Source organism: Parambassis ranga, chromosome 2 (assembly GCF_900634625.1).
Source record: "Parambassis ranga chromosome 2, fParRan2.1, whole genome shotgun sequence".
Taxonomy (NCBI): Eukaryota; Metazoa; Chordata; class Actinopteri; family Ambassidae; genus Parambassis; species Parambassis ranga.
Window position 1 is genome coordinate 10098318 of NC_041023.1, and position 251879 is coordinate 10350196.

General features: G+C 42.3%; 25 protein-coding genes, 1 non-coding gene and 2 pseudogenes across 37 annotated transcripts; 5 read left to right on the top strand and 23 right to left on the bottom strand.

The window, feature by feature from the left end:
• Positions 1-20800: 20800 nt before the first annotated feature.
• On the bottom strand, positions 20801-22591 carry lratd2a (LRAT domain containing 2a). The gene has a single exon (XM_028398790.1). The coding sequence runs from the start codon at positions 22125-22127 to the stop codon at positions 21303-21305; it is 825 nt and encodes a 274-aa protein (XP_028254591.1). The 5' UTR covers positions 22128-22591; the 3' UTR covers positions 20801-21302.
• Positions 22592-24901: 2310 nt separating this feature from the next.
• fam91a1 (family with sequence similarity 91 member A1) lies at positions 24902-41553 on the bottom strand. Its single transcript, XM_028399557.1, has 24 exons — positions 41482-41553; positions 40598-40682; positions 39768-39919; positions 38413-38470; positions 36571-36638; positions 36376-36489; positions 35433-35523; positions 34928-34990; positions 34624-34730; positions 34439-34477; positions 33137-33249; positions 32767-32876; positions 32207-32319; positions 32025-32111; positions 31785-31914; positions 30690-30838; positions 30007-30141; positions 29364-29477; positions 29088-29160; positions 28410-28556; positions 27923-28024; positions 27647-27770; positions 27478-27547; positions 24902-27001 (listed from the first exon to the last, which is right to left on the bottom strand). The coding sequence occupies exons 1-24, from the start codon at positions 41551-41553 to the stop codon at positions 26816-26818; spliced, it is 2502 nt and encodes an 833-aa protein (XP_028255358.1). The 3' UTR covers positions 24902-26815.
• Positions 41554-43707: 2154 nt separating this feature from the next.
• Positions 43708-48295, top strand: klhl38a (kelch-like family member 38a). 2 transcript variants are annotated; one of them, XM_028398669.1, is made up of 5 exons: positions 43708-44021; positions 44112-44147; positions 45417-46773; positions 46869-46974; positions 47111-48295. In XM_028398669.1, exons 2-5 carry the CDS (start codon positions 44143-44145, stop codon positions 47398-47400), a joined length of 1758 nt encoding a protein of 585 aa, XP_028254470.1. In that variant the 5' UTR covers positions 43708-44021; positions 44112-44142; the 3' UTR covers positions 47401-48295. The 2 variants fall into 2 exon arrangements, with proteins under 2 accessions (XP_028254470.1, XP_028254468.1); XM_028398667.1 differs by having other exon boundaries at positions 43708-44147.
• Positions 48296-50391: 2096 nt separating this feature from the next.
• spire1a (spire-type actin nucleation factor 1a) lies at positions 50392-72776 on the bottom strand. Of its 3 annotated transcripts, none has more exons than XM_028399478.1 (18): positions 72260-72776; positions 68580-68611; positions 61625-61888; positions 59939-60064; positions 58251-58325; positions 57975-58139; positions 57800-57886; positions 57254-57383; positions 55679-55726; positions 55437-55591; positions 55187-55268; positions 54938-55080; positions 53700-53729; positions 53017-53154; positions 52861-52931; positions 52487-52514; positions 52214-52377; positions 50392-52140 (listed from the first exon to the last, which is right to left on the bottom strand). In XM_028399478.1, the coding sequence occupies exons 1-18, from the start codon at positions 72606-72608 to the stop codon at positions 51870-51872; spliced, it is 2358 nt and encodes a 785-aa protein (XP_028255279.1). In that variant the 5' UTR covers positions 72609-72776; the 3' UTR covers positions 50392-51869. The 3 variants fall into 3 exon arrangements, with proteins under 3 accessions (XP_028255279.1, XP_028255280.1, XP_028255281.1); XM_028399479.1 differs by lacking the exon at positions 53700-53729 and adding an exon at positions 54137-54160; XM_028399480.1 differs by lacking the exon at positions 53700-53729.
• An 856-nt stretch (positions 72777-73632) lies between these two features.
• LOC114432164 (brain and acute leukemia cytoplasmic protein) lies at positions 73633-75729 on the bottom strand. Of its 2 annotated transcripts, none has more exons than XM_028400002.1 (3): positions 75425-75729; positions 75112-75256; positions 73633-74463 (listed from the first exon to the last, which is right to left on the bottom strand). In XM_028400002.1, the coding sequence occupies exons 1-3, from the start codon at positions 75561-75563 to the stop codon at positions 74232-74234; spliced, it is 516 nt and encodes a 171-aa protein (XP_028255803.1). In that variant the 5' UTR covers positions 75564-75729; the 3' UTR covers positions 73633-74231. The 2 variants fall into 2 exon arrangements, with proteins under 2 accessions (XP_028255803.1, XP_028255804.1); XM_028400003.1 differs by having other exon boundaries at positions 74218-74463; positions 75132-75256.
• Positions 75730-76440: 711 nt separating this feature from the next.
• Positions 76441-82158, bottom strand: atp6v1c1b (ATPase H+ transporting V1 subunit C1b). Its single transcript, XM_028400801.1, has 13 exons — positions 81974-82158; positions 81021-81200; positions 80873-80940; positions 80702-80787; positions 80496-80590; positions 80305-80396; positions 80049-80147; positions 79905-79973; positions 78906-78998; positions 78421-78514; positions 78052-78149; positions 77837-77960; positions 76441-77323 (listed from the first exon to the last, which is right to left on the bottom strand). Exons 2-13 carry the CDS (start codon positions 81150-81152, stop codon positions 77225-77227), a joined length of 1149 nt encoding a protein of 382 aa, XP_028256602.1. The 5' UTR covers positions 81153-81200; positions 81974-82158; the 3' UTR covers positions 76441-77224.
• Positions 82159-87235: 5077 nt separating this feature from the next.
• azin1b (antizyme inhibitor 1b) lies at positions 87236-93050 on the top strand. The gene is made up of 11 exons (XM_028399184.1): positions 87236-87428; positions 88231-88374; positions 88489-88687; positions 88877-89050; positions 89266-89438; positions 89533-89746; positions 89834-89908; positions 90040-90205; positions 90406-90515; positions 91380-91597; positions 91698-93050. Exons 3-11 carry the CDS (start codon positions 88586-88588, stop codon positions 91771-91773), a joined length of 1308 nt encoding a protein of 435 aa, XP_028254985.1. The 5' UTR covers positions 87236-87428; positions 88231-88374; positions 88489-88585; the 3' UTR covers positions 91774-93050.
• A 2824-nt stretch (positions 93051-95874) lies between these two features.
• adnp2b (ADNP homeobox 2b) lies at positions 95875-101737 on the top strand. Its single transcript, XM_028399119.1, has 4 exons — positions 95875-96179; positions 96772-96894; positions 97708-97812; positions 97926-101737. The coding sequence occupies exons 2-4, from the start codon at positions 96787-96789 to the stop codon at positions 100683-100685; spliced, it is 2973 nt and encodes a 990-aa protein (XP_028254920.1). The 5' UTR covers positions 95875-96179; positions 96772-96786; the 3' UTR covers positions 100686-101737.
• A 14-nt stretch (positions 101738-101751) lies between these two features.
• Positions 101752-104181, bottom strand: ggcta (gamma-glutamylcyclotransferase a). Its single transcript, XM_028399120.1, has 4 exons — positions 103862-104181; positions 102905-103050; positions 102680-102812; positions 101752-102459 (listed from the first exon to the last, which is right to left on the bottom strand). Exons 1-4 carry the CDS (start codon positions 103973-103975, stop codon positions 102328-102330), a joined length of 525 nt encoding a protein of 174 aa, XP_028254921.1. The 5' UTR covers positions 103976-104181; the 3' UTR covers positions 101752-102327.
• Positions 104182-104894: 713 nt separating this feature from the next.
• snrpd1 (small nuclear ribonucleoprotein D1 polypeptide) lies at positions 104895-106929 on the bottom strand. The gene is made up of 4 exons (XM_028399559.1): positions 106793-106929; positions 106149-106225; positions 105254-105445; positions 104895-105030 (listed from the first exon to the last, which is right to left on the bottom strand). The coding sequence occupies exons 1-4, from the start codon at positions 106804-106806 to the stop codon at positions 104954-104956; spliced, it is 360 nt and encodes a 119-aa protein (XP_028255360.1). The 5' UTR covers positions 106807-106929; the 3' UTR covers positions 104895-104953.
• Positions 106930-107750: 821 nt separating this feature from the next.
• On the bottom strand, positions 107751-123664 carry LOC114452258 (ankyrin repeat and IBR domain-containing protein 1-like). 2 transcript variants are annotated; one of them, XM_028431474.1, is made up of 21 exons: positions 123476-123664; positions 120329-120669; positions 117581-117752; positions 117350-117481; positions 116701-116892; positions 115978-116095; positions 115610-115830; positions 115093-115181; positions 114542-114686; positions 114300-114460; positions 113927-114015; positions 113546-113676; positions 113311-113445; positions 112841-112927; positions 112648-112714; positions 112296-112441; positions 111943-112121; positions 111766-111817; positions 111518-111574; positions 111235-111358; positions 107751-110918 (listed from the first exon to the last, which is right to left on the bottom strand). In XM_028431474.1, the coding sequence occupies exons 2-21, from the start codon at positions 120514-120516 to the stop codon at positions 109456-109458; spliced, it is 3948 nt and encodes a 1315-aa protein (XP_028287275.1). In that variant the 5' UTR covers positions 120517-120669; positions 123476-123664; the 3' UTR covers positions 107751-109455. The 2 variants fall into 2 exon arrangements, with proteins under 2 accessions (XP_028287275.1, XP_028287284.1); XM_028431483.1 differs by lacking the exon at positions 111518-111574.
• A 229-nt stretch (positions 123665-123893) lies between these two features.
• Positions 123894-126380, bottom strand: LOC114432711 (receptor-transporting protein 3-like). The gene is made up of 3 exons (XM_028400898.1): positions 126220-126380; positions 125753-125924; positions 123894-125345 (listed from the first exon to the last, which is right to left on the bottom strand). The coding sequence occupies exons 1-3, from the start codon at positions 126233-126235 to the stop codon at positions 125000-125002; spliced, it is 534 nt and encodes a 177-aa protein (XP_028256699.1). The 5' UTR covers positions 126236-126380; the 3' UTR covers positions 123894-124999.
• Positions 126381-130238: 3858 nt separating this feature from the next.
• Positions 130239-141903, top strand: fam83hb (family with sequence similarity 83 member Hb). Its single transcript, XM_028431619.1, has 8 exons — positions 130239-130558; positions 135100-135282; positions 135395-135727; positions 136424-136588; positions 136706-136830; positions 136910-137467; positions 137569-139951; positions 140490-141903. The coding sequence occupies exons 2-8, from the start codon at positions 135160-135162 to the stop codon at positions 140508-140510; spliced, it is 3708 nt and encodes a 1235-aa protein (XP_028287420.1). The 5' UTR covers positions 130239-130558; positions 135100-135159; the 3' UTR covers positions 140511-141903.
• Positions 141904-142023: 120 nt separating this feature from the next.
• On the bottom strand, positions 142024-145675 carry LOC114452353 (synaptonemal complex central element protein 1). Of its 5 annotated transcripts, XM_028431629.1 has the most exons (9): positions 145650-145675; positions 145506-145568; positions 144190-144264; positions 143590-143637; positions 143357-143411; positions 142766-142855; positions 142622-142685; positions 142466-142532; positions 142024-142371 (listed from the first exon to the last, which is right to left on the bottom strand). In XM_028431629.1, the coding sequence occupies exons 2-9, from the start codon at positions 145558-145560 to the stop codon at positions 142241-142243; spliced, it is 585 nt and encodes a 194-aa protein (XP_028287430.1). In that variant the 5' UTR covers positions 145561-145568; positions 145650-145675; the 3' UTR covers positions 142024-142240. The 5 variants fall into 5 exon arrangements, with proteins under 5 accessions (XP_028287430.1, XP_028287463.1, XP_028287439.1 ...); XM_028431662.1 differs by lacking the exons at positions 145506-145568; positions 145650-145675 and adding an exon at positions 145304-145384; XM_028431638.1 differs by lacking the exons at positions 145506-145568; positions 145650-145675 and adding an exon at positions 144914-145036.
• LOC114432740 (U8 small nucleolar RNA) lies at positions 144461-144593 on the bottom strand. Its single transcript, XR_003670305.1, has one exon. It is a non-coding gene; the product is annotated as a U8 small nucleolar RNA (small nucleolar RNA).
• A 1403-nt stretch (positions 145676-147078) lies between the features above and the next one.
• On the bottom strand, positions 147079-157739 carry grinaa (glutamate receptor, ionotropic, N-methyl D-aspartate-associated protein 1a (glutamate binding)). The gene is made up of 7 exons (XM_028400091.1): positions 157588-157739; positions 151148-151517; positions 149563-149681; positions 149268-149468; positions 148855-148983; positions 148444-148587; positions 147079-148235 (listed from the first exon to the last, which is right to left on the bottom strand). The coding sequence occupies exons 2-7, from the start codon at positions 151470-151472 to the stop codon at positions 148086-148088; spliced, it is 1068 nt and encodes a 355-aa protein (XP_028255892.1). The 5' UTR covers positions 151473-151517; positions 157588-157739; the 3' UTR covers positions 147079-148085.
• Positions 157740-158751: 1012 nt separating this feature from the next.
• On the bottom strand, positions 158752-165074 carry mapk15 (mitogen-activated protein kinase 15). Of its 3 annotated transcripts, none has more exons than XM_028399095.1 (15): positions 164814-165074; positions 164527-164686; positions 163145-163243; positions 162980-163009; positions 162404-162494; positions 161962-162092; positions 161532-161695; positions 161293-161432; positions 161125-161182; positions 160571-160708; positions 160262-160367; positions 159875-160181; positions 159592-159719; positions 159351-159503; positions 158752-159235 (listed from the first exon to the last, which is right to left on the bottom strand). In XM_028399095.1, exons 2-15 carry the CDS (start codon positions 164611-164613, stop codon positions 159041-159043), a joined length of 1827 nt encoding a protein of 608 aa, XP_028254896.1. In that variant the 5' UTR covers positions 164614-164686; positions 164814-165074; the 3' UTR covers positions 158752-159040. The 3 variants fall into 3 exon arrangements, with proteins under 3 accessions (XP_028254896.1, XP_028254897.1, XP_028254895.1); XM_028399096.1 differs by having other exon boundaries at positions 159875-159985; positions 160091-160181; positions 164527-165074; XM_028399094.1 differs by having other exon boundaries at positions 164527-165074.
• A 700-nt stretch (positions 165075-165774) lies between these two features.
• On the bottom strand, positions 165775-169245 carry vps28 (VPS28 subunit of ESCRT-I). Its single transcript, XM_028425322.1, has 10 exons — positions 169172-169245; positions 168348-168405; positions 168227-168255; positions 168104-168141; positions 167927-168016; positions 167728-167833; positions 167538-167639; positions 167203-167256; positions 167024-167115; positions 165775-166719 (listed from the first exon to the last, which is right to left on the bottom strand). The coding sequence occupies exons 2-10, from the start codon at positions 168385-168387 to the stop codon at positions 166599-166601; spliced, it is 672 nt and encodes a 223-aa protein (XP_028281123.1). The 5' UTR covers positions 168388-168405; positions 169172-169245; the 3' UTR covers positions 165775-166598.
• A 192-nt stretch (positions 169246-169437) lies between these two features.
• Positions 169438-171655, top strand: aunip (aurora kinase A and ninein interacting protein). Its single transcript, XM_028425312.1, has 4 exons — positions 169438-169580; positions 169783-169896; positions 170016-170172; positions 170284-171655. Exons 2-4 carry the CDS (start codon positions 169804-169806, stop codon positions 171285-171287), a joined length of 1254 nt encoding a protein of 417 aa, XP_028281113.1. The 5' UTR covers positions 169438-169580; positions 169783-169803; the 3' UTR covers positions 171288-171655.
• Positions 171656-172142: 487 nt separating this feature from the next.
• Positions 172143-182732, bottom strand: cap2 (cyclase associated actin cytoskeleton regulatory protein 2). Its single transcript, XM_028425300.1, has 13 exons — positions 182448-182732; positions 180044-180171; positions 179842-179942; positions 178806-178883; positions 176053-176196; positions 175811-175896; positions 175585-175690; positions 173330-173531; positions 173091-173251; positions 172875-172998; positions 172713-172795; positions 172493-172633; positions 172143-172396 (listed from the first exon to the last, which is right to left on the bottom strand). Exons 2-13 carry the CDS (start codon positions 180159-180161, stop codon positions 172313-172315), a joined length of 1428 nt encoding a protein of 475 aa, XP_028281101.1. The 5' UTR covers positions 180162-180171; positions 182448-182732; the 3' UTR covers positions 172143-172312.
• A 1830-nt stretch (positions 182733-184562) lies between these two features.
• Positions 184563-192093, bottom strand: rbm24a (RNA binding motif protein 24a). Its single transcript, XM_028398250.1, has 4 exons — positions 191635-192093; positions 190804-190927; positions 190659-190713; positions 184563-186707 (listed from the first exon to the last, which is right to left on the bottom strand). The coding sequence occupies exons 1-4, from the start codon at positions 191800-191802 to the stop codon at positions 186356-186358; spliced, it is 699 nt and encodes a 232-aa protein (XP_028254051.1). The 5' UTR covers positions 191803-192093; the 3' UTR covers positions 184563-186355.
• Positions 192094-194703: 2610 nt separating this feature from the next.
• LOC114432300 (uncharacterized) lies at positions 194704-196885 on the bottom strand. Its single transcript, XM_028400226.1, has 5 exons — positions 196699-196885; positions 195893-196049; positions 195651-195787; positions 195446-195571; positions 194704-195362 (listed from the first exon to the last, which is right to left on the bottom strand). The coding sequence occupies exons 1-5, from the start codon at positions 196759-196761 to the stop codon at positions 194967-194969; spliced, it is 879 nt and encodes a 292-aa protein (XP_028256027.1). The 5' UTR covers positions 196762-196885; the 3' UTR covers positions 194704-194966.
• A 2402-nt stretch (positions 196886-199287) lies between these two features.
• Positions 199288-200017, bottom strand: LOC114432221 (thymidine phosphorylase-like). The gene is given in 4 exon segments (XM_028400095.1): positions 199288-199300; positions 199482-199572; positions 199653-199782; positions 199925-200017. Coding segments are annotated over 4 exon segments (327 nt in total).
• A 1371-nt stretch (positions 200018-201388) lies between these two features.
• LOC114432307 (uncharacterized) lies at positions 201389-203754 on the bottom strand. Its single transcript, XM_028400234.1, has 5 exons — positions 203577-203754; positions 202611-202767; positions 202369-202505; positions 202162-202287; positions 201389-202070 (listed from the first exon to the last, which is right to left on the bottom strand). The coding sequence occupies exons 1-5, from the start codon at positions 203637-203639 to the stop codon at positions 201675-201677; spliced, it is 879 nt and encodes a 292-aa protein (XP_028256035.1). The 5' UTR covers positions 203640-203754; the 3' UTR covers positions 201389-201674.
• An 8812-nt stretch (positions 203755-212566) lies between these two features.
• LOC114432231 (thymidine phosphorylase-like) lies at positions 212567-214472 on the bottom strand (annotated as a pseudogene).
• Positions 214473-214883: 411 nt separating this feature from the next.
• LOC114432305 (uncharacterized) lies at positions 214884-217209 on the bottom strand. The gene is made up of 5 exons (XM_028400231.1): positions 217066-217209; positions 216100-216256; positions 215858-215994; positions 215653-215778; positions 214884-215565 (listed from the first exon to the last, which is right to left on the bottom strand). Exons 1-5 carry the CDS (start codon positions 217126-217128, stop codon positions 215170-215172), a joined length of 879 nt encoding a protein of 292 aa, XP_028256032.1. The 5' UTR covers positions 217129-217209; the 3' UTR covers positions 214884-215169.
• Positions 217210-219317: 2108 nt separating this feature from the next.
• On the bottom strand, positions 219318-224035 carry LOC114432234 (thymidine phosphorylase-like; annotated as a pseudogene).
• A 2690-nt stretch (positions 224036-226725) lies between these two features.
• On the bottom strand, positions 226726-228165 carry LOC114432235 (thymidine phosphorylase-like). Its single transcript, XM_028400115.1, is given in 6 exon segments — positions 226726-226829; positions 226910-227039; positions 227182-227280; positions 227409-227527; positions 227530-227610; positions 228048-228165. Coding segments are annotated over 6 exon segments (651 nt in total).
• Between the last annotated feature and the right edge of the window lie 23714 nt (positions 228166-251879).

The following is a 251879-nucleotide window of genomic DNA, read 5'->3' on the forward strand; positions in this document are numbered from 1 at the left end:
ACATATGTAAATTCTCCCTCTATGCTATAATCAAGCCTTTTATATGTAGAGAAGACAAAAATAGTGTATTGATCAGTGTTTAATTAGAAGTAAGACATTAAAATGGTTTCTTCAGTTCACATTATGTTTAGAATACTAGAAACATACTTATAATGTATATAATAATAGAATTGTGAGCCTGACTGACTAACTGAAAAGACTTTGCTATTAGATGGTGACCCTTTCTAAATGTTTTTCTTCATCACAACAAATATAAATGAGGCTTTAACCAAATCAGCACAAGCCATGTCCAAGAAATGCACAAAGCTTCAGTTCACCTCACCCCCTGGTGACCAGATCAGGTACTGCCAATCTCACAGTGAGCGCAAAATAACACTGTGACAATGGAGAAGATCAACAACCTTACCGTATAGTTTATGTTCACATTCAGTGAAGCAGAATACTACTTATAAAACATATAAAAAGATGAAGATCACTCACCACCTGTACTGGGACACTGCTGCAATCTCTCTATAATAAGTAACATAACATGGCAGGAATGTGTCTGAAAGTCACCGTGCAACACTCACAACCCCCTCAGTGGTTCAAAACTCCACAGGGTGGTATTACTCACAGTAATAATTACAAATTTATCAGCAATGACAACAATCATTATCCTTCCATCTCTGCTTAAATGTACTTTCCCGCAGAACATTGGAACCACAATCTCCATCTTTCTCCGACAGAATGAGCCTCCACTGGAGGGAAATGGGAGTTAGTCTGGGTCAACAGCCTCTTATGCACAGAGAGGAGCGCGATGAAGAGCATCTCTCTGATGAGGTTATTTTGAGGAAAGTGCCCCCTGTGGACTGTGATATCATCGTGATTGTTTTCTATTCAGAAAAATAATGCTCAACAGAAAAACATTATTAAAATGTGCTGATGACATGGCTCAGGTGGCCTGGTTTTATAGGGTTAATATATCACTGACTGTCTGTCAGTCAAACTGTATCCACCACCAACGGCTAGCTTCTCATAACAAATAAGACAGACAGTCAGACAAGGCAACAACAAAGCTCTGTAACACCTGCATCAACGTCACATCACAGGGTTAACGTGACCGCACAGGAGACACCTACCTGTTGCGTTTGAGGTGTGTATATGGAGGTCCTTCTGCTTAACCCTCATGCATTGTTCGCAAACACTACCCTAATGTGTTGTTCGGGGACAAAAACGTCCCCTAACTTTAACGGTTTTAAAAATATATTAGATAAATATTTTTTTGAAATTTTTTTGCATAGACCTTTTAATTAACTTCAGTTCTAATCAACAGTAGTGAAAAAATCATTTTCCCCCAGGATTTTAACCCTTTAATCACCAATTTTATGAGGGGTGGTGCTGAAAATTGAAAAAAAAAAACACAAAATGGCTCATTTTTAATAGAAAAGGTGAATGTGGACTGGATTCTTTGAACCTTTATTACAGTCTTGGTCATGTCAAACATCAGTAAAAAAATTGACTTGATTGCATTATTAGTTTTTGCACAGCACTGGATTTTCTTTTTTTCTCCCTAATGTGTTGTTCGGGGACAAAAACGTCCCCTAACTTTAACGGTTTTAAAAATATATTAGATAAATATATTTTTGAATTTTTTTTGCATAGACCTTTTCATTAACTTCAGTTCTAATCAACAGTAGTGAAAAAATCATTTTCCCCCAGGATTTTAACCCTTTAATCACCAATTTTATAAGGGGTGGTGCTGAAAATTGAAAAAAAAACACACAAAATGGCTCATTTTTAATAGAAAAGGTGAATGTGGACTGGATTCTTTTGAACCTTTATTACAGTCTTGGTCATGTCAAACATCAGTAAAAAAATTGACTTTATTGCATTATTAGTTTTTGCACAGCACTGGATTTTCTTTTTTTCTCCCTAATGTGTTGTTCAGGGACAAAAACGTCCCCCAACTTTAACGGTTTTAAAAATATATTAGATAAATATATTTTTGAATTTTTTTGCATAGACCTTTTCATTAACTTCAGTTCTAATCAACAGTAGTGAAAAAATCATTTTCCCCCAGGATTTTAACCCTTTAATCACCAATTTTATGAGGGGTGGTGCTGAAAATTGAAAAAAAAAAACACAAAATGGCTCATTTTTAATAGAAAAGGTGAATGTGGACTGGATTCTTTTGAACCTTTATTACAGTCTTGGTCATGTCAAACATCAGTAAAAAAATTGACTTTATTGCATTATTAGTTTTTGCACAGCACTGGATTTTCTTTTTTTCTCCCATTTTGTCCCATAGACTTACATTATAAACACACTTTTTTGACTGCACAGCCATGGCACTACATAATCATGCATTCTTGATTGTTGGTGGTTTACCCTGTTGGTAGGAGGTAACATTTGTGATTTTTACAGTTAACAACTTAATTACCATATTAACCCTTTACCTGCAGGCCTGTGCTCATGTAGTGTAGTTTCTGGCTTGTATATGGAGTTATAGGGAGTATTTTAGCACATAATTGTGTGTCTACACACTGTGTGTGTATGTTAGAGAGGAAGAGAGCCATTTGCACACTGATCTTGTTGTCTGTGAGTACACACAACCACAGAGTCTTCATAGTAAACAAAAACAAAGAAAGTGTTGCTATGCACGTGTGGCCCTTTGATGTCTACAGGTGCAGACTAAACAAAACAAAAAGGCAAGTGGTCTTACATGTGACCTTGTGGTCATTTGATGGTGAGAAGAGCAGAAAGCAACATGAAGAGAGGATTCACTTGTGCACAATCTCTGGAAATGATTGTGCAGCCTGGCTCTATGAAGGGCCAGGCTGTGAAGCTGTGAAGGCTGCACAAGTAGATCCGTCACTTGTTCACAAGCGAATCCTTCATTCGTTCACAAGTGAATCCTTCACTCATGCACAGGTGAATCCTCTCTTCATGCTGCTTGCTGCTCTTGTCACCATTAAATGACCAGGAGGATGCATGCAAGTCCACTAGTGTTTTTGTTTTGTTTAGTCTGAACCTCTCAGCATCAAAGGGCCCGGCACTTACTTTTAGGGCTGCAACAAATTTACTTTACTTTACTTTACTAAACTACTTTTAATACTAATTTTAGTAGGGGACTAAACTGTAGATTAGATTTGGTTAGTCAATGATTATTTATTATGTTATCAAGTTATCTATCTATGGTGTCTATTTAGTAACATGCACATGTACGTATGGTCGTGTGGAGCGCAACACACCATGGAAAAGGGGCACTTAGACCTCACTTAGACTAATTCAGTGATCTCAACTGAGACACTAACCTAAAAGTAAAGTCACTCTACTGGAGGACGTGTTTTCCGAAAGCTAAAAAAAAAAAAAAAAACAGCTATTTTACCCATCCACAACTTCAGACGCCAGAACTCCTGGATGTTTTCATTTTACATGCTTATGCATTGCCGTTGTACGTCTGAATTAGGTACACTTCACTTACTTAGTAACTTTATTTTCCTGACTTTCCTTCCCTGACAGTGTGCAAATGGCTCTCTTCCTCTCTAACATACACACACAGTGTGTAGACACACAATTATGTGCTAAAATACTCCCTATAACTCCATATACTTAAGCCAGAAACTACAGTACATGAGCACAGGCCTGCAGGTAAAGGGTTAATATGGTAATTAAGTTGTTAACTGTAAAAATCACAAATGTTACCTCCTACCAACAGGGTAAACCACCAACAATCAAGAATGCATGATTATTTCGTGCCATGGCTGTGCAGTCAAAAAAAGTGTGTTTATAATGTAAGTCTATGGGACAAAATGGGAGAAAAAAAGAAAATCCAGTGCTGTGCAAAAACTAATAATGCAATAAAGTCAATTTTTTTACTGATGTTTGACATGACCAAGACTATAATAAAGGTTAAAAAGAATCCAGTCCACATTCACCTTTTCTATTAAAAATGAGCCATTTTGTGTGTTTTTTTTTCAATTTTCAGCACCACCCCTTATAAAATTGGTGATTAAAGGGTTAAAATCCTGGGGGAAAATGATTTTTTCACTACTGTTGATTAGAACTGAAGTTAATTAAAAGGTCTATGCAAAAAATTTCAAAAAAATATTTATCTAATATATTTTTAAAACCGTTAAAGTTAGGGGACGTTTTTGTCCCCGAACAACACATTAGGGGGTAAAATTTGCCCACAGTGTACCGTTGACCTATGAAAAATTTTAAAATCATATTAACAAAATTTATGTAAAATTAAGCTTATTGAGGAAAAATGATTCAATTTGTCCACATATTGACAAAGTTATGGCCAAAATAAACAGAAAAATTTCTCTCAGAGGACAAAAATGTCCCGAACAACGCATGAGGGTTAATCTGCTGATTTGGATGATGGAGGAGCACCCCCCAGCGTCGGCGTCTGTATTTCCCAATGACAGGTCCAAACTGACAGCAGTTGTTTGTTACTTTTTTGTCGATGTACGAACTCATCAGAAGTTTCCAGAAGGCTTTGGTTTTGCGTCTTTACCTTTTAAATGAACTTTTCAGACATAGCGCTACCTAGCTAGCCTGCCGTGATTTGTCACCATTCCCAAACGTATCCACACAGCGCATGCGCCTTGAGCTCATATGAACTTTGACCTTTCATCACAAAGTATTTATTTATTTATTTATTTATTTAAATGTATGCTTGTATCATCACAACTGTTTTTCTAAAACAGATCATTAAAATCTTTTTGTGGACAGGCACTTTATGTAGAAGGTCTCTGTTTATTTTATGTTTAGTGAAAACACTTCTTATCAAACTTAGGATCTTGATATGATGTCAGACTTCACTGTTCACACATAAATACCAACTACAGTCCAGGAGAGGGCAATATTTTCACGCACCTTGAGCAGTTTCTCACTTTTCTTTCCTAAAATCAAACGGTAGCAGTGGGATTAGGATTATTAAAAGTCAATGTAAATGTGTACTTTTTTTACAAACAATAACAGCACCATTCACGCCCAGATTTTATTATGAACTTTATCATGAAACAACCTCACATCTGAGGTTTATAGAATAGCCCTCTGACCATGAAGCACAGCCAGTCAGCATAAAATCTCCTTGAAATTATTCTCACCTGAAAGCAAGATCTCCACAACTGTTACCTACAACTCTTTAAAGCACCATATCTGCTCTGTTTTTATGTACTGTAATGTAGCTGGTCATGTTTTGAGTATAAATGCAAAATGTAGATGTGAGCATGTCCCTCTGTCCTCCCCTGTGTGTTATTATATTTATCTTTGTACCGACTAATATAAACATCTCTCTGCCGGTGAAAAAGAAAGTGCACAGTGCACATATGCTCACCATTACATCCATTTATGTCTGAAAATAGCACATAGCATTCATTGTCATTTCAGCCCTGAGTTCTGCTGCTCTGTGTTTCACTGCAGTTTCCTGGAAATGTATTATTCCTGCAGCAGCAGTAGCTGTGTGCTCTCAGGCTGCAGTGTTGACATCACTGTATCGCAGCTGCCACTAATGGAGACAATGGGGCGTAACAGTGCCTGAAAGCTTTGTGTAATTCACAAAAGTATGTTGACAGACATGGATCTGAATAATCAGTAGGTTTAATTTGGACACCTATTGTGTCAAAGGGTCCAGAAGAGTTTACTACAGATAACAGATTACAGTTAAGTGTTGTCGCTAGCGCTAGTCACTAGCTCAAGGGCACACTACACTACAACTGCTTTTATTTCCTCTTTTAATAATTTACCAAAAATAAGAGAAACTTGGGGGAAAGGTGTTGACTGTAAGAGTGCGGTTTGCTTCTTAAAGATTGTATTTTATAAAGGAAATCAGCAGAAACTCCTTTGCTATGTAAAAACAGTAACATTAAGACAGAAAACAACATGAAAAACAAAATGTTCTGGCTCCCTTCTCTCCTCGAGCACAGTATTTCTGTCCCCTGGAAGATATTGAAATGAAGCGGGGCTCTGCTGTCATCCTGCTGAGTGTTTTCTCTCACAGATACTCTCTCATGCATGTCACTCATGCTTCAAGAGGCACATGCTATCTTGTGCTTTCAGGTCTGCCTTGTTCAAAAAAGGCACAATGTCAGCCTACCTAATACCTGACTTTTTAGTTTCCTCCTACAAACCTGAGAGCTTGAATTCAATCACTGCCAATCTCTCTGCAGTAGACAAGTGTCTGTGAGGAGGAAAGAAACTCAGCAGCTGTGTGTGTGTCACCATCCCTGATATGGATCGAATCTTGGTTCAGTCAAAAGTTGACTTTTTTTTGTCTGTGAAGGTAAATAATAATATATTCCCAATTATGAAAACAAAGAAAAATACTGAAACTGATATTCAAAAATTAATCCAGTTACTATGAGAACTGGCATTTCTATGAATATGTTGGCTACATAAGGAGGTATAAATAAGCTGATTATTTCCTGCCCCCTTCTAAAAATGATAAATCAGCACTTTCCCTAAGTGACAGAGAATAAAAAAATGCAATAGCCAAAGACATCAGTTCAAAATGAAACAAAGAGCACAGTGTGAGGGGATTTGCTCCGTCACACAGTGCTGTGGCGACCAAATGAGTATACAGTAGTGTGGCTTCACCCTTTCAAGCCTCTGAGCTTTGTAATGACTCTTATTCTCTAAAAAGGCCCATTAGCCAACTTGCGGCTCATTTCCAGCCTGTGGATTAGTAGTTGAGCACATAGGTCCCATTGTACTTGAGAGAAAATACACAGATCAGTTGTACTCAGCTGCTGCATTAACCCTTGTACTGCTTGTGTGCTAGCGTCCAAAACTGTACGCTTGACAAGATGCTGGGCATACAGTACAGTAGCTAATCCAAGGATGGGAGGTACACAGGGCACAGTTTGGAGATACTTAGCACTGATGCAGCTCTACAGGATTACATTGTTTTGTAATGTAAAACCTTTAGCACAGACACTGCTCTAACATAAAATGTTCATTTGGAGTCACTTGAAGAGTGTCAAATACTGAATATCTCAACTTTGTCTCTTAAGCAGCTTAATGCTCCACCAGCTTCTTTCTACTCATGTGTATCTGCTGGTACTAAACAGGTAAAGTACACTGATCTGCTGAACATATATGTTGCTGCTGCTGCTGCTGCTGCTGAAAGCCATGAGTGAACCTAATAAGTAAAACTAAAGCCTGAGCAGCTGGATAATAAGCTGAATCTTGCATGCATTGATTTTTGTGTGCCTCGTTATCTGGTGTGGCATGTGCTATGTGCTCTTGTAATTATGGCAATATAACATGTCTGCTAATACTGAACTGCACCAGCTCCCGGGGGAGGGATTAAACACACATGCTCCCCTAACTTTTTGTCTACACGCTCAGCTAATCCATTGCTTGTATTGGATTAACCCCATTCTATGTCCACATTCACTACCTAGCTAGCTTGCCCTTAAGTGGATAAAATAGTGAGCACTTAATAGAGTAAGTATTCCATTCTGTGATTAGTTACAGAGCCAGGGTAGACACTAGGCTGCATACTGTGCCAAATATTAAAACTTGAAGAATGGATTAAGTCACTATTCTACATACCTGCACAATGGGCTTCCTCCCCCTTCTTTTCATTTACTTTGAGCTCTCCGTGTGTGAGCTGAGGTTATGAGCAGGGGAGCAATGAAAGCAGTAATCTTTCACTCCTTTGCATAGCACAAAGGCTTAACTGGAGATTAGCTCACACACTGCAGCATGTACAGCCAATAATATAAGATAGGGACTGATTGCTTCGAAAGCAAAGTTGGTTACACACTTGAAAGATGTGCATGAGTCAATAAATCACACACAAGGAGAGGTGCAGGGCTACATTTAAACAAAGAAACAACATCATGACTCACAAAATGTTTAATCAGCATCTTCAGGTTTGGAATGTGAGGGATCCTGTCAGTGCTTCAGCTCATAACATGCTGGAGGAATGATTGACAGATGAAGAGAGAGAGAGAAACTGGATTTCAGGGAAGCAAAGAGAAGAGATGCAGCGGTGGAATGTGAGAGAAAATGAAACAGAGGATGGAAAAGTAAAGAGAGGATAATAGAACAGTGAGAAGTCTAGAGCAGGAAGTGGTTTGCATGGCTCCACTCTACGGGTGACTTTAATTACTTTTCAGCGTTGCTGCTTTTCCTGGTCATGAGCTGCATGCCCCGATCACCAGCCTCTGATTACCAAGCCTTTGTGAGGCCCTCTGCCCGCTGTCAGGCCGTAATTAGGTTTGTGCTGGAGAGCATCGCAGCACGACAGAAAGCTTACAGAGCCATTATCCAAGTGACTCTAAAGGAACTCAACAGCTAAAGCCAGGCCGGCAAACATTGAATAAATAATGTTAATAAGGGCGGTGTGGAGGACCAACTGTAACACAAGCAGTGATCAGTCTTGTTTTTATTAGTCAAGACTAACTTGGTAACAGAAAGTTTAAAAAGAAGAAGGAACTGAGTGCAAAAAAACTGCGATGACTCACAATGAGACTGCACAAAACCAGCAGCAGATCATCCAGTCACTGTGAAACACCACTTCCTTAATCTGCAGGTAAAAAGAAAGCCACCTGTTTCCTGTTAAACACAGCGGTCCCCATGGTCACCATGAGTGGACCACATCTAAGCAAGGTGTTGACACTGCGCTGTGACTCCCTCTCCTGCCCAATCATAGTGTAGCATGAAATTTAAAAGCCTCTGTCTCTTCTCCAGCTGCCTCCTGATCGAATACAACAACCCTCCTCCACCCCAAGCACCTCCCAATCCATGCAGTTCAAGGCCTCCTCTCTTCTGCTTTTACACCACCACCAGGTCTAGACCCGGGGGGGTCTTCTGGTCAGTGGCCTCTCCGCTCGAGCTTCCCCCCCTTTCGGACGTGGTCCTCACGACAGAGACTAGGACGCAATGCACATTTACACTTATTGTATTAATAAATTCTTTCTCATTCAGCTCGCTGAGTCTTTCATGATTGAAATGCACCCAGAGAGTTAAGACTTCCTCATTGTCAGTGTTGCACTTTTTTTATCTCTTCACAACATAACTTCAGCTCTCTGAACTTGTTTATGTTTTAACATTCCAAAAGCCCCAAAACTGACTGTTCTAATCCCACATAGTAAATTAGTCAGCTTTGAACTTTTACTGAAACATTTGTCATTAGTAACCTTTTTGCCTGTCTGGATGGCCAAGGCTGCAAATACCCTGAACAGCAAGTCCTGTGTTCGGCTCCCAGCTGGCTGAAACTTTCCCGGCATTTCTCTCTTCACATTTCTGCTCCATCTCCTCTGTCACTATCAAATAAAGGGCTATGTGACCAAAAATGTCATTTTCTCCTGTCTAACTAACCTTCCTCTGTATCTTTTATCCCTCTTCTCACATCAGCAGTCTCTGATCTCTGTTTCCCCCCAAACCCCCACCACCCGCCTTTTTTCTTAGTCTCCCCTGGAATCACTCTCCACTGAACCAAATAAGAGGGAACGAGAGGCACAGAAGTCTATTGAAGTGTTGCCTGCACATGTCTGAAGGTCACACCTCTCATGGATCTGCTCGGGGGCCTTCTGAGCTTCCATCCTCACCTTGCAGTCCAAGTGACTGCCCGCTGAGCAAAATCAAAAGAGCTGGGACCGATCTTCAATCACACCAAAGTCAAAAGATTTTCAGCTTGTTGAATCTGTCAAGAGCAGAGCTCGGGAACATCTCTGCACGGTTCACACCAATCTGATATCTGTCTGCGTCGTTTTTTTTTTTTTTCGTCCTTTCTGATCAGATATATGTCTGAACCATCAGAGGAATAAAGAAAAGAGCAAAGACAAGTGAATGACGTGGCCTGCCGAGATTACAGGAGTAAACATTCACGTGCCAGACGTGCCTTTGTCTGAGAGAGCACAGAAACGCCTGCACTGTGTCAGACACTAAACAGCCACAGCTCCCAGATGCCACCGCTGACAACTCCTCACATTTAAAATGAACACTCACTTTAAAACCACTTCAGGCCCTGGATAATGTGATCATATGACATTTTGCTGACTCAGCACTGCTACTATATGCCAAGCTGCAGATACTTTGTTCATTTTGGGAGTCAGCAGGGATGTGATAATGGACATTGACACAACCTTGATTCTATTCTGCAGGCCTGAAGCCCCTGCTATGAGACAAAGATGAGACCTGCCTTTAATTAAACAAGTGACATTGACCAAGTTTTGTACCATTCAGGAGTCTTTGGAGGTCAGTCGCTTGCACATTATACAAGACAAATGCCAGCGTTTCAGCTTTAAAGGGGTGAGGTGAACTTTAGTCTCCTAATACCATGAAGCTGCTTCAGGCCAATTTACATCTCGGCCACTGGTAACGCCACACTTTTCAACACGGAGAACTCTGGTTTGGTACCAGTTCATGATTCATCCAGCATCCTTATGTCACTGTTCACTGTCATATCATCACCTTTGGAAGCTATTATCTTCAGTGTTCCAGCAACCATTTGGTATTTTACACAAGTAGCAGAGAGGGAGCAACAGTATCATTCATTTAAATAATAAATGTGTACATTAGTTTTGCTTTAGCTGAAATAACATGAGCATAATGAAAACACACTTTCAAGTGGACGTGTGTAGTGCACACCACAAAAGGCTGATAAACACAGAGTTGTGAGGTAATTGGCGAGTCTTTTGTTGTGTTTTTAAAAAGGTAACCGGCTTTATTAATACTTCTCATTTCTACCCCGGCCAGTGGTCCACCAAATGTCACTGTTTAACCTTCTGTTAATGTTCTGCTAATTGACAAGGAGGAAGACAGTATGTAGGAGACATGACCTCCTGAGCAGAGATAAATGTGAGAAATAAAGGGAGGGTAGTTAACTAGCTGCCTGACTTCCACTACGTGGCTCAGCCGTCTGTTCATAGCCCTGACTGGATCTTCTCCATATGAGAAGGTCTGTATCCTGGCAACCATAGAATTGGCCTTGAAACGTGATTGGAAGTTATCCCTGGCCTGGAGCTAGAAAATCTCCAGGAGTGATTTCTAAGACACAAATATGTCACAATTTAGACCACCTCTTCAGTCAAACAGTAAAATCTTCATGTATGTTGGTTTTTGTTTTTTCATCTAAAGTGTCAACTGCTTTCCTTTGATAGGCTCCGTGCTGTAAATGTAGCTGCGCGTCCACTTCGTGTGCTGCTGCATTCAGCTTCTGCATGCAGAGGAGGGAGTCGGCTCTCCTCAAATGTACATCCCTGACACATGGCAAGATTTTTGTCAAGCTTTTCCTAGAAGGCAGCAATGCTTCCAATTACCTTTGTGGAACCAGCCAGCCGTCTCCACAGTTTGACAGATGACTTTGACCTCAGCAAACATAGGGACCCTCTAGTGGTTGACACATATTCCTGCTGTTGAAGGGAGAGGTTGATGGGTTGAGGTGCAGGTATGGATGTGAAGCTTATTCTCAAACTGCATCCGGTACAGTACAAGCCTCAGGCAAGGCAAGGACAGGTAAGTTACCTTGATAGCATAGTTCTGTAGGACCACTAAGAACACACGAATTTGCACTGTAGTCCTTTCACAAACATACACAGTGACATTTTACCCTAATGATGGGTTCGTAGCCTGCTTCCTGCTCAGAGCTCGGCCATATTTGACAACTGAGTCAAGGTAGCTGTCAGTGTGAAGACAAACAGTGTTAAGGAGTTGTTACCTTTTAAAATACAAGTCACAAAAGTCACAGCATTTTACAGTAGCAATTCATATATATATATATATATATATATATATATATATATATATATATATATATATTATATATATATATATATATATATATATTATATATATATATATATATAATATATATATATATATATTATATATATATATATATATATATTATATATATATATATATATTATATATATATATATATATTATATATATATGTATATATTATATATATATGTATATATATATATATATATAAACATATCTAAAAAACATCTATTCATTAATTACAGGCATTATGTTTTGTATCTGAAACTTTTTAGTTAAAGGCAGCACTATTTTCTAGCACTATAGTCTATAATTTCAAAAAATGAGTAGTAATGGTGGTTCAGCCTAGCTGTCCACACACAAGGAGAGAGGTGGGGCTGGCACACAGTCAGGACAGTCAGGACAGGAATGTATTTAACACTCATAGAGGGCAAAGGAGACCCAGCATCATTCCACAGTGCAACCCAGGAAACATAAGCATGCTGCCTACATAGAAGAAGTGCCTGCTGACTGCAGATAAGCCTGTTAGATTACAAAAGCAGGTCAGATGTAAATCGTAACAGTAACTGTTAGATCTGTGACATTCATCCCACTATTTAATCTAAATAAAATTAACCCTCCCAGCAGAATAAGTGTTTATTTGTACAGCAGCACTTAACAAAACAAACGTGGTGAACTGCATGAAACTGAAGAAAAAACAAAATTACAGGAATAAAAAGCAGCAAGAATCAACATCCACACAGCAAACAAAAGCAGGATATTGTTTTTCTTCCACACAATGACTGACCGTAACTCTAACTCTGCTCTGACTTTGTAACCCTGCAGACACCCTGGTGGTTTTTGATGAAATAGAGTTGTATAAAGATTGAAAGCCTGCACTGCATTTTACTGCCAAAGTCAAACTGTAACATCTAAACACATGTACTTATGCCCAAGTTCAGCTGGACTACGTTGTGTTTCTGTGGCTCTGCGTGACTCGTCACACTGCTATTTACATTCCCTCTGATATTACATGCTGCTAAAACACCCTTGTGTTAATCAGAATAAGCCTTCACACTCCGCAAGTAAATGACTTCATCCTTTGTTTTCTGTGCTTTGCTGCTTATTATCGTAATCAAGCCTCTTGTGGTACTGGAATTTCCTCCTGTTTCACTGACCTACCAAGCAGAGAGCGATGAAAATGCACCTCATGCGTGTGAACTCATTATTCTCAGCTTTGCCCACACTGTGAATACAAATACAGAGCACACTCACCTGGGTAGCCCACATCACACCCAATAAGTAGCAAAGTGAATTGATTTTCTGGGTTACAGAGGTTCTTTGGTTTTGTTCCAGTTCTTTCACTTGATGACTATAAAGATTAAATTCCTTTAAGCCTGCACAGATTTATTGGCAGTAAACATCTCCAGTAAACACAGAAACGTTACCAACACTTGAGGCTTTAACACTTCCATTTACATTCCAAGCTAACAGCTGCTGGTTGCCTGGCACACAGCAGACACCAGGTGATGCTACACAGGGGAAAATGTCATGTTTTAGACAAAGCATGTCACTTGACTTTCTTTGAATGCCTCCAAATGTGGGTTTTATCTTGTGATTTCCTTTCTTCATAAATGTTGTTATTGATTTTTTTTTTTACTCTGAATAAAGCCTGATTGTCAGACTAATTTTCTCCATCATGCCGACCTTGGGTTAGAGTTGTGTGTTTCAGGGTGAGGATTTTGAAAAGGTTTTTGAACTTTGCTTAGCAACAACTGTAGTTCAGGAGCTGGACCACATGGTGAGCACCAGAGGCACAAATCCAAAACTATCCTTTTATAGCTTCTACTCTTCAGATGCTTTGTATTAGATGTTAAGGTTTGAAAAATAAAAAACTACCCGGATAGATTCAGGAAAAGTTCATAAAATACACTCTTTACCAACAATAATCCCATCTGCAAATGACCTCCTCCTCTATTTTTTATTTATTTATTTTGGTTGCCACAGCAACGGGTCCAAAGTGTGACTGCCCTTTGTTTAATCACCTTCAAGACAAACATGGTTAACATGTTAACAGACACATATGTCCTAAGGAAACACCTAAGGAAATTATCGGCCTCTTAAGCTGACTAGATAACTAGAGTCAATAACAAATTACACAAACATCATACAGCACATCCTGCATGTGTACAGTGTGTGGTGTGGGTGAAGGGTGGTGCCTCTGCAGAGAATTCAGAGAACTCATTAATAATCTTGACTCTATTTGCACTGTTGTCACTACAGCTCAGATGTAAAGTGTGTAAACATCATCATCATGTCCAACTTCACACTTGGCACAAGCTTCATACTTTGGAGATTGATTTGGATATTTGCGTTCTCACTGGCAGCTCCTCAGGTGATGTCTGGAACATTTCAGGCCTGCACTGTGTGTTTGTGAAAGAGCCTTTTGTCTGTCTGCTGTTTGATGCTGAGCAGCGAGTACAGAAAAAGGTTTTTAAGAGGTTTTTTTTTTTACAGAAAACAGCTGCATACAGAAGCCAAAAACATCGACCAAAACCAAAGGCTGTAAAATCAGAACAATCGTCTAAAGGAGGCTATAAAGCGCCACAGAGCTGAGGGGACTTGGAGCAAACTTTCATTACATCTGTTTTTTTTATTAAAACTACTGATTATGTCCTTAATGTATTTTCATAAATGTCGTTTGTCATATAAAGACACAGAATTGGGGCCATAGCAAAGGTCAGAGGTCGCTCACACATTAGTGTGGAGGTGACCCAGCCAGCTGCTGTTCATCTATTCGTCCTACTCCTGGCATCTGGAAGCCACACATTTATGCAAATGAGCTGTAATTAGCGCGTGGATGCTCATTTGGCCTAATGTGCTCCCCAGACAAGACTGGAGATCAAAGAAGAGGGAGCCGAGAGGTTTTACAGTAGAGGGTAAAATTTCATGAATACTGATATGTCATGTAACATGCTGGCTGACCTCCCTGCAGTCAAAATTATGCAGGATACCACAGGAGTCAATTCTGTCTTTTGGCAAAGCTGTTAGTGACAGCCCCTCAACCGTCTGTGGAATCATTAGCAGAGGAAGCTCAGCATACTGACACTTTCTGAACAAATGGCCTCTCTGAAGAGACAGGTAAGGCAATGCCCTTAACTCTGCAGAAAGACATGAGACCAACTGGCTCCTGGAGCTGATTAAGTCACAGGGGTCGTCCAAATCCCGGCTGATTATCGGCTCTAAAATTCAAATCTCATACTTTCCAGTCTTGTTTGCAGTTTCCCTGAACCCTGACCTCAGCTACTGAAGTGAAAAATGAACAACAAAACCAAGCTCAGCTTCTGAGTGTGATCGATTGCTATCCCACTCCCATTTCACGATGAAGATGACAGTGACACGCATTTGGAGCAACACCTTAGTCCCCAGATCTCCAGACAGATGGCATGTGCCAGTTAGAGCATGCCCTCAGCTGTGTGCAGCAGCCCGGCACAGAGAGCGGCTGTCACTAAACAATCTAACAGTCTCCAATATGGTAAAAAAAAAACGGCTATCAAAATTATATGACCAATATGTTCTGTTTCAGTGGGAGGCTCAGGAGGATAGGCCATTATGGCCCATTTGCATCAATCCAATAAAACAGAAAGTGTGGAGCTGTATAATATTTAGGCTACAACCCAGAAAAAACACATCTTTTTTTTCTTCTTTTTTTTATGCGCTTACAAGCATGTACTCTTCTTTATGATATAATCAGTTCAGACAAATATCCATCATCACCTCTGCAACTGGTCAAATGTCAGCTGATGAAACAAAATTACCTTTTGTTTGAAAATAACTGCAAGCAGATGATAGTCATTACAAAGACGCACATGCATTTATAATTAGCCTGAAAATTGTCATCGTGGCACAGCACACTTTTCTGTGCTTTCAAGAGCATCGCACTTTGAACAAGTAATTATTCAGGCAGCCTCATGAAAGTTGCTGTTAATTTGTTTGTTAAAGGGGAAAATTGTGGGACAGACAAAGCAAATCGATTTTGAAGTACCGACTTCACTGCTCCTTACCTTTTCTTGTAAGCCTTTCTATTCTTTAAACAGCCCCTGAAGACTCTGAAATTGACCGATAAATTCAGTTGGTGGAACTCCTGTGGCCAGGAGGGATCCTGCAAAGAGGCTCTAACACAATGAGGATGTAAACGCAGGGTTGCAGCCAGCTGTCCCAAGATCCCTTACACAGAGGAACACATTGCAAATTTCAGTTTCATTTACACATTGATAAATAGGTTTAGGCCATTCTGTTCAGATGAGGTTCAAAAAAAGTCTGTAAATACACTTTTAGAAAATCTATGGTGGTGTTCAGATGTTTAACACAATGTTGATGTAGCTATACAACCCTCTGAAGACGTGTGCAGGCATCATGGTAGCCAAGAAAATGGCAGAGAAGCTTGTTGAAAAAGGGAGAGAAGAGCTAGAAGTGCAGAAAAAACCTGCAGTTCCTCAAATGGCCACATGTGGCAGACTTCTGAAATAACTCAACCTTAAAGCAGAATAAAAAACATTCTCTACAGACATTTTTCCATTCATGAGGATGTGTTCTCTGAATATAAATGACCTGTTAACATTATGTTATCATATGCTTATGCATTATTAGGCATGTGACAGATGCCCTCACAGATCGCCGTCACCCACATACCTCAGCTCCACCCTGCTCATCCTGTTTGCCAGATTTGGCCTGACCAGCAGTTTGGAGGATTCGGAACTGCCAAGAACTCCACTGCACATTAAGCTGGACAGTTGCTTGTTAGAAAGGCTTTTGTTGCTGGGATGGAGGGTTTGTCCATCTTCCTATTCCGTCTGTTTAAAAAGAAAACACTAAAAAGACGAAGACTGGTTTTAACAGGCCAAACTATTCTGCTGTTAATGTTTGAAGTTTTGTCGTCTGCACACAATGTAGAAGCAAGGACACTAAATGAATGGGGATTCTATCAGGGAATCAGAAATCAGAGAGTAACTGAAGCTTAAAGATAAAGTTATAGCCAAGGTAAATAGGATAAGCATCCTGTTTAGTGTAAAGGGTTTCTGTGTGAAATACGTGCAAAGAAGAAGTTGCAAGATTCATTTGTACTAAAGAGTCTGGCTAATTTGTTGTGGCATGGTCGTTGTTCCATTTCAGGGCTGATCTGTGTCTCCATATACAGCTGTGTAAACAGAGGAGGGAGCGATAAAAGAAGGAAAATGTTCAGCCACCACGTCCTTTGACTCACACACTGCACTTGTGTCCACCAATCTAGCAGCCTAATGGTGCGTTAACACAGGAAGCACTTTTCTGTTAGGTCACGGTGTGCATATTTGCTTTTGATTTCCCAACCTCACAGCACACAGCAAAGTGGTTCGTTTTACACCCACAACGTGAATGAATGAGTGCAGCAACACTGCAGCACAACTTCCACAAACCTAGTTTGTTAAACGCTTAATAGTGAGTGTGATTTAAAAAATGAACGTGCCCTATGGTAAACACAAAGCCCTGTCATCTCCAAATGAGTAGTTCAAAGAAGCCAGTGCCAGCAGCTATGGGGAAAGAGCGGAAAACAAACAAAGCCCACACAGACAATGACTGCACCTGTCTCTCCTGCGTCTCAAGCCACTCAGCTGTACCACTCCACTGTGAACCTCAAATGAACGACCGAAGCCTCTGGTAACATTTTGAGCTGAAACAAAAAAAATAAATCTGGCAGCCATCCCAGTGATGTGATGTGGTACAGCAGAGACGAGTTTTCTGCTCAGTGTTGATATTTACTTTACAGCTGTGAAGTCACTATGAGGTGAAAGGAACAGCCAGAGTTTGTGACTCTTCTACATGTGTGCGACTGTCACCAACAAAGCCGTGTCTCTGTGTGATCTCAGTCTCATTACTCACAATGCCTGTATTTAATCACTTTGTTTTGCTGTGTTGCCTCACACTGAATTTTTGGCTAATGCATGCTGTGTTTTTTTTTCTTTGTTTCGTTTTTTTTTCTCCCAGCAGTCTTTCAAGTAGGACATTACACTAATACTAAATGTCCTCGAGGTGCTGTGGACGTTTCCTGACGTGACACCAGCATAAAAGAGCGCCTGTGCTGCTATTGTTGCTGGTTATTACTCAGGTGTAGTCAAGCAACTTTTTCCCAGCATCCTCTCTGTTTGTCCAGTCATTCGGCACCACAAAGGAACATTTACAAAGATTTATTGTGTTCACATAACGAGCTTATTCTCTTTTCATTACTTACTGAGAAACAAAGAAAAAAACCAGCGTGACCTCCGTATTGTGACCTTAATTAGGGTATTTGTTGTTTAAATATTTGTGTCTCTCCTGTAGTGAGAAAAAAATGTTTGATTATGTTGTAATCGGAGGTAATAACAGACAACAAATTGATCCAAGCTAAAGTTAGGCAGTCATTCATTGACACTTATAAGTTTGACTTTTGAGTTTTTTCCCCTCAAAATATAGATGCTGCTGCAAATTAGCAGTGGTGGCACTATAACCCACTTTAACTGAATGAACACTGAGCTGAAAAACCCTCCGCTCACACAGACAGGTCCTTGTGTTGAGAGCTCTTTGGTGTATTATGTGCACCACCTTCTCTAACTGTTAAGATAACACATTGGAAATGAGTCGCTTCCCTTCTTTTCATCTCAAGATGAACTTCACAAATGAGGACTCAAACTTCTGTTAACATGTTAATGACAACCAGCCTGTAAGATAGATGGAACACAGCTTGTTAAAATCACGCTCATCCACTGTACACCAACAACAGATGTGATTTCATTTTAGCTGCAGCAGGCCATGAACTCATGTGTGGCTCTTGTAATTCAACTAATCTCATCAATCCATCAGCCTGTCTGGAAACTAAACCTACAGACCAGCAGCAGCAGCAGCAGCGGCGGCGGCAGCAGGCTGAGGTATCTGTAGGCGAGCACTGACAGTTGATTATAATTGGGTTGTCTCTGCTATGTCTGAGCTTTCACATCCCATCAAGAGAAAGAAGCCGAGGAGACAGTTAATGCTGGATGACTGCTGCTTCACTTCAAGAGCATCCAGACTGTAGCACAACAAGGAATTGAATGTTCTGTCTGTACCTGCAGCATATGGCAGGATCACAGGGACACAGCGGAGGCTATAAAAACACACAGACGAACAAATGCCCTGTAAAGCCCTTTGACTCTGAGAATAAAAATACATGTGTGTAAATAAACCAGAGCCTTTTAAATGATTATTTCTGCCACATTTCTCCATCAACACTTTTCTCCAACAATAATAATAAATTGTGGCTACTATTGCAACGCAAAGTCAGAGAGTGAGACACTACCCACACCAGGAAATGGCTCAACGGTGTGTGAGTGTTTTGGATTCATTGTGTTGGTAGAAGACACCACAGTCTGCCGGAAATGCCTGCCAGCAGTGTAGCACCACCGACCTGTTAACCCACTTTCATGTCTATCTCTGTCTCATGGTGAGACAAGAAGTGTTGGACAGCATTTTCAGTCCTCCAGTTATTTATCAGGTAGTGCCTTATTATAAACAGACTGTCACATCTCCTGTGAAGTCCAAATAAACCAGAACCAGGCTCTGTTGATTCTGAGTTAAAGTGTGTGCATGGAGGCTGCTACAGCAGCAACATCTGCACAGCTGCACTCCTGACTTCCTAAATAACTCTAGGTTCAATATGAAAGTGTCTAATATACTCAGGGATAGCTGAGCCTGACAGGACCCTAAGGAGGGTTTACCATGTCTTAATTTGATTACAGTGCTGCAGGGGACATGAAAGCAACAGCACATGGTGGCCACAGAGTCTACACAGCAGCACGGTGCAGCATGCCATTTTTAGTCATTTTGCTCCCTGCAGGGTAGATTGTGAAACTGCATTAATAGATCCGACAGACTGTTATCGTCCTTCTGAAGTCATCACATCAGTTTGGACACAATGAAGTGAAGTGATGACTTGTGATGAAGTGGAAACCTTTACATGATGCTTAGGGCCTTCACCTCATGTCAGCGTGTCCCTTGGAGCAACACTTGGAGTAATTAGTATGAATTAAAATGTGAAAAAAATAGAATAATTAAGAATAATTGCCTCCGAAACTAAGACTTTAAGAGAAGAGTACAGGTTATTACTAAATAAGCTTATCACTGCCATCAGTGTGGTACAATGAGCTGGTTTTCCGTTGTGTTGTATCATCACTTCTGCAGTAGAAACAGATCAAAAATTACAAAATGTATCAAGTTTTTTGTGGCCAGCTTGCCACCTGCTATATAAGTTGAAAGAGTTTTACACACAAACTGTTTATCAGGCCTGCTTTCCTTATACTTGTTGCTCGTGTTTGGATTCTTTGTGCAAAGCCACAAGTGCAGAGGGGAACTATTGCTTTTGGCACCTTGTGTTAATTATTAATCCTAATGCTCCTTTTCGTTCTCCCTCTCCAGCTGTTGGCTGCTGGAATTATCACAAACTGTGGCACCATTTCTTTTTTTTCTCCTCCTGAGATGATTAATGAGGAAGCAGGCATTAAACATTTTGATAGTCTGAACTGGTGCAGAGCAGATTATCCCTGCAGCTTAGGTTACCATGGAGACACCTCTATTAAAAGTGAGTCCCAAACACCTCCATGAAATGCAAAACTAACGTATAAACTGTGCATGTTTACAATAAAAGTTGCACTTTTTATATGTGTGTAATTGTATAACTGTGCAACAAGTGTAGGATCGTACTAATATCTGGGACACTCTGGAGCAACAGGATGATGAGTGCAGTTCACTTACTGACCACAGGTGTCACTATAAACACGCTGACTCTTATGTTTACATTAATTCAGACTAATTTAGATTCTGTACATCAACTGGATTTAACCTAAATGTCAGTTCAAATATGGAGTTATTGTTTCTTTGCTGATTGTTTTCTGTGTGAAGTCATTTTGACTTGAGAATTTTGTGATGTTGAGTAACATGAACTCATGATAATCCATCAGGCTCTAACTCATCATGAGTCATGTTGTGGTTCAGCATCTGTGGCCCAGCAGGAGCTCCTCTTGTTTTAATCATTAAATACAACACAGACTCATTTCAAAAAGAGACTCATGGTTTACTCAAACTTACAGGACAGCTAACACAGACTGATCACAGATGAGCTCTAAACAGTCTCTTCAGATGTGCTGGTGAGAGAATTAAAAAGGCAGAAAGGATCCTGCTTGTGCTCAGCCAGCAGCTCTGACGCTCTGCTGTCTGGCTGAGCTGAGGGATGAAGTTAAACCACACATGGATCAAACAGTGAAGCATTCACTCTGACAGAATCATGGCGGCTTAAGACAGATGTGTAAAGCTTTTAGAAAACTATACATTCAGTGAGGGGTGGGGGGGCTTTTTACAGCTACAGTCCAGTTGATTGAATCCATCATTGCTAAGGCCATATAGCAACAGAGGAGGTGGAGGAGGATTTAAGGCAATAAGATTGTTTGGAACTCATGGACCAGAATTAAATGGACAATATTAAATAAAGTAAAAGCTTTGCTAAGACAGTTCAGTGAAGGCTACTCTAGCTGCGAAGCAGTTACTGTGAGGAGGCGTCACTCAGCTGCTGGCTCACTTTTAATCTCCTCCACGCTGCTCAAGTGAGTGGCCAGCTCCTGCAGCACGGCTGTCCTGCCCAGGTGATCGTTCCTCCTCTTCTCCATGATCATGTCCTCCAAACTCTGAAACTCCAGCACGTGTGAGTGCTTGTCCGAGATGAAGACTTTCAACCTGTACGGCTGTTTGCCTATCCGGATCTCCCCTCCCATTTTGAACTCCCTCTTGCCGAACCGGCACCAGGCTGCAAAGCACTCGGAGTTCCTCCAGCTCAGCTCTCGGTCCTTTAAGCCCACCTGCTCCATCGCGTTCTGCACCACCATGTCCGCACTGAGAGCTTTGAATTTATACAGGTCGTTGACAATCCGACACCTCCTCCCCTGACTTGCATCTGTCAGAAAGCTGTTTTTGACCTCGGCTCTGTGCAGGTGCACCACCTGGAAGTCCCCCACATACACAGCCCAGTGCGGGTACTGCCCCGTGGACACAAACTCCACCAAGTCCCCCGCCTTGCATTTGTTCAGCAGGTTCTCCGGAGAGTAGACCCCCAGGCTGGCAGACTTTGCGCTCTTCTCGTAGATGCACTCATCTCTGTTGTAGACGGCGCACTCCAGCTCGTCGCGCTGATCGTATTGTTTCTCTTCCTGATTCGGGTCTTTCTCTGTGCCGTCGACCGCGCAGCCGTCCTCCAACTCGTCGTCGTCGTTGGAAAATATGTAAGAGACCCCGATGCGTGGACCGTCCTCTGTGTCCACTCCGTTCGGGTCCACAGTGGGAACTTCTGCGTAACTTAAATGTGACAGCCTGTCCATCTGGTTCCCCATGCCGCTGCTCACCTGGTAGCAGCCCGTGTAACACGATCTGATGCCGAGTTACCGGTCGCCAAACATCACCACCATCTGCTACACAAAACTTCCCTTTTTCTCAGCCGACAGACGAGCTTTTATCCAAATTACGCATAAGAATATATCCGTTTTGTCAAAGCTCCACTTTGTGCCCCATCAACAAGTGGAGTCAGGGAGGAGGATACAAAGTGGTGTCAGACTCAGCGAACAGAAACACCCCTCAGGTGCAGCCTCGTAGACTCACCTGCTGCCTCCCTGTGTAAAGTTCCGTCCTCCGACTGTCACAAACGGAATCCACGCAGACACACGCAGCTTCTGGATGTGTTTTCCCAACACGCAAACAAAGTAGTCCTCCTCCTGATACTGCGCACCGTGTGGCAGACATCCGGTCGCCCGGCGTCGGATCTGTAGCTCCGCATCGACACACCGCGGCGCACACAGCCCCGCTTTTAAAGCGGAAGTGTGCGTAATTTTCATCACTGCACCTTTAATACCCGCTCCTCCTTTCCTGAGAAAGAAAACACACTTTAAGGACGCATTATTTAAACAGTCTGATTAGTCTTAAAGTGCAATACAAACAAAAACATTTTTTCATTATCTCTATTTTAATTGTTATTATTTGAGTAATTGTATTAGTGTTGTTGGTTTGCATATAACTGAAGCTATTTAGTGTTTTATTTATTTATTTATTTTATTTCTGCGATCTAAAAATATGTCCAAGAATATGTTGCAGACACTTCAGCATCTGCCGATATTTTTACTGGTTCCACCACCTGTCCGTCCCTGAATGAACCGACGCTGCACAGTCATTTGCTCGCGCTCCATCACCTGGTGGGACCATAATGTCTCCATTACGTTTGTAGTGGCTCGTGGCCTGCCTGGGCTCGCTCGCTGTTATGGGCTATTTTCTCACCACTGTATCCCACAGGCAAGGGGAATGTGCTCAGTATGGCCCCAAAATGACACACACACACACACACACACACATACACTGCTGCTGCTGCAGCCTCTCAGTGTGAAAACACCTGTCCTGGAGATGGTGTGGCTGTGAGGGAGACAGACTGAGAGGCTGAGGGTGTGAGGCTGTTTGACAGACTGCAAAAGGAAATATATGTTACACACAGACAACGTTGAGTGGTGGATGGATTTAACCTGGCCTTGAGCCTGAGACAATATATATGTATATATATATGTATGTATATATGTGTATATATATATATGACAGACAGGCCTCAGTCAACACAGCAAACTCAACAGATTAGCAGGGAGGCCTTTTGGGCTGCGCTCCTTAAGACTACCAGGTTAATTAGGAGACGCTCTCAGAGCAGCAGGATCATGTTATTCTAATCCAGATTGAACACGTTCCCTGGTTAGTGAGATTGAGCCAGGGGTTGCAAAGTTCAGGTCAGAGCTCTTTATGCAGGTTTTCAGGTCAATTACTGTACTATCAAGAGATTGTTACACAGTTACATATTTAGAATATAAAGAGGAGGAAGTGTATTCAGTTTAAAGACACATAATACATCAGTAACACCATTACATTTTAACTTGTTTTTTGGACTATAATATACATCCTTTGTGTGATCGTTGAAGGCCCCTGATCCATGGCCTCCTGATATCCTAATGAGGTTTTTCAGTTTTTCACAAGGTTCACTGAAAGCTGCATATGAGGCTGGTACAGGTCTACATTCACATCCTCCTCAGAATGTTGCTCCTGGTTCCTTTGTCTGTTTGTCGTCTTTGTCTGTACAGACAGACCACTTGTTCTCTTACACTGAACAGCCAGCAGAGATAATCTGTAGCATCGTGAACTGACTTGATAATGATGCAACATGATTCAAGGGAAAGATTACCTACTCCTAGTTTCATTTGAGATGATGTAAAGACGATAAAGCAGCAGAATGCAGAGTGCAAGAGGCCAGTGCAATTACACTATTCACCATCCTTTCATCAGCCTTGGCTCAAGTTTATGCATGTAGTGTGGATGTGCGTGCACCCTGTGTTTTTTCTTTCTTTCCAGCTTTTTTTCCTATTTCAGCACGGAGCCCTGCAGCAGTCCCAGTCTGACAACGCATAGGACGGGAGTCAAAAATACCAAATGTGCAGAGGGAATTGAGCAGATGTATAACAGCTTTTTCTGAGGTTTCATATCAGAGCAGAGCTGAAGGTGTAAAGAACAAAATAAAGTGTTAGAGTGGTGACATGCAGCCCATTTGACCGCTTCTTGGTGCTTCATATCCTCCGGCGGCATGACCCAATTTACGCCCCTTGGTGCCTCCCCCGGTAACACACTGTAATTTGTGGTGCTGGGAAATTACTGGAGCAGGGAGACATAGTCAATTAGGCAGGGCTCCACCTGTCCGGTGGGGGCACAGCAGCTGGAGACTGACACCTAAATCTTTATCCAAAAAAAAAAGCTGGGATTTCATAGGTTTACAAAGGTTTCACAAGCACATCTCTGACATCATGTTTTTCAACTCCATTTAAATCTACAAGGATAGTTGAACAAGTGTATACTTGAGGCAGATGGACAGTCAGAGCATCCGGACCGCTGCGTCTTGTGCACCATCTGTTCCACCTGGCTTACTAAACATCTAGCAGCCCACTATCATGTAATGTGATTGGCTACAAGTCAGAGCCTGCAGGGGGTGGAATCAGTGAGTCAAAACCTTTAAAAGTAAAGATTACAAAAAAAACAACACTACAAGACACTTTCAGAGAGGAAAAAATGTTCTTCTTACATATTTATTCATATTTTCATATACTTTATACATATTTATTTGTAATAATATGTATTTAGAGAGGAGATGGGGCAAAGGTGGAGGAAGTTCAGAGTGAAGGAATGTCACTTTCTTCTTTTTATTTAACCCATTTAATTACAAGATAATTATTTAGTCAGTCAATGATATTCACAGTCCCATTAAACAAGCTACAACAAAGATCTCCTAAAATATCAGCGGACATATAAAACTAGCATTTTAAACACTGTGGCGTGGATGTATATACCTGGGGAAGGATGGAGGGGGCAAGATGACTAAGTAACTGTGAGACAGGCAGGATCAGTAGGGAGCTCCTATTGTGGAAAGGTAAGTGTGCATTAAAACACACCAGTGAGGTGTACAATACACACGCATACACAACATACACACAACAGTTTCTACACAGTCATCATGCTTCAACAGGACCTTTTTTTTTCTCTATTTCAGCGTCACATTATAAGAAACAACTACCACAAGTGGGTCAAAAACTCCAGAAGGTAGACTTAAAAAAAGGGTTTCCATTTTAAACTCAATAAAATGTATTCTTGGTGAAAATTCATAACAGACTTCAGACACTTTTTGTAGGCCATCACTTTTCTGAGAAGCCGGGCAAAGCATTAGCATTTCAATCCCCAGGGTCCACGACAGCCTTCACAGCAGAAGTTGCCTTCTCTCCAGACTACAAACCCCATTTTCTTTTTTCAAAACATGGTGTAAACAGAATCCCTTGGAGACTGTGTGTGTTGGGCTGGCCAAGAGTGCACCACACTGCACAGAAGCTGGAGTTAATCCAAAGAGAGAGAGAGAGAGAGAGAGAGAGATACTGGCAGGCAACAGTGTGGCTGCAGACCCAGGTCAAACATGCAGATCCAACTGTTCCCATTCTATTTGATTTAGTACACTTGGTTGGTACAGTCTAATTCTTGGGCATGGAGGATGGTTCGTAGTTTGTGACCCATATGTACTAAACTGAACAAAATCAAAAATCAAATAAGTACATATGATAGCAGAAGGTTCTGATTGGCTGATAATAATAAAATAAAGTAAAAAAATAGAAAAAAAGATGGTCTTTGGTGTTCTTTAATAAGAAAAAAGATAACAAATGATAAAAATAAGTGAAGAAACACCTTCTTCTGGTAACGTAAGATCTAAAATCATGTGCGCATTATAAACGATCCAACGTTTTTTAAAAAAAACCCTCCATCAACCAGTTTGGACAAATCCTGCACAGTGCAAAAAAATAAATGCCCCCAATATTGATTACAGGTCATATTTTTATGGTAAGAGTTGTGCAACAGTATCATGCATTAGAGCACTGAACATGAGACGACACAGGGAGGCAGCGCATCTACCTGGGTGAGTCCAAAGACTTGGTCCTAGAATCTGCATATCGTCAAAATGATTCCTGAAGAAAACATCAGCTTCAACACTTCTTCATGTTGTGGGTCATTTTTAGAACATCTATACGATATCAACCACTTGACACTCTGATCCCAAAGATCAACAAAACATCCACTGATTGGAGGGAAGGAAAGAGGAAGGGGTGGGATGGAAAACTGGCGTTTCCAGTTAAAATGCTCTTCCAGGATAACCTGCATCACTGTTATATACTGTTATAATAGCACCACTCCAACAGATACCACTGCCTTTGCCACGAATACAAGGAATCACAGAGGGAAACAGCAAAAAAAAAAAAAAAAGGGGGAACGGTGCAAGGACAACTCCTCACACAGCAGGTAAATGACAAAGTGCGGGGCTAATTTTCCTGACAGAAGAGAAAGTGGTCTCATGAATGAAGGCGTTTCCTTTGTGATCAGATGTGAAGATGCGCCAGGCCACCAATAAGACTTCCTCAGTGAGATGCTGGAAATAGAGGGCGGTCCTGTCCGTGTCCTCTTTGATGATGGTTTATGTTGGTTGGTCTTTCTGCAAGGCTGAGATGTCCAGAGGAGGAGGGGCCCGCCCACTCCATTCCCTCAGCTGTCCGTCCTTGAAGAGGAGGTTGAGGGCAGGCAGGGGGACACCGGACTCTGCCGGGGGCTGGCTGAGAGGGTTCGACACGCCACTGTCCAGGTCAGAGGGCTGGTTGCCGACCTGCCAACAGGGCAGCATTCACAGATCAGAACAACAGGGGAGGGGACAGAGGGGATGTTATGTGAGCGGAGGGGAGGATTTCTCTGGGAGGGAAAAGTCATCATATACACTGACTGCTGTGGAGAGGGGCTGATATCTATGTCCATACTCAGCCCCTTTCTCTCAATTTAGCTCAAGCTAACCAGCTTTGTTCATTGTTTAAAGTCTCAAATTACACAAAACCCTGCCCCCACCCTGCAATGTGTACTGGTGCATAAGCAATGTGGACTGATGATGCATTTCTGTGACGGTTACATTCAACCTGAGAGGGGTTTAGCTCGTATCCCACAATACTCTGTAAACTGTCAGAACAACAGTTACCCCCAACCCTGCTTCATTCTAACAAAAGACTCTCTAAAATGAAACTTTGACAGCTGGACAATATTTTTTTTTTCAGAAAGAATTCTCAAGTGACAACCTGAAGAAACTGTTTTTACCTGGAATGTCTGAACGAAGCTCAGCACCTTGAGCGATAGCTTTCGGCTCGAGTGGAGCAGCTCTTGAAGGCTGAAACAACAACAAAGTGTAAGTCTGGCACCCGAACAGCACACATTTCAATGTTTTGAACAAAAGTTAGATTGTGGAAGGTTTTTTTTTAGCCTTTACCTATCGTTGCTGAACAGTTTGTGCGAGGCGATCTTTCGACACACTTTGCGGTTGAGCTCGGAGCTGAAGAGGGGCATACCGAAACAGAGTTCAAGGGGAACCCATTCATCTTCACTTGAAAGGGCTGAGAGAAGGAGAGGAGGGATGACTTAAATTAAAACATGAGACACATCTAGTGTCACACTGATATCAGTATATTCTAACTTACAATAATCTGATTGGCTCAAAGATATTTTAAAAACAAATAAATTAATTAACAGACAAAACAACACCTACTGTCTGTCTTTGCTTTGCCTTCACCGTTGTTTTCTTCTGTTACAAGCTCAAAGGACTCAGTGCTGCCGTTAGTGTCCAGGCCTCCACCTAAATGGGTGTCTCCTTAAAAAAGAATCAACAAATCTGCATCACCATCAAGCCATTGAAGTCTTGTTAGTGCTAGACTGATGAAGCTTCATTAAATGCGTGATTTTCTCCAGAGTACCGTGCCTCTTAGCTAAGTAAATATTTGAGTGTTATATACAAAAACATGTACATTGCTGTGATCAAGATTAAATCTGTAATTCAAAAAGTAAAGGCTAAGATTGTTCGATCCATGTCCATTAGCAAAGCCTATCACAAAAAAGGAACCCCAATTAAACTGGACTGTGAGCAATATTTATCTAATTTAGACCATTGGTGTCAATGGCCATCACAGACAGGGCCATTGTTACTAATGCAACTATAAGTCTTGTGTGTAAGAGGTGTGTGTGTTAGATCCACTTACCTCTACACTCAGTGGTGTCGCTGGCCCTGCGGCGGTGCCGGTTGTTGGAGTTGAGCATTGTGATGTAGCCGCACTGGTGCTCTAGATCCACATGTTCCTTCAGCTTCTGCAGCGCCTTGTGCACGCACATGTTGGAGTACGAGAACTCTGCACAGGAAGGAGACAACGCATAATGAGATAATGGTATTAATGTCAGCCAAAGGTTGTTTTATTCTGAAAGGACACACTTGAGGAGGATGAGATACGTTATTGTTGAGTTTGACATAAATTCTCAAAGAGAAGGATTACTCCAAATCCTACTCATAATGATTGATGAGTTAAAACCCTCAAAGCCAAAGACGGTGAATGTTTGAGTCAGCAGAGAAAAGACGAAACCTTGAGGGACGAAACGGCACCTACACATACATGCTTATATATTATTTAAATCGTTAAAGGAAGGAGGGGAGGAGTTCTATTCTGCAACATGAACAGTCCTTGGAAGCGAGTGACAAAAACTGCAATGCTGCCTAATCTTCTTCAATCTGCTATTTTCCTTATTGGAGACAGTAAAAATACTACCAAACATCCATTTTAAGGTGTTAAATTTAGCATTTTGTTGTATGACTTAGTAAATAAGAACTGTAAAAGAACTGTATATCTGTATCTGTATCTTTTTACAGCTTCATGCAGTTTTCTTACCTCCCTTCAGATCCTCTTCATCAAAAGGGAACGGGATGTGAACCGTCTCTCCATGACCATGCATGCCATGACCCTGAGGATTACACACACATATAGTGTCTGCCATTAATTACCTTGACTGCAGCAGCACACCACAGACTAATTTGCCCCATCATAGTTTCATATCGAACCAGAAACATTTTTAGGCATGATAACATAACCAACCCTCACAGCCCTTCTTGTCTTTCTCTCTCCTGAATAAGTACAAAAATCAAGCTCCTTCATTTGAGTTCTTACCTGGATGAGAACAGCAGAGTGTGTGAGGGCATCATTTAGCATTGTCAGTACATTGGATGTAGGGACAACTCCAGGGTCATGACCCCAGGAAGTGATCAGCAACCTGTCATAGGCCTAAAAAGAGAGAAAAAAATGGTTTAACACTCGAGTCATTTGCTAACTGATTAGAGTATGTTACACACAGGGTTTGAGCTTTAAGCTAAAAATTAAGGCGTGTTCTGTTTGGTTAATCATGTTCCACTCAGAAAGTCGTGAAGGAAGAGAAGGTGCTGATAAAGCTGTCAAAATGAACAGAGGTGTAAAAATATCTGCTTCGATGTTCTCATAAAGTGATCCATTTCCATGATATTACCGGTGTTCCCCTGAGAGTTCCCTTTATCAAGTTCGCTTTTGTCTCACATTCCCTGCTTGGTGAAAAAATTCTAACATTACTGCAGGTGCACAGACAAGTATGAGAAAATTAGGGTTGACCGAGAAGGAGAAGGCAGCAGGTGCTCTAATAAGTGACAGCAAGGTCAAATGTTTGAGTGTGAGAAAACCTATCATGTGTGTAGCTTTTCTTTCTTATCTGACTTCAACAAGATTTTGTTTCCTTGTATCTGCATCACATACCTACACTGTTTAATCATTAGTTCAAACTAACCTGGAAAATGTCTGGGAGTTTTCGGAGCCTGGAGCCTTTGGAGAGCAGCAAAGATGGTGGGCCTTGGCCAGTCACATGGTACAGGTACAGCTTGAACCAGATGGAGCTCACCTCAGGGATGGCTGGGCCAATGTGCTGCAGGGATAAACAAATACACACATGTACACATACAGAACAAACGCATGCAAATGGTACACACATATTTAGGCGCCTGTCCATCATCTTCAAATACACAAAATGTAACAGACAATGAGTTGCTGTTCTTCTGTCAGGGGAGAAACTGAAGCTGCTATTAGAGATGTGAGCAGAGAGAAGAGAAGAGAAGAATTCAGCAAATTCCACTCCACTGAATCGCAGCAGTGTGAGAATAAACAGCAGCATGAATGGCACAACAAGAGTTTAACTTCATTCCCTCTGTGTCTCCGAGCTCAGCTAGAAAGCTGGAGTGTGGCCAGACAGAGGAATTACTCATGAGCCTTTCCACCCTTCCTCCCCCTCTCTTTGTGTAGCCTTGTTGTTGGGGCACAGGCTGAGCACTCATAAAGAATACTCACACTGTCGCACACAAATGTGTACACTAGGTGAGAAGGCAAACGCACACATACTAACTGTCAGCTTAAACACAAACTCCCCAGCACGCCACATAATTTCTCCTCTGCTCATCTTCCCTCCAGCCATCGTACCTGAGGCGTGCAGCTGCTGATGGGTCTGATCTCGTTGCTGAGCGGTGCCATCGAGACCAGCAGCTTGTAGTTCTTGTTGAGGACACGGCTGCAGGTGGCCTGGTCCAGACCCAGCAGGCTCTCGCAGCGCAGCATGTCCAAAGGGAAACCTGGTAAAGGGGAAAAGAACACCTTCACCAAACAGACAAGAAAGCAAAAAGCACGTTGTGTACTGTTCTCTTCTTTGATGTGACTAGACTGACATCAATAAGTAGGATTTCTATTTATTGTTCTTTTTTGGCTGTATGATACACACCTACATTTATTCCTCAATGCAGAGACTAAGTAAGTTACTGTGCAAAAACGTTTCAACAGTTTTTTGACTAAATAAAGTTATGTGCCAATTCAGTTATTAGTGCTGTATTTTGTTTTCCTTATTGAAGGCTGTAATTAACTCACAAAAACAGCTGCAGCAGTAAAAACTGGATGCTACAATGTATTTTTGTTGACGAGACCCATACTTCTCCAGCTCCCGAAAGAACAGTCATCATTAGACTCTTGTATCATTAGGGGCTTTGTTTAGCTTTAGCCAGCAGGCTCTCACTTCTCAGCAGAGCAGCAGCTTGAGGAGGACTGAGAGATAAGACAATCAGAAGTGAGGCACGCAGCCAAAACCAAACAAACAGCATCTGCTGGCACATTGGTGGCTACATGGAAACTTAGAGATCTGCTTTGTCAGTGTTGAAGGACATGTTCTCTGCGGCTCCCCCTAGAGACATGCGCTGAACAATACAGGATTACCCTGCATTCATAGTGCGCTGCTGTTCAGGATTTATATTTAAGAGAAGGTATGTGGTCACAAGACGCTGTCAGAGTCAGAGAAGAACCTAGAAGAGTACCTTTTATAGAGTATATTTTATATGTTTAATATTATACAGTATAGGTGTGTATAACCACTGTAGCAACATGTTCATGGACAGAAGCAGCACAGTTCTGTATGTATGATGAATTTAATGAGACACAGACAGACAAAAGCGCTAATAAATAGCATATTACTACAGCTTTCTGGTGTCTATTTCTTGAATGCAGCTACCCAAAATGTGCATATATAATTACCTATATTTGGGATATCGGGTCCCTGGTCCTGAGTGAGTTCTTTGTTGTAGCGCAGGAAGAGAATGGTGTTTTTCAGGGTCAGAGCATGGTCGAAGTACCGCTGGGCCTCACCCTCTGCGGTGCTCTCCACCTGAGACAAAGACAGGTTTCACATCATTTGCAAGCATCATTTGTACATACAAATGACGACATCAGACAAGATTATAATGGAGGCAAACAAATTTAGTTTGCTGGCCTCACCTTCTCCAGCTCAGCCAGGAAGCTGTCCAGAGTCTCATCTGACAGTTTGCCCACCTCAAACATGGTCACTGCATGACTCTTCAGGTTCTATTAGCACCGCATCACAGAAGAATTAGATTAATTCTGTCTATACAGCCTTTAGCGTCTTGTGTGTTTCAATGCATCCATGTGCAATCACTAACCGGAGACAGGTTTCCCATCATGAGGAAGGCTGTGAGGGTGGAGTCAAAGAGGAAGGCAATCCTCTTGGTGGGGGCTGCCGGGATGCTCAGGCTGCTAACACTGGCTGTGTCTGCTGCAGAGACATATAAAACACTATGAGAAATACTAATTCCTTTATTAATGGACATTAAAGCCAAAGTAATCACCCAACTAATTGTCAGTTATTCTTCTTCAAATGTGTTTACAACACAAACCATGTCTCTCTTGAAAACACATTCATTTGAACTGATTAAATGAACTGATTAAATGTAATGTGGTTCATCAACAGAGTGCCAGTCTAATATGGATAACATGAACAAAATCAAAATCACACCAAAAATTAGACCACTTCAGTCAAACAAACTTTAATGTGAGAATGACTTTGAGAAGCATGAGTGAGCTTTCTCAGGGATTAATTAGCGCTGCTGCTTCCAACTTCTGAAGTAGCATTCATAAAGTGCTCTCTGTGCATACAGCATGTGAGTTTATATGCATACGCTGCAGAACGTGTGGGTGTGTGCAAGTGGACAGGCAGACAGACCTTGGTCCTCAAGGCTGGTGGTGTCGGTGTCAGTGGCCGAGGAGCCTGCTTCCATGACAGGACTGCCTTGCTCCCAGGACAACAGCATCTTCTGGGGGTCCATAGTGCTCCTGCAGCAGAGCACAGATCCACAGTGACACATTCATATTTGTTTTGAAAGCTTGAATCTTCAATCAGAAATTTGATGATAAGTCTTCTTTGAGGGTTTAGTTATGTAAATATATACAGAATCTTACACGTTTCTCTCAGCCCTCTAAGGCTGGGATTATACTCACAGACATCATGGCACATTTACCCTAATAATAATAATAATAGCTTCAAACTATATTGCCAGTTCATGTGGCGAGATCATTGAAGTGGCAGTACATACTTGAGCCTGTTAACAGATGGGGCGTTCTTCCAGGTGGGGTGGAGCTGGTCTGAACTGAACACCTGACCCTTCTTTACAGCAAAGCCAAGGCGACAGTACATAGACACTGCATTCTGATAAAATGCAGGAGAAACACATTTTTTAATTAGCACATGAAACAAGCATAACAAGCTTTGTGAATTCTCCTTTGTTAACTAAAACAGGAAAAAAAAGTCAGTCAACAGCTGTCTGGTCTTTGTTTTACTTCCTTAATTTATACAGTGGTTCAACTTGCCACACTGTATTTAGACTGAATAGGATTTCTCAGTTGACTACAGTGGGCCTGATTACTTTCTGCACCTCGTGCCAAAGAGGGACTGCTGAGGTCAACTAGCCGTCCTCCTGCCATATCAACAGCAGTTTCTTTTGGGCCGCTAGGTACTCATTACACAAAGGAAAGTTCAATTCTTGAAAAAGTTCTGCACAAAGGAGACATCTCAATCATGAAGTTACAGCTTTTCTGCTGGAGAATCGCTGCCACTTCTCTTTAAGTGCTGCTTTTCAGAGACAGGAATGAGATGGGAGTGAGGCACAGGGGGAGTCGAGCTCTTCACACTGGAGGTCATAGCGCTGTGAGAGAGTTTGGCTCTTTGTTTGATGGAGAATGAATAGGAAACTGGGTCAAACTCAAGCACCAATTCAACTAAAATGGTGCTGCTCAGCCGTCTAGTATAGTCATGGGGTATGATGAATCTAATATGACACAAAGTGTGAGAGTGTGTCAGTCTCGAGTAAATGCCTGTATGAGAATTTATCTAAAATGGTACAGCTAAATTGTGCTCATATAGATCCTTCTATAGACAAAATGTCTCAGCTTTTTCCACAAAGGTGCACATTTCTAGGCCTTCTTTAAAGGGTGCAGCTTTGACTTAAGACATATTTTTGACCTTTGACCTCCAAAATCAAATCAGTTTCTCTCTGACACCGCATAGAGAAGAATGGGGGGATTTACAGACAACCTAAAAATATATAGCTATAAAGCCCAGCCACGGCAGTCAAAGGCATGAAAGCATAAAAATGAAGAAGACTGCTCCCTTTCCCGTTCTTTCATTTCATCCACACAAATCCACAGTGTGTGCCTTCAAGCACAGACAGGCATGAAGAATGTCTAAAATCTCTTCAAAAGCCAAAAGTGGAAGCAGAAAATTACCTTCCATTTTGTCAGTGACACATTGACACATTTTGCCTGACTTTTCCCTCCTCTTGTGAAAAACAGTCTATACATTTACAATGGGACAATCACGCTGTGCAGTGGACACTCACCTTCACTAAGTCCAAGTCAATCTCCAACACATTCGCAAGCTGAGAGACAGAGAGGGAGGAAGGATCAGCAGAAAGAAACAAAAAAAAGCAAGACTTGGTTGAAAAGATGATCAATAAACACACAGTTACATCACGCTGAAGGAAAGGAGAAGCCAAGTATAATGAAACACATTTCCAGAGCCTACCTCTGCCACATTTGTCTGCTCATCAATGGATACAAAGATTTTGTAGAGAAGTGTTTCAAAGTAATCACCCTGGACACGGTTCATGACAAACCCTTCCAGTGGAGGCACTGAAAGAAACAAACAGCGCAAACACTTCTTTTCAAATTCTGTATGCAACTGTGATAACACTACGAGCCATCCGATCTGTGCAGGTCCATTACATATAATAATTGTTTATGTTCCCACAATTAATTTATTTAAGCGCTATGTTTAGTCATAACAGAGGTGTGTAAACTCCCCCACAGACACACACACACACACACACCTGAGATGCAGCTGTCGTCAGATATGGGAACATCCAAGTAGATGAAGCCCCGGTTGTACAAGCCTGCAATAAAACAACAATAACACTCCGTTAGCATAATTGACATAATTGTCACGGCTGTTGCCGAGCCCAGAAAAAACAAATCTTACATTACAAACTCAGGTTTATTGAGCTTCCCCTGAGTACAACAGAAGTGTCCTGGAAGAATTTCCATCCAATGAAATCTCATTTGAACTGCTACTTGTGTTCAGACCGTGTCTCCTGTATCTGATTGTATTGGTTCCCACTCAGTCACCGGCAGCACTCCGGTGCAGAGGTTCATCACTGTCAACCTGATCTCTAATTAACATTTAAACTGCATGGACACAACCTCAGGGGCTGTGAAACTCAGAGCTGCACGATGACTCTGCACTTCTTATTCGAAGGCTGCTAATTACTCAGCAGGATGTAAAAGTTTACTATTATCTCATTGTTACTTAAACATAAGATGACACATAATACTCACTTAATACCACATTGTACTCCATTGATCCAGCCAGCTGAGGACCAGAATCTATCATCTTATCAATAGCTTTCTTCTCTGCTGGAGAACAGATCTGCAATTCAGCACACACACATATATGAGAACAAGCCTACACCGACAGTGGTGCGTATCATGCCTGCATGAGTTTCCTGGCTGTTTCCCATTGTTATATTGCTATATTTTTTGTGAAGTGGGGAAGATTTCTTAGAAACGTGTTTATTTTTGAAAACTTCACATGCAGTGCAGGGGCTTACAGAAAGCAGTGTGAATTTCAATGAGAGCTCAGCTCCCACCGGTACATATCATCCTCAGTTAAGGTCAATGAAGTTAAGGAAATCAAAACAATCTACTCCTTTCCCTGGACCAATATGTCCTCTCTTGTGCTCTATATGTATATTAACCCTTAGGGATTTGTGTGCAAGCTGAGTTTTGCCTCTTTTTTGTGCCGTCTGTCTTCTAGGCCAGTGTACTCCTTCTTCTTCTATCTCTGTGATGTTGTGATAGATCATTGTTGACATTTTGTCATCTTTGTAGCATCTATTACATATCTGTTCATCCTCTGCAGTTCTTCTGAAGACTTCTTTCATTTTGTTGGAGGGAAGGAATGTTTTTCATGAGTTATTATTATTTGGAAGCGTTTTCTGAACAAGTCACTACACATTCCAAAGAAATGGGCATGATAATTCTAAGCAAAGTCTAAATGTTACACTGGTGACTAATTTAACTGAACACAATGAGCTGAAGCCTTATATCTTAATATCTGAGAGTAAAGGATGATCACAAGAAAGAATATAAAGAGTTCAGTTAGCCCATAATGTGTGAATTTGACCAGCCCTATGAACCAAGAATGTATGTATGCTCTGAGTTTTTAAACTTTCAACTTAGTTTTACACAGACACATATCAAAGGAGAGAGTCTGACGCACCCGTATGTCATCCTCAGTGATGTAGCCCGTCTGTGCCACCCACCAAGGCTCCACAGAGATCTCTACCGGCTTGGCTGGTAGAAGGTCACGTGCAGATTTCCTACGGAAAAATTTCTGAAGAAGAAGACATTTAAGGCAAGCAGCCGAGTTAAAATGTGCATTGACATGAACTCATATGGTAAATTCACATCTTACTTTGGAGGACCTGCACTGGTTCATCAGGTCAATATACTGATTTCTACCAATGCCGAGCAGTCTCAGACCTGTGGGATAATGGGAAAATGAGCAAGTCTGTGAAACTCAATCATTCTGCTCATGAACTTGTGCAAAATAATCAGGCTGCACTGCAGCCGCTGAGAATAACAACAAGAGGCGATGACTGAGAATGAGTTTCTTTTTTTGGATTTTTCCAGCTTCATAGTTTTAGTTATTTCAGTGAATATTATAGCTTCACAAGGTCTGCAGTGTAACAACGTATCCAAACTCACCACACACACACAAACACTGCACAACACTACTAATCCATCAACCAACATACAACAAAGAGAGTTTTAGCTGTAATTAAATTACAACATATTTTTGGGCCATATAACAAAAGTTTAATAGTAGCACTCTGGTATGTGTAAATTTGGCTCCAAATCCCACAGCATCACCTCCTTTGCTGCACAGGCCAGAAAGAGGCAGCGCAAACAGTGCTGGGATGGCGGCCAACACAAACAGGAACGAGCGAGGCACGTTCACATCTCGGCCTCCTAAAGCAACACAATCCTACACACATACCCTGCTGTTTCACCAAGACGCAGACACAACACACGAACATCCACCCACGCAAAAAAAGCTCTCTCACTTACACACACACACACACACACAGTGCCTCCTCATCCACCTACTGCTGCATGACACACTTCACAAAGCTCCTCCAGGGAGATTAGCAGAGAGAAGCCCCTCCGAGTACGGCTAGGACAGCCTGCTGGCGGCCTTCTGTCTCCACAGCATGAAGGTCCATACTGCCAGGACTTACCAGCCAATGCCAAAGCTGTTTTCACTTGACACCAGAAAGTCACAACAACTGCCTCTTTACTTGACTTTCACCTCATCTTTGTCAGGTTTTACATTAGTTTCTGGGAAACACAGCCCACTCAGTGATGCAAATAGAGGAATATTTCATTCACTATGAAGTGGGATTTATATTAGCCAGTCAAAAACCATTTGGGTCATTTGCTTGGTCATGGAAGTATTTATTAATGTAATGGATATGATTGTGTGATAAGATTGAGAGGATCAATAACAGAGATGTAAGGAAAATACTTGGATGAAAGAGCATCTGTCGCATCTGTCAGAACATATGCTCCTTGTGCCTAAAGGCTGGCATCCAGGTGCCAATCTCCATCCGTATCAACAGTTAAAAAGAGCCAGATTTCCAGGAAAGCATTTTGACATGTTCATTGAATTTGTCTTTTTAATGTAAAATGTTAAAAAAAGCAGTTTCTCCAAAATGGAGAAAAACCAACAGGGCATGAATTAAACAGCCAGTTATTGTCCTAATTAATTACCTGGTCTGAAAAATGTCAGAGATCCCAAATGTATTCAGTTTACAAAAAAACAGAAATGATCACGACCAAAACTAATTAATTTAGTTTGTTTTGTTTTCATATAATTTTGCTGCAAGAAATAATAATTCTCTCAGAACTGATTAATTTTCTGTCAATCAAATAATTAATAAAGGTGTAGTTTTTGTTTACGTTACAAGGGTGCATAATGAAGAACTGATGCAACAACCCTTAAGGACATTTAAAGACCTTTTAAATGTGCCTCCTAAGACCTCCATACCCACATCTTCCTAAAAACTTTCTTAGAGTCTGTACCTCCACCCAGAATATTCCATTCCAAGTCAGAGCTAGTGAATATGTGGGAAATAAACCAAACATTCACACACAGAGTGGGTGCGGGAGGCAAACAGAACCTCAGTAAAATCATTTCAACAGTGTGGGAGAGAAAAGGGAAGCTGAGACGAAAAAATAAAGGAAAAAAACTCACAGTCAGCAGCAGTGAAGTTTGGCAAGGAGTCGTAACTCTTCTCACTGTTCATAATATCCTGGAGGTGCAAAAAAAAGAGAAAGGAGAAAGAAGAATTAAACTCATTTTTTCTCCCCTTTCTATGTCCCCTGCCTCTGATTAATAACAGGATTAGCAGCCGTGCTAATTTCTACTCCCCATTTTCATTAACTGCTTAAAAGGGATTATCAGAATGTGACATAGCTGTAGGCAATTTAGTGGTCACAATTAAAGCTCAGCCTTAGTTTAGCGTAGGAAGGTGGATGAAGCCCTTTAAAGGCAACGGTTGGTCTTTATTTCTGTTTGAAAGTGATGACAAAAACACACATCTGTCTGAATTGAAGGGGAAGTATACTAAATGTGGAACAAACCAATGTGGCAGCTATCACCTGCACACACAGCATGAAACCCAGAGCAGTAAAGAAACAGATCCATGTACAGAAATTAACATTAGCAGTAATCAGCAACAAAAATAAATGTGCATTATATTCATAAATATAATCCAGCATCAAAAGGCAGCACATAAGCTCAGTCTTTGTAATCTAAAAGAACATGTCAGAAGTCAAGGAGAACCGGACTGGTCCAAGTCTCTGACAGACTGGTTCTCTGTGAGCCTGGCTGTGCCAGCCTCAGACAGACTGTGCTTTATCAGCGAGTGTGAGCCGTCATGCAGGCAAAGCCTGAACTGACTGCAGAGCAAACAGCAAAGATTTTCCCTGGGTGTGTTTGTCCTGGGATCAGTCCTCTGCGTCTCCCTGAGCTGCTATATGAAGCTTCACCAGACGCTGACTGACACCTAGTGCCTGACCGATGCCAAATCTGTCAGCATGGGGAAAAAAGCTGTCTCTGAAAAGACAAAATATTACACAGACTTTCTCCACCTTTCTTGTTGTCAAATCTTTTAACTGTAACACTGCACAGTGTACAATGCTACGACAATGACGACCAATAAATGGGATGTAATTTAAGGTGCACAATTCACTTTCTTATTCCTAGTGACAAAACACATAACAGCATAAAGGCTCTGATCCTTCTTGTCATAATGGTTTTGTGAAGGTCTTGTCTGAACGTGTCATTCCTGCAGTCGTCTCCAGGGATGCCAAAATTGAAGACATTGTTCAGTTTAAATTAAGGGAGACTGGATGTTTCCAAAGCAATTATAAAATCTTTTCTGCAGCACAATAAGAATTCCTGCTTTCTTGCTTTTTGAAAGAAATGTGAAATGAGAGAACAAGGGGCATTCCAGTAAATGGCAAGCTGCTTACAGAGATTATGATAACAGAAAAGTGTTTGATGTTCGGCCTGTTGCGCTCGGCAGCACTGCACCAGTTACTTACCTCCATGATTCCTATGTAATATGAGAATGGAGTGACTCGTAGCCCTTTGACCATGATGTCAGACAGGTGGTAGGGGTACAGCATCAGGTGGTCTCGGCTGTACTTCAGCAGCTCCTCATAATACTTGCGCTCATCCTTCCTCACGTGGCGCACTGCTCGTAATAAACAGACACATACACACAGCAGTTAGGTCACAGACAGAGGTGAGTGTCTTTTGGTCAATCTATACCACAATCAATAAAGGTTAAAAACAGAGACACTCCAGAAAGGTCAAAAGAGAAGAATTGATTTCAGAGTGCATTTTACCACACTGCTATTTAGAGCCATTTCTCACATATTATTACTCAACTGGTACAAGTTAAGGACTAGGGATGTCCCGATCCGATCACATGATGGGAAATCGGGCCCGATTACGTGATTTCAGACTTCCCGATAAGGACTCGGATATATATTTATTAGGGCTCTCAAAGTTAACGCCTTCTGTGCAGGGTGGCTCTGTGTCCTGTAGTGTAGGGGTAGGACAGTTGCTTTTGGTGCGAGGGGTCCTGGGTTCAAGGTGTCGATGAGCTGCTGCGTGTCTGAAATCTCCTAGCGTGGCACTCTGGACACACCCACACACACACACACGGTATCGGCAGATACTCAAAATCAAATGACTCGGACTCGAGGGCAAAAAAACCTGATCGGGACATCCCTATTAAGGACGAGTATTCATAAGGTCCTCAGCTCAGCTATCTCTCACACACACACACACACACACACACTGACACCTTGTATGAAGTCAAACAGAATTTTCTTTAACTTTACATTTCAATCACAAAGTTACTCACCTAGGTTATTGCGGAATCGCAGCTGGTTGCGGATGCTGTACAGCAGCACATGTTTCTCATATTCACGCTGAGAGTTCCCCAAACTCTGCACAGAAAAGCAAAGCACACAGGTGAAAAGGACAAATTACCACACTGGGAAGCAAAAAAATAAACAACAGGCCCACATGTAACTTCCTGTTTGCTCCAAGTGGCTGAGCAATGTGTGCATTTTTTCATTTTCCTGACAGGTCTGTGTGGGAGTAGCTTTAAAAGTATGTAACATCTTACAGATATTGATGTTGATGTTGTGGTGTACAAGCACATAATTCCAAACTAATTTTCCACAGGCACACACATTTTAGAAGTACAATGAACATCACAGGTTAAAAGCTAAAAATCACTAAAATGTTAAATTATATATCCATAAGTTACAATGAGTCCTGGGGGATGCAGGGATCTCTAACAGTAGCAAAGAGCTTCTGTACCCGCCTCCACTTCACCACGACATGTTGGCGTAATGGAACAACGTTTATGCAGGAAGTGGGGGTTATGCAGACTAATAACAGTAAAAACATACTTTTCCACATTGCATGAAGCGCTCTGTGTGTACACAGGTGCTTTGCAGGTGACATCCACGGGCTAAAAATCATGTGGCGCCACCTGTGAAACAACCTGTCATGTGATGCCAGTGGAGTTTTGCAGAGCTGTGGGGTAATGATGGTCAGTTATGGCTCCGGTTGGATGGAGAAACCTCTGCAGAGGAGGGGAGCGAGTCGTGCGGCACTGACAGCTCTGCCTGTATGACACAGAGCCCCGCGGTGACATTGACAGGTTCAGCCCCCCCAGGACACAGCGGCGCCTCCCCCCCTCTCACCTTGCCCCGGGGAAACGTTAAAAGACGTTACCTGTTTGACATTAGCTGGGAGCTTGTTCCACGGATAATTCTGCCTGATGTGAAATTCCACGTCCGTGTTCATCGCTAGCTAGCTAGCTGGCTACAAGCAGAATTCCTCGAGACGATCAAAAACGGGCTCTCCAGGGAAGTCCACGGCGACTTCACCCTCCCCGACACCCAACAACTGAGCGAGGCGACCCCGGTCTGAAGAGATGTGTTTATCCGCTGATTATTTTCCTTTACAATAAACGGTCACTTCCTTGTTGTATTTTCGAACGAGCCGTTCGTCACGCTCGTGGCTACACTCGTCACTTCCTGTTGAGGCGTGACCGCAGAGCTGAATGGAGCTGAGAGAGTGAGGGGACAAATGATGAGGGGTCATAATAGAAGCCCATTACTGTCATGTTACATAACATTTCATCTTTGAAAGGAGTTATTACTCGGACATACATACAGAGAGCCCACATTAGAGCAAGATGTCAGAAATCACAAGGAAATCATGGGGCCCGGACCAAAAAAATCAGCTGCAGGGGCCCGGTTAAAGGTCTGCATGCATCCTATTATCAATCAGTGGTGGAGGAAGTACTGAAGCTTGGTACTAAAGTAAAAGTACAAATACCCAGCAAAATATATACTCACGTAAAAGTAGAAGTGCTACATCAACAATCCTACTTAAGTCTTAAAGTATTAAAAGTAAAAGTACTTATTATTGACTTCCATTGCAAGGGATATCTGAAATAATCAAAGAAATGATCTTATAATTAAAGTTGACGGTGTGTAGTTAATTTACATTTTCAGTACCCAGAAGCTATAAACAGGTCTGTGTGTCATGAGGCAGGATGTGAGCATCAAGTTAACAGAGAGGCTGCTAATAAAAAGCAGGCATTCACCATTTTTACTGTGTAAGTATCCCTGCTGTAGATTCATGTTATGATTCATGTTAATCATTATCGGAGGAATTTGTGTTAGTAGACAGTAGCTAACTAGTTAGCTAACTGAGCCAGAGCACCGGCATCATGACCGAGGCTCATTATAGAAACACAGTGTGACACCACCTCCATGCAGAGTCTGACATCAGTCCAGCATTGTGTTTATCAAATGTAACAAGTAACTACAAACACTGTAGAAATGTAGTGTAGTTGAAAGTACAGATAATAGCTGCAAAATGTAATGAAGTAAAAGTATAAAGTATGCACTATTATTTTTACTTAAGTAAAGTATAAATACATAAACAAATTACTTAAGTACAGAAACAAAGTACAAATACTTAGTTACATTTCACCACTGTTATCAACTAATGTCATTTAAGTGTCTCATTACTTCCCTACCTCCATACCCTGCCTGTAAATCTATACCAGCTTTATTCATATCTGCTAAAGACCTTCAAAATATGCCTTCATAACAACAACAAATACCTCAATGTAGAATTGATCTATAATAAACGGAAATCATAAAAAAATGACCATCACACATTTGGGTCTGTCAGTGAGTATGAAGCAGAGACATCATCATGCAGCTCACTAAAGTGAGGTTTTAATCCCATAAGATGTGAAGTGAACATTGAAAAGTGTCATTTGTAATTTTCTTCTGTGCTGCCACATTTTTCAGCTTCACTCTTGCAGCAGTCTGCAGCACACAGACCATGACATACAAGCGTGAAGCTGTCACTTAGTAACTGGTATCGGTGTAGGATTTCACTGTGTGACAAAGTCCACCAAGGCTGCGTGTGCTCCTGTGTCACGAAGCCTGACTTGCTGACAGCCCACTTTCTTGCAGCTATGTCATTCAATCTGACTACATGTAACTTCAGTTCCTTCGTCATATGCAGCTAAACAAACATGACAATAATTCATGTCACTGCTCCTGTGAGCTAACTTGCCCATCAGGCACTTTAAAAGACACCTATGTGTGAATCCATTAAAATAGAGTATGTCTTTTTGTATAAACTGTTGCCTGTTTAGTTGCTGTTACAGTTTAGATTAAGTCAGCAAAGAAAAAAAATAAATGGTCTTTATCATATTTATTCTGATCACAGTTTACCTAATAATGTGTCACAATGATGAAATGAGTATTGTGACATAACAGGTTGACACTGTGACAGTACCTGGCTGTGTCATCACACAGGTAAGTAGTAGCTTCCATGCTTTGAGGAGAACTGTTCTTACAGCTGTTTATCTTGTTCATGCTGGCCCATCAGCGCTTGTTCTATATTTGTCTACATCCTGGGTTACACACATGAGGAAGGTGGAGGAGGAGGATTTAAACAGCACAGGGAGATGGACAAGGGTTAGCAGCTCAGGGACACTCTGGTTAAACACCGGCGTGGGTGGCCACGATGGCTGAGTCAGGACCCTGCGATGGTTCTCCCTCCCCGAGGCCGGGCCCTGGCAGAGCTGTTAAGCTGGCAACTGGGTACCAAACGGCTCTGTGTCACATGAGAGGCCTGGCTGGAGTCACAGTGGCCCAGGATACTATTCTTAGCAGCAGGAATGTACACAGTGGCCTCATGGCAATCTCCACAGCGCCTAACTGAAAAGCCTTGTTGTTTCTGTGTGTCATGCTTCTTCACTGACTACACAGCCCATTCTGTCTCCGGATAATGTTTGAACTCCTTTTTTCTTAATTGTTTCTTCTGAGCAGAAACTCTGGACGTTGTTGGTTCCCTGAGAGCATGAGGTAAGCACTCGCCTACAGTCACAGATGTTTAAGTAACAACAGGTTCATCTCACAAGAACTCATCAGTCATTATTTAACGCCTCAATGTGGAACTGTGTTTATCGTTTAATGTGTTCAAATGTGTGCTCTTTTCTTTGTTTTATCAGTTTTGCTTACATGATATACTTATTAATTGACTTTGCACCCAGATTTATAGCTATTGTGGCAAAAACTTAATAAATAAATCTCCAAAAAGTACATGATTTATTCAGAAATATACCCAAAGTGATTACATTCTGTTAATACATTACACAGTAAGAGACATTAAAGTTGTTATACTTGTTAAAGGTCTGAGGTAACTACCAGTTGTGAAATGTCACTCACAGCCATTGGCATTTAATAATAATAATGATTAGCAGTCTAAATATATCAGTAGTAAATCAGAGTAAATCGGTAGCTGACGCGGGGATGATTAGAAGACTTAATGTTGCTAATGGCCCGATGAAATTTGTGCTCTTTAAATGGCATGATCTTCACAAACCCTCCGACTGAAAGTTAGAACGTGGAGAACATAGCAACGGAGCTTGTTAGGAAGAAACTCTGCAAACACAGATGGTCTGTTGACATGGTACTCTTCGCTTGATGGCCTCATGGTGCACGGATGCACCAAAAGATAATTTAGAAGGGGTTTAAAATAGTAATGTGTGAGTCAGTCATTCACATTAAGGACAGCTGCTGAAAGAGGATATAATAAATGAGAGGCCTTGCTGTAAGGTAAATCATACAAAGGCAAACTGCTTCACACAAGATGAATCACATTGTAGATGCTTCAGAGATTACACTTTTTACTCTCTTAAAATAAGATAAGATAATCCTTTATTAGTCCCCCACAGGGGAAATTCACACAGAAGGTTCCTGCTGTAGAACAACAGTAATATAGTTCCTATTTCAGCAGCTTTTCCCTGGGAAAATAAATAGAGCCAGCCTGCGGTTTATTTCTTGTTTTGGTTTCCTCCATCCCTCCTTGTTTGTGTGTAAAGCAAAGGGTTAACCTTCTTGAATGTGGGCTTAGAGTCACCTTCAGCTTTGCAGCTTGTTTCCAAGTGAAGCTTTGTACCAACTTTGGAGGAATTCCATCACTGAAAACTAACAAGAACACGATGAAGTGCATCTGTATAAGTTACAAGTTTATATGGAAATTGTTAGTATGTCATCAGTGTTTTAGTCTCTCGTCTCCTTTTGTTAGGATCTGGTGGTCATTGCTCTTTTCTCCTCTCCTCTCTTCTGCAGAATGGCTGGTAGACCTAAAGATGTTTTCTCCTTCAAGGACTCTGAACTTCCTGCCCACCTGCTCGCTCAGCTCAACATCCTCCGACAGGAGCGCATCCTGACAGATGTCCTGCTCTGCACTGAGCACCAGGAGATCCCCTGCCACAGGAACGTCCTGGTGTCCAGCAGCCCTTATTTCCGAGCCATGTTCTGCAACAACTTTGTGGAGAGCAGCCAGGCCCGAGTGAATCTGAAAGGAATCTCTTCAAACGTGCTTGTGGGCATTGTGGACTATGTTTACACCGGCTGCATCACTGTCACCATGGACATTGTGCTGCCACTCATGCAGGCAGCGTCCATGCTTCATTATGGAGGTCTGTTTGAGGCCTGCTCCATGTTCCTGCAGGAGCAGCTGAGTCCAGAGAACTGCCTGAGCATGATCCGGCTGTCTGAGATCCTGCACTGTGAGACCTTGAGGGAGAGGGCGAGGGAGATGGCTGTGAGGTGTTTCTCTGATGTAGCTGCTACAGAGGACTTCTGTGAGCTGTCTCTTCCTGAGCTCATGTGTTACCTGGAAGATGACCGGCTGTGTGCAGAAGAGGAGCAGGTGTTTGAGACCCTTCTAGCTTGGATCCACCATGATCCTTTCTCAAGACGTGGCGCCATCCACGACCTCTTCAAGAAAGTCCGTCTGCGCTACATCCATCCAACGTACCTCTTCCAGTTTATTGCCAATGACCCACTGGTGCAGTCCTCCACCCTGTGTACTGAGATAATCGAGTCAGTCCGCCGCCTCATGCTCACAGTCAGCACCAAGTGCAGCCATGAGCTAAAACCACTTTGGACCACACCAAGGCGTTACACCTGCAGGGAAACCCTGGTGGTGGTCGGTGGACGCAAAAACAATGAGCAGACTTCAAGAGAAGCGCTGCTATACGATGAGAGGACTCATCGTTGGCAGTGGTTGGCCAAGCTCCCATTGCGGCTCTACAAAGCTGCTTATGTGTGCATTCACAGTATCCTATATGTGCTCGGAGGACTCAGTCTCTGTATGACATCAGGCGACAGTTCAGTCAGTGCCACCGTTTACACCCTCTCCCTCAAAACCAACCAGTGGAGGACTGCGGAGCCCATGTTGGAGCCTCGATACGCCCACCAGAGCGTGTCCTACCTGCATTTTATCTTTGTGTTAGGGGGCATTGGGATAGACAAGCGAATCTCTCAGTCAGTGGAGAGGTATAACAGCATGTTTAATCAATGGGAGGCCATGGCTCCAATGCCCACTGCTGTGCTTCATCCAGCCGTTGCAGCCAGTGATCAGAGGATCTATGTTTTTGGAGGAGAAGATGCAATGCAGAACCCAGTCAGGCTTATTCAGGTAGAGAAGACATCAAAGCCTGTCCTTTGAAGTCTTTGAATTGATGTTGTTGAGGACACCAGGCTGACGGCTCGTGTCTTTCTTTCACGAAACAGGTGTATCACATCTCTCGCAACTTGTGGTCCAGGCTAGAGACAAGGACGGTGAAAAATGTTTGCGCTCCTGCTGCTGTCATAGAAGACAGAATCTACATCGTAGGAGGTGAGCACACATCTTCAACCTTTATTAATAGCATCACTAATTATTTTCTTTTACCAAGGAGACCAATTACAAAAAACAAACACAACCAGACACAGAAAAGGAAATTATGCTGCCTTAATAAAAATCTGTTTCCCAGGATACACCAGGAGAATGATTGCCTACGACACAAAAGCCAACAAGTTTGTTAAATGTGAGAATCTAAAGGAGCGAAGAATGCATCACAGTGCTACAGTCATCAACAACAAGCTGTATGTCACTGGTGGACGGATCCTCAACGGCCATGATGTCATCGAGGACTCCGACTGCTTCGAGTGTTACGACCCAAAGACAGACGTTTGGACCTCTAAAGGTTCTCTGCCATACAAACTGTTCGACCACGGCTCTCTGCCACTGGTCTGTGTTACCAACAGACCCAACCCGCCATGACCCAATGTCCAGTCCTGCTTCTTTTGTTGAATGCATCTCTACATGTTGGTCACCTCCCCTTTGCCATGATTTATTGGCCTCTGACTACATGATGGGAAACCTTCTCAGACGGACTGCATTCTTTTACGCATCTCAGTCTGTGCCACAGCTTGGCAGCGTATTAGGACAGACTGACATTCATATGAATCACAGAAGGGCTCGGATGACCTACAGAGGTGGCGTTTTGAAAGCACCTGGGGTGGAACTTAGCAGAGAGCCCCAGAGATGATGCCAGGCCCCCATATATACTTACACAACAACATGTAATCCAAAAAGGCTGCTCTCATTTGAGGCACACTGACAGTGTTAATGCTTTAATTTCTTTGACATTTATAAACACAGGGCATGTCTGCAGCAGCGGTGAACTACGTGTCCAGCTACAGATTAACTCTATGAACTGTGCTAGGCTTGTAAAACTGAAAATGACAATGGCTAATGAATTGCACTTTATACATAATGAATAATACATTCCTCCTTGACCCACACATGTTTATCAAAGTGCACTTGTTGATGAGAACTGTTGTGACAGAATAAGAACAAGCTCCTACAGCAAAGTTACAATGGCTGCAGCTTCTGTCACATTCGGTGAAATGTTGCAAAGAAGAACAGATGTAATTATGGGCCAACATTATTCCAGTTTAGGGGTTTGATCCATGACTCTGACTTATTATTGTACAATTTATGGATGTTTTGCTTAAAATAAAAAAATGGGATGAAGTGGTGTAAACTAATTGCCTTTGAACACAGAGGACCTCCTGAGTCCACAGTCAGGGAAACGTTTGGACAGTCGTCATGAACCATACGTTCACTATTATCCTGACCCTGGTAAGGACTATAATAAACCCACTGGATAACATTTGGTACGCATCATTCTTTCTAATTTGCTCACATCTTTATTTATTTACATACTATCTTTACAAATTGTACTTTTATCTTGAAATCTTTAGTCACCTTCTTTATTATTTATTATTTACTATCCCTCCTTCATATGTCAGGGGACTCTCTGCAGAAATGTTCTCTTTGCTTTGCCGGTACAGCTTTTCCAATTACTTGTGAACCAGCTGAGTCATGTTCCTGTCATACACAAGGGAACATTGTTGACACAGAAATATAGATCAGGTGACACATTTGCTCTCCACACACATCATTAAGTACTAGTGCAACATCCCTCAAATGCTGCATTATATTTAACGCCAGTGTGACAGTATAGGACGTTAATGGTTACATTGCTTTATGTTACCTCCTGACCCTTCAGGTCACATTCTCTTCATACACAGAGGACCGTATGAGGAACTCCACATATAGACTAAAATAACACCCCCACCCCATGATGAGCTCACTGATTGTGTAGCATACAGTGGCTTTAGTATAAGAGATCTCAAATCCTTGTCCACAGCATGGAAATGTTGAAATTTGCAGCCACCAAGAAGGAATTTCATCACACTGCACATTAGCAAGCCAAGGCTGTCGCTGAGTTAAATGGCTCGTTGTTAGCCTGTTAGTCACACTAAATGGCTCACACTAACCCTCTGTCTGTGTGAGTACATTCAATCACTGATGTCTGGCTGTGACATGCAGAATGATGCACAACAGCCAGCAGAATATCTACACTGAACTGAAACAGTTTGAAACATTAAATGTGATTAATTTGTTGTTAAATTATGTTCTTAAACAGAGATTAGGGCAACTGTAAAATATAATATTAAATTTCCAACTTATTTGAAAGAATTTAGAGTTGTCTGATGTTAGAATTCTGAAAAATAAATCAGAAATTTAAGATTTTTTAAAGTAAGTAGTAAGTAAAAATTTTAAAAGAAGAATCACTCTGAAAACAGACTTTTTGCTCTGACTATTTAGGGACAGTTGACATACAGAGTGCTGCTAAAAACAACACATCCATCCTGCTCAGATTGTTTACTGACTGTGTGTTTGCTTGCTTCCATCCCATAGAAACCAGTGTGTGAGGGTCACCCTTCAGGGAGGCTGTGGTCTGGCAGGTTATTTTCAGTGTCTGTTACTAACCCATGGAGGATAGCATTTCATTGCCCATTCTGTGTGCGTGTGTGTGTGCACATACACGCACATTGTGGTGCTAAATCACATATGGGAGTTGCGTGTGCGCTGCAAACTGTAGAGCCTGTATATACACAACATTTGAAGATTTATGTAGCTAAATTTAAATACAGACATACTGCTCTGTGGCCTAATGGAGTGTGTGATCAGGGATTTTGATCAGAACTACAGAGGGCAGATGAAAAAATGAAATTGTAATACATAACAATAAGCAGGCACAGCTGTTTGGAGCAGTTTTAAATATTATCTGGGGGGGGGGGGGGGGGGTCCCCCTGCTGTGTCATTTAAGAAGGCCTCTTGAAAGTCTACAACTTTAGCCCCTGGGATTAACGAGGTTTACACCCACACTGCCAGGATAGGAGACAGAGATTCTGCCATCTGTGAGGATATTACATAAGAGCCCACACTGTGCTCAAAAACAGGTGGGTAGATTCCACAGTGATGCAAATAATTAGTATAATAACAGTATAAAGAAAACATAAAGAGCAATATTTGTCAAAGCAAATTTGAGAAAGGGTCATCATCTAGAATATATAATCACTATTATATCACTGTGCCAATTAAATCTTTAGATGAAGTGTATCAACTGTGTTTTAAGGAATGGTGTTAAACTAACTTACCTACTTAATAAGTTAAAAAATGTCTGAACTTATTCTCAGGACAATACTATGCTCAACAGTTATGGATGTATATTATTCTTGAATAATAAAATATCTGCAATACTGGTCTTCTACCACATGATGGCTCCAAGTGTTCAGTGTGAAGTGAAGCAGAGAGAAGTAGCTTATTTTTTTTACCCGTGCCTCTATCTCCCTCTGCTGGCCAACTCTGCTTTACACATCAAGCTTCTCAAATTCTGTAAAAAATATCAGTCAGACATAAGAATCATGATGATTTTATTATAATGTCTTTGATAAAAACAAACCGATCACAGTAGAGCATGCACACATTCCTTACAGAGGTCTAAATTAAAACTTGATCAGAGGGACTATTTTATTGGAACATGGCATTATTGTTTCTAAACAGGCTGGTTAGGCTTTCATTTGGTACCAACTGTCACAAAACACACTATGTGAACATCTGTGTGTGCGACTATGAGTAAGAGAACCGTTGAAAAGGGATCAAATGTCCATAAAGATTCAATGACAAACAATTGAAATACATACATTCAACTGAGTGGTGTGTTTTTAGTCATTACTCCTTTCTTGGAATCAACCAGCAGCCATTTACACACATTTTACTTTCATGAGGAACCCTGGGAAATGGCACTGAAAATAAACCTTTTTAATAATTATTAATAATTAAGACAAACAACATAAACAATAAACGTCTGATAAAAGTGCTATTTGCAATTGAGAGGGGGGGGTTAACACTGAGGGATTTATACAGCAGAAATAAAAATATTACATTTAGAGGAACATAATTACACTAAATAATATTAAATGAATATTTTCAAATAAAGAAACTCTAGAAGCAGATATTTTAAAACATGGTAAAACTATACTTTGACTTATTTATATTAAATTTCATTCTGGAACAATTAAAGATATACAGCATGTACACATTCACAAACCCTACATGTCTGTGCTTCTGCTGCCAGTATGAAGCAACAAACCAAACCATAGACGCCCTTTCTCTTTGAGTTTATCACACATATGTACAATAGGTCCGTGACTACAAAAAGGCATTCAGAGAAAGAAATTACATTTTGGCACCAGGCACAGAATTGAATAAACATTTGAACTAAAATCAAAAACCTACCCAGAAAAATACGAAGACTACTCCCTCCCCTCCACATGTGGTCTCAAGAAGGTGAGACAATATGCATTTAAACTGAGTAAATAAAAAAAGAGAAAGAGAGAGATGTAACATTTGGCATGTGTTCCTGGAAGAATAAGAGCGGAGCAGGGGGAGTGGCAGAGATCTACCCCAGCACACCTGACAGGAGGATCTACAGTGCATTTCTGTCAAAAGACAATCGCTTGTTCTTCCTGAGTGCTAGAAGTAAACAGGAACTGGAAAGCTTATTGATAGCTAAAGACTAAGATTGGGGCTTTGTTACTATTTACATGATAACTTTTGGCTTTCTGTATTTGCTTTTATGTCAAACATACATCCTTACCTGGTTCACCATGGTGACATCAGCAGCTCATATTATGCAACATGCCCTGAACTGTCACAGAAACATGGCTCCTGACCATCCATGACCAACAATAGCAACGTTTCCTGAGAGGGGAGAAGGTCTAAGAGCCTTTACTAACTTTAGGGTGGGATGGACCTGCTTCATGGTCACTTCTGATAGTAGGACTGTTTAACTGGCTGATTAAAGATTGGCATTCAAAGTGCACAAGTTGTTCCTACACCTCATTGATAGTGCGCTCTGAGGGAGTGAAGTTGACAGAGTTAGAGGATGAAAGATAGAATGACTGGGTTTTCCGATTGAGGCGTGCCCGCTTTGTGGCCACGCACAGACTGCGTTTGCTAGAGGAGATGATCTCCGTAATGAACTTTTTGCAGTCTACACAGACCTCCATGGTGATCCAGTCCTCTGTCAGCTCCTTGGGCAGCTCCAGCTCATCCTGTGATCGGCCATCTTTGCTGCTACTGCTGCTGCTGTGCTTAGACAACCTGAACGGTGGAAGAGAGACACTGTGAATACCTAAACCTCAAACCAGCATGGCATTCACATTAAATAACCTACTTGTAAACACTTCTGCGTAGGCTATGTCGACTGTGTCCTGACCCAAAAGGGTTCTTTTCAGGCTCAGCTGGGGCAGAAGCAGCGCCAGCTTCTTCTTTAGCCATAGCACTGGGGCCCAGAGAGTAAATGGGCAAGGTAGAGTAGGGCTTAGACGGCAGCCGCATCTGAAATGGAAAAATAAATTGAATAAAAAGTAGGAAAACTAACTGACCACCTGACATAATTGAAAGAGGCATTCAAAAAAATCAAATTAAAAAGAAGTCAGCTCCCTACCTTTTTAGAACACTGGGAACATACGGGCCTGGAAAAGACAAAAGATAACATGTTGTTTTGACATTATGTAATAAATGCTGCAAATCTAAGTATGTACCACAACCAGACGACAGTCTGACAGAGATGTCACTAAAGATAATTCACACGGCTCCCCCTGGAGGTTTCATGCAGCTTGTTTCACATATGTAGCAGCTGTAAACTTATTTGTTCCTTTTAGACATGCATTTAATCTGAACTACATGAGGTTCCCTTCACACAGCTGACTGATGTGATTAGCACCGTCACATCTCAACTCAAAAAGTAGCTTAAGACATGTGATACTGGTGGTGTGCCCCTTTACTTTGTTGAAGTCTGACAGGAATAATTTAATTTACCTTTTGCAGAACTGGCAGGTGTAGGACCACGTAAAGAGAGAGAACCTTTTGGTCCGACATGAAAAGCAAAGCTAGAGAGGAAAGGAAAATAAAGTGAGAAAGGCACAGGGTGTCTGATCAGTGATTAGAAGACAAAACATCACATATGGTTTCTACCTTTCCTTTCTTGAGAGCGTTGTAGATGTCCTTGTATTGCTGAAACTTCTCCAGCTCGGCCTTGACGAGTACCTGCCTGATGTGCATCACTTCCTCCACCGTCAGAGCCAGACACTCCACCGGGTAACAGAACTCCTCCTGGAGAAGACAGACATCACATCAGACGAATACACACATCCAGGCATATGCAACAACATGAAGCTAATTACACATACAACATGTGAGTGTATGTGTAAACACAAAATAAAAGAACCCTCTAAACACCATGTGACCAAAAGACCATGAAGAAGACATGCAGGAGAGATGGTGAGTGTAGACAACACATGTAATGCTTCCACTGACAATGAGAAGAAATACAGAACTTCCACATGATGTAACCACAGCCTTCTGCTATTAATTAGACTTTTTTAAACAAATAAAAGTCTAAAAAACAGTCATTAGTTTGCTTAACTTGAGCTACTCGTAGTATGAGTATTTTCAATTTAAATGTATTTATCCCGATCATGTTGCAAGCTGAGGTCACACCTGGAGAAGTCAAACACTGAAGTGAAAGTTACATAATGACCATTTTAACATTCACCAAGCTATTTTAGTGCACTACAAGGTCCCGTTCATCTAACAACAAGTCCATTGAATTATACTGTGTAATGCTGGAGTGCTTTTGATGATATACAGTGACATACCGAGCCCTGAGCACCACTGGAGGCTTCCACCTGACCAGCACACAGAGGGAACAGGACGTTCAGAAACATGGCCTCCAACAAGCTAATCATGTACAGTATGCTCAGTACAAATGCAATTCATTATTGGGTATTCTCAGTCAGTCAGTCGCATCATTCTGTGCGTCATGGCCAACTTCATTATAACAACAAATCCAATGAAATGAGCTTATATAAATGTATAGAGAGTATAATATTAATGAAGTGTAGATCCATTTTATTAAACATTCCATGATTGAAAATTCATCTAATAGCATCCACCTAAATAAAAAGAAAGTTCACAGAGGAGCACTGCTGCATTCTTTCTGCTCTATCATAGACATATTCATTCCTCCAAATCCCAAAACTTAAAAAAAAAACAAAATGGTGGGGATGGATAAACAGGTAAGTGACCAAGTTACCTTGGCGCTGGTATCCGCCATCTGCTGCAACATTTTATAAAACAGGAAACAACTTTAAGTAAGTCTTTGACTTAAGATGGCTAACCAGAGTAAACATGATAATGAGATATATTAGGAGCAGCAGAAAGGGAGAGGACCTAAAACAAAGCTCTGCATGTTTCAACTAAAAAAGGTCAAAAAGCTTAAGACATCAGTGTGCTCGCTTCAATGTGAGGGGGAGAAAAAGTGTAAACACCTAAATAAACGTATCATTTGTTTCCAACTTTCCATTCCGGTGTTTGTTGTCTACATTGGTTAAAAGTATATGCAAGTCTTTCTGGTATGGCGCCAGAGGTCTGCCTTTTAAAGAAGCCAGTGGTGAGAATAAACCAATTCCCCTTCATACAGCAGCTGTCCTGTGGTTTCAATTATGTCCATCAACCTCACTAGAATCATAGGACCAGTACATAGTCACTTGGAGAACCAGTGACCTCACTGCAAACAAATGACCAGTCACAGGACGTGAGTAAATTCAAGAGATATGGTGTGTATCCACTGTTGTTTGTAGATGTAGCCGCAGTAATGGGCTCCAATTTCTGTAATGATGTTATGTCACAGTATGCATTATGTTATTTAATAATGCAATTGATAAAATATAGTCATAAATGCTGTTAAATAAACAAACATTTTTTTTATATTCCTTGACAACTTTAATTTATGTATTGTTGTTCTAGATAGCACTGTCAAAACTAGCTGTCCTCAGCCTTATGTGCTCAGTTATGAAGCCAGTCCAAAAGAAAAAACTGTCAAAAGTTAACATACCAACGACTTGGAGTTCTGTCTAGATGGTGGAATGAAAGGGTGCACATTGGTCGGGGCCTCCTTCTCGATGGAGTGCCGCCTCTGTGGGGACAGATGCTTGTCTGGCTGAGGGGTGGCAGAAATAGGCAGGAACTTTGGAGGAACTGGAGACATGGAACATCACCCAGGGAGAAGATGTTGATAAATTAACTCAATGTGAGCAGAAAATATAGTGCAATGTATTACAATATTTTCGAGTTAAGGTTATACCTTTCTTTCCTATGACAGACTCAGGAGACGTGTCCTCCAGCAAAGACGTGGACATGCTGGAGCTGCTGCGTGTGGGCTCCTCCTATCAACCAGAAAATCACAGAGCATTACTTATTAATAATAATAATAATAAAAATAATAACCCATGAAAAAATAAAGAACCCAAATAAAATGCATTTAGATTTAACTGCATTCTCAATCCAATTAGGAGACGATCATCTTGATCACGAGCAGGATATTACCACCTTACCTCAGATTCAGAGCTGTCCAGCTCGGCCAGAGTGGGCGCTCTGAGCAGCCTTTTTCTCTGGCTAAGTGGCTGCACTCCGCCTTGATTGGGTCCTGTGGTACTGCTGGCCAGAGACTGCGTGCTGACAGCCAACTTCCTCTGTGCATCAGGAGTGTCTGTGGGCCAGAGAAGGTTTTTTTTGTAAGAGCTGTTGTATTGATCTCCTCATAACAGCTTCTATCAGGCCATCATTCATACTTTACCTGAGCTGCGGAACAAGTCCTGAGGAGTGCTGATGCTTTTTCCTGCACCTGTAAAGAGTGAAGAAAACACAACTCTCATTAGGAGCCCACATGTTTTCATATTTTCATTCCTTACAGCAGACTAGTACCACAGGGAGGACTTGAAAGCAACAAGCATCTGTTCAGGCCAGGTGTGAATGAACAGGATGCTCTGCAATAGTGGTCTACTTTCACACATAGATACAGTGTGTGTGGCTAAAAAGCACAGAGGGAGAGGTAGTGAGTGAAGGGAAGTGCCGGGGAAGCAGAGAAACACAATGAGTGCAGCCACAGCGCAGAGGGTTACTTAAGTACATCCATTTGGATAACACTACATTCATCATCTGCAATTCAGACATTTATCTGAGGCAGGCTGCTGACACCCCTGTTATGTAATTCTTTACATGGTAGCGGATTAGGGTGACCAGGCTGGCTGCAGAGGCAGAGTGATGATTTGTAATCTGACATTACTGGCTCTGAGTCAATGGCCAGCCCTCACCAGAAAGCTACAATACTATCGCCATTCATAACTATACTAAAATATGTGCTTTTGATTTTATAGCTTTATTTTAGCACTAGGCTTGCACTGTGCTGGCCCATTTTTTTCCTCCAGGTACACAAGGTCTCCATTTCATAACTGCCAGTAAGTGACAGTGGTGTGTCACACAGACAAGTGTACAACAAAAAAAACAAAAACACAATGTGTCGGCGTGTCTGTAAATCAGGGAGAAACAGGAGCTGAGCCTAAGAATAGCCTGGAATGAAGCACAACAAAAGCAACACAGCTGGTGACGTTAACTTTACCTGATGAGTCAAAACTGTAAGACATGCTAAGAGGTCGCATGACTGACAGATATGCCCATGTTTGAGAGGAAAAATGGAGGCAAATGGGAGAAAAAGAAAAAGTTATAATGGATGATGAATTCAACAATATTTGTTAAAATAGAAGTCACAGGCCGTGCTCTATAATCTCAGATTTTCAGAGAACTACAATCTCCCGTATGTATAATTATGTAACAAGAAAATTAGCTTCCTAAAGCTGCTAATTAGTGGGAGACTTTTGTGAAGTCCATAAACACTGTACGGTATAAAGACAAAATATGACGGTTTTTATCCGATTAAAGCTCTCAGTGGGTTGAAACTCAACATGCCTAAAAGGATTAGCTACACCTCTATACTGCTCACTTCAAATGGCAACATAGATTTGTATTGAAATTAAAATAAACAAGAATGTCCACTAAGTTTAAACCAAACAGGACATTAATCAGTAACTGGCAGCATCAGTGGGTGGAGGATCACAGCTGCAGTCAGAGTGATCCCCGTTTAAACATTATGGCACGTCTGATTAAGTGAGCAATTCACCGCAGGAAGACGGCTGTTAGAGTAACCAAGATGGATGCATGTTAATGGTTTTTGTCCTGAGTGGATGGGTTAGGCTCATAAAATGCAGCCATGCAGTAAGTTCACAGCTCAGGGAAAAGAAGTAAAGAGATTTCTGTAAAACACCAGCTATTTCTGTGTCTGTCCAGGAATGTTTTTGTGCGTTATGTGTCTCACCTAGTCGGTTTCTGCGGATCATGTCGGGTGAAACCGGCCTGAGCTTCCTTTCAGCTTTGATGTCCTCCAGCAGTCGCTCGTGGAGGCTCCGGGGACGTGGAGGGTGAGGTTTCAGTTTACGGGCTGAGACCTGTCATGAAAGCCACAAGAGTGAGTCCACGGTTGCCATGGAAACCAGGGTGAGATTTCACTTCACACCTCTGCACTCAGAATATTCTGTTAAGTAAAAGTTTAATCAGTCTGCTGGCAATATTGCTATGGAATGATGGACGTGCACATGACGTCGTGTTTCTCATTAATCACACCCAGTCATCAAACATTTACAGTTCTGTGCATGCCAGTGTAGCACTGCAGCGACTGACAACCAAATATTGATGTCACTGACTAAGTGTTTTGACAGCTGTGCTGAATATAGATGCTGTTGATTATATCACTGTATAAATGTGGCTAAACTGAACATTTACTTCAATGGATTCACTACATTAGATACCAGTCCATTACGTAAAAAACAAATTACTGCGATTATGTGCGTGTTTTACTACTCACAGGGTTCAGGGGAGGACGTGACCTGATGAATTCAAGTATGATCTCATGTGCGCTCTTCTTTAACCTTGGAGGAATATCTCCATTCACCTGAAACAAGAATTTTACAATGATTACCAGAAGACTAATGACAGCCACCAATGAAAACACATAAATAAACGCTGATGTTGATTCTCACCATGACTTTTCTCAGCTTGTAGCGTTTAGAGCGGATGTCATCCATCAGCATTTCATAGGGTGTGAGCTGGTACTCAATGGGTAAAGGGTTGTACTGACGTTCCTGTACCTTCTTCAACTTCACCCCATTGCGTAGATCACGCATCACCTGAACCCAGAACCGCGCCTGGACAGAAACAAAGATAACCGTTTTACTTTTGAGTTCTGAGCATATACAAACAGCAGTTATGTAATTATCTAGACACAAACTTGGCCTGTAAACAGATAATATTCTTACCCAGTCTGCATTTTGCAGCTCATTGAGGTCTTTAACAGGCTCCTCCCGAGTCTCACCTTCCATCTTCCGAAGGTTCTAGAAGAAGAATGCAGTGTCATAATATTGAAGATGCGCACCACTGCAATTATAGACTGGCTAAAACTGAGTTGAGGTCGTGGGCCAACTGTCCATACTGTAACAGCAGTCCGGCTAATTAAGCACAAGATGAGGAGGTCAATATTCGATCCATCCTGTCTGGACAATGGAGCATAAGGGTAAATAATAAAGGTCAATAGTAAACTAATGGCTGCAATTAGTGTGTGTCTGCTGCACTAGCCAGTGTCTGAATGTTGCACTGGTTAGGGACAGCCCCCCTCGTTGGCACATTCAATATGTGAATCATTTTCTAATGCAATCTATACAAGCTGCAGTATAGCATCACTCTTGAACATGTGCTTGGTGGATTCTAAATACTCAGTATTGTTTCAATTTGTTCTTGTTGCAAGTTCAGTTCAGCTTCATCAAAAATTTATTGAAACATGATCAATAATATTATTCAACGCCAGAGTTTTAGATCAAAGTGAGAAAGCCTTAAGGCTTTACTGCTGGTAGCTGCAGCTGTTTCTGATTTAACATCCAGACATCTGTTCATCCACACCCATGTTTACTGCTGGAACACATTCCTTTCTGATAAGCATCTTTTTAATCTGCTGATTCGTCTCTTCTTTTATCAAAATTTATTTTGCACCTTTTGTTACCCAGAAACTACGTGAACTGACTTTCTGAGTGACATCTGGGACAACAGATTTCAGCTCTTTACTGACTGAGAGAAAACCCCGGGGAATCTGAGAGAAGCTTTTACATAAAAACAAAGAGAACAGAAAGAGAAACTACAGGAAAACTTATTGACTAACCATCTAATTTGTAAGCATATGTGAGGTGTGGTACCATGTAAGCTTACTTACTTGCAATTAACCCTCCATAGCCGAGTGGTCCTAGTTATACCTTGCTGTAAGCTCCTTAAAGTCAGCTCAAATGGGGCTAAACTTGATTCCATAACATATATTACATAAGTGTGTTTGCATGAAGCATGTCCCGCTGCAGAAGCCATAGCTCATGTGCACATACTGTGCGTAAAGCTACACTATGTGACAAACAACTATGCTTACGGCCACAACTTTCTTAAACCTCAATGGATTTCATTGTGTGTCTGTCCTGAATGCTAAAGGGAGCAAAGGTAAACATTCTCCTTCAATTCCATGATGCTTTTTGCACATATTCTTTAAAGTGTCAAGTCATTATAATGTCAGATGCATCAAAAGGCACGAGCTCAGCAGGAAGCTTCTTGGTTGGCCAGTAAATGGGACGCTGATCATAACCAGGCACAATTAATTAAGGCCAAGTAGTTCTTAACAATGTCAGATAGAGACACCCGCACATCCTCAGTCAGATTCAGCCTGTTATTCTTTTGGTTATTTTTGGGCATTTGTCTGATATTTTCTATACACAGCAGCAAAGGCTGTTAACCTTTTACCTATTTTATCTGTCAGCTCTGTGTGGCACATTTTAGAGTACAGACTAAAAAACTCCACTCTGTTAATATAGAGATGAGTTGCAATTATTTTAAAAATAATAAATCTGGTAAAAGAAGAAAAAAGCATGCTTAGTGTTTAAACTTCACCTGGCTGATCAGATGCAACATTTCTTACCTCCTTGGCACTCTTGATCTTCTCCAGAAACGTGTGGAGCTCCCTGCTCTCAGCATAAAGGGCCCGACACACGGCCTGATAATGGCTAGGGGCGTCTGATGGGCTAGGCAGGTGGGAAGAACATATCTGTAGAGGCAGAAAAGAGAAGGAATGGATATACACCATGAGGTGCTTATGGAGGAATGAATAATTCAACCTGTCCAGGATAAAAGTGCATATATTAGTACCTTACATAACTGGTGTGTACATACATACTCTCACATAGTTTGAAGTGAAGTGAAATCTTTTTAAATACAATATGCTTCTGTAATTTGTGGAAATCCGACCAACAAAGGTGGAGATTTTTTATCTTGGCTAAAATGATACTCTGACGGGTGGACATGCTTGCTGTTAACATGGCTACAAACTATGTAAAACTAAACTATCAACACTGTGAACCTGATTGTCCAGTTGGAGGAGCATTGTCTGATGAGCATCACCTATGCACCATTTAAAGCTCTGACCTGTACGGTATTTGAGTGTGATTGTAATGATAATGAAAGCTGTTAATGTTAATGGATGTGCTGTTAAATTATCTCTTGTGAAACAAGGAAGGGAACAAGAAGAATGGCATATTTTCTGGTTCAGTAGATGGGTTTGGCTTGCCACAGGAATGTCTAACACAGCGAAAGGTGTCCTCGTCCCGAGAAGTGAGAGTGCAGGTATGCACGCCTAAAATAATGCTGCATCTGTGGTTTCCAGTGTTTTTAGGAGAAACAACAAGGACACGTAACTTCACGAATTGAAAGAGCATCAACATGTCCGTTTGGAGCTTTGCCAATAATCTCAAGTGTTGCCTTTATCTGAAATTAATATGAGATTGTGTGGGCTACAGTCCAAACACCAGACTGACAGCTTTAGTAGGAGGATGACAGTCAGTTCTCTGACAATGGGAAAACCCATTCAGCATTTTCAACATCCAGCTAGCTCCTGCCATCTGTTGTCATCATCACATCTCAATAAACTGTTTGCAACATGGTCAACCTGTAATGTAGGAAAGCACTTACACCGGAATGTAGAAGTACTTTATACAGCCATGTTAAACCTACATAACGCAGGTTACACTCAAGAGCATGATTGTTGGAGGAATTAGAGGCAGTGGCAACAAACAGCACTTGTGTTTCCCAGTTCATTATATACAGGGAACAGGCTGTGACAGTTTATAAGCCTATTCCCCAAACACCAGCGTGTTTACACAGCTATAATCACCTCTCATATTCAGAAGCTACATGGGGAATTTACATTGTGACAGCCCACCATCAGGGAAATGCGTTAAGCAGGCCATGATGTGTGTCTCTACTGCTTTGTTGAAATGTATGTGAGCAGTTTTTAAAGTGCAGAAATTAGAAGAAAATATTCAAAGCAAAGGAGGAAGCGGCTCAACTAAAACACTGATAACTTTGATAACACTAATTTGTTGCATCATTTCAATCCGTCATGGATGGAGTGATCAGCTCTATGAGGATCCACGATGGAGGCACTGCTGTCGAGCTCTTATGGGAGTATTCCAGGGGGACAAGCTAAAGCTCTCATCATTACAAGCTCCTAAAAACAATAACTCACAGCAAAAGCAATATACACCACATCTGCTCTGTGTCAGAACATTTGAAAACAAGCCCCTACCCACCCCCACCCCTCACAACCTACCGTGATAATATCTCGATAACTACGGATGCTGCTGATGGTGCCACTGGAGGTTGCGGAGACGAGCTCTTCTTCTTCCTCCTCACACTCATCCTCTTCCTCTGTTGCTTCATAGCCCTCGTCAGGGCAGGAGTCAGTCTCTGTTTCCTCAGTGTTGGTCATCATGTCAATCAGCTGCTCCAGTGGTGGGCTGAGCTCACGCTCCTCATTTTCTTTAAGGCCATAATCCAGGGCTTTGTAGATCATGACACCCAGTGAATCAATAACCTGCAGACGGATGTTGTAGATTATTATTGTGCACTGAAACAAATAAATGGGACTAGTGGGTTAGTTTTTGTAACAGTTCTTAGAGCTTAGATTATGAGTTTTTCTTGATGTTGCTGCCATTATTTCCCTTCCAGCAGACAGACTACAGTTCCATGTTTTCTCTGCCCCTGCTGCTCTATAATTAACTGCACACCAACACGTCCTCATGGAACAGACCCGATTTCATTGCACCCTTGTGTCAGCTAGATAAACAACCCTTACAACAAGAAACTCAATTCACCTGAACAGACAAGAAGACAGTTCATGTCCTCAAACCAGATGTGAAACGAGGTCGCAGTGTTCTTCCAAACAGCGTGATTATTACCATAATCTGGGGATGATTTCATTTCATCACTGCTCCCTCTCATTAATAAGCAGGACATGACCTAACTTGTCAACATGTGCTTAAACATCATCTTAATGTTTTCAACCACAACCACGCAAGGACTGGATAATGCTGTTCATTCAAAGGAATCTGTCCAGTTGGCTCTGCTGAGCCACTTATTCTCACTATTGCCATAAGTGTTAAAGGACGTGTAAAAGGAACTAAAAATTCCACACTGTCAAAGTGATATAATCTGGCAAAAACTACAGTGAGATACAGTGAGACTTTTTTCACCCTTTTGTAATAAGAGTAATTACATATACCTTAATATGACCGCCCATCTGATGGGTCAGAACCTAGTATGTCACTGGGATTGAAGCTAATCCACCTTGTAAATAACTTCATCTGTCAACTTTAAACAGAATTTAAGCAGCCATCCAAACTGCATGTTTAAAAATCAAGTAAAAATCAAACTAAACTCCTTTTGGTTTATCAGCCATTTTAAACATCTAAATTAAACCTATATAAATGGCTCTGATATTACTGTACTGTGTGTTCTGATCTAGAGTCACATTGTTGAAAAAGGGAGGTACCCAAACAAAACAAAAGTATTGATGTGGGTGAAACCAGTGTTAATGGGCATGGCTATGTTTATGTTTAGGTCAGGTGCCAGAGAATAGCACCTGACTGTTGAGTCTGGGCGTGTACTGCACGAAAACACGAAAAAGGGCGTTGACAGAACAGCATGTCTGGGTTCATTAACTTCACCATCTGAAGCAAAAGCAAAATCATTACATGTTTCACATGCCAAGAGCATAAGTGCCACCCTCATGTTTGAGTTATCTTCTCTTGGATATGGAAACAGCTGCTGTTTGTATAGACACAACTTCTTATGAAAAACATTGGGAATAACAGCATATGTTAATGTATTTCCAAATATAACTACTCAACACACCAGTATTATAATACAACATCTCTCAGTTTTCCAACACAAGCCCATTGATCCTGTTCTTCCTGCACGGGCAAAGATCAGCTCCACAGCGTTATACTGTTATCATTTATCAACTATCTCTGTGTGTGCCTGATAATCCTGTCCGGGGCTAAAATAAATATCCTATTCCTTAGTGTCTTATTATATAACCTTATAATCCATCTGTAGGACGTTGTGCCCTGTACTGGGCGGAGAGAGTGCAAAAGTGACACACAGGACAGACGACGGACGAGGACGGGGTCTCATTCATGGGCCGCAATAAAGCAACCATGTGTAGCCAACTGTGCTGACGTGCAGAAAATCCTCTTGTAGCCAATCTAAGCAGTCAGATTGGACTAGATTTTCCAATTGAGAATATTTGCTACACTGGCAGAACATGAGTGGATTTAGCCAGCAGCTATTGTTTATATTCAATTTCCCAGCCAGCACAGAAATGGGTTGTAATAATTAACTCCCTGGTGGTTCAACAGTAACGCAAGGAACATCTCACGGTTTAATTCATCATTAATTAAAGCACTGGTATTGGAGGGTTCTGCATTTAATTAGTTGGGTAACACCACAAAGATGGCATTATTGTTTAGTTCCTTTTATTGAAGAATGGCACAGGGAAATCACTTGTCAGAAGGTATGAGGAAAACACATCTTAAGTTGAATGAAGAGCTGAAGAGAGGAAAAACAGCCTGGTTTTTCAATTACATATCACAATCTCATTTAAAGACTTGTGACTCAGAGGAATGAGGCAGAGGAGCAGCCGGAGGAAGGAGGGAGGGGGTAAGAAGTATGCGGATAAACAGTTAGGAAAGACAGCCAGGAAATCCACTGCTGGGTTTGAAAGGCAGGGGCTGAGAACGCGTGGTAGCAAACCACAAACTGAAACTGGCCGAGGTGGAGGAAACACACATATGTTCCATCAGTGAGGTCATAACCAACCACAGGTAACGCAGGACCTCGCCTACGTTTTCAAATCCTTCTTAGGAAATGTGGCAGGATGAGTCATCTGGGTGTTAAAGCAAAAAATAAGTCTCACAGAAAGAGTACAGCGCACAATCTACACAATCTTTCCTCATGACTGCTGTTCATTCAGGAAGTAGTGCCGTTTCTCCCAGAAACAACTTTTCTCACAGATCACAAACAAACACAGATACTAGGCTCTTGCATGACATCACTGCTTTGGGAAAGAAGCGCCTCATGCTTGTTTTCCAACAATGGGTTGTTTTATATGAGAAGATCGTCTTCTCCCATGTCAGAGACATCATCTGGAGAATCAATATGACGAATGCGAAGAGAATTTTTTACTCATGAGTAACCCTTGTCTCCTGAAGGAACGGATGTTGGCCTTTACAGCCACACTCACAGGTCTCCTGTAAACTCTGCGAGATAAATATACTCTATATTTTATAAGCTGACCAGCAGTACAAGAGGAGTAACAAGTAAGCATTCAACTAGTATGCAGATGGGCAAAGAATGAGTTGGTTGTGTTAAAGAACCGCAATAACGCTCCCACAAGTGCATGAGATGTCAAGCTGAAGTACATGCAAATAATTATCGAACATAATTGACGAATCACAACCTTTTAGGTCTGCGTTTCCCGACATCAAATGTTGTAAACACAAGCTTCAAAAACAGCTTTTTTTCTAGTTATTATGTTTCAAATAGATCACAAACAAAATACTATACAAATTCTGTTCTTGCTGACTAAAGCACCTGGACTGACATCATTAAGAAACCCTTTATTTGACCCACAATGGGGACATTTCTGTATCAGAGCTTACATGATCATCCTCTTGCCTTTGCAGTTGGAGCCCAAGGCATCACTGCGGCCATTTGAGTTCACAAAGCAGTCAGATCAGCAGCCCTCAGCACTTAACTGCAGTAGTAGTGCAAAGCCATCACAACACAGACAGTTACATAACCAGTGCTAAATCTGGAGTTTCCTCTGCAGGAGTGGATGCTCAGCCTCCTCTGGTCTGCAGCATCACTAGCATAGTTCACAGCGGGACAGAGTGCAGGGCTGCTCATTCATGTGTTCTGATCAGGAACTGGTGAGTTTGCATTCTTCTATGAATTCAACTGGAAATTGCTGAAGCCTAAGAACATGTCTCTGCATCTGACAGAAGCCTAGGACATAATGTCATCTTTTCTACCCATCATTGGGATACTGGCATAAAAGCATGGAGATGCATAAAAGAAGGTATGAGAGAAAAACATTATTTGATAACAGTGTGGAAATACGATGTAGAGCTTTGTCAGTTTGGCCATTAGGCTCAGGTTAAAGTGGCCATCTTTGTATCAAGGCTACCATGTGCACAACACATCATGTGATTCCACGTGTTCTACCAAATCTGCAGCTAGAACTGGGATTCAGATAATGCATTGTGATTCTACCACAACGAGTCCTCATATGATATGTTTGCTCATCCCTTCTCCCACAGTCCGCCCCAAACACATGACATGTAGAATCAGTTTTCCAAGGCTGAACAGCCTCATGGCAGGAGGGGTTACTGTGTGTGTGTGTGCCAAAAACATCTTCTCTTCCCACCCAGTGTTTTTTTCACTACAACCATTAGTCTCCAGCTGAAAAATCCCTCCTACCGAGTTTGACCTAAATGTTGTCAGAATCCCCCAAGTGGCTCTAAACACCACACAAATCTAAGGTACTGTGACAGAGGAGAACAATCGGCTCTCCACAAAAATTTGTCTTGCAAGCTTATACTACAACATATCTCTGGTTGAACATCTGATAAGTTCCTAGACTTGACAGACTGATAAGGAAACTCAATTCATCTCGGCCCTGCCATATTTAAATGAAGTAAATAAGGAATACATTTCTTTTAGAGACGATATAAATAGAGTGCTCTGACTTCAGTAGTTTTAACAGCTTACTAAAATGCACCCTTGTGGCTTCAGGCTTTCTCCAAGTATCGCTGAAGTGACAGAAATGTGATACTGGGAATTGTAATACAAACTGCAAGGGTGCTTTCGAGTGAAGCTGTCATTGTCAAAAAATAAAAAATTAAAATCAATTGATCGATTGGGATAAAAGCAGGATGTAACATAATGAGGTCACTGGTACATGTAGGGCATACAGAGATCAAACTGCGTGTCAGTCAGTCAGTCACTCCAGGGGACGCTCTGGCCCCCTAAATTTAACAGCTACATCTAAAAACAAGTATGCAGACAAGTGACCCAAAAACATCAGTATTCTCAGTCATAAGTCGGCAAATTTGAGTTTCTTCTTGCACAGTAGCCTCCAGTGACTTGTACAAGGGTAAAAGGAAAGACATCACCACTTTCAGACACACTAACATACAAAGCCTCCCATGCAGACACATGCAGTCCCTATTCATCCAGTACTGTACTCTGTTGACATGGAATATATGTGGCCAAACACTGAGTACATGCAGAACAATGGGGCAGAACAACTGTCAATGTGGGCAACATGGGTTTGAGAGAGGATACCAGCCCCATTTCATTTCAAACAAGAGAAACTGGTTTTTGAATGAATAATGCTTTCATCTTAGGGCAAAATGCATCTGTGTAATTTTGAGCAAGAAAAATTAACCCTCAAGACAACATGAAAATACTGCACAACTCACTACAAAACTGAAACTCAGTCCATTAGAATCCACTTTAAAATGAAATGTTTAAAGTATGACACAGAATAGTAATTGTCTTGACCACAAACTGAGCTACAGGGGCCTGAGCAGTTCTGGCAAACTAGTGAATGTGTAATAGGATACTAAAACTAATCTGGACAAACTAGGTTAAGCTTTGCTTGTAGGCTACAACAGAAGGTGCTGAGTGCATCTCTCATATGTCCTGTAAGTGATATTTATCTGTATTGTTGAAGGTTACAAAGAGCACCACACATCTTATACAGGTCTGTTGATATTATCAATGGTAGGTCCTAGCACAGGTTCTAACTGTGTCTTAAGAGAGGGGGTCAACTTAATACAAACCAGAAGAACAAGGACTAGAGACTGGTGCTGGATGACTGGCTCACATACTTCACATGTGAGGCCTAAGATTAGACCCAAAAAGCACATTTTATCTTAAAGGATTTGCTATTTTTTCCCAGTAAAAGTAGCCAAGGTTGCCAGTTATAGCACTGAACTCTATAGAGAGTCTTGAGAAAGGCATTTAGTTAATTATACCTAAGCCTCAGTCCACAAACTGATAAGATTGACTCCTTAGGTATGTTATGAACTGACAGTGTCAGATATGAAGGTGTGCATCTCAAATTACATGAAGTACAATGATAATGACGTATATGTTGCTTAAGCCATCAATCAATGTGACTAAATACAAAAAACAGGCTGTGTCCGCAAGTACTAACCAGGCAGCTGACTCTGTGGGGTTGTAATGCTAATAAATGCAGTCAAAAAACAATTGTGCAAGATGTTATTTCCAGGGCCAACACACCCTGTTCAGAGCTTAGGCTGCCCACTGTAAGAAGCAACCCTGCACCAACTTCTTCATATCAAACACATTAAAAGAATGATGGTTACAGTGTGAGGATGAGTGGTCTCAGTTCAGCCATGAGATTTCATTCACCATCAGCTGAGGTAGAAGAATTCTTTTCCCAGCGTAAGCGTGCAAAAACACAGTGCATGCCTGCAATCACATGAACTACAAGACAAACAAGAAGGACGATCCGAGCGCTCAGAGACAAGACTCCTTGTGTAATTAGTCTATGTATGCATAAGGAAATGTAAAGAGAGGCATCTCCTCCCAACAGTATGCAGCCTTGGCCAAACAGAAAATTACCACATCCTTTTTATACATGGTATAATGGTAAACAGGGAGGGAGTTAAAGAGTTAAAGTTTTTAAAAAGTAATGCATTCATGAACAAAGAGGAGAAGAATAATCCTTCAGGTGCTCCTCTGAAACAGAGTGCAGCACGCACAAAAACAAAGCTCACTACCATTCCCTTGTGTTCAGGACATCGCAGGATGTGGCTCAGTATCTATATGTCATGCATTTTATTTAGATAAGCAAATGTGCCTGTGCCTGCTGAGCAGAGCCACACTGTCATGCTGATGGTTCTGACACTGAAAAACTGGCTCTCTTTTCACCAGCTCTGATGATCAGTTAATTGCAAAATATTTTCTTCTAAAAAGTCAACAATGTTGCCACACAGTTAGTGCTATAATTGCCCGCTAATGGCATCAGTGGCGAGCAAGCTAACATATTCCGAAATGGTTTTGTTCCATGATATCTGCTGAACCACGACTAACAGAAAACCTGCAGAATACTCCACCAACACTCGTACTAGAAAAACTCATTTTCTACAGCTGAAGTTGGAATTACTAAGGAGAATGTGACATGAACTCACCTCTAATGATGTGGGAGCCGATTGGAATTTATCTGTAATGACAGAGCAGAGAAGGAGAGTTATTCACTCATAAACAATGAGGATGGCTATTCACTGTGCAAGATGTTTGTAAAAACCAGCAAGGAGTACACACACACACACTCTGACTTATTTATGTGCTGTGCTGTCAAATAAACACACATACAGTTACAGAACATAAAATATTAAAATGAAACTGTTAGCCGTCAGAATGAGGGATGCATGCTGACACACAAGAGGAGCTGAAAAGCATGATTACTCCACAGCACTGCAACGACTGCAAATCACGCAAGTGCATAAAACATGTTTTTTCACTGCCTGAGGCAAACTTTGCAGTTTACTCACCACGAGGGGATGGTTGTAGTGATACAATTGTTCATTCACACTCTGAAGAAAACTGTTGTTCTGTAGCGTTGCTATGGTAACCACTCTCAAATGAAAGTAATACCTCAACATTGACTGCTGCCTTAGGGCCTTGGACCTTTATAATACACCAAAAGGCTGAAATATGTACTGCAGCTCCTTAAATCACCACTTGAGGCTGGCTCAAACAGGAAGCCCATCCATGCCCTGCATATTTAAGGACATAGGTGATTTGAGTAGAAGGTGGATTCCATCACAGGTTGCCAGCGTCAGCTCCACCTCTTTGCATCTTTTTGTTTTAGACAGATAGAACTGGGTACTGCCGCGCAGATGACATCAGAAAAGGTTCATCCATGTGGTACAATGAACTATTATTAAAAGATGTTAAAGTTCGCACACCTAAAAAGATGATAAAATTGTTCTCATTGGACAAAATATTAAAGCTAATCTTCAATCTTTAGATAATGACTCACAAAGCTGCACCTTTAGATTTCCGCATAGTAGAAGAAAGACACACAGAAGTAATCTTTTACCACACTGATTAAACATTACTTCATTCATCTCGAGTTACTTTTAGCCTACTTTTACAAATGTTTAGCCCTCTGGTTATTTTTTGATAAGGCTCCAGGTAACATCTTTAAATGTTTTACATCAAAAACTCAAAAGTAAAAAGAAGGTCGGAATTTGGCCATATATAATTTTTGACAAATTTAATTTCTGTCTGGCTAAGCCCTCCAGGTCTAATATCACACTAGTGTGTGTAGATAGTCATTTGAAAGAACAATAAATGTGCGTAGGAGCAATGTCACAGACTAAAGTACAAACAGTGATAGAGCAGTAGCCGTTAGTCCATAGTGTAGAATTAGCTCACTCTACATAAATGAGACACTTTGCCCTGATGTACAATCTTTCTGAATACTAACAGCTGTGTCATTTTCATTTACAGTTCATCACTAGACTAAATGCTTAGAGATATCCATGGAAAATCCTTGCTTTTCTAATGTGGCACATTTCTGTGCAGGTCACTATAAATTACAGCTCACACAGAGGAAAAAACATTCATCCACCAACCCTCATCTGGAAACACTGGCTCCTCTGTTTGTTCCAGCCAAAGAGCAGTCACTCGCAGGGCCTGCGTTTGTCAGGCAAGTCAATCTCGGCAGACATATTTGGAGTAGTAGTGTCAGCCTGGCTAACCAATGCAAAGCGGGTTAGAGTGAATTACAGATGGGAACACTGCAAGATGCTTTCTCTAATTTAAATTTGCCCTCTGGTCAAATACATAAATGTGAGATGCATCTTTAAAAAAAACTGTACTGTAGGTATGAGTCACTGAGAGTCTTGGGGTAAACAAGTGTCTCATCTTAATGCAGCAGTCAGGCACAGCCCTTCTGTTCTCAGTGGAAGTGAATCAGTTCCATATGAATTGATCCGACTGCAGCCGGAGCGTGTGCATCTCTCATCAATTCATCCCAAAATAGGATTTGATCTGACTTTGTGCTTCTTATTAGTCTGATTCTGTTTGCCAAGCTCCTCAAAAACCAACACTTCCTTGTTGTGTATTGTAGCTGACAGACAGCATATCTTCAAAAATAATGTAGACCTCAGTACGCATGGTTTGGGAGACAGCCAAATCATGCCACCTTGTCACAGACTCATGTGTAGGCCATATGCAAGTTGCATAAGAAGTGGTTTTCTGTTGGACTGCAGTAGCCTCCTTCATCAGCCGCTGAAATACTGAAAGCTTAATAAGTCTCACATCTCTCTCATCACCAGACCTAATAAGAATCAGGACAGAGCCAAGTTGTCCCAAAATACCTCAGCCACCCAGCCAGAGGAGCAGCAAAGGACTCTCCTTTTAATCTGCAAACTCATCTGCACTCAGACTTCTACAGTCTGTGCATCCAATCATCACATTTGTTCTATTTTTGGTAGTGTAAAGACACTGAGCAGCACTGACTCAATCTGTGTATTCTGCAAATGTCAGTTCTACGCACAGCAAACATAGCAGAGCAGCTAAATAAGCTGAGCTGAAGCAGAGCTGGTGGAATAAATAAGACGGTGAGGGGAAAATAAGAAGAAAGGCAGCTAATGGGTTCCCAGGAGAGACAGGACATAACCTCAGCGCCTGAGGCTCTGCTGACAGACACACCTCCTCCCACACCCTACTGTATCTCTCACATATTAATGGAATGCAGTTAAAAAGCCACAAGGCTCTCAGACATCATGCACACCTTTCTACACACCTGAGCTGCTTCACAGGAACAAGTCTGCATCTGAACATATGTGCTTTAACAGAAAGGTACAATTTGAAAGACTGCTTGATTAAAAAGAAAAAAATAATCAGGAAGTGGAGACACAAGGAAAGGTAGTTCTAACCTCAACCTTGTAAAACATGCTGACTGACAGGTAGTCAATAAATGAAAGGTTCAAAAATACCCGAGGCTCTCTTGGTTAGTGACTATTACTTACAGATGGCTGGCTCGGGTTTGTTTCTAACCTAATTGACCTCTCTTTAAAGCACTTCTGCTACTCCTTACAGACTTACAAGGTCCCAGCCGAGGTCTGCTCTGCCCAGCATGCTAAGACTGTGTCTCCCATCTAGCAGATCAGCAACATGCAGTTTAGGATCCATTCAGGTCTATGTTGAGCTATAGGCTATTCAACCATATAACCAAAATGCACCCAACCACAGGAACTGCTCCCACCCTCACAGTGTATGCCTTTATTTCAAACACAGATAATGGGGCCGTTAGCAGGTACATGAGTCATGATCTATCTGTGGCCTGATGCCAGGTGTTCACTGCTAAATTGCTTTAGTCTGGACCTGACCCAAGGTGTTCTGCAATTTGAATAAACCACATGGTTCATTGTTTACTGAAGCTAACTGACCGCTGCAGGGGCATGATTTCAAACAGCCTTGCTGAGCACCGGCCCTGCTGACAAGCGTTTTAATTAGGCAATATATTATTACGTACGTTTGTAATTTAAATATCAGAATGTGCTACGCAGACTATTAATAATGCAGCTTCCTTGCTCTCTCTCCCCGCAGCTATGCAGTGATCTATGATGTTTTATTAACAGCCGCATCGGGCTCCTGTAAACAAATTCACCACATGGCTGGAAGCAGGCAGCCACAACAATATGGCCTCTTTGTAAGGATGCTCCGTTCGTTTGGCCTCCGAGTGATGAGGAGGAAAAACGCTCCATTGTTGACAGCCTGTTGAGATGCAGTCTCTTCTCACAGCAGACAAAGTGAGTGCAGACACCTGCCCGGTGGTCTGCTTCTGTTTAGTTACCTGTGCTGTCTTCAAAGTGCAGTCTGACAGTCCCGTCTCTCCCGATTCTCACATTCCCAGGTCCCTCAATCCTCCTCGGACAGTCAGCTGCTGAGGCACGGGCGACATACTTGGAGCCTTTCCTCCTATATTTCTGCGCTAAAGTCCGACAGCACTGATAACACACTGCCCATGCCTGTTCCTCGTTTATCGGCTGGCTGTACAGACTCAGGATTTCTTCTAAGGAGACATCCTCGGCTCCCTCTCCGCAGTCCATGTCCACGTCTGCGGCGTTCAAATCGGCGGCAAAATCCCGGAGGATTGTCGGTGAAGTCAGCATCCCGTCGTCAGTCCCCGGTCGCTTGGCCATCCTCAAACCATTTTCACCCACATAACACGGAGAGAGGAGAAAAAAAAGGAAAAGCTGACTCTCAATAAATGTGTCAAAAGTGACAAAGCTACATCGTCAAAGTGAAGCTCTGCTTCAGCTGCTCCTCTGTTCTGTGAGGCAGCGGAGCTCCGACGGCTGACAGCACGATCCGCGTGGTCTCAGTGCCCGCCGGCTCACCGCTCTGCAATTTCACCTGGCAGAGCCGGAAGTCACCATGTTTTCAATCACAGAGCTTCCGGTGTGTTAAAAAAAACACATTTTTACTCTGTTATATTATTTTTGAAGAACTTGTTCTTTACTTTAATGTTTTATTTATTTTACATTTTCTGATACTTAAAAATAAAAGTCTATTTTTCTGAAATTTTCTGATCAACTGATGTAATGGAGATGACTGATGTTGAATGTGTTGTGGCCTTTGTCTGCAGCTAATAAGAAATGACTGTGGTACATATCACATTTATCTCTGTTTCACAACTTAAGAAGCCTGCAACAACTTTAATGAAGAAAGAAGAAAAAAATGTGGTAAATCCAGGTTGTTTTCCATTACAAATGTGGCGTGGCCAGAACAAATTTCACCATCAGAGAATCTTGAAAAAAAACTCTTGATAAGCAATCACAAGTACAATCTTAAGTCAGGGACATTGGTCAGGATATGATCAATAGATTGTCCTTCACTTGCACTACCGCCAGTTGAACAGTCTGTATTTGTTGAGTTTTTTTTAAAGTCATTTTCAGTTTGTCAGACGTCAGCTTGTAAACAGCTCCACCTGCTGGTCACAGCTCAGTTTTTTTTCCTGATGCCCCATTCTGAATTACCTCCTGAGTGTGTAGGCATGTACAGTACGCTGGAGAGCTTTATTTTTAAATGGCTTGTTTTTGAAGTGAAATACCAATACTGAATGACTGATTTACACATGCAGATCAGAGTAAAGCTGCAAAAATGGCTTGTTACAACACAACACAACAACTAAACATAATATAAATGAAAAGAGAATATACATAATAACTGAACAAAGATTAAAAAAACAAACTTTCAAAGTCAACACAGGAGCAGTTTGGATCTAGATGAGTTGTAGGCACATGCGGGTGTGTTTGTTTCTTTATCTTGCAAAGGCTGGAAAAGACAGTCTTTAGCCTTCACGCTTCCTCCCAAATCTCAATGTTTAAACAGCACTTCAGGTTGTCTTAAATGAAAATCACTTACAGCATTGACTGAGGTTAAACAGCATCAGTATTGGTTCCCATATTATTGTTTTCCATTCACAACAAAAGGAGTATATTTGCACAAAGAACTGAAGCAAACTCTTTAGGAAGGCCCCACACAGAACACATCTTATGTGCAGATTGTGATTATCATGTGCATATGGGACTTTTTTTTTAATATTGGCTGAACACAGTGAACCATTCCCTGACTGGCACCATAAGCATGAGGAAAAAAAGCATGGTGGAGAGTGTGAACACCGTTTGTCAGCCACTCTCTTTGTCACACATGCATTTGCGATGGCACAACAAAGATGCAGCATCCAGATGTCTTTGGATGGAGACGTATGCAGGCGCTTTATGTTGTAAATCACTGCGATCAGCGGCCAGGATTCTCCAAAGTCACGAGCAAACATCACCCACACACATCTGCAAATCACCGTCTCTTGTTCTGGTTACTGCTTGCTGCTCCGACTGTCTTCCTCTACACAAGAGCCTGGGCTTTCCTTCATCTTTCATCACACGCGTTTCCAGGTTCAGGATCTCCACTACTGTTGACGCTGACGGGCTGCCCATCCTTAGACAGAGCACCGGCATCCTTTGACGCTCTTCTTTTTGAGTCACGAGGGGTCGGCTGTTGGAAGAAGAATGTAAGATTTGTACAGAATGTAAGACATTTTCTGATGACTTCTATTTTCCAAAGAAATGGAGGCCTACAACAGACAGCTACAGGAGGAAACAAGAAGACTCAGCTTCAGAAGAGGAGTGCTCAGTGATGATGTCATACTACTTTTCTCACAGATAAAGGAGCTTTGTTCCCAGCATTCTGATGGACCTCTATTAAAAAGGGATTCATACGCTCCTCTATGTGCTGGACTAAGTGTGTGGAGGAGAAAGATGCAAACTTATCAATCACCTCATTTAGTGTCAATCAGGAAAACAAGGACTTTCAGGTTATCCTATAGGGACACATTTGCAGATGTCTTCTTCCATAACAATGCATTGAGCTCTGTCAGTCCCAATGGCTGTCAGCCAGGCTGCAAGTTACTGTCAAGCCGTCTCAGCTCCATACACATGTACAACAACCTTGACTATATGCATTGTTTTGTTTTAATGTTACATATTATGGCAAATTTACTTTCAAATTCCAGAATATGCAAAAGCATCCAGACAGAAGAGGAGCACTGTGAGTGGAATAAGGGCTGTGTCATGCTGCAGACTCAACTCCTGACACTCCACAGAGGCTGTTTCTTTGTTATTTAGGAGTCAGACATGCCAGTACCTGCTACCAGTGACACCTACATCACTCAAGGAGTGCCTGGCTCTCCTCTGGTGGTTGGAGCCACTGTTGGAGAGGGCCTGCTTCCCACACTGAGTGCCTGTGTTCACCATCCTTTTCTCCTTCATATTTGGCTCCAGAGATTTACCTTATAAGAAAACAGTTACTGATGCATCACAAAAACTAGTTTGTCAAACATGTAGTAGTCAGATATGGGGAGAGATAGTTGTGTTTTTTTTGCAGGACACCGCCAGGCTGTAATGTAATGTGACGTGTGCTCTTTAAAACAGACAAAAAGCATGATGGAGATTCTTACTGTTAGCCACTGGCAGAGGGGTCTCTACGTCCGTGTTCGTGAGCCACGTCGATTCTGTTTCTCTGGTCCAGCTTTCGTGGTACCTCGGCTCGATTATCGCGTCCGCCCGACTCCCTCCACAACCCATCGAGAAAATCATCCACGGCAGGTGTAGCTGAGGCTGACACGGACCACAAAAATAAAATAAAATAAAATAAAATAAAATAAAACGCCTCGGGTTATCTTAAACCACCCGCAGCATCTTTCCCGAGGTTTCTACTGCAGCTCCATCCGTGTTTCCGCGTCCATCACCACTCAGAGCTGCAGCTGGTGCAGCTCGCAGACAGCAGCTGACCAGCAGGAACACACACCGGAGCCAACTGCGTCATCCACAGAGGAGGGAGCTGTAGCTGCATGCAGACGGACCGCTGATTGGCTGAGAGGGAAAGCGACTCCTGCTACTGCCAGCATCATCATCACCATCATCATCATCATCATGTAAACATGCACCAATCTAAAGCACGTATGTTTTAAAAAACATACGTCCTGCTCTTTGATTTAATGTCACAAAAGTCTACAAAACTTTTTAATAAAGTATTTACAGCAACACACATTTATAAATAGTTACTGAATAATCAGTAAGAACCCATTAACCCATTACTCAGAGTTGGGTTGCCAGTTTGAGAGCAACATTTTTATGTGCAGAAATGTGCAATAATACAGTCATTGGTCTTCCCAAACCTAATAATACATGATATTATGCCAACATAATTGGCATAAATTCAGATAAATAAAATAAAATATGTATCCCTATGTATCATTTGTTTATTAATAACAATATTTGTTTTAAGTTTTCACAATTAGGCAAAGTATTTTATTTACAAAATGCAATTGGTGCCAAAAAATGACAGATAACTCTTAAATGTGCAGCTAATACACACTTACCAAGGATGCTGTAGACTGTAAGCAGTTGCTGTGTTGTTGTGGCTGCAGCTAAACTAAATAAAAAAATAAATAAAAATCCACAGCCATGTGTGTTTCACACAGATTTCACATGTTTATTTCCACATTTATTTTAAGTACGTGGTTCATTTGTCATGTATACTGACAATACAGTATTTGCACATATACCTATTATTATTATTTTTCTCAAACTCCGTATCATACAGAAATCACAGGAGCATACAATCAGCAAACATATTGCTTCTTTGTACAGAAAAAATGACCACTTTCAGTGTTTCACAGGATTATAACTTCAAGGAGAGAAATGATTGGTCAACATCTAACTTGTAAACAGGCATTCCAAACATGGAGCTAAAACCACATCACCTTCAAAAAATGAGCAAATAAAAACATATCCACTGATTTCAGAAGCTTAAAATAAATACCATATTTAACATACATTTATTTTTCTCCCCACTTCCACTCGCATATATACCTTTTATGTTACTTTAAATAAAGTAGGATTGGGGGGGGTATTTTACACATCATTTGATATGATAAAGGAATCATTTGGATGGGGGTGAACTGTACAGTAACAGGAAACGACAAAAAAAGAAGGCCCAAATTCAAAAGCTATGATCGGAGACCCGTGTACCTCCCAAATCTGATCTCACAGTCTGACAGTCACCTTCTGATTCCCAACAACCTCTTCAGTGTGGCTCAGGAATGTATCTGGATCATACAGTGGGGGGAAAAGACACACACACACAAACAAGGACAGAAAACAGGATGCCAGCGGAAATAAATTAAAGCTTGTGAATGTGAACTTGTCACACCAAAACACTACTACACATAATAATGAAGTTGATGGCAATGTATCTAGACTTTGAAGTCCAGAAGGTTGCAGTCAATCTTGTAGTAAACATATGGGTAGTACTCCTGCTGGCTCAGGTTCAGTCCTGGAATGTCCATGGATGCCTGCAGGCAGAAAACAGGGGTATATATATATATACAGCATTCTTATTTTGATGTTTTTTTTTTCTCCGCTTCATCCGATTTACTGTGGAATTTATTGGTAATTTAATTTACTTACTTCACTGAAGCTCCAACCAACAGTATGGGAGTTCAGCTTTACATGTGAGGTGATCACATGAGATCACATGAGGATTGCTCTCTCATGCACGATACTCTTCATAATGTAATGTGATGTGTGCCATTATTATTTTATTTGTATTTTCAAATATTATTATCATATAACATAAAACATCATCAGGACATTTTAATAGGATTAAAAAATTGACTTTTAACTGAAAGTGCACTTAAATAACATATTACACACTTTATTATGTAGACCTCTACCCTAATGTAATCCACTGCAACTGTTTTATGACACCCATAATGTTCAGTTACAGTGGCATGAATTGAATGATGATGTTTTAGTCGGCGATGGTGCCAACTCTTTGCCACTAAATGAGTGTCAATGAGACTCACATCGATGATTGCAGCACTGCTGTCCAGATGTTTGTACAGGTCATACAGCACCTCCCTCAGCTTCTTCATGTTCTTCTTGTTGGGCTGAAGCAGCATGGCCTGGAAGTTCACTGGCAGCCCATATCTATGAACCACAGGAGAGCCATAAACAAAGGTCAGGAGTAGAAGACAAAAACACATTAAAGAAATCATGTGAAGTTTGGTCTGAGTCTCACCTCAATACAGACTCCACAAACACACGCAGAGCTTTTATGTGAATCCATGCGATGAAGGCCTCACTGAAATTCACCTTCAGCCACCGTACCAAAGGCCCCTAGATTGACAGGTGCATCATCAATATGTGACAACATGGGTGCATGCATCTGCATCTTTAGTTTTTAACACAGCAACAGATTTACTGAAAGGATCACTAGACATCATTTAAGAAAATCCTCGGCGTGCTTTACACATGATATAAAACAAAAATTCCATCTCCACTGACCTCAAAACACACACCTTCTGTACAGTAAGTTCCCTCATCATCCTACTCCACTACTACTCTACATGCTCCGTAATAGTGTTTAGGGATCAAATATCAGACATACAAACTGTTTCTTCTTGTCAGTGGACAAACGTGTCATCTCTTCTTTGTCTGCCTTCATCTCCTCCTCATTGTACTGGAAATCACGCACTGTAAACCTGGGTCAGGACACACAGCAGAGAGCAGGCAATCAACTGTCAGATGTGCAAGAGCGTACTCAAGCACATGCTACACACCCAAACACATCCTGAAATGTGTTAAATATAACATACGCACACAGTGAGGTCTCACTGTCATGCTAATTTGAGAGACTGTCAAGAGGCAACACAATTGGGTCCCATTATACAACAGCAATGTACTTCAGTAAGCTCTCATTAGTACTATTTTTATACCTGTAGCAGATATACAAAAATATGATTCACAGGAAGCACAGAGAATAATAATAATTCAAAACATGTTAAATGGCTAAAAATGTAAAAGACGGTTAAAAGTGCGCTACAACAGCTGCACAGCTTGTGCTCACAAAGAAACAGAAGTGGAATAATTTACTTATTTTCTCTGGCCTTGTGCTTGAAGTCATCAACAGCCTTCCTGAAGAGGGTAACACTGAAGAGACCACTGTCGTTGTCTTCAAACAGCAGCCTGGAGAGGAGGACACAAAATGACAGATCAACAGCTGGATACACACAAAAGGTTACACACATTTTACATTCAGAAAAACATTAGATTCACATATCCTTGCAAAGCAAGTTTTTTACATCTACTTCTGTCTTGACTGTAAACAAATCTCTTTCATGGAGCAGCTTATAGTCAGCCAGTGAGGGAGCGAATTCTATTTTATAGTGTCTGATTCCCACCAATCCTCTTATAGTTCAGCATTGCCAAGACAGTGTGCAACTGGTCTTTGAATACTGTCAATGTCTACACTGAACTGAAGTCTTCGGAAACACTTGGAACCACCAGATGCTCCTTTATAGCAACATATTTACCCTTGAATTCGAACAGGCTGCTCAAATACATGGCATCCCTTGAATGCAAATAAATTCTCAGCCACACAGTCGCATGAGATTCAATGTGCAACTTTCAGAAAAATGTGCATTGAAAAAAACGCAGAAATCTAGAAGCAAACTATGGTTCTTGAGATTAAAAATACTCATTTTAAAAATATGTTTAAGTCTGTTTCCGTTGAGGATCACATGATGCTTCCTGATTCAAGGTCAGATCAGCAGCAAGTGCTCCACATCTGCTCCGGAAATAGGTTGCTAGGTTACCACATCACACTGAGCTTTGTCATTCCCAAAGCTAGAACATCACAACCTCACAAATCACCTGGCCACATCGACAAAAGGTCAATTGCTTTCTACAAGTCAACCACATGATGTTTTTTATTCTAATATGAGTCATTTGCCTTCGACAGGTCAACCATGAAATTTTTCCAATTTTAACGTCAAGCACCGAAGAGGACACATGAGCAGAAAAATAAGGAAAAATTGTTTTCCTTTCTTTCTCATAAAAATACCTGAATGTTGTCATTTAGTGGGGACTTACTTAGTGGACCGTGGCACAACCATTTCTGCCAGTGTTTCATATGTCTTTTGCCAGTCAGCGTAACTTGTCCTGATGGAGGAGAAAAGGAAATGAGATTCTGTATTTTAATTATCATGCTGGAAATAATAATGCAGAGGTACTTACTTTGGGACAACAACCAGCATTGTAATCAGATACTCTGAGTCCAGCACAAAGTCTTCTTTCTTCACTATGTCAGCCAGACTCCTGGTTAATAAGCTCCCCCTTAAGGAAGACAGTTTCACACAGATCAGACCCTCATCTTCAGAACAGAAAACAGACATTGCATACATATATAAAATAGCGTATACATTTTTTCATTTTGACAAAGAGGACAAGTTAAAACATACAGGAAGTGCAACACTTCTTCACGATTACTCACGCGTTCTTCCTCTCCAGATTCTGCAGGTTTCCCTTCAGATTGTTGTACGCTGAAGCTCTGGCCTTCAGGTCATTGTCTATCTGAGTGGCTTGCTAGAAACAGAGTAGTAATAATACTTCATTGGTAAAAAAAATCAATGACTTACAGTCTTTATAACAATATTTACAAATTAAAAAAAACACACAACAAACCTTGGAGATAATCTCAGAGATGTTTTTCAGTGACTGTTTGATTGGATATTTAGCCATATCCCACTGAAATCTGGTGATGTAGGTGACCAGGTCAACTGCAGCAAGCACAAATCAGATCAGTCATCAACTTTAATCATCTCCACTACTATTGGCTATGTATATTAAAATGTCTGATGAAAAGGTCTGATGCTATTAACATTGATTACCTCCATTGGCCAATAAGTTCTCCTGAACTTTGTCTCTGCTGTCTTCAAGAACGTCTGCCATGTACTGAGCAACCTTCTTCACAACACTGAACCCCAATGCACGAGAAACAAACACTGTAGTTAGCCAAACCAGTAAATGTGACATTCTTTCTTTATGATCACAATATTTACCTTTCCACAAAAGTGTCCAGTTTAGCCAATTCATCCGACAGTCCCACTAATACATCTAGTGTTCCAACCTAGAGACAGGAAATGTTAAAATTGAGTGTCCAACAATGCATTCCCTGTTATGGCTGTCAGACTGCTGTTTGTGTTTAACCTTGAGGTCAGGGATGTTAAACTTGTTGTTAGCGGAGAGATTGTTGGTGCGTGTAGTGGCCACCATCATCTTGTCCCAAGTCTGCTGGCATGTCTTATCCCCCGGAGCAGAGATCAACCAGAATTCTGTCATGGCTGCTGGCAGGAAGTTTGTCCACCGGCCTCAGGTGTCAGCAAGTCACTGACAGACGAGTACAGGGAAGTTAATGAATTGAGTTTTTTTCATGACAAGTTAAAGTAATACTTCTTCAAAGAACAACATAATGTGTCTGCCTCTGTTATTCCTTAACAATTCCTCATGGACTATTAAAGTATTTTTGATTTGTTAAGCATGATTTGATTATACAGAAACAGTGTCATCCTGCTATTTTTAAATCAACGATTCTACAAAAAACATTGCTATATTATAACTGAACATTGATATAGCTTACATGTTAATGCATGAGTAAAATGTTAATAAAAGCACTGTTTTGATACTTTGTTTTGTGTTATGTCTGAGATCTCTCTTAGTACTTTTTCAATGTAGTTGATGCACTGTAAGAGAGACACAAGCGTTACTTCTACATAAGTCAAAGCCATATCATGAAGCTCTTTCTTCCCTTTCTGGTTCTGATTCATGTACTTCCTCATATTTCCCAGTGGTTACACTATGGGCACTGAACTACACAGGAGTGACTGATTACATCACAGACTGCTGATTGACAGTCATATGATCAGTTTCTTGCTATGCTAAGAGACAGCTAAATAGAACACCAGGAACACTGCAGGGCTGTTCTTTTATTTGTGGATTACTGTATAGTGCAAAAAAACAAACACAACAAATTAATAAACAGTGACAGGCAGCATAATATTCCTGGTTCACATATGGTTAAATTCAGTGTTAGCTTGCAGCTTGTTTATCACAGCTGCCTCACGCCGTCACGACATCGATAATCGGTGCATTTCTATACTTACCGATGAATTTAACGGCTTCAGCGTTTGATCCACACGGCTTATTTCAATGAAATAGTCGCAGCTTCCCATACATAGCGCAGATAATAGCAGGTTTACGTTTCAGAGGTCCTTCAGCAGAGCATCTCACAGTCAGCTGATCAAGGTAGCAGTTCTGCGTCTGCGCAAAGGCTGCGACGCACTGCTGCTGTCACGTGATCTACAAATCCTCGTGAGGTTCAATGTCTGATTGATATAATTAACAAATACAACTTAATCAGTGCCTTTTGATATACCTGAAAATTTTTAACCATAACTGTAAAATAGCTATATGTATACGCTATTTTAAAAGCTCAAAATCTTTTAAAATAGCGTTTCTCTCTTCTGCTACCATACACGAAAGAATGGGTTCATCTCTTTAACTACATTTTGATACAACCACTGAACGCAACATGTGCATTATGGCGATTTAGCAGGTATATCTTTAACTTGGAAAAGTTAGCTAACAAAATACAACAGCTAACCATAATATATCATTTTAGCTAGACTAACACATCCATGTTTTGTGTTTATTTTTTTAATCGCACGTAAAGGCAGCATGCGTGTTTTTGTGGTAAAATCGCGTTTGCTTCTATTAGACCTCTTTTGGTACCATGTGATTACTACATTTAGCAGTTAGCTGTTACTGCCTGTAGGTGGCAGCGAAGTAAACTGTAAAGTATACTGTACATACGGGTCGTTCAACTATTTGTGGTGCTTTTTGTCGCCTTGTCAGTTACCCTGAACATGGATTGATATCATTCTAACACCTAAAAATGAGTTTCACATGGCTAAAGATTGCAATGCATTTTCCTCCCACATCATATTTAATGTAACTTGATACCTCTGGCACAAGAATTTCCTTCGGGATTAATAAAGTTTTATCTTATCTTATCTTATATTTAGAAGTGCTGGATGATATCTAATTTGGTAGAAGTGCAAATATACAAAATAAATCACTCACATTGATCTCATGGATCATTAGTAACACCTTTAGTTTAATTACTATAAAATCTTATGTGGCCTGTTGTAAACATAATACTGATCATACATTTTGCAGTGTATATTATTCTTTGTTCTGTACTAATTTTTTACACCCTCTGATGTAACATCCCCTCAAGTCAACTTGCTGAACTCTTCAATAAAAAGGTGGGTAGAGTAGCCAAATTTTTTACTCAAGTAAGAGTATAGTTACTTTAAAATAATTTTACTCAAGTAAAAGTAAAAAGTAGACCTCCAAATATTTACTCAAGTAAGAGTAAAAAAGTACTGAGTAAATGTGGGAGTAACATCATACTTATTCCTTGTATTGATTTATGGTAATCAGACAAAAGTAAAATAAACTAGAAAAGGGCATTTCCTGAAGAAAATGCAAGTTTGATTGCTGCAGCTGAAGCATTGCTTTGAATGCTAAAGTGAAGGATTGCTCTGAATTGATGGAGAATCTGCAACCTGAATTTAATTTGCTGAAACACGGTTAAGAATTTAGAAAGATGAAGCTCTTATTTTGAAAAGTAGAAAATGTTGTAATATTATGAAGATATGAAAAAGAAACAGCTGAAGACAAGAACAGTATAAAGTCACTGACATTAAAGAATAGCCTGTGAATATACCATATGAAAGGTCTGAGGCTAGAATAATACCATAATCAAAAAGAAGCACAGGCTGTGTGATTTGACTGTGGAAAAGTAGTATACAGCTGAAGGATGATATATAAGACAGATATAATGCTTATAATCTGATAAAGACTACAAATATGGCTGCTTTGTAAGCTTCTTGTGTGTCAGCCTGTCACCATGGAAACAGCCCTGCCTGCCTGCCTGTACCCATGACAACCTGAATGTTTATCAACTGTATCAGCTCTCACTGTTCACCTCCTAATGCATTTCCAATGTAAAAACACCCTCTAAAGAACTTCTGGTTTTGTCCAAACCGAAGCCTTCAGACAAAAAATATGGACACCATGATCAGAAGAAGTTGCTCTACAACACAGTATAATTTTTATGTCTATGATGTCAAAGATGTGGAGATGGTGGCGAGTTAGAAAATATGGCTTTCAAAAAATTATAGTTTTTCAAATATTAAGCAATTTCTGTGTCATTTTTAACATGGGAGTCTATGAGAGAGCCCTTCAACGAGGGTCATCTGCCAAATGTATCTCCTCCTACATATTTCCAGCTACAGACTCCATTACAGTCTTAAAACGGTCATTAGATGCTGCTCTATCAAACTTATATTTAGTATTTTCTAATTCCGAATGGTTTCTGCACGCCAGGCTCTTAAAGTTGGAGTGGTTTTTGAGGTCTCCTCTGCTGTTACCATGGTGATAGGCTGACACACAGAGGCATACAAAGATCTGAATTGCTGGAGTTGCAGATTCTCCTGCAATTTAGAGCAATCCTTCACATAAGCATTCAAAGCAATGCTTCAGCTGCAGCAATCAAACTTGCATTTTCTTCAGGAAATGCCCTTTTCTAGTTAAAAGAATGAACTGGAGAAGCTGCCTCTGATCTTTATTTAAGGATTCCACAGCAAGATAGGAAAACATTACAACAGCGAAGTCTCCTCCAGCAGACGTTGGAAAGAATTCTACTCAGTCGAGAATCTGTGATACGTTTAGTCATTGTGCTCCTTACGATCAAACTAAGGGCTGGACGAACGTAATGCAGGTTGATTTGCACACATTCTTTTAACTTGAAATAATCACTGATGTGACTTTTCTGAACTTATGTGTCCTGTTTCATTTTAATGTTGATATACACTGCTTTGTGACCTTAAGATAAGAACGTTTGAAGGACAAAGTTACTTTAAATGTTTGCTGCATTATTATTTTGAAGCAGTTTGTGCATTGTGCATCTGTTAACCCATATTTCAAACATGGCTGGTTGGTGCCTAATCACTACTTACCAGCTTAACCTGTTAGAATGAAGTAGTTAACTTGACTGATGATTTGTCGGTATCATTTTAGAACAATGTGGCGATTTAGAGTCAAAAACATGTAAGTGCAATTGTCATCAATTAATTGTCAAATTAATCGTTATCAGCTAAATGCCACAATTAATCGTGATTAATCGCCCAACCCTAGTTTATCACCACTGTTTCTGCATCTGTTCTTGTCGAAAGAAGGTCTTCTGTTGCGAACAGTTTGTGTGTGCATGCAAGTTGCAGCATGGGTACGTTTAATTGGTCATACGGAGCCTGTGGTCTAGTTTGATTGGTGGAACATTGTCAGGTGGTGACAGCTCCCCAGTGGGAAGTATTCTTCCGCTGCTTCACTTGGCTGAGGCAGAAAGATGCATGCAACAAGTAGCGAGTCCACGTTTGGCCAATGTAGTAGAGTAAGAGTAGTGTTATTTGCTCACAAATGTACTCAAGTAAAAGTAAAAAGTGTCAGACATTTAAATTACTCATATGAGTAACTTTTTGGAAAAAAATTACTCAAGTAAAAGTAACGGAGTAAATGTAGCGTGTTACTACCCACCTCTGCTCTTCATATTGGAAATGTTTTATTATTTCGGATTTGAGGGCTGCTGAGAGGATGTCAGATTGATCATGCATACTGTTGTTTGTTTATATCTGTTACTTCTGGCTACAAATTGAACTTCCTTCCAGAGGACAGTACAGGCATTTTACTGAACGTAGCGGAACTGAAGCGCAAAATCTAATTTACCCCTGTCCTCATGGAAACGGATGTGAACCTTGGAGCAAATACTTTTTAATTAACATGTCTAAATAGCACAAATAGATTTAGAAGCCAGTTAGAATTTTGTTGAAGTGAGAAATATATGGGTACATTTGATTAGCGACTGTTGTGTAATGTACCTCAGGGCTTTTAGCATGACTGCACAACATAAATCCAAACATTTGTCCTGCCACTTAACTCCCTTAACACAGCAGAGTAAGCAACTTTTAGCAATTACATTCTGGCATATGTAGGCCATGCTGTTTTGGTTTGTGCATTGTCCATTGAAGTGACTGTCGTAAAAAAACAAAGATAGGAGCTATGGGACCGTCAGAAAGCTACAGAAATACAAGTCATAAGACCAAGGTGGCTGCAGGCTCAGTGACTCAGTGCTGAACTGAACTCCACGCTTAATGAAATAAATTGCTAAATTAATTTCTTCCCATTGAGCTGGAGTGAACTCAACATTCGTTTATCACAGCTGAAATCAGGCTAAGAGTGAAAGTGGCTCAGGCACTAATCAACAAAATATTCAATAAGCTCTTGATTCTTAATCCTGCAAACACATTCCATGACACAAAAACAGAAACACTCAGAATGTCAACACATAAACTATTTGGTTTTTTTCTTTTCTGTGTTCTGTAACATTATTTTAAAACAAAGTCCCCTCAGTAAAAACTAAAGGAAAAGCTGTAATAACATCTAACAAAGGGTTTAGTGCCGGACATAAAATTAATTTTAAAACGCTCATTAGAATAACAAAGAGACTGAACATCATGGCTGTATATTATGACAGAGGCATCAGTGACAATAACAGGGCCATGATTTTGCAGTGTCAGACTGACTTGGATTAATGCCTATAGTTGTTCAAAGCAAGATTGAGCAAGAACTGCAAAAATAGGACACTCTGAGCTCATTACCCACTGTTAGCCAGTTACCCAGTTACTATATTTTCCCACACAATTTGTATTTTTTTGCGAAATGCACCTAAATATAGGTTCTCCAAACAACTTTTCCAAACAAAGTAAATAACCTGAAATGGCTTTCAAACAGGGCAAAGTTTCAGCCACACCTTCATATTTGCAGTAGGCTACAATATTGTTTGATGAACTTTGGAAAATCAATAAAATCCAACACATAAGTGGGTCATACAGTTGTGGACTTGTTTTTGAAAAGTATGATGAAATATCTTTTCTTAATGACTGATGTCATCTTGTCGAAAGTATAATTTTCCATGATTAGGCTATTTTTAACATGTGTCTGGACTTTGTTGCAGTGAGTTCATGTTCTATGCATAAATTACCGCAGCCGCAGTTGTGTAATAACAAATAGATGTGTACTGTCCCATGAAAACAGAGCAGTGGAGGTCTTAAGCTGATTGACTGAGTGGCCATGTACGGAAAGTTTATGGTTATGTAACCTGAATAAACATCCCCAGTCTACCGCGGCCTGTATAATGTTCGGAAATACATATTTGGTACGATCTCAAAAATGCCGAGCGCTCATTGGTGGAACTGAACATTAGGCCCCGCCTCCGGGCCGTTGATTACCTTTTCCTCTTCCCTCCTCTCGCTTCCAGTAGTTCTCCACCCACCAGCCGAAAGAGAAGACACACTACTGGACAGACGCGCGTTTCTCATCTAAACATATGGCAGAAACAGCCCCCTTTCTTTCTTATATCGTTGTGCCCACTACTCTTTAAAAATTCCGCCGAAAAAGAGAAGACGATTTTCCAAAACCTTCTGGCCGTTATCTCACGTAAGTAAAGCGAAATACTTCGGTTGAGTTCCTTGGATTCGGCAGGCGGACCTAACATGGCGGGCTAGTCTTTCTGCCTTCTTGCCACACATGACAGAACGATTCATTGAAATCCGTTTGTTTGATATGTCTCTATGACGAATTTAAAGGTAGTAATCAGATGTAAGTCTGTCTTAAACCCACAGTGTTGTGTTTTTTGTGAGTGTTGAGGTTTGTTTAGTGGCCTATTTATAAAATACGGTGCTAAGCTTCTTCCATCGATGGACAGTCGGCAGTAAGCGCTACGTTAGCGGCTCTCCGGCTGCCATGTATAATAACAGCAGGGCTATTTTCCAGTATGGCGTTTCTTAGTAACAACGCAGCTACAAATTAATGTCTTAACTGTACGAGTAGTGATATTTGTGTGGTAGAGATGGTATTTCTTTGCGTTTGTGACGTATTGCAATAATATCCCATTTGTCAACTTGTGACACTGTTTTCCCTTTTACGACGCATGCGCGATTGTTATTCCGGCAGTAATCGCACAATGTGCAGTAATGTGATAAGTACACTGCTGACAGGGGTAATAATGCTGTAAAACTATTTACTGCTTATGTGATTTATACAAACAAACCATGTAAACAAACTTAAGTTGCTTAATGTACTGATTGTGTATGTACTACCTACAGCTAATATGAATCAATAGACAAACTTCAGTAAAACAGCCTGACTGTATTTCTGTTTTGATAAGCACATATAAGATGCATTGCTTTTGTTGTGTCACCCTGCGTTGGATCTAATGTTATGTATGTTTGTACCTCAGGGCTCCCCTGTCTCTGCACAGGTGTATGAGCGCTACCCAGAGGGCCTAGGGGCGGCTCTTTACCGGGAGCACTTCGACTTCAACGCTGAGCCACCTTGGGATCCTAGCTGATAGCGGGACAGGTCCACCTCCTGACTTGTCCATGTTAGTAAAACTTCTTTTTTTACACACTAATATGTAATGCTCACACAAGACTGTTACAAAGTCCTGTGTAGATAGACTGTGTTAATAATATTTTTTCTCCTTTTCTTTACCCAGTTTGTTGCATACCGGCAGGACCCCATTGGCTCAGTCGTGACCCCTTGACTTGTTTATCTGTTCTTTATGATTGTCGGATTAGCGGAATACGGTTGAGATGAAAGGACTTGCTGACAAACCCTGCTACATCATTGAGCTCCTGGAGGGAGGAGTGACACTGGAAGATGTCATTGATGGACACATCTGTGAACAGGCACTGGTCAGTCCAGTTTTTTAGGCCTTTTAATTGCTATCTGATTTCCAAAATGTCTCACAACACTCATTTGTCAGTGCTTTTATCTTGCTTAGTGCATGCCATTCTCGTTCTCATCAATGAAGTCAGGGAATCTGAAGATTGTCAGAAGCCTTAATTTAGTTTGATTTTTCACTACATCCCTCACTTCACCAGGTGGAGAAGAGTGCATTTGTAGTGGGTGACCTTGGCGCTCTGATGCGGCAGCATCTGCTATGGCAGAGCGTAGTGCCTCAGCTGCAGCCCTACTACCCAGTCAAATGCAACAGCAGCCCTGCCGTCATCGAGGTGCTGGCTTCATTGGGGCTGGGCTTCATTTGCACAGACAAGGTAAAAATCAAATTCAGGATTATTTTTTTAACCACACAGTGCTTCGTCCTGTTATGAAATCACCGAATATATTTTTAGGGCAATTACATTACAAGCACTTAATTGATTGCTAGCCAGCCGGTGACTTATCTCAGTGACTTATGCAACACACAAAAAGTGTTTTTAATTAATTTTAAACTTGATTTCTCTTACCCTGTGTCTCCCCTTGCATCCAGGCTGAAGTGAGCCTGGTGCTAGAGCATGGTGTGCCACCAGAAAACATCATTCTCTCAAGTGTATTCAAGCAACTGGCGCTCATCAAGTATGCTGCTAAGAACAACATCCAGCATCTTGTTTGTGAAAATGAGGCAGAGTTGTCCAAGATTGCCCGCCTGCACCCAAATGCAAAGTAAGGGATCAGTTGGAAGTGCAGTATTGTTTTTTGGGCTTTGTGTCAAATACTTTCAAGTGACCTTAGTTGATGTTAATTTTTTGTATTGTAGATTGCTGCTGCAGTTGACCACTGAGGCCCATGCAGCCGAGACCAGCATGGCCTTTGGCTCCTCACTGAAGAGCTGTCGACACCTGCTGGAGACAGCCAAGGAGCTTAATGTCCAGGTGGTAGGGGTTACCTTCCACATCCCCAGCTCCTGCCAAGACCTGCAACAGGCCTACACCCATGCATTGTCAGATGCGAGCTGCGTGTTTGACATGGGGGTGGGTACTGCTAGAAAAACGTATTATCAATTAGAAATGATAGAATCTTTACAAAGATCATGCTAACTGTTTCCTGTTTATCTTCAGGTGGATTTGGGATTCAGCATGAACATCCTGGACATTGGTGGAGGATTTACTGGCTCAGAGTTTCAGCTCAAACAGGTAAGGTAAACGTTTTAAGTAAGGAATATTTCAATACAACACAAGTACAAGTACAGCCACCTTTTAAAATTTCACTCTCTTATGAAAATGGCATGTTGTAGCTAATCGGAATCCATATTTGATGTATGCAGGTTGAGTCTGCAATCAGGCCGCTGCTCGATGCTTACTTCCCCCAACTGTCCGGTGTGCAAGTGTTGGCCCAGCCTGGCAGCTTCTATGTGACCTCAGCTTTCAACCTAGCTGTTAACGTAATTGGCAAGAAAGTAGTGATACCGAACTGGGACAGTCTAGTTCAAGGTGAGTTGCTTCTCTCAGAAGTTCTTTTTGTCTGTTGGTCTACTTAAAACTGACGGTTTTGTTTAAGTATGAACAGAGCAATATGTAAAATTCTACAGGGGGCAGAAAGGATTGTTTGGGTTTTTTTGTAAACATACCTGTTAGGTCATATTGCACTGTGTTCTATATTTTTGTCATGGATACCAAATGTATTTACACAGGTGAAAACAATGAGGATACCGAGTTCCTGTACTACATGAATGAGGGTGTTTATGGTCCATTCAGCCGCAAGCTGCTGGGAAACTCCATTGCTGCCCCGTCAGTGCACAAGGTTAGTAGGCCTCCACCCAAGAGACTCAACCCCATTCAGCACGGAATAAAGCATGTGATGGTAGCTCTAGTTGAATAGGGTAAAAAGGGGCCGTGCATTATAAGCATTTATGTATTCTGGTTCAGAATTGGTTCAGATAGTTAACTGTGTTGACCCACATAAAGAGTGTGCATTGGTTTTGGATTCGTCATACAAAGCTAAGGAATTTAACCCTTTCTCACAGTATCTGGTTTTGGGCCATGCTGATCGAATTTTAGATACCTTTGTTTACATGCCTTTTTAATGCTTCTTAACTGTAGGGTAGTGTACATTGATGCCCGTTTGTTAGCCAGCCCAAATGATGAACAAACCAAATCTCTTCCATAAACTATATGAAGAGTGTAACTTTGTTTGAGTAACTTTAAAGCTAATAGTAAGTACTTACATGATTTGCATAACAGCTGAAATTCACCCCTCCAGGCCCTCTGCAAGTCATGTCACTCTCTAAAACACAAATTATCTGGGATTAATAACGGAAACATACCACACATGCACTTGAACATTGTCTAGTTTATCACTGGTTTGTAATTGCTGACCTGTTGATCACATCAATGCAAAACCAGACTGGTACGAAGACATGATGTCATAACATTGCTCACACTGCAGTGACCCATATAGCTTGTATAAACAACAGAGATTAGACTGTAGAAGCTTTTATCTTTCATCAGTGTAAATATACGGATAGATCTTGTTTGTGTTTGCTTTTCACATTCAGAATGTGCTTTTGCATGTGCATTAGATATGTTATTAACTGTGATAAATCAATTCTGGACGAACATAACAGATAACACTTACCCCGCTCTCTCTCTCTCTCTCTCTCTCCAGCGTGTATTGTGTGCTGAGGAGGCCATGTATCCCAGCAGCCTGTGGGGTCCATCATTGGACGAGTTGGACCAGGTGGTGGAGCGCTGCCTGCTGCCAGAGCTCAGTGTGGGAGACTGGCTTCTCTTCTCCAACATGGGGGTGTGTGGCCTGGAGGAGTTCAGCTGTCTGTCCAGTTCTGCCCAGCTGCCCGTCTACTACACTGTCTCCACCTCTGACTGGTTAGTGTGGACTGAGTTATCATGTATAGGTTAACTCCTAACACAAAAACATATGAGATATAAAATGGGACATGATTATAACTGTTTGTGTTTTCCACAGGTACGAAATGCAGGAGGCTGGTGTGGCACTGGATAGTGCCATGAAGAACTTCTCCATTCTCCAGTACAGTGCGTAACTATCTTCGGCTGCTGTCGCAGTTTGTATCCTACTTACCTCTGCTTTCACCATGTGAGAAGAGAGGTCCGCGTGAAATTTGGTCAAGGGGCTAAACATGGTCAACATTCCAACTATCTTGGAAAACGCAGTGTCCTATTATTTCTTCCAGATAGCAGTTGGTAACAGGTGGTTGTTTGATACCTCACTTGTCTAAAATTCACCTGGAAGATCATCTTCATTTTGCTCCTCTCTCTGAAGGACTCAAAGAATTGTCAGTTAAATGAACTCTAGGCCAAGCTCAAATGACATAATGCAACAAAATGGATGACTCAATGGAGATGGGACCCCCAACATGTTTGGGGTGGATTGTTTCCTAAATTAAATTCAGTTTACAAATTGTACAATTGATTTAAATCAGTTCGATTAAATGTTCTGTTGTGTAAACCCTGTGATTTTTTTGTTTTTTTTGTTTCAAAGAATCAGTGTCTCATGTGGATTCTGTACTTCAGACCCCTCACTTTGCAGCGTTTAAATGAAATTATGACAATTATGATGTAACCTATTTCTTTATTGCAGTTCACCTCAATGAATTTTTATTTATTGGAATCTGATAGTACTGGGGCATATTTAAAGCTCCATCTTTAAGTGTGTTTTGCCCAGGTATTATGCTGTGGCCCATCTAACAGTGTTTTCCTGATATATTGATGTGTGTTTTTTTAACACTACATGGATTATGTGTGCTGTGATTGCCATTCGTGACCTCATTGGTTCCCCTTTACTCAAAAGGCATGATGGAAAGGCTGTGGGAGATTCTCTAAATTGGGGTTATGGCTTGACCCCCCCCTCCTTGCCTCTAACACAGAAGGGTTAATCTGGTTTAATGCACAAAATCCTTTGTAGGTTAAAAAAATACTGTGACTTTTAATATTGTGGCCCTGATTTGTCAGATCTTCATATTATTGTCTTTATCTAAACAGAAAGACATGCTAGTTGTACACAGACCTCTCTGAGACAGTGCAAATGATAAGTAACATGCCAGACTTTTCCTCACGCCTCTCTGAAGTTATGAGGGACATTATGCACAGTTTCTTGTACAGCTACGTGTTTAATATTAAAGATGACCTGACTCAACTGCAGTTTTTAAAGAATCCTGCCCTTGTGTGTTACAAGTGACTAATGTATTAATTACTTGCTTGTCTAAGGCACTAATGGACCATAGCCTGTTTTTTGACTGTAAATTGTGCTTGTTAAAGTAATGAAAGTGATTAATTTAATACATTTCTGACTGAAATCATACATCATGTGTCTGTGTAATCTTTGGGGCAGCGGGGTGGATCTGGCTATGCCAAGTGAGCATAAGTTTGGACTCTACATTCATTTTTAAACACATGAAGTTTGGGGTCATTTGGAAATGTCTTTATTTTTTAAATTAATTTAGTTTTTTTTTAATGAAGATAACAGTGAATCAGACATACAGTCTAGACATTGTTAATGTGGTAAATGACTATTCTAGTTGTAAAAGGCTGATTTTTAATGGAATATATACAAAGGTATACAGAGGTACTTTTTCAGCAACCATCACTCCTATGTTCTAATGATACATTGTGTTAAAAAGGCTAATTGATGATTAGAAAACTCCTGTGAAATGATGTTAGCACAGCTGTTATGTAGATCAGAGAAGCTATAGAACTGGCTTGGCGACCCCAAACTTTTGAGCGGTAGTGTAGAAATCTGAGATCAACAGGTGAAAATGGTTGAGGAAAAAGAGAGCTGCACATAAATGGAAATATTGGTCAAAATTGAATACACAATTGAACCAGATTTAGGGCTCTGTCAACAAGAGAACAGCAAAAAAAATGAATTCCAGATTTGTAATTTTTTTCATACCAAACAGTTTGGCCTTGATGGTATATTTGTCCTACTACATCAAAATACATTTGGATAGAATATTTAAAAACTACTAAAACTGAAAAAGAAGTCTTTAATTGGTGAAATTGTTTGCTGCTGTCAGGGTTCCTGCACAGCATGGAAAAGTAGACAGTTTGTTCTGTTTATTTATGCACAAGAGGAAATAAAAATGGAACATATGTTTATACAGTATAAACTGTAGCCCCTACTCTGTTTTCCCAATATGTGTTAACCTTTGTTCTAATTACAGTCAAATTATGATAGAGCTCAGACTCCAGTGCAGTCTTTGCACAGTTTTGCTGCTGTAGCCATTACTTTATGTGTTGATCCTGTAAATAATATAATTCAAGAAATATAGAGGTGAGCATTAGGATCAGGATGTGATGGTGGCCAGTAGGATAAAAAATGCCAGGGAAATTCCAAGATTGTGTGGAAACTACCTGACATGTCCTGTCAGTGTGTCCCTGATGAAGGCGCCCTCATCTGTTTGTGCGTTCTACCTTCAGCTCCTTCAATAAATGATGTGATGCAGCTTAATTATTCATATATTACCAGTGCTAGATATTGTAGCTGATTCTCTGTCCTTTGCAGAGCGGCGACACCACTAGGTTGTCGAGGAAAAATGGATGTATGTGTCTGCAGTGAAGTCATTTATTTCCTCTGCTTCTAAATAAATGGGAGCCACTGAAACGTCTCGAAGATGTAGCACGTAAGAAATTAGATATTTATTTATCTGAGAGGGACCATTAAAGCTCCTATTAAGTGCCTCGTTTTGATTTGCAGTGATGTTAATTAGATTAAAAGATGAATAGATTTGGAGAAGGTTCACATGTACAAGTCTCCATTGTGTTTAGAGTATTGATGAAATATTGCATGATAGTAGCAGTTAAAAACAAATACTGCTCACACACATGGCTTTGCAAGCTAAGAGTGTTATCACATGCAGGATAATTACATCTCTCAATTCACAGCCTGGTGTTTTACCTGAACGTGCAAAAATGGAATGGTTGACTGACTGACTGACTGATTATCACTTTTGAGGTGATGTCATTGAACTCGGTTGTTCCTCAGCAGTCTTACCTTTGAGACTGAACTGCTCTGCGTTGGTAAGAAATGTTGCAGTGTGATCCAGCCATTACTGTCTGTCCAGAACATGACATCCTCCTGGTCCGCTCTGCAACACTGCACAGAAATAAATAAATGTTAGCAACATATTAAATGAGGCTGTTGCACAATTGGACACCAATGGTACCATGATGACAGATGAGTAATGAGAGGTGTCAAATGAGAGGGCACCAGAGTATCCAGCAGGTGTTGGTGTGAATCAACTGTCTAAGGTTGTGGTCATTATTCCACCAATTTGCCATGAAGATGCTCCTTCTGACAGGATTCGTGGGGACGGTGTATATGTAAATATAAGTAGCACGATTCTGTGTCTTTTGATCATAAACTGTAGGATGGTGAAATGTGAAACGTGAGTAACATGGTAATTAGCATATTCAGCTTTTTTCAGCATAGATTATTTGTTACCCAGATTTCATAGCTAGCTCGTAACCAGTATACTCGAAAAGTCATTATTGGCATGATGCTAACACGGTCGCTTAGTTTAATTGTCGTTAAGGTCTGAGAACATAACATGTTATTTGCTAATGCTAATCGTTAGGTGGAAAAGCTTGGGTAAGATTGCTAACCCAAAAAGTTTTACTTTAAATCGACATAAAAATACACGTTACTAGGTGGACGTAGCTAGGGGCTTTATGCCTATCAAGTTGTTAAATGTTAAATACATAAAAGTTTGTTCTAAGCTAGCCAAAAGACATCTAACCCATCAATGTAGCTTTTCCTCCAGATAAAATGGTGGTCTAATGTAATTGGATAAAAAAAGTTGCATGATATGACGTCACAGCAAAAGGACCACCCATTTAGCTCATTTTCTCGACATCCTATTGGCTAGCATCAGTCATGTACCACGTGACTGTCAGTGGGGGTCTCCGTAGCCACGCCCCCTAACTAGCTATTTGTTGTAGAATAAGAAAAATCCACTTAGCAAGTGAGATATCACATGAAATGCAGAAACCGAACTGCAAAGAGACTCACCTGGACGCCATGGACCCATGCTGGCGGTCTTAGGGAATAAATAAAAAGTTATAGAGTCTTCAGACAGACAAGTCTCCCATTGGTCAGTGTGTGCAGTATGCAAATGAGGCTGGTACGTCAGATCCTGAACTTGAGCGCCATTTTTTCCTCAATAAGGGGAAGAAAGGGACAAAAGCTGGAGCAAAAATAACTTATCTGCGGAGTGTATTCGCGAACATCGCCGTTCACATTTAATCCCGGTCTTCATACGGCGGTGTGTGAGGACAGAGGATGCTGCTCGGATGAGTGTCTGCGCGCAGCTCTGACAGCAGACGCAGCTCACCGACACACAGCTGCGGGCCGGTGGAAGTGGGAGACGCTAGCCCTCTTGGAGGAGGCACAGCGACAACTAACGTTAATCTACGCTGAATATTGGACGAGGTAAATCTCTGCGAGGAGGCCGTGGGCATCTTTAAGAAGGAAGATGCGCCGTCACCGGCTTAGTAACCCGGCGTGTTGCTGGCAGCGTGCTACCAGGGGCTTTTTAATGAGTTGTGTGTAGCCAGCATGCACACTGTGGGGTTAGCAGCACGGATGGCAGCTGTGTGAAGGGGCAGATTGTTAAGTTTGTAGCTAAATTCCACACTTTTACCTGACTGTAACAAATGTGGCTTTTACGTTCCCAGCAGCGAATGGCTGCTTTTGAATATAGATGAAATCAGCTGTTGCACAGTATTTAATCAAAGGATGATTAAATAAATCTGTCATGATGCTACTGTTTATTTTTTTTACTAAATTATTTTTTGAAATGTTAATGATTGTTTAGTTTCATTTCTGTGGTCTTCACAAATTGTTGCATTATTTTTGTTTACCTTTTTGTTTTCATTCTGTTCACTATATACTATATATAACATTTGTATTTGGTGCAGCAGTTACAATATATTACTGGGTGATTTTATAACATGGTGATGTACAGAAAGAAATTCTGGAACTTTATTTTAATTGACAAATTAAAACTTATATCTTTCGTAAGGACCTGTGAGGAATCATGTACCAGCTTCCAGTTGGAAACATTGAGAAGATCCGAAAAGCGCGCAAGGCTGTGAAAAGTGTTTTAAGTGAGATTGGCCTGGAAGACTGTGAAAACCTGCTCAAGGTATGTGTTTGTTGTGTTGGAAAGTAATCAGGGATACTTAAGTGTTGTGTTGATTATTTGTGGATAATGGCTCACTGTTCAGCTTTTATACACTCATCACTTTAACACACACACACACTTATGCACACCCTCCAGTCTGTGCATATGATTCCTGTGATAATATACTGTAAAGCAACACATCATTAGCAACACAAACCTGCTGTCTGTAACCCAATTATATGATGCTGAGCAAATTCGAAGTAGTAATAACTGGCAGCTGATGTACACTGTGTATTGTGTGTGACTGTCTCTACTAACTACATTAAATATGCATGTTTATATATAGCATAATTCACTTTTAAGGTGAAAGACTCTTTTAATTAAATTAACCCCACATTGAAGGATGTGTATTCACATACTATTGCTAATTCATAGCATATTTTTTGAACATTCAGAAAATGATCAGCACTGCCTCAGCATCTTCTTTTGCTTTAGAATAGAATAGAATATACTTTATTAATCCCTTTGGGAAGGTCCCTCAGGGAAATTTGGGTGTTTATCGTCTGTGCCCTTCTCACCGTACCTAAAATGTCTGCCTAAAATTAGTCTGAGTAACAAAACATACGATGCTTCTATTATTTTGTTGTTCAGACATGTTTAAACAGCCGCAGAAGTTTGGGGACTTTTTTTTTTTTTTTTTTTATAAATGTGACACTTGATTGAAATATGACTGTGGCACATATCTGGTTATGAAATTGTAAATTGCATGTAGTTCAAAAATGTAATACTGTGATTCTTTCTGTACTTTGAAACCACCTTACACTTTTTTTATAGGATCTGAAAGAAGAGTCGGAGGAAAGCACAGACGTGGACAATGCCTTTCAGGAAACAAACTGGTTTGATTTCGCAGATGGATTCACTGGCAAACGACATAAGAAGGTGACACCTGACAGAAGAACAATTACTATAATTATTATAAATCTGCCAAATCAATTTTGTTGATTGATTATCTGAAATGACTAAGTTTTATTTTCCCCTTTCTTTCTCTTCAGTGGCCTTATCGGTCTCGACCTCTGTGCTGCAGCCTGTGCAAGTACTCGTCGCAAAACATCTACAACTTCAGGAGCCATGTCTCCCGCTGTCATGGATGTGAGCAGTCATTCTGTGCGCTGAGCCCTTGTTCTCAGTGCCTCTTCATGGGCCACCCCAAGGTTCTCAAGAGGCACATGATGTTCTTCCACACCAAGCTCAACACCCAGGTACAAGTGCAAAGGGAAAGCTCTATAGCCACCCATCGTGGGAATGAGAGGTATCAGTGTCGAAGATGTGGGCTTCCATCCTCGTCTATCTTTGCTATTAAGAAGCACATCATCCTCAAGCACCTGGAGAGTTTGGCGGAGCAGTACATCGGTTACAGATTCAACATGCAAGGGGCCTCGCCTGTGAAGATATACTGCTGCAAAGTGTGTAAGGTGAACACTGGAAACTTGGACCAAATGCTGCATCACATGCTCGTGGAGCCATCACACTATTCAGTCAGCACACAAGTGCAGAATCAGATTTATGAAAACAAGAACTACGTCATTAAACCAACTGCTAATGGGAATGGTGTGTTTATGACATTCCCCAGTATTGCTCCTAAGCAAGCTCAAGTGTTACATGGTAAGTCCTTGGTCTTACCAAGTAACGGCCAACCTGCTGGGACGGTAGTAACATTACAGCAACTACAAGGAAGTACAAACAGTACTACTCTGATCTGTACCCCTGGAACCAACCAAGCTTTCCTGCCACCTCAAGCATCAGCCTTAGTGCAGCTAGCTAGTGCCGAGGCTAAAGGTTTGCTCCAGCCTGGTGCCACGATTGCCCTCCGAAGTGCTTTGCCCCCAGGACCATCTATGGTCCAGGTTCCTACAGTGTCTAATGTGTCTCTGAAACAGGCACCAGTGACCCTCGCTCCAGTTCCTGCTCCAATTCAACCACAACAGGCTCCACAAACGCAGCAGATCCTGCTGCCTTCAGGACTGCAGGCTAATGTGGGAGCAGGAACTGGGAGTGCACCTAAGCCTGCTATGGTTGCACAGACTGCACCGACGAAACAAATCGCCTTACAAGGCACCATGTTAACTTCACAGTCTCTGCTGAGTCATCTGATTCCAACTGGCAACAAAGTGAACGGCATGCCCACATATACTTTTGCTCCACTCCAAGTAGCGATCCCGGTCTCTCAGAGCACGAGTACCCCTCTTAAGCCTGTAGAGCAAATAAATAACTCCTCGCCACAAACAAAGAAATGGATTACCTGTCCCCTCTGCAATGAACTTTTCCCTTCTAATGTCTTTGACATGCATACAGAAGTTGCCCACCAGACAAAATCCTCCTCGCCCAAGTCAGAGAGCGTGGCCGCACGAGCTGCATTCCTGAAGAAAATGCCAGATAAAACGATTAAATGTCTAACATGCAAAATCCTACTTTCAGAAAAGAGTGTCTTCCAACATCTGCTGCATGGCCTAAATTGTTTGTACTGCTCAACATTATTTTTTTCAATCAAACAGCTGGCTGAGCACGTAAAGCAGCACAATCCTTCAAGCAGGGCCTATTGTGACTTCCTGAGACAGAAGTTTAGGGTTTACACAAAAGGAAATGAGATCTTGTTTCCTTACTTTGATGTCCAGACCACTGCGCCGAAAGAAATTCTAGGAGACATAGAGGTCAATCTTGCCCTGGTTACAAATTCCCTTGACCTGATTTTCTTTAAGTTGCAGCCCAACAGCCAGCCTGAAATCTGCCCGGCACCTGTTAAAATCAACAGTGCGTATTGTCCTTTCTGTGACGAGAAGTTCCAGCAGGAATCCAAACACCTTCAGCACCTCAAGCAGAAGCACTTTGTAGCACCCACTATTCATGCTATCCTCAAGACAGAGGCGTTCAAGTGCATATACTGCAATGGTGTGTACACAGGAAAGGTCACTCAGCAGGCTGTGATGCTCCATATTCAGCGTTGCCGCTGTTCCCCAAAACCGCCTCAGCCACAGCCACAACCACAGCCGGCCAGACAAGCAGCGCCACCGCCACAGCAGCCACCAAAAGCAGTTCAGCAGCTGAGTCAACCCTCTGGACTCTACTTCCTCCAAGTGCCACAAGGGGTGACCATGAAACCGACTTTAGCTCCAGCTCGTGTGATTACGGCTCCAGCACCTCCAGAACCTCAAGAAACGGAGGCAGAGAAGCAGTCCAAGAGGCGGCTGGAGGCAGCACTGAGAGAAGTCATCGAGGCCAACAAACGAGAGCGAGAGGAAAGAGCAGCCATGCGCAAAAAGCGAGAGCAGGAGAAGCAGCTGCCCCCACCGGAGCCTGAGCCACAGAGCGACCCCGCTGTTAAGCTGGCACTGGAACCAACCACAGTGGAGCGCCGTTGCATTGAAGATCGCAGAGACTTCATTTCCAAATATTTTAATGTAAACCCCTACGCAACCAAAGTAGAGACTGACGAGCTGTGCAAAAGGCTGTCTCTGACCAAAGCAGAGTTGGTCGGACTCTTCAGCAAGAAGCGCAGCAAGTGCATGAAGAGTCTCAAGAGGAACACGGCTGCCATTCTGCTTGGATTCAACATGTCTGAACTCAACAAACTTAAACACAACCTCCGCCTCCCAGAGCAGAAACCTCCTGATAACACAGAGACACTGAGCACCAACGAAACTGGGCCAGCTGCTGCTGAAGCAGAGGTGATGGAGAGCAGCACGGACGTAGAACCAATGGATGAAAGTGGGAATGAGAAAGTGGCAGAGGGTGGAGCAGTAGAGCAGATGGAGTGAGTTTGGAAAATGTGTGAACATGGGACCTAAAGTGTGCAAATGCAAATGTTTCTGGTTTAAAAACAGAATAAAAACACATGAACGATAGCCTTTTGTGTTGACAGTGATAAAAGAAGTTTATCATACAGTGCAAACAATTCCTAACAGTTTAGCTGTAACTGAGGGCTGTGTGCTAATGTAGCCTTCAATAATATTGCTTCATTTTAGTTCAGTATCAGTGGTCTATATTCAGATTATACATACAAAGCCATGATGATACTCCTTGGGGACACTATACAGATGATACAGATGTATTATGTCACATAGTCTGTTCAGCTGCAGCAGTATTTAGCTGGTTACAACCTCATTTAACCATGGCCACAGACATCAGCTTGAGTACCGACTCGCCCTTGTAGCTGCTCTTTGCACCCTTTAAGTTTATTTGTACAAAAATTTATTTTTTTAGTGGTTTATTAGATCAAGCTTTTCTTTGCCTTCCTTTTCATTTCTGTCATATTTCACCTGAGATCATCACACCGCTTTGCCCTGCAGCCCACAGAGATGTTATGAAATGTTCTTGCAGTTTAAAAGCTCGAGTCTAAAGAATGTTGAATGTTTTAGTCGCCATGTGGATAAATTCCTACAGTTCTCATGTTTGTTTGCATGAGCCTTTGTTTTGTTGTCACAATAAATTATAATTAGCGCCATCGTGAAGGTGACACATTTGCATAGATATATGGAGACTTTCCTAGAGGTTCAACAAAACATGTTACTCTGTTTCCCCGCATAGCTTCGGTTCTCCTGACTGCTGTTTTTGTACAAGTATTTTCTATAATTCCTAGAGTATGAAAAGCATTGGGAGAGGGGTCATTCTGTCCAACGCCACGGTATTGTTAAAAATAAAGTGGTTTCCTTTTACATGATTTTTTTAATTTTCATTTCTTTGTAATAAAACTGTAAATTTTGATTAAGCTGTGTTAATGCAGAAACTGTCTTTCTTCCATGTGTAACCAGAAACTCCAGGCCACTCTATCCTCAGAACAGAACATAAAGCAGTGCATTGTGTGCAATAAAAGGCTGACAAGTGTGAAGTCTAAAGGATGTGTCACCGGTGTTTAATATTCCTTTGTAGAATAACGGCAGCAGACAGCTGTCTGTCTTGGCACACACATTTTAATATAAAATGAAATACACCTGTTAACAGACTAGTAGCTCATCCAAACATCTCATTATTAAATATGCATGCATTATGTACTTTCAGCCACACTGTGGTGCCACTTCTGTTCCGTAAATGACTGTCAGCCCTGATATCATCTGCTTACAAGATGTTTCCACATTAACCAGGTCTCACTGTCTTCATTAGCACCATTACATATAAAAGTGATTGATGAGTTTTGCTTAATGTAGCAGGAGAAGAAAGAACTCGATCCTTAAACATGGAGTTCACCTCTGAGGGGTTATGTTAAAAGCTGTTTCTCTGTATTTCTGTTCTGGATTATTTAAAATTACCAGTCAGCAGCAGTCTCCAGCTATACAATACTCTACAGCATGATTATAGTCATAATGAGGACTGGGGCTCTCTGTTATATCGGGACAAAAACAGGTCTTTCTGCTCTCAGCACCAATATGTTTTGTCAAATTTAACACCCTAAAAGTGAACTTCTTATCTCTGTGTCTTGGCTGTCCTGATTTGATCAAGGATTGAAGGGCCGCTGTAGTCGTTGGTCTGAATGGCCTCCAGCCTCTTCAAGTACTCCAACGGGAGTCCGTTCTGCTCTGCACCCAAACACACCACCTTATAGGAAACACACAGAGAGGCGGGTGAAGGATAAGACTCAACAAAAAACTGCGTCTTCACTTTTTACCAGACAAAACATCAGTATGTGAGTGTCTCCTACTGTGTGAAAGGTCACTTTGATTAATTTTAAGGAAGAACTTACAATTATAATATTCTGTAATGTGAAATGTAGGTTATGATGTGTTTCAGGATTACAGTGTGTGACGGAGGCTCGCACCTGCTTGTATTGTGGAGAGGGAGGACAGGCGTAGAAGTTGTTCATCTGATATGTTCTGCAGAGCACCAGTCCCTTCTCAGTCTCCACTGACACCTCGAGTGGAGAGTACTTTCCCAGGTCCACTCCTTCCTGGCTAAGTGAAGAAAGACCACACAGTGTTGCTTAATACTACACACATCCACAGATCAATTGGTTTAGATGTTTGTGTGTGTGTGTGTGTCTCACTTGTCAAGGCTTGTGAGGTTTTCATTGCTCAAAGTCCAGATCACCCCCCACACTTCTGCTCCTCGGCAGAACTCAATGGTGGCCACTCCACCGTGCCATGCATTGTCCACATGTTTCTCCCACAGACCAAAGTTCAGCTCATAGTCCTGTACACACACACACAGGGTGATGATGGGGTCGGGGGCTGCAGTATGCTCGATAGAATGCCTCTTAATTTACAATAATGTAAAATATGTAATGTGCCATTTGTGATTTCAGCAGCATCCCCAGTGAGAATGTTGTGTTGTTGGTCACAGCCTTGGGCAGACTAACAGTACACAGGTCTTGTTATTGCAGCTGGTTCATGGAGGGAGGGGGTGAAGTCTGAGATGAAAGTCTGAATATGTTCTCCAGCTGCTGCAACAATAACACGCTGAGTACAGGTTGATGCTTCACTGTTAATAATCTAATATGTCAGAGAGGCCCACTTCAATACACTTTGTTGTTGTCAAGTTGTTGTTAATACTCCACTGCTATTTACATGCAGTGATTGTGCATCCATGCAGCACCAGGCTAGCTGTTAGGTGCACCTGTGTGTCTTCTACCTAAACGTTAAACCCCTGCTCTTCTCACGCCTCTCTGGATGAGTTGGTTACACTGTTTGCGAGTTAAACGGGAACTAGACACAGGTATGGTGGTCATGTAAACAAACAGCTAGCTTTAGCCGGGTTGTAGCATTTGTAGCTACACAGCACGGTACATTGGTTGCCTAAACGACACTGCTACATTTACCAACAGAAGGTCAAAGTCTGCTGCGTTCACGTCCTGTCGTGAGCGAAGCTGATAGACACGCAATCCTACACGCTAAAGGGAAAAACTCAATAAACAATAGAATACATATTTGTCGTAAAATATCTCACACGTGCTGTACACGCTGACGCGATAAAATAATAAATAAAACTGTTGTATTGTACAAACCTTCAGTCGACCGGTGGAGCTAAACACCGCTGAGGGGTTTGCTAGCTGTAGCCTCTCCCTCAATAAGTTGCTTCCAAATGCAAAATACATGAACCGACCGCTACAAGCAGACATGTTGTAGATATTTCTCCGTGAGGTCCTGACAGCAGCTGCGTCTTCGTCAGGCAAGACTCGGCCGGAAGCTGGGCCGTAAAGTACAACTCTTAAAACTAAAAATTACCCGAATAAATAAAGCACCTGGCACAATAAGAACCTAAACATATTTGCTAATGTTAACTTGACTTCCTTTGAATGGGGTTTGTCAGTCATCTAGCGTCAGAGGGCGGTACTGCATGTCACAGTACTTCCGCATTCAATCCACTTCCTATTTGTTCCCAACAATTTTTTTTACTTTGGCTACTTGTTAACGACAAATGATTACAATAATTAAGCAACCTCTACCGAACCAACATGTTTTAAACGTTAAATATTTTTAAATTAAATTAAAAATGTATTTGTATTTTTATTAAATATTTTGCTGATGCTGGTAGCTAAAGATAAATATTTGATTTTTGTGTTGAACACTTCAAAGTTTCACTAAAGGATTCTAATTCAGCTGCTTAGGTACACACTGCTACAATGCAGAGGCAAAATCAGTTGTGTTTAGATACTTTATAAGTTCACAAATATATCTATTATCTATTTTCACTAGGTAAGTAAATTCAAGCAATCTGACCTGAGGTCGCCCCCTCCCAACAACAAATCACCCCCCCCAAACTCAGCCATGCACCTTAAGGCTTTTTTTTGCACTAGTAAATATTATTCTGTGTATAATTTACTTTCTCTTTACTAATTATTCTTTAATCAACTTTGCAAGAAATAACAAATGCTGTAATAACACACCAAGTCAGGGTTTATCCTCTCATTAAGGAGCATTTTAATGTACAAAAAACAAAAACAAATGAAAAGCATGTCGAAATTCACAAATCATTTCCTCTGAACAAAAGTGGTGAGGAAAAAAAAAAAAAAAAAAAAAAAAAAAAAAAAAAAAAAAAAATCAAGCCTGTACAAACAGTGGGTTGATGAAACTCAATTATCTGTGTGGCCTTCTGATCATCTTCTCGGGCCACCTCGTCCTCGCCCCCTTCCTCTGCCACGTCCTCGTCCTCTTCCTCGTCCCCGTCCAGCCACTGAAAAAGGACAGCAGAGAAGCAGTCAGAAATGTTCACCGGCATGTTGACCATGAACTATTAAAGATCTAGTCCATTTTGCTCATTATTTAAACATTTGCAAAGTAGTCATGTTGTTAAAGGAATATGGACCCTGCCTCTTGAATGTCAGGGGTAGTATGTACAGTATGACACAATAAAAAGGACTAAGTGTGGAAAATAATATATTATTGAGGTCACTCACCTGCTTCCCTCTTCTTGGACTTGATCTTAGGTTCGATGTCAACCAACAATGTGTCCAGTGGGAGGCTGTCTGGCAGGATGAAGTAGCGAATGTTGTTGCCACGAATACTTAGCGACTCCAGCTGAGTAGGCTCCCTGTTTTTCAGAGTCATTTTCACTGCCTTCAGGTGGGTGTTCATGCTCACATCAACGCCTACAGAAAGTCAACAGAGGAGCAGAAAAATGTGAAAAGTGTCTACCTCCTGATCATTAATTCAACAAAACCAAGAAGGAAGCAAACCAGAGAGCATTCATTTGAATGTAGAGCTGTTGGTTTCTGGCTCTACTGACCGCAGTCTAGCCTGACATTGCAAAGGTTTGGACCTTTGCAATACACTTCAAGAAATCCCAGCTGCCTTGGTTACAGGGCAGTAACAATGACCAGCAATCACATTACAGCTTTATTATAGAAAACTAAATTACATACAAGATGAACACAATATTGGATCTTTTCTTTATTTGCTTTTGTTCAGCTCATTTTGGCTGAGGCAGTGGAGTCAGTAAATAATCTCAGTGAGCAGGAGCTATATTTTCCCAAATATATGACTATTGTAAAAGAGAATAAACAAAGCAGCCATTTTGTTACTGTTAAGGATCTTTAGGGAAAAAAATAGCTTTGTAGACACACTGTATAAAAATGGCAACCGATTCATACACTATTGTAACAGTATTGGCTTCAAGCTTCCGAAAGATAACTTTTCATCAATACTTATATGATCTTTTGCAGTTGTATTACAGTGAAATGAGTGACTGTAGATACAAGCAAACTCGCCAGGCAGTGTATTTTGCAGTGTAATTGCAAATCAATTAAATCCTGAGCTTGAACCAACACAGAAACAACCCAAGCTGCTCCTCACCTGTGATGGTGCCGTGGACCTGAGTCCCATTCTTCAGTTCAATGGTGACCGTCTCATGGCTGAGCTTCATCAAAAACCTGTAGAACAAGATTACAGTGTGAACGCATGGACATACGAGCCCAGACTCCCAGATATTTAGAACAAGAACAAAGTTAGCTAGTTAGCTTAGCCAAAGTTAGCTTCCAGTACCAAAACAATAGCACACTGCAGATGTTCGCAAAAAACTGAAATGTCTATCGATATAAATGCAAAACAGAAGTAAAAATCCTTGCTTTCTGATTACAGTTGATGAATGCTTATTTAATACTTATCTAGAAAGATATACGGCCTGCAAGTAAACGAACCTCCGTGTAGCCTCCTTATGTTATCAATGCATGTTTTAAAAAGGCTAAAGAGCGCCAATACCAACAAAACCTTTTGACGATTAATACATAAAATGTACTGCACACGTAAACCTGCGTATCTGGGTTTGTTTAGGAGCTCTGTCGTTGTAACACCACACAGCGTCCATTCATTCAGCCCAGCGCTTCCCGCCTCATCCCCGTCCCTCCGCTTTAAATCTAAATCCATCCTGCCGCATCGCCTTTATTTTATCATCTCACATTTACACAGTCGTTAAACGTTGGCTTATAGATGCCGCTTACCTGACTAGTTTCATGGTGGCGATGGACTGTGGAGACAAATCCTTCACCGGAGAGAAAAATTACAGCGAACGAGTAATAACACAGGCCGCTGTTGTACGAGTTACGTTTTCGGTCCCGCTGATACGACGTCATTAAGTGAGCGACGAGGAAGAAAAAGTGCCACATGGGCCGACAGTGCCACCTACAGGAGGAAGAGGGCAACTATATTCTACAAGTCGACAAATTTAATTTCTTCAGTCGCAAAAAAAGTTTTTTTTTGAAGCTTGCAGAATAAATATTTTTTTTTTATTTTTAAGTATAATTTTATATAAAAAACATCTGACAACTGACAACAGTGCACTTTCAGTTCTTTTTTTATTGGGAGTAAACTTTGCGCTGACACTTTCATTTTAGTTTTGGCCACATCTTCAAACCTTTCTTTTTTCCAGCTGGGAATGTATCAAGTATAATCTACATGAGTGCAATTTAATTTATTGTTTTCAGTTGAGGGAGAAATAAATTATATGTGTGGAGTATTAAATGGCACAAAAGCATTAATTTGACACCATCAATTCCATTCTAAATTAAATCAACAAAATGAAAAAGATAACTCCTCATTCCTCCACATCCTGCCTGGCAGCCCTGGACTAATGCAACACATTAACAGCATGCTTGTGCAAAATAAAGATGCAGTGCTTCCATTGCTGCACCTAAACCAAAGTGTGCAGTCCTGTAACTCACGCTGTTACGTCACCAGCTGGCAGGCATTATGAGCCTGTTCGGCACCTTCACAGTTTCAATATGCAGTGGCAAAAAAGGCGTCACTCTTCAGATCATCTTAAACCAGCACAACACTCAAACTATCAGTGACACTTTACCTCTAGTAGAGGGAAATATTTTGATAGACTCAGAACCTGCTCTTTTACAGGATGCCTAAACACTTCATTATTGTCATTGCAGTCCCCAAAGCACCAAAACATTTTCATCACAGCAGGCAGTGTTTAATTCCCTTGTAAACATTATACTTGGGTGAGGAAAAAGTCCCTTAAAGGTTGAAGCTAAATGGACAACCCAGAGGTCACATTTTAATCGCCTTATGGAAATATCTGAACATTCAGATCAAGTTTGGTGAAATGGCCAAAACACAGATGATAAACTGGGGTTATAACTGACAAACTGAACCATCTTTGCTCTGCATGTTGAAAAAGTAGTGACACCAATAAATATCAACAAATATGAAAAAACAAAAAAGGCACATAATGTATGGTCTTAACTGGAAGTCAATGTCATCTCTGGAATGAGAAATAAAGAGGATAACTTACAGTAAAAACCCAACCGGTCCAAGCTGTCAATAGTTGAACTGATATGATAATAACAATAAATGCTGTAGGTATAAAATATGTTCTCATTTACAGTGTTTGCTTTGGCTCAGATTGAAGTGCAAAACTGCTAATGCAAAGAGCTGCACTGTGTGTTAACTACTGAGTATACGGATGGATAAATGAGACAATTTGCTTGTAATTCAGTGATTTTAATCTGATGCCGTGTTTGAAGCACCTAAAGTAAGTAATTTAAAAATAATCTACTACTCTTCTACCTTGTGCAACAAATGTACTAATCAATCGGTACTTCAGTAAGTCTTTAAAATTCTGCACATGTTAATTTAAATCCAGTATGATGATGACGATGATGATGTTTTCAAATGTAACAACAATGATCACATTAAATACTGCAATACATTCTGATACTGTGTAGCCTAATTGAATATGAATCGTAAGCTCCAGTGTCATCCGAGGTCCAGAGCACTTTGTGTTAAGAGTTTTGCACGCATGAAGCAAATACTGAGCCAATACTCTGTATGAAAGCATGTTTCTGATACAGTCAGAGAACATTTGAAATGCACAGCAGTGTGTCGCAGTGAGCAGAAACAACACACTGTCCAATGAGTCCCCCCCATTTATATGAATTGAAAAAACATACTGAATCTGCACTAACTTAAAGGGCGCTGCTCTGTAGCTGAGACTGACCTTCCTGCACAGAGGGACGGGACTAATATCCGTGTCCATCACATGCAGACTGGTGTGTCCTCTCTCTTTGAAGCCTATTCAAAGAAAAGGATCAGTAGTGTGTTGGCACTAACAAAAACACAGGCACAGTGTGCACGAAGGTCCAAAAAAATCAGAATTAGGCCCTCTGATTGTATAGCACGCTAAACAGGCTCCAAAAGTTACAGCTATCCTCGTATTTGGCTCTTGGAGCTTAGACCAGGCTTGTGGTTGGGTCAGTGTGTTAATCAAGTGTAGTTTTGATGAGGCAAGTTTGGATTTCAGCATGATCAGCACCAAAACCTTACCCTGAAAATAAACTGAGAAGACAAACACAAGACGAGGAAGGGAATAAATAAATATGTAAATGATATCAGTAGCTCTCTGTTGATCGGTTTTAAACACTCATCTGTCTGTTTGTAGAGTAGACAAAAAGCACTTTAAAATAATTAACTGCGTATGACATCATCTTTACTGGACAAAGTCCACAGGGCTTTTTGTCCTCTCTAGATACAGTATAATACATACAGTAAACACTCATCAGTGCTTCACTAGTCTTTGAGCTCCCCTTCACGTCCATCGCTCCTCCTCCTCGTCTTTCTTGGCTGAACCTTCTCTCTCTGCATTGTTCCGCTGCTCTCACACAAGGTGTTCTTGCTCCTCCCACTCCTCCGGTGTCCGCTCATCCTCTAACTGAAGGACGAGGTCCAAGTCTCTGTCTGTGGCCAGGGCAGTGTGCACAGGACTGTTTCCACAGTGAGAGCATGAGCACGGGTGTGTGTGCGCTTCGCCCAGCGACAGGTCATCCACACACCCTGCATCCACACCCTCGTCTGCAGTGTCTCTGTGTTCCAGCTCCAGAGTGCTGGGACCTGAAGCCTCCACGGCCACAGCACCTGGCACGGGATCGGACAACCCTCGATCCACATCTGGCTCACCCTCCAGGGGCTGCCAGATCGGAGCAGGGGTCACATCCCTGGAAGCCTGGCTCTCAGACTCAGTCTCAGTGTGTGTGTCTGGGGAGGAGTCTGTTTCTGTGGTGGGTGGGGAGGGGATGAGAGCAAGGCTCTGGGGGTTGTTCTGGGGGTTTATGTTGTTGTTAAACCAGGCCATGATGTTGTCCAGCAGCTGAGCACTGGCTGTGGGGTCCAAGGCCTCCAGACTCTGCGGGTCGCTGGGGGTGAAAGGGCCCCCTGGGGGAATGACTGGCGAAAGCAGCAGTTCTGGCTCAAGCTCTGGAGATGGGAGGCACAACTGGGCAGGGGGCTGGGGGTCCAACTTATGGGGACGTTCAAGAGCATAGGAGGCAGGACGCTCCGCACTGTAAGAGCTACTGTGTTCTGGGCAGGGGTTGTAAGAGCTGTCTGGTTTTGGGGAGCTGTCACATGTGGCTGCGTGTTCCCTGTTATATGAACTGGGTGCAGGGTTTTGGGTGTGTTCAAGTGCACCGGAGGCGCTGTGTTCAGCCTCAGTTAAATAAGCAGTGTTGTGGCAGTAAGTCTGCTCTTTGCTGTCATAACGAGAATCTGTGATGGTGATATGGTCAAACACATATGGGGTCGTCGGTGCATTCTGTTCTGGTCTATGGCTGCAGTCGCTGTAAGCAGGTTCAGCGGCGTAAGGGGCAGCAAGTGCACTGTGGCTGTATGCGTGGTGTGAGCAGAGCTGCTCCTGTGTGTGCGTGTCCAGGTCATAAGGAGTGGTTATGTTCCCTAGTTTCATAAGGCTGTCTCCCAGCTCCAGCAGCTCTGCACTGAGTGAGGGAGGTGGAGGAGGGAGGGGGAGGGGGTTAGATATGGATGGCTGGGATGTGGAGTCTGTCCTGTTGGGAGGGCGTGGCGGATCCAGCAGAGACGTGGGGAAAGACGAGCCTCTGGCTCCCGAAGGACCCTCTGTGTTGAGAGAGTGCAAGGCGACATCACCCAGGTCTCCAGCAGGACCCAGCCTCCTGTCTGGCCCTCTCTCCAGCTCCATGACTCCATCCAGGCCTCGCTCTCTGCGAGACTCCTGCAGCGATAGCTGGATGGCTAGAAGGATGTTGGGGTCATCTTCATCAAGAGACCCCAGCGCTGTTCTGCGGCCTTCACTCCTCTCTGTGACTTCTGAAACACAAAACATCACATTAAAACACGGATGGCTTTGTGTGGCTTGATTACAAATTGATCCCAATTGATCAATGACACTGTGTGGCTCAACTGCACTAGATTGATGGAGCAATAAAGAAAAATCCCATTTGCTGGTTGTCTGGTGCAGTGACAAATCAAAATATATAAATGAAGGCAAGAATGAGGGTTAACACTGTGTCATTTGTGCAAGTACAATAGAATAAAAAAATCTGTATACATACTTTCTGCCTTTTGGATAATCCTGTTGTAAATCAAGGCTTTACACTACAAGTTAATTATACAGAATGTTAACCTGTGGTGTCACTCCTCCTGCTGGTCTCTGGGGTGTTGCTGCTGCTTCTAAGGCTGTGCAGACTCAGCATGTCTCCTCTGCGCCGTGGCCTGTGTCTACGACGGTACTGAATGTCAGCATAATCCTGCAGATAAAAACAATCAAAAGTTCTGTTAACGCAAAACTAGCTTTGAGCAGCCATCCTATTATAGAGTATTAGAGCAGGTTCAAAACTTCATGCACACAAAACAGAATTCAGCCCAGGCACTTGCATGATATGCTAAAAAAAACTATCGTGCATTACCTGCGCCTGTCTCTCTCTTTGATCTCCTGTTCCCGGCACAGAGTGACGACTTCCCATCTTAACACACACATAAGCAAACTATGTCAACTGCTGCTACAGTCATGCACTAATATGACCTCATACAAAAATAGGTCACAAAGCGAAGGTTTAGGAAGTAGCATTAGCACGCACAGCATGAACCCAAAAGTTAGCAGAACAAAAAAGGTTAGTGTTTCACAGTGTGATGCGACAAATGTTTCACCATTTACCTCGGGTGAGGCAAAGCCGAGGTACTCCCAGTCCCATGATCCTCCAGGGTAACTGAAAGAAGATGATGCACATGAAGTAGATACAACAGATACAATGTTTAGTGTATTATTTCTGCCCACATATCTCCAAAGCTGGCCCAGATTTTGTCTGCACACAAAATGTGGGGTTGTGCTTACTTCCTACGGGGAGGGTCAGGAGAGTCATTAGGGGCGACGCCACGTGCAACTGACGCCAGGAACTCCTGCCTCTTCTGCTGCACCAGGCGGGCTGCACTGACAATCTTGTGGCACGGTGTCCGCAGGTATGGCCGGTTCACCTTCTGGGCCAGATCCTCCACTACCATCTCCAGGTCAGTCTGAAAGGAAACATGGCAACACCCATCAGACACAAAATTAAATTTAATGTCACATGACCAGCCAAAAGTCAAGAATGAACACAGCAGGTTCTTGGTGTCGCTGGGGGGCTTTTAAAGTTGTTAGTCTGGTTCCTGCAGAGGATAAATGCTCATCTGGTGTGTATATCCGATTACCTGCATGAGCTCAAATATCTCTTTCTGGGTGCTGCCTTGCTGCAGGAAGAAGCCATATGGGTAAGAGCACTTCAGTACACGCCGCGTCTTCAGCAGCTCAGACACACCATCCTCGATGAAGCGTGTGTCTGGAGGAGTGCCTTCACCTGCAGCACAGATCACACACATGTACAGACGCTTTGACTTAACAACACAATGCTAAAAGAATTCATGAAAAGACACCAGTAACAGTAACATCTTAGCAATTTAAACCTATATAATTTTTAAAGTCAACTGATTTGCAGCTGACAAGTATTTTGCTGATTTGGATGCAGCTCCTTTCAACAGGCTGAGCTCAGTACAAAACACTTACGGCAAATGAAAGCTCTGCTCAGCTGCTCCATCTTCTCCTTAGCCGTCTTTAGCAGCTTCTGCTCCAACTACCACACAGAGAGAAGAGAGAATACACTTGTCCATCATGTGTGTAAATGCTCATCACCAACAAACTGTAATATTTCAGAGTCATTTTGCACTGTGTGCACCGAGTGTGTGTAGCTTTCCTTCACCTTGTAACTGTGTTCATGGTTCTTGAAGCGAGTGTAGTAGTGCATGAAACGGTTCAGCTCCTGGAAACTTTTGTGCTTCTTTTCTGCCTGTAAGAAAATGACACTTTATGCACACAGTTAAGTAAATATGAGCACTTTAAATGCTGCAGGACACTTGAACATGTTCTACAATGATGTATTATCTGACAGGTGACAGCTTATATGACATGCTCCATTTTAAAATTCAATACATTTGTAGGCTTCACAGTAGATTTTAGACCATATTTGATAAATAGAAATAAAGGATTCTCTGCTGGATGTTGCATCAAATCAAAAGATTAAAACAAAATCACCAAGATGATCCAGACAAAAAGACACTTTAATCTGTAAAAGTATCTGTAAATTTAAGATGAGATAAGAAATCCCCTAAAATTCTGTTTTCACTTTTAACTTTTAGTACAGTTATTCTTGTTGAATGTGTGTGTTTGTACCTCAACCGTCATCTCTTTGGACTGTTCTTCTAGCTGCTGGATGACCTCATAGCGAGTACAGCGATAGTAGCCTCCTGTTGACGAGCTGTGTTTCTTCCACTCCTCCAGACAGATCCAACAGAAGTCATACTTACACTACAGAGAAATGCAGTTTCACCATTAATGACCAGAATATTTCATCTTTATCTTTACGCATGATGAGACACAGCACACACAGAGAGATCACTGTGTATACCTTGGCACACTGCATGTGGTTGCAGCCTTCATTCTTCTGAATGGGTGACTTGCAGTTGGCACATGGTTTGGAGTTGGTCAGCAGCCATAGACAGTTAGCAGCATCCTCATAGGCCTCACTCACACCTGCCACTGTGGAAAGGACACACAAACACAGTTGCACATTAGCATCATCTCTGCTGTGGAACACCTGCCCTGCAGATACGCTCCAGCACATCCACACACACACACACGCAAATTTGGTGAATATTAATGACGTAAACACCTGCCAGTATGTTATAAAAATATACAGACACATCCTGGTAGGAATCCCCGACAGTGGCTGTTAACGGCTAATGGTTAAATAATTCTCCATAATAATGACAAAACGGGACAGGCTTACATTCCTCAGGCTTCATCTCCGTGACTTTCTGGAGCCAGTTCCTCCACATCTGACAATCACATGGCTCATGGGCCTCTCCAAGGCACTCCCTGCAAATAGGAGGGTGATAAACAGAGAACAGTGAACAATAACATACATCAAACTAAAGGGACATAAGGCAACAAACTGTCTTTCCGAGAAAGACTTTGTTGGTCTGGCAAAAACACACGGGTAGTTCACACAGTACATCTAGTATATGCTGAGTGTGTTAGTGTAAAACGATGGACAAAGTACAGGCCCATACTTCAACAGGAAAAATTTATGTCTGATTAAATTACATGTCGGTAAGAATGTCAACACACTTGACTGCACAGGAATAAATCACAGAGTTTACCAGCAGAAGAGGTGACCCTTCCCACAATCAACAGCAGGGGAGGGCAGCAGTGGGAAGCTCTGCGGGTCGCTGTCTCCTGGTCCTGGACGAGTGAGCCTCACCGCCCTTTCACAACGAGCTGCAGGACACCAGCGGATGGCTGGATTGTTCTCCACAAATGCCTGCATCATGTATTAGATAAGTATCAAACTATGGACAATGAATGCAAAAAGAGAAATTGCAAGTGCTTGTTGTGTCTCTACCTTTATGTCAAACTGCAGATATCGCTGGTCCATCTCTCTGGAAACCACACTCTCTATCACATGCACCGGCACCAACTGGTAGCACTCATATGCTGGACAGAAGATATTGTGTGCATCACCTTCCTGAATTTTTACATTGAGGAACCTGTGAAAAAATAGAGGAAAGCAGAAACAGAACTCCTTTAACACCTAAAGATGGCGGCTATGTGGTTTAGAAATGAGGCAGCAGACTTAAGACCGTGTTTCCATGTCTGTGTCACATGGGTATCACCACTTCCCTGCCCCTTCAGTGGACTAGTGACAGGTCTAGAGTCTCTTGACTCCAATGGGACTTATGTGTCTGACTGCCTGTCTGCTCTATCTGCTGTGTGCGGTTTGAAGTGGCTTCCATCAAAAAAAGAGTGAGCGCATATTTTTAGCTGAGCAGAGCTGCCTCTGGGGTGCTTCTGAAATGTGCCACATCTGGTGGAATCACAATCATCATCTGGAGTGGCCACAGTCAGCTCTGTGAAATGTACTGGGCACACACAAACAAACGTTCTGGCCCTTACCCCTCCCAGCAGGCTCTGCAGAACTCATGGCCACAGGACATGTCCACCGGGTCCTCAAAGACTGAGATAGAGCAGAGACAGATTCCACACTGCAGGGACACAAAACCACGATTAGCACTGTACAGTCTTCACTACACAATAAAAACCTATGTTTACTACAACTTTAACTGTTTTCCATATCATTTGCATAAAGAGTAATATGTCCTGTTGTGACACCTGCTCAGGCTCTTCTAAGAGCGTGCATGGTTATGAAAATTTTCAGGTAAGGGCTTCAATGGTTCAACGTCTAAACAATTTGAAAACGCCGGCCTGGAGTCACAGGAAGAAGAGGTAGAAAGTAGAATTACTGCTAAAAAGCTGACCTATGACCACCCTTTTCTCTTGAAAGATTAGACATTAACTCACGGCCATCAAGCATATTCAATTGTTTCCGTCTACTAGAGATAACAGAACATGGACAGCAGCACATTTTGCAGTTACTGCTTTTACTTTACTAAAGGATCTGAACAGAACTCACTGTGGCCAGGCCCTCTTCTCCAGGTGTGAGGCAGCTGTCAGTAGGGGAAGTGAGGGTGAGTGTGAGGGGTGAGCGTGGAGTCCTGGGAGTGCGGGGGGAGGGCAGGGTGTCCCAGGCATTGTAGCCACTGGGTGGCGGGGTGGGCATGGTGACGCCGGAGCGTTGACAGCAACCCTCAGCATCAGACATCCAGGCTTCCAGAAGCTTTTCCCTGTCCCAGTCTGGGGGAGGAGTCAATTACACATATAATTAAGAGACCAGAGACAAAGGTATGTAATTTCTACTAAACACGGGCTTCATAAGTACAGTGCTGAGGAGGTTGGTAAAGGTCATCATCAATGAATGTTCTCCAATAGACAAACACACACCGTGTGCTCGAAGCAGGGCCTCGGCAGTGAAGAGGGGGGCTTGCAGCATGTCTGCCGTCTCTACAATCAACATGTCCTTCAGCTTGCGCAGATCTTGAAGCTTCAGCCCCTCATAAGGCTGAAAGGAGAGAGAGGGAAATTATGTTAGGAAGACACAGAGAAATAAGGCAATAAAAGAGCAGGAGGAAAAACAGGGTCAGAGGGAACACATTAGTGTTACTGAAATAGAGCGCTGTATTCAAGAAAAACAAGTAAGAGTGTGAGATTTAGAGATGTTTAAGGAAGCGAAAATGATAATATGGGAACTGGGATGTGGGGCAGTGAGGGTGGGGGGTGGCAGTGGGAAAGAGAGATTAAGCATTAGCATGGATTTGGCTGCAGGAAGAGAGATCAAACAGCTGCTATACAGCGTCGCTGGTGTCCTCCGTTTAGCTGGAATGCTGAGAAGTATGACAGGAGGTTGTACACATATAACACTAAACCATGTAAGGTGTGACCTGAGAAGAAAGAACATATACAAACAGAGGACAAGTGAGTGATAATATTTTAAGAGAGGTGAAGGAATTCACCACACTAAGCTGCAAAAACTAAATTACAGAGGATCCACTGTTGTACAGATATTCCCTGTGAAGGGAAGGTTTCAAAGACAACACTGTGACTAAAAAGCTTAAAAATAACTCAGGCCAGCAGGAAACCCCCCAGATCTCGTAACTACGGTCTCACCTCCTTGTACTGCAGCAGGCTGGTTTCACCATGTGCGTCTGTGTTCGACTGCTGAGCCGAAGAGGAGGAGAAAACCATCTGTGACTCCAGGCTGAGGGCCAGCTCGGTGTGGTGGTGCCGCTCGGCGTGGTCGCATGGCGTCAGCTTGTCCTCATCCTCCACAAAAAGGTCAGCCTCACTTTGGATCAGCAGCTACAAGGAAGGATGAGAGAACAAAAGACATGGAAGAAAACAGTGAGAAATGTGTTGAAGAACAATAACAGGAGTTACAATAAAAGAACAAGACAAAGTGTGTTATCTCAAAAACAAATTAAACAAAGGTTTATCAGATGAGGCCAACCAGTGTTTACATCCAGACATGCTGTCAACAGCCTCAAGGTTGATACCAAGATTTGTGGACAGATATATTGGAAAGAATTTCTAGGGGCCAATATCTCCAAAATAAATAAATAAGATAAGATAAACGGTCTTGTGACCTACAGGAAAAAGTGAATATTTGATTTTGGAATAAGCTGATTGTTTAACAGACTCCTACTTAGTTTTCATTCAATTCAGAAGGAGATTTTTCTTTTTTAACTGTTAAACCTTTAAAGTTAAGGGAGAATGAACAGGATTATAATGTGAGTTTGACTTTCAGGCTTCGTCTCACCTCCACACAGCTCTTCATGCCTGCAGCAGCAGCATAGTGCAGGCAGGTGCTGTGGTGGTTGTCAGTGGCGTTAACGTTGGCCTTCTCGTACTGGCCTCCCTCCAGCCTGGCCCCGGTCCAGCTCAGGATCATCTGACAAGAGGGGGAAGCAACTTGGTTTGTATGTCAATTTAACAGAAAGAGTCTATGTCCATACATCACTGACATTAGTTCCAAAGCATGTGTTTGTACCTGCAGGCAGTCAGCACGGCGCTGCTCGTCCCTCTGTGGTCGGGCCAGGCGTGGCGACAGTGCTCCCTCTGGCAGCAGCAGGATCTGTGGGCCTTGGCACAGCACATGAAGGCAGGTCTCATTGTGCACATTGCGCTTGTTGGGGTTTCCCTCTTTGCTGAACAGGAAGGACCTATAAGATGAAGGCAAGAACGAGCGGATTCATTAAAAGCAGTAGGACCAAATCATTTTGTGATGTAGAAGGAGAAAATAGAGCAGCACAGTAAGAAGAGAGGGAGATGGAGAGGAAGAAGCAGACGGAGAAATGAGAAATAAGGAAGTGAAATGGACAGTGAAATTAGTGTTGTTAGGTAAAAGGGAAAGAGATAGCAAGATGGCAGAATATTGGCTATTCCTGTTTAACATCTCTGAGATAATGGATATGCTGGCTGATGGGAGCGCACACACACACACACACACACAAGCAGCGGGTGATGGATGTGCCAGCTGCACTGGGAGTCGGGCTGTGGTTGCAGTTCTGTTTAGTAAATAGTTCTCTCTGCTGTTTGTCTGTCAAAACCTCCATTTACTGATTACTTTTCTCTTTTATTTGGCTCCACATGTTCTGTTTCTCCACCCTGTCTCTTTTTTCCAGCAAACACCACCATCTCTTTCTCTGGCAGATATATTTTGATGAATGATAACTTCCTAATGCAGAGTCAATAAAAGCAGGGAATAATAGGATGTCACAGGATGTTGTAAAACCTCTCCCTGTCTGCTTCTTTTTGAACACAGCAGCAGTGACTGCTTTCCTTCACTCTTGTATTGCTGCCCTGCTTTTCCACTTTTGACCCTCTTATCCTGTCAGCCACCAGCCCCTGGAGCTTCTGTGTAATGACAGCATGCTGCTAATTCACCCGCACAGCAATAATCACTAATTATTCCCTCTCAACTCCGACCCAATACCCACCACCACCACCACCACCTTTGCACACAGGCACAAAGCCTCCATGTTCAGGATGAGTGGCCTGGATATTGGCCTACCAGAAACAACAACCAACTTGGGGGAGGTCACAGGTTTGGCTGCTCATAAGGCACCAAAATGAATCATATTAGACAAGTGCAGAAGACTATGTATTTACAAATACAAGCTCTTTGTTTTCTCAAACCACAGAAATAAACTGTTTACAGCGAGTAACCAATGAGTCGAGAGGATTCAGCAGTCAGTTATTTACATATTTCCAAGTCTGTCTGCACACTTGTTGTGGAGGAAAGGTTACACTTCCTGAACTACACCCATTTTTCCAGTAATAGGTCTTCTTGTGATTTTCCAGTTCTCAAGAGATTGCTAGCCAATCCAACCCCCAGAGATGGCTAGAAGAGAGAGGGAACCAGCAAAACAAACATGCAGCAGATACATGTTAAAAATAATCTGCAAAACAGACTCTGCATCAAGCAGCCCACACTTGTCCTCTATTTTGTCTGAGATTTCTCGGCCGTCTATCTGCTTGGCTCTGTCCGACTGAACTGCTGGAACAAAGAAGCATTTCCTGTGATACTTATCAGGAGCAGAGCACTGTGTTCAGCACGCCTCCCCGGCCCATTATAGGTTAGTAGGAAAGAACATAAATAGCACACCAATTGATTCACTGTGTTATATTCTCAGACACATTAAGCAGTTGTGGAGTCACAGTTTTCCCCCCCTCTGAACACACACACATCCGTGTGCACACATGCAGATGCACAGATAATTGACCGGCCCTTTTCAAACAGCACCCCCCTCCCCAAAACTCCCTGTAATCATGGAAAGAAAGGGCGAGAGGAAGAGTGCAAAGAGGAGGAGGGCTATTGAGTCAGAGAATCAGCTGTCTTGGTCATGGCCAAGCAGTTGGATCATCTCTGCAGGAGGTGGAAAAAAGACACTGGTGACTTGCTCCCCGTTTGTTTTTTTAGTTTGACCCCATTCTTTTAGGTTTTGTTAGACTCTGCCTCTGCTTTATGGTTTCTGTCTGGACATGGTAGCTGACCAAAGAATGGTGTGCTTCTGCTGTTTGCACCTGTTTCAAGCAAGGGTGCAAACAGCAGAGGACGGCACAATAAGCATGGAGTAAATCTGAATCTGCAAATGCTCTTAAAGAGGCACAGCAGTGATTTAGAAGAGAACTTTCATTAGGCAGAGAGATGCACAAGAGAAACTAACTACACAAAAGCTGGACAGAAAAGGCAGAAATAGTGAGATAAAGAGCTCTAAAATACCATGGGAAAATGACATGGGAAGAATTTTGCTATCATGCAACTTTTCAGATCTGTTATAGTCCTTGTCTGTCTGTGCAACACATATTTATTGCACCAGACACAACAAATTAGTGAGACAACCCTGATGATGTTATCGGTTATATATTCAGAATCCTTCCAGAACCTCTGGAAAAGATTACACAACAGTTTTTACAAGCTGAGCAGTAATCCTTTTACAAGACTCTTACAGATGTGAGTCATTAGAGTCATTTCTGAGGTGCTGTTAGCGGTCTAATTGCATTTCATTTCCACTGTTTCTCAGGCTAATGCACCTTACATAATATGACAGTATATGTGTATGCCTTAAAGAGCTGTTATGAAAATGGTGATTCTCAGAAACCTTTTTAAATCTGATGTTCTGCTAATTGTTATTGAATGTAATGTGACTTTGTGTCTGCTTAACTACATAAAAACCCACAGCCTTCAAAATGGATGTCAAATTCAATAAACGTCTTAAAGAGAGCCAAGTTTTACCTGAGCAGACGTGTCATGGCGTGGCGACATACGTAGTGCATGGCTGTGTTATGCTGGTACTGCTCTCCATATGATGCGTTCGGGTCCAGGCCGTCCCTGAACTGAGGGTTGCCCTCATACAGCTGCCAGGCCAGGGCCTCATCTCCACTCACAAGGGCCTTGCGGAACTTGGTGGCTGTGTTTCCCATCACTTCAGACTTTCAAACGGCCACCTAATGGGAGCTTTGGCAGTTGCCTACACCTCTCCTCTCTCTCCCCTCCTCCTCCTCCTCCTCCTCTTCCTCCTCCTCCGTGTGCAACAGGTCCCACCTCAGAGCAACATGTTTGAGCGTTTTCCTTCCCTGCAAACACAGTAGAAGGAGAAAGCAGTGTTTGGAGGGAAATGATGGCGGAAAGAAAGGCACAAGAACAGGAAAGAATTAAACTGAGTGGAAAGACGGGGCAGGAAACAAAAAAGACAACAGAAAGAGAGACAATGATAGAGAGCCTCAATCAATCGGTCCAACCATCGACTAGCTGATGTGCTGCAGAGTGAATGTTATCTTACAGGATATATAGGGGGGAAAGGGACAGAAGATATAAGCTAGAAACATACAGAGATAATTATAAAGAGGGCAGGAGAGAGGAGAAGGTTAATGATATCCAAGCCATCGATTTATTAGCCAGTTGATGAAAGACAATCAATATTACCACAACTGGCCACACAGAGTCCAGTTAGGCTGCAAAGAATTTGTATTATATATATATTATACAGTGTTTAGTGCTTTCCTGCTGCTGACAGCTTGTCTGAGAGTGTGTCAAACCATGCAGCACTAATGTGCTGGGCCTGAACCTGTTTTACTTTGTCTCTCAAAGAATCAGCTCCGGCAGAGTTTACACTCCCAGCTACAGCTTATAAACTCACTGCAGACTTGCCAGCTATCACAATCTTTTTTATTATCTTTCTAACCTTTCCAACTTGAAATGGGTTGTACTGGCAAGGGAAGAATTTGTAATATCACGACTGATGCAAGAGTGTGGCAAAAGGAGACAGATATGGAAAAACAAATACACACTTTCTTGTTACATATTGTACATAATCACTATCTTTATAAATGTGTTCTGCTTCATTTCCTTTCTCAGCTTCTCTCATCTTTCCCTCACAAACACATATACAGTTTAGTCTGTCTTTAGCATGCACACCATTACATCCTATAATGAGTGGAGTATGTAATGAGTGCATGTGTCTCTGTGTGTATTGGGCTGCTGAGGGTATCATTACAGTCTTCATTCTATGGCCATCTGTCTGGCCTTCACAAAGAGCCTCTTTTAGCCGGGCTACAGTTGGCCGCTGGCTGCCCGGGCTCTGGAACATTTGAATAACGTGGCAGGCTGCCTCCCCTCTTCAGCCTCCCATTTCTATGCACTGACAGACAGGGACACAGACAGGGAAAATACACACTGACAGACGGAGACATAAGGGCCCCACAGAAGCTGCTACCACTGGCGAATAATAACTAGCACTTTGTGAGTTCTGCTCTTGTGATGCACACAGCTTAGCGGACCTTGTTTGTATATATCTGGAGGCAGGGTGGAGATGGTGGTGAAAAAAGGGGGGGGGGTTACTATAGTTAATAGGTCAGACTGTCTGCTTGGCTCTCTGTTTTGTGCACACTGGTTTACTTCCAGTTCACTTCACCTCTCTGCCAGGCTCTTCCTCCGTCTCTCATACTAAATAAGGACAGGAAGTCTGGACATTCCAGGGAATTCCTGTGACATTGCAACCATCAACCATTATGAAATCTCTGAGCACCACTCGGTGCTAGGGTTGGAGTCGAGCCACGGGAAGTGTTTCATTGCTTGTTAACTAGACGCTCATCCTGAACGTTTTAAATCCAGCCAGAATCAACAATATCATATTACCACAGGGCTTCTCAGAACAGGCTTCCAAGTACACGTGGTCCTGCCCATTTTAGACAACTTAATGACTCATGAGCTCAAGAATCCTAAACGCATGAATCCTATCTGATGATTCCTGCTGACAAGAACTCAGGATATACTACTCTTACTTCTCAGAAACCAAGTCAGCAGTAGACACAGTCTACACAAAGGAAAACAATACAGTGTTTTAAACGCAACTTCACAGAATATGGCGGTCATAGTTTCTGACACAGTCACATGATCTCATTTAATGTCCTCAACAGCATCATGTGCCTCAACTTGCAGCTTACTGACAGTCTGAGTCACAGAATAACACAATGAAGCCATTTTTTAGACATCCAAAAAAAAACCTATTCATAAACGTTAGTATGATGTCTGCCTGTAGACCACCACAGCTTAGTCACATAAAGTTGGTAACTAAAAACTAATGTGACAAAAATTTTAAGTTATCATAACAACTCAGTCTGTCACATTAAGACTTTAATTATAACTGAACGTAGGAAGGACCACAGCATTGTAGTCCAGCACCTTAAAGTCCAATCTAAAGTTAGCACTCTGTTATTATCACTACAATTATGTCAACAAACCGCCATTGAAGTGTGCCTGCAACCATCAAAACTCTGCTGTCAGCTGATCGCATCACTGCGAACACAACTCAACTCAGTTAAATGTGTGGTCCATCACGTTGCTGCTGGACAAAGTCTGCCTATCAAAAGAGAGACATAAAACTTATATGAGTCAAAGGCAGGAGCTGCGTAATGACACACAGCGCTGCTGCTCACTTCAACAGCACTTCGGCAATCACCAAAATGAGCTAGGTCACCGTGTATCAGCTAAATATCCAGGTCAGACCTCGTGTGGTTTTCTCTGAAGTGTGTCAGCATGAAATGGAGCACACAAAACAAACAGCAGCAGACTTCTCTGTGCGTGTTTCTGTCCATGCGGCCCCCCGGTTAAAGCTCCTTTGTTCCACACACTGACAGTCACTATGAATTACTAACCCAACTCAGAGGACAGTGTTTCGGCGTAGGCTGTCCAAAATGCAGCCGATAAAACGCTTTTGGTTTTCCCTGGATGATGACGGACCCGTGACAAAACGTTAACACCCAAAGCAGCCTACCTTTCTGCCGAAGCTAGCGAGCCGTCTCTCTCTCTCTCTCTCAGGTTAGCGCGTTAGCCTAAACTACCTACAGCAGGACAGCATCAAACCTCCGCCGCTCTACTTACACGGTCGTCTCACTGGGTCTCTAGTCGTACATTCGGAAACTTGCGTACATCGAGAGCCATTATCTTGTGACTGTCATTCACATCCCCGGCTGCTGTTCCTCTGGACCATCCTCTCTGCCACCAGACCCGGCGGGACGATGCTGATGCTGCTGACAGCCAAGGGGCGAGACTGACTGCTTCGCCTCAGTGTGTTGTTGCTGCCAGAGAGGAAAGCGCACTGCGCATGCTCGGCACCATCTGTCATACAGAGGAGTCTCACCTGATTGGTCGGCTGTCTGGCCTCGCTGGTTGGCTTTGGTCACAAAATAACACAGAAGAAGAAAGAAACCACATAATAGTTGAAAAATATATTAAACTATGAAGATTTAAAAAATCTCGAAATACTTTTGAACAATATTTTTTAATAATGAGCTGAGAATAAAAAGAGAAAACTATGTTTTATTGTTTGAGTTTTACAGATTTGAAGTAATGTTGACATACTACATCTGAAAATAAACCTTGTATGATCAGCAAATGACAGAAAGTACATATATCAAAATAATATTTTGTGAAAGCATGTTCAATGTCTCCTCTATTAAAATATGCAGTTTTTCAAGATACTTCTCAGATTTATTGCATCAAGCTTCTTGGAAATGTTTCCACATATGTCATGTGGCTTCAGGCTGTTTGAGTTGTTTCTGTCTTTTCATGAAAAACCAGACTCTGACTCTAATGTTGACATCAGGACTCTGAAGGGACCATTGTTCATTGTGACTCCTGCTGTCTGTTTTGGGTGTCGTCTTCAAACTGTGAGTGTTTTGGACCAGTCAGACAGCTCCCTGAAGAAACTGTCTAACAGATAAAGATCCAAACATCTATAGTCGCTTAAACGCGTGTGAAGTGTGGTCTATTTGGAGTCTAAAACCACTGGTGGAGCTGAGAATCACTGTATCTTAAAAGGATAACATCATTACATGTAACATGTTTGCGTCTGAATGGTGGAAAAGTAGACATATAAAGGTCATATAAAACAAAATACAATAGAAACATGTTCAACAGCTGTGCAAAACTATCAATGTGTACCATCATATAAACACAAATCTTGGAAGTAATCATCATCCCTAAAAGCCCTAAAATATGGTCAGTTCATGAGCACACACTTACTGTATCGTTACAGGGGGCTAGAGCTGTAAATCGAAGCTATCAATGTGGTGAGAGCCTGGATACACCCTGAAAAGGTCAGTAGTGTGTCTATTAGCAGGGCTAGTATGGAGAGAAAAACAACCATTCACACTTAAACTCTCAATTAACAGGCAATTTGGAGTCCCCAATTAACCTTAAATGGTCCCTGCCAGATTTAAACCAGCAACCTTCTTCCTCTGTGGTACCAATGTTAACCACTGCACCATCAGTTAGCCTCCACAAATTACATAAAATAAAACATTAAAAATTACACAATTCATAAACTTTGAAACATTAACAAAAAAGTTATGTGCAAACTACATAAACTACCCTCCTAAAGAACAACTGTAAGTCTCTCTGCATCTACTCATCATCCTGACAGCAAATGCCCTGCGTGCAGGCCTCACACAGGTCGCTCTCATGGGGCTTGGTCCTCCTGGTAGGGCTGCTTGGTGAGCTGCCATCATCATCATTATCGTCGTCCTCTCCGTAGCAATTCTTACGGATTTTGGCAAACAGCCTGAGTAAAGCTTCTTCCACCTCTTTCTCTGCGAAACCTGGGCGATAAAACACATCGTCTTGGCAACTACGACAGGACTGACCAAAAGGCCTCATGATCACAGATCCTCGGTCGTTCCGGAGCCGGTAACGGAACAACACCACCACTCGTGCAGAGCGCCAGGTGTTACTGCAGGAGTCACACTGGAAACTGTGGAGGCATGAAAAGTACTGTGAGTCACAGGCAGAGGGCCACTCTCAGAGTAATAGCAATAATAAGTCCAGCATTTCAGCCTTTCCTGAGTAGATATGATCCAAAATTTTATATATATATATATATATATATATATATATATATATATATATATATATATATATATATATATATATATATAGATGCCTGAGTTAATGTTGATTTTATAGGCCAGCATGTTTCTTATATTAGTTGCATTATTTTCATTATATTGTGTTATATTGAAAAACACTACAGAATAAATATCTTTGGAAAGTACTTCACAATCACATGATCTATAAAGTTCTGATACCTATAGCAGCATTTCCTAAGTTTCTAAGCTTTAATCTCCTCATGACACATTGAAAATACACAGCAGCACGTACTTTCCAAAGGCACAGTGACTGTAGATCTTCCAGCCTCTCTTCCTTTCCTCCTTGGTGACTGTATTTGTCTGGGTGTAGTTAAAGTTTAGAGTCCACTGATCCCCATAATCCAGCTCATTGTCCTCATTCAGGAGCTCGTCAAAGGTGTCCAACCACAGGGAGGGGATCCATTCTGCATGAGAGAAAGAGGAAATAAGACATGAAGATAAAACAATACAAAACTGACGGAAGACCAGCAGATAACTTCATAATAATGCTGCTGTGGAACATTAAAAGTCAAATGCTGAAGTGATAAAAGTATTAATAAACAGTTAATGGGTGATAAAGTGATACATTCCTACTGGCATCCCAGCTAACAGCAGCAAGGAGGCTACATTTATCAAATGTTCCATTCCTGATCAAAACAACAACTTCATCACATTGACAGCAGACAGTCTATTTTAACAACAAACAGTGCAGGGTATTACCTGTGGATCTGCTCATTTTGCTGGTTGATTCTGATGTTTCAATATAAAAAGAAAAATGAAATAAAGCGGAAACAGAAAGTCAAATCAAACTTCGATGCAGGCGTGTGTCCTCTGAACGCAGCTCTGTCCAGAGCCTCTGTTTTTATCCTGCGACATCAGATGTTCCAGAAAACGAAACTTAACGTCAGTTTCGTTTTCCATCTCGTGATGCAGCGTCAATGTCCTTATTGTTGATTTTAGATGATAGTGTTTATCAGTTAATATACTTGCTAACAAACGGGCGTTCCATCGCAATTAAAAAAAGCACGTGTAAAAATGAAAAAAAAAACGTTTTCTCTCTTTTAAATCTGTTTTATTGTCTCCAACTGATCATTTCCAAAATAGTCCTTATCGGACATAAAGGGGTTAATTATATCAGTGTCTGAACCTTTGCAATGTATTTTCTGCAGTTTTTCACTGCAGATTACAACATGACAGACTGTGTTCAGACAGAAGCAGTTTAAGGTTCATCCAGTAGGGGGCAGTACAACATCAAACTATACTGGTGAACGCAGCAAAGCTGTTTGTTGTAAAACAGGAAGAATATTAAAATCTGATACAAGTCACAAGACGATTGCTCATAAGCAGGATCAGGCTTGAATTACAACAATAATAATAATGGTAATTATAATTATAAGTACTGGGAAATGCCTCCTCCTGGAAACACCTGTTGCCCTAACTGAAGCAATGACAAAGCTCGACAGGTAAATGTGAACTTAATGGCTTAGTGAGTTAAATATTACTATTATAAAAAAAATCTTGGAATAATCAGGAAGCTTAGTTCTGAAACCTTATTAAAGCAAACTTCTCTTAGTTCTGTGTAGTGGCAGATAGGCATATTTACACCACTATCAGCACCTGCTGGTCCTCTGCTCACAGCCTGCATCAGACATAAAGGTTATTACTGTAAACACATTTATCTGTGTCATCTTTGTTTACATCTGAACATGTTTTAAGAATTTAACGCAATACAAGAGTGTTCTCTGAGGCCTTAAAGCAAAGAAAAATGTCCAAAGGTAGAGACCAAGCCTTCACAGAACCCTTTGTAAACATCACCCGAACTGTCGCAATAAAAAATGTCTGCAAATGTTATTGTTGTTTTCTGTTTTAAATGTCAACTTTAACACTATAATGTAAGAGTAGTAGCAGGAAGTTATGCCAGGCTTTGGGGCTTTGTGACGTCAAGCTTCAATAAATCAGACTTGTGTCTGCTCAGACTTGATATCATGTCTGAGGAGTTGTTTCCTAAATAATCATTACCGACACAACTGAAGTAATAATAGCATCAAAATAACTACACCTGCCCAAGGTATGCAGTGATGCTGGTCTGTCATTCTCTCTCTCCCTGTCTTTATGACACACGTTGCGAATGACAAACTGTGCATACACTGTTGGGACTTTCCTTCTACATGAGCCCCACCCAGCACTGAAAATGGACTTGTTTGACACATGTCTAACAAGTCCGCTGAAAATACATCAGGCTCAGGCTCAGGTTCAAGCACACACACATACAATTATGTAATCAGGTCTCTCAATTCCACACACATCCTATACTACGCTCTTGTCTATTAGCTAATGAAGCTAAACATCTTGTCCTCGGTGAGGGACACACATCATTATACAGTGGCTGGTAATGAATAAATTCAGTGCAGTGCCCAGTTCAGTGGTAAAGTGAACGTGCGTGTGCACCTTTCCTCCCGGCACAGTGGTGTAAAGATGACCTCAAAGCCTCAGGCTCCAGAGAGTCACCTTATACTCAGGTGTGACATTACAACGTGAGAAAAGCATGCTGGGAAAAGCTCACAGAGACACAAGGTAGAGACGGCAAAAAGAAGACAGACAAGAGTTAGCTCTTTGTATTGCGGTTCTACATTAGTAAGGCAAATGTGTGGCGGTTAAATAAAAACACAGAACAAAAGCTACATCAGTAGAAAGTGCTCTGCAATAAGATCGACCTGCAGCCTTGTTCCAGGTGCACTGAGCCACAGAATTAACCTGCATTTGTCTCATTATCAATCATCTCACTCTTTTCTCTGAAGTCTCTGAAACACAAAGAGAGAGAGGACACAGTGTGTAACACCTGTCACAATACACACAACAGGTCGATTTAGGTTTATCCTTTGAAGCAGCAGGCCCAGAACAGATGAAGTCTGCAGATCTGTATCAGCGAGGAGCAGGTTACCACCTCTGATCCCTGAAGCACCCTGCAAGACCAGTTTTAAAAGGTCACTAACACTTCAGCGATAACCATGTTAATTAACCAGTGTGAACAGTTATGAAGGAATGCAGCTGATGTTTCCAACATTATTCACTTACATTATTCACAAACCTACAAAGTAATTGTGTGTGGTTGTAATATAAGGGATAATTGATCATGATAACTCTGTTTACATTTTTCAATTTCACTAAACATAGAATTCCCTAACAATACAGCTTTATTAATAAAGCTTGCTTTGAATTTAAACAGATTACATGTGCAATCCAGGATTTAGTTCCTGCCTGGACCTGCGTACCTGTTCAGAGGCTGCGAGGTGACTCAGAGAGGGAGGAGAGAGGGGCAGGGCGAGGAGCACAGAGTGTGTGTATGTGGGAGAGAGAGAGAGAGGGAGAGGGGGGGTGAGGGCAAGGGAGGGAGAAGGAGGCTGGGTGGGGTAAGATGCCTCGAGCACATTCCTTGGAGCGGCCGCACCCTGCGTCTCAGCGTTTTTATACCTGCACGTTTGTTATCAGAGCTTGTTGTTGTTGCAGATACTTGTGGTACTTTCTCTCATGGCACTTCCATCATTTCATACACACAGTGTTGCAGTGTCACGGTCCACTGATAAAACACACACACACACAGCTGCTTGTAGAATATTTTCAGTGTGAGAGTTTTACATTTGAATGAACTAGTAAACAGGCCGAGCAAGGGCTCAATTTATGGCCTCTGCAGTGTGTGTGTGTGTGTGTGCGCGCGCATGTGTGGGTGCATATCAGATTAGGAAATGGATGCTCAGGAGGCACACCCATAGGTGCAGGACTAAACACACACCCATGAGTCTGTGCTATCAAGGTGTGGTCTTCGAGATAAGAGGTGTTTCAGGTACTGACGTGCACACACACACACACAGTGGTGTATAAGTCTACCTGTAATACACCTGGTTACTGCTGAGAGAAAGCAAAGTGGACAACATTTCTAACAGTCCTTCATAAATCATACTACAACAAGGAGATATATAGATGAACTCAAAGACAGTGAGCCTGGATCAGAGTGTGATCAAATTCACTGTGCTATGCGGCTTTTAGCAAATCAAGACTCAAAGATTCATGTAAAAAAAACAGGAACTTCTACGGCTGTCTGCTGATTCTGCATGTGTTTGCCATGGAGAAAAACAAAAGGTGACTCATTACAGTGTTTCATAGGGGAACATGGTCTATAAAGAAACCAAAACACTTGTAACTAAGGCAAAGAGGTTTCTCTGAAAAGGTCTTTAATTAAAGGGGAGGGGCACAGACCCCATGCTTCAGTCAGATTTGGTCCAACACTGGTATCAGTAGCATTTTTCAGGTAAATTCACTACTTTGTAATAGGTCAATAAACTAAACAATGTTTTGATAACACAATGACAACAAGATTGCCATTGATTTAAACAGAGGTCTGTGAGGTCATGGTGGCACCACAAGTCTATGGGGCTCCTGGGGAAGAAGTGGGGCAGTGACCATTCAACATCTCAGCATTGTCCATTGTCCAATATTCAAATCAGAAGAACCTGTTAGCAATGTGCAAGAAGAAGAAAAAAAGGTTTTAAAAATGCTGCCTGGTGCAAACACACAAAAAGGTTTAGAGCAGAGAAGCTGTCTCCGATGATACAGCATCATGATTACATACAGGCTACTTTTGAAATGTGCCTCTAGGACAGAGTTTCCAACGGTCCTGTGTTCCCAGTGATCAACTGGCCTGGGAGGAGTCTCACCGGTGGGAAAGCCCTGCCTCGCAGGAGTCGCCCCGCTCCTTCCTCGTTCACCGCTCTCAGTGTAGTGGCGGCGGCTTCCCAAAGTTTACGCATCCCCGAGAGAAGCGCTCAGCCCGGGCCTGGAGTCCGCGTAGCGCCGCTGCACCGCGTCTACTGACCTGTTTCCCGCTGGCCGTAGAAGGTGCACACCGGAGGGTGGATTTAGATTTGGGTGGTGTTCAGGTCCGATTCGAGGAATGTGACGTACGGACAGGAAGGAGACACACACACACACTAGGGTTTTACCGGGGAACGAGGTACCGACAGTACAAAGAGAAGAGAGGAGACAGGTTCTGCAGCACAGAGAGGTACGGAGTGGAAATATTGACCAACGGTGAAATGCAATGTGGGACAAAAGAACTATTTACAAAGAGTCTATTCTGTTCTATCGCTCTGTTCTGGTGAATTATTCTCTGACTGAATCCTCATTATGTCCTCCAACAGTATCCTTATTATGTCTACTTTGTGTCTCATTTTAAACATAATCCCATTCTATTCTATTCTATTCTATTCTATTCTATTTAGACAGTGTATCTTATTCTACTCTATTCATCTTTTAACATAATCTATTCTATTCTGTCATATAAAAGTGAAATGCGGCCACTTTCCTCATCAGCTGTCTGAAGTTTGTAGAGGATTAAGTCATGCAGGAAGCTGCTGTGCACTCAACAGTGGTGTTGTAAGAGCACACTGACAATGACGTTTAGGAGAGGGACAAACAGCTACTTGTGAGAGAGGCATAGTTTTAGTGTGCAAAAATAATACATAAAATACAGACTCTTTTACAAGCTGTCATGGCAGAATGCTTGAGCATTGTTGTTCACTGTTATTAAACTCTAATAACACACTGCCCCAGCCTTCTAATCAAGCCTTACCTGTTGAGCAAGGAGAACATCTAGCACATGTATTCACAGTCTGACTGGCTCCTATAGCATCTTTACAACAACTGGGTTCTTTGACTCAAATGACGAATGTATTGATTTAAACTTCACCTAGAAAGGCTTTGCCTCGATTTATTCACAGTGAGTCACAGCGTAGGAATAGAACTAACATGTGTTTATAATTTGTGGGGGGAAATTTTGGAGTGCCAGCTTTTTGTGGTGTGTCTTTGCATGTGTGCTTCTTCTTATTATAGATTTCATCTTGTCACACAAGCCATATGGTATCCCATTCAGAAGTTTGTTTGCAATGCATATGTTACTAAAAGGTCAAGGTCTGCGAGTGAAGGTGTGGTAACTCATGTAGGAGTGAGAAGAAGAAATAGTTTTATGCCTTCATTGCTTGGTTTTCCATTTGACTTGACCACAGGGCCTAAAGTAGTTGGAACAAATGATGAGGGGGGGGGACTACAGCGGACCAGTTTTTCTAGCAATGCTACTGTGTAAAATTCTGCTAGAAAAGAGGGAGGATATGTGCCGTCCTGTGTTCTCACACACAGCGTGCATTCATCTGACCTTTGGCCGTCTTTTGTGTGGCATTCAACAGTTGCGCAGAGGTGTGATGATATAAAGAGAGACAAGCTGTGCTCTGTGTTTGCACTTATCCAAGTTTGTGTATGTGCTGATCTGACAGAAGTGGCACTGAAAGATCTTGACAGGAGCATCAGGAGATGACTGGCTCATCTATACAAACCTGTTTTCAGGCATTCTGTTCTTACACACGAATTATCGCACAAAATGAATTGACCAAAGAAGAGGTATGCCGGATCAATGCAGTGTTTGTTTAGTGAGGTGTGTTCCGATGTGTGTGTGTGTGTGTGAGAAAACAGAACATAGAGTTTGTTCTTGATAGTTTTGCATCTCCTCAGGCCTATTTCTCTGATTCACATGTCAAGACAGATAACATTTTTTCCTCTCTCAGAGTTTAGCGTCTCTCTCGCTCATCTCATGTTAGTGTTCACACAGGAATGCTGAGAATGGAGCATTTACACGCCTAGTGAGCAAACATTAGGCACATCTGAATATTGGGATGGCAATTCTTGTGTAGCTGCAGTCTCTTGCTGCCCTGTGCTGGTTTAGTGTTTCACTCTGGCTTTGTTTATGGTGCATTCAGGTCCCCGTGTGGACAACAGAAACCTTTATAACTAAAGGAAGAACAGAGAGACGGAGATCTTGATCATCATGTGTCACTTTCTGCAGTTTGATGTGTACTGCAGTTGCTATAACAACAAACAAAGCCACAGTATTTGTTTGAATATCCTACCAGTATTTCAGGTGAGGTGGGGAAAGTAGGGAAAGGCTTCTTCTTCGTCCATTGTGGTATTCTTCTGTTGCTTCATTCTGCAGTGATCCAGAGGTCAGGAGGAATAAGAACTCCCCCAGGCCCTGTGTAGTGCAACTGGATTGTTGAGTCACCCATTTAGGTCATATTCACCCCAGGTTGTATTAATAACATTTTCTTTTGTAATTGTCCCACTATTTGAATGATCAAATTAAAGGTTTAAAAAGTTGTTGGCCATAATAACAAGCCACTTAACCAGACAGCCCTCGACATGTTTGATTAGGTAGACTAGCTTTGATGCATTTGATGAATTAGTAACTAGTTAACATTATCGAGCAACCAAGCTAATTGTACCCAGCTGGATGCAATGGATGGATCTGGATGGATCTAAGATATACATTCTGCTAAAGTACTATTCCACTGGAGAGCTAGCTTGGATGGTGTTTGGATTAATTTTGAAGACAGAAGTAAGCATGCTGCACTGTAATGCTGTAATCCCCCTAACACACTGGTAATAATATTAATACAAGTAATAGTCAAATTTGACAATATAGAACCCTCAGGAACCTCTGGTAAACTGACTTTCTATACAAACTGATTTATCAAGGTTACGGCAGTCTATTAATCATTAGTGGGAATAACTGAAATTCAGTTATGCAGTATCACAGCAGTAAAGGGCATCTACTCTGACAAAAACATTAGAATCTGCACAGACAGGTGCATAATTTCAGCTTTGATCAGATGTTCTCTGATATGTACTATACTGCAGGGTCAGTGCAGTTCATCTGTATACAGATGGCACAAAAGAACTACTTCAAAGAACAAACCAGATGCACCATTTTAGAAACTGGGCACTAAAAAATGCAACCAGTGTGTGTGTATAACATTCCTCCTTGCCCACCATGGAACATGGAAGGGAACAGCACACCACAAAGTTAAATTCTATGGGTCAAAATGAGTAAGGAAACAGGATGTCAGCCATTTTGAAAGATGAATCACCGCACAGCAGTCTGATGCAAGTTATCCCCAGGCTATGCCAGACCAGGCTACTGGATGACTCACCAGGTCGGTGAGTAAGCCGGGTTCTCCCAGTTATTGGTGGGTAGGACTTGGAACCTTTGCTATCACCACCAGGCCCATGGAAGTTTACAGAAACACATCACACACAAGCACAAAATGCTTACTCACAAACCCACTCAGACCTCAGGTTGCACACACCCTGATCATTTAATCAGACTGTCAATCAGCCGTAGGACTATACACTTCTTGATTTGAAAATTTTATTGAGGTTTACCATATTACTTTAAATATAAGTGACTTGGTGTCCCGGTTGCCTCAGGTGATGGTTTATATAACATATATTATCATATATCATATAACACTTATCCTCTTATGATGAATTATATTCAGGGGTGAAGAATGTGTTCACATCATTAACTAAAAGTATTGTAGCAGTTTTAAATAGTTTAAAGTTTTTCACGTTAGCATGAAAAAAATCTTAATTTGTGAAACAACCAGTAACACAAATGACAGTAGTGGTGTAAAAAGTTTACTTCTGAGATGAAGTAATAAAAAAAGGTGCCTGGAAACAATAAATACTGAGTACAGTACTTAAGTATATTTACTATTTATATATATTTACTTATTCCAGCACTGCTTACATTTTAATTAGTAGTAATTTCAAACAACACAAACTTCATACTCTATTTAACTGACCAAAGGATAAATAGATACATTGTGACACTACTGCTTTTGCTTGTTTGCTGCGGTTGCTGCAATTGTAATTGTTGTATCTAATGGTTTTATTCATCCACTAATGAAAGCATGTGAGCAATGCAAAACTCTTAAGGTCAGAGGATCTGCAAAGTGATTACTAAATTTGATTATTCTCTTCTCTCAGTACATTCTCAAAATGTTATGCAACAATGTTCCTGTCCTAGCAATAAAATGCGTTTCAGGCAGCTCAGGCGGTGATGAGGTCTAAGTAGGAACATGAAGCATGACGCAACAACATGACAGGACTGCTGGGCAGAGATATGACAGAACCTGTCGCTACACCTCCTAATGCCTTTCTCTCCTCAGCCTTCTTCCTCGAATTTTGCCTTTCTTCGCTCTTCCTCTTATTGTATTTTGTCTTGTTTCTTTGTTCTGGATTGTTGCTGAACACTGCTCTGACTAGGCTATTAAGGAGCATCAGAACTGAGATCATACTAACTCTTAGTGTGTGCCCTGTCCAAATAATATCTTTCTGTGCTGAACTGTGACAGAAAATCTTAAAAGGCAAAGTCTGTCACACACCTCTGACAACATGTACTTCTTAAGCTTACCATGTTGGCTTTGACTCAGCAGCAATAAATGCCTTGTGTAACTGGTTGACCTAATCTGCCTGCCTGTGTATCCAGACACAATGCTTTCTTCCGCTCTCACCACCCAAAGGGATATTTAGTTGAATTATAATTATTGTGAACTATGAATGTGGTTATTTACAGTGTGTGCACCCACAAAATGACCATCCACAATGTGACTGGTCCTATATAACCAAATGTATTCTACTGTGTATTCAACTGTGTATCTACTTTCTTAGAAAAATATATTCTCTCCCTCACAGACAAGTTATGTTTCTGCTCAGGTTCAAATTCCTCCATCCTGACCTCTGAGCTTTGACATTTGACACCACTACTCTGCAACAATGGCACATCGGTCTCAAAGTTCATCATTTGGTGATAACCCCCTTGATCCAAACTACCTGCCACCGCACTACCGTGAGGCGTATCGTTTGGCTATTGATGCTCTGATAGAAAATGACATACAGGTAACTACACTGTTTACCGTCTTTTTTACATGCTTATTAAAAATATAGGAATGTAGAATACCCTGGTTTTGTGAGCAACTTGAACATTTGTACATTCCTGTCATCCCACCAGGGTTACTATGAATTCCTCCAGACTGAAGATGTGGTCGGCTTCCTGGCCCAGTCAGAAATTGAACATATCAAGAGCACCATCCAAGCACCCAACCAGTCCTCAGGGATCTTAGAGCTGACTTATCATGAGGGAGGTTATGATGCTGATGGCTCCTCTGACACCTACTGGCCAATGCAGTCCGACCTGGCGGCCCCAGGATTGGACTTGGGCTGGCCACTGCCTCAGCAGAGCTTTGTTGGACCCACAGAGGTCACCACACTGGTCAACCCATCCGACCCAGATATGCCAAGCATCAAGGAGCAAGCGCGGAGACTCATCAAGAATGCGCGCCAAGTAAGTAAAAAGGAGGGCGAGACCAGAAACCTGATTTCAGTACATTCAGTTCATCTATGTACATATGTTCTGCACTGGAACTTTAAAAGCAGATGGGTGGGAGCACATGTTATCCATATCTCTTCTTGCTGACTTAACTGTACTTGCTCAAGTTATCTTTTAAAAATAAGGGGAAAGATAAAATTCTGCCAAACAAGTGTTTGTGGGCTAGAGTTTAATCTAATTTTTAATCTCCTTTCACTAACTTTTCCAGCACGACCTTTCAAATTATCCTAACTACTTGACTTACAGCTAAAGTGAAAATTTATTTAAGTGTAGATGCTAAATGTGACAAGCAGTCAAACCTGTTTTTGTGGTGGGTCACATCTATGTGTCCTCCATTTCTGTGGTTTACTGTAAATTGTCTTACAGGCATGAACCAAATGTTTCAACAGGCAGGTTCACAGAACAGGTTATAAATCTTTCTGTACTGTGTTATGCAAATGTGTTTTAGATGAATCCACAGAGTAGTAAAATGTGAATTTTACATAAACGTGTACACATGAATGGTGTTTTGTGCTTTTATCTTTTATTGCTATTAAATAATGAACAGCTGCTACTGCTGTTCTAAAAATTACATAAAAGTTCGGTTGTTGCAGCACTATGCCTACTAAACAAATGGTGACTACATTTCTAGTGTTTGCTTCTCTGCTTCAGGTTATTGCTGTAGTGATGGACATATTCACAGATGTTGACATTTTTGCTGACCTACTGGATGCAGCTGCACGCCACGTTCCTGTTTATATACTATTGGATGAGCACGAAGCTCATCACTTTGTCTCTATGGTCATCAACTGCAAAGTCAACCTGGACCTAATTCCTGTGAGTGACTTTTCATTACATTTCCTCGAACTACCCTGTGGCATTTGTCATATGTATTTATAACACAGTGTAAAACATGTTGTCACTAAGGCCCCTATTTACATTATGATGTTATAGATGATGCGTGTCAGGACTGTGGCAGGAATAACATATTATTCCAGGACGGGAAAATCCTTCAAGGGGCAGGTGAAAGATCGCTTCCTGTTGTCTGACTGCAGGGCTGTGCTCAGTGGGAACTACAGGTGACTACCATACATTTTTAATTACAACTACACTTTGATACTATTTATCTAAAAAATCTAATACTATTATTTGTTTTAGTTTCATGTGGTCCTATGAGAAGATCCACCGCTGCATCGCCCACCTTTTCCTTGGGGCACTAGTTGCAACCTTCGATGAGGAGTTTCGTATCCTCTTTGCTCAGTCAGAGCCTCTAGTCATTGACCCATCCAATGCACCACTTGCTGTGTCCGACACTAGCAGCGCCAGCAGTTTCCTGAGCAGCCAGTTAGGTTTGAAAAGGACCCAGTCTTTGCGTAACCCCATAGGTTACAGACGACAGCCAGAGATTCTCCCTGCTTTCCCTTATGGGGACTCTGATCGTAACCCTGTGCTTCCTTTCCGGAGAAATGACCCATTTCGTCACACTATTGAACCTGGGGCAGGAATAACAATTGGGAAGTATTCACAACAACAGTTTCGTCTGCAGCAATCGTTCCTGGAGCAAGGGAGGTCCATAGTGTCCAGGCAAATGGAGTTGAGTACCAGTGCCTATAATAGGCACAGCTATGCAGAAGGAACACAGGAAAATTACTCCTCTGCAAGACAATACATGAAGCAAAGAGTCATGAACAATCTGGAGGAGAGCAATTTCCACAGGTATTACTCGTAATATGTTTACGTAATATGTTTTTATATGCCTGTTTATTTAATTGTTATATTATGAAACAAATAACAACCACTGTATTTTGTTTTTATAGGGAGCAGATTCAAAGTAGCCATTACTACAGTGAAGGGCCAGGGCCAGGTTCTGGCCATGGGCACTACGACAGACTTCGAGGACGCCCTCCACACCTCTCCATTGACCAGCATTCAGATTCAAGCTATCGCTCTGATTTGGAACCTCCACCTGGAAACTATGGCACAGACTACTTTTCATCTGAAGACCTGAGAGGACCTGATGGGCTCCAGGCCCCTCCATTAGCTGGGAGGTATGGAGGAGGATCCACTCATAAGAGGCCAACCATAGGTCAGGCGTATGCCTGTGAGAGCTCACCAACGCAGCCCCACCCACCAGAGAAGAAACCGTTTCACAAACAATCTGATCAGGAAGATGATGATGATGATGCAAGTGCAAAACAAGGCATGAGGAGCTGGAGAATCCACTCCTATCTTAGCACTTATGAGGACAGTGGAGAAGAAGGTTTAGCTCAACCTATGGGGCCTGATGCTTTTGAGGAGCCTACACCATCACAGCAACCAACTGCAACTGAAAGTTCAGCTCCACGCTTTGGAATAAAGGAGCCACCAACTGTTCCCCTCAAACCCAGACCAGATATCCTGAGACCACGCTTTGGAAAGCCCAAACTACCTGAGGATACCAGTAAGGATCCTGTACTAACAACAACAGGATCTTCAAAGGATCTGCGTCCCTCGTTTAGTGATTTAAGATCATCTGTACTGGACAAAAAAGAGAGGGAGGTGGAGAAGGAAAAGGAAGGAGACCCAGAAAGGGTGGCAGTGAGGGGGGCGGGTGTGGATGTGGAGGTTAAAGAGGCACCAGAGTTCCTTCTGTCGAAACACGAGTCATTCCGCTCACGCATTAACCCACACCTTCAACGCAGCTCCCGCCTTCGTTCTTCACTTATTTTCTCATCTTCCAAAGCAGAGATGCACAGTGGTGGCTTAGGTCTGAAACCAGCAACTGAGGAAGATGAGGAGTTGGACAGTGTACGCACTTCCTCAATTGTGGCTCAGATCCTAGAGAAGAGGAGGTCATTGTCTCGTGAGCCTTTTGAGTGGCGAAAGAAAGCTGAGGAAAGAGAAAAGGAGAAACAAAAGGAAGAAAAACAGAAAGAAGAAACAGAGAAACAGCTAGAGCAAAAGGAGATACAACTGAAAGATGAGAAAAAGCTAAAAGAAGAATCTCAAAAACCAAATCAGGATGTAAAGGCAAATACCGTTGAAAAATCTGAAGTAATAGGATCATCATTTCTTAACATGAATGACCCTGCTAGTCGACTGCAATATTTCAAAGACCTTGCTGCTAAAAGGAATGCCTCAAAAATGGAGACAGAGTCATCGCTAAAAGCTTCAGAGCCTGCTGAAAAAAAGCCAGACCTTTCAAATAAACCTACTGTCACCACTACAACAACTCCACAAATCCCTGCTGTCTCTGTCAGTTCAGTAGAATCAGAACCAAAAAAGCCAGACATCTCAGCAAAACTAGCGGAGCTATCTCGCAGACCTTCAACAAGTTCATCGAAACCACCAATTATATTTGGCAAATCTTCTGTAAGCTCCTTGAAGCCTTCAGAGACATTGCAACCTCAGAAAGAGGAGAAAGCATCAGAAGGTCAAAAGAAAGATATCTTCAAGTCTCTAAAGCCACTTCCTTCGCCTAAAATATTCAAGAAGGATCCAGTGAAGTTCAAGGGACTGAATCCTCGACGTATCTCCTGTGATGAGGAGATTCTGACCACAGATGCTACAGATGCAGAGAAGAGTGAATTGAAGAAGAGCCGTTCTTATAGTTCCTCAACTCTGTTACATGACGACTCAAGAGAAGGACAGCCAAAGATTATGGGATCTAACACATCCATTAACACACTTGGTGAGGGAAAGGGTGAAGGTAAGACACTTGACTTCCTAAAGAAGCAGACCCAGCGGTTAAAGGGATTCCTGGGACCTAAGGAAAAAGAAAAGAAGTCCACAGGAGATGATAAAGGCATGGCCCCAGTCATAGAAATCGCTGAAGAATCAGGCAAAAAACAGGCCTCATCAGCTAAAGAAAGTGGATCTACTTCTGCTGATCAAATCACAGCCAATCACAAGCCATCAACTGGCACATCAGTCTCATCCCGATACCAGGCACCGGGCAGCTCTGTTCTGTTCAGCAGCAACCTACGAGATGACACCAAAGTCATTCTGGAGCAAATCTCCGCCAACAGCCAGAAGAACCGACAAGAGCGTGATGAAACAGGAGGGGAAAGAGATGGTGATGGAGATAAAGGACTGGACAGACATAACTCCTTTAAAAAGAATCGACTTCTGCGTCCACAAGGCACCACCCAAGAACGGGAGGGATTGCTGAAGAGGATAGAGAGCATGAGGAAGGAGAAGAAGGTCTACAGCCGCTTTGAGGTAGTCCATCACTACATTGGGGATGTCTGCAGCATAGATGGGAAAGAAATATAACACAAAGAATAGTAATAAAGAGATGTATAAAGTGTGATTAAATTTACACATGCTTCATTCAGTTTTGGAGCATACAGACAGCCTCTTTGTAAAAAAGTGGCATCTTTGATCTCCTGGAAGTGATTAACAGCTGTGATGAACTGTTCCAGTGCTGACTTGCAATTTTTAATCAACAACAATAATAACAGAAACAACTAACTTCATGCATAATTATTCAATTATGCATATTACATGTTATTTGAGCTGTTTAAACCATCTTTTAATGATGGCCACAAACGTATCAATAATCCCTCCCATGAGGCAACTGGAGTGAAAAAATGTTTAATAACAGTTCTGGTGGAATGTTTTGAGTGAATAAATGAAAGTGTCATTAAGCTAAGAAGATTGTAGTGTCTGTAGTGTACTAAACCTCAATAATACTAGTAGGAAGAGGAGGTCACAGACATATATACACTCACTGTTAACCCTGTTGTTCTGTTGACAGATGGGGAATAGCCTGGGCTAATAAAGGTGGAAGAGCAGCCTCTAACAAGGAAACTTTTTATGCAAGATAATCAAATACCCACCACTGACCACAAGTGCCAACAACACTACCAAAGTACCTCCGGGACAGCAGCCTTCTCTGGATTTTCACAAGAAGTAATAAAACTTGAAAGAACAATATATAAAAATGCTGAAAATAAACTCAAGTCATTGAGTGTGGAATGTGCCTGTTTGCCAAGACCTGGTACTCTGTTTTCCTTAAATGGTGACTGAGAGAAACAAAAGTGACTCCACTTGCATACTGGCTGTATGGGCTAATGTTTTAAAAACATCAACAGGTAGGGCAATCTACCTAAAACTGAGCATGTATGAATATGACTGAGGGACATAAGAGAAAGACAGTTTGTGTTGCACCTGAGGAAAGAAAACAGATATGGTGGTATAAGTATAAATGTGTAGTGTGTTTCTACAAAAGTCTTGTTAGAAACAGGAAAAGGTGTCTCTGTGGATTCTCCATGTGCCAATGGCCCGAGGATTATGATCAATAAGCAAAATGAGGATGATGGGTGAAAAACTAAGGGCAAATCTGAAATTATAGAGCATGAAGATGAAACAGAATCAGAACGTACGTGTGCTCTCTGATGTGGCAGTAGCAGAACAGTTTGTTAGACAGTAGAGGCTGTAGTAAACTTTACCCTCTCATCAGACCATTATGTACCTTTCAGTCAAGGCGTGGACCCACTTCTCAGGGTTGAAGTCTAAATAACCATTAAGAGTGTATGTGTGCTAGTCTTTCTTTTGTGTAATGTAAATAGAAAAAACTTGCCCATAATCACTGTAAAATAGATAGTTTTTTTTGTATTTGCCCATATTTCTTTCATTCCTCTGACTTTCCTTCTTCATAAGAAATCAACAGCAAAAGGAAGGTAAATATGTATTACTGGAGATGTGCCATGCCTCCTTACATAAGTCGCTTAACTTCTAAGACCTACGCCCTGCACAGGACTCCTAACTCCTTTGTTGTTTAAAAGCACTATTAAACCATAGATTCAGGTGTACGATAGAGATCCTGTGCTGCTTAACAGCTTGGCCATGCATCAAACAGCTATATGATCTACATTGACACTTCAGGGGTTACAGTTTTCTATGCAAGATTATATTGTACATGCTTATATAAAAAAGGGAGGGTGGTTGATATTTTGGGATGATGACAATGCTGCACTACAAAAGTGCCTTGTGTTTATTTTTAATTAATGTGTGTGTCTGTGGTCTTGGCTGTTAAAAACTAATTGGCATTAATTAGGGCAAATCAGTTGCACAGGGTCATTGTGTTCTTTTGTCAAACCTCAGATAGTGTTACATTGTATGAGAAAAAAAAGAGCAAAAGTTTTGTATTAAATCACTTTAAAACTGAATTTGATTGTGGCTGTGTGCATATATGTTTATATTAGCATGTATAAAGACATATTATTACAGAGAAAGGTTACAGATCACAACAATGTTTTAACAAGGCTTTTTAAATATATAAATGCTCTTAGACGAATAGTATAACAATTGGGTTCATGTATGCATAAACTGCAGAAATCCCAACAAGTCAGACAACAAGCTGATCACTCACAAAACAAGTGATAAAACCATCAAATACTTGGAGATACACAGCTAAGTCTGATATTCAAGAATATGCATTGATTAAATTTGATTGAACAGAGTCAGCATGCATATTATTGTGAATGAACAAGGGACCAATACCTCTCATTCTTTAAAACAACCAGGGAGCATGCAGGTTTCATCCTCCCTTGTCTCTGCAGGTACTGACTGATTGTGATTCTTCATCTCCTCTAGCGCCTTAGCAAGATCGTGCAGTTGGACCAACTTTAGCTCTTCTGTTCACAGAACAAAACCAGACCAAAAGGTGTTGGAAACAAACACCAAATGAAAAAGAACCACGTGTGTCTAACAGGAATGCAAGGTACCTACCAACTGACGACAGCTGACTTTTTATATTCTCAGCACTCGCCATCTCATCTGGGAGTCTCTCTTGGGTCTATGCAATAAATTTAAGAACAATGGTCATCATTGTTAAAGGTTAGACAGTTATGAAATGTCTCATTTATTTTTGTATTACAAACTTACAAATACAGAGTTCAGTTTCTTGTGTTGATCTATCAGCTGGTAAAGTTGGTTTTCAAATATCATCCTGGAAAGGCACGCTTGACTCTTAAAAATATACATGACATACATACGGTACAAATAAAATATTGCAATGTTGATAGGTACCGTTGCTTCCTTTGTTTAAGCTTGAGTTCCTGGATTTCACAGGCATACTGTTCCACCAGTTCCTTGCTTTTCTTGTTCTCATTCAACTGTCTGCAAAACACAAAATATTCATCACTCAACATGACATGTGCACACAAATAATTGTAGCTATTCACAAAATGAGCACACATTATTCATGTACACAATGTGATGCAAGATAAATATGGCAAAAGGCTAATTAACACTGAATGACTGACAGGAAGAACTATTGCAAAGTAAGTAAGTAAGTAAGTTTAAATGGGACATATATTTACAAATTCCTGTTTTACCAATGCTATAACAGCAAAGCCTAACGAAGTAGGATGAAGTAGAACATTTTAACATTAAATATTTATCTCAGTAATAATGAGCTTAGTATATGTTACTGAATAAAAACATGTACCGTAAGAGATACATCCAATTTTGTGTATTTCATAGGTCTGCAAAAATACTGATATACTGCCATCTAGTGTTACACATCAAAAACACAAAGTTAAGTTCATACAACATGGATCATGGGTCATGTTGTGTTGTTGTGCAATGTGCACTTTAAAAGGTCAGTGTGGAGCTTACCTGACAACATTCCGTTCAGACTCTTCACACTGGAACTGCAGCCTCTGACAAAGCTCTTGAGAAAATTATTAAAATTAATATTATCATCCATGATAATTATTTTCCTCTACTGCATATCACATTAAATGTCTGTATAGGTACCAAATATGTAAATATATCTCTTTAGAGACAACAAAAATCTCTACAGTTAAACATCTACATATACAATTGCTTTGTTAGCAGAATGTGTGTACCTTCTTTTTCTTGTTGGATTCCTTCCAGTGAGTAAACTTCATTTAGTACTGTGATAACAATGACAATAACATAAAGTAAATATGTAAATATTAGGTAAACATTGTCATACATAGTATATAACCTGTGGCATGCACTACCGTTCAAAAGTTTGGTTTCACCAGGCCAGCTTTTCTAATCAGCAAAACAGTTTCAGATGTGCTAACATCATTTCACAGGAGTTTTCTAATCATCAATTAGCATTTTTAACACGATTAGCTAACACATTGTACCATTAGAACCTAGGAGTGATGGTTGCTGGAAAAGGGGCCTCTGTACACCTTTGTATATATCCCTTTAATGTTATCATCATTGAAAAAAAAACATTTAAAAAAAAAGAAAATAAAGACATTTCCAAGTGACCCCAAACATATGAACAGTAGTGTATGTTAGAAAGATCAAGTAATAGCAAGGTTTATTCTGTGTCACAAAAGTTCCAAGTGGGGTTTTGGTTGTGTCTCAGCAAAGCCAGATAATTAAACAATATTGTGTGTATGCTGAACTTACTTCATAGCACAGAGGTCAGGTGGTAAAAATAAAAGAACAATGATTTTGTGTCTTACAAGTTTCCAGTTCCTTCTGCATTGAATCCCTGACAGATGTGGCCTCCTGAATTTCACTTTCCAGAGTGTTTTTGGCTAAAATGAAAGAAATGTGAGACAAATAAATATGGGACATCACTTATCACACAAATACTAGTAAAGCAAACACATTTTGTGATGTCAACAACATTTGTTATGGACAAACACCTGCACATTACTTATCATTAGAATTCAGAATCTCTTCATTTATTCTTGAGGGGAAATTCCTTAAATCATTATTATTCACATGGGAGTCAGAATGGTTCTTGTAGGGTGTTGCTGTTCCCTACAAGACGGAGATATTAATCATATCTCATGAGTCTCCATTCATCATGTTCTGTAACTCCTATGAAGGAGTAACAGGTAAGGATATACCTCACTGACGATACTCTGTTGGCGTCCTAAAAAGAGTTATGATTCTCGGAAACAGCTACCTTACTCATGGTTCTAAGGCCGTGTGTCGCTTTACATAATCACATATCCTCATAGGTACGCGAATGTTTTGTAAAACTCAGTTTCATACTTCGCAGTGTTGTTGAAACGTCTATTATTTTATATTATTCCTGTTGAATCAGGAAGGAAGCGTGGTCATTAGCGTACTGCCAGCGCTACACGCGATCTCATTGGTGCACATTAGCAGAGTGTTTTATCGAAATATGAGACCTCCGTGTTGACGTGCTTTAACCCTGTTAAACACACGGTTTACCTCGTTTGTGACACATAGCACGTGATAAACATGGTCATTGTAACAACTTTCGATGTAGTTATAAAGAAATGATCAGCGCGAATCAAACGCGGAAGTGGAGAGTGTAGCTATCGTCAACTCATCTGGTTACACCGGAAGCTGACATTCGTACTGGCATGTATTAAATCTGTGATGCGCGATTTAAAGTTAGAGACTCTCACTAAGCAGAGCACAAATTCTCTTACATGTCAATAACTCAGTCTAGAACTATAAACGAGCGCATGCGCACCAGGAACGAAAGTCCAGACGAAAACGAAAACACCCAAGATTCTCCCAAGATTTACTATAGATTTACTATAGTGTGAACAATTATTTAGCAATAAATATAAAACCACGTGAAAAAACACACACATTAGGACTTTTTAACTGTATTCATCCACAGGAGACGTCGACATAGCTGTCTTCCTTAATATGAAATCAAGCAAGTCACCTGTTTGACCGAAAGATGTCACTATAGAGTCTTAAATGTCATAGATAACGTACAGGCCAACTAACGTTTCTCTACAAGTAATACAAAGTCAGTACGAATGTATCCAGTTAAGTCAAATGATACCTTGCTGCAGCCTCCTTAGTTTGCTCATTAGGTGTTCCGTTTTGGGCTCCTGCATTTCTCCACCTGCCAGGGCAATGCATGAAAATATAATAATCTTTTTAAGATTTTAAAGATGTGGATGTTGTTCAGCATTGGCTAGTTTACCTCTGTTGAACGTTGCACAGTTAATCATGTCCTCAATGTTGTGTCCTGTTTTGTAAATAACCCGAAATATTAGATATAAAAGTTTACCACATCCTAATATTTGCCACAAGATTTTACGAAGCCTTACAAGCCTCACGATACAGTTACGTTTTGTGTCTGACTAACAACAGGTGACTAACGGTTGTGCTAGCTTATAGTTAGCAAGCTAAAACGCTATGCTAGCTTGTTCAAATTGGGTTAAGATAAGGTAAGTATTAGCTAAACCATAGTGAGCACATTATTTTTTATCTTAAATGTACTTTCTCTAACCTTCCAAATCGCTCATGTTTATTCAGGAATGGCAGTTTTCCCCCCTCAGCTGTCCAGATGCTGCTGCTGCTGCTGAATGGAAGAGTGCCCGAGGCCGGTAGGCGCCAACGTCAGAGGTGCGTGCACAACGGTTGCGAAACATTGACAGTAAAAACTAAAAATAATTTAATTTAGAAAAAAATGCAGATAGAAGTTACTGCTACTACGCCAACAGCATAATTTACCAACTTTCCAAATAAATACCGTTTGTATAAAAATATCTATAAATATAAACTTTTGCCATGTCACCACAAGACATGTTTTTACTTTAAAATTCGATGTTTATCGGAATTTAATATAGTATCTTTTTCCCTCAATGGTTGGGTCTGGTTCCTAATTTAGGGCAAGTGACACAGGGATTAAACCTGATTAAACCACTGTATTCTAAACTCATGTAAATCAACACAGAATGGTCACCACCTGTTCCTTGTATCCATTTTAATGAAACGCAAACAGCTGTGTTGAGGAATCCAAATCAGCTTTGATTTGATGCAAATATACAATGCGTACAGACCTACAAAGCCCAGAACTTACTTCATCTATACACATCAAACCACTAGGGGAAGTCTATATACACCTACACGTTAAGGTGGATACAAACACAATACTTTCAAAAAATAAAGGGTCTAACCGGGCCGCCAAATATAAAAGAATAGCTATACTGTGTGCATTATCAGCACATGCAGAATGAGGAGTGTCATGCAAGAAGTGAAAATAAGAAAACAGAAGTTACACTATAAAAAGGTTAAATATATCATTCAGCTTCTGTGTGTTTGCATGTAGGAGTGTTTTGGCTACCGGTGCACATTGATTCTTTTTGTGTTCAGTTTTTGAAGTGTTACCAGTATGTTATGGGTTCACCATCAACTTACATAACAGTCAATATTCCAAATAACACTGGAAGCTTCGTTTTCTCTTTTTTCTTTGTTTTTTTACATTAACTTCAATACTTTAATCTAAATCAAACCCATTAAACGCAGCGGCTCCTCCTAGTCCAGTGTCCTTTATATAAAAGCGGCCCTAGTTCTCCTCACCTGAATATTAACTGTAATAAAACAAAATACAACACGTCACATTCATGACCAGACAACAGGGCATTAGTGAAGACGGTAAAGAAAAAAATCAAATAAAGCAAAAATAGGAGAACATCTTTGCCTTGGAAATGCACAATTAAGTTCAGAACAAAATATTTCTTTCTTCAATATAATATATTCCATAAGAATATACTGTTTATAAATAGTAATTAATGTTCATGGTTGTCACATACATCCAATGCTGACCTTCATTCTTAAGCCTTCAAATAATTAACATACTGGAGTATGTATCAAAGTACAATAAAAAAAACAACCTCACATCCACATCAACTGCTCCAGCATGCCTTTCAGAGGTAGGGGGATACTGGCATAATATACAGTAATACACTTAACTATTTACAGCTGTGACAAGCAGGTTAAAGGTATCCCTCTGTAGCTCTAGAGAATCATACCATCTTTAGTTGTGTTTCCTTTTTTTTGCCATGCAGTTATTTAACACCAGCAGGCTGAAAGGGAGACATACTGTAACTTTGGAAGAGCAGACAGATTTGGAGGAGTTATTTCTAACATCTAACTTCTCTTCAGGCAAAGCTGGTTTGCATCAATTTTTAGCGTCACCTTTGCTGTTCTTCTTCTGTTTAATCTCTGAAGCAAGGCCAGGCCGAGTGCCAAGCACCCACAGGATAACATATTTTATTCTGCATGTGCCAAGCCAAACTGGAAACTGGGGGTGGATAGGTAATATAGCCAACGTTGTTATGAAAAGCAGTGGACAATTAGAGCTAGCAGAGTGGTCAAAACAGGACAGATCAACATGTCTGTCATTAATGACAAGATTTTTATTATGAATAGTGCCCCTCTCAGCTGCATCTCCTCCACAGCACTACTACCTGTTTAAAAAACAGACCTCTGAGTGTGTGAGTGAGAGGAAACAAACAATATCATGGGAAATATGAAAAAGTTAAATGTGTCAGAGAGAAAGGGCATGTTAGCAACATTTCACAATAAAGGGAGGCATTCTCTATCTCCCTGCCGCTCTCTTCAAGGTGGAGTTTCATTCACGGGCGCGTCCCACAATAGTTAGGATGTAGAGGAAAATGTTGATGATGTCAGTGTAGAGGTTAAGGGCAGCAAATATGTACTCCTCTGGACTCAGGGCCAGCTTCTTGTTACCAAGGAGAAGCTGAGTGTCAACAGCCAAAAACTGCAGAGAAAGAGGAGAAAAAGGCGTTCATTACTTCAAAAGTCCTACAGACTTCTGATGAAAGGCACTCAAAGAAATGAAATGAGGTGGTCAAATAATGGGTGATAATGACAAACTAGAAGTAATCACATGTAAGAAAATGTGTTTTTTTTTGTTTTAAAAAACACAAAAACTAAGAAAACATTTGTAATTTAAGTGTGAAACTTACGCAGGTGAAGAGCAGGGCCCCCAGAGAGGCATACACAATGTGCATGATCTTGTTGCGGATGAAAATGCAGAGGATGGAGAAGAGCAACAGTACAATCAGGCACACGAACAGCACGCCCCGACAGGAAGTGAAGTCATACTTGCTCTGCAGTAAACAAGAGAAAACAAAACCAAAGAAGAATGTTAGAAAATATAAGCTCTCACCAGACATCACCACTCTCCAGAACTTATAGAAATGGAAGTTACTGCAGTCTTGAAAGCTCACAGGGTACTCAAAGCCAGATCGTTCATGTTTTCGATACATTTAAAAAAAGGTTTATTTCTAAAAAAAAATAACCTAATTTTTAGCTTGGGGTGAAATAGTCATTAGTGTGCAGACATCTGAATTTGTTTAGCGTTTCAATGTGCTGACCTGTAGTGAGAACAGGACGACAGTGAAGCAGACCACTGCAGTGATGCCCACAGCCATGATGACAGTCTCTGTGTCATAGAAGCTGGCAATCATGCCCACCATGTAGGAAAGGCTGAGTGTCAGGATGGACTGCAAGACAAAAAGACAACCCAACAAACATTTTTACATTTTACATTCAAGCAAAAATAAACAGCTGTTTTTTAAAGACCATGGAACAATCAAATATTTCATTTACCCATATTCTACATGTACATGTAAGAAGAAGTAGTTTATTCATGAGTATTTAACTTTTTATTGTTTGATGTTAGCACATTGCTCTCTGATGACTCAAGAATGAAAATATTACTCCCTAATGAGTCCAAAAATGAGATAACAATTCCTAACATGCTGAGAAAGGAGAGGCAGTTTCTTACCAGAGCGACCAGATTCCAGGGGTGCTTGCGGCGGAAGTCTCCACAGCATCCAAGGACAATCAGAGAAACAAAGAAGACTGCATAGGACACGTAGTATGTCCATGGATTGCGACGTACAAAGTACTTAGCATCGTCGACAAAGGTGAAGACGGCAACAAAGGAGAAAGTTACCAGCAGCTGCACTGTGAGAACCATAAAAACCTGACGGGAATGAAGAGAAAGATGTCATTTTAAGAGATATGATATGATATGATATGATACAATATGATAGATGATTTATTCTAGAGGAACCTACTTTTCTGATGAAGGCTTGTCGGATGCTCTTGTCCTCAAAGCCAGAGTTGGTGAACTCCTCATTATCATAGTACGATGGGGGCCCATCACCTTGGTAACCAGGGCTGCCAGCAGGTGCTCCTACACAACAATCACAAGATGATAATAACCATGTCTATGGGTGTTTTTGGGGACTTTCCTCGCCTGGCATTCTTTGTGTTTTACTGCTCATTAAATAGTCATCTTGTAATCCACAATCAAGTACATCTTTTTCAGGAGAACCTGGGCTTTCATAATATTCAGGCTATAGTGGTGTTATATGACTGTAATAAAAATTCTAGCACCAGAAAGAGAAAGAAAAAAATAATGCGAAAAATAAAATTCATACATATCTATTGAAAAAACACTGAAGAAAACTGTAACGAAACTCTCCCCCATTATGAACATGTAGTTTAGGGTGTTAGGGATAAGTGTGTAAAAAATGAAGGTTCTAACTATGGTACAAATGTAATTTATTACACCATAAGTGAAAAAAGTGCCATTCGCTCCATTGATTTTGATGCCACTGTTACAGGTCTGCCTCACAGCTGGGCTGTCAACTACTCTAGGAATATCCTGTGTGTCAATTGAGCTTTATTTTCTTGATACAACTGACTGCTGATGGGCTGAGATGTGAACCTACCCCACCCCCACCTTTCTGAAAAGGTGTGGGTGGGGGAGAGCGACCCCTGTTCACCCGGAAATGTCTTCGATGTAACTTCCGTTGCTATGTTTTGTTAGCACAACATAGCAACGCTAAAACGTCAAATAAAACGTTTCCAGTAAGATATATAACTGTATGACAGGGGTATACAGAACGTCGCACTTTCCGGTTCAGATAACGGTCCGCTACGCGTCTATTATTGCGTTCAGAGACGCTTTTCAGCCGTGTAAACGACCCAGCTAGTCAGAGGAGAGAGTTCTCTTGTCCTTCAACCATCTTTGGTGTTTACGTCAGAGCACAAAGGCTCTACAATTGGATGTTTGAGTCCCTCGTGATATTGCTCGATGGTCCGATTGGACACTGACTTGCCAATAGAATATTGCAGCCAGGACAGAACGTCTCTACCTATTACCATTCCTGAGATATGAGCGACTTTGTAAGACATGCGCTCTCGTTGTATACGACGTCAATCTCTTGACAGGGTTAAAAAAAAAAAAGCAAATAAAAAAAATGGATGTATGTTCGTGGGGTTCTTAGCACAAACAGAATTGTAGCTTGTAGATTCATTAGTAAGGAGGAATCTGATCTACAGTGGTTCCAGTAATGTGTTTTCCTGCTACATATGCCTTCCAGCATGTGTATAGTGAGAAATTCATTAACAGAGAAAATTCCATCCGTCTATCCAAACTAGTAATATTTTATAAGGGAAAATGAGAAAGGGTTAGTGACCAAGTGGAAAACTAGAGACAACATAAGCTAAAATGGACATTAGCAGAAAATTAAATGATACTCAAATAGCTAAAGGCCCATTATTTGGCTATAAAGAGTTTATTCCCCTTTAAGATATTACAATATGTCTAAACTAAAACCCGAGTCTGGTCTGATGTCTGTTTTGACCACTTACCAGAGGGGTCTCCAGGAAATCCAGCTTGTCCAGGTCCTGGCTGAAAAGGGCCCTGAGCATAGGGTCCCTGTGGATAGGGCATCTGAGGGTAGGGACCAGGAGCGAAACCTGGGCTAAAACCTGGACCGAAACCTGGGCCAAAACCTGGTCCTGCTGGAGGGAAGCCTGGCTGTCCGTATCCAGCTGCTGGTGGATATGGTCCCCCTGGAGCTTGGCTGTAGTTGGGTGGGGGCATCGCGAACCCTGGCTGAGGCGGTCCATAGACGTTGTTATGGAGTGGGTTGGCCTCACCCATAATGGGGTATCCACTTTTGTCCTGAGACATGGTGTGGAGTAATACTCTAGTATTAGTCTAGTCTGCTCCAGCAACCTGTGTAAAGGAGAGAAGTAGAATTATATAGCACCTACTAAGAATAAAAACATACATTAAACAGTTATATTTGTATGATCAGTCATTGTTGTGCTCCAACAAGACAGCAGAGGAAAAATAGGCTGAGCAGAGCAACAGGACCCAAGCATTATTTAAATCATGGAGACATCATAACATACTGTTTTTACTACAAATAAAGAGATAGTAGACACTGTCAACACACAGCTAAACCTAAATAAAAATCTGTAATAAACATATAAACACATTCTGTAGCATCTGTAGTAGCAGTGATCTAATAGCAGACATCTGGTCACAAGCTAGAGAGCCCCATAAGACTCTGTTAAGAATATTAAGCAGAGGGGATCTGGTTATGTCGTCTGACTACAATTCCTGAAAGAGACAAATGTGACAAATTAGCTATTACTTCTGTGACCCTTTCCCCAGCAAGCTCCTTGCACAACAGGGGTCAATAGGTTTTCTGTGCCATTTGCATTGTAATGTATAATTCTTACAAGGCATCTACATGCACAGTGCTGCACTAGAGAAGAGAAATTTCTTTACAAGAGAAGACATATTTATAGGATTGGTGCTTCCAAATGTGCTGTGTAGATTTCACATAAAGGCTGACAGTCTCTAGAGAAAAGCTTCTGCTGAGCAAAAAGGACGCCAACAGCCACTGAGCCAAATGCTGACAACAAACAAAGACCTGGAGAGTGGAGCCGGCTGGTTCCTTTGGCTACTGTGCAGTATATTGACAGCATTTATACTGTTTCACGCAAGACCACACCAACTCAACACAGAAATAATTATTCGTCCACTAGGGTTGGGCGATATTGGCCAAAAAATTATTCACGATTAATTGTGGCATTTAACGATTAATTTGACAATTAATTGATGACAATCGCACGTACGCATTTTTACTCTAAATCTCCACATTGTTCTAAATGATACAGTCAAGTACAACAGTCAAGTTAACTACTTCATTCTAACAGGTTAAGCTGGTAAGTAGTTGTCCAGATTTACTCTTCGTTAGTCTCCCCTCTGGATGGGTTGTCGGAACAAGCATGGCGGATACAACTCGTAGTTTCCACACTCTTTATTTGACACGCACACATACTACATAAACTGTGAGCTGGACTAACTTCCAGCTGAACATTTAGTGACTCTTAGAACCATTAGTAAGTCTTAGAACTATTAGGAACTTTCAGTGGTCTATTAGGAACTTTCAGCGGTCAATTAGGAACTTTCAGTTTGTAAACCTGCAATAAAACACACGAACAATTAACGGCTAACATTTTGACTGTAACATTTCAAAGCTATTAATACCCACTCACCGACGCGTCGTGCGGGCAATCAGAAATAAAACAAACTGTTGCTATAGCTGCACTTCAAAGCAACAAGCGTTGCTATGGCTACACTACAAACATTGTTTATATAGCTGCACTACAACTGCGCATACTCCGCAGTTGCGTCATTCATGTATACGTCTAACAGTCATGAAAAACTATTACAGTCAAACATAGTACCTTAAATTTCCCATACCCACATCAGGAAAGGAGTTTTCTACTGGAAAATCCTACAGTAGTAATTAGTCACCAATCAGCCATGTTTTAAATTTGTATTGATAACAGATGCACAATGCACAAACTGCTTCAAAATAATAATGAAGCAAACATTTAGTAACTTTGTCCTTAAAATGTTCTTATCTTAAGAGGAGTGCATATCAACATTAAAATTAAACAGGACAAATAAGTTCAGAAAAAAAGTGATTATTTCTAGTTAAAGGTTAAAAAAATGTGTCTGTGCAAATTAACCTGTGACTGGAATATGTCACACACTAGTGCATGTTTTCATTCATACTGTAGAATAGCAGCAGAAAAAACATTACAAACAAACCAGAAAATTCCACATTTAAATGCATGTGTGTGCAAATCAACCTGCCTTACGTTCTTTCAGCGCTTAGTTTGGTCATAAGGAGCACAATGACTAAACATATCGTGGATTTTTCTGACCATTAATTGCACACGATACGATTTTGCACAAGCCTATCGTCCACTACAAGTTATGTTTACCGTTTGTCACACTTCATTCTTCTTCTTTCCTCTTTCTAGGCCACACTGAATTAACAGTGAGCATTATGCAATCCTGCTCTATATTGTCCTGGCAACCAGATCCGGACTCCGGCATGAGTCCTGTTAATCTCTGTCTGTCCATCAGTGGGACAGTGCAGGGAGACACTGCAGACAAACATGCTGGCAGTGCTTCACACTGACAGTCTCCATTAAGATCATAACAGATTACAATAATTATCTGAGGAGCCAAATCCTTTCTGAAAGAACAATGTTTCTATAATTGGGCAATGCCACACCACAGTTTTGTTGAATTTCTGGAGTATTGATCTATTTGTGTGTTAACTGCACTGCAGTAGATAATATTCCGAATAAACAGACACATTCAATCTACGTTGTTTTCTACAGACAAGGCATCTTTCCACTAAACACAGCCAGAGATATAACTACTAACAATCTCAAGAGTCTTTCACTACTCATGTGACATCCACTCAACGCATGTGACCACTCCTTGTCCAATTCCCATGGAATTCAAATAAGTCAACTCAGAAATATACTGTGTCCCATGTCTTCACTTTCATTTTTGACAGACCTAATTACTTTACAGTTGATTGTTTAGTCTACAACCTATGGCCTAGACAATGTAATCAAATGGCTTGTGTTATCTAATCAGTTGAAGATATTCAGTTTCTGAACAAAAAAGATACCAACTAGCAAAAGGTTTTGCTAAAAATACTTCTCACAGCACAAAAAAAACAATTATCTATAAAAACACTACCTAAAGTATTCCTCAAGCCCTCAATTGTATTTTGTGTTTTGTATTCCAAATTGTAGCAAAAGCTTAAAATGATCACATGAACACAAGCGACTTGACATCATTTGTGATTTTAGTGCTGAGTTCATCTGTATTGGTCTGCTTTTTATCTGTGTATAATGGATTACCTTGTATAATCCAAAGTAACACACCACACAGTCGAGAGAATGGGACAGTAATGTCATAATGTGCCTAAAGTCACAACAGCTATGTCAGTGCAGACAGCTTCAGCCTCTGATATTATTACAGCAGAGATTTTTCCACATGCCTAAAGTCATTTTCACATGTTCCTTTTATCACACCTAATGCATATAAAAACATCAAAACCGTACAAAACAACTGTAATAAATCATTAATACTCAGTTGTGCCAACCCTACAGACAGACACTGATCTCCCAAAGGCACAAGTTGAATTTAACAACCACAAAAGTTTCACTTCCATATCTGAGTAGAGATGAAAAAGTAAAGTCAATACAGCATTTTTTAAAGTCATTTTAAGGCCTGGTTCATACAGCTTTACAAGCATTACATGGGAGATTTGAAATCCTCTTAGAAGAGACGCCCAGTGCTGTGTGGATAAAGACAGTGCCACTATCCCTGGCTTCTGCTGATAGCTATCACTGGGGGAATTAGGTTAAAGGGAGGCATTCAGGGGGGCAGCCAGAGAGCGAAGTTAACACAATTAGGCTAACACAATACCTTGTACAACATGCTATGTGCATGCCTGAGCAACAGCAGGAAACACCATGACAAAACAGGAATGGGCACATAAAGCAGTGGGGCCAATATGGAGTACAGCAGTACATTAGAGCAGGAAAGACAAAGGAAAGTTGTGATCTTTGATGGATGCTCTCTCAGACAGTGAAATAAAACTTTAAAGCACTATTTCTTTCTGCTAGAAACCAACATTAAAATGACACTAAGTGACATAACCAAATATGAAATGCTATTTCACAGTCATATGATAAGTGACTAATTCTATGGTAACACCATTTTGTAGCTACATTTTACCTCAGCTCCTAAAAGCTCTTGGTTTACAAAAATAACAATAATTTTGTATCTTATTGTAAAACAGTCAATTGGACCACCTGGCAGATAAAAGCTCATGCCGTGTTGCTTTGAGGTGCCAATGCAGCAGTCTGGCAAGATAGTGTCATTGTGACACGCCGTGTCAGCAGCAGCTCTGGTTATGTCAAACCTGCAGACACCTCATCCTGCAGCAGACGGCTGCACTTGGTAAGTTAGAATAGTACGGTCAACAAACTGCTTTTGTGATAATTGCTAAGATTAAAATTCGTAGTTACAGTTTCCATATCTTTTTTCTCGACTTGATTGAATGTCTTTCCTAAAATACATTTTGAACTTTATTGATATTGTTACTTATTGCTAGCTTGGAGTAAAACATCATAATTCTACTCTTAATAGTGTTTAAGCAGTTGGCAACTTCAGAAGGTGGTGTTGGCCAGACAGATACACTTCACTGATTCAGATTTGGGAGAATGAGATACACATTCTTATACAAAATGTTCCAAAGAATAATACTTCCAAGTACATCAATTCAAAGCTCTCTCAAGGAAAGACAACTAATTTGCTCTGAATGACATCAGATCATGAGCTGATAATAGGCTACACATGATTCTCTCAGTGATGATAGCATCATGATGCTATCTTTGCTCAACAGCAAGCTGCCAAACTGTAAATTAATACTACAATCACTAACACTGATAACATCTAACTAAAAGCTTTTTATCAGACAGTTTAAAATGACGATATGGGATGTACCAGGAGCAAAAGATAAAGTGACAGTCGATACAATTTTTTAAAGTGTGTGGATAATTAATGGAAAAGGACTTCAACACCCAACACAGAAATAGGATTTAAAGTTTCATCGGTGGCACTGATATTGTGAAAGCAACTTATATGTTTGTTTTGTCCTGGTCTAACCTGTCTGGCTTAGATCGCCATGAGTCAATAATAATCACAAGAGAAAGATGAGACACTTACGGTTTCTCCAACATTTCTGATGTGTTTATAGTTTTACTGCATGGAGGTTTTAGCCAAAGGAAAAATGAAAATTGCATTTTAAATCCAGCATCCTGATGTGTAGAGCAAGCTTTTTCTATTTTTTTTAATCATACATAATAAACAGCTTTGTTTATTGAATGGTTAAAAAAAATGCAAAGATTGTGGTTAAATAATTGAACACCATCACTGCATTTTTTTCTGTACACAAAGCAATATCACTATATGGTATTACCACTTAATCTGATGTCCTTCACAGAATACCATTAATATGGTTATGTGTTTAGATGTCTAAATCCTACAGCAGTAAATCCATAAAATGAACGAGACAGGGACAAGGTAACAGCATTTGTTCATTCTTAATAAACCCTTATGATCAACCATATATCATAAGTGTTGACCAATTAACTAACTGTTTAATAGTATAGTTGCTCTGGTCCCAGTACAAGTAAATGATATACAATTTTGATAATATATAGCTTATTGTACAAAAAATGATAAACTGTAGGTAATACTAGTACATCTGCTAGATCACATATTATGAATTATATAAATTGTGTAAAATGTAATGTGGGCAAGAGAGGAATAAGTAGGCATATTCCGTTTAAGTGTACTGAAAACCAAAACAGAAACCTGAATCTGTAATGCTAGCCGTATTTATGGTGCACCTGCAGAAGGCGCATCTCCATGTAGGCCTCAGAAGCGCAGCTAAATGCGACACCAGCTTATCGCTACATCACAAATATTACTCCAAAGTTGCCAATACCACTTTAAACCTGATGTACGGATAACCTGCCAGTGAAAGAGAGCCTGGACACAACAAACCAGCTCGCCATGTTGAATCTATTCTGTGGACGTTATTATTCTAGGACGGTGACCACACGCCGCGCCCCCCACAGTAACACCGCTGAGCTATCAGCCCTCTTTAAAGCTAAACCGCTTGTATTTTTTGGGGTTTTTTAATTCTCACAGCTGTCCAAACAACACATGTTCTCCATTTACTCTTTTCTGTCATTGTCAGTGTTGACGACAGGCTGAAAGATGTCGGTTTCCACCAACAAGCTAGTGGTTGCTAAAGGTATATTCGAACGGAATGGAAAAAAAGGATACACAAATAAAACAACAACATGTTTACCATACAGTTAATAAAATGAATAATCGCTACCTTTTGCGTGTTTATTGAAGAGCCGCCGCCACCAACATGGACTCTGCTCGCTCCTCCTTTCTGAGCTTCTGGACTCGGACTGAACAATTGGGTCGACGGACGTTGACGACGACACACGACGTGATCACGTGACGTGTAGGGATCTCCGGCCATTACGCAAAACAAATGACACAGGTTCCCTCAACTGGTGTCATAACGATGACGTGTTTTACAGAAAGTGGTGAGGGATCGCAGAATTATTACACAATGTGATGCAGTTAAAACTCTGTTTCCACAGCCTGTCCAACAAAATGCTGCAGCTGAAAGGTCTGGAGGGACGTACTACACGTCACGACATAGAAGTCACATGTTTCATTTGTCAGTGACGTTTCTGCCACTAACCCACATCCTACATTTATCTGACAGCTGCACTTTTTTAAAGCTGAACTCTTAAAACGAAATCTCTGGTTTTAATGCAGAATGTATTCCCACAATGTTTTAATGATGATTCAGCAAAGACTGTATAATTTATACAACCAATGCCACTTAAACATGCTCATAGAGGGGACTGAGCATGGCAATGCTGCATGCAGATCATGCCTCTTCCTGCAAAAATGTTTTCTGATTTAAATAATAGCAATGTTTTTACAAAACAGTATAATAATCAGGTGGTGTTTGACTTTTTAGATATGTGTTTTTCACATCCATGTTATCTTTGGGTTCAAATGAGCCTCTGTGCTGAATCTACTGTCAATATAATACACAGGCAAAACAGTAAAATACAAACTGAGGTAGTAATTTGCATCTATAATGTAAAATTTACAAATAAATGCATATTTAACAATGTTGTCTTATAATGTGGTGCATTGTTGCACTGTGGTAAAAGAAGCATTCTTTAATAAACTTAACAATATAGGACCACATCTAATCTGCACAGAAGACAAATTGATTTATTGCTGCATGTATTCACATGAAAAACAATCAATCATTGCATATTATCAATTCATCAAAACATCTATTTGCATATTTTACAGTTACTGAAACTCTCTGGCTTAATGTACCTCATGTAATTCATCTTTATACAGAGATAAATATGAAAGGGCCTCTGTAGACCCTGCGTTATGAGTATGTAGCATGTGAATTTTGACACTCTGCCTCTGTAGAGGAAGGAAGGCTGACAAGTAACTTACATCACATAATTTACCACAAACCACAGAGAAGGCCCAGATTCTCTCGAGCTGTAAAACTACACATTGCTGGTACGGTGTGATAAAGGTAACATAAACCCACTCTACATTTTACAAAAGCATAATTCACTGGCACAGATAGTGATAGTAGACCCATGTGCAAGAATCTGAACAGTACATAAGAGGTATCTGACTAACAACACCTCTTTCAGTGTGACACACACCTGTGTTGTGTGTCCAAACACATGTACCACCTGGCCCTTATGTAATTACTGATGTGACAGCACTTAGTGATGGTAAGGGCGGCTTCGAAGCAGGTTGTCTAGTTCAGTCTTGTTGATGGTGCCGTAGGCCTGTGTGTAACTGCCTAGTTTGGCTCGAGGGTCTCCAGCAGCAGCCACGTTACAGTTATTCTGAAATACTTTCTTGCTAAAGCGTGGTGGTGGACGAGCCTCACGAGCCTGAGGGCCGGATCGCTGGTTCTACATGAGAAAGAAATGAAAGTTGTCATTCTATTTCTTTTGAATTATTGACATCAGCAAAGCCACCAAGTTGAAAACATTGCATGACGTGTGTATCATAAATAAGGGGACTGACCAGGCGTGCAGATGTGACATACAGCCCAGCAGAAATGGACGGCTCATCCTTACGGACTAACGGGTTGTTCTGAGTTTGGTTTAAGGTTACGGAGAAGGAACGGTTGTGGCACACAGAGGCAGAGTGACCATGCTGCAGAATCTGGTCCATAGACTGGAAGAAGGTAAATAAACACACAGAAAATGAGCCACAGAAAGAGCAAGAGTGGAAGGAAATGTAAATAAGAAACAAAGTGGCCTACTTTGGTGCTGGTGCCCTCTGCTGGTGATGTGGCAGCACATCCATTAGTGGTGTGTCCCATTGGTTTTCTGCTGGCAGTGGTAGATTGGTAATAATGAGGAGGACCACCTGGACTCCGAACAAAGCCATCTGAATGAAGAAAAGAGATTTCTGAAAAATCTATACAGCCATAAAATGTTTAAACTGATTTAATATTTTCAGTTTTAACAAACACACAGTATCATACTTCAGTTAATATGTAAAAACTAACTATGGTCTAACTGTGCACAGATGAATTGTCATACTTGGGGCGTGTGTGATAGGGTTATACGTGACTTTTCCTGGGCTAGCTAATGGGCTCATCTTCTCCACAGCAGGTAAAGAGGATGTGTTCACTGGCACAGCTTTTGGGACGCCTGTATGTGAAGGCACGGGGTTTGTGTCATCAGTCTTTTCTTGTTGTGGTTTCCTGTCTTGGCTGCTGATCTCTGCCACCGGCCCCTTCCCTCCTTCCTTATTACTTTTTACAGCAGGCTTCTCCCTGCTACTGCCTCCCTCCTTTGGCTCTATAAGACTCAGCATTCCTTGATTAGTTCTCCTCTCCAGTATCATCTGTAGGTAAAGAAAAAAGGACACATTTACGTCTTTTTCGTTCCAGTACACTTTACTTCAGCACTTCAACTCTTCTGTACCTCATATAGTTTGTTGCGGTATTGAACCACTGATAACTGCACATCATCATCCACTGGTAGAACAACATCATAGTTAAGAGCAGGTTCTTTGGCAGCATTATGGAACCTACAGAAACAAAAAAGAAAAGAACACATTTATGGTAACATACAAAAGACAATGCAATGCAAATGGCGACTTATTTGTTTGTAACCTTAAACAAAAGTAAACAAATTTTAGGTCCGTCACTGTCTTGGGAAATGAACAACAGCAGGCTTCATGCAGTCTTCACGGAGGAAATTGTGGCAACACACACTGATCCTGGTAAATACCTGGCCACATATGGATGCTGGAGAGCTTGCTCTGCTGTTAGGCGTTTGTCTGGGTTGAAAACTAGTAAACCCCTCAGCAAGTCAAGAGCATCGGGAGGCACAGATGGCTGGAGAAGATCCTCCAAAGGCACCTGCGGCCTGGTGAAGAAGGAGCAAAGTATTCAGAATAAAATATCACATTTTATTACCTAGAACAGAGCAAGACAAAGGTCTCCAAACACCTGTCACAACAAGGTGGCCTGTTTAAGCCCTGTTTATGATTTTGCTTTGTCACTGCTTCGCTGCAATAATCACTGCTTCTGCTCCCGGAGCATTTAATCAGCTTCACCTCCACTTGTACGTGCTGATAATAGGCTTCCCCGTGGAGGGGAAGAAATGTGTTATCGTCACTCCCTAGACTAGCACTGTGCCTGAGGTGTAAAGGTCAGAGGAGGCCAAACATTACAATAAAAAAACTCTGCATTAACACAAACTATAGAATGAGCAGTTTTAACATGTCCTGTGTGCCCTGTGTATGGCAAGATATGCAAAAAACATAAAAAATATTATCTTACTTCAGCAGCATCCTCTGAATGACAGAAGATCCATATTCAGACTTGATTGCAAGAACATCTGAAAATTAATATGCATTTATTCAGTTATAATAATTAGTTAAGAGTTAATTAATTCGAGTTAATTGTTAAGCATTTGTAAATAAATTAAATGTAGGCTTCTTGCATCACCTTCTGGGCTTGGCTGTGGTATGGCACTCATGATCTTTTCTATTTGGTTGAGTGTGGATGTTCCAGGAAACAGAGCTTTTCCCAGCAGCATCTCTCCCAGGATACAGCCCAGGCTCCACATGTCCACCCCTTTGGTGTACCTTTGAATAATGAGCACTCTCTTTACTTACACTCACAAGTAGGCTACTACACATTATTATTATCAGATTGCGACAACAGATGCTAATCACAGTTGATACCTCGTGGATCCCAACAGGATCTCAGGCGCTCGATACCATCGCGTTGCTACATACTCCGTGAGCGCAGGATTCCCGCTGTCCTCTTGGATCTGGTTCAGTGACCTGGCCAAGCCAAAATCACACAGCTTGATGACACAGTCAGTGTCCAAGAGTACATTGGACGGCTGTGGGAAACAGAGACAAGAGAAACATGCTTCATAAAAACAACGAGCTGGATTCACCTTGAAGTATCCACAGCTTGCCCAGAGGGTACAGGGTTTTGTAAGAAGGTAAGAAAGAGCTTGGTTTCCAGGGCAGTGCTTCTACACATTCTCCATTTCATCCAGCAGTTAGATTCTAGGCTTGTACATTATGGGCCCATGTAAGAGCATAGTGACAAACATAGTGACAAAAAAACAAATTCTCCAGGTGATACACTGACATGGCGTACCTTTTGGTCTCTGTGGATAACATTCCCCGAATGGAGGTATTTGATGGCTTTGAAGAGCTGGTACATCACATAACGTTTATGGATGTCCTTCAGTAGAGTGCCTTTCTTTATCACTGCATGCAGGTCAGTGTCTGGTACAGAGAGGGAAAATGCTCATCAGTTATACTGAAGATTATCATCATCAGTCATTTTAGCCTTAACAAACAATGAACTGGCAGAAAGAAACAGTGGAGGTCTGCAGTAGAGTCAGAGGAGGGATCAATCTGTGGACTCAGCAGTAAGACGGTGCAGCCAGCCAAGAGAAGCAGAGGCCTTCCACACACACAGACGCAGATGCAGAGGCCTCTCAAGTGCCAAGTTAAACTGCACCCTTCCCAATGTGGATGCATTGCAATTTTTTTAAATGAAGATGGTGTGTGTGTGTGTGTGCTGCAGCACTCACCCATATATTCAAAGATCAGGTAAATGTCTTTGTCATTTTGTGCTCTGATCACATTTAGAAGTTTGACGATGTTGGGGTGATCTCCAAACTCCTGCACACAGAATAAAGCATTTTAGTAACAAACACAGAACATACATATAAATCACACTCCAGTTACTGTTTGACCTGTAATACCTCGCAGGTATTCTCTCAAGGTTGTGTGAGAACGGGAAAGTTTAATCACAGATTAAACAACGATAATGTAAACCCAGCAACTACAACACTGGAGTTTTACTGGGAGATGAACAGCTGATTATGGGCCCACAGCTGCAGGTCAATTTAAAGTAGGCCAGTAGATAAAGAGTCACACAGGGATATATTACACAAGGATGAAGAGAAGAACTCATGACAACCACGCTTAGAAAACCACATTCACTCATTTAGCCATGTAGATATTTACATGTTATAGTTATAGTTTGCCAAAATAAACAAAGCATGGTGGCAGTGAAGAAATATTCAACTATGTATCTCTTAAATAAATTTACTGTCTGATAAACGTCCAGTCTATTATTTAGTTCAGACAGTTATTGCTGTTACCTGAAGGAACATGATTTCTCTAAATGTCCGCTGTGAAAAGAAGAAAAAAAACATTACAGTCAGGATATGGACATCAGCAAAACAGCATGCAGCCATAAACTTGGTACACATATATTTAATCATTAGCCCAGCTGGCGTTTCTCCTCTTTACATGTAGGAACAGACCTGGGCATCTGTCCGGTTTCTGAAGGCGTCAAAGATCTTCTTCACAGCCACAATCTCACCAGTCTGTCTGTCAACCGCTTTCCATACAATCCCATAGGCCTGAGACAGACACATAAAAATACACTTGACATTTCACCTCTTATAAAGAATAGGCTAAAAAAGGGTTGATGAAGATGAGGCTATGAAGTAAAACAGCCTCTAAAATTTCTATTAAAGTATGCTTTTAAGATGGGGGTGTGTTCCAGGATTTCCCCTGATTTTATTAGAAGAGCTTGGAACATTGAGTCCTAAATATTATAAATATTTATCACAAAACAATCTTCCCTTTCATCTGGTCTTGTTTCATCTTTCTTCAAAACTGCAATTTTGGAAACATGATTATTAAATAATGGGGGTCCAGAGCATCCTCCCCCCACTTCCCATCTCACGACTTACCTTTTTAGACTGGCTTATCAAATTTGACAGCCTCAACTGTATTTTAATTTATTCTCTAATATCGTCACCACTTTTATTTTGCTTTTAATATGTTGTTTCTTTTAACTGAGCTTTGGTAAGGTGTCCTTAACTGCCCTGATAGTAAAAATATATAAACACACATATCGATTACATTACAATTTTCACTCTTGGTCAGGAAAAGGCAAAATAAAGAAGACATGGCTAGTAGCTGCAGCCCTGGCTATGGTGGAAATAAAGTACATCGTTGAGGTAGTAGTGAAGTCAAGCATAACAGAGGTAGGGCATCAGAGTACACTAACACCCAGGCCTCAGATAATCAAACAGGAATGCATTTTAATCAAAATCTTTCAAGCCCTGTTCGTCACAGATTTTTCGTCACACATTTTTCTTTAGTCCCTCACTGTAAATGATGCTACTGTACAACATTAACAGGCTGAACAGGTGTGTAACATGATGCCTCAGCTGCCCTCAGGTATGTTTAGTTCAGACAATGTGACGTGTGTAGGTGGCTGTTACCAACAAGATATCTAAAGCCCAGCAGCAATTTATGAATCTCTGTGGACAGAGTGTGGAAAGAAGCCGGGCTGTTTCTGTTTGTCTTGTTAGCAACTGTAGCAGTAGAGCGAAAACAAAAAAAATGGGAAAAGGGAAAAGTGTCTGCACACATCAGCTGATCTGCTGAAAGAGTGTTGACCTGCCAAAGTAAATAAACCCCTTGCTTACAACACTAATGTTCACTGAGGCCCTTAAGTCTGGGGAATTTCAGGAATTTTCTTAAAGGCTAAAAACAAGATGTACCTGTGGACAGAAAACAATTTTGCAAATCAGCTATTCATATCAGAGGGGTAATTTACTTAGAAAGTGGGGCCCATAGAATCTTACCCACCAAGAAATCAACTGAACTTGAAAAGCTCTATCTCACTCACCCCTTTTCCAAGTCTCTTCTTGATTTCATACTTCAGAGAAATGTGTTCCTCCACCTCAGAGACGTTTGTAAATTCATTTTTGCTCATTTTTAAATCCACTTCGTTCTTGTGCTCATGCAGAGATCATCAGAATGCTCTTTGAATGATCCTGACACCAAGGCTGGTTCCAATGAATGGAGACAGCACGTTCAGGGGTGCATCAATATCCAAATCAATGCTTTCAAAAAACCACACACTGATTATGGATATTTTTAAGACAGCAGCAGCTGAGTGGCTGTAGCTTTTACCTGACGACCCTCATACGCCCATGCATCAGACGCCGCGTTGATTAGCTTCACTTAGCTGTCACTTAGAAGTATGTTAGTTTCACATGCATTTAGTGACTTAACATCAAACTCTCCGTTTAACCCGGTCTGGCTGAATTCTCTTGTTTTCTTTCAGGGTGAAGGTCTCGCTGGCCACTTTGGGTGCTTCCACACTTCTGCAGCTAACAGACGAGCCGGAGAGTTTTGTCATTATTTGTTGTCGTGGTAACGCATACGCAGCTGTCTGACTCTTAAAGGAGCCGCCGCCCCCCAAAAAACACTTCCTGGTATGGGTGCCACTTCCTGGTATGGATGCCAGGGTATGACTCACCTGAGAAGGTAAAAAATATACCAGAGATCCACATCACAGTGCAACGTGGATATATCTGGATTTTACTGTAGCAATATTAATACAACTATTGTAAGCAGTTAAGATACTTAAAGGAAAAACTAAACCCATGCGGTGGAGCTATTTTTATATTTTGCCATACTGAGGTACTGAATGAATTAGTTTGAATAATCAGCTATTGTATTAGCACTTACATTGGCACTGTGTGGACTCTAAGTCAAGTTACCTTCATTAATAATAACAGAGATTTTGAAGGCAAAGTGGTAGCCTATGTACTGTACACCATGCAGATGCCGTGGTCGAACAATATAGGCCAAACATCCCCATGGTCCCTTAACAGGTTAATGCAGCCACAAAAACTATTATTCTACTGAAAAAAAGAAGAAAAAAGGCTCAATGAGCTTGTCACAAGACACAAAAGAAGCTTAAACTATATTTTTAGAGTTTATTCTAAAAAGGTGTTACATGCTTTCATTTAAAAATCAAAACTATTATTTACAACGATAAGTCTGAATAAATATGTTTTCCCTAATGGTATTCTCGGGGGGGTTGAAACACATTTTGCAAGCAAAACAAGGAGACAGTGCTCCCACCTCTCTTTTGCCCACTTATAATTATGTGAAACCCTTAAAATGAAAAATGGATTAGAGATGTTAACAAAAGATAAGAGACAGAAAACCAAGAAATTAATATAAACAATTTTTTCCACCTTAAGTACAATATAATGATTCATTTGAAGTGCAGCCTAAACATCTTCAGTTTGAAAAAATGTTCCCTGACAGACCGAGCAGATGAACTGTCATCTTCTGTGACTCTAGTTATACACACTATTATATGATTCTACAGTAAGAACCTGTGTAATAGAAATAAACAGAGCAAACTATGGGTGGTAGATAAAGGATACAATAATGGTACCAAAAAGAGAACATATATAACAATTCCACTTTCCAATTATACAAAGACTTTGGCTGTTGCAACCTTTTCTTCATATGCACACTTGTTCAAATACATGTGTATCATTCTTCTTTATTGATGCCCTGTAAAACTCAGATATAAAAAGACTTTTTTGAAGTTTAAGTACGAAGTTAAAGGCAGAATAAACAGCCAGCACACAAGTTTGGGTGGAAAGATCCCAGTGGTACAGCTTACAGCACAACAGGAGCCCAGAGGGCAAGGCTGCAGGCAGCGTAATGTAGAACAAAACATGGAGCATACAAAGTGGTGGAGTCTGAATTGAACACAACTTAAGAACCACCAAATGTACAGTAAGAGAAAAAAGGGAACTTCGGGGGATATGAGACAGAATAACAGTTCCAACATGAATCCACTCCCTGCAAGTCCAGGGATAAAACAGAATTTTCTCCTTTTAACTTAACAAGTATTTTAGTCGGAATTCCAGGCAGATAAATAAGTAGCGCTTAAGAGGAGTGGAGGAAGCGGTTGAAGGCGTTGTAGGCTGACTCTAGATCGAATAACATCTGACGAACCTGATTATCGTCCAACTCATCTGAGGCAGACATGCTGCTGAGGGTGGTCAACCTAGTGAAAAAAATACAATTAAAGTTACATTTTTGTAACACTCAAAGTTGACTCTATTGAAAACATACTGCAAGGAGGTGGTTTGAAAGCTGCACTACAGGGAAACAACAACAACATTATCCTTGGTGTAAGTAGTCCACCTTTTGAAATAATGGTCAAAGTCCACTTTCTAATTGCCCAGGCTTAGTCTAATAACAGTCATGACAAAGGTGGCTATATTGCATACAGTGCAGCTGAAGCCAGTGCTGATCTGATTCAGCTTGGCTTAAAATATAAACATAGTAAGTGGTCCAGTTTAACTAACCAGAGGCTGACTTTGTCCTTAGCCTCTGAGTCTGGGGGCATGTTGCTCATTCTGTTCATGGTTTCCATGAGCTCCCTCAGGTCTGGTTGGATCTAAACCAAATACAAAAACATTAGCTGGATGTCGAGTTAAGCTTTTTCTTTTTTGTCAACATTTTATACATATATTTTTAAGCTTACCTCATCCATGGCCCTGATCTCGAGTCTCAGTTTGTCCATCACAGTAATAAACAGCTGAAGGTTAAAGAAAGTGCAAGATAACATCAAATGTTACTTCCAGCAACACTAACAGGGCACACAGGCAGTGTCTCACTGTCTGCAGCAAAAACCACTCACATTTTCAGTGACAGTGAACAGAGGATGTGCCAAAATACAGGAATCCACTTAGCTTAAAGTGAACGCACTAAATCATTCTTTACAAAAAATACCACCATTTTATTCAGGCAGGCAGCCAAACCAAGTCTCTCATTTAAGTGATTGAACTGATTATTTAAAAAAAATAAGAGAATACATACAGAAACTATATCTGCAATGCAGCGGTTCAGGTTTCCCTTGTCATCCTTGATGGTGATTGGCCGATCCTCCTTGATCCTTTCCATTGCTAGAGGGCAGTCAAGCTAATGGGAAAAAATCATCACAAAAATACAATCTTAAAAAAAACCCATAGTTAAGCCAATCAAAATCTGTATGCAGATTTAAACTTACTCTGTATTTCCTGCAGAATTCATCAATGGACCCTACATCTGAGCCCTGCACCTGTTTGAAAGCAGCCTTATACTGAACCAAGAGTCTGGAACAGGAAGCAGTGTACCTAAAACCAGCATGTCCTCCATATTAATAACAATATACAAATGAAGTTACAGGTGTTTCTTTTCTGTCAAATGAAAACTGAAGTATAACTGACTCATTGGGTGTTACACAGTCTTTGATGTAAGCCTTCTCCAGGGCCTGCAGGGTCTTGACAACAGCAAACAGCTCTGCCATGTTATCATACCTTTTGTAAAATAAAAAAAACAAGATTGTACAACAGAAGGAATTCATAATTTATATGCGCTAGTAAAATATAGTAGTGAGCACTTACTTTTCTCGTTCCCTTGCATTTTTGTATAACTTCACTTCCTGAAATGACACAAAGTTTGATTTGTTATTATTATTAAAAAAGATTCAACTGTATTGAACTGTATTACAATGTTCAAAAACGTACCTCATATAACTCAGGTTTATTGGCTGGAGCTGTAGAAAATAACATGGTATAATGAAATAACAATTACTTTTAAGAATTAGACATACACAACAAATGTATTTATGTGATTATTATAGTTTACCTCCTCCGACTCCTCCAGTGACTGATATTCCATGGAACATGGTGCTAATGTATCCACTCTGAAAAAGATTTGGGCTGCTAATTACGACATTACAAAAAAATCATATCCAATAGTAAAAAACATCATTGGTACAGCCTGTTTATTATCACACGTGGGGCAACTGCATTCTGGCTCTGGGTGTTTTTTCGAATTATTCTTGATTAATCGGTGTATGCCATGCTGTTTCAATAACAAAGAATAGTGTAAAAGAGAATTTTTTATAGATTACAAACTCCAGCATTTATTGTAAGATCACTATTAGGTTGATCCACAACTAGAACTGCCATTATTGATTCCTTCTAGCTATATTTAGGCAACTTGAATACCATCAAGGCTAAAACATACATACATAAAAACATTTTCTTGTAGTAACTGAAGCAAGTATTTATGTAATTGTACGTGTCTTAGCATACTGTATCCGTGTGTCATGTTCTCAATTCTCGTCGAATATCTACAGGTTGACAATTGTAGTTGTACAAAATTGTACAATTCGACAACGCTGAGTTTAAACAACGATGCTTAGTTGAACCAGTCGTTCGAAAACACTGCCTATACTAATTTCTTGTTTCTTGTTTTGTCGAAGTAGCCTGAAGTTAGCTGCTGAGGCTAGCTCGTAAGTACTTCCTTTGTGGTTGTAAATAACCAGGGCTTGAAGGCAGTTGTTTGTCAATATTAAACTTTGAAATAAGATCAGATACTATGATTAGAAGTAGCTCACCCGCAATATGTTAAAGACATTTCAATTACAACAATTTATCATCGAAATTAAAAGATATTTCACTTACCCTTTAGAGAAACTGCCGTGACGTTGATGTAAACACACCCTCTTGCGAGGACCAGGTGACGTCAAAATAGTAGGTATCAATCCTGCCTTACTAAAAATAAAATAGTTTTAGGATTAGTAACGGCCCCTTTGAACATACGTAACGCTTAGAATGATTTGTGAAATGTTGTGGTGATAATAACTTATATTTTGAATAAGCTACTTCATTAAAGTTCACGTTTTAATACTTGACTATATTTCAGTATTTTTAAACAGTCAATCGTCAGGGCAACTTTTTCCAAAGGCGGCAGAATAAACAAGAGACGAAGACGAACGTCTAAATAAAAGATTACTTACCGGGTATTACTAAAGCTAGATACATTTAACGCGTACAGAGAAAATATGAACGGTTTTCTGTGAAATTTAATGAGGTGAGTTTGTGAATAATATGATTTCGCTTTATATAGCATCTACAAGTAACACTGTTATTATTAGCCAACTTGTTGGCGGAGTCTGCTAGCACCAGTTATATAGTTATCAAGTATTGTGTGAATGTAACAATAAATCTGAATGCGATTCAAAATATTCGTCTCTCTATATCTACATTAATATAGTTATATTGATGTATTGCAGATCTTCTTCGCATTCTAAACCATGAAGACCCCAAAAGACGCCCAGGAGACCTCTGCTCAAGAGGAATGTGGTGTTTGGTTGGACACTGTGCAGCTGAAAGGAAAAGCTAAACAGGTAATTGTGGAAATAAGCTGCAAACAGAGCTAAATGATTACCTTTTTACGTCTTCATTAAAGCAGTAAATTGTTACAGTTGGCTCTAGGATAATATTTAACTCTGCATTTATTTTTCAGAAACGTCTGGTTCGTCCCATTTCTAAATTGCTGAATCCCTTTACTAAAGGTGGAGGATACAGTTTAGCTGTGGCACTCAATTTCACCCAGACCAAACTTGAAATGCCAAAGACCAAACAGAGCGCTATATCGACTTTCTTCATGTCTCATCGAAGAGGTGAGTAGGTAAAACACTGGTTAAAGGATTTTAGTCACAAACAGAAATAAAGCAGCAGGTTGAATTCAGTTTTAATTTAATCTAATAATTTTGTGTACCTTCTCCCAATAGTCCTCAATAAGATGTCTACTTCAGAAGTTCCAGACATTAAATCATCTACCTCGACTACAGCCGGAACTGCAGCATCTGGAAGAAAACGAAGACGTGATATCTGTCTTGAAAAGTCTGATTTGTATAACTTAGAATCGTCTTTGGCTCATGAGTGGGAAAGTATGGGTGAAAATGAGGCTCCAGCAACGCTGTCACAGAAACAGGAAGTGGCCCATTCACCTGCTCAGAACATGTATAAATCTGACAAAGATACGTCAGAGGAGTGCAAACCACCACAAAGCAAAAGAAGGCCCACTGACATCTCCTGGTTTCCAGGTGACAGTCAACCTGTTCCACAGGCTTGGAGTCAGGATCCACTGTTCACTTGTAGTCAGTATTCTGAAAGTGGATTTTACATGACTAACCAGAAAGACACCACAGTGGACAACTTTGAGCCAAGTATCCTTAACAGTATACAAAATACAGAGGTATTTGCAGACCTGATTGATATGAAAGGGAGAACCTCAACTCAAAAATCTTTCAAACAGCTTCATTCTTCTCAGGTGGATGATGAAAAAGAAAACAGGGGATTGTTGTATAATTCCCCAAGAAAGCATTCATCTTCTCATGTTGGAGATCTTTCAAATCATAAATGGACAGAACCTAAAACTGCGTCACCTCGAAAATGCATAAATCACCTTTGGAACAAGTCTGGGAAAGAAGAGAGTCTTGACTTGCAGTTTGAATGGACAAAACCATGTAGCTCTCCTCCTAAAACAAAGGTGCCACAACAGCAAAGCAGAGAGGTTGATGAGGACAGGTTGGCCACATTGTTTACTCAGGACTCAGAAGGCTTCAGGGTAATAGCACATAGGGGTCTGCAAACCAGAAGTCCACTTAAAGATCAGAGTAATATGATCACTGGGTTGATGAGAAGTAGTGCTCATACATCTCTGGTGGAGGAGGAGGAGGATGAGTTGCTCTTTACTGAAGACTCTCAGGGAAATGTAGTGATAAAGCACTGAGAAACATCTTTTTAGACGCACTACACATTCCAGTTTTCTGGTGAGTCTTACAAATGTGGATTTTGCAGTAGTGAAAACAAGAGATGTCTTTTAAGTAAACGCACTGAAATTACAGTATATCTGTCTTGTTTCTATTCTGAAAACGGTGTTACTATGGCTGTATTTCTATTTTGTTCCCAGACATTTGTAGTCCTTCTCCCACTCTGGAGCTTCTTTTTGTTTTATAACGTTGACTTACTCTTTATTGTGTTTAATGAAACTAGATAAAACCCATACCAAGCCAGCGCTGCAATGTTTTAACTTTATTTGAAAAAGGATACACAAACATCAAATTGTTTTTTTATGTAAATTAAAACTTTTAAGAATTATTATTATTGTTTTATATTATCATCGGGCTTCTGCTGGTGCCATAGTACAAAATACAGTGTTATACAAAGTAACAGGAAGTGCTAAGGTGTGAAACGTACCTCTGTATGGACACAAGAAATCAGTCAGGTATTTAACATCTGCAGCATCACATCTTACCCTTTTACATTCATCTGTATCACTGCTAGTAAAGTTTTGATAGGAGCAATTATTGCTAAATATGGGGCATATACTTCATTACGTAAAGCATTGCTACATGGCTAAACACATTAAATAAGTAACTAAGACGGACTTTATAAGATGCTGCAATGTTGCATGTGTATGCTATGTTTAACTAATGCAACATGCTGTTGCCCTGGTCAAACGGCAAATGCGGCAATGGTAAAACATTTAGAGAAAATATTTTGATATCTGATGATAGGCTATGTTAGTGTTATTTATACCCGAGTCTACAGTGTGGGGGTGGTTATGTAAACAGAGATAATAAACTTACAAGCGCTAAATAAACTTTTTATGAAGTAACACATACAGCAACAAAGAGTTGACTTGATGTAGTACCTGCCTGAAAAATCCCTTTTTAAAATCTGAGTAATAACCTCAGGTGTGTGGAAGTTCTTTTTGCTTTTGCTTTGTGCGTGGTGGTGAAGACAGTATAGCAGTCAGCCAGCGATCTCTGTGGGTTCTGTCACCAGTTTGGAGCCGTCCCAAACAGTCTTATACTGCTCTGGGACTGGAAACTCCCTCTGCAAAACAACCCAAGAACATCACATTCAAATACAGCCTAAAAATAAGGATGGCAGGCACGGATTAGTTCTCATCTTTCTGTTTTAGACACTCACGTAATCATCTTCTTCTGGTATCAGGATGTTCATCTCAGAGCTTTTGGCACTGACGATGTCACAGTTGAGGGAGCCTTTGCTCAGATACACCTGGCAGCCCTCCGTTTTGTTGATGGAAATAGTGGGGACTGTACCCAACACCTGCAGAGAGACACAAGCATGTCGTCACCACAGGTTTCAGTCGGAACGCTTAGGTGGAGGAGATGTAACCTTCACTTACCTGCAACTGAATGGCTTTGGAGTTAATAATCTCCACAATTCCAACAACATTCTCAAAAACCAGACCCAGCTTTTTACAGTTGTCTAAGAAAAATAAAAACAATTTGAATTAGAATGAGGAAATTTACTTTTATTCCCGTTCATTTGCTGTAGCTCTGCTCACCAATGATGATGGAGTTAATTTTGCCCTTAATCTGTAAAGTGGAGTTGTTACAGCTGAAGACATATGCCACCTGCTTCAGCTCTGTCTCCTCAATTACAAGGTCGTGTTTCTGCTCAAAATGTTCCTGTAACAGGGCAGCAGAGCAGCAGAAAACCAAATGAATGTATAAATAGGAACACATTATCCTGATGTTTTACGAAGGAGGATTTCACATACCACTCTCCATTTTTTCCCCTCCAGGACCAGCAGAGGGGGTCCTTTCTGGACTGCTTTTGGGGAGTTTACAGGCCCTGGAGTCCTGCATTTGGTTGGTGTTGCTTGAGAGCGCAGACTGGGGTTCTTATGGGTCTTTTTGTCCTCTGAGACATGCTTTAGACCTACAGACAGAAAGTGTGAGAAATAATGATGTATTAGAGATGTTGAGAAGCCTTGCTTCATGTGTTTTCAGAGCCTGCCTTTAGTGATGTCCATGCCCTTGTTAAGTTGGGCAAACAGTGCAGAGTGCTGGGCTGCTGCGCTGTCAGCCTGAGGCCTGGGCTCGTCTTCAGTGAAGACCGGAGGAGGGCCAGGGGGAGGAGGGGGAGGTGCTGGACGGGGAGCACTGGGAGCACTGGGAGCTGGTGTGGAGTCAAAGAGAGAAGCAGGAGCAATGGGACCCTGTGAGATGTAAAAACCAAAATTTAGCTTTAGACGACATGTAACAGGTGTTCTGTGGATAATAGGTGTAGTAATAAACATTTCCAGCAGGGGGAGTATTGCATGAGAAATGTCTTACAGCTAGGCAGCAATATGATGACATTTTACTTCAAACCACAAGAGCACGTTGTGTTATAGGTACACAAACTAATTATTTTCAGTAAGCAAATACAACTATATCAATTTTATAAGTTTGTTATTTAGTAATAAGTATAAAATCAATATTGTGTAAATTTGGTGGATCAGTGTGATTTTGTTAACGGGGCCCTGATGTCTCACAGACGCTGACACACTTTGTGAAGGCCTCGCACAGCTGTCAGAGACACACAAACCGACCTATCAGAGGAGTTGAGAGGGTAGAACTGTCAGTTAATGCGCTTCTGAGCACTAAGTCTTGACCTTTGACACAAGGCACATGTGTTGTGAATATCATTGCTGAACAATACAGACCTGTTACACTAAACAGCTCAGCGCATGCCGCTGGATTAGAACCAGGCTGTATGTGCGTTCATGCATGGCTGTAAAACTGTCTGACTACCTCTTTGTGTGTATGTCTTGTGTGTTTGTTGTGTTTGTGCTTTTGTGTGTATAGAGGGGAGGCAGGGGGGAAATTACTTGTTTATCCCTTCAGTTTTGGGAAGCATTTGGTCTTTATTGTCATATTATTTAATTATTTAGGCACCTTAAAGCAAAAAATATGAATTTAAATGCGTTAAAAACAATTGTATTGTGTTTCTCTCTTCAGTCATGCTTAATGAAATTTATTTTGGCTCTGAATTTCTTAGGAACTTATGTGACTGTTAAGAGTGTGTGTGCATGTATACATGTCCATATGTCAGCATGTGCATGTCAGTGCATAAGGCTTTTTCACTAAACCCCTATCTGAGCAGCAGATGACGGCTGTGTAGATGAGGGACCAGCCCTGCAGTTTAGGTTACGGCACAGGCTGTGTGTGTACACAGGCCCTTTGTCAGGGTCCTCCTGTAAAGAAAACCTCCATTCAAGTAAACCCTGAGGACCACCTGTTAGCACGACACACACTGGACACATCAGCTCTGTCATCTGACAGCAGGGGCAGCAGCTGACACACAGCCACTGCAGGTTCTCGGGTTTCTGAGCACAGAAAGCACACATGTGGCTGCAGTTGTTGAGCATTAGTTAGGTTTTCCTCAGATCATGACACATTAAAGCGACAGCTCAGCCTGTTGGGAAACATGTTTACTCACGCTGTAATACCACTCTCTCAGCTTGAAGAGAAAACGGCCTGCTCTTCCAAATTTAAGATTAACATTATCCATAGCACAGCAAGGAGGAAGTTAGTTTAACTTAGAACAAAAGCTAGAAAACAAACGGATGCAGGTGCCATTGGTACATCCAAATCAGTTTGTAGTCTGTAGATTTTCTTGCCAGTAGCTTAGCTTTAGTCCATAGATTGTTTTTAGCTTTAGAAAAAAAACAGGCTAATTGTTTCCCCGTCTAGTCAACCATGTCCTGGCTGGAGTTTCATATAACTAACATATGAGAAACAAATGTTGTGCATAAAGAAATCTGCTTCTTTCAGTTCAGCCAGCTTTCTCAGGCTGGATAAGTATGAGATACCACTTTAACTAATAAGAGAAAGAGGTCAAGTGTGTGCTGAAGAATCTGGTTTAAAGACATCACAATCTCTGAGATCTACTGAGTGCTGAGGAGTCCCCGAGCACACATCCATAAACAGAAGTGTGTGTGTGGGAGTGACAGAGGTTTTGTGGTCTGCAGCCACTGAGGAGCAGCTCATTCATTCATTCATGTCCTCTGCAGTGCTTTATGTAATACCACTACTAAAAATGGAAGCAAAGAGTGCAGTTAATTTGAGCTTATATAAAAATATCAAAGGCCTGCGAACAGACACAAAATGAAAACACGGTGATAATAATAATAAAGCAGAGTGATCTCAGGCACGTCGGACAATACTGTGTACAACAAAACACACAAACACAAATATTAACGCCTGTTACTGTGTCTGTGTACTCACAACTTTGCTCCACACTAGCCCTGTTGTGTGGTGCTGTTTGATGAACAACTGCATCTCAGTCCAAATACACAGGTAGGACCGCACCCAGTCCACATGACGTCTGTCACTAGGAGTGAGGGAGAGGAAGGCAAAGATGTGAGGGTGAGATAAAAACATGGAGGAGGAAGAAAGGATGGTGATTACAGAAAAAAAACCTTTTATAATATGATTTATTAGACATATTTACGCGTCCTTGTAGTCCTTCAGCACTCTGTTGGTGTAGAAAGTGGCAGCATCATTCATCTCTTTCACATATGGACCCGGCTTCTGACTCTGAGACAGGAAGACATTACGTTTCATGAGAAACCCTTTCCTTGCTGATCTAAGCAACAGCAGCGTACACAGATCAGAACCAGCCTGACATATTGTTGCTATAATATCCAACATGATATCCTCCCTGTATTTCTGCATGGTTTTGTTCATAGTTACCACAGCCACCCAGCCCAGAGCTGGGATGCTCTCGCTGACAGCTGAAAGGTGGTTGAAGAGGGAGCTTCCACGGTTTCGTTCTCTGAAGTTCTGGATCTCCTGGATGTGATCTGAGATGGGCTTCAGCAGATCCTGGAGCTCTGTCTGCAGGAGGAGAAGGAAAAGAACAGCATGTAAAGATGCAGGAGAAGTAGGGCGACAGATGTCATGCAGGCGTCCCTCAAAGGTCAGATATTATAATTTTCGTGCCACCCAGTAATTCTTAAATTGTTCTCCAGGACAGAATCTAATTTTACACGCTGGAGCCTTTTTTCCATTGGAACCTCCAGATCTCAGCTCCCAGCACTCAGCTGCCCTCCCCATCGTCCTGTTCCTGCAAACATTCCTCAGTTCATGGGGAGATCCCTGTAGCCTTGTAAGGCATACCGCTCCTCCAGTGTTTACAGTTTACCAATCACACATGAGCCTGCACTCACACACTGTCGGTTCAGGAACAGACTGTCTCATTGGTGAATTGCTGCTGCAGACTGATGAAGATGATGCATGTGAATTATTTGCTGTCAAAAAGCAGTTAAGCTAATGAAGGTGATTTTTGTACTTGATGGATGCAGCATGGTTTTTAGTGTTTTTGCTACATAGATGTGGTTATGAGGTGAAAATATTCATGTGTCATCACATGCTTGCGTGCAAAGGAGCAATAAAAACAGGAGTAAACTTTTGTCCAACAAATTCTTCCTCCAATCAGATGCACATGATCTCCATAAGCAGAAGAAAGGCAGCCCTCTCTCTGCCTCTCCACTATGCTGATGTCTGTCTTTGAAGCAAAAGCCTTTTCCAAAACAGACAGTGCAGCAAACAGAATGATTGCCGAGTGGGAACCTAGGGAGTTAACATGCTACATTTGAGTATCAAGTTTGATTGACAGAACAGTATGAGTGTGGTCTGCTGAACCACAGGAGGTGAACAGTTCTAGTTAAACTCCTATTGTAAGCCAAATATGCTGCATAACAACAATGGCATCATCTCGGGTCCTATTGAAAATATGACCTGTATCCTATGAGTCAGGGTTAGATTGTGGACTTCCCCCTTAATCAATCACACAGCATAGGCCCAGACAGACAGGTGTACAGGGGTCTTTTTATCTAAGACCCTGTAGCTGTTTTACCAGCTTGGAACAACAAACTTTAAAAAGAAATGCCCACAAGAGTGTTTGTGAGAAAACAGAGTCCACTGAGGCAGCGACTGTAACAGTCCCGGCTACAGCGACAGAACAAGCCGACGAAAAAGGATCAAAAACGTCGGCTCACATTATTTGATGGACGGAGCTCAGCGTGTTATAACAGCACAGGCCCTTACTTCCTATACAAGCACTGGATCAAAGGTACAGAGTGGAGCGGGACAATAGGAGAACAGCTGTAGGAGGGTTTTTAACACTGTGGCAGTCCAGCATGTGTGTGTGTGTGTGTGTGTGTGTGTGTGTGTGTGAACGTCTAGTTAGCAGGCCAACCTAAGGTCACATGAGAGAGAGAGAGAAGCCTACTTTCCCCGACTCTCTCTCTTTGTCTAACACTTTATCTAATGCTGTCTCTCTCTCACACACACACAGACAACAGGCTCAAATATAGAACATGCCCATAAAAAGTCAGAGAGCACAACGGGGCTGCACTGGAGAGAAAGGCCAGAAGTTTGAGAGCTGTGTGCATGCATGTGTGTGTGTGTGTGTGGTGAGAGAGGTCTCTGACTAGAGTCACACACACTTTTCTTCATCCCTGCAGATGACAACAGATATAGACATGAATGAGAAGGAGAATTTTGTACCAGTGTGTGTGCACTGAAAGGTTTTTAGGTCATGTTGACTGAAACCTTTTCACACTGCAGTGACCTGACTTCCACCAGCCTCAGCTTTAGAATGTAGACCCAGCACTGTCTTCACTAATTGTTAGTGCTCTGCAATGTTTTAGACTTCAATGTTTTTGCCAAGCATCGTGTTCCTCAATGGCCTTTATGTGACGGGAGAAAGACTCAGGAGTCCACTGCAGTTCCTGAACCTTTATTTCCTCATTTTCCGTGTTTTGTTTGAGATGCTGAACTTCACCTCCTCTCTCCTCACATCTCTCTCCATCAGCCCGCCCCTCTCCTGGGTCAGGCGTCTCTCTCTAAACTCTTTGTTTGCATTTCTAACTTTGGATGAATCGAATGCTCTTTTCACCACCTCTCGACCAATGACCTGACAGACAGGGAATAATCACTTCCTGGTGGGCTCTGTGGACTCTTTAGCACTCACACATACAACACAAACAGAAGGCCAATGGGATGATATCATATTGATTCTCATTCTCTCTCACACGCACACACACAGCTTTCTCTCCCACCACCCGTTTTCTCTATACGTGAACATGTGGGGAATGTGTTGTATTAGCATTTTCTTGGTCAAAGAGCAGAGTAATCCCTCTGTGAACAGCCCGGCCTGATGGGGAACACAGGAGGGGCGGACCCAGGATTCACACACAGGACTGAGATGATTTTTGAACTGGATGTCACATCAAGTGCACTGTGGTCCACGTTGCTCTACAGCAAAGGTTTTGTGCATGCCAAATATTAGCATAAATGCTTGCAGCAACAGCCAGTGACAGGTGAACAGGTTGGTGGTTTTGACCCATTTGCAGGCTGAAGCGTCAACTACCAACCCAGAATCCATTAAAATCCAACTAAACTTTTTCAGACTTTTTGTCTCCCAACTGTGGTGTTTGTACCTGTGCTGGTTCCTGGTGTGAGACGGCCAGCTTGAGGAAAGTTCTCAGAGTGTGCAGGGCAGTGTTCACCATCTCTGCCTGTAAGAAGTCACAAAATGCAAAGAAACACTGGTCACTGATTCTATAAAATTTAATATGTAACATTCATGTTAAACAATATGCTGCATACTGAATACAAAGTTCAGAAAAAACACACTCTCTCAGATTGTTTACCGTGTTCTCCTGGCTACAAACTCTAGGCAGTGAATATGTCTGACACACACACACACACACACAGTGAGTTTGGGTTAGTCCCAGCCAGCCGTGTCCTGTGTGTGAGACCTCCAGTTGTGGGCCAAGGGAACCACTAGGGAGGCTTTGTCCATAAAAGGAGCTCTACAAACTTACAGAATCTGCCTCAGCCTCTCACTCACACACTCCCTGCTCCACCCCTTCAATCAGTGATGGGACACAGAGATAGAAATCATCTTTTAAGGTACAGAGGAAATACAAGCATTCTTTGTGTTTTAGTGTTTCAGGGAATATTCTCTGTGCCTTTACTCCTCTGTTGTTTTGGATTCATTCCAAGGACATAGCACAGCTATGTTTGCCAACTGGCTCGCCATAAAACACAGTCAGTCCTAGTGGGAGTTCAGGTCATTACCAAATTGGAAGAGGTGCTCCACAAGCAGTTTGATAAATGAATGCAAGGTCGGAGTTCAATCACACTCCCGTCCTTGAGGACAGGAAAACTTTTGTGATCATACACATGCATGTTCCTCCCCCCCCCCACACACACACACACAATTCTGCTTGTAAATAAACTTCTGTATACTGTGCACTTTTTACATGGAAGACAAAGGTAAAATAAATTGGTGTATTGACCCTTTAAAATCTGATCAATTTAGTACACAACAGACTGCCAATCATGCCACTGTAACTGCAGGCTGCTAGAGGAGCAACTGTGGCAGCATCTGTCTGCAGCAGCTGTATACAGTATATGCACAGTGAGTCATTGTTCATAAGCTAACCTTTGTTTTTGCATGGAGTTACTTACATGTTTCTCCACCTCACTTCCTATAGCTTTGCTGTTGTTCAGGTAGTCAGACACCGGACCTCTCAGCAGCACGTCAAAGGCCTCCACACACTGAGACAAGCCTGGAAACATGCAGAGAAGTCTCATCTGTGAAGCTCTGCTTCACTGCGTATGAATTTAACTCAACAACAGAACAGAACTCTCAGCTCTGGCTCAGACTTACCTCCATCTATGCCATTGACATAGTCTCCATTAGCCATGCTGCTGGACGCCTGCACGGTGACGGACATCTTCTCCAGGCGAGTCACAGCTCGCTCAAGCCGCTGCATTAACCCTTCCATGGTGATGAACCTAGAAACAGAGGCCGCAATAACTTCTTAGAGTCAAGTACATGAAAAATAAATATTACAATGTACAATCAGTCCTCTGCTTTACTGAAGTGTTGCTGTAAGTTTTTGCCCTTCTCTTCAAAAAGGTCAGGGGTCATGATGCAGTTGACGGCCCCACACTGTCTCTGTGGGCCTCCCACAGTGATCAGACTGTGGTTCAAGATGACTGCACATTGGCTGATGTCAATTTTTTCTACTTTCTTTATAAGCACATACTAAAACATAATATTCTAATTAGCTTATATTAAAGAGGAAGACCATCAGGAACTAAAGTCCAGTATCGTGTGTCTGCTTTTTTTTTAACACTGACCAACCATGTGTGTCACCATGTGGCAATGCAGGCCTGTTTCCAATATTTATTAGTCAACAGAGGAGGAATTCAATCCATGTACCCACTGCATGTTTACGCACACTACTGCTAGGTAACACACACATCCTAATCTGACACCTGCTACATACCTGCGTGCCCAACACACAGTCCAAAAGGTGCAATGTTTTATTTGCTTTACAAAACAATCTATTAAAAACACACACCAGGAGGCTCAGTCCCATTACGACAGCTCTGCAGACAGAATAGTGTTCCCTGTGTGTAATTTGTGTAATTTATGTTTGGTAATTATGTGCTATGAGCAGCAAACATGTCCTGATGGGCGTCATCGAGGCATCTCTCTGGAGAATTCTCTCGCTGGTGCCACATGCCTGTCGCAGGACTCACATGTTATTTCTGCTCTGTGGGTCACAGCGGCTCTCAGCCAAGAGCACAAAACCTGGAGAGCTGAGCGCACAACAAGTGTGACACACAACAGAGCTGGACAAGGACACTGAGCTGGACCAGATCATATGAACAAACAGTAACATTTGTTGGTTTTGTGGGATATCTACAAAAACATGAAAGAACTATAAGTTCTGGTATATAACCAAACTAAGGAGTCAGTATTTAGACTCTATTTAAACTCTAAACTTTATTAATGACTTTCCTTTGACAGGTTTTGAATACAGCAGAAATAATCAACTTTAAGTCCACTCAATCACTGTCTCACTCAACAACAATCTCTAAGTTTGTTTCTCAACTGTGCATCCAGCATCTGTACTGACTCTGCCAAAGTTTCCATGGCAACGCGAAGGCAACGCCAACAAAGCTCGTTCAGCTTTATACACTCAGACCATCACAAAAAAACTGCATCAGATTTATGGCCATAGAAACAAAAACTCTGCAGTCCTATATACGGTTTCATTTATTCCAGCAGATGCATAAGCCTTCAGTTTATAACCCCGACCCCACCCCCAGACCAACACCAACAGCTGAGACAGCACACATGTTCCTGCAGTGCAGAGGTATTAGTGACTTCACCCTGACCCTGCATGTGTCTCCTGAACCCTCTGGCCTGGTATCTGATCTTTGGGGGCTATATTGAGACTCAGCCTGCCATGGGTAAGGTATTCTAATGTGGGCCTCTGTGTCCTGTGCTGTGGAACAGAGTGGAAACCAAGGATAAAGCAAAGAAGAGTGTTTACATGTGCTGCAGCTGCTCGTACAGGAACCTCACCAGAGTGAGCTGGCATTTGTCTCTGCTCACAAAAATGTTATGGAGTCTTTTTATGTTGATTATGTTTTTGTTAAATTGTTATGTTAAATTGATGTAACGTGGTCTTATAATGTTCTGTATAATGTTTGTGTCAGTGTGTTTCTATGCCTGCGAGAGGCAGCTGCTCAAATCAAGTCTCAACTCATCACTATATTCCATTATATTTATAAGTAGCCTAATACTTAAAAATATTGCATATTACCATATTTCTGTTGGTCAAACTGGAGTTACATCCAGTTACTAATAAGTGAGATTATATAAATAAGCTCTACTATTAACCAGAGTCTTTGGTGTGTTGGTCAGTTCCAGGTGTGCGTCAGACAGAGGACACCGTCACAATAAAACATGACATGGCACTGGCCTGCTGACAGGACTTTCACCGCCCCTCAAATCTTATGCTTCATATAGTCCGCGCCGCAATACTGAGAAAACAGAGGTGAGATAAAGAAAGAAATCCACAACAGCGTGCTGTTTGTCAGTAATATTAGAAAGCCTGGTGCACGCAGCACAGGGGAAAATGACTTTGTTTGGACATTTGTGCGCAAAGTACGCACACCCCCCACAGATCTGTTATATCCCTCCGCCCCACCCCGAAATTGAGCAAACATTCAGTTTAAAGGAAATCATCATCACCGTTATAGAAACGTCTTACCTCTCTCCTGCGGTCTGCAGTACCTTCTGTCGGGGTGTTCGGTTGTGTATTTATCAATAATCCCAGGGCGGATTCGCGGCTGTGTACCGTTGCCTTGCGGTTCCCTCCTGTCTCCCTGCGCCGTCACTCAGCTGTGAGCAGCACCGGCACTCTTCCGGGATGTCCTAATTAAGCAACACCGCGAACCTGAGAGCCGCACAGCGTGCAGACAGCAACAGGACCGTGACTCAGTGCCTCAGTGTCTCCTCCGGGACGGACGGACATTTACCTCGCAGACAACATGGCAACCTCGCAGAAGCCTGCTAAAAATAGAGAGATGATTGACGCTCTGCTGAAGTGCCAGCATGGGTTTCTCATGAGGGGGAATGGCCCATTAGTTACAGGGGAGTCATCATCATTACCATCATCAGCCATGGGAGTGAAGTTAAGTTTGAGCCCCGACTTGGAAATCCCCCTCTCCAAACTCCCCCAAATCATGAGAAGAGCAGTATTTATTTCAGCAGCTGGTCTCAGGTTTTAATCCTGGATGTTGAGACTCTTGGAAAGTCTACACAGCTCAGCGAGGACCACATAGTGAAGGGACATGACCCTGAGATACTGATGACCATGATTACACTCAAGTCATCACAAAGTGTACAAACTGGGCCAAAAGATAATTAGAAAATCATAATGCAACCCCTTTATGTCTTTTGTAGGGGTGCATTTTGGGGAAAAGAGTTTCTGATTTGCTGCATTTACAAAACACAGTACACAAAGCTGGATGAACACTGTGCCATCACCTACTTTCCTATCGAACAATACTTCAGGTCAATAAGGAGGACCTCTCTGTCCTCAACTTTATCACCCAAATACAGGTGATGAGATGGAGCTCATGTTATGTAGTCATATGGTGTCTCCATAAAAAAGCCTACACAATTCTGTAGGTTAGAAGTGCTGAGGTCGGCCCGTGTCCTCACAGCCCCAGTGACACCAGACCTTGATTTAAGAGTGGACATACTCTTCATGATGAGAAACCTGAGCTATGTCAAACCAGGGCACCACTACATCATCCCTTCAATAAAGCAACAGCTTTAAGTCAGGTGTTGATGCTAGCTGTTGATCTTACCCACAAGGCCTTGCTGCATCCATGCTGCGTCACGATCACCCACCACCAGCAGCAGCAGCAGCAGAGTGCAGCCCAGAGTGTTCATGTTTCACTGGAGACCAAAATACTCCTTTGAGTTAAGTGAAAGAGAGGCAGAGAGGGCAGCTCAGGCTTTTTAATATGACTTATTGATTAGAGAATGGATGAATCATTGATAGGCCGATTCCTCAGAGGTTACAGACACACTGGGTGAGACTGTAAATTAGTGTTTGAGATGATGTGGCCTCAAGAGAGTAAAACAGTGAGTGAGAGCAGGAGGTGTTAACACAATAGAATTTTGCACAAACATGACTTTTGAAGAAGAAAGAAATTCTGAATTTTTAAGTTTTTAAAGTCATTCTGACTCCTGCTGACTAATGTCTGCTTTTATTTAGGTCAACCAGTCTGTGTGTCCGCCACCATATAATATATATAAATAAATATGGAATGTGATTGTGTGGACTGCACCTCTCTATGAAGGACGATCAATTCTGAAGTTTACTAATGAAAGGGGATTACAAAGGACAAACAGTTCCTCTGTGTCTTCACATTAAAAATAAACTGAGCACTGCTAATTAAATCCTCATACAAAGAAATGCCACCAGCCTTTTTTTTAATATACAACATTTTATTCCAACTTGAGTATATTGTGTTGAAATTCTGAAGTAAAGGTTTTACCATCAACAGGACCTTTGCATTTAAATAGTAACACTTTACATGCCTTCATCCAGTGACACTGAAAAGCTTCTTTAAAAAGTTTTTTTTGTCCTTTATTTTCATATTTCCCTTGTAAGAAAGAGTTCAAGTATAAAAATTCCCAACAGTGTAAAACAGCCCATCTGATGAATGTTAAGCAAAAGAAGTACAGCTACTGAAACCTCGACAACGACTATACATTCTAGTAGAGAAAAGCAGCATTTTTGCTTGTTTTTGTCAAAATTATAGTTTTTTTTCTTCATCTGGTCTAAACACAGAAGAGGCAGAGTACAATCTGCATGCAAACAGGCCTGCATTTAAATAATGTTCTTCCATACAAAAGGTATTAAGCTAATATTTAATGTCTAGAGAATCAAAAAAAGATGAAAAAAAAACAAATTTAAAGTACAGTGCACATAACAGTATTTTAAATAAGTCCTACATCAACATTTTTGGTTGAGTATGTTAATAATGATAAAACTAATCAATAACTTATATATGCCTTGAGATGAGTACATAATAATATTATTAATACAGTACCGCCACTAAGTCTCTACTCTCAGAGCGTCAACATAGTCAACCCTCAAAAATAAATATCTTAAATAGTCTCTTTTTTCTGTTTTTCTTCTCTTTAAATAGCAGTAAAAACATAAGGCACACTAAAGAGTACAGCCCCCGTCCTCTGCTGTCCTTGACAGACATGAGGCAGGCCAGTTGTTTGGGGAGGCTTTGGTGAAAGTGTTTATGTACCTGACACCCGACTACAGCAGCACAGAGGTGGAAATGCTGACGACGTTGAATGACGGGGGAGGAGGGGAGGCGGGGAGGTGGGGGCTGCTCCACCGCTGTGGGGCTCTGTGTCGGGTTCCCAATGGGCTAGGCCGGGGATTAAAATGTGACAGCTCAACAAACGAGCACAAGTGATGCGTTCTTTCCAGAGAGATCCGTCTGTGCAGCGCTGGAGCAGCTCTGTCCAAACCCCACCACCACCACCTCCACCACCTCCACCACCAGCAGCAGCAGCAGCAGCAGCAGCTGCTGGTCTCTCTCCCTCTTTCTCTCCATCACAGAGAGAAACACAACTGTGCTGCCTTTGTCTTTGACTGCTATGTGCGCAACTCTGGATGTATACATGTGAGGGAAACAAGGAAAAGCAACAGATTTAGTGTGTCTCATTGTCTGAAGCCATTTTCGACCTCTCTCTCTCTCTCCTTTTGTCAGTGCCTTTGTTTTGTTTGCCCCCCTTTAGTCCAAGAGTCAAGTCAGAGTTGATGACATTTTCAGTTTTCTTTTCTTTTTTGTCACATGGTGATTTGTTTGCTTTGCATAGGTCAAGAGGTTGAGACACAGAGTAAAAGAAAAGGGACATTCAGCATCAGGAAGATAATAAGGTAGTTCTTCATATGTGTGTGACACGAGTTACGACTCCTTGACTTCCTGACAGAGGTCACATAGTAATAAGAGCTAGTAACACATTGGAAACGGTTCCATTTCCCTGATTATCAGAAAAAAATTAACTCCAAAAAAATGCACTTGAAAAGACAAAAAAGAACAAGCAGAGCCCTCCATGTGTAATAATAATAACAATAATAATAATAAATATAAATGTTATGAGGGCATTAAATAACCGAAAACACAATAAGTGGAAAAAAAGGAGAGCATTTTTCTAAACTAACGTTAAAGACAGCAATAGGACTTGAAGGCTTAGTACACCTATACCAACCACAGGGATTAGTTCCTGGATTTCTTCTCTAGAAATAAGTACTCTACTACAATGATAATAGTAATGATAATAATCATAATCATAATAACAACAATAATAGTAAATCGTTTTCATTACTTCTCTGACTTTTTTTCATTTTCTGTATTTTTGGTTGTAGCACAGCAAGTTGGAAAGTTACTGTAAAAAGTTCCCACCTCACCATCATCATCATCATCATCACCTCTGTAGAGCAACTCTGCCTCCGAGTTGCTGACAAGCCACACCCTTAAGGTCACTCTCTCTTTTTTTCCTTCACTCCTCATCATAAACCTGCTGTGGCCGAGGTCGGTCCTCCTCTCTCTGCAAGTCCAGTGTCTGCAGTGACTGCTATTGCATGCGGTCAGCTTGCAACTGCTGAGGCTGGTACTGGCCGAAAGCCGCGGCTGCAGCGGCAGCAGAGCCTGGAGCGGCTGTGGCTAAAGGCTGCTGGACTGCGTAGCCATAGCCGGCCGTGGCCACGTAGCCCGTGGCGGCCGGAGAAGCAGCATAAGGATACTGCTCGTATGCGGCCGCAGCAGCGGCACTGGCTGCGGCTGCAGAATACTGGGCGTAGGCAGCTCCGGTGTAGTCGATATAAGGCGAGGAGGCGGTGGCAGGTGCAGCAGTGGCAGGCTGCACATGTGGGATGACCACGCTAGGCTGTACGAAGGCCTGAGGGTACACATAGTGGGCCGGGATGCTGTGGGACAAACAAATGTGACATGTTTGATTCACTGCTCAATACCAAATGTCATAGTGAGAAACCCCCACAAACAACCCCACCCTGAAACCCAACTCCATCACACTGCTGCCAAGCGCCCACCCACCAACCACCACCCAGCCCCAGTCCAATCCACCAGTCCACAACACCAAGGAAATGCCTGCTAGTAGGGATTAGAACAACATAGGGTTGCCAAAATAGAAAACTCTGTGAAAAGAAGAATGGAAGGTGAAAACTTTGAACACCCAGAGGTGTTGTGACCTCTGGGCTACTGAAGAACCACATTTGGAGGAAGCGATGATGTCCTCTGTGATGATATAACATGGAGACAGGGTTTATTATTCCTGTTATGGTCAGGTTTGTGTTGTGGAGACAGAGAGGGAAAAGAAAGACGTTTGGGATGTGTAACCTGCAGCTCTGGGTCACTTGTGGATTTGGCTCTGGTTGCCGTCCCTGACTGCTGGAGGGCGAGCAGGGCAGGGGGCCGGGAGGGTGGAGGGTTTACAGTGCCGGGGGTGGGGGGTGGGGGGTGGGGGGTACGAACAGAGGAGATGAGCCGAGGGAAGCATTGTGAAAATGTCACTGCCACTTTGACAGCTGGACAGTTTTAAAAAGGGACGCTGCTGGCCATTTCCCCCTCTGTGTCAGGACAAAGAGCGGGGGAGGCAGCGGGGGGAGCTGGAGACTAGGCCCTGCACCGAGAGGGATGTTTTGATTAAATAAACAACTCTGAACAATGAGCACATTCTGCCCTCCATGACATAGCCTTATCCCAGCCCCCAAACTCTATAAGGTCTGGAAATTTAGCTGGACAGCAGGCACGAGGGAATCTTGTGAAAGTGACAGTGACTGTTTGAGTGAGGTGTCAGAAAAAGAAGGATTCAGTCTCTGTGATGATCAATATAATCAATAAAAATGAGAAACATCAGGCTTCAAGGCAAGGCTCATCAATCTGCTAACGCAAATCTGCAAATCAAGGAACCTCAGTATAATCAGGTGGTGACTTCTGGGAGAGAAAAAAAGAATAAAGAGTGAAAAGCAGGATCTATCGTGGCAACCCTATTGTGAGCACTCCACTATCCAATCCAAATCCACATCTCAACCCGAAAAACAGTGGACCAGGTGAAACACAGGAACAGAAAGCAAGGCGTCAGAGAGGGAGAAAAAAAAAGTTCATTCTGACTACACTGATTACAACAAGGGCACAGCACAGACACTCAACTGCAACAACACAAGACAAAAGGCTGTGGGTTAAGTAAATGTGCATGTAGGAGGAACAGTGTGGCTGTCTCAACAACACAAAACTGACACACACACACATACACCATACTAGAACTGCCAGTACATTTTTTGTGACACTAATTGGAGAATCCTCAGAAACCATCATGTGACAGTGAAACGGTCCTTTGGAGTCCGCACTAATGAAACTCAGCAGGTCCGGGAAGGTCTGCAGAATGATTTCAATGGAAGCTGTGCCTGAATCTGACTGAATAAAAACTGCCTCCAAGCTTTTACAGCCTGTTACCTGATGTCTGGAAACTCCACATACTTATAAAGAAAGACTCTCACTGGCCACTATCCAATATGTAATAGAAGGTCTCATACACCAAAACACAGCAAAATATTCCAAGAAAACTCAATTTTCTCATCAATAGGTGTGTTTACAACATTTTTAGTAACATACGGTAATTGAATAAAAAAAATCTTGGACTGACCCACTGTGGACTATAATAAAACTGATTTATATGATATCAAAGCAAAATAACAGTAAGAAGAGTTCACTAAATAGTTTAAGATCTAAAATTATATATATATATGGTTATGGTCCTTTTGAGAAATGGATCAAAGCAAATCTAATGATGTAATAATCTAATAACATGTGCTGCACTATGGAAGAGAGCAAGGATATCATGCTAGCTAATCTCAGCTAATGCTGAACTAGCCCATGATGGCTTCACACATATTTAACAAGTATAATAAAAATAAATTGATGCTCTCATTAATCACATTTTGCTGGTAGCATCCATGTTTGTCTTTTGAGTGCAGCCTGTAGCATGAAAAGAACACAAATAGAGAACTGTAGGCTGTGTGAGTGAAGATGATGAAGTTTCTGTTTTTTTTACTGAATGAATCTGAGGCTTTTTTTCTCTATTAGCCTGTCATGCCATTTAAAAACCTTTAAGCCTTTATATGGCAACTTAGCCTGAAGGAGCAGCCAGTGGCGATGGCTGTTTTATGGCCTTTCTATCAGTCTTGTGGGAACAGAGCTCATGACTTCAGGCAAAGGAACATTAAAGAAGAATTCATACAAGCTTTGTTCAACTCCACTATCAGCAGCTGCTTTAGATAATGCAGCTCAGACACTTGTTCTATACTATTTCTATAATCAGCCTGTCCTGCATCAACAGAATGACAGGGACACAATACACACACACACGGCAAATGTGGCTCCCTTGAGATGACCATAAAGTAAGAAAATCAAAACTACCTCAGTGACTGTGTGGCTGATTTGTACAGGCAGCCTACATGTTCCTCTGCTTGTGTTCGACTCAGCAGTTATTAATTGGTTAAAGTCTTTTGTCTGCATGTGCTGACTGACAGACTCTGATCACATATGATGGTTAACTTGTTTTAAGGCCACACATAACCACGTTTAAATGGCCTCCTCCCTGCTCTTACATGACAGAGACAGCTCCCGTACCCTCACCGGACCCCCACCACCACCCAACACACACACACAACACAGAGCTTCATGCGACTGCAGTGTCAGCATTCAGGGCTTTGTGTGGCACAATGGGTGCGCTTGTTTTCCTTAACACCACGAGCCCATGTGACGAAAGCTCGCTCTGAGAGAATAAGAGAGAGAGAGAGAGACATCCAGACATTTGTTTGTGCCACACTGGAGACTTTGGTGCGCTGACCTGAGCATGTGGACGGACAAAGACACACAATAAGACCCCATACCCATATGTACCAATGGAACACACACATACACACACAACCACGTATGCGTTCATCCATCAGGCATTTCACATAGTGCTACAAGATCTGATGAGATGATCTGAGAAGGAGGACAGGCGAGATTTCACAGCCAATATTCTGTGTTAATATATGAAACACGGGAAAGATGCTATGAGCACACACAAGCAGTGCTGATTTTTGTTATTCTGAGGGGGGGGGGGGGGGAGTGTGAGGGGCAAAGAGACAGAAAGTCCACACAGAAAATCCACCACTCACTCACTCACACAAGACACATAAAACAGCACATCCTGTTAAACAACACAAGCTAAAAGCAATAACCAAAGAAACTTTGCTCCTTCTTGGCAAAGTTGACACGCTTCCACAAAAAAAGGAAAAGAACACCCCAAAAATTCAATCAACCAGCTTTTTTCTTTTCTTTTTTTTTCACTAAAGTCAGAAAGCACACGGTTTAGCTAAAAACACCACTTCATAACCGCACACAAAGCTAAGTTCTAATCAAATTAAATAATCAAAAAAAGTCCAAACGAAACCAACGTACATGCATCTGTAATCACCATTTTGTTTGTGTGTGTTTGAGTCTACAGGTAATTCCTTTCTTTGATCTGTGATTACGCTTGCAGAACTATTCCACAAACCAGCACAGTTAGCTTAACCGAGAGCCGGCCTGTCGAACCAGAGAAAGATAGATAACATTGAGTCAGGCTGGAAGGTTCCATCATTGTCCACTCAGCACACACACACACACACACACACACACACACATCTTCCAGCACCATTGTCCATCTTTGATTATCGGCTATCATTAATTCAAGGAGAACAGAGGTTAAATATCTGTCATTTATACATTTATACAGCAGTAAACTGACAGAATTAAAACATGTCTAATGTAATTTAGTCTTTTTACATCTCTGTATTCTTCTATAATACATGTAGATCATGTGTGCTTACCCATAAGGCCTTTGGATGAATGCAGGGTGAATTTGGGGGACACCAAATGTGAAACCTGCCCCAACAAAAATCAAAGAACACAATAAAAACCACAGACTTCTAAACCACTTTCTCTAAATACATATGCAGAATATACTGTGTTTACCTGGCTGCATCACACGTGGCTTGGCCCCCAGGTAGGCCAGGTTGACATTGGCCTTCCTGCCATCAATGATCGGGTTGGGGTCCTTGCAGGCCCGATCTGCGGCCGAACGATCTGCCATGGTCACCTGGCAGGAGACAAACCAGAGAGGAGGTCTGCTGTGAGACAACATGCTGCCATAGAACATAGAGTCCACCGAGTGGAAGGAAGGATGTGTGTGTGTGGTATCACTAACTCTGACAAATATTTGGCAGCACACACACATGCATCACCCTCATGTGGATGATGATGTGTGATCACTGTTGCTCCCATTACAAGAACAAAACTTTATCAGTTCCCTCATTAAAACACTCTTGTATGGAGAGTGCTTCACACTGAGCAGAGGTTACACACATAAAACCTAATGTAGGTGCAACACTAAAGACAGACCTTTAACTTTTTCAACAGGTTTATGAATGATACTAGTGCAGTTCTGTGACCTTGATGCTCTCTTAGGTGGATGTTTCTGAGTGAATGTTAAACTGGCTGGATGCTCTCCAAAAAAATGCGCATGATGGGGGGGGTTCTCTGTCTCCTCTCCTCGGCGCAGCAGAGCTGTCAGTGTGAGGCAGCTGCTCTCTTAAAAAACGTGTCGAGGCGCATACCAACGCGCAACAAGTTGGTGGGTGCGAGATTGCAACAGAAGCCTGTGACACATTTATCAAAACATAAACATCCCATGACCGCAGATATATCAGCGTAAGTCACCAAGTTGTGAAAGACTGACATATTAAACCGGATGACAGAAGTGTCCCCTAAGATTCTGGGCAACAGACGTGATGAGGTGATACTTACAAATCCATAGCCTCTGGACTTGCCGGTCTGCCTGTCGGTAATGACCACCGCTTCTTCAATCTCACCAAACACCTCAAAATATTTCCTGAGACTTGAATCCGTGGTGTGGTAGGGAAGACCTCCGACAAAAATCTTCGTGTAAGTCGTGTCCTTTTGCGTGGTGTGCATCGTTATAGTGCAAAAAATGACAATAAATAGAAACAATAGAAATATTATAGTGCAAAGTCTCCTTATCGATACGTGTGTGGAGAGGAAAGCAAAAGATCAGCTGGCTCTGTGACTTTCTCGGAAGAGAAAACAAACAAAAAAACTCGACAAAAGTGATAATACTGAAGCAGCCTGGAGGTAGATGTCAGTTAAGAGGGCTGTGACATGGAGCGGATTGTCCCACGGATAGCATCAGGTGTTTCCAGCTCTTCTTGGTAACTCTGCTGTCTAACTAAATACGTTTGGGACCCATTCCTAAAAGCGCTGCCTCTAACTCCACCCAGTTTTTTTTAGTGCGTCTCTGCCCGCCCACACCCTGCCCGGCGCGCACCAACAGCTGGGAAGCCTGTGCAGTGCCAAACACTGGAACTCCTTCACTGAAGAGCAGCCAGGCCTGTCTTTACTGGAACCACCATTAATTCTTCACCTTCTTCTTCTTCTTCTTCTTCCGTATGTTTTTAGGCCTATCTTCAGCCTATCTTCAGCATACATTGACCGATTTCAGCCATTCAACTATCAAAATGTTCATCTCACAGAGAACATTCCGGGCCAACTTCAAGTTTTTTTTTTTTTTATTTTAAAAATAGTTTTATAAATATTAAGCAATTTCGGTGTCATTTTTAACATGGGAGTCTATGAGAGAGCCCTTCAACGAGGGTCATCTGCCAAACTATCTCCTCCTACAAATTTCAAGCTACAGACTCTATTTTAGTCTTAAAACGCTTATTAGATGCCGCTCTATCAAACTTATATTCAGAATTTTCTAATTCCAAATCGTTTCCGCACGCCAGGCTCTCAAAGTTGGAGTGGTTTTTGAGGTCTCCTCTGCTGTTACCATGGTGACAGGCTGACACACAGAGGCATACAAAGCTCTGAATTGCTCTGATTCTCCAGCAATTCAGAGCAATCCTTCACATCAGCATTCAAAGCAATGCTTCAGCTACAGCAATCAAACTTGTTAACCATCAGTGCTGATGATATGTTAGAGGAAGAGAAGCTGAGACACACACAAAATACAAAATAAGACAATTCACTGCTGTTACTGTGAGATCCATCCTGTTCAACAGACAGACAGCAGCTCAGAGGACAGATGCTCCACAGACAGGTGCAGCTTCCTGACAGCTTCCACTTGTGTGTGTGTGTGTGTGTGGCTACAGACAGCCTGAAGACATAGACAGACACTCTGCTGTCCCTGCAGGCTCTGACAAATACTTTGTTTCCTCTTTATTTTTTCTATATACACACAGACTCCAGTCTCTGTCCACTCTGGGGAAATGAAAGATGTTCATATAAATAAATTGGGTGACATAAATGAGCTGGATCCAGTAAAGCAGTCAAATACGAGGCCTGACAGCTGGATCTCTGAAGAACAGCCAGGACTCAGTAACATGAGAGGCAACTGTTAATGATTCATGGCAGCACGCTCTGTTGCTGGCCTACATATAGACGGTCTGTAACCGCTGTGTGACACAGTGAGTCCACACATTTGAACTGTGTGTTGTGTTACTGCACTTTGTTGTGTAAATGGTCAAATATGCACTGTTTGTTCAATATAGGGAGAGGAACTTCTTCATTTTTCTGTTATGTTCACGTACATTTCAGAGGGAAATACTGTTACTCTACTCAATATTTGTATAACTTTAAAAGCACTAACTTTAAAAGCACTAACTTTTAAGCGTAAGTTAAAACAAATATTAAAAGATCAGGTTACACTAGTGGGTCAGTCTCTGAGCAGTGTGTAATATGAGTTGTTATATCCCCTAAAATAGTAATCTTTCCCTCTTAATTCATCACATTTCATTCATATTCAGCATCCTTTTGTAGCACATATATCTTTGTGGCCGCTCAAACACACACTTTCCTCCAGATCAAGGTTTTATCTGATGAAATCTCACAAAGAAACACGACCTGACAAGGCGTCTTTCTGTGGTGTCTCTGTTCAGTCACTGTTTTATTAATGCAGCCACACGCCTGTTAAAGTCCGAATGGAGTCATGAAAAAACAGAGGGAGGGGGGTGGGGACCAATATCGAGTTTCTCGGGCAAAACAATGGGGATCCGGTCAGGTTGCGTGCACTTATTGTCCCTGTTCATGTGCAGCATGCTGACCAGTCTGAATCCTCTCTAACATCACGGAGGTCCCACTGAAAACTTTATTTATTCTCTCTTTCCAATAATCTTTAACTTCGCAGGACACATGTGTCAGTTCAGTGACAACAGTCTCATATCAGGAGTAACCTGTGTCATCCGTTTGGCTTTAGCAGACCTGTCAGGCAGAAGGAAAGCTAAGAGGTCAGAGGTCACAGGAACAGCTGAATACCCACAGCACAGTCACACACAGATCACACCCACAGGCTCACGCTGAAAAAAATACGAACAAAAACAACAGGTTGAAACTTCCTCATGTTACTCAGACTTTTCCTAGTAGCTCATCTAAAGGGAAATGAAACAGCGCCATCTCAAGTCCAACAGGAGTAGTAAGAGTAAAATAAAAATAAAACAGGTTAGAAACGTTAATAAACATTCAAGTAAAATCCAGGCAAGTGAAGACCGATCAGTCATATATCATCAGTCATATATAATGCAACTAAAACTGTGTGCAGTAAAATCTTGTCTACTATAAATCCAATATGGGTATAATCACAAGACAGTGCGTTAGATTGTCTGATCTCAGAGGGAGGAGTTGTACAGTTTGATGGCCACAGAAAGGAATGACCTCCAGTGGCACTCAGTGGTGCATTTAGGAGGGATCAGTCTGGCTACTGAAAGTACTCCTGTTCCTCAGCAGCACGTGGTGCAGGAGTACTTTCAGTGCCAGACTGATCCCTCCTAATTGCAAATATATATAATAATGTTACCTCCATTAAAGTGCTGATGCTTAATGACATCCTGTCCATTTACCTGCAAACAATATATATCTTAAAGAGGAGTCTTCACAGTGCAAAATGTTTGAGTTTGGCTCACGTCCTATGAAGTGGCTGTTTCACCACAATCGGCCACGTAGTAAGCGTAGGTGAGACTTTCTGACGCGTGTCCAGCTGAAGTGACTACAAAGTCCTGCAGGTCCGAGAACAACGTTTATTTTAATTCAACATTCCAGAGCATAAACCCAATCCACTATTGGGTTTATGTGATGCAGACAGGAGGGAGGCCACTGTCGTCACCTCCAGTGTCTTTCACCCACCCTCCTTCCTCACCAGCTTTTTGACCAATCTGTCTGTCAGGACTGACAGGTAACTGCAGCGGCACCACAGGGGTAATGGTTGCATCTTCATCACCCTTAGTGGTGCAGACAGGAGCGGGGCCACTTTTTTCCCTGCCGTCACCTCCAGCCCTTCTCACCCACTCTCCTTCCTCACCAGCTTTTCGACCAATCTGTCTGTCAGGACTGACAGGTAACTGCAGCGGCACCACAGGGGTAATGGTTGCATCTTCATCCTCCTCAGTGATGCAGACAGGAGTGGGGCCACGAATACGTGCAGACTTGACTCTTAAACGTGTTTTGAGCGTATCTTCCTTTGACTGAAAAATCAAGCATGTGAGAGAGAAGACATTAGAAGAAGGTGGTTAGTACACACACACACACACACACACACACACACTACCTTGCGTCTCTCATGAGCGAGCCTCATCTTCTCATCAATCTGTTCTCTGCTGCGGGGAGCTTTTTTGACACTCAGAGACTTAAGTCTGGCAGGGTACCTTCGCCGGAACCCTTCACTGTCATCCAGCTGACACACACACACACAATGTTACATATTTTATCATAGCATTGATAATGTGAATGAAGCATGCTAACAAGGTGCCCACCATGATGATGTAGGCCTCTCCTGCGCCACTGCCGGCCTCTCTCTGCCCTTCTATGATGATTCCCTGCTGACGCAGTTCCTCCAGGATCTCTCTAGCCGTTGGACGGTTCTGTTCTGTGCTGTTTTGCAGCAGCTGACCTGGAGCAGCAGACAGAACATAAACACATTTTAAGACACAGGTTTTCTCTCTCCAGCCTGTGTGGAGCACATCCTCACTGTGCTGTGTTTCTTTGTTCCCCTCACTTTCTGTGACGCTCACTGATGTTAGAGGAGGAAGGTTACTGGGCACTGTGTTGGGTAAGTTGGGGATCTCTGTGTTCTCCATCACCACCCCGCTGTCCGCAGTGCCCTTCGACACAGCAGAGTCCCTACGACCGCTGAGTTTACTTGTAGTTTCCTCCTGGCAGCACACACACACACACACATTATCACAATTTGACAGCATCCTGAATCCCAGACGTGACGTTGTCTTGGTGACATCATCATTGTGTTGACATATTGTCATGAATACAGTAACTCAGCAACAACAATGATACACTACAAAGAGATTGAAGTAAATTTTGCCAATTTTGGCTGGTGTAAATGTAGAACCAGAGAAAATCTGTCACTCTTCAGAGGACAGGTATAATTTATATTTAACTAAATCTAACACTAAATTCATTTTTTTTAATTCAGTTAGTCTACAAACATTTTAAGGTTTATTATTAAGTATTAAATTGTTTAATTCAACTTATCCTTTTGTCATGTTTTAAAACATAAATATTAGCACTATGATTTGATCATTTTAAGGGCCATTTATTCACATTTATGTTCCATCCTTTTAAAAACTTAGACTATGTGTGCCGAATTTGCAAAGCCTAAAAAAGGACACATTTTCTGTATATTTCGATATATTCAATTGATTTTATTGATAGTGTTGTATGAGTAAGCACAGGTTTCTCACTTAGAGTTGCTAGTTTTGGTTAATAATGAATGAGAATCAGCAGCTAAATCATTGGTAGGATACAGTACGTAAATCTCTGTAACACGTCTCCACACACCGAGCCTACCTCCTGCACCTCCGCGCCTACCAGCGGCTCAACCGCCGTGTGCGTCGAGCTTAGGCATCCCATCTTCACCTCACAGCAGCGGTATGAGGTGAGCCCATAAAAAGTCCTCAAACATGCAGTTTAATCAGATTTCTTTCCTCGTGCCTGTTGACCGTGCAGCCCAGCATTCCTTCACTACACGGACTGTTGTTCGTCTCCATGGACCCGCCCCGTTGCTAAGGGCGCCGTTGCCACAATAAATCTGACGCCGGTTAAAGAGGTGACACCCGGAAGAAGCTCATGGTGTCACTGAGGGCGCCACATGTCACACTAGTGGTCACATTGGTCCACCTTATCAGAGAGCCCTGCTTTTCTGTGTCCTGTCCACCCAGTCACAAAAACTGCTTTCCCATTTTTGTGCATTAAAAAAACCTCCTAGCAGTAGGTGTCAAAGCTGCACCAGTGGCCTGTGCTAATGTAGGAGGGGGTGCAATCTGCAGATCTAAAACCAGACCTGCCAAATCATCAAATAATCGACTGAAGACAATCCGCTCAAAACTGCAGTGTAGTTCCTACAAACAGTGAGATCAGACTCTAGACTCTTGAATAAGGGTTACACATGAGAAACAGCACAGCTGACAGTAGCAGTCCCCTGTAATGAGGGCTGCAGTGTCCTGGGGAGGTAGACAACTGATGCATGGCACTTCAGCTCCACCTTCAGGGTGCACCAAGTCCTTCCTCCCTTACTTTTTTAAGCTAAATATGTCCCAACACATCAGCACATCATACTGTGTAAATGCCTTCCATGTCTTGAAAATACATTAACAGTCAACTTTCTTATTTTGGTGGTGGATGGAGTCTTTGACAGGCAGAGGATACACACAGCTCATACTCCACCTGCAGCCTTGACCAGGATCTACTCTTAATTATCATTGGTGCACTCACACAGATAAAAAAAAACTTTCATTTTTTTGCCTCAATGATCAGCAAAATCCGAGGAGACAGACTGCAGCTCCTTGTTCAGGTTCAAGCTCTGTTGTGTTTGCAAAACATTCAGCTCCAAGAGCAGGAAGTATTCATGGCAGTTATAGTACAGTTAAATATATGATTTTATCTGCTGTAAGCACCAAATCTAAATCAGGTACATTTAGAAAAGTATATATATTTTAAATTATTTATATGATCAGTCAGTGTGTTCGGATTGGTCACTGCTCCTCTACACACACACACACTCCATCATGTCTGCAGTCAAAGAGCAGTCAGCGTGTGTGTGTGCAGAATAACTCAGTTATTCAGACAGAAATCAGCTGCAGAAAGCTGCAGGTCAGACAGATACTCTCTGAATGTTGGTCATGTGACTGCTGCTCACATGTGACTCCATCATGGCTTCCTGCTTGTTGCTGAGGAGGGCAGGATGTTTAGATTTTACTGGATCTTGTTGGTGTGAACTCTTTATTTGAAGGGGGTCGTCAGAGTGAGAGAAGGACAGAGGTCAAGAATCAGACGTGACGGCTGAAGGCTGACTTTGTAATAAATGACAGTTTATTATAAAGGTTACAATCTGTCGCGTTGCAGAGCTCATCAGTTGTCATCGTGTGCTCTTAGATTTTTAGAAAAGGGAAGAAAAAACTACAAGTACACACACACCACTCCCTCCAGAAGAAACTACAGCCATACTGTAAAAAGAAGCTAGAGAGGAAGAGGAGGGTCACCATAAAACCTTAAAATGATTATAAGCAGGTGAAGATCAGAAGGAGGCAGGTTTCACACAGAAAACCGGGATTCTCAGCCAATCAGCAGGAAGCTAAGGGTGGTCAGTGTCGGATGTTGAAGAAAGAAAACCGACATCCCACCATTAATTATCAACGGGGACTATGTGGAGAAGGTGGCTGACTTCTGCTTCCTGGGTGTCCACATCGAAGACAACCTATACTGGAGTGTGAACACCGCTGAGCTGCTGAAGAAGGCCCAGCAGAGACTGTACTTTCTGAGAACACTCAGGAGGAATATCATCACACAGAGACTTCTGTGTCCTTCTACGTGCTGCCGTAGAATGAATGGTGCACTGACTGGAGAGCACTTTAAATTTCATTGTACTTGTGACAATGACAATAAAGATCTATCTATCTATCTAAGCTGGTAATCAGGTCGTGTAATAATGAGAGCGTGAAGCAGAGCAGCAGGTTCATGTAACTGTGCAGTGCTTGCGTTTCTCCGCTGCTGTTAAAAACAAAGTAAGAGTTGAAATGTCTGGAGTTGATTACAGGCGCGCTACAGTATCTCCTGCACCAGTGTGCGCTGGGTGCCTCCATCTGTTCCCACGGTCACAGTGTTCTCCAGTTGATTCACCTGGTCTTTGGATGGAGCTGGATCCTCGTAATGCAACCGCAGCCACGGGTCGCCTGAAAGCACACACCACGGTCAGCAGGCCCTGAACGCATCATCAACATGATGATGAACATCTTCAGCCATGACCTCTCACCTTTTTTGACCCTCTGACCCAGGGACGCCAGTAGCTCTGCCCCTACACTGTGATTGATAGGCTCCCCGACCTTTGATCGCCCCGCCCCCAATTTATGAAGAACCTGAGCCGGAACCAAACCGTCCACATCAAGGACTACATCTGCAGACATAAACGGAGAGGGGTTCACTGTCACCCGCTGTCACGTGAACGCACCATCACTGCACTGTTATGTTACCATCTGCTGGTGCCTTCAGTTCCATCTGATGCTTGGATTTTCGCAGCACACCGTAGTAATCACTTTGGGCCGAGGAAAGCATCCGAGCCGTCTCAATGGCCACACCCTGGGTCTTTATACAGAGCGGCACGTCCAAACTTCACGTCTAGCACCAGGGCAGTCAGCGACTCTGCTCCTTTCTTTGAGATGATGGAACCTGAACACACAAACACGACACGTTCCAACACACAATGCACACACAAGCATCAGGGGAGGTCATTAATCCCGAGTCAGCACCAGCGATGAGCGGTAAGTTGTCCACGGTGCTGGTGGCGTCCCGCACAGCGTACAGGACTCGATCTGCAGGAACCAACATCTTCGTCTGACCCACAATGCAACAGCCCACTGAGGCCAGGATTTACCTGATCTGCAGGTCAGACCAGAGAGGGCGTCACACATGGAGGTACAGATCTGCTGCAACCTGAACCAGGACTCCAGATCAAATGCACTGACTGGATGATTTTGACCTGAAGATTTATTTTCATTCATGAGTGAAGAGTCTGCCCCACCTGCTGTCCTGATTGGTGGATGTTGAATCCTGGAATAGATTCCAGTTTATCCAGAGTTCCTCCTGTGTGAACTAAGCCCTGCCCACTGATCATAAGCACCTGACAAGCACACACATGAGGACACACACATGAAGTGCTTCTCTGGAATCTGCTGGAACTTTGAGGATTTTAGTTTGTATAAACTGATCACTCAATAATAATCAGTACAATATATGATAATCCACAACGTGGAGTCTATCTTACAGCCACAGGTAGCTAGCGCTGGTGCTAACACCAGGCTAACTTTGTCTCCCACCCTTCCTGTCGAGTGTTTGTCGACCATCAAATTCTTCCACTCCTTCGGCCATGACATCACTTCCCTGATTATATCATCTCCCTGGTCAGGGTCTGAATCTCCTTGTCAACCATCCCCTTCTGCCAGATCGCCATCAGCATGGCGCCTTAAAGACACAGAGGCAGAGGAGAGAGGTGCTGTATGCTGGGGTGCAAGGCAGGCAAATGCTTAAGAGGGGTGAGGTGGTTGGGTTGTGATCAAAGGAGTGAGAGCTCTTGCCGTTAATACAAGATTACACAACACACATTTTTTGGGCCGTAACGGTTCAGCACAGGCGCCTTACTTTCACTTTAGTGAACTAGCCAAACTTTATTTATTCTCTCTTTCCAATAATCTTTAACTTCACAGGACACATGTGTTGGTTCAGTGACAACTGTCTCATATCAGGAGTAACCTGTGTCATCCCTTTGGCTTTAGCAGACCTGTCAGGTAGAAGGAAAGCTAAGAGGTCAGAGGTCACAGGAACAGCTGAATACCCACAGCACAGTCACACACAGATCACACCCACAGGCTCACGCTGAAAAAAATACGAACAAAAACAACAGGTTGAAATTATTGCTGAACAAACACACACTGCCACTGTACATGCTTACAGTTAAAGAAAAGCTGGAACTTTATTGATTAATAAGCTTTTAATGTGTCTTTTCACATAAGGCACTTCCTCATGTTACTCAGACTTTTCCTAGTAGCTCATCTAAAGGGAAATGAAACAGCGCCATCTCAAGTCCAACAGGAGTAGTAAGAGTAAAATAAAAATAAAACAGGTTAGAAATTCTAAACGTTAATAAACATTCAAGTAAAATCCAGGCAAGTGAAGACCGATCAGTCATATATCATCAGTCATATATAATACAACTAAAACTGTGTGCAGTAAAATCTTGCCTACTATAAATCCAATATGGGTATAATTACAAGACAGTGCGTTAGATTGTCTGATCTCAGAGGGAAGAGTTGTACAGTTTGATGGCCACAGAAAGGAATGACCTCCAGTGGCCCTCAGTGGTGCATTTAGGAGGGATCAGTCTGGCTACTGAAAGTACTCCTGTTCCTCAGCAGCACGTGGTGCAGGAGTACTTTCAGTGCCAGACTGATCCCTCCTAATTGCAAATATATATAATAATGTTACCTCCATTAAAGTGCTGATGCTTAATGACATCCTGTCTATTTACCTGCAAACAATATATATCTTAAAGAGGAGTCTTCACAGTGCAAAATGTTTGAGTTTGGCTCACGTCCTATGAAGTGGGTGTTTCACCACAATCGGCCACGTAGTAAGCGTAGGTGAGACTTTCTGACGCGTGTCCAGCTGAAGTGACTACAAAGTCCTGCAGGTCCGAGAACAACGTTTATTTTAATTCAGCATTCCAGAGCATAAACCCAATCCACTATTGGCATAAACCCAATCCACTATTGGGTTTATGTGATGCAGACAGGAGGGAGGCCACTGTCGTCACCTCCAGTGTCTTTCACCCACCCTCCTTCCTCACCAGCTTTTTGACCTATCTGTCTGTCGGGACTGACAGGTAACTGCAGCGGCACCACAGGGGTAATGGTTGCATCTTCATCACCCTTAGTGGTGCAGACAGGAGCGGGGCCACTTTTTTCCCTGCCGTCACCTCCAGCCCTTCTCACCCACTCTCCTTCCTCACCAGCTTTTCGACCAATCTGTCTGTCAGGACTGACAGGTAACTGCAGCGGCACCACAGGGGTAATGGTTGCATCTTCATCCTCCTCAGTGATGCAGACAGGAGTGGGGCCACGAATACGTGCAGACTTGACTCTTAAACGTGTTTTGAGCGTATCTTCCTTTGACTGAAAAATCAAGCATGTGAGAGAGAAGACATTAGAAGAAGGTGGTTAGTACACACACACACACACACACACACACACACACACACACTACCTTGCGTCTCTCATGAGCGAGCCTCATCTTCTCATCAATCTGTTCTCTGCTGCGGGGAGCTTTTTTGACACTCAGAGACTTAAGTCTGGCAGGGTACCTTCGCCGGAACCCTTCACTGTCATCCAGCTGACACACACACACACACAATGTTACATATTTTATCATAGCATTGATAATGTGAATGAAGCATGCTAACAAGGTGCCCACCATGATGATGTAGGCCTCTCCTGCGCCACTGCCGGCCTCTCTCTGCCCTTCTATGATGATTCCCTGCTGACGCAGTTCCTCCAGGATCTCTCTAGCCGTTGGACGGTTCTGTTCTGTGCTGTTTTGCAGCAGCTGACCTGGAGCAGCAGACAGAACATAAACACATTTTAAGACACAGGTTTTCTCTCTCCAGCCTGTGTGGCGCACATCCTCACTGTGCTGTGTTTCTTTGTTCCCCTCACTTTCTGTGACGCTCACTGATGTTAGAGGAGGAAGGTCACTGGGCACTGTGTTGGGTAAGTTGGGGATCTCTGTGTTCTCCATCACCACCCCGCTGTCCGCAGTGCCCTTCGACACAGCAGAGTCCCTACGACCGCTGAGTTTACTTGTAGTTTCCTCCTGGCAGCACACACACACACACACACATTATCACAATTTGACAGCATCCTGAATCCCAGACGTGACGTTGTCTTGGTGACATCATCATTGTGTTGACATATTGTCATGAATACAGTAACCCAGCAACAACAATGATACACTACAAAGAGATTGAAGTAAATTTTGCCAATTTTGGCTGGTGTAAATGTAGAACCAGAGAAAATCTGTCACTCTTTCATTTCAGAGGACAGGTATAACTTATATTTAACTAAATCTAACACTAATTTCATTTGTAGTTTTTTTTAATTCAGGTTAGTCTACAAACATTTTAAGGTTTATTATTATGTCAATGTCAGTTTTATTTATATAGCACATTTATAAGGGCATTGCCCACCAAAGTGCTTAACATTAAAATACATAAAATAAACTCAAACTAATAAAATACATAAAAGAGACAAATGCAGTAAAATACAATAAAACAAAGATACAATCATGAAGCATAAAATCCCCAAGAGCTGCCAATACTCAGGCAAAGGCCAAGATTATTAAGTATTAAATTGTTTAATTCAACGTATCCTTTTGTTAGTGACATGTTTTAAAACATAAATATTAGCACTATGATGTGATCATTTTAAGGGCAATTTATTCACATTTATGTTCCATCCTTTAATTTGATTGACTGATTTTATTGATAGTGTTGTATGAGTTAGCAGAAGTTTCTCACTTAGAGTTGCTAGTTTTGGTTAATAATGAATGAGAATCAGCAGCTAAATCATTGGTAGGATACAGTACGTAAATCTCTGTAACACGTCTCCACACACCGAGCCTACCTCCTGCACCTCCGCGCCTACCAGCGGCTCAACCGCCGTGTGCGTCGAGCTTAGGCATCCCATCTTCACCTCACAGCAGCGGTATGAGGTGAGCCAATAAGAAGTCCTCAAACATGCAGTTTAATCAGATTTCGTTCCTCGTGCCTGCTGACCGTGCAGCCCAGCATTCCTTCACTACTCGGACTGTTGTTCGTCTCCATGGACCCGCCCCGTTGCTAAGGGCGCCGTTGCCACAATAAATCTGACGCCGGTTAAAGAGGTGACACCCGGAAGAAGCTCATGGTGTCACTGAGGGCGCCACATGTCACACTAGTGGTCACATTGGTCCACCTTATCAGAGAGCCCTGCTTTTCTGTGTCCTGTCCCCCCAGTCACAAAAACTGCTTTCCCATTTTTGTGCATTAAAAAAACCTCCTAGCAGTAGGTGTCAAAGCTGCACCAGTGGCCTGTGCTAATGTAGGAGGGGGTGCAATCTGCAGATCTAAAACCAGACCTGCCAAATCATGCAAATAATGGACTGAAGACAATCCGCCCAAAACTGCAGTGTAGTTCCTACAAACAGTGAGATCAGACTCTAGACTCTTGAATAAGGGTTACACATGAGAAACAGCACAGCTGACAGTAGCAGTCCCCTGTAATGAGGGCTGCAGTGTCCTGGGGAGGTAGACAACTGATGCATGGCACTTCAGCTCCACCTTCAGGGTGCACCAAGTCCTTCCTCCCTTACTTTTTTAAGCTAAATATGTCCCAACACATCAGCACATCATACTGTGTAAATGCCTTCCATGTCTTGAAAATACATTAACAGTCAACTTTCTTATTTTGGTGGTGGATGGAGTCTTTGACAGGCAGAGGATACACACAGCTCATACTCCACCTGCAGCCTTGACCAGGATCTACTCTTAATTATCATTGGTGCACTCACACAGATAAAAAAACCTTTCATTTTTTTGCCTCAATGATCAGCAAAATCCGAGGAGACAGACTGCAGCTCCTTGTTCAGGTTCAAGCTCTGTTGTGTTTGCAAAACATTCAGCTCCAAGAGCAGGAAGTATTCATGGCAGTTATAGTACAGTTAAATATATGATTTTATCTGCTGTAAGCACCAAATCTAAATCAGGTACATTTAGAAAAGTATATATATTTTAAATTATTTATATGATCAGTCAGTGTGTTCGGATTGGTCACTGCTCCTCTACACACACACACACACTCCATCATGTCTGCAGTCAAAGAGCAGTCAGCGTGTGTGTGTGCAGAATAACTCAGTTATTCAGACAGAAATCAGCTGCAGAAAGCTGCAGGTCAGACAGATACTCTCTGAATGTTGGTCATGTGACTGCTGCTCACATGTGACTCCATCATGGCTTCCTGCTTGTTGCTGAGGAGGGCAGGATGTTTAGATTTTACTGGATCTTGTTGGTGTGAACTCTTTATTTGAAGGGGGTCGTCAGAGTGAGAGAAGGACAGAGGTCAAGAATCAGACGTGACGGCTGAAGGCTGACTTTGTAATAAATGACAGTTTATTATAAAGGTTACAATCTGTCGCGTTGCAGAGCTCATCAGTTGTCATCGTGTGCTCTTAGATTTTAGAAAAGGGAAGAAAAAACTACAAGTACACACACACCACTCCCTCCAGAAGAAACTACAGCCATACTGTAAAAAGAAGCTAGAGAGGAAGAGGAGGGTCACCATAAAACCTTAAATGATTATAAGCAGGTGAAGATCAGAAGGAGGGAGGTTTCACACAGAAAGCCGGGATTCTCAGCCAATCAGCAGGAAGCTAAGGGTGGTCAGTGTCGGATGTTGAAGAAAGAAAACCGACATCCCACCATTAATTATCAACGGGGACTATGTGGAGAAGGTGGCTGACTTCTGCTTCCTGGGTGTCCACATCGAAGACAACCTATACTGGAGTGTGAACACCGCTGAGCTGCTGAAGAAGGCCCAGCAGAGACTGTACTTTCTGAGAACACTCAGGAGGAATATCATCACACAGAGACTTCTGTGTCCTTCTACGTGCTGCCGTAGAATGAATGGTGCACTGACTGGAGAGCACTTTAAATTTCATTGTACTTGTGACAATGACAATAAAGATCTATCTATCTATCTAAGCTGGTAATCAGGTCGTGTAATAATGAGAGCGTGAAGCAGAGCAGCAGGTTCATGTAACTGTGCAGTGCTTGCGTTTCTCCGCTGCTGTTAAAAACAAAGTAAGAGTTGAAATGTCTGGAGTTGATTACAGGCGCGCTACAGTATCTCCTGCACCAGTGTGCGCTGGGTGCCTCCATCTGTTCCCACGGTCACAGTGTTCTCCAGTTGATTCACCTGGTCTTTGGATGGAGCTGGATCCTCGTAATGCAACCGCAGCCACGGGTCGCCTGAAAGCACACACCACGGTCAGCAGGCCCTGAACGCATCATCAACATGATGATGAACATCTTCAGCCATGACCTCTCACCTTTTTTGACCCTCTGACCCAGGGACACCAGTAGCTCTGCCCCTACACTGTGATTGATAGGCTCCCCGACCTTTGATCGCCCCGCCCCCAATTTATGAAGAACCTGAGCCGGAACCAAACCGTCCACATCAAGGACTACATCTGCAGACATAAACGGAGAGGGGTTCACTGTCACCCGCTGTCACGTGAACGCACCATCACTGCACTGTTATGTTACCATCTGCTGGTGCCTTCAGTTCCATCTGATGCTTGGATTTTCGCAGCACACCGTAGTAATCACTTTGGGCCGAGGAAAGCATCCGAGCCGTCTCAATGGCCACACCCTGGGTCTTTATACAGAGCGGCACGTCCAAACTTCACGTCTAGCACCAGGGCAGTCAGCGACTCTGCTCCTTTCTTTGAGATGATGGAACCTGAACACACAAACACAACACGTTCCAACACACAATGCACACACAAGCATCAGGGGAGGTCATTAATCCCGAGTCAGCACCAGCGATGAGCGGTAAGTTGTCCACGGTGCTGGTGGCGTCCCGCACAGCGTACGGGACTCGATCTGCAGGAACCAACATCTTCGTCTGACCCACAATGCAACAGCCCACTGAGGCCAGGATTTACCTGATCTGCAGGTCAGACCAGAGAGGGCGTCACACATGGAGGTACAGATCTGCTGCAACCTGAACCAGGACTCCAGATCAAATGCACTGACTGGATGACTTTGACCTGAAGATTTATTTTCATTCATGAGTGAAGAGTCTGCCCCACCTGCTGTCCTGATTGGTGGATGTTGAATCCTGGAATAGATTCCAGTTTATCCAGAGTTCCTCCTGTGTGAACTAAGCCCTGCCCACTGATCATAAGCACACACATGAGGACACACACATGAAGTGCTTCTCTGGAATCTGCTGGAACTTTGAGGATTTTAGTTTGTATAAACTGATCACTCAATAATAATCAGTACAATATATGATAATCCACAACGTGGAGTCTACCTTACAGCCACAGGTAGCTAGCGCTGGTGCTAACACCAGGCTAACTTTGTCTCCCACCCTTCCTGTCGAGTGTTTGTCGACCATCAAATTCTTCCACTCCTTCGGCCATGACATCACTTCACTGATTATATCATCTCCCTGGTCAGGGTCTGAATCTCCTTGTCAACCATCCCCTTCTGCCAGATCGCCATCAGCATGGCGCCTTAAAGACACAGAGGCAGAGGAGAGAGGTGCTGTATGCTGGGGTGCAAGGCAGGCAAATGCTTAAGAGGGGTGAGGTGGTTGGGTTGTGATCAAAGGAGTGAGAGCTCTTGCCGTTAATACAAGATTACACAACACACATTTTTGGGCCGTAACGGTTCAGCACAGGCGCCTTACTTTCACTTTAGTGAACTAGCCAAACTTTATTTATTCTCTCTTTCCAATAATCTTTAACTTCACAGGACACATGTGTTGGTTCAGTGACAACTGTCTCATATCAGGAGTAACCTGTGTCATCCCTTTGGCTTTAGCAGACCTGTCAGGTAGAAGGAAAGCTAAGAGGTCAGAGGTCACAGGAACAGCTGAATACCCACAGCACAGTCACACACAGATCACACCCACAGGCTCACGCTGAAAAAAATACGAACAAAAACAACAGGTTGAAATTATTGCTGAACAAACACACACTGCCACTGTACATGCTTACAGTTAAAGAAAAGCTGGAACTTTATTGATTAATAAGCTTTTAATGTGTCTTTTCACATAAGGCACTTCCTCATGTTACTCAGACTTTTCCTAGTAGCTCATCTAAAGGGAAATGAAACAGCGCCATCTCAAGTCCAACAGGAGTAGTAAGAGTAAAATAAAAATAAAACAGGGTAGAAATTCTAAACGTTAATAAACATTCAAGTAAAATCCAGGCAAGTGAAGACCGATCAGTCATATATCATCAGTCATATATAATACAACTAAAACTGTGTGCAGTAAAATCTTGCCTACTATAAATCCAATATGGGTATAATTACAAGACAGTGCGTTAGATTGTCTGATCTCAGAGGGAAGAGTTGTACAGTTTGATGGCCACAGAAAGGAATGACCTCCAGTGGCACTCAGTGGTGCATTTAGGAGGGATCAGTCTGGCTACTGAAAGTACTCCTGTTCCTCAGCAGCACGTGGTGCAGGAGTACTTTCAGTGCCAGACTGATCCCTCCTAATTGCAAATATATATAATAATGTTACCTCCATTAAAGTGCTGATGCTTAATGACATCCTGTCTATTTACCTGCAAACAATATATATCTTAAAGAGGAGTCTTCACAGTGCAAAATGTTTGAGTTTGGCTCACGTCCTATGAAGTGGGTGTTTCACCACAATCGGCCACGTAGTAAGCGTAGGTGAGACTTTCTGACGCGTGTCCAGCTGAAGTGACTACAAAGTCCTGCAGGTCCGAGAACAACGTTTATTTTAATTCAGCATTCCAGAGCATAAACCCAATCCACTATTGGCATAAACCCAATCCACTATTGGGTTTATGTGATGCAGACAGGAGGGAGGCCACTGTCGTCACCTCCAGTGTCTTTCACCCACCCTCCTTCCTCACCAGCTTTTTGACCTATCTGTCTGTCGGGACTGACAGGTAACTGCAGCGGCACCACAGGGGTAATGGTTGCATCTTCATCACCCTTAGTGGTGCAGACAGGAGCGGGGCCACTTTTTTCCCTGCCGTCACCTCCAGCCCTTCTCACCCACTCTCCTTCCTCACCAGCTTTTCGACCAATCTGTCTGTCAGGACTGACAGGTAACTGCAGCGGCACCACAGGGGTAATGGTTGCATCTTCATCCTCCTCAGTGATGCAGACAGGAGTGGGGCCACGAATACGTGCAGACTTGACTCTTAAACGTGTTTTGAGCGTATCTTCCTTTGACTGAAAAATCAAGCATGTGAGAGAGAAGACATTAGAAGAAGGTGGTTAGTACACACACACACACACACACACACACACACACACACACACACTACCTTGCGTCTCTCATGAGCGAGCCTCATCTTCTCATCAATCTGTTCTCTGCTGCGGGGAGCTTTTTTGACACTCAGAGACTTAAGTCTGGCAGGGTACCTTCGCCGGAACCCTTCACTGTCATCCAGCTGACACACACACACACAATGTTACATATTTTATCATAGCATTGATAATGTGAATGAAGCATGCTAACAAGGTGCCCACCATGATGATGTAGGCCTCTCCTGCGCCACTGCCGGCCTCTCTCTGCCCTTCTATGATGATTCCCTGCTGACGCAGTTCCTCCAGGATCTCTCTAGCCGTTGGACGGTTCTGTTCTGTGCTGTTTTGCAGCAGCTGACCTGGAGCAGCAGACAGAACATAAACACATTTTAAGACACAGGTTTTCTCTCTCCAGCCTGTGTGGAGCACATCCTCACTGTGCTGTGTTTCTTTGTTCCCCTCACTTCCTGTGACGCTCACTGATGTTAGAGGAGGAAGGTCACTGGGCACTGTGTTGGGTAAGTTGGGGATCTCTGTGTTCTCCATCACCACCCCGCTGTCCGCAGTGCCCTTCGACACAGCAGAGTCCCTACGACCGCTGAGTTTACTTGTAGTTTCCTCCTGGCAGCACACACACACACACACACATTATCACAATTTGACAGCATCCTGAATCCCAGACGTGACGTTGTCTTGGTGACATCATCATTGTGTTGACATATTGTCATGAATACAGTAACTCAGCAACAACAATGATACACTACAAAGAGATTGAAGTAAATTTTGCCAATTTTGGCTGGTGTAAATGTAGAACCAGAGAAAATCTGTCACTCTTTCATTTCAGAGGACAGGTATAACTTATATTTAACTAAATCTAACACTAATTTCATTTGTAGTTTTTTTTAATTCAGGTTAGTCTACAAACATTTTAAGGTTTATTATTATGTCAATGTCAGTTTTATTTATATAGCACATTTATAAGGGCATTGCCCACCAAAGTGCTTAACATTAAAATACATAAAATAAACTCAAACTAATAAAATACATAAAAGAGACAAATGCAGTAAAATACAATAAAACAAAGATACAATCATGAAGCATAAAATCCCCAAGAGCTGCCAATACTCAGGCAAAGGCCAAGATTATTAAGTATTAAATTGTTTAATTCAACGTATCCTTTTGTTAGTGACATGTTTTAAAACATAAATATTAGCACTATGATGTGATCATTTTAAGGGCAATTTATTCACATTTATGTTCCATCCTTTAATTTGATTGACTGATTTTATTGATAGTGTTGTATGAGTTAGCAGAAGTTTCTCACTTAGAGTTGCTAGTTTTGGTTAATAATGAATGAGAATCAGCAGCTAAATCATTGGTAGGATACAGTACGTAAATCTCTGTAACACGTCTCCACACACCGAGCCTACCTCCTGCACCTCCGCGCCTACCAGCGGCTCAACCGCCGTGTGCGTCGAGCTTAGGCATCCCATCTTCACCTCACAGCAGCGGTATGAGGTGAGCCAATAAGAAGTCCTCAAACATGCAGTTTAATCAGATTTCGTTCCTCGTGCCTGCTGACCGTGCAGCCCAGCATTCCTTCACTACTCGGACTGTTGTTCGTCTCCATGGACCCGCCCCGTTGCTAAGGGCGCCGTTGCCACAATAAATCTGACGCCGGTTAAAGAGGTGACACCCGGAAGAAGCTCATGGTGTCACCGAGGGCGCCACATGTCACACTAGTGGTCACATTGGTCCACCTTATCAGAGAGCCCTGCTTTTCTGTGTCCTGTCCCCCCAGTCACAAAAACTGCTTTCCCATTTTTGTGCATTAAAAAAACCTCCTAGCAGTAGGTGTCAAAGCTGCACCAGTGGCCTGTGCTAATGTAGGAGGGGGTGCAATCTGCAGATCTAAAACCAGACCTGCCAAATCATGCAAATAATGGACTGAAGACAATCCGCCCAAAACTGCAGTGTAGTTCCTACAAACAGTGAGATCAGACTCTAGACTCTTGAATAAGGGTTACACATGAGAAACAGCACAGCTGACAGTAGCAGTCCCCTGTAATGAGGGCTGCAGTGTCCTGGGGAGGTAGACAACTGATGCATGGCACTTCAGCTCCACCTTCAGGGTGCACCAAGTCCTTCCTCCCTTACTTTTTTAAGCTAAATATGTCCCAACACATCAGCACATCATACTGTGTAAATGCCTTCCATGTCTTGAAAATACATTAACAGTCAACTTTCTTATTTTGGTGGTGGATGGAGTCTTTGACAGGCAGAGGATACACACAGCTCATACTCCACCTGCAGCCTTGACCAGGATCTACTCTTAATTATCATTGGTGCACTCACACAGATAAAAAAACCTTTCATTTTTTTGCCTCAATGATCAGCAAAATCCGAGGAGACAGACTGCAGCTCCTTGTTCAGGTTCAAGCTCTGTTGTGTTTGCAAAACATTCAGCTCCAAGAGCAGGAAGTATTCATGGCAGTTATAGTACAGTTAAATATATGATTTTATCTGCTGTAAGCACCAAATCTAAATCAGGTACATTTAGAAAAGTATATATATTTTAAATTATTTATATGATCAGTCAGTGTGTTCGGATTGGTCACTGCTCCTCTACACACACACACACACTCCATCATGTCTGCAGTCAAAGAGCAGTCAGCGTGTGTGTGTGCAGAATAACTCAGTTATTCAGACAGAAATCAGCTGCAGAAAGCTGCAGGTCAGACAGATACTCTCTGAATGTTGGTCATGTGACTGCTGCTCACATGTGACTCCATCATGGCTTCCTGCTTGTTGCTGAGGAGGGCAGGATGTTTAGATTTTACTGGATCTTGTTGGTGTGAACTCTTTATTTGAAGGGGGTCGTCAGAGTGAGAGAAGGACAGAGGTCAAGAATCAGATGTGACGGCTGAAGGCTGACTTTGTAATAAATGACAGTTTATTATAAAGGTTACAATCTGTCGCGTTGCAGAGCTCATCAGTTGTCATCGTGTGCTCTTAGATTTTTAGAAAAGGGAAGAAAAAACTACAAGTACACACACACCACTCCCTCCAGAAGAAACTACAGCCATACTGTAAAAAGAAGCTAGAGAGGAAGAGGAGGGTCACCATAAAACCTTAAAATGATTATAAGCAGGTGAAGATCAGAAGGAGGGAGGTTTCACACAGAAAGCCGGGATTCTCAGCCAATCAGCAGGAAGCTAAGGGTGGTCAGTGTCGGATGTTGAAGAAAGAAAACCGACATCCCACCATTAATTATCAACGGGGACTATGTGGAGAAGGTGGCTGACTTCTGCTTCCTGGGTGTCCACATCGAAGACAACCTATACTGGAGTGTGAACACCGCTGAGCTGCTGAAGAAGGCCCAGCAGAGACTGTACTTTCTGAGAACACTCAGGAGGAATATCATCACACAGAGACTTCTGTGTCCTTCTACGTGCTGCCGTAGAATGAATGGTGCACTGACTGGAGAGCACTTTAAATTTCATTGTACTTGTGACAATGACAATAAAGATCTATCTATCTATCTAAGCTGGTAATCAGGTCGTGTAATAATGAGAGCGTGAAGCAGAGCAGCAGGTTCATGTAACTGTGCAGTGCTTGCGTTTCTCCGCTGCTGTTAAAAACAAAGTAAGAGTTGAAATGTCTGGAGTTGATTACAGGCGCGCTACAGTATCTCCTGCACCAGTGTGCGCTGGGTGCCTCCATCTGTTCCCACGGTCACAGTGTTCTCCAGTTGATTCACCTGGTCTTTGGATGGAGCTGGATCCTCGTAATGCAACCGCAGCCACGGGTCGCCTGAAAGCACACACCACGGTCAGCAGGCCCTGAACGCATCATCAACATGATGATGAACATCTTCAGCCATGACCTCTCACCTTTTTTGACCCTCTGACCCAGGGACACCGTAGTAATCACTTTGGGCCGAGGAAAGCATCCGAGCCGTCTCAATGGCCACACCCTGGGTCTTTATACAGAGCGGCACGTCCAAACTTCACGTCTAGCACCAGGGCAGTCAGTGACTCTGCTCCTTTCTTTGAGATGATGGAACCTGAACACACAAACACAACACGTTCCAACACACAATGCACACACAAGCATCAGGGGAGGTCATTAATCCCGAGTCAGCACCAGCGATGAGCGGTAAGTTGTCCACGGTGCTGGTGGCGTCCCGCACAGCGTACGGGACTCGATCTGCAGGAACCAACATCTTCGTCTGACCCACAATGCAACAGCCCACTGAGGCCAGGATTTACCTGATCTGCAGGTCAGACCAGAGAGGGCGTCACACATGGAGGTACAGATCTGCTGCAACCTGAACCAGGACTCCAGATCAAATGCACTGACTGGATGACTTTGACCTGAAGATTTATTTTCATTCATGAGTGAAGAGTCTGCCCCACCTGCTGTCCTGATTGGTGGATGTTGAATCCTGGAATAGATTCCAGTTTATCCAGAGTTCCTCCTGTGTGAACTAAGCCCTGCCCACTGATCATAAGCACACACATGAGGACACACACATGAAGTGCTTCTCTGGAATCTGCTGGAACTTTGAGGATTTTAGTTTGTATAAACTGATCACTCAATAATAATCAGTACAATATATGATAATCCACAACGTGGAGTCTACCTTACAGCCACAGGTAGCTAGCGCTGGTGCTAACACCAGGCTAACTTTGTCTCCCACCCTTCCTGTCGAGTGTTTGTCGACCATCAAATTCTTCCACTCCTTCGGCCATGACATCACTTCCCTAATGATATCATCTCCCTGGTCAGGGTCTGAATCTCCTTGTCAACCATCCCCTTCTGCCAGATCGCCATCAGCATGGCGCCTTAAAGACACAGAGGCAGAGGAGAGAGGTGCTGTATGCTGGGGTGCAAGGCAGGCAAATGCTTAAGAGGGGTGAGGTGGTTGGGTTGTGATCAAAGGAGTGAGAGCTCTTGCCGTTAATACAAGATTACACAACACACATTTTTGGGCCGTAACGGTTCAGCACAGGCGCCTTACTTTCACTTTAGTGAACTAGCCAAACTTATTTATTCTCTCTTTCCAATAATCTTTAACTTCACAGGACACATGTGTTGGTTCAGTGACAACTGTCTCACATCAGGAGTAACCTGTGTCATCCCTTTGGCTTTAGCAGACCTGTCAGGTAGAAGGAAAGCTAAGAGGTCAGAGGTCACAGGAACAGCTGAATACCCACAGCACAGTCACACACAGATCACACCCACAGGCTCACGCTGAAAAAAATACGAACAAAAACAACAGGTTGAAATTATTGCTGAACAAACACACACTGCCACTGTACATGCTTACAGTTAAAGAAAAGCTGGAACTTTATTGATTAATAAGCTTTTAATGTGTCTTTTCACATAAGGCACTTCCTCATGTTACTCAGACTTTTCCTAGTAGCTCATCTAAAGGGAAATGAAACAGCGCCATCTCAAGTCCAACAGGAGTAGTAAGAGTAAAATAAAAATAAAACAGGTTAGAAATTCTAAACGTTAATAAACATTCAAGTAAAATCCAGGCAAGTGAATACCGATCAGTCATATATCATCAGTCATATATAATACAACTAAAACTGTGTGCAGTAAAATCTTGCCTACTATAAATCCAATATGGGTATAATTACAAGACAGTGCGTTAGATTGTCTGATCTCAGAGGGAAGAGTTGTACAGTTTGATGGCCACAGAAAGGAATGACCTCCAGTGGCACTCAGTGGTGCATTTAGGAGGGATCAGTCTGGCTACTGAAAGTACTCCTGTTCCTCAGCAGCACGTGGTGCAGGAGTACTTTCAGTGCCAGACTGATCCCTCCTAATTGCAAATATATATAATAATGTTACCTCCATTAAAGTGCTGATGCTTAATGACATCCTGTCTATTTACCTGCAAACAATATATATCTTAAAGAGGAGTCTTCACAGTGCAAAATGTTTGAGTTTGGCTCACGTCCTATGAAGTGGGTGTTTCACCACAATCGGCCACGTAGTAAGCGTAGGTGAGACTTTCTGACGCGTGTCCAGCTGAAGTGACTACAAAGTCCTGCAGGTCCGAGAACAACGTTTATTTTAATTCAGCATTCCAGAGCATAAACCCAATCCACTATTGGCATAAACCCAATCCACTATTGGGTTTATGTGATGCAGACAGGAGGGAGGCCACTGTCGTCACCTCCAGTGTCTTTCACCCACCCTCCTTCCTCACCAGCTTTTTGACCTATCTGTCTGTCGGGACTGACAGGTAACTGCAGCGGCACCACAGGGGTAATGGTTGCATCTTCATCACCCTTAGTGGTGCAGACAGGAGCGGGGCCACTTTTTTCCCTGCCGTCACCTCCAGCCCTTCTCACCCACTCTCCTTCCTCACCAGCTTTTCGACCAATCTGTCTGTCAGGACTGACAGGTAACTGCAGCGGCACCACAGGGGTAATGGTTGCATCTTCATCCTCCTCAGTGATGCAGACAGGAGTGGGGCCACGAATACGTGCAGACTTGACTCTTAAACGTGTTTTGAGCGTATCTTCCTTTGACTGAAAAATCAAGCATGTGAGAGAGAAGACATTAGAAGAAGGTGGTTAGTACACACACACACACACACACACACACACACACACTACCTTGCGTCTCTCATGAGCGAGCCTCATCTTCTCATCAATCTGTTCTCTGCTGCGGGGAGCTTTTTTGACACTCAGAGACTTAAGTCTGGCAGGGTACCTTCGCCGGAACCCTTCACTGTCATCCAGCTGACACACACACACACAATGTTACATATTTTATCATAGCATTGATAATGTGAATGAAGCATGCTAACAAGGTGCCCACCATGATGATGTAGGCCTCTCCTGCGCCACTGCCGGCCTCTCTCTGCCCTTCTGGGATGATTCCCTGCTGACGCAGTTCCTCCAGGATCTCTCTAGCCGTTGGACGGTTCTGTTCTGTGCTGTTTTGCAGCAGCTGACCTGGAGCAGCAGACAGAACATAAACACATTTTAAGACACAGGTTTTCTCTCTCCAGCCTGTGTGGAGCACATCCTCACTGTGCTGTGTTTCTTTGTTCCCCTCACTTTCTGTGACGCTCACTGATGTTAGAGGAGGAAGGTCACTGGGCACTGTGTTGGGTAAGTTGGGGATCTCTGTGTTCTCCATCACCACCCCGCTGTCCGCAGTGCCCTTCGACACAGCAGAGTCCCTACGACCGCTGAGTTTACTTGTAGTTTCCTCCTGGCAGCACACACACACACACACACATTATCACAATTTGACAGCATCCTGAATCCCAGACGTGACGTTGTCTTGGTGACATCATCATTGTGTTGACATATTGTCATGAATACAGTAACTCAGCAACAACAATGATACACTACAAAGAGATTGAAGTAAATTTTGCCAATTTTGGCTGGTGTAAATGTAGAACCAGAGAAAATCTGTCACTCTTTCATTTCAGAGGACAGGTATAACTTATATTTAACTAAATCTAACACTAATTTCATTTGTAGTTTTTTTTAATTCAGGTTAGTCTACAAACATTTTAAGGTTTATTATTATGTCAATGTCAGTTTTATTTATATAGCACATTTATAAGGGCATTGCCCACCAAAGTGCTTAACATTAAAATACATAAAATAAACTCAAACTAATAAAATACATAAAAGAGACAAATGCAGTAAAATACAATAAAACAAAGATACAATCATGAAGCATAAAATCCCCAAGAGCTGCCAATACTCAGGCAAAGGCCAAGATTATTAAGTATTAAATTGTTTAATTCAACGTATCCTTTTGTTAGTCACATGTTTTAAAACATAAATATTAGCACTATGATGTGATCATTTTAAGGGCAATTTATTCACATTTATGTTCCATCCTTTAATTTGATTGACTGATTTTATTGATAGTGTTGTATGAGTTAGCAGAAGTTTCTCACTTAGAGTTGCTAGTTTTGGTTAATAATGAATGAGAATCAGCAGCTAAATCATTGGTAGGATACAGTACGTAAATCTCTGTAACACGTCTCCACACACCGAGCCTACCTCCTGCACCTCCGCGCCTACCAGCGGCTCAACCGCCGTGTGCGTCGAGTTTAGGCATCCCATCTTCACCTCACAGCAGCGGTATGAGGTGAGCCAATAAGAAGTCCTCAAACATGCAGTTTAATCAGATTTCTTTCCTCGTGCCTGCTGACCGTGCAGCCCAGCATTCCTTCACTACTCGGACTGTTGTTCGTCTCCATGGACCCGCCCCGTTGCTAAGGGCGCCGTTGCCACAATAAATCTGACGCCGGTTAAAGAGGTGACACCCGGAAGAAGCTCATGGTGTCACCGAGGGCGCCACATGTCACACTAGTGGTCACATTGGTCCACCTTATCAGAGAGCCCTGCTTTTCTGTGTCCTGTCCCCCCAGTCACAAAAACTGCTTTCCCATTTTTGTGCATTAAAAAAACCTCCTAGCAGTAGGTGTCAAAGCTGCACCAGTGGCCTGTGCTAATGTAGGAGGGGGTGCAATCTGCAGATCTAAAACCAGACCTGCCAAATCATGCAAATAATGGACTGAAGACAATCCGCCCAAAACTGCAGTGTAGTTCCTACAAACAGTGAGATCAGACTCTAGACTCTTGAATAAGGGTTACACATGAGAAACAGCACAGCTGACAGTAGCAGTCCCCTGTAATGAGGGCTGCAGTGTCCTGGGGAGGTAGACAACTGATGCATGGCACTTCAGCTCCACCTTCAGGGTGCACCAAGTCCTTCCTCCCTTACTTTTTTAAGCTAAATATGTCCCAACACATCAGCACATCATACTGTGTAAATGCCTTCCATGTCTTGAAAATACATTAACAGTCAACTTTCTTATTTTGGTGGTGGATGGAGTCTTTGACAGGCAGAGGATACACACAGCTCATACTCCACCTGCAGCCTTGACCAGGATCTACTCTTAATTATCATTGGTGCACTCACACAGATAAAAAAACCTTTCATTTTTTTGCCTCAATGATCAGCAAAATCCGAGGAGACAGACTGCAGCTCCTTGTTCAGGTTCAAGCTCTGTTGTGTTTGCAAAACATTCAGCTCCAAGAGCAGGAAGTATTCATGGCAGTTATAGTACAGTTAAATATATGATTTTATCTGCTGTAAGCACCAAATCTAAATCAGGTACATTTAGAAAAGTATATATATTTTAAATTATTTATATGATCAGTCAGTGTGTTCGGATTGGTCACTGCTCCTCTACACACACACACACACTCCATCATGTCTGCAGTCAAAGAGCAGTCAGCGTGTGTGTGTGCAGAATAACTCAGTTATTCAGACAGAAATCAGCTGCAGAAAGCTGCAGGTCAGACAGATACTCTCTGAATGTTGGTCATGTGACTGCTGCTCACATGTGACTCCATCATGGCTTCCTGCTTGTTGCTGAGGAGGGCAGGATGTTTAGATTTTACTGGATCTTGTTGGTGTGAACTCTTTATTTGAAGGGGGTCGTCAGAGTGAGAGAAGGACAGAGGTCAAGAATCAGACGTGACGGCTGAAGGCTGACTTTGTAATAAATGACAGTTTATTATAAAGGTTACAATCTGTCGCGTTGCAGAGCTCATCAGTTGTCATCGCGTGCTCTTAGATTTTTAGAAAAGGGAAGAAAAAACTACAAGTACACACACACCACTCCCTCCAGAAGAAACTACAGCCATACTGTAAAAAGAAGCTAGAGAGGAAGAGGAGGGTCACCATAAAACCTTAAAATGATTATAAGCAGGTGAAGATCAGAAGGAGGGAGGTTTCACACAGAAAGCCGGGATTCTCAGCCAATCAGCAGGAAGCTAAGGGTGGTCAGTGTCGGATGTTGAAGAAAGAAAACCGACATCCCACCATTAATTGTCAACGGGGACTATGTGGAGAAGGTGGCTGACTTCTGCTTCCTGGGTGTCCACATCGAAGACAACCTATACTGGAGTGTGAACACCGCTGAGCTGCTGAAGAAGGCCCAGCAGAGACTGTACTTTCTGAGAACACTCAGGAGGAATATCATCACACAGAGACTTCTGTGTCCTTCTACGTGCTGCCGTAGAATGAATGGTGCACTGACTGGAGAGCACTTTAAATTTCATTGTACTTGTGACAATGACAATAAAGATCTATCTATCTATCTAAGCTGGTAATCAGGTCGTGTAATAATGAGAGCATGAAGCAGAGCAGCAGGTTCATGTAACTGTGCAGTGCTTGCGTTTCTCTGCTGCTGTTAAAAACAAAGTAAGAGTTGAAATGTGTGGAGTTGATTACAGGCGCGCTACAGTATCTCCTGCACCAGTGTGCGCTGGGTGCCTCCATCTGTTCCCACGGTCACAGTGTTCTCCAGTTGATTCACCTGGTCTTTGGATGGAGCTGGATCCTCGTAATGCAACCGCAGCCACGGGTCGCCTGAAAGCACACACCACGGTCAGCAGGCCCTGAACGCATCATCAACATGATGATGAACATCTTCAGCCATGACCTCTCACCTTTTTTGACCCTCTGACCCAGGGACACCAGTAGCTCTGCCCCTACACTGTGATTGATAGGCTCCCCGACCTTTGATCGCCCCGCCCCCAATTTATGAAGAACCTGAGCCGGAACCAAACCGTCCACATCAAGGACTACATCTGCAGACATAAACGGAGAGGGGTTCACTGTCACCCGCTGTCACGTGAACGCACCATCGCTGCACTGTTATGTTACCATCTGCTGGTGCCTTCAGTTCCATCTGATGCTTGGATTTTCGCAGCACACCGTAGTAATCACTTTGGGCCGAGGAAAGCATCCGAGCCGTCTCAATGGCCACACCCTGGGTCTTTATACAGAGCGGCACGTCCAAACTTCACGTCTAGCACCAGGGCAGTCAGCGACTCTGCTCCTTTCTTTGAGATGATGGAACCTGAACACACAAACACGACACGTTCCAACACACAATGCACACACAAGCATCAGGGGAGGTCATTAATCCCGAGTCAGCACCAGCGATGAGCGGTAAGTTGTCCACGGTGCTGGTGGCGTCCCGCACAGCGTACAGGACTCGATCTGCAGGAACCAACATCTTCGTCTGACCCACAATGCAACAGCCCACTGAGGCCAGGATTTACCTGATCTGCAGGTCAGACCAGAGAGGGCGTCACACATGGAGGTACAGATCTGCTGCAACCTGAACCAGGACTCCAGATCAAATGCACTGACTGGATGATTTTGACCTGAAGATTTATTTTCATTCATGAGTGAAGAGTCTGCCCCACCTGCTGTCCTGATTGGTGGATGTTGAATCCTGGAATAGATTCCAGTTTATCCAGAGTTCCTCCTGTGTGAACTAAGCCCTGCCCACTGATCATAAGCACCTGACAAGCACACACATGAGGACACACACATGAAGTGCTTCTCTGGAATCTGCTGGAACTTTGAGGATTTTAGTTTGTATAAACTGATCACTCAATAATAATCAGTACAATATATGATAATCCACAACGTGGAGTCTACCTTACAGCCACAGGTAGCTAGCGCTGGTGCTAACACCAGGCTAACTTTGTCTCCCACCCTTCCTGTCGAGTGTTTGTCGACCATCAAATTCTTCCACTCCTTCGGCCATGACATCACTTCCCTAATGATATCATCTCCCTGGTCAGGGTCTGAATCTCCTTGTCAACCATCCCCTTCTGCCAGATCGCCATCAGCATGGCGCCTTAAAGACACAGAGGCAGAGGAGAGAGGTGCTGTATGCTGGGGTGCAAGGCAGGCAAATGCTTAAGAGGGGTGAGGTGGTTGGGTTGTGATCAAAGGAGTGAGAGCTCTTGCCGTTAATACAAGATTACACAACACACATTTTTGGGCCGTAACGGTTCAGCACAGGCGCCTTACTTTCACTTTAGTGAACTAGCCAAACTTATTTATTCTCTCTTTCCAATAATCTTTAACTTCACAGGACACATGTGTTGGTTCAGTGACAACTGTCTCATATCAGGAGTAACCTGTGTCATCCCTTTGGCTTTAGCAGACCTGTCAGGTAGAAGGAAAGCTAAGAGGTCAGAGGTCACAGGAACAGCTGAATACCCACAGCACAGTCACACACAGATCACACCCACAGGCTCACGCTGAAAAAAATACGAACAAAAACAACAGGTTGAAATTATTGCTGAACAAACACACACTGCCACTGTACATGCTTACAGTTAAAGAAAAGCTGGAACTTTATTGATTAATAAGCTTTTAATGTGTCTTTTCACATAAGGCACTTCCTCATGTTACTCAGACTTTTCCTAGTAGCTCATCTAAAGGGAAATGAAACAGCGCCATCTCAAGTCCAACAGGAGTAGTAAGAGTAAAATAAAAATAAAACAGGTTAGAAATTCTAAACGTTAATAAACATTCAAGTAAAATCCAGGCAAGTGAAGACCGATCAGTCATATATCATCAGTCATATATAATACAACTAAAACTGTGTGCAGTAAAATCTTGCCTACTATAAATCCAATATGGGTATAATTACAAGACAGTGCGTTAGATTGTCTGATCTCAGAGGGAAGAGTTGTACAGTTTGATGGCCACAGAAAGGAATGACCTCCAGTGGCACTCAGTGGTGCATTTAGGAGGGATCAGTCTGGCTACTGAAAGTACTCCTGTTCCTCAGCAGCACGTGGTGCAGGAGTACTTTCAGTGCCAGACTGATCCCTCCTAATTGCAAATATATATAATAATGTTACCTCCATTAAAGTGCTGATGCTTAATGACATCCTGTCTATTTACCTGCAAACAATATATATCTTAAAGAGGAGTCTTCACAGTGCAAAATGTTTGAGTTTGGCTCACGTCCTATGAAGTGGGTGTTTCACCACAATCGCCCACGTAGTAAGCGTAGGTGAGACTTTCTGACGCGTGTCCAGCTGAAGTGACTACAAAGTCCTGCAGGTCCGAGAACAACGTTTATTTTAATTCAGCATTCCAGAGCATAAACCCAATCCACAATTGGCATAAACCCAATCCACTATTGGGTTTATGTGATGCAGACAGGAGGGAGGCCACTGTCGTCACCTCCAGTGTCTTTCACCCACCCTCCTTCCTCACCAGCTTTTTGACCTATCTGTCTGTCGGGACTGACAGGTAACTGCAGCGGCACCACAGGGGTAATGGTTGCATCTTCATCACCCTTAGTGGTGCAGACAGGAGCGGGGCCACTTTTTTCCCTGCCGTCACCTCCAGCCCTTCTCACCCACTCTCCTTCCTCACCAGCTTTTCGACCAATCTGTCTGTCAGGACTGACAGGTAACTGCAGCGGCACCACAGGGGTAATGGTTGCATCTTCATCCTCCTCAGTGATGCAGACAGGAGTGGGGCCACGAATACGTGCAGACTTGACTCTTAAACGTGTTTTGAGCGTATCTTCCTTTGACTGAAAAATCAAGCATGTGAGAGAGAAGACATTAGAAGAAGGTGGTTAGTACACACACACACACACACACACACACACACACACACACACACACACACTACCTTGCGTCTCTCATGAGCGAGCCTCATCTTCTCATCAATCTGTTCTCTGCTGCGGGGAGCTTTTTTGACACTCAGAGACTTAAGTCTGGCAGGGTACCTTCGCCGGAACCCTTCACTGTCATCCAGCTGACACACACACACACACAATGTTACATATTTTATCATAGCATTGATAATGTGAATGAAGCATGCTAACAAGGTGCCCACCATGATGATGTAGGCCTCTCCTGCGCCACTGCCGGCCTCTCTCTGCCCTTCTATGATGATTCCCTGCTGACGCAGTTCCTCCAGGATCTCTCTAGCCGTTGGACGGTTCTGTTCTGTGCTGTTTTGCAGCAGCTGACCTGGAGCAGCAGACAGAACATAAACACATTTTAAGACACAGGTTTTCTCTCTCCAGCCTGTGTGGAGCACATCCTCACTGTGCTGTGTTTCTTTGTTCCCCTCACTTTCTGTGACGCTCACTGATGTTAGAGGAGGAAGGTCACTGGGCACTGTGTTGGGTAAGTTGGGGATCTCTGTGTTCTCCATCACCACCCCGCTGTCCGCAGTGCCCTTCGACACAGCAGAGTCCCTACGACCGCTGAGTTTACTTGTAGTTTCCTCCTGGCAGCACACACACACACACACACATTATCACAATTTGACAGCATCCTGAATCCCAGACGTGACGTTGTCTTGGTGACATCATCATTGTGTTGACATATTGTCATGAATACAGTAACCCAGCAACAACAATGATACACTACAAAGAGATTGAAGTAAATTTTGCCAATTTTGGCTGGTGTAAATGTAGAACCAGAGAAAATCTGTCACTCTTTCATTTCAGAGGACAGGTATAACTTATATTTAACTAAATCTAACACTAATTTCATTTGTAGTTTTTTTTAATTCAGGTTAGTCTACAAACATTTTAAGGTTTATTATTATGTCAATGTCAGTTTTATTTATATAGCACATTTATAAGGGCATTGCCCACCAAAGTGCTTAACATTAAAATACATAAAATAAACTCAAACTAATAAAATACATAAAAGAGACAAATGCAGTAAAATACAATAAAACAAAGATACAATCATGAAGCATAAAATCCCCAAGAGCTGCCAATACTCAGGCAAAGGCCAAGATTATTAAGTATTAAATTGTTTAATTCAACGTATCCTTTTGTTAGTGACATGTTTTAAAACATAAATATTAGCACTATGATGTGATCATTTTAAGGGCAATTTATTCACATTTATGTTCCATCCTTTAATTTGATTGACTGATTTTATTGATAGTGTTGTATGAGTTAGCAGAAGTTTCTCACTTAGAGTTGCTAGTTTTGGTTAATAATGAATGAGAATCAGCAGCTAAATCATTGGTAGGATACAGTACGTAAATCTCTGTAACACGTCTCCACACACCGAGCCTACCTCCTGCACCTCCGCGCCTACCAGCGGCTCAACCGCCGTGTGCGTCGAGTTTAGGCATCCCATCTTCACCTCACAGCAGCGGTATGAGGTGAGCCAATAAGAAGTCCTCAAACATGCAGTTTAATCAGATTTCGTTCCTCGTGCCTGCTGACCGTGCAGCCCAGCATTCCTTCACTACTCGGACTGTTGTTCGTCTCCATGGACCCGCCCCGTTGCTAAGGGCGCCGTTGCCACAATAAATCTGACGCCGGTTAAAGAGGTGACACCCGGAAGAAGCTCATGGTGTCACTGAGGGCGCCACATGTCACACTAGTGGTCACATTGGTCCACCTTATCAGAGAGCCCTGCTTTTCTGTGTCCTGTCCCCCCAGTCACAAAAACTGCTTTCCCATTTTTGTGCATTAAAAAAACCTCCTAGCAGTAGGTGTCAAAGCTGCACCAGTGGCCTGTGCTAATGTAGGAGGGGGTGCAATCTGCAGATCTAAAACCAGACCTGCCAAATCATGCAAATAATGGACTGAAGACAATCCGCCCAAAACTGCAGTGTAGTTCCTACAAACAGTGAGATCAGACTCTAGACTCTTGAATAAGGGTTACACATGAGAAACAGCACAGCTGACAGTAGCAGTCCCCTGTAATGAGGGCTGCAGTGTCCTGGGGAGGTAGACAACTGATGCATGGCACTTCAGCTCCACCTTCAGGGTGCACCAAGTCCTTCCTCCCTTACTTTTTTAAGCTAAATATGTCCCAACACATCAGCACATCATACTGTGTAAATGCCTTCCATGTCTTGAAAATACATTAACAGTCAACTTTCTTATTTTGGTGGTGGATGGAGTCTTTGACAGGCAGAGGATACACACAGCTCATACTCCACCTGCAGCCTTGACCAGGATCTACTCTTAATTATCATTGGTGCACTCACACAGATAAAAAAACCTTTCATTTTTTTGCCTCAATGATCAGCAAAATCCGAGGAGACAGACTGCAGCTCCTTGTTCAGGTTCAAGCTCTGTTGTGTTTGCAAAACATTCAGCTCCAAGAGCAGGAAGTATTCATGGCAGTTATAGTACAGTTAAATATATGATTTTATCTGCTGTAAGCACCAAATCTAAATCAGGTACATTTAGAAAAGTATATATATTTTAAATTATTTATATGATCAGTCAGTGTGTTCGGATTGGTCACTGCTCCTCTACACACACACACACACTCCATCATGTCTGCAGTCAAAGAGCAGTCAGCGTGTGTGTGTGCAGAATAACTCAGTTATTCAGACAGAAATCAGCTGCAGAAAGCTGCAGGTCAGACAGATACTCTCTGAATGTTGGTCATGTGACTGCTGCTCACATGTGACTCCATCATGGCTTCCTGCTTGTTGCTGAGGAGGGCAGGATGTTTAGATTTTACTGGATCTTGTTGGTGTGAACTCTTTATTTGAAGGGGGTCGTCAGAGTGAGAGAAGGACAGAGGTCAAGAATCAGACGTGACGGCTGAAGGCTGACTTTGTAATAAATGACAGTTTATTATAAAGGTTACAATCTGTCGCGTTGCAGAGCTCATCAGTTGTCATCGTGTGCTCTTAGATTTTTAGAAAAGGGAAGAAAAAACTACAAGTACACACACACCACTCCCTCCAGAAGAAACTACAGCCATACTGTAAAAAGAAGCTAGAGAGGAAGAGGAGGGTCACCATAAAACCTTAAAATGATTATAAGCAGGTGAAGATCAGAAGGAGGGAGGTTTCACACAGAAAGCCGGGATTCTCAGCCAATCAGCAGGAAGCTAAGGGTGGTCAGTGTCGGATGTTGAAGAAAGAAAACCGACATCCCACCATTAATTATCAACGGGGACTATGTGGAGAAGGTGGCTGACTTCTGCTTCCTGGGTGTCCACATCGAAGACAACCTATACTGGAGTGTGAACACCGCTGAGCTGCTGAAGAAGGCCCAGCAGAGACTGTACTTTCTGAGAACACTCAGGAGGAATATCATCACACAGAGACTTCTGTGTCCTTCTACGTGCTGCCGTAGAATGAATGGTGCACTGACTGGAGAGCACTTTAAATTTCATTGTACTTGTGACAATGACAATAAAGATCTATCTATCTATCTAAGCTGGTAATCAGGTCGTGTAATAATGAGAGCGTGAAGCAGAGCAGCAGGTTCATGTAACTGTGCAGTGCTTGCGTTTCTCCGCTGCTGTTAAAAACAAAGTAAGAGTTGAAATGTCTGGAGTTGATTACAGGCGCGCTACAGTATCTCCTGCACCAGTGTGCGCTGGGTGCCTCCATCTGTTCCCACGGTCACAGTGTTCTCCAGTTGATTCACCTGGTCTTTGGATGGAGCTGGATCCTCGTAATGCAACCGCAGCCACGGGTCGCCTGAAAGCACACACCACGGTCAGCAGGCCCTGAACGCATCATCAACATGATGATGAACATCTTCAGCCATGACCTCTCACCTTTTTTGACCCTCTGACCCAGGGACACCAGTAGCTCTGCCCCTACACTGTGATTGATAGGCTCCCCGACCTTTGATCGCCCCGCCCCCAATTTATGAAGAACCTGAGCCGGAACCAAACCGTCCACATCAAGGACTACATCTGCAGACATAAACGGAGAGGGGTTCACTGTCACCCGCTGTCACGTGAACGCACCATCGCTGCACTGTTATGTTACCATCTGCTGGTGCCTTCAGTTCCATCTGATGCTTGGATTTTCGCAGCACACCGTAGTAATCACTTTGGGCCGAGGAAAGCATCCGAGCCGTCTCAATGGCCACACCCTGGGTCTTTATACAGAGCGGCACGTCCAAACTTCACGTCTAGCACCAGGGCAGTCAGCGACTCTGCTCCTTTCTTTGAGATGATGGAACCTGAACACACAAACACAACACGTTCCAACACACAATGCACACACAAGCATCAGGGGAGGTCATTAATCCCGAGTCAGCACCAGCGATGAGCGGTAAGTTGTCCACGGTGCTGGTGGCGTCCCGCACAGCGTACAGGACTCGATCTGCAGGAACCAACATCTTCGTCTGACCCACAATGCAACAGCCCACTGAGGCCAGGATTTACCTGATCTGCAGGTCAGACCAGAGAGGGCGTCACACATGGAGGTACAGATCTGCTGCAACCTGAACCAGGACTCCAGATCAAATGCACTGACTGGATGATTTTGACCTGAAGATTTATTTTCATTCATGAGTGAAGAGTCTGCCCCACCTGCTGTCCTGATTGGTGGATGTTGAATCCTGGAATAGATTCCAGTTTATCCAGAGTTCCTCCTGTGTGAACTAAGCCCTGCCCACTGATCATAGGCACACACATGAGGACACACACATGAAGTGCTTCTCTGGAATCTGCTGGAACTTTGAGGATTTTAGTTTGTATAAACTGATCACTCAATAATAATCAGTACAATATATGATAATCCACAACGTGGAGTCTACCTTACAGCCACAGGTAGCTAGCGCTGGTGCTAACACCAGGCTAACTTTGTCTCCCACCCTTCCTGTCGAGTGTTTGTCGACCATCAAATTCTTCCACTCCTTCGGCCATGACATCACTTCCCTGATTATATCATCTCCCTGGTCAGGGTCTGAATCTCCTTGTCAACCATCCCCTTCTGCCAGATCGCCATCAGCATGGCGCCTTAAAGACACAGAGGCAGAGGAGAGAGGTGCTGTATGCTGGGGTGCAAGGCAGGCAAATGCTTAAGAGGGGTGAGGTGGTTGGGTTGTGATCAAAGGAGTGAGAGCTCTTGCCGTTAATACAAGATTACACAACACACATTTTTGGGCCATAACGATTCAGCACAGGCGCCTTACTTTCACTTTAGTGAACTAGCCAACTAGTCCATTAATGACGGGCTAAGTAACATTAAAGTACAGTAGACATACTTTGCTTGCTGCCAGATAGTTTTATGAGTTAAAATAAACAGTACAGAAGGTGTTGTACACCGTGTAAACACATAAAGGGGTTTACTTTTCACATTATGTTTTAGTCTCAGATTTGTCAAGGGCGATTAATTCTGGTTCAAGGGCCCCAGGAAGCTCTAGAATTGCCTCTGGCCGTGTTTGTGTGTGTACCTGTCTGACAGTCCTGGATGGTTTTCTCTGTGACAGCCTGGACGAAGGCTCTGACTTCTCCGTCGCTGAATGTTTCACCATCTCTTTTCTTCTTGATCAGCTCAGGGATGAACAACATGTTCGCTTGCAGACAGATGTAATATGACACAGTAGATGGTGCTATGCCCGTATCATCCTATTAGTATATATATCAGACTCTGGTCCATAGCAGTACTGTAAGATTTTGTCCACTTTGCATGAAGTATGTTGGTGGTACTGCAGAGTGTTTCTTTGTAATGGCAAATGGTCAACTTTGAGGCCACGCCCCTACCACACCGTAACACTTTTGAAAGAGTTTTGGAATGTGTCTATTCCCTATGGTGTTCTGAGTGGACACAGAGAGTTTCAGCTCAATTGGATGAAGTATGCGAGGTGTGAAAACTTTTGTAGGAGGGTCACTAATCGCCAAAAATGAACTTAAATTTCAAAATGGCGGACTTCCTGTTGGGTTTGGAGGGGGGGGTCAAAGAGACTTTTTTGTGTGCGTCTTGGGGTGATACATATGTGTGCCAATTTTCATGAGCCTACCCAAAACAGGTCAGAGGGGCAGGCAGAAAAACCTATGAAAACACAACATTTTGTGTAGCCCGTAGGTGGCGCTCTGTCAAAGCCGCAATATTGTTGTATAGATGTGTTTAGGGTCAGAGTCTGATCATACATGTGACATTTGGTACAGATCGGACAGTAAACACAGAAGTTATAGCGACTGCCTGTTTCCTGTGAAATCGCCAAACTTTAAGGCCATGCCCCGGCCACACCATAAGACTTTTGTAAGAGTTTTAGAATGCGTCTATTCCCTAGGGTGTCCTGAGTGGACACAGTGAATTTCAGATTAATTAGATGACGTATGCGAGGCATGAAGTCAGAAATCACCAAAAATGGCCACAAACTTCAAAATGGCGGACTTCCTGTTGGGTTTGGAGGGGGGGGGGTCCAAGAGAAAATTTTTCAGGCGAATGAATTTTTCTACCAAGTTTGGTGAGTTTTGGGGCATGTTAAGGCCCCCAAAAATGTGATCATTGAGTCAGAAAAAAAATGACAAGTAATAATCTCTAAGGTTTCAATAGGGCTCTTGCACCATTCGGTGCTCAGGCCCTAATTATAGTGCAAAGTCTCCTTATCAATACGTGTGTGGAGAGGAAAACAAAAGATCAGCTGGCTCTGTGACTTCTCGAGAGAAAACAGCCTGAAGCAGCCTGGAGGTAGATGTCAGTTAAGAGGGCTGTGACATGGAGCAGATTGTCAGATCTTCTTGGTAACTCTGCTGTCTAACTAAATACATTTGGGACCCATTCCTAAAAGGGCTGCCTCTAACCCCACCCAGTTTTTTTAGTGCGTCTCTGCCTGCTGGGCAGCCTGTGCAGTGCCAAACACTAGGGCTCCTTCACTGAAGAGCAGCCAGGCCTGTCTTTACTGGAACCACCATTAATTAGTTGATTAGAAGATAGTTTTATAAATATTAAGCAATTTCTGTGTCATTTTTAACATGGGAGTCTATGAGAGAGCCCTTCAACGAGGGTCATCTGCCAAATGTATCTCCTCCTACAAATTTCAACCTACAGACTCCATTTTAGTGTTAAAACGCTCATTAGATGCTGCTCTATCAAACTTGTATTCAGAATTTTGTAAATACGAATCGTTTCCACATGCCAGGCTCTCAAAGTTGGAGTGGTTTTTGAGGTCTCCTCTGCTGTTACCATGGTGACAGGCTGACACACAGAGGCATACAAAGCTCTGAATTGCTCTGATTCTCCAGCAATTCAGAGCAATCCTTCACATCAACATTCAAAGCAATGCTTCAGCTACAGCAATCAAACTTGTTAACCATCAGTGCTGATGATATGTTAGAGGAAGAGAAGCTGAGACACAAAAAAAATACAAAATAAAACGATTTACTGATGTAGCTCTTAGCGTAAGTTCAATCAGGAAGACTCTTTCCCATCATTCACCATTTGTTTCTATCCGCTTCCTAATTTTTCTCCCTCTATCCCTCACTCCTCTGCTCCCCCTCTCTTCCGCTCTTTTAGTCAGGTGCTTAATAGAAAGCACCTCCCTCACCAATCAGCTGTGGCTTTCCCTCCCTCTCCTGACCAATCATAGCTTAGCACGAAATTTAAAAGTCTCCATCTCCTCTCCAGCTTTTTTCTGATCGAACCGGCAACCCTTCTCCACCCCAAGCACCACCACATCCACGCCAGTTCAGGCCTCCTATCTCCTGCCCTCCAGCTCTCCACCACCACCAGGTCTAGACCCCGGGGGGATCTTCTGATCCAGCGGCCTCTCTTCTTGCATTTTCCCCCCTTTTCGGATGTGGTCTTCACAACGGGGTCTAGGACGCCAATGCACATTCAAACTTTGTACTTAATAAATATTTCTCATTCAGTTCGCTGAGTCTCTCATGATTGAACTGTTACTGTGAGATCCATCCTGTCCAACAGACAGGCAGCAGCTCAGAGGACAGATGCTCCACAGACAGGTGCAGCTTCCTGACAGCTTCCACTTGTGTGTGTGTGTGTGTGGCTACAACCAACCTGAAGACATAGATGACATAGATAAATGGTCAAATATGCACTGTGTGTTCAATATAGGGAGAGGAACTTCTCCATTTTTCTGTTATGTTCACGTACATTTCAGAGGGAAATACTGTTACTCTACTCAATATTTGTATAACTTTAAAGTTACTTTTAAGCGTAAGTTAAAACAAATATTAAAAGATCAGGTTACACTAGTGGGTCAGTCTCTGAGCAGTGTGTAATATGAGTTGTTATATCCCCTAAAATAGTAATCTTTCCCTCTAAATTCATCACATTTCATTCATATTCAGCATCCTTTTGTAGCACATATATCTTTGTGGCCGCTCAAACATGCAATTTCGTCCAGGTCAAGGTTTATCTGATGAACTCTTCCTCACAATGAAACACGACCCGACGAGGCGTCTTTCTGTGGTGTCTCTGTTCACTCACTGTTTTATTAATGCAGCCACACGCCTGTTAAAGTCCGAATGGAGTCATGAAAAAACAGAGGGAGGGGGGTGGGGACCAATATCGAGTTTCTCGGGCAAAACAATGGGGATCCAGTCAGGTTGCTTGCTCTTATTGTCCCTGTTGATGTGCAGCATGCTGACCAGTCTGAATCCTCTCTAACATCACGGAGGTCCCACTGAAAACCTTATTTATTCTCTCTTTCCAATAATCTTTAACTTCACAGGACACATGTGTTGGTTCAGTGACAACTGTCTCATATCAGGAGTAACCTGTGTCATCCCTTTGGCTTTAGCAGACCTGTCAGGTAGAAGGAAAGCTAAGAGGTCAGAGGTCACAGGAACAGCTGAATACCCACAGCACAGTCACACACAGATCACACCCACAGGCTCACGCTGAAAAAAATACGAACAAAAACAACAGGTTGAAATTATTGCTGAACAAACACACACTGCCACTGTACACACTTACAGTTAAAGAAAAGCTGGAACTTTATTGATTAATAAGCTTTTAATGTGTCTTTTCACATAAGGCACTTCCTCATGTTACTTTTCCTAGTAGCTCATTTACAGGGAAATGAAACAGCGCCATCTCAAGTCCAACAGGAGAACTGCTGCCTCTCAAGAGCTACTGAGTTCTGACAATGTCTTTTCTTTTAAGAAAAAAAATCTCACTAAATGAATTCATTTGGTCTGTTGGCAAGTAACACATAATATAGGTTTAATTAATGTAACTTACACCACATGTAAAGAAAACCCTCATAATGTTACCACCATTAAAGGTAGGGTAGGAGATTTCATTCTGATGCACTTTTTGTTAAATTAGTGTAACTTCTCTTACAATCCGATAGCAACCAATTAGTTCGGCAGTTTTGCTTTAAAACGAAGAATATTAATCATCTGTGGAAGCTATAAAATGCTAAAAACATCAGCCAATCCTACGGGGCGCACCTGCATGTAGAGTTGGCTGGTTGTCACTCTCTTCCTGCCCTGCGCCGCACCAGAGAGGTACATGCATGATGGCCGAAGTCACAGACTGGTTGGGAGGCGTGGCTTCGGGGTGAGCTCGAGAGAAAGGGGCATGTGTTTACTTTCAAAACTGGCTGACTCACTGAGTTTTCAAAATCTCCAACCCTACCTTTAATGTGCTGATGCTTCTTCACATTATCATGGCTAAATGAAATCCTGTCTATTTACCCGCAAACAATATATAGATCTCTTAAAGAGGAGTCTTCACAGTGCAAAATGATTGAGTTTGGCTCCCGTCCTACAGCTTGATCCACCTTTCAGTGCTGATTAATGGATCATTTATGTGATCATTTAAAATATTTCTCCTTTGTCCTTGTTAGGATGACCGTGTAGCGGCTTGACTTTCCAAGTAGAAGGCTTGAGACATTGGTGGAAGTTAAGTCTAATAAGATATTTATTTCGGCATGTACGGTACAACATCAATCAATTGACCCACATGCTGGGACCCACAGGCAGCATGTGGTCCCAACAGCACACAAAGAAGCCCTCATGAATACAAAATGGCCGCCTTAAATAGTTGACACCACACCTGGAGTCCTCTCCCATTCCCAGATGGGTGATCTCATTCTCCTTCCATTTTACCTTCACCCCACCATACACCTTACCCCAAACACAAAGCAATATATATTTACAATACATAAATGGAATTATTTTTATTAGTTTAAAAGCTAGTTTAAAACTCATCACTGTAATTGTCCCTCAATCAAACACTACAATCCCCCTGCACCTATTTCCTCAATGGACTGGCCCGGAACTATAAATAGCTGCCTGTTCCAAGAGGGACTCTTTTGACCGTCACCCCTGGCCACAACAAAAGGTAAGAGCTCACACATTAGCACTTAAACAATCATTAAAACACACAATCCAATCATTGTACTGCTAATTTAACAATCTATTTCTTTGTGTTTTGCAGATAATGGTTCCACCCAAATCCCACCAGCAAACACTAAACAACAATAAACAAGTACTCTATGTTGCTGTGTGCTGTGATTTTATTTTATCACTCATCCCACTGCCACAAACAAAAACCATACTCCCTACAAGGGTTAAAGGTGAACCAAAGAGGAATAACTGCTAACAAACACTGATAACAGTAATGAAGAGGCCCTTCATTACATTTCCTCCCCCCTCTCCTGAGCCCTTTACATCTCATGAATTCGAGACAGGCAGTCAGCCACAGTGTTCGTGTTCCCTGCTCTGTACCGGACTGTGAAGTTATATGGCTGCAGAGCCAGATACCATCCAGCAATACGCATGTTGGCATCCTTCATCCGATGCAACCACTGAAGAGCCCGATGATCAGTCTCCAGGTAAAAGTGACGTCCGAGAAGGTAATATCTAAGGGCATCGATGGCCCACTTCATCGCCAGACACTCCTTCTCCACAGTTGAATACCTGGTCTCTCTGTCCAGAAGTTTACGACTCAGGAACACAACTGGTTTCATTTCTCCATCACATTCCTGCAACAACACTCCTCCAAGACCCACTCCTGATGCATCTGTTTGAAGAGTAAAAGGTTTATCAAAGTCAGGGCACTGCAGCACTGAATCTGTGCAAATGCAGCCTTTGAGATCCTGAAAAGCTCTCTCACACTCCTCATTCCACTGCACTTTGTTGGGTGCTGAGGCCCTGGTGAGATTGGTAAACACAACTGAATGCTCTGCAAAATGAGGTATAAATTTCCTGTACCAACCCACCAAGCCCAGAAAACTCTTCACCTTCTTCTTGGTGGTAGGGGCTGGGAAATTCTGGATGGCCTCCACCTTCCCTACTTGAGGTTTAATCCTGCCAAAACCAATGACATAGCCCAAATATTCAACCTCTTTCTTGGCAATTGCACATTTCTGAGGATTGATGGTCAGCCCTGCAACTCGAATACATTGCAGGACTTGATGCAGATGTGACATATGTTCTTCCCAGGACTGGCTGAAAATGACCACATCATCCAGATAGGCAGCCGAAAATTCAGACACATCCCTCAGGACCAGGTTCATCAGTCTCTGAAATGTAGCTGGCGCTCCCTGGAGGCCAAAAGGCATGACTTTAAACTGGTACATACCAAATGGAGTCTTAAAAGCTGTCAACCTCTGAGCTTCAGGGGCCAGTGCCACCTGCCAGTAACCTTTACTCAGGTCCAGGGTGGTGATGTACTTGGCTCTTCCAACTCTCTCCACCAGGTCGTCGATTCTGGGCATGGGATATGGATCAACTTGAGAAACAGAATTCAAGTACCGAAAGTCAATACAAAATCTCAATGAGCCATCCTTTTTAGGCACCAGAACAACAGGACTACACCATTCACTGCTAGATGCCTCAATTATGCCAAGCTCCAACATTAGTTTGGTTTCTTCCTGCAACACAGTGACCAACCGCTCAGGAATCCTGTAGCTCTTCTGCCGGGCTGGAGCCTCCTGCTTGAGCCTGATTGTGTGCTGGACCAGGTTGGTAAAACCTGGTGTCTCTTTAAAAAGTTCTCGGTCCAGAAGAGGGCGCACATCCTCCTGCTGAGAAACTGACAAATGAGACAGATCCAAAGGGCTGGCCTCCCCTCTGCTCACAGGAAAGAACTTCTCGTCCACCTCCTCATCCTGAACTGAACAAATAAACAGGTGAGGGTGCACTGGTTCCTGTTGAACCAGGAATTCCTTCAACAAATTCACATGAAATATTTGACGTTTCTTGACTCTCTCTGGCATATACAGTTCATAAGTGACCTTACTGACCCGTCGAGTGATCTCATAAGGTCCATGCCATTTTGTCAGCAACTTGCTGTCAGAGGTAGGGAGCAGCAACAGCACCTTTTGACCTGGTTCAAACCCCCTTTCTCTTGCTTTTTGATCATACCACTTCTTCTGGTTCTGCTGGGCCACCTTCATAGTCTCCTGAGCCAATGCTGACATTCCCTCCAATCTCTCTCTCATCTTGACCACATATGACACAACATTTTCTCTGGTTGATGCCGGACTCTCCCAGTAGTCTCTTAGCAGATCTAGTGGTCCTCTCACCTGTCGTCCATATAACAGTTCAAACGGTGAGAATCCTGTTGAAGCCTGTGGCACTTCCCGGTAGGCGAAGAGCAGGTACGGCAGCCACTGGTCCCAGTCACCTCCTGTGCTGGAAACAAACTTGCGAAGCATGTTTTTCAGAGTCTGATTATATCTCTCAACAAGCCCGTCCGTTTGGGGGTGATAAGGGGTGGTCTTAATACCCTTCACTCCTAGTAACTGATACACCTGCTGTAACAACTTGGATGTAAAGTTTGTGCCACAGTCTGTCAGAACCTCCTTGGGAATGCCTACCCTAGAGAACAGTTGTACCAGACAATTTGCCACATTCCTAGCTTTTACTGTCTTAAGGGGAAAGGCTTCAGGATAGCGAGTTGCATAGTCACAAATGACCAAGATGTATTTGTTGCCAGAGGAACTCCTCTCTAGCGGTCCAACTATATCCATGCCTATTCTTTCAAATGGTGTTTCAATAATCGGCAATGGCTGTAACTGGGCACGTACAACTTTTCTACTGGAGGTAAGTTGGCATTTTTCACATGACCTACAAAACTGAAAAAGCTGACTATACATTCCTGGCCAGACAAAACGACTGGCAATTCTACATAAGGTTTTGTGAAATGCCATGTGTCCTGCCCATGGAATTGAATGTCCTAACTCCATTACTCTCTGTCTGAACTGCTGTGGCAACACTAAGGCCTCAACATTGCCTTTACACTGGTAGAGAATACCCCCTTTTACACTATAGGTGGCATCTTCTAAACAGCCTGGGTTGCCCTGTTTAACCCCCTCAACTTCAGTGACTTTCTGAAACCACGGCTGTAAAGTAGGGTCTTGCTTCTGCAATGTACCAACATCTGCTGGAAGATCTACATCTAGTGGTTGACTTGGCTTAGAAATGTCCTCTATACCCTTTTCATATGTGCCGCTCCATTTTTCTCTTCTTCTCTGTGCTTTTGACTTGGGGACCCGAAGTTTCCGTGTCTCTATCTCCTCCCCACAAAATGGCAGCTCCCTAAACAAATCTTCAGAAGCCTGCGCCCTAGTGGTTACCATAACACATGGGTTAGCTGTAGCTGTGTTTGTGTGTAACATTACCGGACCAGCTGCACAAGCAGATCCCATGCCCTCATATTCCAAGCTTCCTAGTTTCTCACTAGTCCCTAACCTTAGCTGGATAGGTTTATCATTGTCTATCTGCTGCAACAAATCCAAAAGAATGGGAACATCATTACCCAAAATGACCGCATATGGCAGTTTTGGAGCTAAAGCTACTGGCAAAAGGAAAGTCTGCCCCCCTGCCGTCAAATAGACATCAGCTGTCGGATACAAATGCTCATCCCCATGTACACAACCTATCTTGGTCTTCTCATCACTCCACTTATTCCTTGGCACTAGTGTGGACAGTACCATTGTTTGAAACCCCCCTGAGTCTAAAAGAGCCATTTCTTGCTGACCATTCACAAGAACTGGTGTGGTGTGAGCTATCTTTTTGACTGCTGGCAGTGTAGCCGGCCTTGGGACTGAACAAAAGAGGGACGGCTTAGTTTGGTTTGTAAGAGGACAAACATACTGAGTATGACCTACACCATTACACAGGTAACATCTTAACTCCTGCTTGGAGGCTTTAAAAGGAGTACTTTTAGCAGCCATTGGCTTATTGTTACTACTTGATGTAAACTGCCTCCCACCAGAAAAAACCCTAGCCTGTGTCTGACCATAGCCCCGATCACCCCCATTGGACTTACTCTTCTGGGCAAAGCTGTTGTCTCGACCAAAGGTGGTGTGTCTAGTTCCTCTTCTGGCAGCAGTGAAAACTTCAGCCAGCTCAGCTGCTTTCTCTGCAGTGTGAGGGTCATGTTCCCGGATCCAAACCTCCAACTCGGGATGCATCATCCTGAGGAACTGTTCCAGAATCATCTTCTCTGACAGCTCTTTCACTGTAGATTTCTCTGGCTTGACCCACTTAGAGAACAAGTCCTTTAGGCGAACATACAGCTCCCGAGGGGTCTCTCCTTGAAGAATTTCCAGGGAACGAAATCTTCGGCGGTAAGTCTCTGCTGTAATTTCATATTTTGCCAATATTGCTGCTTTCACTCTTTCATAATCTTCAGAATCTGCCATGTCCATGAGTACATAAGCACTACGTGCTTTACCTGTCAGCAGAGGGACCAAACGAACAGCCCACTCATCTCTTGGCCACCGACAAACTTGGGCCATTCTTTCAAATGTTGTTAAAAAATGTTCAATATCGTCCTCAGGAGAAAGCGGAAGCAGCTTTGGTTCTCTGCGAGCCGTTGTTTCTCTCTCAGGTCTGATGTTCATCTGGCTTGGCCCCTCGCCTGGTTCCTCCGTTTCACCATCTTCATCCACCATTCCCTCACGTGTGTAGTCTTCTTTCATTTCACGCAACTCCATTTGCATCTGATGGAACTGCTGCTGCATACTCTTCCATCTTTGTTCTTGGCGGGAAAAGTCCTTCTCCATCTGTTGGTCTCGCGCTGCTTGAGACCGAACAAGAGATTTAACCATGCCTGCCAGCTCGTCCAACTTTTCACCTTGGGTGGCCGACGCCATGGCCCCCTGCTCAGTGGGTGCACCTTTGCCCTCACTTTGTTCTTCTTGTTGGTCATTCTTTTTTCCACCTCTTGTCATTTTCCTCCTGATTATGTAGGCCCCAGCTTCTGACACCACTTGTTAGGATGACCGTGTAGCGGCTTGACTTTCCAAGTAGAAGGCTTGAGACATTGGTGGAAGTTAAGTCTAATAAGATATTTATTTCGGCATGTACGGTACAACATCAATCAATTGACCCACATGCTGGGACCCACAGGCAGCATGTGGTCCCAACAGCACACAAAGAAGCCCTCATGAATACAAAATGGCCGCCTTAAATAGTTGACACCACACCTGGAGTCCTCTCCCATTCCCAGATGGGTGATCTCATTCTCCTTCCATTTTACCTTCACCCCACCATACACCTTACCCCAAACACAAAGCAATATATATTTACAATACATAAATGGAATTATTTTTATTAGTTTAAAAGCTAGTTTAAAACTCATCACTGTAATTGTCCCTCAATCAAAGACTACAATCCCCCTGCACCTATTTCCTCAATGGACTGGCCCGGAACTATAAATAGCTGCCTGTTCCAAGAGGGACTCTTTTGACCGTCACCCCTGGCCACAACAAAAGGTAAGAGCTCACACATTAGCACTTAAACAATCATTAAAACACACAATCCAATCATTGTACTGCTAATTTAACAATCTATTTCTTTGTGTTTTGCAGATAATGCTTCCACCCAAATCCCACCAGCAAACACTAAACAACAATAAACAAGTACTCTATGTTGCTGTGTGCTGTGATTTTATTTTATCACTCATCCCACTGCCACAAACAAAAACCATACTCCCTACAAGGGTTAAAGGTGAACCAAAGAGGAATAACTGCTAACAAACACTGATAACAGTAATGAAGAGGCCCTTCATTACATTTCCTCCCCCCTCTCCTGAGCCCTTTACATCTCATGAATTCGAGACAGGCAGTCAGCCACAGTGTTCGTGTTCCCTGCTCTGTACCGGACTGTGAAGTTATATGGCTGCAGAGCCAGATACCATCCAGCAATACGCATGTTGGCATCCTTCATCCGATGCAACCACTGAAGAGCCCGATGATCAGTCTCCAGGTAAAAGTGACGTCCGAGAAGGTAATATCTAAGGGCATCGATGGCCCACTTCATCGCCAGACACTCCTTCTCCACAGTTGAATACCTGGTCTCTCTGTCCAGAAGTTTACGACTCAGGAACACAACTGGTTTCATTTCTCCATCACATTCCTGCAACAACACTCCTCCAAGACCCACTCCTGATGCATCTGTTTGAAGAGTAAAAGGTTTATCAAAGTCAGGGCACTGCAGCACTGAATCTGTGCAAATGCAGCCTTTGAGATCCTGAAAAGCTCTCTCACACTCCTCATTCCACTGCACTTTGTTGGGTGCTGAGGCCCTGGTGAGATTGGTAAACACAACTGAATGCTCTGCAAAATGAGGTATAAATTTCCTGTACCAACCCACCAAGCCCAGAAAACTCTTCACCTTCTTCTTGGTGGTAGGGGCTGGGAAATTCTGGATGGCCTCCACCTTCCCTACTTGAGGTTTAATCCTGCCAAAACCAATGACATAGCCCAAATATTCAACCTCTTTCTTGGCAATTGCACATTTCTGAGGATTGATGGTCAGCCCTGCAACTCGAATACATTGCAGGACTTGATGCAGATGTGACATATGTTCTTCCCAGGACTGGCTGAAAATGACCACATCATCCAGATAGGCAGCCGAAAATTCAGACACATCCCTCAGGACCAGGTTCATCAGTCTCTGAAATGTAGCTGGCGCTCCCTGGAGGCCAAAAGGCATGACTTTAAACTGGTACATACCAAATGGAGTCTTAAAAGCTGTCAACCTCTGAGCTTCAGGGGCCAGTGCCACCTGCCAGTAACCTTTACTCAGGTCCAGGGTGGTGATGTACTTGGCTCTTCCAACTCTCTCCACCAGGTCGTCGATTCTGGGCATGGGATATGGATCAACTTGAGAAACAGAATTCAAGTACCGAAAGTCAATACAAAATCTCAATGAGCCATCCTTTTTAGGCACCAGAACAACAGGACTACACCATTCACTGCTAGATGCCTCAATTATGCCAAGCTCCAACATTAGTTTGGTTTCTTCCTGCAACACAGTGACCAACCGCTCAGGAATCCTGTAGCTCTTCTGCCGGGCTGGAGCCTCCTGCTTGAGCCTGATTGTGTGCTGGACCAGGTTGGTAAAACCTGGTGTCTCTTTAAAAAGTTCTCGGTCCAGAAGAGGGCGCACATCCTCCTGCTGAGAAACTGACAAATGAGACAGATCCAAAGGGCTGGCCTCCCCTCTGCTCACAGGAAAGAACTTCTCGTCCACCTCCTCATCCTGAACTGAACAAATAAACAGGTGAGGGTGCACTGGTTCCTGTTGAACCAGGAATTCCTTCAACAAATTCACATGAAATATTTGACGTTTCTTGACTCTCTCTGGCATATACAGTTCATAAGTGACCTTACTGACCCGTCGAGTGATCTCATAAGGTCCATGCCATTTTGTCAGCAACTTGCTGTCAGAGGTAGGGAGCAGCAACAGCACCTTTTGACCTGGTTCAAACCCCCTTTCTCTTGCTTTTTGATCATACCACTTCTTCTGGTTCTGCTGGGCCACCTTCATAGTCTCCTGAGCCAATGCTGACATTCCCTCCAATCTCTCTCTCATCTTGACCACATATGACACAACATTTTCTCTGGTTGATGCCGGACTCTCCCAGTAGTCTCTTAGCAGATCTAGTGGTCCTCTCACCTGTCGTCCATATAACAGTTCAAACGGTGAGAATCCTGTTGAAGCCTGTGGCACTTCCCGGTAGGCGAAGAGCAGGTACGGCAGCCACTGGTCCCAGTCACCTCCTGTGCTGGAAACAAACTTGCGAAGCATGTTTTTCAGAGTCTGATTATATCTCTCAACAAGCCCGTCCGTTTGGGGGTGATAAGGGGTGGTCTTAATACCCTTCACTCCTAGTAACTGATACACCTGCTGTAACAACTTGGATGTAAAGTTTGTGCCACAGTCTGTCAGAACCTCCTTGGGAATGCCTACCCTAGAGAACAGTTGTACCAGACAATTTGCCACATTCCTAGCTTTTACTGTCTTAAGGGGAAAGGCTTCAGGATAGCGAGTTGCATAGTCACAAATGACCAAGATGTATTTGTTGCCAGAGGAACTCCTCTCTAGCGGTCCAACTATATCCATGCCTATTCTTTCAAATGGTGTTTCAATAATCGGCAATGGCTGTAACTGGGCACGTACAACTTTTCTACTGGAGGTAAGTTGGCATTTTTCACATGACCTACAAAACTGAAAAAGCTGACTATACATTCCTGGCCAGACAAAACGACTGGCAATTCTACATAAGGTTTTGTGAAATGCCATGTGTCCTGCCCATGGAATTGAATGTCCTAACTCCATTACTCTCTGTCTGAACTGCTGTGGCAACACTAAGGCCTCAACATTGCCTTTACACTGGTAGAGAATACCCCCTTTTACACTATAGGTGGCATCTTCTAAACAGCCTGGGTTGCCCTGTTTAACCCCCTCAACTTCAGTGACTTTCTGAAACCACGGCTGTAAAGTAGGGTCTTGCTTCTGCAATGTACCAACATCTGCTGGAAGATCTACATCTAGTGGTTGACTTGGCTTAGAAATGTCCTCTATACCCTTTTCATATGTGCCGCTCCATTTTTCTCTTCTTCTCTGTGCTTTTGACTTGGGGACCCGAAGTTTCCGTGTCTCTATCTCCTCCCCACAAAATGGCAGCTCCCTAAACAAATCTTCAGAAGCCTGCGCCCTAGTGGTTACCATAACACATGGGTTAGCTGTAGCTGTGTTTGTGTGTAACATTACCGGACCAGCTGCACAAGCAGATCCCATGCCCTCATATTCCAAGCTTCCTAGTTTCTCACTAGTCCCTAACCTTAGCTGGATAGGTTTATCATTGTCTATCTGCTGCAACAAATCCAAAAGAATGGGAACATCATTACCCAAAATGACCGCATATGGCAGTTTTGGAGCTAAAGCTACTGGCAAAAGGAAAGTCTGCCCCCCTGCCGTCAAATAGACATCAGCTGTCGGATACAAATGCTCATCCCCATGTACACAACCTATCTTGGTCTTCTCATCACTCCACTTATTCCTTGGCACTAGTGTGGACAGTACCATTGTTTGAAACCCCCCTGAGTCTAAAAGAGCCATTTCTTGCTGACCATTCACAAGAACTGGTGTGGTGTGAGCTATCTTTTTGACTGCTGGCAGTGTAGCCGGCCTTGGGACTGAACAAAAGAGGGACGGCTTAGTTTGGTTTGTAAGAGGACAAACATACTGAGTATGACCTACACCATTACACAGGTAACATCTTAACTCCTGCTTGGAGGCTTTAAAAGGAGTACTTTTAGCAGCCATTGGCTTATTGTTACTACTTGATGTAAACTGCCTCCCACCAGAAAAAACCCTAGCCTGTGTCTGACCATAGCCCCGATCACCCCCATTGGACTTACTCTTCTGGGCAAAGCTGTTGTCTCGACCAAAGGTGGTGTGTCTAGTTCCTCTTCTGGCAGCAGTGAAAACTTCAGCCAGCTCAGCTGCTTTCTCTGCAGTGTGAGGGTCATGTTCCCGGATCCAAACCTCCAACTCGGGATGCATCATCCTGAGGAACTGTTCCAGAATCATCTTCTCTGACAGCTCTTTCACTGTAGATTTCTCTGGCTTGACCCACTTAGAGAACAAGTCCTTTAGGCGAACATACAGCTCCCGAGGGGTCTCTCCTTGAAGAATTTCCAGGGAACGAAATCTTCGGCGGTAAGTCTCTGCTGTAATTTCATATTTTGCCAATATTGCTGCTTTCACTCTTTCATAATCTTCAGAATCTGCCATGTCCATGAGTACATAAGCACTACGTGCTTTACCTGTCAGCAGAGGGACCAAACGAACAGCCCACTCATCTCTTGGCCACCGACAAACTTGGGCCATTCTTTCAAATGTTGTTAAAAAATGTTCAATATCGTCCTCAGGAGAAAGCGGAAGCAGCTTTGGTTCTCTGCGAGCCGTTGTTTCTCTCTCAGGTCTGATGTTCATCTGGCTTGGCCCCTCGCCTGGTTCCTCCGTTTCACCATCTTCATCCACCATTCCCTCACGTGTGTAGTCTTCTTTCATTTCACGCAACTCCATTTGCATCTGATGGAACTGCTGCTGCATACTCTTCCATCTTTGTTCTTGGCGGGAAAAGTCCTTCTCCATCTGTTGGTCTCGCGCTGCTTGAGACCGAACAAGAGATTTAACCATGCCTGCCAGCTCGTCCAACTTTTCACCTTGGGTGGCCGACGCCATGGCCCCCTGCTCAGTGGGTGCACCTTTGCCCTCACTTTGTTCTTCTTGTTGGTCATTCTTTTTTCCACCTCTTGTCATTTTCCTCCTGATTATGTAGGCCCCAGCTTCTGACACCACTTGTTAGGATGACCGTGTAGCGGCTTGACTTTCCAAGTAGAAGGCTTGAGACATTGGTGGAAGTTAAGTCTAATAAGATATTTATTTCGGCATGTACGGTACAACATCAATCAATTGACCCACATGCTGGGACCCACAGGCAGCATGTGGTCCCAACAGCACACAAAGAAGCCCTCATGAATACAAAATGGCCGCCTTAAATAGTTGACACCACACCTGGAGTCCTCTCCCATTCCCAGATGGGTGATCTCATTCTCCTTCCATTTTACCTTCACCCCACCATACACCTTACCCCAAACACAAAGCAATATATATTTACAATACATAAATGGAATTATTTTTATTAGTTTAAAAGCTAGTTTAAAACTCATCACTGTAATTGTCCCTCAATCAAAGACTACAATCCCCCTGCACCTATTTCCTCAATGGACTGGCCCGGAACTATAAATAGCTGCCTGTTCCAAGAGGGACTCTTTTGACCGTCACCCCTGGCCACAACAAAAGGTAAGAGCTCACACATTAGCACTTAAACAATCATTAAAACACACAATCCAATCATTGTACTGCTAATTTAACAATCTATTTCTTTGTGTTTTGCAGATAATGCTTCCACCCAAATCCCACCAGCAAACACTAAACAACAATAAACAAGTACTCTATGTTGCTGTGTGCTGTGATTTTATTTTATCACTCATCCCACTGCCACAAACAAAAACCATACTCCCTACAAGGGTTAAAGGTGAACCAAAGAGGAATAACTGCTAACAAACACTGATAACAGTAATGAAGAGGCCCTTCATTACATTTCCTCCCCCCTCTCCTGAGCCCTTTACATCTCATGAATTCGAGACAGGCAGTCAGCCACAGTGTTCGTGTTCCCTGCTCTGTACCGGACTGTGAAGTTATATGGCTGCAGAGCCAGATACCATCCAGCAATACGCATGTTGGCATCCTTCATCCGATGCAACCACTGAAGAGCCCGATGATCAGTCTCCAGGTAAAAGTGACGTCCGAGAAGGTAATATCTAAGGGCATCGATGGCCCACTTCATCGCCAGACACTCCTTCTCCACAGTTGAATACCTGGTCTCTCTGTCCAGAAGTTTACGACTCAGGAACACAACTGGTTTCATTTCTCCATCACATTCCTGCAACAACACTCCTCCAAGACCCACTCCTGATGCATCTGTTTGAAGAGTAAAAGGTTTATCAAAGTCAGGGCACTGCAGCACTGAATCTGTGCAAATGCAGCCTTTGAGATCCTGAAAAGCTCTCTCACACTCCTCATTCCACTGCACTTTGTTGGGTGCTGAGGCCCTGGTGAGATTGGTAAACACAACTGAATGCTCTGCAAAATGAGGTATAAATTTCCTGTACCAACCCACCAAGCCCAGAAAACTCTTCACCTTCTTCTTGGTGGTAGGGGCTGGGAAATTCTGGATGGCCTCCACCTTCCCTACTTGAGGTTTAATCCTGCCAAAACCAATGACATAGCCCAAATATTCAACCTCTTTCTTGGCAATTGCACATTTCTGAGGATTGATGGTCAGCCCTGCAACTCGAATACATTGCAGGACTTGATGCAGATGTGACATATGTTCTTCCCAGGACTGGCTGAAAATGACCACATCATCCAGATAGGCAGCCGAAAATTCAGACACATCCCTCAGGACCAGGTTCATCAGTCTCTGAAATGTAGCTGGCGCTCCCTGGAGGCCAAAAGGCATGACTTTAAACTGGTACATACCAAATGGAGTCTTAAAAGCTGTCAACCTCTGAGCTTCAGGGGCCAGTGCCACCTGCCAGTAACCTTTACTCAGGTCCAGGGTGGTGATGTACTTGGCTCTTCCAACTCTCTCCACCAGGTCGTCGATTCTGGGCATGGGATATGGATCAACTTGAGAAACAGAATTCAAGTACCGAAAGTCAATACAAAATCTCAATGAGCCATCCTTTTTAGGCACCAGAACAACAGGACTACACCATTCACTGCTAGATGCCTCAATTATGCCAAGCTCCAACATTAGTTTGGTTTCTTCCTGCAACACAGTGACCAACCGCTCAGGAATCCTGTAGCTCTTCTGCCGGGCTGGAGCCTCCTGCTTGAGCCTGATTGTGTGCTGGACCAGGTTGGTAAAACCTGGTGTCTCTTTAAAAAGTTCTCGGTCCAGAAGAGGGCGCACATCCTCCTGCTGAGAAACTGACAAATGAGACAGATCCAAAGGGCTGGCCTCCCCTCTGCTCACAGGAAAGAACTTCTCGTCCACCTCCTCATCCTGAACTGAACAAATAAACAGGTGAGGGTGCACTGGTTCCTGTTGAACCAGGAATTCCTTCAACAAATTCACATGAAATATTTGACGTTTCTTGACTCTCTCTGGCATATACAGTTCATAAGTGACCTTACTGACCCGTCGAGTGATCTCATAAGGTCCATGCCATTTTGTCAGCAACTTGCTGTCAGAGGTAGGGAGCAGCAACAGCACCTTTTGACCTGGTTCAAACCCCCTTTCTCTTGCTTTTTGATCATACCACTTCTTCTGGTTCTGCTGGGCCACCTTCATAGTCTCCTGAGCCAATGCTGACATTCCCTCCAATCTCTCTCTCATCTTGACCACATATGACACAACATTTTCTCTGGTTGATGCCGGACTCTCCCAGTAGTCTCTTAGCAGATCTAGTGGTCCTCTCACCTGTCGTCCATATAACAGTTCAAACGGTGAGAATCCTGTTGAAGCCTGTGGCACTTCCCGGTAGGCGAAGAGCAGGTACGGCAGCCACTGGTCCCAGTCACCTCCTGTGCTGGAAACAAACTTGCGAAGCATGTTTTTCAGAGTCTGATTATATCTCTCAACAAGCCCGTCCGTTTGGGGGTGATAAGGGGTGGTCTTAATACCCTTCACTCCTAGTAACTGATACACCTGCTGTAACAACTTGGATGTAAAGTTTGTGCCACAGTCTGTCAGAACCTCCTTGGGAATGCCTACCCTAGAGAACAGTTGTACCAGACAATTTGCCACATTCCTAGCTTTTACTGTCTTAAGGGGAAAGGCTTCAGGATAGCGAGTTGCATAGTCACAAATGACCAAGATGTATTTGTTGCCAGAGGAACTCCTCTCTAGCGGTCCAACTATATCCATGCCTATTCTTTCAAATGGTGTTTCAATAATCGGCAATGGCTGTAACTGGGCACGTACAACTTTTCTACTGGAGGTAAGTTGGCATTTTTCACATGACCTACAAAACTGAAAAAGCTGACTATACATTCCTGGCCAGACAAAACGACTGGCAATTCTACATAAGGTTTTGTGAAATGCCATGTGTCCTGCCCATGGAATTGAATGTCCTAACTCCATTACTCTCTGTCTGAACTGCTGTGGCAACACTAAGGCCTCAACATTGCCTTTACACTGGTAGAGAATACCCCCTTTTACACTATAGGTGGCATCTTCTAAACAGCCTGGGTTGCCCTGTTTAACCCCCTCAACTTCAGTGACTTTCTGAAACCACGGCTGTAAAGTAGGGTCTTGCTTCTGCAATGTACCAACATCTGCTGGAAGATCTACATCTAGTGGTTGACTTGGCTTAGAAATGTCCTCTATACCCTTTTCATATGTGCCGCTCCATTTTTCTCTTCTTCTCTGTGCTTTTGACTTGGGGACCCGAAGTTTCCGTGTCTCTATCTCCTCCCCACAAAATGGCAGCTCCCTAAACAAATCTTCAGAAGCCTGCGCCCTAGTGGTTACCATAACACATGGGTTAGCTGTAGCTGTGTTTGTGTGTAACATTACCGGACCAGCTGCACAAGCAGATCCCATGCCCTCATATTCCAAGCTTCCTAGTTTCTCACTAGTCCCTAACCTTAGCTGGATAGGTTTATCATTGTCTATCTGCTGCAACAAATCCAAAAGAATGGGAACATCATTACCCAAAATGACCGCATATGGCAGTTTTGGAGCTAAAGCTACTGGCAAAAGGAAAGTCTGCCCCCCTGCCGTCAAATAGACATCAGCTGTCGGATACAAATGCTCATCCCCATGTACACAACCTATCTTGGTCTTCTCATCACTCCACTTATTCCTTGGCACTAGTGTGGACAGTACCATTGTTTGAAACCCCCCTGAGTCTAAAAGAGCCATTTCTTGCTGACCATTCACAAGAACTGGTGTGGTGTGAGCTATCTTTTTGACTGCTGGCAGTGTAGCCGGCCTTGGGACTGAACAAAAGAGGGACGGCTTAGTTTGGTTTGTAAGAGGACAAACATACTGAGTATGACCTACACCATTACACAGGTAACATCTTAACTCCTGCTTGGAGGCTTTAAAAGGAGTACTTTTAGCAGCCATTGGCTTATTGTTACTACTTGATGTAAACTGCCTCCCACCAGAAAAAACCCTAGCCTGTGTCTGACCATAGCCCCGATCACCCCCATTGGACTTACTCTTCTGGGCAAAGCTGTTGTCTCGACCAAAGGTGGTGTGTCTAGTTCCTCTTCTGGCAGCAGTGAAAACTTCAGCCAGCTCAGCTGCTTTCTCTGCAGTGTGAGGGTCATGTTCCCGGATCCAAACCTCCAACTCGGGATGCATCATCCTGAGGAACTGTTCCAGAATCATCTTCTCTGACAGCTCTTTCACTGTAGATTTCTCTGGCTTGACCCACTTAGAGAACAAGTCCTTTAGGCGAACATACAGCTCCCGAGGGGTCTCTCCTTGAAGAATTTCCAGGGAACGAAATCTTCGGCGGTAAGTCTCTGCTGTAATTTCATATTTTGCCAATATTGCTGCTTTCACTCTTTCATAATCTTCAGAATCTGCCATGTCCATGAGTACATAAGCACTACGTGCTTTACCTGTCAGCAGAGGGACCAAACGAACAGCCCACTCATCTCTTGGCCACCGACAAACTTGGGCCATTCTTTCAAATGTTGTTAAAAAATGTTCAATATCGTCCTCAGGAGAAAGCGGAAGCAGCTTTGGTTCTCTGCGAGCCGTTGTTTCTCTCTCAGGTCTGATGTTCATCTGGCTTGGCCCCTCGCCTGGTTCCTCCGTTTCACCATCTTCATCCACCATTCCCTCACGTGTGTAGTCTTCTTTCATTTCACGCAACTCCATTTGCATCTGATGGAACTGCTGCTGCATACTCTTCCATCTTTGTTCTTGGCGGGAAAAGTCCTTCTCCATCTGTTGGTCTCGCGCTGCTTGAGACCGAACAAGAGATTTAACCATGCCTGCCAGCTCGTCCAACTTTTCACCTTGGGTGGCCGACGCCATGGCCCCCTGCTCAGTGGGTGCACCTTTGCCCTCACTTTGTTCTTCTTGTTGGTCATTCTTTTTTCCACCTCTTGTCATTTTCCTCCTGATTATGTAGGCCCCAGCTTCTGACACCACTTGTTAGGATGACCGTGTAGCGGCTTGACTTTCCAAGTAGAAGGCTTGAGACATTGGTGGAAGTTAAGTCTAATAAGATATTTATTTCGGCATGTACGGTACAACATCAATCAATTGACCCACATGCTGGGACCCACAGGCAGCATGTGGTCCCAACAGCACACAAAGAAGCCCTCATGAATACAAAATGGCCGCCTTAAATAGTTGACACCACACCTGGAGTCCTCTCCCATTCCCAGATGGGTGATCTCATTCTCCTTCCATTTTACCTTCACCCCACCATACACCTTACCCCAAACACAAAGCAATATATATTTACAATACATAAATGGAATTATTTTTATTAGTTTAAAAGCTAGTTTAAAACTCATCACTGTAATTGTCCCTCAATCAAAGACTACAATCCCCCTGCACCTATTTCCTCAATGGACTGGCCCGGAACTATAAATAGCTGCCTGTTCCAAGAGGGACTCTTTTGACCGTCACCCCTGGCCACAACAAAAGGTAAGAGCTCACACATTAGCACTTAAACAATCATTAAAACACACAATCCAATCATTGTACTGCTAATTTAACAATCTATTTCTTTGTGTTTTGCAGATAATGCTTCCACCCAAATCCCACCAGCAAACACTAAACAACAATAAACAAGTACTCTATGTTGCTGTGTGCTGTGATTTTATTTTATCACTCATCCCACTGCCACAAACAAAAACCATACTCCCTACAAGGGTTAAAGGTGAACCAAAGAGGAATAACTGCTAACAAACACTTATAACAGTAATGAAGAGGCCCTTCATTACATTTCCTCCCCCCTCTCCTGAGCCCTTTACATCTCATGAATTCGAGACAGGCAGTCAGCCACAGTGTTCGTGTTCCCTGCTCTGTACCGGACTGTGAAGTTATATGGCTGCAGAGCCAGATACCATCCAGCAATACGCATGTTGGCATCCTTCATCCGATGCAACCACTGAAGAGCCCGATGATCAGTCTCCAGGTAAAAGTGACGTCCGAGAAGGTAATATCTAAGGGCATCGATGGCCCACTTCATCGCCAGACACTCCTTCTCCACAGTTGAATACCTGGTCTCTCTGTCCAGAAGTTTACGACTCAGGAACACAACTGGTTTCATTTCTCCATCACATTCCTGCAACAACACTCCTCCAAGACCCACTCCTGATGCATCTGTTTGAAGAGTAAAAGGTTTATCAAAGTCAGGGCACTGCAGCACTGAATCTGTGCAAATGCAGCCTTTGAGATCCTGAAAAGCTCTCTCACACTCCTCATTCCACTGCACTTTGTTGGGTGCTGAGGCCCTGGTGAGATTGGTAAACACAACTGAATGCTCTGCAAAATGAGGTATAAATTTCCTGTACCAACCCACCAAGCCCAGAAAACTCTTCACCTTCTTCTTGGTGGTAGGGGCTGGGAAATTCTGGATGGCCTCCACCTTCCCTACTTGAGGTTTAATCCTGCCAAAACCAATGACATAGCCCAAATATTCAACCTCTTTCTTGGCAATTGCACATTTCTGAGGATTGATGGTCAGCCCTGCAACTCGAATACATTGCAGGACTTGATGCAGATGTGACATATGTTCTTCCCAGGACTGGCTGAAAATGACCACATCATCCAGATAGGCAGCCGAAAATTCAGACACATCCCTCAGGACCAGGTTCATCAGTCTCTGAAATGTAGCTGGCGCTCCCTGGAGGCCAAAAGGCATGACTTTAAACTGGTACATACCAAATGGAGTCTTAAAAGCTGTCAACCTCTGAGCTTCAGGGGCCAGTGCCACCTGCCAGTAACCTTTACTCAGGTCCAGGGTGGTGATGTACTTGGCTCTTCCAACTCTCTCCACCAGGTCGTCGATTCTGGGCATGGGATATGGATCAACTTGAGAAACAGAATTCAAGTACCGAAAGTCAATACAAAATCTCAATGAGCCATCCTTTTTAGGCACCAGAACAACAGGACTACACCATTCACTGCTAGATGCCTCAATTATGCCAAGCTCCAACATTAGTTTGGTTTCTTCCTGCAACACAGTGACCAACCGCTCAGGAATCCTGTAGCTCTTCTGCCGGGCTGGAGCCTCCTGCTTGAGCCTGATTGTGTGCTGGACCAGGTTGGTAAAACCTGGTGTCTCTTTAAAAAGTTCTCGGTCCAGAAGAGGGCGCACATCCTCCTGCTGAGAAACTGACAAATGAGACAGATCCAAAGGGCTGGCCTCCCCTCTGCTCACAGGAAAGAACTTCTCGTCCACCTCCTCATCCTGAACTGAACAAATAAACAGGTGAGGGTGCACTGGTTCCTGTTGAACCAGGAATTCCTTCAACAAATTCACATGAAATATTTGACGTTTCTTGACTCTCTCTGGCATATACAGTTCATAAGTGACCTTACTGACCCGTCGAGTGATCTCATAAGGTCCATGCCATTTTGTCAGCAACTTGCTGTCAGAGGTAGGGAGCAGCAACAGCACCTTTTGACCTGGTTCAAACCCCCTTTCTCTTGCTTTTTGATCATACCACTTCTTCTGGTTCTGCTGGGCCACCTTCATAGTCTCCTGAGCCAATGCTGACATTCCCTCCAATCTCTCTCTCATCTTGACCACATATGACACAACATTTTCTCTGGTTGATGCCGGACTCTCCCAGTAGTCTCTTAGCAGATCTAGTGGTCCTCTCACCTGTCGTCCATATAACAGTTCAAACGGTGAGAATCCTGTTGAAGCCTGTGGCACTTCCCGGTAGGCGAAGAGCAGGTACGGCAGCCACTGGTCCCAGTCACCTCCTGTGCTGGAAACAAACTTGCGAAGCATGTTTTTCAGAGTCTGATTATATCTCTCAACAAGCCCGTCCGTTTGGGGGTGATAAGGGGTGGTCTTAATACCCTTCACTCCTAGTAACTGATACACCTGCTGTAACAACTTGGATGTAAAGTTTGTGCCACAGTCTGTCAGAACCTCCTTGGGAATGCCTACCCTAGAGAACAGTTGTACCAGACAATTTGCCACATTCCTAGCTTTTACTGTCTTAAGGGGAAAGGCTTCAGGATAGCGAGTTGCATAGTCACAAATGACCAAGATGTATTTGTTGCCAGAGGAACTCCTCTCTAGCGGTCCAACTATATCCATGCCTATTCTTTCAAATGGTGTTTCAATAATCGGCAATGGCTGTAACTGGGCACGTACAACTTTTCTACTGGAGGTAAGTTGGCATTTTTCACATGACCTACAAAACTGAAAAAGCTGACTATACATTCCTGGCCAGACAAAACGACTGGCAATTCTACATAAGGTTTTGTGAAA

Excerpts from the sequence above, each read along its gene's own strand:
- LOC114432164 (XM_028400002.1), bottom strand. The coding sequence starts at position 75,563 with ATGATTTTCTCGATGGGTTGTGGAGGGAGTCGGGCGGACGCGATAATC. Across the intron at positions 75,257-75,424 it reads CCCTCTGCCAGTGGCTAACA|GTAAATCTCTGGAGCCAAAT; the intron begins GTAAGAATCTCC and ends TTTTCTTATAAG. Across the intron at positions 74,464-75,111 it reads GTAGGTGTCACTGGTAGCAG|CCGACCCCTCGTGACTCAAA; the intron begins GTACTGGCATGT and ends TTCTTCCAACAG.
- azin1b (XM_028399184.1), top strand. The coding sequence starts at position 88,586 with ATGAAAGGACTTGCTGACAAACCCTGCTACATCATTGAGCTCCTGGAG. Across the intron at positions 89,909-90,039 it reads CAGAGTTTCAGCTCAAACAG|GTTGAGTCTGCAATCAGGCC; the intron begins GTAAGGTAAACG and ends TGATGTATGCAG. Across the intron at positions 90,516-91,379 it reads CTGCCCCGTCAGTGCACAAG|CGTGTATTGTGTGCTGAGGA; the intron begins GTTAGTAGGCCT and ends CTCTCTCTCCAG.
- lratd2a (XM_028398790.1), bottom strand. The coding sequence starts at position 22,127 with ATGGGGAACCAGATGGACAGGCTGTCACATTTAAGTTACGCAGAAGTT.
- LOC114432307 (XM_028400234.1), bottom strand. The coding sequence starts at position 203,639 with ATGGGATGCCTAAGCTCGACGCACACGGCGGTTGAGCCGCTGGTAGGC. Across the intron at positions 202,506-202,610 it reads ATCAGTGAGCGTCACAGAAA|GTCAGCTGCTGCAAAACAGC; the intron begins GTGAGGGGAACA and ends CTGCTGCTCCAG. Across the intron at positions 202,288-202,368 it reads GAGAGGCCTACATCATCATG|CTGGATGACAGTGAAGGGTT; the intron begins GTGGGCACCTTG and ends TGTGTGTGTCAG.
- LOC114452258 (XM_028431474.1), bottom strand. The coding sequence starts at position 120,516 with ATGGGAAACACAGCCACCAAGTTCCGCAAGGCCCTTGTGAGTGGAGAT. Across the intron at positions 116,893-117,349 it reads GCATGAAGAGCTGTGTGGAG|CTGCTGATCCAAAGTGAGGC; the intron begins GTGAGACGAAGC and ends CCTTCCTTGTAG. Across the intron at positions 114,016-114,299 it reads AAGGGTCACCTCTTCTGCTG|GGAGTGCCTTGGAGAGGCCC; the intron begins GTAAACTCTGTG and ends TCCTATTTGCAG.
- klhl38a (XM_028398667.1), top strand. Across the intron at positions 46,774-46,868 it reads ACCCAGTCAGGCTTATTCAG|GTGTATCACATCTCTCGCAA; the intron begins GTAGAGAAGACA and ends TTCACGAAACAG. Across the intron at positions 46,975-47,110 it reads CAGAATCTACATCGTAGGAG|GATACACCAGGAGAATGATT; the intron begins GTGAGCACACAT and ends TCTGTTTCCCAG.
- cap2 (XM_028425300.1), bottom strand. The coding sequence starts at position 180,161 with ATGGAAGGGTTAATGCAGCGGCTTGAGCGAGCTGTGACTCGCCTGGAG. Across the intron at positions 175,897-176,052 it reads CTCTGGGCTGGGTGGCTGTG|AGTCAGAAGCCGGGTCCATA; the intron begins GTAACTATGAAC and ends TTCCTGTCTCAG. Across the intron at positions 173,252-173,329 it reads GGGCATGGACATCACTAAAG|GTCTAAAGCATGTCTCAGAG; the intron begins GCAGGCTCTGAA and ends TTCTGTCTGTAG.
- grinaa (XM_028400091.1), bottom strand. The coding sequence starts at position 151,472 with ATGTCTCAGGACAAAAGTGGATACCCCATTATGGGTGAGGCCAACCCA. Across the intron at positions 149,682-151,147 it reads ATTTCCTGGAGACCCCTCTG|GAGCACCTGCTGGCAGCCCT; the intron begins GTAAGTGGTCAA and ends ATTGTTGTGTAG. Across the intron at positions 149,469-149,562 it reads GACAAGCCTTCATCAGAAAA|GTTTTTATGGTTCTCACAGT; the intron begins GTAGGTTCCTCT and ends CATTCCCGTCAG.
- LOC114432300 (XM_028400226.1), bottom strand. The coding sequence starts at position 196,761 with ATGGGATGCCTAAGCTCGACGCACACGGCGGTTGAGCCGCTGGTAGGC. Across the intron at positions 195,788-195,892 it reads ATCAGTGAGCGTCACAGAAA|GTCAGCTGCTGCAAAACAGC; the intron begins GTGAGGGGAACA and ends CTGCTGCTCCAG. Across the intron at positions 195,572-195,650 it reads GAGAGGCCTACATCATCATG|CTGGATGACAGTGAAGGGTT; the intron begins GTGGGCACCTTG and ends TGTGTGTGTCAG.
- atp6v1c1b (XM_028400801.1), bottom strand. The coding sequence starts at position 81,152 with ATGACAGAATTCTGGTTGATCTCTGCTCCGGGGGATAAGACATGCCAG. Across the intron at positions 80,148-80,304 it reads AATCTGGAGAGGAAGAACGC|GGGGAGCTTATTAACCAGGA; the intron begins GTGAGTAATCGT and ends GTCTTCCTTAAG. Across the intron at positions 79,974-80,048 it reads ATGCTGGTTGTTGTCCCAAA|GACAAGTTACGCTGACTGGC; the intron begins GTAAGTACCTCT and ends CTCCTCCATCAG.
- LOC114452353 (XM_028431629.1), bottom strand. The coding sequence starts at position 145,560 with ATGCAGGAGCCCAAAACGGAACACCTAATGAGCAAACTAAGGAGGCTG. Across the intron at positions 143,638-144,189 it reads GCAGAAGGAACTGGAAACTT|TACTAAATGAAGTTTACTCA; the intron begins GTAAGACACAAA and ends TTGTTATCACAG. Across the intron at positions 142,372-142,465 it reads AAGTCAGCTGTCGTCAGTTG|AAGAGCTAAAGTTGGTCCAA; the intron begins GTAGGTACCTTG and ends TTCTGTGAACAG.
- fam91a1 (XM_028399557.1), bottom strand. The coding sequence starts at position 41,553 with ATGAACACGGACGTGGAATTTCACATCAGGCAGAATTATCCGTGGAAC. Across the intron at positions 33,250-34,438 it reads TTGACTTGGACTTAGTGAAG|AATGCAGTGTCTATGTACTG; the intron begins GTGAGTGTCCAC and ends GCATTTTATCAG. Across the intron at positions 27,548-27,646 it reads AAACTGTTCAGCAACGATAG|CCTTCAAGAGCTGCTCCACT; the intron begins GTAAAGGCTAAA and ends TTGTTGTTTCAG.
- snrpd1 (XM_028399559.1), bottom strand. Across the intron at positions 105,446-106,148 it reads GGTCCACGGCACCATCACAG|GCGTTGATGTGAGCATGAAC; the intron begins GTGAGGAGCAGC and ends GACTTTCTGTAG. Across the intron at positions 105,031-105,253 it reads GTCCAAGAAGAGGGAAGCAG|TGGCTGGACGGGGACGAGGA; the intron begins GTGAGTGACCTC and ends GTCCTTTTTCAG.
- spire1a (XM_028399478.1), bottom strand. The coding sequence starts at position 72,608 with ATGGCCAAGCGACCGGGGACTGACGACGGGATGCTGACTTCACCGACA. Across the intron at positions 60,065-61,624 it reads GTTATCGAGATATTATCACG|ATATGTTCTTCCCACCTGCC; the intron begins GTAGGTTGTGAG and ends CTGCCTCTACAG. Across the intron at positions 58,140-58,250 it reads AGCTGCAAAATGCAGACTGG|GCGCGGTTCTGGGTTCAGGT; the intron begins GTAAGAATATTA and ends GTTTCTGTCCAG.
- ggcta (XM_028399120.1), bottom strand. The coding sequence starts at position 103,975 with ATGTCTGCTTGTAGCGGTCGGTTCATGTATTTTGCATTTGGAAGCAAC. Across the intron at positions 103,051-103,861 it reads GCTCCACCGGTCGACTGAAG|GACTATGAGCTGAACTTTGG; the intron begins GTTTGTACAATA and ends GTGTGTGTACAG. Across the intron at positions 102,460-102,679 it reads CCTCTCCACAATACAAGCAG|GTGGTGTGTTTGGGTGCAGA; the intron begins GTGCGAGCCTCC and ends GTTTCCTATAAG.
- fam83hb (XM_028431619.1), top strand. The coding sequence starts at position 135,160 with ATGGCACATCGGTCTCAAAGTTCATCATTTGGTGATAACCCCCTTGAT. Across the intron at positions 135,728-136,423 it reads TCATCAAGAATGCGCGCCAA|GTTATTGCTGTAGTGATGGA; the intron begins GTAAGTAAAAAG and ends TCTCTGCTTCAG. Across the intron at positions 137,468-137,568 it reads GAGGAGAGCAATTTCCACAG|GGAGCAGATTCAAAGTAGCC; the intron begins GTATTACTCGTA and ends TTGTTTTTATAG.
- aunip (XM_028425312.1), top strand. The coding sequence starts at position 169,804 with ATGAAGACCCCAAAAGACGCCCAGGAGACCTCTGCTCAAGAGGAATGT. Across the intron at positions 169,897-170,015 it reads TGAAAGGAAAAGCTAAACAG|AAACGTCTGGTTCGTCCCAT; the intron begins GTAATTGTGGAA and ends TTTATTTTTCAG. Across the intron at positions 170,173-170,283 it reads CTTCATGTCTCATCGAAGAG|TCCTCAATAAGATGTCTACT; the intron begins GTGAGTAGGTAA and ends TTCTCCCAATAG.
- rbm24a (XM_028398250.1), bottom strand. The coding sequence starts at position 191,802 with ATGCACACCACGCAAAAGGACACGACTTACACGAAGATTTTTGTCGGA. Across the intron at positions 190,928-191,634 it reads AGTCCAGAGGCTATGGATTT|GTGACCATGGCAGATCGTTC; the intron begins GTAAGTATCACC and ends GTCTCCTGCCAG. Across the intron at positions 186,708-190,658 it reads TTCATCCAAAGGCCTTATGG|CATCCCGGCCCACTATGTGT; the intron begins GTAAGCACACAT and ends TTTGTCCCACAG.
- LOC114432711 (XM_028400898.1), bottom strand. Across the intron at positions 125,346-125,752 it reads AGTCACTGTGCCTTTGGAAA|TTTCCAGTGTGACTCCTGCA; the intron begins GTACGTGCTGCT and ends ATGCCTCCACAG.
- LOC114432305 (XM_028400231.1), bottom strand. The coding sequence starts at position 217,128 with ATGGGATGCCTAAACTCGACGCACACGGCGGTTGAGCCGCTGGTAGGC. Across the intron at positions 215,995-216,099 it reads ATCAGTGAGCGTCACAGAAA|GTCAGCTGCTGCAAAACAGC; the intron begins GTGAGGGGAACA and ends CTGCTGCTCCAG. Across the intron at positions 215,779-215,857 it reads GAGAGGCCTACATCATCATG|CTGGATGACAGTGAAGGGTT; the intron begins GTGGGCACCTTG and ends TGTGTGTGTCAG.
- vps28 (XM_028425322.1), bottom strand. The coding sequence starts at position 168,387 with ATGTTCCATGGAATATCAGTCACTGGAGGAGTCGGAGGAG. Across the intron at positions 168,256-168,347 it reads CACTGGAGGAGTCGGAGGAG|CTCCAGCCAATAAACCTGAG; the intron begins GTAAACTATAAT and ends TATTTTCTACAG. Across the intron at positions 167,640-167,727 it reads AATTCTGCAGGAAATACAGA|CTTGACTGCCCTCTAGCAAT; the intron begins GTAAGTTTAAAT and ends TTTTCCCATTAG.
- mapk15 (XM_028399095.1), bottom strand. The coding sequence starts at position 164,613 with ATGAGCAAAAATGAATTTACAAACGTCTCTGAGGTGGAGGAACACATT. Across the intron at positions 161,433-161,531 it reads ATCCTGTTGGGATCCACGAG|GTACACCAAAGGGGTGGACA; the intron begins GTATCAACTGTG and ends CATTATTCAAAG. Across the intron at positions 161,183-161,292 it reads ACCACAGCCAAGCCCAGAAG|ATGTTCTTGCAATCAAGTCT; the intron begins GTGATGCAAGAA and ends ATTAATTTTCAG.
- adnp2b (XM_028399119.1), top strand. The coding sequence starts at position 96,787 with ATGTACCAGCTTCCAGTTGGAAACATTGAGAAGATCCGAAAAGCGCGC. Across the intron at positions 96,895-97,707 it reads ACTGTGAAAACCTGCTCAAG|GATCTGAAAGAAGAGTCGGA; the intron begins GTATGTGTTTGT and ends CTTTTTTTATAG. Across the intron at positions 97,813-97,925 it reads CTGGCAAACGACATAAGAAG|TGGCCTTATCGGTCTCGACC; the intron begins GTGACACCTGAC and ends CTTTCTCTTCAG.